Here is a 211329-nt window from a genome sequence, read left to right as displayed (position 1 = left end):
CATTTTCAAAGAGGTCCCTTGACCTCTGACCTCCAGATATGTGAACGAAAATGGAGTCTATGGGTACCCACGAGTCTCCCCTTTACAGACATGCCCACTTAGTCATTGTCATAGTCAAGTCAGCACACTGACACACTGACAGCTGTTGTTGCCTGTTGGGCTGCAGTTTGCCATGTTATGATTTGAGCATATTTTTTTGCAGTACCTGTGAGGGTTTCTGGACAATATTTGTCATTGTTTTGTGTTGTTAATTGATTTCCAATAATACATGTATACATACATTTGCATAAAGCAGCATGTTTGCCCACTCCCATGTTGATAAGGGTATTAAATACTTGACAAATCTCCCATTAAGGTGCATTTTGAATTATTATGATTAATTTGCAATTAATCACGATTTACTATTTTAATCAATTGACATCCCTAATATATAGATATATAATTATATGGCATATGTTTCGTTGACTGCATATGCAAGTGCTTTTTTTTAACTATTTTGCTCACTATCTATCCATTCTAAAGATGCTTTCTTTACTAGAGGTGATCATTACCAAATCCATGTCTATGACCCTGCTGTGGAAAATTCTCTCTGATTACAAAATGTCTTTTTTTCCCCTCTACTTTAAGCCCGTGTAAGTAGCCCATACAACCTCCTCCAATAGCCCGGCTGAAGTCAGAGAAACAAAAAGCAGCTCATGGGACCAGGATGTACGTTCACCATCTCCCTCTATAATGTTCAGAAGAGGCAATGCAGCTCATAGGGGAATATCCAAGTCAACACGCACGCTGTCCGATTATGTTAATAGTAAATCCAATTATGCACTTATGGCATAATGCTTGAGAAGGAAACTAGGCTTGTTGCCCATGGGGTCCTCAAGAAGTGGGACCGGTGTGTGTTTCACTTGCAAAATGGTGGAATCAATAGTTTGTCATGCTCAGGAGACGTCGGGCACACACAGTAATTACCTCGATGTCTGCGTTTGTTGCATCAATGTCAATTAAAATATTAGGAATGGTCAGAGAGGTTGGGAATCCTAATTTATTTCGCAAAATCTCTCTTCACTATAATAGCGAAGAGTTTAGAGCTGAAACAATTAGTTTGAATAATCAATTAGACAATCAACAGAAAATTAATCCGCATTAATTAGTTGTTTAAGTCATTTTTTGTCAAACAAAAATGGCTAAAAAAAATCACTGATTTCATTTTCTAAATGTGAATATGGTTAGTCGCAGCCCTACAACAGTGTTTCTGTGGCGCTACAAATGAGCACAAATGAGACTGTGATTAAACCAAAACATATCTGGAGTTCTAATTTATCATTATGGTCTAGAGTATGTCCTGCTTTTGTTTCCCTGCATTAGAAATATGCACACGCAGCTCCAGCAGTCCCCGATCCATGTGATTCAGACATTTTTGTACTGTTTATGCTGCTGTACATGAAACGCCCTCTAAAACACCCAACTGTCTGTGTCCACGCTAATTAATGTTTACCAAACTTGAAAGCCTGTATAGGCTACACTGGGAACCACAATTACAAATGTGCCTTCAACAGCAATTTGTTTCTTGGGTGACAGAGAACATTAAAAGTCGGACTTAAATGAGCGTACAAAGCTAACAAACACATGTATTAAAAACTATTTCAAGCCCATTTTTTGATCCCCCAAGACATCCTATCAGTGACAAGCCCCTGATCGGAGAAGAAACCGCGCAACACAGTCAAACCAGCAATTAGTGCAAATTAACAGACATTTTCAAAAAATGTCTTTGCTTAGAAAATGGCTGCTTTGTAGTTCAAAAAAATTCCCACTTTGGCCTTAGAGTTGGAGTGTTTCCAGCAAATGCTTAAATCCTAAAATAAGTACTGCAATCTTCTGGCACAGACACACTGTAATGCTTTAAAAACAATTTAGCAACTGTCATCGCTGTAATTACAGTAACTAATTACCATCCTCAGCAAACAAATAGCTTAACATAATACGCAGGCCCAATCAATTTTGAAGAAATGCAAATTCCGAAAGCAAAAAAAAAAAAAAAAAGGGGGACATTTTTGGCAAACCTGAAAGAATTACAGGGAAATAACACTTTGTTTTATCCACACATAATTCCCAGAGAATATCATATCATAAATATTTGCATTCAGTTCTTATCAGGACATTTGCATTTGCTTCTTATCAGTCGGCAAGCCAGGCACTGGCAGATAGGGAGAGCTGCCTCCACGCCATACACACATTTCTAATGAGTCACGTCGCAGGCTGATATCATATTTTGGCTAGAACTTTATCACCAAAACGAGGAGGTCATTTTCTCCTGGAGTTGGCTCATCTTGGAACTGTCTTTGAGTTTTTTTTTTTCTTCTCTCTCTGATGTGATTCAACTGAGATTCATTTTTTAAAGCCCACAAAAAGGATTATTTCCTCTCCTCCCCCAACCGCAACAGCCCCGTATCAGTGGCACGTATGCTTGCAATGATTATCATTCTGTCATAAAATATTTCAGTTTTATCAGAGTATTATTTTATTTGCCACAGCATCCGTCGGAACAGAGACTCTGGGGAAGGGAAGGGAGGAAGAAAAAAAAAAAAAACACACAAAAAAAGGAGCTCATCTGCATGAACAGCAGTGGATGACAGGCAGGAGACTCCGCTCACACCATCTCATTTTGGTAGACATGTGCAACAGTTTCCAGGGGGAAAAAATTAAAGTAATTGTTTGATAACATTTTCAAAAAGGTATTCCACAATAACAATTTCATGGTGCATTGCAGAGTATAATTATAAATCAGCCTTTTTTTTTTCCTTGGACAGCCGAGGAACACTGGGGGTCAAGTAAAGTATCCTAGTCAAATTCTCCTCTCATTAGTGCAATCGCTTCTCTCTGCTAATTATTTCCTCCCTCTCTCTCTCTCTCTCTCTCTCTCTCTCTCTCTCTTTCTCTCTCCCTCCCTCTCTCTCTCTCTCTGGATTATCCTGAGCAACATGCAGCATTAGGCCGAATGATGATTTCATAAATTTTTTCTTATTGAAATGTGTTGTCCTTGCAAATATGTTTTGCATTAATTACAGCTTGATGTGACAAAATGTTAAACATTCTTTTGATGTAACGTAATCAGGCATATGTCAAAATGCATTTATATGCATGCTCTGCTGTTTTTTTTTATACAATTGGGCAGTTGACTTTCTTTTTTTTCCTCAGTTTGTATGCAATTAAAAGGCAAAATGCATTTTCCTGCCCACAGTGAGGGGGAAGAGAAGGGGGAAATAATTGAGAAAATTCAAACACAGAGCAATCATTAAAAAATGTGCTGTAAGGAATGGATGTGACACATAAATGATTTGCTCTCCAAGTAGTAATTCACATGTAAATCCAAAACAAGAAAACGCCGGTGAAATGACAGGGACTCGGTGATTAACGGCGGACAACAGCGGCGGCTACTCCGAAACAAACCAGGAAAAACGATAGTAAGGAGTGTGACAAAACTAAAACAGAGTCATCCCTCTTCCTCTCATCTCTCTTTGACTGTCTCTCTCTCTATTTTTTTTTTTTACTGGAGAGGATAAGCTGTAAGGAAATGCGAGAGGGAACGTATTCATCGGCAGCCCTGCCTTTCTGGAGGTGGGTCTCTGAGCCCTTTTCCCTCAGTCTTCATTATGGCTGTGTGCCTGCTGCAGCTTGGAGAGGAGGGCAGCTGGATCACCTTAAGGATTCTCCTTAAATCTTATCTGAGGCTTTGTTTAAACAGAGGAGGGGAGACATTCCACTGGGCCCATGCTCTGGAGATCTATCAAGAAGCATTCATATAATCAGCAGCCTCTCTGTTTTTTCCCAAGCAGCAGAAAAATGAGGAAATTTTGGATCCCTAACAGCACATAGCATGCTACCTACTGTGTTTATATGGAATATAACTGTATAGAAATGTGCACCAGACATATTTTGTGTTAATTTTTCCTCTGTTAAAGCTTCAGTATGCAACACTTTTTTGGCATAATTGGGCAAAAAAGTGTTTAATGACCTTTCAGCATATTGTAATTCCAGAGTTCTTAGAGATAACTAGACTTCTGCACCTCCTCATGAACCTGTTTTCAGGCTTTAGAAAATCTAGCCCGTGACTGGAGACTTTGACCACTCACAGGTCATTTCAGAGAGAGAGAGCCTTCCTATTGGCTGTGCTCAGGCTGGTGGGCGGTGCTTAGTATTTCCTTACAGATCTCAACATGGCTGCCGGGTCGCAAACTTGATGAACAAGATGTTTCCGAAAACATTTGAGGCGAGAAATAGTCATTACAGTCACAGAATATTGACTCATATTTGAAATCTGTGATATCCTGTAGATGCTATTAGGAGCACCGGAAGACTTTTTTCAGATTACCTGTCTCATGCACTACTGTCAGGATATAGTGACCGTTTTATAAAGATAACTTTTTTAAATCATATTTGCTCCATTTCTACCCACTGCTGCTTTAACGGCAGCACATGTTGTGGCAAACTGTGCCGCTATTAACACGTCATTAACATCTTTGATGACACATGACATATGTGGTGTTAAAACTCTGAGCTCGTAGGTGTGCAAAGTGTAAAGTATGCTGACGGCGTCTCTACTGGAGCTCATTCTGTTCTGGAGAGGCCCAGCCTGCAGGCACACAGCCTGCAGTCTGCGTGGATGGTGGTGGTGGCCTCCAATCCTTCCACAAAGCCTGACAGACTGAGTCCAGGGCTGTTAACTAGCTATAAACACCATGATCTACTGTCGTATGCTCTGCTCTGGCCCACACTGCTCACAGACATTAACTGTTTGTCCAGCCAGTGAACTCTGAAATCTCTTTCTCTTTGTGTCCGTTACAGCAACCATCAACCTTCTGCAAGTTTACCTTACACTCTTTCTGTCAAACACTTTCATTATCTCAGGGCCCCTTTCTTCAGTTGGAAGTATACGTATTATAGAAATGTGCAATGACGCATTTGCTTTGAATGGTTAAAGGGCGGGTCTGTCTGCGTTATTTACCATATTTTTCAAATGGAAACTTCCACTCAGCCATTGCAAAAAGCAGTGACGTTACCAAGGTAATCTAATCAATAAGGTAATGAATAAAGTGAATGCACTAGCTGAGTCAATGTTAACTGTGCTAAGTAGCTGCAAAGGTTAGTTTGAAGTGGAGTTGTATGTATACTCCCACGCTCAGCGAGGAAAAATGACTGTTTTTGTGAACGTAGTCTGGTGGCTTTGAAGACAGCAGAAAAATGTATTCGAATATTTTCACCGCTTTACCTGACCATCAGACAGCCCTTTCCGACGGGGAACTGAAGTCGTTATATCACTGTCTTCAAAGCCACCAGACTCCATTCACCAAAACAGTAATTTTATGTCGCAGAACACGGGAGTTTCTGGTCTACTGCCGCTTCGATCTGTTAGTTTGTTTGTGTTATTGTGTGACTTTCTGATCTGAACTAACATGGCGTCTACACAGCAGTACATTGCTTAGCTTCTGTGGTGGTACTCCTGTCTACTTCTCCAAACTGGGAGCGTGCCGACCGCCATCTACGTGACTGTATGTAATACACTGACCATGAGGATGTATATACTGTAAAACTTTAATTAGAAGCTGAGCCCCAATTAGACGCAGAGTCCCTTACACTCGCCAGGTGTGGCTACACGTTTGAAAAACAAAGGCAGGTCTCAATTAAACACCAGATAACTTTTGTCAAGATGGACATGTTACACACTGTTAGATCGGATAGATTCTCCACCATCCAATCGTCCAGTTGATTTTACGGAAACCATGATCACCAAAGTATAATTCATTCAGATTTATGGTGCTGTTGACTGCTGCTACACCGCCCCGTTAAGTGCGGTCTGACAGGCAGCTGGGTTTTAACAGGACAAAGAGAGGTGTGTCAGTATGCCCGTGCCATAAAAAGAGCGTTATTAATTGTCTCTGAGTTAGATCAAATGAATGATTCATAACTGATGTGTTATTTGATAGCCTAATTTCTATACAAGTAATATTCATAGTGGTTTAAATATCAGTTTGATAGTATTTCCCATCTTTGCTGTGCATCAGTTTTGTGTGAAAGGAATTAAAGGTCCGGAACGTATAGACGCTTGTTCCAAATATACGCCGGTTGAGTTCAGTGATCGAAGCAAATAAAAACCTGGGTTATTAATTGCAGTTTTAAGGTATACCTGTATATGTAGCAGCGTCATCATGCAGCGCAGATGCGGAACACCGACCGATCAGAGCAGACTGGGCTTTTTCAGGAGGGGGTCTTAAAGAGAAGGCGCTAAAATGGAGCGTTTCAGACAGAGGGTGAATACAGGTATATTCAGACGGACAGTATGAGGAAAATTATGTGTTTTTTGAACATTAAATCATGTAAACATGTTCTAGTAGAAACACAAAATACAAATATGAACCTGAAAATGCGCTTGATATGTCCCCTTTAAATAGAATATGAGTCAAAACTAAAACAATCCTAGCAGACTAAGTGAAAGTTGCTGCAACACCTTCCATGATTCTCTGCTGTTACAAATCCGCAAACACTGATCGATGATACCCCGCAAGATCAAGTTCAAGGTCAACTCAAAACCATTTTCACAAAAGGAAAGAGCAAAGGGAACAGCTTGAGAACAGCTCTGTTTTGAACTGACATGAGAAAGTGATTTAGACCATGATTGCACAGAACATTATAGGTAGCAGCGATGGGTGCCTGCAGTCTTATCTTCCATTCTGGCACTATATTTACATGGGGTTTCAACATTTGTGCAGCCTGTGGTGTCATTATCTTTCAAAATGCTTGTTGAGTAGCATTACTGGAGCCCGGTCCTGCAGCCATGGCCGGGCCTCGCCTGGTACATGTGGGGTCGGCGCATTAGAGGCCAAGTTACCAGCCGCTCTCAGAGGGGGGCCAGTGTCCACGCCGACTTTTACAACTGGTGAGCTGCCATCAAACCAAAGCGCTGCTAATCGCAAACTCATGAACAGCTAAAGGCCTCGCAAATGAGCGCAGAGATGGTGTTATGGTGTTTGCAGAGCACGGCAGCCGGGTGCCCGTCCAAATCAAGAGGAGTTTTCGGGCCAGTCTTTGTCTGAGGATCTCAGTTTGGCCAGCAGTCCAGCCCCAGCAGGGACCGGGATCTAGAGGATTTGAGTAGAGCTTCGGCAGCTTTTAGAAATAAGCTTGTTGGGGAGACGGTGCTGTACAGTACAGCGGTGGATCACAGTGAATAGAGACGAAGTTTAGCAGGAGTCTCAGCCACAGAGCAGAGAATATATGTAGCTGTTTTATCTGCATTAGTTTACTGCATGTATGACACGTTGATAAGATCAGCACCATATATTATAACATTCCTTGTTTATCCTGAAAACTTAAATATGCAGTCTGGGTTGGAAACTTCACACTGAACTCTTACTTACTTGAGTAAAAGTAGAAATATCACTAAAAATAATCAGTTACAAGTAAAAGTCTGTTTTACTAAGGTAAAAGTACAGAAGCATTATCAGCTAAATTTACTTTATGGATCATAAAAGTTCTGGTCCATGTGAGTGTTATATTATATTACATAAGTGTAACCAATGTTTCACTTTCTCATAGTTATATTAACTTTAACAACTCAGGGATATTTACTCGGGGTCTGGTAGTTGTTTTAACTACCTGTATGAAATTAAAGGAAACATGACTTAAAATTAAATAAATTCTTTAAAAAAAAAGGTGGCAAAGAGTGCAAAAAAAAGCCTTTTTGAATCATAAATTATCACTCGCTTGTATAAATACAATTAATTAAAAAGAGAAAACATAATGCTCCACAAAAAAAATTCAGGTTGGACTGAAATTGTAATAACACAAAACCATGAGCAGAATTTTTTGGGTCAGGTGGAGTTTATTTCATTTGTTTTACTTTATAGACTCTTGATTTGTCCAATCTGTAAATGCATCATATGTTATAAGCTGCTCTTATGTGTTGTATGAAAACACAGTAAAGTAACTCCAGCTGTCAAATAAGTGTATTGTAAAGAAACAATATTGGCCTCTGAAATGTAGTGGTGTAGTAGTACCAAGTAGCATTACATTGAAATACTTAAGTTAAGTACAAATACCTCAAGATTGTAGTAAAGTACACTTGAGTCAATGTACTTGACTACACATCAGTATTGTAAGAATAACAGGATGGTTTCCCATCTTGCTTTGTCTTCACGATTCAAGATCCAAAACACGATGCTGTTATCAGGTTGTTAAATGTGTGTTATCAGTGGTTATAAGCCTCGTAGATGTGGTTCAGAAGGGCCCTGCTACACCCAATATTAGGTTTTATTCATGGATTCACATGGTCGATCACGAGAGAATAAAAGAAGACGACACCGACCTCTAGCGACTGTAACTATGACAGGAGCAGAAGCGGAAGTCAGGCACTGTAGTATAGACAGCGTGAGACTCCTTATGGGGTGGAGGTCCAGGGGTGATGGATGGGACACAAAACAGGGCTTTCACCAAGGTAGACCGGAGCTTGCATCCAGTTGTCTTTGTGTTCACAAGCATTAAGTTTCACTTTTCACTTTTCAAATGTAGTTATTTTAAGCCAAAACACAATCGTTTTCCCTAAACTTAACCAGGTGGTTTTGTTGCCTAAACCTAAAGAAGTTGTTTTGTTTGTGTTCAAAATGTAACATTTCTTGCAGAACGTGTTTCGCTTTCACTTTTACAGCTTAGTAGGTATAGCAGGCCCCTACTGACCCATATCTATAATGCTTATAGCAACCGATAACACACATTTAATGAGTTGAATCGTGTGCTCTATCACATAATTATAGAACATGTCTTTGGTCGGGGACTCACAAACAACATAAACACATACCTCCATGAAAGATTTCATAAAATTACATTAAAACACAAACAATTCCATGAATAAATGAGAGCAGGTGTGCAAAGCTAGAGTAGAAAGCAGCGACGGTCTATTTGGCCTTGTTTAAAATAGATATTGCTGCGGGAATGAAAGAGTTTTTGTAAGTTTGGTTTGGCCGAGTTGTTAGCGTGAACGGGACTAAACCAGTCGTGACCACGGACAAACATTTATAGATCCTTCTCTCTCAACCTACATTGTTTCAGATTGGTCATCTATTCAGCCAGACTCTCTAGGCTGTACCAACTGAAGTGCTGCGCTTTGATAATGCAAGGCCACCCTCCACTATGACAGAGCCATCAACGCTCTCCGTAACCCTTTTACTCAGACGTCGCCCACACACACGCACACACACAGCGAAAATTGACTGTTCGGAGCCGGGGAAATAGCATATGATGGAAGACAGGGACGGTGCTGCTGGGTGGAGTCAGGCTGATTAAGTGATTGTGACCATTCTGTTACTGAAACGCTTTCTTCAATCCTGCAGATAACATCATCCTTGGGCTTTATCTTTGTTCTTGAACTTATTTTAAACATTCCCCTCTGCTCTCTCTTCATTACATACTGTCCTCTCCTTTTGGCATCCAGTTTCATTACTGCCGACTTATCTCATACATCCTTCCTTTCTGTCACTCTGTTTATTGTGTGGCAGGGATTTTAAGATTAGCCGTTCCCACATACCCCTTAGCACTACTGTATAATGAAGGCTCCATGCGCCAAATCAGTACAGGCCTGTGTGCTGCGCTAGGAAGGAACTAAATATTTATTTATAGTTGGAGTAAATTAATTAGACTATCTACAGACAGATAGCAGCAAAAGGCTGTGCGTTTAATTTGAAATGGCATATCTGCAATGCATTTTTTCATGTCTATAATCCCACAGTGAATACGCTGTCTGCTCATATGATATTACCATTCGGAGGCAGATTATTTGCATATAGGTTGCAAAGTATGAAAGGGTGTCTGATGTTATTTTGATTGATGAAGAAAAGTGTGCATTGAATCAAGCGATACGGAGTCGTCCTATTAGAACAAGGCCGGGCTGGGATTTAAAGCACGCGGCTCAATGCGGCTTCCTACAGTACTTACTGCATAGAAATCAAGGCCTCGTCACGCTCATATCGGCTGTACACATAAGTCACAGAGTTGTGTTGATAAATGAGGATTGCTCCTGAATGGCCCCTTTTATAACACCATGAATGCTCCATTAGAGGGACATTTAAACATATCATTGAATGCATCCACGAGGATCAAGGCGACGAGAAAAACAAGTGGAATGTGTTGCTCTCAGATTCCACTTCCACTTTGATGTGATGTATCTGAAGAGATCTCTGCTTGTTGGCTGCGCGCTCTCTGTTTACCGGCCCTCTGTGTCTCTTCTTTTAAGGTAACTACACTTTCATTGAGTGAAAGGGGAATTGAACAACGCTGGTGTGCACAGAACATGGGTATGGTATTTTACCTCATTATCACTAATTAAATGTTAAAGGTCCCATGTCGTGCTCATTTTCACGTTCATACTTGTATTTTGTGTTTCTACTAGAACATGTTTACATGCTGTAATGTTAAAAAAAACATTTGTTTTCATCATACTGTCAGCCTGAATATACCTATATTTACCCTCTGTCTGAAACGCTCTGTTTTAGTGCATTTCAACGGAATTGCATTGCTAGGCAACAGTTTGGGTCCATGTTTACTTCCTGTCAGCTGATGTTATTTACATACACTGCAACAGGAAATGAACTGGGACACATTTAGAATGTTTATGTTTAAAACCGTGTAATGATCTATATATATATTGTATATTTGTGACATCACAAATGGACAGAAATCCTAACGGTGTGTTTCAAACGCACAATTTCTGAATACGGGCTGTGTTTATTTCTCCATATATTGAGCGTTTTGATAATTCAACAGTATTTATATAGCACTTAAACCTGCTTTATAATATAAAAGACATGAAAATCTCACTTTTTACAATATGGGACCTTTAAAGGGGACATATCATAAAAATGTTTTCACATCCATCTGGGTATCTGGAGTGCCTACTAAACTCCAACTCAATGCAACCTCTGTTAACGTTAGCTGTTAGCTCCGTGCAAGACTGTGCTTCTTACCGACCGCTAGCAGCTAACACTAACTAGCTCTCGTCTTGCTGATTTCAACACGGAACAAGGAAAAAATAGGGCGCGTCCCCTGGACACGTCGAGTTCACTGCTACCTTTCGGATTTTCGGCGCCATTAGTCTGTCATGTTTAAAAAATGTTGGCATCGACTTGGTACAGACATTCCTACAAATAACTATTAAAAAAAGAAAAGAAAGTGGGTTTAAATAAAGTCACTTTCAATGATATTTGGAGAAATTCAAAACAATCTTTAAATGATGATTAGCCTTTTTTTTTTCGAGTCCTGCCATGACAGATGAGGCCGGCTTTATGAATGCTTTAAATTCTTCAAAAACAGAACAAACAGAATAATACAATTTGTTCCCTCCATAACACTGCTGTTATCTTCAGGTCACCTCTTTATCTCCACTGAAGATTTTGTGGATTACACCGGTTTTATTCTCTGTCGTTGATATAGATAGAAAACACGAGGTCATCATAACCTCGTGATCACATGATATTATCATCACCATTTAGATATCTAGAAGTGTTGGATGAAGAAAAAAAAAAAACCTTCCAGCTTTACACCCAAAGTGATCGGGTGTCTTTTTCATCTACATCATATCAACCCTCGTCTGCACCACAAAGATGTAATTGCATCACTCAACAAGCAGGTTAAGAGACGGGGTTGGAGAAATTAACATTTTCTTTTTTTTTTTTTACATTGCAGATTTCCCCAGTTGTTTTAATAACCCATCTCAAACCTGTGATCTAATCTACAGGAACAGTGGAAGTAATTAAAGTTGAAATTAATTACCGTCTGTGCCTGATATTCTAATAACGGCTTTGAGTTTTGTAGCAGGAAGTTGATATTTTGTCATCCGTGTTTTATCTCTCACGGCCGTGCGTGATTGTCTGCTCTTACAGATTATTAATGTAGCCAGGAAGGGAGCAGGAAATGGCAGATAAAGGCGGAGAGACTTTCCTTTCTAGCGCTCCTCCTGACCACAGTGGCCCCTCTTGACAGCTCCAAGCCCCTCCTCCTCCCCACCTCCTCCACCAGCCCTCTTCTTTTAACAGTCCCCTTTATCGTGACAGTATTTAGAGGAGATACCGTAAGACTGAGCAGGCCTTATGACTGCTTTTGATAGAAATTATACAATTGTTCATTAGCGGCTAAGATAATACCCCCCTTCCTCCCACGCACACCAAACCCCCCTCCCACCCTCAGCTCTGCTTTCCCTTTGGGATCTCATTTAAGACCCGCAGCGTTCAGCAGTGCATACTGCAGGGGCTGTAGATGTGACACCACACAGGACCCGCCGCAGACAGTGCAGCTGGAAATGTCAAGTTAAGTGAAGGGAACTGTTCGGCCTGCACACTCTAGTAAGCAGGGTACGTACCTCCCTGTGGGGTGGGCGGCGGGGGCATGTGCGAGCGCGGCGCTCCCACCGCCTGGGTCTGTCACTCTCGCGGTGGCCTATCGTGTTTTTAATGGAAAATGGTCAACTAAAATCAAATATTAAGCTTTGATAACCATGGTGGAGGAGCAGTGCCTTTTGAAGTGGAAAGAAAAGCTTTCAGCTTTCTTTCTAGGCTAGTACTGTATCGCTTTACACCAACTCAGGAGCTTCAAGTTGCTTCAAGGCTCCTGTTTTGCTCCACTTGCCTTAAAAAGATAAGGTCAACCCTTGGATGCTCTTGCACTGTTAGATCTCATCAATCAGTGCTGTTCAATGCACTTCAGTGGGGAACGACTGAATAAGCTGTAATTTGTGTTAATTGATATATATTTGTTTTTTGTCAAATTGCTTCTGTAGGAGTGAGCGATTCCTCTCTTTTCTCACAATGCTTTGAAACCCTTAGTTAACATGCCTTAAAGAGAGGATGTGTAAACTTTTGAAAAAAGAAATAACACATTTATCCTCTTACAAACAGTCATAAGCAGTAAAACACACCCTTGCTTAACATAATACACTCAGAGGCTTTGCTGCTACTGTCTTACTTGGTCTGATATGACCAGTAGTTTATGGTGGTACATAGTAGCAAACTTTGAAAGGATATTGCTTTGTCACTAGCAACTGGGTCATTTCACTGACTGCTGCAGTCGGTAAGTTATTTTTATAAAACTATCATTATATCCTGACGGTAGTGCATGAGACAGACCATCTGTGAAAACGTGTTCTTCTGTGTCCTCTTAGTGGTCTAAATGGCAAGACTTCACCGTGCTCTAAGGAAGCCGAGCTGTCTCTACAGCAGCCGTCAAGCATTACTCACTGTCAAACTAGGCAGCGCTGATCAAATATGAATCAATATTCTGTTACTGTAATGCCTATTTCTCTCCTCAAATGTTTTCAGAAACATATCGTTTAGCTGTAAAATGAGAACGTTTGTAACCCGGCAGCCATGTTGAAAACAGTCGAGCCAAAACCAAGCACCGCCTACCGGCCGGAGCTTTTTAGGATATGTCCCCTTTAAATAATCCTGATTTGTTTTGTCTGTCTGTCTGAAGGTAATAACCTATTTAATTTATATTTTAGTGTGATTTATAGAAAAAATATGACAGCTAAAACAGAGAACATCGTATCTTTCATAACATTAACATGTTAACATGTACATTTTTTTTTTTAATTGTTCTTTTTTTAAATTTGTGGATCCGTACATTATGATTAGTCATGTGATCATCTTGGTATAGATCAATCAATAGTCATCATTTAGTCAATGTGATTATCTAACCCAAACAGGCAGTATTTGTCCTAATGGCTTAGTGTTAGCGAGGGCAAAAGAACGAGCTGTGAGTGTAACGCTCTTGGCAAAACACAATGTGTCTTGCTACTGAGTTGCATTCTGGGCTATTGAGGCTACGTGGAGTGATTGCAACCTTTGCTTCTTTTACGATGACTTTCTCCTTGTAGGATATGCAGAACAGAAAATAGCTCTTGCTGTCGCCAATCATCTGCGGGAACTAAAATAGTCACAGAAATATCTGATATTATGATAAAATAAGAAATATTTCAGGATGGACTTTTTCATGAGGAATCATTTTGCAATGTCGCCTCTGTGTTCTATCATGTACTGTTCAGTAGAATAAAAACCAACTGGTCAGTCAGTCACATTGTATATAAAAAAAAACCCCAGCAGAACTCGTCTTCCTCGCCAAGACTGAAGTTGGGTGACAAACAGCCACTTTCCCCCTGTCTCCTGGATCAGCTATAAGACGATTTCAATGACATGCAGAAGATCAACTGTTGGGAGAGTGAGGACTGCGAGACAGGGGCTTAGAATCGCGGCCGGATCAGAATGAGATGAACATACAATCAGAGGCAAAGCCACACGGGCTTATCTGCCCTTTCACGATGGCTGTCATCATTTTGAGAGTTCCCTCGGCTGCTCCTCCGCCAAGATGAGAAGGCTTTCTGGCAGAACCGGGAAAGTTTCTCTTCTCTTGCTTCAGGAAAAGAAACTTTTGGAGGAAACTTGCAGGGCCCCCACAAAGGAACACATGAAAGTCGTCGAGAAGTGGGTAAAGCAAAAAAAAAAAGAGAAGTCAGGAGGTGTCAACCTGGGTGAGAATAACGGAATCAAATACAAGGGAGGGCGAGATATCACGCCGCAGGGCATACAGAATAAGATTCAATAATGCATGGATCTGTGGAGGCATGGCTTTAGAACACATGCAGGGTTTTAAAATAAAGTGTTTTTTTTCAATTACAAGCTGCTCTTCTCTCTCCCTCTCTCTCAATTAGATCTATTTTTCTGATATTCTTGAACATTAAAAAAAGACTTTTCCTTCCAAGCCTTCCCGCTGTGATATTTCATGCCCGCATACAGTATGTAGCTTAATGTAAACCTGCCGTATCCTTCCAAAAGAAACAGAGCTTCATCCCCTCGAGTGTCATTTTGATGTGAGCTACTGATGGACCGCCGGCACACTCGGCATATGTCACATATACTTCATACAAAACCTCATTTGGCATTAGTGTTGTCGGGCTGTGTGGGAGATCTGTAACATGAGATGGATCCATTTCAGCGCACATCACTGAACATATCCCATACAAGGCTGCGGCCAGTGTTTATAGCTTACCCCCTGTGAGGTGTTGGCATCCAGTAGCGGCTCTATATCTGAGACAGTATGGTGGTTGTGTAGTCTTTTCCCATGCGGGCCCTGCTATGCGAGGTGATTAGAGCATCTCTGTCAGTGGCTGAGGGGACAGATGGAGCAACAGAGGACTTTCTGGAGAGGCGATGGTAATTAGGAGTGAAAGGAGAGAAAATGGCGGCTTCAGAGCGACCGGGTTCAGGGAGAAGCTTTAAACAACACTATTCAAGTGGTGCGGGGATTTGTACGCCCTTTGGCCAGTCAACATGGCATTGTTGTGTTCGTGTTAACATGTTTACACACGCTGTGAGGTTCTCCCCACAGTATCAGGGTTGTAATGCTAAACTATTTATGGTATGTAGAAATCGTTTTCCTATTTGTGAGCTAATGATGGTACAGTCGAACATACATTAAAGGGTCAGTCCACCCAAAGTACCAAATAAGAACAAACTGTTCACAGCGAGATAGGTGGATTATTATATTAGTGCCGAGGTGGAGGCAGGCATGGATATTGAAAACTTGGGCAAATGAAACCAATAGCTCAATGCCATTTGAGGTAAGTACGACTTTTTTTGTAATTTGGATGAAATGACCCCAAAAAAAAAACATTATTATTGCTACTTTATGACTAAGAACATCAATGCCACAGTCATTTGTATGTCGACATAGCATTGTTATGTTCATGTTAACACGTTTTTAAGACCAATTAAGACTATAAAACCCTTGGATGATACTGCGTGCGTTCAGCTTACAAAATTTTCTTTGGTGCTTTTTGGATTTCCTGGAACTCCAGTACTGACGCTCTAGAAAATCAAATGTTTACTTTGTTTAAGTTTATTTAACAGTCCCTCAAGTTCACTACTGCTGAAGTTCTTCTTCCAGCCTTTTTTAGCGAATACATTCCCTTATATTGTGTTTAGGGATGTTACCTTTGCTAACACCTGCCCTTATATAGTGTTAAGGAAGCGTTACCTATGTTAATACCTGCCCTTATATAAAGTTTAGGGTGCGTTACCTATGCTAATACCTGCCATTATATAGTGTTTAGAGGGTGTTGCCGATGCTAATACCTGCCCTTATATAGAGTTTAGGGGGCGATACTTAATAAGGGGGCTAATAATAAACAATCAGCCACATGCCTCTAATTTATGATCAAGTGGGATTCATCATTCAGCACATCTGGATAAGAGCAAGTTTGGATGGTTAAGAAGGTTTGGTGCATCTGGAGTTGACTTTTCTTATTTTTTCTCTTAACAAAAACATAAGAGACATGTAAGAGAATGTTGCTGCCTGTGGTTACTCTGGCTAATGCGCTGACCGCTCTGTGAACAGCCTTAATGGGGACTATGTTTTTGGCAGTTCTAACCTGGACATTGTTTCTGCAAAGAGATGGAGCTGTTGAATTTTCTAAATGTGATTTTGCAATGCTTCTAGAGGTGTCGCGATATATACTGTACTGTACGGTACTGACGATAACTGTGATATCTTAAAAATGAAATATTGATATCATGTCCATAATAGACATTAGATAACATTGTGTAAATAATCCAGTGTCTCTTAAATCACGCTTTTGATTACAGACTCTCTCTCTCTTTCCACCTCCCTACACACTGAGTGTAATTCATTTGCCAAAAAAAGAGACAAAACACACAATAAACAAAGTTAAAGATGAATTTGACTGATTCTTTTTTTCAAATTTTCTATAGATATCGCGATAATATCGTTATCGTGATTTCTTTTGGCCGCAATAATCATGTAGGAAAAATCTGATATGGTGACAGCCCTATATGCTTCAAATGAAATTTCATTCAACCTCAAAACCAAATCAAACCAGAAGGATCTGCATGACTGGATAATACTAAGTGAGAAAATAGTTCTTTTTAATATGGGTGAACTGATCTTTTAATTCCTCGTAGAATATACAGCATTAGCTCATCACTGTTGAAAATTTTAAACAACCATTCCTCCACCTGCTACACGCACTGAGGAGATGGTCGTTCCTCCATGTGATTAATTGCTTTGTCAACTATCAATCTCCAGCACCGTAAAATAGCCACAGGACCTGCAGCCAGCAGGTTGCCGGTGAAACGACGGCACAGGAATCCCTACGGGGCACATATTAATGAGGCTACAGCCAGAGTTAACAATTCACCATTAAAATGTAATGCATTCTTTAATTAATTAAGCTCTCATTTATAAACATCCGCCACTTCTCTCTCTCACTCCAAATTTGACCCAACAATAGAGTGCTTAATGTTTTATGGTGGAGGCATAACATATTTAAATGTCATTAATACATGAACAGCAAGATAAACATACTCCAAAATTCTATTAGCAGTAATAGGCGGCGTCTCCGCAGAGAGCGTCCGCCTGTTTTTAACCAAATAATTCTAAATTAATTTACATTACAGCTGACATGCCGGTGCTCGGATTTGACTGAAATAAGAAATATTCCAAAGTGAGTATTTTTAGACCGAGAGTCGGCATCACTCTTTTAGTAGGTACACATGCGACATCAAATGATTATCTTCCAACTCTTCCAGATATCAACTAACTGAGGATCTAATTTCATGTCACACATGCTCAATAAAAAAAATCAAATTGGCTCCTAAATTGGTTGGTCACTCCAACATTGAAAAATAGGTCAAAGTTTTCTGCAATCCGAAGTGTCCGCTAGGCTCTATGATTGCAGATTGATATGTGGGGGAGGGATTTTTTTTTTTTTTTTTTTCCTGGCAAGGCAGGAGCTAGAGATCCCAAGCACAGTAGGAGTTTTCAGGAAAAAATGTTCATCTCTAAGGTATGATTTTACCCAACTAAAGAGGAACATTGAATCAAAAAGTCAAGAAATTGGCCGAAGTGATCTAAACATTTTGATGATGACAGATGATATTTGTTTCTTGTCAAACCTTTTATCTATCTTTTTTTTGGAGGGATTAACATTCCTAATTGTGGTCATTTGGTTGTTGGATACTTGTAGAAGTAAAAGATCTCATATTAAAGTGTCTTTTTTGGAGAATGGATCATAGCGTTGCAGTAGAAGTGCTAGAGCCGTGTACTCACAATAATCTGAGGATATGATACGTATCATGATACAGGGGGTTACAATTCAATATATTTCGATACATTGCGATACTGTAAGGTACTGTTTTAAGTGCTGTCAATCGATTAAAATATTTAATCGCGATTAATCGCTAAATAATCGCTCACTTTCATCTGTTCAAAATGTACCTTAAAGGGAGATTTGTCAAGTATTTAATACTCTTATCAACATGGGAGTGGGCAAATATGCTGCTTTATGCAAATGTATGTATATATTTATTATTGGGAATCAATTAACAACAGAAAACAATTACAAATATTGTCCAGAAACCCTCACAGGTACTGCATTTAGCATAAAATATATGCTCAAATCATAACATGGCAAACTGCAGCCCATCTGTCAGTGTGTCAGTGTGCTGATTTGACTATTACTTGTCCCAAACTGCATGTGATTATCATAAAGTGGGCATGTCTGTTAAGGGGAGACTCGTGGGTACCCATAGAACCCATTTTCATTCACATATCTGGAGGTCAGAGGTCAAGGGACCCCTTTGAAAATGGTCATGCCAGTTTTTCCCAAGCCAAAAATGAGTGTAAGTTTTGAGCGTTATTTGACCAGTCCCTATAACATCCTACATCATAGCACTACATTTTGTGCAATCTGAGCCACTGTCTGCCACGAATCTTTACATGTAAGCTATTAATTAAATATCGATATATATACAGTGTTTGTGAGAATCGAAACAGTATCACAAAACACAATATCGCGATACTCAAGTGTATCGATATTTTCTAACACCCCTAATAGGTGCAAATCCTAAATTTCTAAGAAAGTTGAAGCAGAGCAGCAGTGGATCCTTGATTAATAATGAATGTGTTATGTTTCAGATGTACGTGGATGTGCTTACAGCTTAATTCAGTCGATATGCAAATGGGAGTTTTCCAGCACCAGACCGTTGGTGTGAATGAACTGGTCGGGTTCAGCTGAGCCACACTGCTCCGCCGTAATCATTTTGATGTTAATGATGTCTGAGGAACTGCAGCGTCACCCCTGTGATTTAATCAAACCTAATTTGGGTCAGTCCATTTTGGCTGCAGCTGAGCACCCCGACATCATCATTACGCTCCTTGGACCCAACCTCTGCGCTCACCTCGTCCTCCTCGGAGCCCGGACGAGCGCTGCCGGGGCCCGCAAACAGCTGCTCGTCATCCGTCTTGTCACAAAACCTGTCCCGCTTTCGGACATCGGGCTCGCACATTCCGGAGTTTTTTTGGTTCTGAATTTCACCATGATCCGAATCAGAAATGAGACTTTGTGTTTAAGATTTCACTTCCAAGCTCTCTCTGCCTGTGGGACCTGCTCCTTGGGCTTTTCATCAGCTGCCATTTTCGACGGCATGCAGTAATTTCATGGCTCATTGCAAGCGCTGAAAACCTTTGAAACTGCAAATGTTAACTTTGCCTGGCCTGGAGCCATTTAGGAAGCGATTAATTTAGCAAACAGAAGTGAGCCACTTTCTCCTCCTAGCCTGCGCATAATTTTTTGGGGGGCTTCTATCTGTATTTGAGTAAGAGTGAGCAATGTAATGACGCTTCCTGTAATTGTGGCAGTGTGAAAACGGTTCCTACCTCAGCCTCCGCTATCTCCCTCATCTCTCCTGGCTGAGCCTCCGACAGCCTCGTGTACAGTGAGAGCACACGCAGATTTGAGGAGAGGTGGAATCACTTACAACGTGCTTGACCTTATTTCTCGGTGCGAGTTGTTTAAGCGTGCGAAAGGAACATGTTTGTCTGCAATTTCAGCACCTCGCCAAGTGAGGCCGCGCTCATGTTTTTTTGCAAGCCAGCGACTGAACATGATCATGACTATTCCGTATCTTTGATAGCAGTGCGATAACAGGACGCGACAATTCAATTTAGAGAAAGAAAGTGAAGGCAGTATTGGAAGCTTTTTGGCTGCGGTGCTCTCAGGAAATAGTGCGGATCCCAGTGAGAGGCTCTCAGTGTTTGCCCAGTATTCCTGGAGGCTTGTTTTGTCACAGACTCTGTGCAGCTAGGCATGGGAGAGGCAGAAGGCAGCGGGTCGGCCAGCCTTCCCCCACAGCTGTCCTCCTCCATCCTGGCACTCGGCTCCACCAAGCCAATATGAAAACAAATTCTTGTCCCTCTCTTTGCAATTAATTTTCCTTTGCCGCGAAAAAAAAAAAAAAAAAAAATCAGTCTTGACAACATAACATATAGCAGGTTGTGTACAGAAAATCTGGCTGTACACAGGAGCAGGAGTAATTTTTCACTCTGCTGGGAGCAGTTGTCTCGCACATATTCCTCCCCATGTGCATATAGATCACTGTAGTCCAATCAAGTGGTACAGTAGAAGTAAAGAAGTGCACCCATTTTTATTTCCACAGTGTCCTCGTTGTAAGTATGACAGAATGCTTTTATATTGAAATAATCATTATTTTCTATATTCTTGGTTAACAGTTGTTAGAGCTGCAACAATTAATCGATTAATTGTCAATTATTTTGATAATCGTTTGAGCATTTTTTTTAAGAAACTTAAAATTCTCTGATTCCAGCTTCTTAAATGTGAATATTTTCTGGTTTCTTTACTCCTCTATGACAGTAAACTGAATATCTTTTGAGTTGTGGACAAAAACAAGACATTTGAGGACGTCATCTTGGGCTTTTGGGAAACACTGATTGACATCTGTCACCATTTTCAGATATTTTTTTACTTCATATTTAAGCTAAAAGAGTCAGATCGGGTGTCAAGTGAACCAAGCCAATGGGAGTCTTAAAAACTTTTTAAAAAGTCGACATGTTGAGGGAATAGTGAGGCGGGTCAAGGGGCAAAAAAAATGACAAAAGAGAGAACGGTGGGAGTAATAGGAACACACGATGACAATAATCTAAATTCCTCTTACATTTACACCCCGCATGCATGTGTGTGAGTGTACACGTGCATCCGCGCCTCGTTTAGGAAATGACTGCTTCCTTACCTGGATGCCCTGTAACCACATCTGCATCCTGTTCTACCACGGCCACACTCACACAATCTCTCCCCCCCCCCAACGCCATTAATTTCACTGAAAGCCATTCACAATAACCATGAGATACTGGGCAGCGGCGTTCAAACGTTTCCATCCCCCCCCCCCCTTCTTATCATAAAGGTCCCACATGTTTTGGCAATATCCCCAAAAATAATAAAAAAAATAAGATAAATTTGTCCTAATTACGTCCCTCGAACAATGTTGTTTGACGGCCAAAGACATCAAATTAAATACTATTTTGATTCGGCAAAAGTGGTGTCAAGGTCTTATATTTTCACCGCAGGTACATTGACTGATAAATGGGAGGGAGGGAATAGTAATTATAGGGTGGAAATGACATCAGAAATTAAGCAAATTGTGAAAGGGTTCGCCTTTAAATGGGTTTGAGCCACGAATTAAAAAGACCATTAACTGGGAAGAGGCAGGTGTTATCCTCACTGTCCAAAACAAAACAAACAGAGAGGGGGGGAGGCGAGTGTGTGTGTGTGTGTGTGTGTGTGTGTGCAGAGAGGAAGAGATGCAGGTGTGTGTTGTTATCTATGAACAATCCCATGTCATTACCAAGAGAAGGTGTATTTAGCTGATTTCCCCCAGTTTCAGAGCTGTGGTAATTTGTGATGTATTGTTCCATAAATAAACCACGCTGGACTGAACTAATATGTCCTTTACATTCACTCATTATAACACAAACTAATGTCATTCTTCCTACTTATTGTCGCCAGCTTTTGCATGTTTAACTTACATGGAAAAAACGCATTTAAATCTGCATGCGATGTCGTTGATACAGCATATATACTAGCTTTTGCATTTTTCAATATTTCAATAAAAAGTTCAGTTCGATTGAAATTCAAAAGGACTTTAAATTGTACTACAGGTAAATTGTTGCATATGACTCCACCAGATATCAAAAGGCAGAGGATCAGAGTCTCATTCCACCCCATTTTTGTGTTGCCATAGTTTTTTTTTCTTTCATTTTTTTTTTTTTTATCAAACCTGTGTCTGGTCTTTTCATGAGCCCAGAGAAATTTAAAGGTGATGAGAGGTCCTCTGCCTGATAGGACACAGGGCCAGTGTGGTGATCAGACAAAATTACATCAAGTTTTTCCCCCCTCCTTTTCGACTATGCTTGTCTTTTTTTCCCCATTTAATCAAAGCTCTTGCAGCCTGATGCTGCCCTCTCTCTGGGCCAGGTGTCAAACGGTTCCCATTGATGTCAATGCGCTGGTAATCACAAAGTCTATCCACAGATGCCTGCTTGCACCGGCGTTTCGCTGGGGCATCGCATTCTCCGCTCAACACCTTTGAGGCATGTAAGATTATTTCTGCAATCTGAAAGAGAGAATAACCTCTAGGAAAGAAACTAAATCACAATATAAAGTAATTAAGCACATTATCAACGCGGAGGTTAATTAGTGAGACCCTATACGCCGGCATCACTGGTAGCATTGCAAACAGACAAAATGCTTTCGTTTTTGTCTCTTTCTTTTTTTTTGACCACACATATATATACACACGTGCACACACACACCGACTGCAGGCGGTTGATTGTCACTGTTTGGGGCTCTGAAATTGATTAAACAACTTGCAATCCAGTTTAATTAATGGAAACTATCTGTAGTTCAAAGCTATTTAGCGGAATGTTGTGCCTTAGCGCTGCCCTCCTGTCTCATTTTCGCTTAGACAATCGTAGAAATTAATTGAATTCCGCCGTTACTGTATGGAATAACCTTAAAACAATCTTTGATGTTATAGCCCATATTAAAAGCTATTCTGCGTATAAACACACACACAACCTGAGGGCTTGATATACTGTTAGCCAGCGTTTATCCTTTAACATGAAAGAACTGTGCCAAGCTGTAATATCACAATACAGGGGAAGACAACATGCCCAGCCTCTATATCTCTGAAGTGCAGCCGAGTCCAAAATGGCACATTGACAACAACATACATAGTTGCTGAATAGAAACAAAAGGCGAGGCATTCCTAATTATTGACAAGCAACATATATTTACTTTTTCCTCATTTCAAAATGATAAGTCCTTCAAGCTCCACTCAGTGTCTGCGGTGTGAAGATGTCCCTATCAAGAAGTACAGGCGTACCTGTTTGTTCAGGAAGGCTTGGCAAGAAAATACCCTCCCTTCTGTTCCAGCACTGGGTGAAGCCATTAACCACTTTAACTCCACTTCTTTTTTCTTTTTTTTTAACACATCTTATTTTTGATTGCTCCTTTTGTGCTTCATATCTCATTTGATTGCACTAGAAGTAACTTTAAATGTAGATATTTATATCCTTGTTTCTTGTGTTTAACCCTCTAAAGCAGTGATTTCAAACCAACTCCTGCACCAGCCAGGGGCTTTAACTAACTCAGGTAAACTCAACCAACTCAACTACAAAAATAGAAATTGTGATTTCATTAAATAATATAAATCCACATATGTGTGTATGTGAGGAGGAAAATAAACACACAAATAGGATTACAAATTGGTGTCTCTTGTAGGCCTTGAAGCACTAGTGCAGACCGATCTCAAGACTACTTTTTGTCTTGTCTTGTCTCTAAATCAACCGCATATTGTCTCGGCCTCAGACAAAGTGGACTCAGGATTTTATTTTAAGACCAGTCAAAGACCACAACTGTGGGCAGATCACTTCATTTGCCTGTGCATTGTCTGATTTATTTGTTAACATCATTACTTTGATTGCACATATAGAAGACAAAAGAAAATTCCCACTAATAAAATTCACCTCTGCAAAATAGTTAGTGAAAGATAATGGATAAAGAGTTGAAATAGTCCTCTCAAGGTACAGTGCTATGATGTTGGACATTACAGGGACTGTGATAAATGCAAATGCAGATCCCAATGTTCTGATTGATTAAAAAAGTAAACTTTTTTACTCAGATTTCATGCACATGGCGTATGTGTGTTCTTTATACTATGACAGTTTTCCGAAAATTAGAGTAAAAAGATCGCAATGTATCGCAAGTAGTCAATCACAAGTATAGTATCTCCAGATTCTTGCCAATACACAGCCCTAGTTATAGGACAGACACATTCAAGGCAAAGCCTCATATAAATAAGAACAGATTAACATACAACTTTAATATACGCAGGATACCACAAATAACTAGATATAAATACAAGGTATGAGGCAAAGTGATAAGTGATAGTTAAATTAAATTTAGCTAAATGCCCAACAAAAACATGTCAAACAGCTGCTTGCTTGCCCTCAAACTTGAAAGCAGGATCAGACAGCCTTCTCCACCCTCCTCCCTTTTCCTCCCTCTCTTTTCTCTCCATCGTGCCGCCCCTCCCTCCCCACCCCCCCTTAGTTTTTTCTTTTTCTTAAATGGCATGAAGGTTGAGATGGCTGGAGTCCAAGATCATCGCGCCTGAGACCACACAGATGGGGAGAGATAAAAGTTCTCTGTGAGCTGCTCACAGTGCTGCCATTTTCCACACAAGTAGAGGGGACGTGGGGAGGAGGAGGATGAGGAGGAGAAGGAGGAGGAGGAGGAGTGGGGGGATGCCACCTGCGGCCGTGACATCACCGCCTTATCACATATCATGTATCACCTGCAGCTCCGCGTCAAGCCCAAAGAGACAGATTTCATCTGTCATCTCTGAGAGGATCTCAATATAATTTACTCTGCTGATCCGACATCCAGAGGAGAGGAGTAGAGTTGCCAAACCTAATCTTACAGACGAGGACTCTCCTTTTTCTGCCCAGTCATGTCCTTGTGTGCCGTCGCAAAAGGGGGGAGAGGGGTTGGCATATCAGATTTAGCTGTTATTTGAAAGCAGCATCTCGGGTTAAGTGGCTCTTGTGGTTTCATCTCTCTGTAAACTCAACACGCGTACAAGTCGACCTACTGTTCCTTTTGTTCCAGAGGAACATCACACACGACTTCTTCACGTGCTGAAATATTCCAAAAATGCCCAGTATTTTCGCAAGAAAAAAAACAGCCAAATACAAGGTATTTACTACACACACGGACACGGGAATACAGACTCCTGTCTCCACTTTTGTGATGCCAGTGTGTGCGACTACAATGGAATAACTTTGTAGGCAAGTATGCAAAAAAGAGATTATCATACATAAAAGCCAGAAGCAAAAAAACACAAGTGGTATCAAAAAGCATAACCTAATTAGAAAGACTAATCAACTTTAATGTCTTCATATTTAAGGGAGAGGGAAAAGATAATTAGTCTTGGGGTTCAGTCTCCTTTCCTCTGCAGTCATGCTACTAACAAGAGTTGATGCTGTCTAGAACGGCCACCCACATATAACAGCTAATTGCAGGTCTTCGCCCTCAAGCACCCTCCTAGTCATAGAGACAACAGGGAAATTGGCCATTTCAGCTGTGCCGGGTATCATTAATAATTAATGGCACTTTCAAGAGTCACACTGTCCCTAAAAACCTAAGCGAGAGCTGCTTTGGGAACTACGCAATGTGTCGTTTTGCTCTGATGGCAAATCTTTTTTACTTTGCAGCGGTGAACTTTTTTTCTTCTCTCATCAACGCTGTTGTTATTATTTATTTTATGAGATGTTTTGGAGAAGGAGATAAGTACCGCTCTGAGATTTGTCACATTATCAAAATCCTAATTAGCTATCCGACACTTACTTAAAAACAAACAAGCTCAAATGAAATGAATACCCTGGAGTACATTTCCTCTGATTCTAGATATCAGCTCCAGCAGAGATTACACACACTCAAATAGAAGTCAGTACTGATTGCCATCTCTGTTATGATACACCAATACATTATCAGGGAAAAAAAACAATAATGAATTGGCCTCTAAAATGATATGTAAGCTATTGTAAACGAACTATAGCTGTTAATTGATTAAAATATTTAATCACAATTAATCGCAAATTAATCACACGTTTTTTATCTGTTCAAAATGTCCCTCAAAGGGAGATTTGTCAAGTATTTAACGCTCTTATCAATATGGTAGTGTGTAAATATGCTGCTTTATGCAAACGTATGTATATATTTATTATTGGAAATCAATTAACAACACAAAACAATGACAATTAAAGCTGTGAGCAGCGTTGAACGGGCCCTCCCTCCTTTGCATTTCAATGAAAATCGGACACTGCACGCAACAGTTAGAGGGTATTTTCTGCGTGGAGTGCGTGGCGTTTAAAACTTCCTGTAGGTGCCACTATGACTATCACCCATAATGGCACGTATATGTCTTCAGGCCAGGACTCTTATAAAACATGTCAAGTTTGGGGCAGATTGGACAATGCACAGTCAATTTACAACAACTTCCTGTTTCCTGTAGGTGGCGCTATGACTGTCACTCATAATGGCACATATACAGCATGTCTTCCGGCCTGGACTTTTATCCAGCTTGTGAAATTTGGGGCAGATCGGACCACGTAAAGTCAAGTTACAACAGCCTCCTGTGTCATGTCGAAACATCGAAATTCGCCGCGCCGCCACAACAACGCCGTTTCGCAAAAACACAAAAGCTTTGCGATTTTGTATCGTGAAGGGAATAAAAAGGGAATAAAATACTCGGTTTTGCAATATAATTTTCACTCAGTAGTGAGAAATAATGAGGTCAACGTCAACAAAATACAAGGGCTAAAATGTCATTCATATGTCATTTGACATCATCACCTTGCTGTTACTTTCCAATACTGCTGCACTTTACCTGCACGTTTATGAATCCCCCTGACCATATGGCAGCTAATCATTATACATTTCATATTAATAATTGTTTCATGAGGTTGCTCAAGTGCGTGATGAAATAATAAACTAATAGCCTCTATGTTCAAAACAGTGAGGAAGGAGGATTTCCTAATAAAAACCGGCAGCGAAATGAAGCGGCAGTAGGGATGATCACATTTCCCCTCCGAGGAAGTCATCCACAGCGCTGTTCAAGGGTAACCAACCACTGTCTTATAACTTTATTATTCTTTCTTAATCGGTTTATAAATATTTATGAATCGCCAAAGCCACCCTGACTCGCAGCTGAGATTGAAGCCGGAGCGAGGAGTATGTACATTCCAAAGCAGCCGTGGGTTGGGAGGAGAGAGAGATAGCGTGGACAGGAGATTTGTGACAGAGCAGAGCATGAAACCCATCAGTTGATGAGTGGAAATCCCTACTTTCTAATTAATAGAGGTACACAGGCCAGGGGGGATAAGAAGGATCAGGGAAATGAAATCAGCAAAAAGATACCATCACTCATTTCTGAGGTCCATTGTCACACTTCAGAATCTGCTGTAATGAATCACTCAAGCATTCTGCAGATACATTTGAATGGCGGGGGGGAATTCATTGTCCGGTGGAGAGCATTCGATAAGGATCTTTTCTCTCGCCTCTCCCTTTTCTTCAGCCTCTTCTTTCCCTCTTTTGTCAGAAGGGTCCTCTGATCAAAAAGCGAAATCAAGGCTCCAGCAACAGGTGCAGCCGTCTGAAAGGCTGCCGCAATCTGCAAGTGAACTGGAAAAGCTATCTGAGGATAAAAAAAGACAGATTCGAGAAGTTCCAAAGGATTTGGCTTGTTGGGGTCAGTTGAAAAAAAAGTCAAGATGGGGTATATAGATGCTAGAGTGGATCCATAATTTACTAAAGGCATGTAACTAGAAGCTGGAACGAGTCTGAATCACATATAGACGCTGTAATATACTCACTCCCCTTTGACTTGAGATGGAACTTTTGTAGGGGTGGGACTCACCAGAGGCCCCACGATACGATATTATCACGATACTTAAGTCGCCCTACGAGCCTAACAATTTGAAACATTTTGCGATATGCTGAGTATTGCGATAAGATACAGTATATTGTGTTTTATGACTTTTTTTCAACTGCAAATTATGCAGTTCATCAACATCTGTTTTATCTAATAAGATACAGTTTTCACTCTGTTCATCTCAGAATTCTCATTCACATATCTTGAGGTCAGAGGTCAAGGGACCCCTTTGAAAATGGCCATGCCAGTTTTTTCTCATAAAAATGAAGCGTTACTTAGTTCTCTTCCCGACAAGCTAACATGACATGGTACCAATGGATTTCTTAGGTTTTCTAGTTTCATATGATGCCAGTATTTTCACTCTAGCTTTAAAACTGAGCCCGCTACAACCTATGAAAGACAAAATAGCAGCCGTTGGACTGTTAAGACGTTAATATTTTATATCATAACTAGGTCTGTCAAAGTTAAAGCAAATTTGTTTTTCTGCCACTAATTTCTTGAACGCATTCAATCTTTCGGAGGTTGTAGTGGGCTCAGTTTTAAAGCTTAAGTAAAGATACTGGTATCATATGAAACTATGAAACCTAAGGGATCCATTGGTACCAACCATGTCATACTAGCTTGTTGCAAAGGAGGCTAAATAACGCTCTAAAATTACGCTAAATTTTGGCGAGGAAAAACTGGCATGGCCATTTTCAAAGGGGCCCCTTGACCTCTGACCTCAAGATATGTGAATGTAAATGGGTTCTATGGGTACCCACGAGTCTCCCCTTTACAGACACGCCCACTTTATGATAATCACATGCAGTTTGGGGTAAGTCATAGTCAAGTCAGCACACTGACACACTGACAGCTGTTGTTGCCTGTTGGGCTGCAGTTTGCCATGTTATGATCTGAGCATATGTTTTTATGCTAAATGCAGTACCTGTGAGGGTTTATGGATAATATTTGTCATTGTTTTGTGTTGTTAATTGATTCCCAATAATAAATATATACATACATTTGCATACATTTGTCCACTCCCATGTTGATAAGAGTATTAAATACTTGACAAATCTCCCTTTAAGGTACATTTTGAACAGATGAAAAATGTACCACACTGTTCATCTTTGAGTTTTCATTCACTTACTGTATTTTGAGTCCAGAGGTCAAAAGACCCCTTTGAAGATTGCTATGCCAGATTTTCCTCGCCAAAATTTTGCACAAACTTGGGAGTGTTATTTAGCCTTCTTCCCAACAAGCTAAAATGAGATGGTTGGTACCGATGGATTCCTTATGTCTTGTAGTTTCATATGATGTATGAGTATCTACACTCTATCTTTAAAACTGAGTCCATTACAAGACAGAATAGCGGCCAGCAGATTGTAATAGTTTATATAATAAAGGGTCGATACTTGACATCCGTGTATCGATACAATATTGACATGCAAAATATACCGATACTTTGCTGAATCGATGTTTTTCCCCACCCCTAAACTTTTGACTTGAAAATAAAACAAAACACGACACACGTCTTATGTGTTTTCCATCCCGCGTTGCTAATTGGAGTCTTCACTGCTGGATGTGATGTATGGTTTTCAGTGCTCTTATTAAGCACTGTGAAGATGCAACATTATACACCAACACAAAGGGCTTGTAACCCTCATTAGCCAGATCTTTGACAGATTTCTGCAGAAGCATGTGAGGGACAAAGGCAGCCGTCAGTCTCCTCACCCAACATTTTGACATTTTACAGTGTAAGCTTGTAAATCCAACTTACATGATGGCTGCTATGGCATTAACCTTTTGACCTTAATGTTTGTTTTTTACCAGAGGTGTCTCAGAAAAAGAGGTCTTAAACCTCTCGCCTGTTTGTAACCTACTAACTGTACAACATTAATAGTTTAATCTGCTAAGGAATAAGAGAAAATGCAAGCATAAGCCCAGCACATATTAGCAGAGAACTGGCAGGCTGAACGCAGCTCCTCGAACACCCTGGAATGCATAAACTGTGATGGCGAAATCTGAAGACGACATGAAATGAGAAACAAAATGCAGCATATATATCTTTCCATATCATACATCCTCAGAGGGGATTTACCAGAACTGCCTTTAGACGTTATTATTCTTGTTTGCAAAAACGCACCAAGTGCACGTTTAAAAAAAATAAATAAACACAAGTAAGTAAATATACAGCAGTCTTCTCTCTTTAGCCTTTGTCTTTTGTTTTCCAAAGATAATTTAAGTTTCCAGTTTCTAAGTAGTTCAATCCAACCCAGGGGAGCTATCCCCCTGTGAGACAAGATTTTTTTAAACTTCTTCTTTCTTACATCAACCCTTATATCCCAATGCAATTATTTAATATACACCCACTCATAGTCTGCATATGAGATATGAATATAATTGTATGTTACTTTTTAATTACAGGGAAAAATCTAACTTGTAAGATGATGGGCTGGAAGGTGCCATTGCATTGTTATTTTTTTTCATCCTCGTTTTCTGATTATGTGAGCTGGGCTCCTTTGCTAAGCGATGATAAGCAGAATTTCCATGTTCTCTGCATAATTAATCCATCTTTGCCTCTCTTCATGCCAACTCTGCCGTTATCGCCCGCACATGCCTGAATTGCAAAAGAATCCTCTCTTCAATTGGAACTTATTGATATTCGGGAAAAAAAAAAAACTGGAAATCCTCAAATTTAAGCCACAGATTGTTAAATGGATTAATTTCGCGGCAATCGCAGGCATCTAACGCGGGGAGACAGGCAAAGCAAATTGAAAGTATCTCCTGTTTGTGGAGTTTTTTAGTCCCAAATGATAGGGTTTATTGGCATGTTTTTTTCCCCCTCCATAGTCAAAAATTACCATTTATTTGCATGGCATAAAATACTTTTATATGGTTGGAAATTCAGAGGAATTTCTTTCAATGCCTGTCGTTGGAGTCGTGATAACAACTTCAGCTCCTCACATCTGGACGCTTTTGATACTGGCTGAAAGGAATGTCTGAATATTTAATATTTTTATCTGTTTTTCATCGATGGTTTCGCCATTAAGGATGGCTCTGCTGTTTGCATGGAGCCTGGCAGATGTAGATTTATTTTCTGAGCTGTCTACGGCCTGCCTTTTCTCTGAATATATTGATGCATTTTTCCATTTTGCTGTGCACTGATGCCTCTGCATATGTAATAAACCAGCAGACACACTTATAAAATACATCAACAGACTGTATTAGAATGCTGCGTTTAGATGTGGGTCCTCAGTTACTCATGCACATATAGGAAAAAGGGAGGGGAGGGGGAAAAAAATCAGCTACACATATCAAATATAATTTACTTGACCTCATAAAAATGAATAATATTAAATCAGAGGATGTCAGAACACACGAGGTGCTCATGTATACAGCAGCAAATATGTTATTTGGACACAAACGTCCGACTTACATACAAACTGTGATATATTGAATGGACACAAACAGCTGTAGTGTCACTTATAATGTAGCGCACATTTTAACTGATGATTTATAGCCAGAGTTAGATGAGAACAGCTGCTTTACCTTGCATTGTGCTAGTATTAAAGAAAGATTTCATATATGTATAAATAATATTCACTAGATAAATTATAGATATCATAAACTCTGTAAAAATGAATATTGGATTCAGCTAGAGGTGCAACAATTAATCGATTAGTTGTCAACTATTAAATTAATCTCAACTATTTTAATAATCGATTAATCTGTTTTAGTAATTTTTTAAGAAAACAAAGTCTCCATTTTCTGATTCCAGCTTCTTAAATGTGATTATTTTCTAGTTTCTTTACTCCTCTATGACAGTAAACTGAATATCTTTGAGTTGTGGACAAAGCAAGATATTTGAGGACAAGGAAACACTCGACATCGATTGACATTTTTCACCATTACCTGACGTTTTATAGACCAAACAACTAATCGATTAATCGAGAGAATAATCGACCATGAAGATAATCGTTAGTTGCAGCCCTAATAGTTGTATTGAAGACTTTGCAGAGATAATTTTAAGGACATTTTTATGTTGCTAATTTACTTTATATATAAGGTAAAAGAGTCAGATCAGGTGTCAAGTGAACCAAGCTCATGGGAGACTTAAAAACTTAAAAAAACAAATCGACATGTTGAGAGAATTGTGAGATGGGTCAAGGTGCAAAAAATGAGAAAAGAAGAAGAACGCGGGGAGTAATAGGAACACAAGATGACAATGATCCTGAGTATCTTTGAGTCGTGGACAAAACAAGACATTTGATGACGTCATCTTGGGCTTTGGGAAACACTAATCAACATTTTTCGACACTGTTTTATGACATTTTATAGACCAAACAACTAATCGATTAATCGAGAAACTAACAGACGTTAATAATCGTTAGTTGTAGCCCTAGTTTCAGCGTTCACAATCAAAATACCATCTTATCTTAGAAGCTAAATATCTTTAGTTGCACAGTTGGAATTCTTCCTCCGGGCCAGGGAAGAAATATTCAAGAACAACAGTTTATGTGAGCTGTGTGATTTTTTTTTTTTTAGTCTGATTTAAGAAAGTTAATTTTCCATGAAATGCCTTGACAAACTCTAAAATTTTCAGGTAGAGATTATCAAAATTTTGATTACTTTTTTGTTGTAGACAGTGAAGGTCTGACAATCTGATTGTGAAATTTGATTTTTTTTTTTTTTACTTTTGTTTTCAGCACTCTGGATCTCTGACTTATGTGAATGTGGTGTTTTGCAAGAAAATTCAGGCTGGGCATAAAGTAGTTTTAAAAAAAAAATGCATTCACTCAGTGTATGCAGGAATTACATATTTACACAGAGGTTTCACGTGATAGGAAATAATTAGACGTGATGGTGAAGTAGTCTATATTATGCAGCAGCGATCATCTGAGAACTGACAAATCATTTTTCAAACATCACTTCCAGTCCACTCTTTCACCTTTGTCCCTACAGGGTAAAACGTACGTTAAAAACAGGAAACAAGAGTCATCAGTTCCCTTTGTCTGACTTTATAATTGAGTTGTTAATTATATATTCATAAAAGTATTATTCAAAATTGCAAATGTATAGTAGAAATGGAGCTTATTTCTTCAGAATTGACTATTAAAAGGTAATTTTGGTTTAATGTTAGAGGTTCCCACTGAAACTCATTGATGGATGAATTCATTCTACAGGCTGCATTCCCTCACCTTCCACTGTCAGATCAATTTCTCCACTCCTTTAATAATGCAACATTATTATTTTAAGAAGTGAAACTCATTGAAACGAGTACGGATATTTATGATTTTAATCCATAAAAGGACTCGCTGGTTATCCCCCGGAGGTGTCGCAATCTCAGCTTTTGACCACATAAAAAGACAGTGAGATTAGCAGTAAGAATATACTGCCCCGTGGTTCTCTCCTCCTCCTCCCCCCCCCTCCTCTACCAAAAGCCTTTATTTACAGATTTACACACTCCCAATGGGAGGAGCATAGTGTGTTCATTCCCGCCCTCTTTTAGTGTTTCCATCACTTGCCTGGACTTTAAACGTTCTGGTGTAATCTTAAGATGCTCTGGGGATGTGTGGCATTTTGATTTCATATTTTTGAACGTTCCGACTTTTTTGTCGTTTTTGTCGTCTGTCGTTTTTTTTTGTTTTTCATTTTTTGCTCGCTGTGCTTTGTTTCAAAGCGCGCTGCATGTTATGCTATATCTCCCTGGTAAACGGAAGAAGGGATGGGAAGGAGGTTGGGGAGGGAAGGGGTACTGGATGGCGGTGCGGAGAGTGAAGCCTCCCTGGAAAGAGCTGGCGCTGAGGCCTCCAGGGCCGCGGGTGGTTTTGGCAGCCCGGCCAGCGAGAGTGGGCACTCTCTCAGACATCTGTTTGCTCACTGCTGCTGGAGCTGCTGGCTGGATGGATGGATAGATGGGGGTGGAGGGTGGGGGGGCTGGAGAGCTGGAGCATTCAGCCACAACCAGCACCAGCATCTTACCCAGGACAGACAACAGCAACTCCACATTATAGCTTTTAAAAGTCACATTAACGTAGTGTTATGTCATTTGTAGGGGTGCTTTCCTTGCTAAGAGTAAAGCAAGATCTTTTTTAAATGGTGGATTTCAGCATTGGGATGCAGGGCTACATGCAGGGCATTCAAGGACACACACTTGAATAGAAAAGGACAAAGAATTATGGGATATTATGCAAAAACAATATAAAAACTGCTCAGCTATACTTTGGCGCTGAACAACTTTCTGTTTCAGCTCCTAGGTGTGTTTCTCTTTTTTCCCCTGTCTCTCTCTCTGTCTCTCTCTTATACTATACTATATATATATATATATATATATATATATATAGTATAGTATAAGATAATAATAATTAGGGCTGTCAAAGTTAACGCGATAACGTGTTAACACAAATTTGTTTGACGCCACTAATTTCTGTAACGCATTAACGCAATCGATCATTTCAGAGGTTGTAGCGGGCTCAGTTTTAAAGCTAGAGTGAAGATACTGGTATCATGAAACTAAAAAACCTAAAGAATCCACTGGTACCAACCATGTCATACTAACTTGTCAAGAAAGAGGTTAAATTTCCAAACTTCCAAACTTGCGCTAAATTTTGGCAAGGAAAAACTGGCATGGCCATTTTCAAAGGGGTCCCTTGACCTCTGACCTCAAGATATGTGAATGAAAATGGGTTCTATGGGTACCCATGAGTCTCCCCTTTACAGACATGCCCACTTTATGATAATCACATGCAGTTTTGGGCAAGTTATATAATAATTTAAAATGTGTGATTCATTTGCGATTAATCGCGATTAAATATTTTAATCGATTGACAGCCCTAATATATATATATATAATATATATAATATAATAATAATATATATATATATATATATATTATATATATATTTATACATTGAGGACCTGAACAGTTATATACAGTATGTGTCACAGCCACCCTGCACCCCACATCACTCTATACTCCACACACACACACATAGATCTCACATCCTCTGGAGACAAACCAATCCCCAACAGCCAGAGGGTGACACCACAGCAGGCAAACTCATAACACCGATGTCCAAGCTGAGCTGCTGAGGCTGCTCTTTAAAGATGGAGTCCCCGTCCAACCGACGGCTGTCACTCCCAGTGCCACTGGACATGTGTGATCGCCTTAAATAAAAAAATAAAAAAATATAAAAATAAACCCAGTAATTTGTCATGCCAGACTCCCTGTGACATTACCCGGTCAGCACAGCAGCTCACTTAAACAGTGCAAGAGGGAAGAACGCAGCTGTTATTACGGCAATAATTCAGTTTAGGATCGTCGTAAAAAAAATCAACACAATACTGGGATGTTATGTTTAACCACTGGGAACACCTGGTGAAGTTACTGCACAGGAAGATCATTTAAAACTTTACTATAGTGTTGTAACGCTGTCAGGATGCGATCACATCATTTAGGGACTGTATGAAAATGAATAGGAGTCCAAACGCGGAGGTTTATATATTTATCTTCTTTTTTTCTGAAGGGAGAGTACTAACATTTTTTTGGGGGGGAGGGCCTTTTGACTTTTTCTCATCCCAGAGTTAGATTATATTTTGTTCTTCTTTAGAACAGAAAAAAAGATAAGTAGTTATATCAAAAACTTGGATTATTTGGTGTGTGCCACAGGTCATAAAGGTGAGTTTTGCTACCCGAGGACAACAATGTCATCTCTGTAATAGGGGTTTATTTTGCTCATCAAATAGAATCAATATGCCAGTTTTGTGAAACAGTATACATGTGGATCTTTGTTATAACGTTATATCTCCAAAGAGTGCGTCTCAACAGGAAAAAGAACTACAGTAAAGTTAAATGTGTCATACAAAATGACAGTGACAGCTGTTGTTTGAAAAATAAAGAACAGCTGGAATATTCAGTATACAAACACCTCATTTTATTATGTTTTCTATAATTTTTGTCATTGCTAATTCCACTCCTTTTACGCGATTTGGTAGCTATGTGAAAATCATTATTCATTTCGGTTTAAACTAAATTACAACATCTGAAATACTTTGTACACTTGTACTTATTAAAGGCATATTGAGTACAAATTCAATAGTGTCATATTTTAACATATTGGAGGGAGGGTGCAAAGAAAATTAATAATACTATGGAGGGTCTTGCATTTTCATTTGCATCCAACTAATTTTTGTACAGTCCCTTACTACTGTATACTGTTAACAAGGGTATACATTATGAGTTTATGCCAGGATGGCACCATGCCACCTAGATTAAGCTACAACAACATGTTTATTGACACAAATTATGAAATTCCCTTTTATAAATTAACTGTAAAATGCAGGAAAAAGTGAAGAAAACACATCCACTCCACCCTCTTCTTAAACATGAAAAAAAGCCATTGCTTGTGACAGAGCTGTCAATAAATAATCGCATCAGTCTACAAAACTTTATCTATTATTTAATATCAACATGTCACTCTCACAAAAAATATATTTTCAGGCTCTGAGTGAGACATACGGTCCTCAGACATGCTGACGTGTCTTCAGTCAAAAAGACTTTTGGGCATACGAGCACCTTTTGTTCTAAAGCATATTTTCTTAAAGAATGAACATGATGAAGCCACCAGACAGCCCACCTCCACTGCCCCCAAACACTGAATGGCGTTCCCCAAATGTGACTTGGCAGTTCTAATCAAATGATTTAGCGCATTAAATCAACCTTTACCCCTGTAATCAGATTATGGGAGTGCTCTGCGCAGCGTCCCGGCAGCATACAGTATACCTTAACCTATTAATATGACCAACCTTGTGTCAGTGATTTCCCCTGCGATGGAAACAGTATCATGTTAATTATCACAACCATCTGGTCTGAGCAGTGAGAGAAAAAAAAAAAAAGCTTTCTCTTCCTCTCGCAGATTTGTACCTGTCAATCAGAGATGGCTTCAAACAAGCCACTGGGGCTCAGGAACAGCAGAGAAGAAGCACGCTCCAGTCTCAGAGGATTTAGGAGTGGCGTTAAATTAATCTTCAGCTGGCAATTTGACTCCCCTCTCTCACCATGTTGTTGCTCTTACCACAAATCATTATTGATTTTGGTGCTGGGTTCCTAATATGGCCAGTAAACTCTATTTATGGATGTTTAGCATGGTAATTTTAGAGAGTGAGTGGGGTGGCTTTATTTTAACCTCCTAATAGGCGGTTGCAGTGTAATTTTACATGTGGGTTTTGGGGAGTTTTTATTGTGTGTGTTGATTTTGTATGACAGGAAAACACCAAAAAAAACTTTTTAATTTAATTTTTGTAATTATTTTTTTTTAGGGATGCACCGATACCGGATTGGATATCGAGCCGATACTGACTCAAATAGCTGGATTGGGTATCAGTGACAACGGGTTCGATCTAGTCAATTCAATTCTGTTTATATACATTATATACTGGAATTTTAATTACTGTTGAAGTTTTGACCAATTTGTTGCAACAATAAAAGGTTTACAATTGAATTGTAATTCCTGTTAATTTTGAAGATTTGTTGTTATTATTATTATTATTATTATTATTATTTATAACAAGAATATTATGTATTATTTTAATAATAAATAACAATTCAGTAAATTTATATTTATGTATTTATTTGTTAAATTTTGTTGTACAAAGTTAGGAAAGTAAGGTTGAAGTCCTGCCTGACGTTATACGTAAAAGAATGATCCAAGTCTCTTCCACACAGTGAGGCATACAGCTTGTTAATTAAACATCGGATTGGTACTCGGTATCGGCCGATACCCAAAGCCCAGGTATCGCTATCGGGACTGAAAAAGTTGGATCAGTGCTTCCCTCATTTTTTTATTTAACAGTTTTTCTTTGTTTTGAGTACATAGTCATTCTTTAATTTTTTTAACAGAAACTCTCGGAGTGTGTACAGTCAGTGTGACAAAGCTGAGATATTGAAATGATTCACGGTTTATGAATACCACTGTCCCATGACATAACTGTGTTTGGACTAAAGCTGTATGTGAAGAAGACAGAAAATAAGAGAAAACTTTAGCCACAGGAGGACGGCGGTGGTGGTGGTGGGTGGGGGGGAACGCAGGAGGAGACAAACCAAGGAGTCTCGCAACAAGACAGATGCTCTCCTCAAGGTGAACCGCCGCTGACCCGTCTGCCACATAAATTATTCTGTAGTTTCAGGACTCCATTCCAAAGTTGTGGAATTGGGTTACAAGATAATTTCACAGGCCACTTGCTTGTCTTCCTTGGCAGTCCAACTGGCTAATTGAAGAGAGTGATTTCCAGTTTGGGCAACTATTCAGAACATGGCAGTCGAAATCGGAATGATTTGAAGGCTCTCGTTTCCTCTCTCTCTCTCTCTCTTTAAATATTCTGAATATTTTCCCCGTCCATATATGCAGACTAATTTGTAGGAAAAGAAAAAAAAAACACTCTGATTGACAGTTTATCAAATATTGATAAATAAACAAAGCGTAAAAAGCAGAGTCCCTCACTTGAAATCCACTGTTTGCTCATTTGAATATATTTTACAGTAAAAGATTGGGCGCATTTTTATTTTAGAGAATGTACCAGGCTTTTATATATACTGTATAATCATTTTCAATACTGTAGTAGAAAATGTGTGTGTGTGTGTGTGTGTGTGTGTGTGTGTGTGTGTGTGTGTGTGTGTGTGTGTGTGTGTGTGTGTGTGTGTGTGTTTAAAAAAATCTAACACCAGGTTACTTCTTTCAGTGTTTTGGCCAAGAGGTCAAGTCATTTGAGGTCATGGCACCTCAATCCAGATCAACTCTCAGAGTGCATTATGGGGGAATGAGTGGCCGAGCTGCTCCTGAGCTGATCCTGGTGTATTTAACCAATATAGGTTCAGATTTGTTGGTGATAGGAGGAGGACCACATGCTGTATTAAATTACTCCGCATGGTGCAACAGTGGAGGGCTTCTCCTCTACAAATCTCTCTCTTTCTTTTTTTGGATGAAAATCTTGAACATCATTTAAAGCAGCACAATGATGATGGGTAATAATAATTTTTAAAAATAGGTGCTTTAAAAAATAAAAGGTGTGAGAAAAAATGTTTACCTGAGATAAAAGCGAGTGGGATGATTTTTTTTATTATTATATTGTGACTGTGTCCTGATGATACTGATGCTCAGTTTGTCTCCATCTCAGTTCATATTTACCCCCCCACAAAAAAAAAACTGGCGCTAATTAAGGGCGACGCTAATTAATAAGTGGAAGTTAAAGTAATTGTGGATCAAGTGAAGTTCACCGGAGCTGCGGCTACGGTACCCGTGGAGGAACAAACCTTATCTTCAAACAAAAGCGCGAAACGCTTTCACCTCCCCAGTCAGTCCGTGCGGATCGCGGCGAAGCGCAGCCTCCTCATCATCATCACGGAGAGCACGGTGCTGAGGAAGAGTGAGAGAGAGAGAGGAGAGAGAGAGAGAGGGTGTGTATTATTGTGTGTGTGTGAGAGAGAGAGAGAGAAAGAGAGAGAGAGGGGGGGGGAGAGAAAGCCAGAGCCAGAGCCAGAGAAACGAGAAAGATAAAGGAAAGACAGACGGAACGATAGACTTGTGCGTAAAAAGTGCCGGTGCCCCCCTTCTTCTTCTTCTTTTTCTTTCCCAATTTCCATCAGACACACACAAAAAAAAACCAAACCCGGCTGCTTGGATGAACCAGAACCTATCGATCTGTCAGTACTACACCTGGATTCACTGACCAGCCGCACAGCAGGCATGTCCCGAAGGAAGCAGAGCAACCCCAGGCAGATCAAACGTAAGTTTGCCTTTTATTTTCTTCTTCTTCTCTCCTGTAAATGTCGTCTAGCCGCTTTACGCACCGCGTCTCCGAGCTTCTTCTTCTTAGAGTTTGCTGTATATTGTAATGATATAGTGACCACCACGCTGAGGCTGATTCAGCAGCAGCAGCTCATGTGTTGCCTGTCACGGTTTCATACACACGCTCCCTCCGTACATATACATGTTGTGTTTTTGGTAAGAGCTGCTTTACAAAACCCAAACCCCACGGTGCTGTCGGAGTATAAAAGTTTCCCTGCTTGCTGCTGCTGCTGCCAAGTTGTAGCAAAAAATAACTTATTTTCTTGTTTGTTTCATGTGACTATTGTAGTTTTCATCCCAAAAAATTGTGCATCAGACTGGTAGCTCTTTTTTATGCCAATTAATCCCCATTAATTCTACATTATAATACACACTGAATCTGTGTGTTGCTTTAAAAGGCCCCATCTGTTTTTGAATTATAATGCTATTATTTTTATTTGTAGCACACACACGTGTGTCTCTCACACACACCATTTTTTTCCCCCTTTTCCACTTACACACTTGCAGGTGTGTGTGTGTGTGTGTGTGTGTGTGTGTGTGTGCATAAATACACACACACATACACTTTTTTCAAACTTCACAGTAAAGCCCAGACATATTGTATAAATATTGAGGGTACCTCGTGGTATGACAGTAAAAGTGTGTCAAGTTATGTCATCTTTTAATTTTTATTTAATTGAGTTATATTCCATAATTTCTCTGGGGAAAGTGTTGATCTTGATTTTCAAATTTAGATGGGAATTTAAACTGAAATTTAGAGGAATATTATTTGTTTTTTAAGGCAGAGAAATATAACATTTTTAAGTATAGCCTTGTGGTTCACATAATTCTAAAGTGTGTCACATTGTGGAATTTTTAGTAATGATAAATGTATTTTTTATGATTTATTTTTAAACAACTTTTCATAATTTAAATGATTTTAAAGAGCCTGTAGATGATTCTTAAATACGTGGGGATTTTTTTTACACCAACGCCCACATACACATACACAAGCACATGGACATAAACACACTTTCACAGATCCAGCTGACGTCTGAGTGTGTGTACAGTCAGTGTGTGTGTGTGTGTGTGTGTTGATCCACTGTATGCTGGTACTCCTAGCTGCTGCTGCTGCTGTTGTTAACAGGCTAAAAGCAAAACTGTGGTTACTCTGGGGTCAAAATATCAAATATCAAACCACAAACACTGATTTGTCTTGTGCTCATGATACTGTTTATCTGTGCTTTGACATATTGTGGAGAATTCACAACTACAAGGCAACATTTGGATGTGTGTGTCCATGTGTGGGTGTGTGTGTTTGCATGTGTGTGTGTGTCTGTGAGCTCACATGCATGAGGACATGTGCAATGTTGGTATACAAGAGCTCTTATTACATTTGTGTGACACAGATTCGGCGACACAAGACATTTGTGTGTGTCGCCATGTTTTGTTTTACACCCAATTATTATTGTTTCACCTCTTAAATATTTATGAATCGTACGTTTAAAAAAAGTTTTTAATACAATCTGGTTCAGAATTTATTCCTTGCTTTTTTAGGTAAAGAGAATTGGATTTATTAGTATTTTTAATATTTTTATTTAATATATTTTATTTCATATTTTTTGAAAAACAACATTTTAAGATCAACCAGTTTATTATTTTATTTTTTTAGATTATTGGGGAAAAGGTGTTGTTAAAAAAAAAATGTGTTAATGCATAAATATTGTTTAGACCAGTTTGCTACAGTATAATTGCCATAAACTCTGAATGAAAATAATTATTTTGCAGAAACTACCTTTGAGTTTGTATATTTTTGCTGGCATTCACAACGAACCCGCAACCGCTTTTAATCAACAAAGAAGCACGACGACGTGTGACGTGATAGGCCCACACTCGTCTTTGGACCAATCCCGTCGTCGCATCCGAATTTTGTTGTCGAGCAAAAAGGGAAGTGTAACGTTTGTGTCGTGCTTTGTGACCCGGCCTCGTGTGAATTAGTATGTCATGTGTAAAGATCTTGTTAATATGGAGGCTGTGTGCAGTCGTATAATCAAGCTCTAGTTAGAAACAGAAAAGGTCACGAGGAGCCTAGATCCTCTCTTGCTACCCCGGGAACTCTGGGGGAAAAAAAAAGGCAAGAGGAGGCAGTGCACAGAAAGTCAGCACAGACAGTCATTCTAAAGGACAAAAAGGTTGTTGGGCGCAGTCCCCCCACCCCTCCACACCCTCTCCTCCTGCATACATTGGGCCGTTATCTAAAATTGTGATTTATGCAGTATTTTAATATTTTGCTTATTCTTTCCCCTTGGGTGCTCTCTGAGCGGCGATAAAAAGGCGATGCTGAAAGAGCACCATTAATTTGCTCCGATGACTGGGGAGATAAGGCCAGATAATGGGAAAGATAAGCAGAGAAGATATACCATCAGAAACCCGATTATTACCATTAAAATTCCAGCCCAGCAATCTGCAGCTGGCTGATAATTCCTTCTCCGTTTCCACCACTTTGGATGATAAGGCAAAAAATAGTCACTCAGTGCTCCTTGATTAGGCTGCCTGGATATCCCGATAATACAGTGATAAATTATGTATTTTCCACCCTTGTTTTTTTTCTGCGAAACGTTACATCTGATCCTTTTTTCTTATATATATATATATATATATATATATATATATATATATATATATATATATATATATATTCCTGGCCCCCTTTCTGTATCCCCCTCCCCTTGTTGCTTTTCCAAGGAAAAAAAAATAAACCATACACTTTTATTGTAATAAGAGTTTGATAGAAAGAGGAGATAGTGGTGGAGGTGTTTTGTGTGGGAGCACATATCAATGTTATCAGCTCATCTCCCAGGGCCAGCTGCTAGCTGCTGTTGTTTTTAGCCTTATCACCCCGTGCCAATATGCCAATAAATTGCCCAGATTGTTAGCCGTTCCGAGGCGGGTCAGTGGAATTTGACAGGAGTGATGAAAATATCGCTGATGCTCTGCGGATTGCGATTAGCTGCTGTAATATGATGTGTGAATTCCACCAAGCTCCCTCTATATCCTCTCTTCTCCCTTCCTCCCTCCCCCTTTTCCTCCCCCACCCAATCGTCCCCCCCCTCTCGCCTTTCCCCGGCTGCCGCTGGTGTCCATACCTCTATTCGTACTGAGAGGAGAACATTTTGATGCTTAATAGGAAGGAAAGATATGAACAGGCTGAATTGAAACCAGGCCCCCTCAGAGTAATTTTTCTGCAAAATTGCCCCCCAAAGTTTCGCGGCGTAAAGGGGAATCTGGATGATGTAGGGAGCGTGCCTCCGCCAGTGTTTATGGGAACACATCGAAGCGGCCCCTCTGAGGCCACGGGCGGACGTCTAATGTCAAATGTGCTTATTAAACTGACTTAGTGTTCTCTCCCCTCTCCTGTTGTCTTCTCCGTATGGACCGTCTGAGAATTCATGTTGCCTCCTTTATGCTCGACGGTCGTCCACCCAGCATCCGGCGCCATGCTGTAGTGATTACACTGCTCTTCTACTGTAAGTTTGTACAGCACCCGAGCGGCAAGTGCACGAGTCCCCAGAGCTTACTGTACCACTATGTCATACTGTCCAAATGCCTAATCTACTCATGCGATAGTGATCTTACATCTGTAAAGCTGCTCCACTGCAGTGTACAGTAATGCCTTTTTGTTTTATTTTTACTCATAATACCTTGTGGATAAAGTTGGAATAGGGTAAATATAGCTTCTCCTATCCCATTTTCTTAGATGCATTGTTTTACTAATATATTTCATATAGGGCTGTCAATCGATTAAAATATTTAATCACAATTAATCGCATATTAATCGCACATTTTGTACCTTAAAAGGAGATTTAATAGTATTTAATACTCTTATCAACATGGGAACATGCAAGTACTGTATGCTGCGTTATGCAAATGTATGTATATATATATATATATATATATATTTATTATTGGAAATCAATTACACAAAACAATGACAAATATTGTCCAGAAACCCTCACAGGTACTGCATTTAGCATAAAAAATATATTCTCAAATCATAACATGGCAAACTGCAGCCCAACAGGCAACAACAGCTGTCAGTGTGTCAGTGTGCTGACTTGACTATGACTTGCTCCCAAACTGCATGTGATTATCATAAAGTGGGCATGTCTGTACTCACATATCTTGAGGTCAGAGGTCAAAGGACCCCTTTGAAAACCTAAAACCAAAATTTAGCATAAGTTTGGAACGTTATTTAGACTCTTTCGCGACAAGCTAGTGTGACATGATTGGTACCGATGGATTCCTTAGATGTTGTAGTTTAATCTGATGCCAGTATCTTCATTCTAGCTATAAGACTGAGCCTGTTACAACCTAAAAAGCGCTTAAGTTGCATTAAAGAAATGAGTGCGTTTAAATGAATTTGCGTTAACGCGTTATTTTTAATTGTGTACTGCCTCTGTTTCTACTGACCACCATCTTAAATCTAACACAATGTACGTATAACCCTTGGATTATTATAATTAGCTCCCTGCTTTTCTCAACTAGTCAGTTTGGAACTGAAGGTTCCCTGTGAGACCTAAAAGTCTGTTTTTATTCTTTTTTATCGTAGAGACTATTTTTTCCCATCTCCGCTCTCCAGTTAATCTCTCCAACTCCTTAGCATAAGGCCACTTTATGTAACGTCAGCATGCTGTTTACCATATCAGGTGACATTTCTATCTTTGAGGGGCATTTATCAGAGGCAGATTACAGTAGTAAGGGATAAGGGGAGTGTTTACTGAATTGACTGCCAACATCCTGTATCTGAATTTGTGTGTGTGTGTGTGTGTGTGTGTGTTTGCTTGTGTATACATCGCTGAATGTACAGTATGTGCGACGAGCATGTGTTTTTAGCAGAGCTGTTAGCTTGATGTATTTTTTTTCTCTCTTAGTGAACAGACTCCTCGTCCATTTTTTTTTTTTTCTTACTACAACTTAGCTCAGCTTTCTTATATAAGGAAAGGCGCGCTGATGCCGTGGAAGTCGTATGCGCACGCGTTTCACCCCGTTGGCCCGCGAAACGCTGGCAGCTACCAGCAGTCAGATGTTTTGGGGGTGTCGAATCAAAAAAGAATGTTTGCATGCCAGCCTCCCTGTATATTTAAGGGTTTCTCTTTCATCGGGTGACAATCGCGACTTGTCTCTCGTGTTTCTCTTGTTGATTTCTGTCAGAAGAAGAATGGTTGTTGAATGCCAACTTTCCCTCAAACATCTGTTCCCTGCCAATAACAGCTTGTGCCGTTGCCTCGTCTTAGCTGAAGGATCCCCCGATTGCCTCCTCACTTTTTGACACAAAACAACAACGCAGATGAATGTCATCTTCTTGTAATGTTTTGTTTCTATTGTGCCTAAAGTACAATGTTTCTTGTATAGAAAAAGTATTTACTAGGGCTGTCAATCTATTCAAATATTGAATCGCGATTAATCGCACATTTCTTAATTTGTTCAAAATACACCTTAAAGGGAGATTTTGTCAAGTTTAATACTAAAATATGCTGCTTTATGCAAATGTATGTATATATTTATTATTTTAAATCAATGAACAACACAAAACAATGACAAATATTGTCCAGAAACCCTCACAGGTACTGCATTTAGCATAAAAATATGCTAAAATCATAACATTGCAAACTGCAGCCCAACAGGCAACAACAGCTGTCAGTGTGTCAGTGTGCTGACTTGACTATGACTTGCCCCAAACTACATGTGATTATCATAAAGTGGGCATGTCTGTAAAGGGGAGACTCGTGGGTACCCATAGAACCCATTTTCATTCACATATCTTGAGGTCAGAGGTCAAGGGACCCCTTTGAATATGGCCATGCCAGTTTTTCCTCGCCAAAATTTTGCGTAAGTTTCGAGCGTTATTTGGCCTCCTACCAGACAAGCTAGAATAACATGGTTGGTACCGATGGATTCCTTAGGTTTTTTAGTTTTATTTGATATCATATATATGTATATTCACTTTAAAACTGAGCCTGCTACAACCTCCGAAAGATCAATTGCATTAATGCGTTGACAGCCCTAGTATTTACTATTGCTGCTTATGTCACAGGCTCCAACAGCTATAGGGAGAGGAATGTATAGCAGCTGCTGCTTCCTTTGTTGAAAACAGTGCTGTGTGTGTGTGTGTGTGTGTGTGTGTGTGTGTGTGTGTGTGTGTGTGTGATGTGTGCGATGAGCTGCGGTTGGCAGGCGATGGACTGACGGTGCCTAATCCTGCCCTCTCTCCGTCGCCGTATAGCCGTAGCCTGCGGTGCCTGGACAGCACTGTGAAATGTGGGCAGGGTTGCTGCGAAAGGTGGAGGTCACTTCCTCGCGCAGTTTCCTCTTTATCTTCCTCTTTCCTGAATTCCACCGCTATTATTCCAATAACCGCCGGTCCAGGCTGTCACCATTGTGTTTTTGCAGACACTGTAACTGCCACCAATGTGAACTAAATGTTAATTTTAGAAATGTGTGCAAAGACAAACTGCTGTTGCTGTGTTGTGTATTGTCTCTCCCTGACCGTATTCCTCTCCTGTTTATTTAGATTTGATATCAATGATGCCCATTGAGCCCCCAGGTAACAATTGACTTTCAGCCTGCTTTAAGTTAATAGCCTTGTCTCTTGCTTGTAGAGATCAATATTGGTATTAATTAATCACCATTATCAAGAGCGGGATCTGGTTCCATTTGTTGTTACATCAGCAAAATATCAATAGAGAAAGTGGACTCCCTGATCGTCATGGCAACTTCATCTCTCAGGTCAAAGAGAGTTTATCTTATCTTGCTGCTGAGAGTGGCAAACTGCTTAGGAATCTAGTTTAGACTCAAAGATCATCGATTTAAGCCTTTTTTTCACCCCCACCTTGTTGTTTCAGGAGAGAGAGGGGGTGAAAGAAAAAAACAAGAGAAAGGCAAGCATTCTAATCACAACAGAGATGTAAGATTTAAATATTGATGTCCAAAGGCCATTACAGGCAAAGAGGGCCTCTGGTCTCGCTGTTGTTCAAGTACGTCCTTTTAAGACCCAGACAAAGCTTTGATTATCAGAGGTGTCACCGTGGAGTATGTCTGTATAGCTGACAGTGTGGGACTGCAGGGGAGATCAGTTTCCTGCTGCCACCGCCACTGAATGCTAACAGATCTACATCCTGGTATTTCTACAGGCCTCGGCCGACAGTACATCCTGGTACTCGTCGTCTGCAGGGCTCGTGATGTTGTCATTAAGCAATGTTGTGTTGATCTGAAACGATTAGTTTAGATCTACAGAAAATGATTTTGATAATCGATCATCTTTAAGCATTTTACTGTTGTTGTTGTAGTAGGTCATGATGGTGCTAATTCTCGTTTCTATTGTGTCGTTTTTAACACATTTTCTTTAAGATGATCACGTTTTGTGTGTAACTAGTAACTGCAGCTGTCAAATAAATGTAGAGTAAAAAATAAAATATTCCTCACTGAAATTTTGTAAATTAAAATATAAAAGAGCATTCATTTTAGATACTCAAGCAAAGTGCACGTACAGTACCTCAAAATTATACTTTAAGTCAAGATGAAATGAAAAATGCCTTTTTAATCCGGTTAGATCACATCCCTGGTCATATTCTGCACCTATTTGACAATATGCAAAAAAAAAAGACAAAAAAATAATCTTCGTATTTTCATAACAAAATTCAATCATTTTTTTCTTCCTGTAAAACAAAATATGACGTGTGCTCACGTAAGCTATTACCAACCAATTTCAACCAATAACATCATGACATCCATCCATCAATCTGCAGCTTTTAGTGACATCATTAAAAGCCCGCTCGCTTTTTAGCAGTCCAATCAAATGCAAAGGATTTGATTTGAATCCCTCTCATAACTGTACACTGCTCAAATATTACGTTTCACTTGGGAATACACACAGTACATCTTAAAAGAGGGATGCAACGATACCGATATCGGATCATTTTCAGGTCGATACTGACTCAAATAGCTGGATCGGGTATCGGTGACAATGGGGCCGATCTATTCAATTCAATTCCATGTTTATATACTATATACATTATATACTGGAAATTTAGTTTCTGTTTAAAATTTGACCAATTTGTTGCTGCATTAAAAAGGTTTACACTTGAATTGTAATTCCTGTTAATTTTGAAGATTTCTTACCAAGTTGCTGGTGTACGATTTATTATTTTAATAATAAATAACAATTCAGTAAATTTATATCTACGTATCTATTTGTTACATTTTGTTTTACAAAGTTAGGAAAGCAATGTTTAAATTAAGCCTGATGTTGCCTTACACATAAAATAATGATCCCAGTCACTTCCACACAGTGAGGCATACAGCTTATTTATTTTTGTATTATTTCTTTAGGGCTGTTATTGCCTTTTTTAGAGCAGGAAAAGGGGGAAGAGAGAGGGGACGACAGGCAGCAAAGGGCCGCAGGTTGGAATCGAACCCGGGCCGTTGCCAAGGACTCAGCCTACATGGGGGGCATGCTCTACTGGGTGAGCTACAGGTCGCCCAATACAGAATATTTTCAAACACATTAAACATTGGTATTCGATCGGTACTCGATATACCCAAATCCCAGGTATCTCTATCGGGACTGAAAAAGTCGGATCGGTGCATTTCTAAACTAAAGACGCTCTAACTTCCGTTCACTGGGACTTACTTACAGATACAGTAGTCAAGTAAATGTACTTAGTTACAACTGCCAAAAATAATAAGAATTGTGCTATTTGTCTGAGCATATTGAGATTTAGCCTAAATTCCGTACATTCTATCCAAAGGTTGATATTTTTTCTTTTTAACCTGCACATTTTTTGTGCATTGTACAACCAAACACCAGCTTGATTAGTATTATTTGACTAATGAGCAGTGTGTGTAGTTGTATAATAGTGAAGTTGGGTCTGGTCTGAGCTGTTTGGGTGCTGGGATGCACCTCATCATGCTGCAGAATGCTCCTCAGGGTTGGAGCAGAGAGCAGGGGCACTGCCTGCTTTTTTTTTTTTTCTTCCTCTTTTTGCCTCCGGGACACAATTGCCTCATTTAACATTCTCTATTTGGCCCCTGCCAAGAGGGGAAATAGCCAGGGTGAGTGAGAGAGGCCGCCACACATCATGAATTCTTCTTTCATTTAACTTGCACGGTCCCTTTTCACCTCGCTGATGCACACGGATCAGGAATGAAGATATTGCTCAATTAAGGGGATTTCTGAGGTTGCTCCTGAGGTATTGCAGTTATTTTTGTGCCACGCCGAGGTTTTGATGTATCATGGATATGGATATTGGGTTCATCGCATTTGTGTGAGGCTTTGACATCTCCATGGCCCCCAGAAGAGAAACAGGCAGCTGCGCCTGCAACAGGAAACTCGCCTCCGCCATGTTTCGAGAAATAAAGTCTGTCAGTCTTCCACTGCGGGGACGTAAACAACTTTTATGTCTGTATTAAGATTCTTATTGTTTGTTTCGATTTAATTAGCCACAGTTAATCAAAACATTTTCATGGAGTGTGTCAAAATTGATATAAGGGTTTTGACTGAATCTTGGACGAGAGAAAGGAAAAGGGACTCCTTAGGAATATGACTCACGTTCTGTCACAATAATGTTGTAAGCAATATACAGTACAATTATTGGCCAAGCCTCGAGTTTGACTTCATAAATTGTTTCAGCAATTAAAAAAAAATACATGAAATGTTAATTTCTTGTTCTTAATAGGTGATAATGAAAGGGGATCATATGGTGAGCACCATTTCCAGAGCAGGAAAGTAGCTGGCACGCCCTAATAGCTGTTCAGTGTAAATCTCTGGCTTGGCAGGAATTACTGAGGATGTATTTGTGGGGAGAGGGGGGTTGGGGGGGGGGGCAGTGCCATGCAGAACTTTGCATTGGGCTGAAATGCAGCAGGCTCTATAGTTAAAGGATAGGTGGCAACGGAGGATTAAGCAACAAGCTTTTCAGTTCAATTTGTACATCAGCATTTTCCGCCAGACGGACGCCACAAAACCACACGGCATCTTAAGGCCTCGGCGGAAAATCGCTAATGACAAAGCTTTGTAAACAGATAAACAATTTATGTCAAATAGGCTGAAAATATAAAACAAACTTCAAAATGTGTTAATACTTTAAAGAGGCTGTGTTTTTGATTTGCACCACTGCAAAGCTGGCAAAGCTGTTGACAGCGCGGCTTACACATCATGTGATCAGAGGCCGTGTATCTGCCTGCCTGTGATTAGCAGCCAGAGCAGAAATAGCCGTGATGGAGCCATATACTCCACTTTTGAGGGTGATCGATTACATTTACTGTAAATTATACAACTCAGATTAGACTAGACTAGGGCCGTAGATCGATTAAGATTATTTAATCACTATTAATCGCATGATTGTCCATAGTTAATCACAATTAATCGCAAATTAATCACATATTTTGTATCTGTTTGAAATGTACCTTAAAGGCAGATTTGTAAAGAATATAATAGTCTTATCAAAATGAGAGTGGGCAAATATATTATGCAAATGTATGTATATATCTATTATTGGAAATCAATTAACAACACAAAACAATGACAAATATTGTCCAGAAACCGTCACAAGTACTGCATTTTAATACATAAATTATTATATAACTTGCCCCAAATTGCATGCGATTATCATAAAGTGGGCAGGTCTGTAAAGGGGAGACTCGTGGGTACCCATAGAACCCATTTTCATTCACATATCTTGAGGTCAGAGGTCAAGGGGACCCCTTTGAAAATGGACATGCCAGTTTTTCCTCGCCAAAATTTAGCATAAGTTTGGAGCGTCGTTTAACCTCCTTTCCCAACAAGTATTGTTGGAAAGGGAGTATGACAGTACACTAGTAGCACTAGTATGACATGGTACCAATGGATTCATTGGGTTTTATAGTTTCATATGATGCCAGTATCTTCACTCTAACTTTAAAACTGAGGCCGCTACAATCTAAAAATTTCAAGTTGCGTTAATGCTTTAAAGAAATTAGTGCCGTTAAAACGACTTTGCATTAACGCACTACTATCGTGTAGACTAGACTAGACTAGAGTGTGTGTGATACTGGACAGTGACAAGAACAGTGACGTGTCGCGGCGTCTCCTGCCTGCTTCTTATTATTTCAAAGCGGGCTTTGTGAAGTGACAGAGTAAACATCCAGAGACACGCAGCCGCTATTATTTCAGAATCAGCCAATTTTCTCTCTCTGTGTATTTCAGAGAATGCTTATCTGGTAATTACTAAAAAACTGTTGACATTGAGCAAGCGCTGTAGCCAACTAAAATGCCCTTTTTGTCTTATGATATCAGATTGGATTGTTATCTGAGGTTCACGCATTCCTGAAAAGCAAAGATAACTGCCTCAAACTCCTTATTTCCACCATAGAATTAAGAGCCTGAAAAAAAAAAAATAAATACAATCATTACATCCTGCATTCATTTCTGTGTCAAAACGCTGATATTTTCTTGCCTTCTCGTTCGGTCTATAGGATGTGAATCTCCGAGACACATTTGACCATAATCAAGTTTTTTTTAAGCTTCAGAAACGGGATAACAACTGGGTCAGATGATAAGCTCGGGCAAAACAGGGAGGAGAAAAAAAAGCCTCCTCTGATAGACGAGGAGGAGAAAATCTGATTGATTGATGTCTGCTGGCTTTGCCACCATCACAAGCCCAGTTGACAGTTAGTTTGGGGATCAGATGATTTCACTCTTTAAGATTGGGGTTGAGGGGGAAGCTAGGCAAATATGAAGGACACAAAGGTCAACGGCTTCTCTCCTTCCTCCCCTCTGTATCTATCTCTCCCTCGCAATAGCTTGCTTTGACAAACTGTAATACGTTGCTAAGCTTTGTGGCAGCAGGACACATGGTCATAGTTTGTACAGTAATATCCTATTGCGGGTAATCTCACGAGGAGTGATTGAAAGTGCTGGAGGAATCTGGTGCGAGCGGGGGGGAAGGACCCGTTGACATCATCAGCTGCCGTGGACTGGCAGATGTCTCCCGACTTGTTTGAACCCCACTTTTCCCGTGGGATTGAATAAGTTAAACAACAGCTCCGACTTCGAAGTGAATCTGTTATTGTAAGCGGGATCTGATAAGACGGCACCATATTATGAGTTTGTGTAGCGAAAGGGGCCAAAAATGGAATCTCCACCGGCGAGTGTCTCTCTGTGGTTTCGGAAAAAAGAGCGAACATGGAACTGTGACAAAGGATGATTGGATGCATATTGTAAATAAACACCCAAGTCTTTCGCGACTGCTCTCTCAGTCTCTCCATAAAGACGTTCCATACGACATCTCGTGTGTTCTCGCTGCTCAGATCGTGTATCAGATGAAGTGACGAGGGGTTGCTCTGGGTTTGACCTCGTGTGGCAAAATAACAGAACCAAAACAAACTCTTGGAGGATACATTTGTTGGTCAGAATATTGCCAGCGTTTGTCATTTTGTTCCTTTAGCTCAGTTATTCCCCCCTTTTGGAGGAAGAAACATTTTCACGCCCCGATATGCATTTTAACTGTAACACAATAAGTTAACATTTTCCTATGATGGTTGTTTCTTATAGTTCATTCAGTTGGTAGTCCCAGTGTGTTAAATAGGTTGGTAGGATGAGAGTTAAACTCTATCAAACGAGAGTTAAACTCTATCAAACTCTATCAAACAGTCACAATTTTTATTAATGTGACTGGGATGTAATGTTTCTAAATGTCCTCTTAATTTGTTGGGTCTCACACTGTGAGTTTTCAGACAGAAACTACACACTGTTCTCTCCTGATCTGCCACCGCCTTCAATATTATTTATATTTATATAAATGTAATTTTTGGTGCCGTTAGATTGCTGCTAGACCGCCCCGTTAATACAGGTGCGTGCGGGAAAGAAAACAGTTTTTAAATCGCAGTGAATCTGTTGTACTTGAAAGGCCAAACATGGAAAATTATGGACTGAAGCAGAACATTTTATTACATGAAAACATGTAGTGACTTTTGAAAATAATACAGTCTCTCATTTTTCAATAAATTTAGAATTTTGGGACGGAGCGCCGCCTCGCTTGTTCTGTGTGTGTTTGAGAGAGAGAAGAGGGACGAAAAGGGTGGAAGGTAGGCTAATGTTTCTGTACGTTAAATATTGGTGCCTTCAAATGAAACTCGTGAGCTCGTGTTTACAACATGGGCAGTCGCGTACACAATATGCTTGGCGTTCAAGTGGTTAAGTCTTTAGAACGCCGCTGCTGAGCAACGGCAATATTAACGTTACTGTCGGCGTCTAGAAGCCACAGAGGCTAACGATTTAGCAAATGGATAACATAATGCAGGTAATGCAAAGGCAGGAAGAAGATGAGGCCGCTGGGAATATAAACGTTTTCCTCAGACATATTGTACAATGACAAAGAAAAACAATATACGACTAAAACTACAATATATTTACTTATTATGCACAGAAATATTTACTTCCATGAACTCCGCCATTTCTGACAACGTCAACAAACACGTCACAACTCGTGAACTCGGAGCTTTCATAAACTTTCCACTTGGTTGTGAATATGGACTCTTCTCGTGAACACGGTAAACACGACCCCATTTGAAGGCACCAATAATAATTAAAATGTCAACGTTAAGAATGAAGTTTCCAAGCACTCGGTGCAGCCCTACTTCGTCATATTTTCTTTTCATTACCGTCAGATGAGCACGTTGTGTTGTTCGTCTCTGGAGCATCGTCTGTTTTTTCTTTTTGTCAAATATCTGTCCGTTCTGTGAACCTACAGACTATCTGAATGAACACTGTCGCTACCGTGGATGTATAAAGAAGAGACGATTTGTTTACTGTTCCGCCATCAAAACATTAATTGGGCATTGCATTTACCCCCACCTGTCATGCCTCTGCGCCCCACTAAGGGGGGCGCACCCCACAGTTTGAGAACCACTTCTTCAGCTATTGTTATGGAGCTGAAATTTAATAAGAAAGCCGGGCCTTGGGTGCCCACAGTGATGTCTGTGATATTAAATAGAAGGTCCATCTCTAATAGACATGTCCATTAGCTTTGTATGGGGCTGCTTTCAAGATCAAGGTCTCACTTGTAATGAAGTGCCTATGCAAATGCAAGTCAAATTCCACTATTGTGAATCACTTGTTTTAATCAAGTTTTTCCCCTGAAAGAAATGTAGCCTCCATTCAGAGCCACTAACCAAACAATAAAAAAAGGATAATCCGAAGACAATCCCCATCCAAATGGAAACCGGACATCATTTCGGGGAAGAGACAACAACTCTTTGTTTGTTTGAAGTGGCTGATATGACAACCTTCTTGTCAAAGACTCAGGGCGAATAAAAGGGATTTGTAATTACCATAATTATCTCTTATATGTTTTCACCTAATGATGTCCATTAAAAACGCCTGAGGCTTCATTTGGAGGCTGCCTCCGCTGTAGGTTGGCGTGGACTCATAATGCAGCGTGTTACATTACGCGCCGGAGCGCAAGTAATGAACTTCTTTCATCAGAGATGTTTATCGCGACCGTGCTTCTGGGGGGAAAAAAGCCAATATACTTCAGCTTTTTGTTACAGCTGGATTATAACAATTCTCATAGTTCCTGCTTATCTTTCAAATTTTCCCTCTACATGTGATATCAACCCAATTGGCTTCATGTCTAAACAGGATGGCTCTCTAATCTAGACCGCTGTTCGTTTCATGTAAAACATCTCATTTTGTGGCTTAGGCTGGTGGCGGTCTTATCGTTACATAATTCGCTGCCCTCTCTCCGCGATTTTCTTTGTGGCAATTTATTTAAATTCCCCCATGTTTATATATTTCCTGTCTCCTTTCATTCAAAATGATTGCCTTTCATGAGTTCAAAGACTCATCTTCAAGACTTTTTGGTAACTTTACAGATAGGGATTCACAGAGGGGAGAAAGAGAGAGAGAGAGAGATAGAGAGAGAGAGAGAGAGAGAGAGAGAGAGGGAAAGAGAGAGAGAGAAAAATAAGCTATTTTGTTGGAGAGCAGAAGAAGTGTTAGTGCATGTCCATCTCTGTCTCGAGGCCGAATCCAGAGGTTGAGCTAACCCCCGATGAGAAGCGCAGATATAGCACTCTAACAGTCCACACCTCAGCAAGTACGGCGTTGCAGAGATCATGCCTGAATACTGTTGTGTGTGCTGTTCTGCTCCTGCAAGGCCCCACAGTCCTGCATGTGGCTCTGCTCCTGTGGTTGCTTTGGTCTTTGTCCGCCACCTATCAGCATATCAGCAGTGTCTCTGAAGCCCAGTTGTATAATGCACCATTTATGGCTTTGTGGAGGGAGATGGCGGTCGGGCAGGCGGAATCGCTCCAGGCCTTCCCCTCAGTGAGTGGATTAACGGCGGCCTGCTTTAGCGCACACTGCCGCGGTGTGAAATCGGCCCCGCTTCGGCGGCGGCGGCGGCGGCGGCGATGAGGCTCCCTCTCTCTCTCTCTGTCTCTCTCTTTCTCCTCTCTCTCTGTTTCCTCACCTCCATGCAAAGCCTCTCCCAGCCATCTGTGAAATGTGGAAACTCTGTGTCTAAGTTGAGTTCAGATCCCATCCCCTCCGTCAAGCTGAGGCCAGGAAGCAAATGGGCAGGCAGTCGGCGGAGGGGGAGGAGGGAAGGAGAGAGAGAGAGGAGGGAGGGTGGTGAGGGTGGTGGTGGTGGTGGTGAGGGTGGTGGTGGTGATGGGGGGGGATCAGCTCACTGATGTCGTGCCGCGTGTGCAGGAACCCTGCCTGTTCTCCGCGGGCGAGTTGGAGGAGGGTCCAGGCCTGGGTGCCGGCCGAGAGATCTCTGGTTCCTGCTTGCAGGTCCAAATCCCCCCCCCCCACCCCCCTCCCTGTGTGTGTGTCTGTGTGGAGGCGAGACGATGGCACAGCTCCCCTGAGCCCCTGCCCAGTCCTTTGAAGATAAGATGGTGATACAGAGTCCCTTTCGGTACGTCGCTAACCGATGGGTCTTTGTGCGACACACATGCCTCTCTCCTTTGGAGCCCGCAGCTAAAACACCTATGGTCTTTACTGAGACGAATCGGCTGCATGGCCTCGGGTCAAATTAGATTATGAATGGGTGACAAAATCCTAGATCGTATGTTTGGGATATTTTTTTTTCCCACTATTTCACGCTGATAACGTATAGACTTCTGCTGGGGCTGATATTGTATTTCTATTTGATTTCCCTCCACTGAGAAGAATCACTTTCAGAAATGTCTCCTCATACAGTCACTGACTTAATTTTTTTTCTCAGTTTTCCATGGCAACGAGTTGTCATCTTAACTCCGCTGATTTCTCCGCTATCTGAGCCGTATTGCTCTTGATCATGACAGTTTTTTAAACACGTCTCTCCTCTGCATTTATAACCATATTTTTGTGGCACTCGCAGGCCAATTCTCCCACTTCTGGCTCTCCACAGCAGCTTTTCACAAGAGCGGCCATCATAATCAGGCTTTTGAATTATGAACTCAATATTCCCTTTACTTTTTTTCTTTTCTTTTTTTTTTCTCTATCCTGTGGCTTTGGGGGTTCTGATCTGTGCATAATGTCTTGTGATTGCATGGCATTATGGTGGTTTGGAAAGCCGAATGGAGGCCCAAGCCACGCATCATCTTTCCATAGACAATGTGGATCTCTGTGTCTCTCTGAGCTCATCAGGGATGGGGCGTTGATTGCTTTTTGATACCCCTCCAAACGTGGATGAGGTCCTGCATACATCAGCTAATTAGAATGTACTTATAGTGTGTGTGTGTGTGTGTGTGTGTGTGTTTGTGTGTGTGTGTGACAGACCCCACACTTCTCATCAGATCCTCAGCCCAAGTGCTCTAACCACACACTCGCTAAAGGCTTTATCAAATTCCCGACAAGAAAAGAAAAGCTATACAGTGCAGGGCCGGGGCGGGTGGGTGGCTGTGGCATTTGTTGTCAGGGAAAAATAAAACACAAAAAGTGAAAAGAGAATGTATAACGACGGGAGATATTTCAGAATTTAGCTGAAAATTCCACTTTATATTAGGGCTGACAAAGTTAACGTGATAAATAACACGTTAACAAATTTGTTTCAACGCCACTAATTTCTTTTAGGCTGCATGCAATTTTTAGGTTGTAGTGGGCTCAGTCTTTAAGCTAGAGTGAAGATCATCAGGTATCATATGAAACTAGAAAATCTAAAGAATCCATTGGTACCAACAATGTTATTCTAGCTTGTTGCAAAGGAGGTTAAATAACTCTCCAAACGTATGCTAAATTTTGGCAAGGAAAAACTGGCATGGCCATTTTCAAAGGGGTCCCTTGACCTCTGACCTCAAAATATGTGAATTCTATGGGTACCCACGAGTCTCCCCTTTACAGACATGCCCACTTTATGATAATCACATGCAGTTTGGGGCAAGTCATAGTCAAGTCAGCACACTGACACACTGACAGCTGTTGTTGCCTGTTGGGCTGCAGTTTGCCATGTTATAATCTGAGCATATACTTTATGCTAAATGCAGTACCTGTGAGGTTTCTGGACAATATCCGTCATTGTTTTGTGTTGTTAATTGATTTCCAATAATAAATATATACATGCATTTGCATAAAGCAAGCATAATTGCCCACTCCTTTGTTGATAAGAGTATTAAATACTTGACAAATCTCCCTTTAAGGTACATTTTGAACAGATAAAATTAAAGATTCAATATTTTAATAGATTGCCAGCTCTACTTTATACGCAACACACATATAGGGGAAATGTGATGACAGCTTTTTAGGTTAAACCCTAAAAAAGATGACTGTGTGTTTAAGAAGAAAACCACCTTGCTACTGTTCCAGACCACATTCAGTAGAGTGTATAACACGCTGGCTGGCAGCGCTGGAGTTAACTTCATCCCGCTGTAGCTAATGACGGACGCTTTGCTAGCAGCTCTGAATGGATGGCGAAGCGGTGAGGAGGGAAGTTGCAGCAGCTAATTAGGCAGCACAAATGAGTGAGTGGTATCATCCCATGCACCTTGATGATATTACGGCCGTGGAGCATCAGAGAGAGGGACCTGCATGGAGGAAAGTTTTGCTTTTTCCTCCCTGACTTTTATTTTTTTGGGATTGTGGGGCCATATTAGTCAAACACACTCTAGTTTCCCTCACACACACACACACACAGACAAAACTCTGGCTCACCAAACTGCCCTAGTCCGCGCTATGATGTGTGGAAGGTGCCAGGGAGTCTCTATATATTTCATAAAGGCATCCTATTACACCCCCATGGCTTGTGGGGAACAGTACACTGTGGTCTACAGTCCCCAAGCAGCAGGAGAATAAAGTGTAGGACGTGGCACCGGAACAGAAATCTAACTGCTGTTTCCTCAGGTAATCTTGACTTGGATCTTAATTCCAATAAAGTGTTTTTTTTTTCTTTCTTCACAGCGTAAGCCAGATCCAAGCAAGAAACACTCCACTCCTCTGTATTTCTGCGGTCATACTTTATTGAATATCATTTCAGATAAGAGGTGTAATCCTTTGGGGTGGAAGTGATGTATATTGACCAGCTCAACGATAGCGATACGGCGCGCGACTCTGATCTGAAAGTGGTAAATAACGATTTGTGTCATCGGCTCAATCAAATAGCGTTGGAATATTGAAAACCGACTCTTATTTTTGTCCGTCTCAAACTTTGTCAGACTCTGTCTGAATGTTTAAAATGTCACTGCCGGAGACGGGAAAGATGCAGGGAGTTGTTTCTTCTGTGCCGAGTACAGTATGCTACTGGATGCTAAATACACAAAGGGATGAAAACGGCAATCAATTAGCTCATGAATCATTCAATCAAATCAGCGATAAACGCTTTTGAGCAGCTGTCAGATTGATATATATAGTTGTGCTCAGTCATGTGGTCTGCTGCTGCTATGAGGTTCAGTGGTGGTAAAAGTATTCAGATCCTTTATTTAAAGCCCCTTTCAAATATTGAGCAGTTCTCTGTGACATTAAATATTCATGTCAAAATGAGCAACGATCAAAGTTAAAGTTCAGTAAAAAGAAGATTCTTATATTTAGTTTAACACTCAAAAGGACAGCCTTTTTGATTGACAGTGGCTCGGCGACATAAGCAAACAACCCCACAACCTTCATTAGATTTGAATCCAAATATTGGTATACAGAGCTGCGTGATGTCACCTTTTTCCAACCGAGCCTACTTCAAATCAGAGTAAAAAAGCACAAAGAAAAGCACAAATCTCTCATGTAACAGAAACTGATTTAACATTGGCAGTGACATCACTCACAGTGAGAAGTGTCTTGAGAAATCTGGTTTAAAAGCAGCAATGCAACGACATAGAAATTAACAAGTAAATTCATAATTAAATGAATTAAAAGTAAAAAGTATAAACAGCAAAAGGTACGTATACTAAGTATAGTATATAGTCAAGGAGAGACCTATAATAGCCCAAATAAGACAATACTGTATGACCGTTGTACTTTAATAATCTGGATAAACACATTGGCGTATTGTAGTACTGTGATACCAACGACCATTTTCTAATTCACTATGACAATAAATGGATTCACAATGGGAATTTTTTGTGTACTTTTAATGTGAATAAGGTGCCAGAGTGCTCGTTTATAAAAAATAAAATAAAAGTACCACTGACTGAGGTGTGGGTTAAGCCCTGAATGTCCTCAAATCCTACAAACGCCCGCTTTTCCAAATAAATTGCAGTTGCAGCTTTTCAATGCAGTAAAACATCTGATTTATCGTCATACAGGCCGAGTGTCAATCATGGTGCCGAATTAATTTAGTTAATAAGTCTGTTAATTTGAAAATAATGAATTTCAGGCATTTTAGTGTTTATTCATTTTATCAATAAATATTATTTATGTTTGTTTATTAACTGGCCTCTGCGCCCCCCCGGGCAAAGCAAGTTGAGTATCCCTGCTGTGTCGACATGCAGTGTTTGCTAAATAAATCTATAACAATGCATCACATTTTATAACCTTATCGCGTGTTTTGTGTGTTTGCAAAGTAACTCTAGCTGTCACATTAATGTAATATAGTGGAAATTAAGTGTAAAGTAGCAAAGAATGTGAAAAAAATAAGTAATCAAAGTTGTTTCCCGCCGCTAATGAGGTTTGTTTGGTGTCTGTAACACCTGCAATGACATTTTATCATATTCTATTTATTGATTCAACTGCTAAAATATAATATTTAAAATGTGCATGGGAATTAGATTTATACATATCTATACAATATGATATTAAACTGCACAAGATCTCTGTTAATTATTTGTTTTGGCTGCCAGACCCCTCTAGTACATCAGTAAATCCTCTCTCCTCTCTTAAGAGAGAGTGCTGGAGTTCAAGCGGTGAGCCGGGTCACTCGGGTCAATACGACACTGTTCCAGTCTCACCTCTCAGAGTGACTGGGTTCCTTCCATCAGTGGAGAGCAGCCCTCTCTCTCTCTGCTCCCACATGGTTCATTTCATCAGGGTTTGTTTTATCTCCACTGGCCAGGCCCATGACCCCTGAGCACTGATAGGCCAATAAGACTGCAGGAGAGCATCAGCGGGGCATTGAGGAGACTGAAACACAACTTTTCTTTCCCATTAAGTTTGTGTGTTTGTGTTTGCATGTGTGTGTGTGTGTGTGTGTGTGTGTGTGTGTGCGCTGAATCACTGACCTGTACATGTGTGAACTGTTTGAGCAAAAGTTCAGTTTGCAAACTTCAGAGTTTCCTGGACTGGCACATGAATGGTGACAGATTTAGCATGAAATACGTATCATGAATTAAATGCAAATTCATCTTTGAGGCATTTAAAAAAAATATATATATATATATATAGAATATGCCAAAGCTGCGGTAGAGCTAACACATCTAATTCTAAAACACAAGAAAGAAAGGACCGGCCGTTATGCTCAGAACTGTTCAATTTCATGAGCCTGCAGAGAGTGCCATGTTTACTTCCCTTTGCATAGAAGAAGAGAAATGAATGCTCTGGGTTCCCTGTAAAGACAAACATGAAAGGAATCGCCGAGAGTTCTTTAGGCCCCTTTCTCTTGTGTTGTGTGTAATGCAGCTTCTTTACTGCTTAGGTAGTCTCTGCCATCTGACTGCCGTTTGAAGTCAGCAGAAGTCGACAATATTTGCTTTTCAGCAATTCTCGCCCACTGTGTCTCTCTGTTGCGTTTGAAAGTGTGACCAGCGTGGAGTCTATCAGTTCACTCCTTGGAAGAAAATGGCTCAAATTGGGCGTTTGGTTCGTCTGGGGATTGGCGATGAGGTCCTCGCAAAGTGAGGGGTTTGGCGGTCATTGCTGTCGCGGGGTTGAACGTGATTGACAGCTAAACGGGTGGAGGAGGAGGTGGGCAGTGATGGGGACGGAGAGGGTGGAGGGTGCAGGAATGGCCTCGGCTCAGACCTGCTGGGGTGCGATCTCACCAAAAGCACCAAAGTGTGGGCCAATCTCAGTCTACCCCCCAAACCCCCCCGCCCCAAAAAAAGTGACAGAGGGTAGAAGAGAGAGAGAGACGATCAGATAGAGGGTTAAAGAAAAGGTGCCAGACGAATACACTAAACTAACAAAATGATTCTCCCTTCATTTCATTTCTATTTTAATAGGGTTGGGCACCAGCGCCAGCACACTTTTTATTCCTTTTTTGAGGAATATAAACATGTTTTCCTAAAAAACTCTTTACCAAATTAAGTCTAAAGTTAGCAAAAAATCATTATTTAAACAAGTATACAATCTGACCAAGCACTTGGAGGCAACTTTGGATCCTGAAACATATCAGTCGGTACTCAAAAAGCACAAGATTGACTGCATATTTTAATAGGGATGTCACGATATCAGAAATTTTATAGACGATACCAATACCAGAGAAATTCCACAATTCTCAATACCTAATTCGTTACTACGGTAAAAAACTAAAACAAACCAATAAACACTTTGAGCTAGTGTTAGGAGGCTAAACAGCTCATAATTCCCTCTCTAATATCTACTGTATATTGCTGATGTACAACTGTATTCTTTCTCCCCAAAACTAAATTTTACAAGATACAATTGAACACATCATGTTGACGTTATAATTTACCTTTGTCCAATATAATCATTTTTACTAGAATAGATCCTGAATGCATCATAATGTAACTCAATGCAACCTCTGTTAACGTTAGCTGTTAGCTCCATGCAGAACTGTACTGCCTACTGCCTACTGGCTGCTAACAGCTAACCCTAACTAGCTCTCGTCCTGCCGATTTCAACACACAGATTTGTTGTTCACAATGTAGCATCATCGGGGGAAACAACAGGGCACACCCCTTGGACGCGTCCTTTCGGATTTTAACACGCCTGCCCTGGTACCTGCAGCACAGAAGAAAAACGAGTACTGTAACGTTTTCAGAGTTTTGGGATTGACTTGTACCGAAGTATCGCTTCTCGTGACATCCATAATTTCATTGCACACTTCTTATTCTTCTGCTCCTGTGTTCCTGTAACATACATCAGTCCTGCCATAGAGCCCATGAACATTAAGAGATGAAGCATAACCCATTCCCAATATACTGCACTGTATGTTTTCCTAGTTGAGCGAGCGGATCTTTGTGGATTTGAAGCACACAGTGTTATTTCTATTGGCATTATCCAGTGGGTGTGTATGAAAGCTGCTCCTTTTCTCTAGTGGGGTTGTGTGTGGGTGGGTTAGAGGGGAGGCTGGGAGGCTGCTGAGACCCCGGCGTTATCAGCACCAGATGCAGGTTGACTTCAGACTTTGAATGGAAGGTAAAGAGAGAGAGGGGGGAAATTAATGAGAGCCATAAAGCCAGCAGGATAAATAATTAGCCAACTGGTCCTAAGATCCGTCCCTTCATTAGCAGCTACAAATACATTCTCCTTGCAAAGTTTGTTTGTCAAAACTGCAGCCTGACGCTGTTGGCTCTTCTTCTTTCTTTCTTTTTTTTTTGCATGCATGTGTGCATTTCTAAGATTTCATTTGTTGGCGTTTTTTTGCTGCGCTGTCCCTCTTCATTTGTCATGTATATCCGACTGACAGGTTTCTCTGTCCTGCCACCGATAATTGGCCGGACCAGTGCTTCCCTCCAAACGTGTGCAGCGCCGACAGACAGAAGAAAAAGACAATTCAGCTGTCATGGCGTTCTTCATAAATCATCTGGACGAGGGTGTCATATTTGTGTCCGCATTTTTTGTTTGGAATAATCAGAAGGACATAATGTTGCTTGTTTACTCGCGGCTGATGTTCCCCCAGTTGAGCTTCCAGAAACAGTGTAAAACACAACTGCCGCGCACAGATATACAGAAGCAGACGCGCCTCAAACCGTATTCACGTCCCACAATTGATGTCATTTCGCCGAACTGATTGCTACTTTGCCGTGCCCCTCGTCGGGATCAAAGCTAATTTTTTGCCGCATTAGAGGACACTTTGTGCCAGCGTACTGTGTGTTGATCTGGAGTGTTTACATGCGGTTCACTCCCTGAGGATTTCGCATTATTGTTGTCACACTGTATGGAGCACAGCCACTTGTATTGTTCTAATACTCCAACCGGTAGATTTGAAAAGAGCTGAGCAATCACCGAAAGACTTACATTATCCTCCAGTCTTTGATCGCTATTCATGTGTCTGGGCGAAGTAATCTTCCCCTCTAATCTCATTCACAGATATAAATAAACAAGAAATGCTCTGAACGAGAGGGAGCACACGAGTGAACATCCAGAGGATTATGGTAATTTGTGGATAAATAGAGGTGTTTAAAAAAAAAAGGTGACTTTTTATTGAGAAAGTTACTTCTTCAAAAAAGATCTGTTTGTGTTTTTGCTGCATGAACCCAAATTAATCAGTAAATTGTATTTCACTCCAATACTTTGCATGAATAAATGATGAAGTGATGATCTTTTTAGCGGATTTAGACAACAAATACTGTATTAAGCTGTTACATTGTTCAATAAGGACACTCTCCATGGAAGTCAAATTCCCCTGGGAATAATTTAGATGACAGATACTTGCTCACCATTTGATTAACAACTTATAAATAAAAGCCACAAACACTAAATACCATCCAACCATCCAAATCGACGTGCCCATATTGCCGATTGATTTTTTAGGACATTGCTCTTTTTTCTCATCTCTTCCAACTTGACATTTGGAAAGTCAGAAATCAATTATGTCTCCTTCCCCAAATGAAAGGCGGAAAAAACTAGTTTATGACTTTAAAGTCAGCCTAGCTCGCCTTTGACACGGCGCATTACAAAGGGAAAGGAAAATCACACTGCATACCTGATCCATATAAAAAAAAAAAAAAAAGCCTTTGAAATGGATTGCTGGGTGGGATCCAGTCTGGCACAAGTCGTGGCATTGATGGCACAGCCCGTGGGCGCGGGGATACTTGGCCTGGACAAGACGGTTGCTGCTGGGCCCGTATCAGTGGGCACTGGCCCATCCTCCGGGAGCTCCTAAGCCATGCCGTCTGAAGAAGAACTGATGGGCTTGGCAGCACATATGGGCTTGCTACGGGTTTTTATTTCAGTCAAAAAACAGTCCCGATGTTATCGCCTTCAGTCACCGCCACAGCAGCATCGGCGAGGCTGACCGAGATGATTGGGCTTCACAGGAGGGAGAAAAAAGAAAACCTCCCGCAAATTAACTTCAAAACAAAAACTTTTCTTTCGTCCCATCTGCACCATTTCTTTAGTTTTAAACCGCCCAGGTGCTCAAATCTAATTGCGAACCACCGTTTCTTTCCTCCATATTGTGTTGAGGTGACAATTTGTTCCAGCTAATTGGAAATTTTTGCGTTGGCCTCCCCTGCACACAACATCACGCCTATCACGAAAATGACAATGATATGATAAGCTTCACTGTTTTTTTTTCAAGACAGGAAGTTGACAGCTGCAACAGTTTTTCAGTAATAGTTAGTTTGATAACCATCCACGGGGTAATGAAACTTCCACCTTTGATGAGAAGTTGAAAAGCGAGTGTTTCACTGTTGGCTTGGCAGAACATTAGACATGGCTGCGGGCAGGCTGGGCGGGGGCAGGCGAGGGATCGAGCCGCTTTAATAGGGCTCATCCAGAGGTGACGAGAGCACCGCGTGCACTGAACTGGAGGTGTGAGCCGGGGCTGCCGGTACATATCTTTTGTCTTTCATTATCTTTATTTCCTTATTATTTTAAATGGCCGGTGTGTGTGTGTGTTTTTTTTTCTTCACTAGAAGCTTTTTTGATATCCATTTAGATTGGAGCTTCATTAAAAAACCTCAGACAATGGAGTGACTTCTAATTAAGAAGCGCCGCATCTGGCCCCTGGCACCCTATCCCGTTGTTCCATCTATTTTGCTGGGGAGAATTCATTTGTTTCTTAATTAAGAAAAACACCAATAGCGTGAAAAATCTGCTTATGGTACCTGAATCCTAATTAGTTAAATAGTGAGGGGAAGGCGAAAACACATTCCAGTAGCCCTAGAAATGAACTCGGGAGCTGATAAAAAAATGAACTAACTAGCCTCGCATAAATCGGGAGCTGGGGAGAAAAGTGTGCCGTCATTATGGCTAAGACAATATGCAAACTATCTTCAAAGAAATCAAATTGCCGGAATGTTTTCATTTGCATGTATTAACCATTAACATAATGAGGAGAAGTGACATTGGACCCGGATTGTGTGTCTGTTCGGATTGATAACTCTGCTGCATCTGCAAATAGTCGCCTCTGCAAAATTATGCTAGCAGTCAAATCAGTGTTGAACTGTGGAGAGGGAGAGGGAGAGTGATGGAGAGAGTGAGAGAGGAGAGAGAGAGAGAGAGTGGAGGCTTTTTTTCCGTTTTATCAGGGAGCTCTGTGCAAACCTGCTGCAGTGTTGAATCGGAGCCATCATCCTCTGACAGCTATCCTTAAACAGGAAGGGGCCGCGAGTCATTGTCTCTGAGGCTCTGTGGAAAGCTGCTGTGTGATTTCATGTGTGTGTGTGTGTGTGTGTGTGTTTGGGGCAGGCGGACGCAGAGGGATGTGCCCATGCGGCTGCTAGCTGGAGATGGACCTCGAGTGGGCACACTTCACCCTCCCGTACATATCGGACACATGCACACACACGCCTGCACACAGACTCGTGCATACATGTGTTGTTCGCCCCCCACCCCCATCACCACCACCTCCAGAAAACACACACACATCTGAGCGCTTCCAGGATACCAAAGGCTCACTTATCTGTTCCGTAAAGACTCGCCATGGCCCACATTGGCGAGTTGGCGGGCAACCAGCCAAATCCACTGTGTGTTCTCTCCCATACTGCAGGGCATCACGCAAAAAACACGCCGAACTGTCTTTCAATATTCAAAATATTTTTTTTTTTCCAACATGCTACTTCCCAGGATCAGCCTCTTAGGTCAAATTATTCAATTAAGTGTCTGTTTATTACTGATACCAAAGCTGGGTGGCGGTTCTACTTATCACCTTTTTTGCAGATTGGTGTTCTCGCAGAATACCACCATAAAGATTGCCTTGGCTGTAATTAAAATGGCACGGAGACAAATTTGGCGCAGGGCTAAGACACGGGGAAATGAAGGAGGTAGGGGGCGAAATTGCAGGGGCTACGTTCTGTCATCCAATGAAAAAGTTGAGGGCTGTAAAGCAGCAACTGTACACCACATAGGAGCAGGTACAAAAGAAATGCAACCTTGTGGCGGCGGTGGTTGGTGACATCGCGGTGCGTTTGTGTGCAGAGAATGGTCAGGAAACGGGGGGCTGTTCTGACTGAAGCAAGTAAACAGGAGTCAGCGACGGTTTCGTGTGGCAGAGCGGATGCCGTTTAGGCGTCCTAAACGCCAGCCGGGCTCGCGTCCATCCGCAGGCCTGTGTGTTTGATGAGCTATTGGCAGGCTATGGGGACACGTGTTCCCGTTGCCTCGTGGCAAACACACCTTTCACCGTCTTTGACTCCACAAGCCTGTGTGACTTCTCGGGGAAAAAATATGAAAGAAATCAAAGCGCCAATAAGCTGAGGGTGTTAAGCCACAGTGAGAGAGAGAGAGAGAGAGAGAGACAGAGAGAGAGAAAGAGAGAGAGGGAGAGAGAGAGAAAGAGAGAGGGAAAAAAAAGAAAAGAAAGACCTGAGCGACTTTGGATTTTGACAGAATCTTCATGCGCTCTCTGACAAAAAATTTGCATTGTTATCACAGATAACTGCCGATGTTTTTACTTGGTCGTACATTTTTTGTGAAATATGTAAAATGTAAACCGAGCCTCTAACGATTCCCTTAATGACGCCGGATCTTGCTTTTTCTCCCCCCCTCCGAATCGCGTCTTAGCGGGCTTCTCGGTGCAGGATGTCTGATATCTGAATATTAAAAGGGAGTTTCAAGCTCATCTGCAAATGTGATTTGCACATATCACACTTCTGCAGTCGTCAAGCTGCTTCATCGCCAAGCTTCTGAGCAAAGAAGGGCTGGGGAGGGGAGGGAGGGAGGAAAGGAGAGGAGAAAAAAAAGAAAAAGAAAGATGCACATATGGGTTGCTATTGATGTATTCCATTTCTGACCTAATTTAAATCCCTGCCAACAAGCTCATATGCATACTGTACATTTGCTAAATTACAGAGTGTAAACCTTGCCTTCTCACGGAGACAGGTGTAAACATCAATGTTGTCATAATGCACCGCCGGTAAATATGATAATCGCGCCCATGCTGCAATAGAGCACAAAATAATTTGGACATCATTTTGATGCCTGAGGGGCCCGGGGGAATGCCCTCCAGAACGAAGGTGGCCCATTGACATGCTATACACGCCAAGATATAATTATGGCTGCCTGTCTTTGTTCCTCCCGAGCTTCCTCTCAGAGCACTAGTAATTTGCTTGTGATTTTTTTCGGTATTCTTTACGATTGAGTTATTCTCTGTGGACTTGAGTATTACATGGGTGTAAATGAAGATGGGGAAGCTCTGCTTGCCAAATCCCCCAAGTTCACAAACTGCAAGTGTAAAAATCATAACAGCAAAAGTTGACGCTGGTAGCAATAATGTGGAATTCTTTCGATTTTTTTTGGGAGCTCTAAGAGTCATCTCTGGCTATCTGTGTGGGACATTGCTGATAATAAGGGGGGGGGGGGGGGCGACGCCAGAATATCTTTAGGGTATATGCGGCGTGTCGGGCTGCGGTTTGTTGTCATGATAATCCCCCCTCATTTGTAATGTCGGGATCAGCAGGTTACGGCTCGCCACTTGCCTGCCATGTCAAGACTTGGGGACTGGCGACGGCGGATTGTCATTTCTGAGGCAATATTTTGACAGCGCCTTCGCTTTGCTCGTACGCCGCGGCTCAAAGGTCAGAGCTGTGCCACTTCCATTTACTGTGTGTGAACACTCAATCCCTGAGGAGTGGGAGCTCTCTACATCCCCCCCCACCACCACCACCCTCTGCATGATTCTCTCTCTGTGACACTAGTAGTCTTTCCCTTCCTGCCTCTCACCATTTAACTCACTTGTTTTAGGAGATAGGTGTCAAGGCTGGTCCCACACAGAGCTTTATAGTGGGCTCCCAAATTGGAGGGCAATTACAACTTATAAACCTTTATAATTGTGTAAATGGAGTAAAAAAAAAAAGAAGCTCACTGTGATGCCTGATTTCCAATTAGTGTATCGCAAAGACAGCCACCTCTCCCTCAGTCACCGCTGTTATTCCATCACACACACAGCTTTTTTTTTTTTAAAAACATAGTCTGGTATGATTGTTACAAGTGCACAATGTCTCAATGGTGTAGCTGTCATCCGTTTCCCCGTGTGCTTAGTGCCACTCCTCAGACACCGAGGCAGGTTATGTCAACCAAATAAGGCACTTGTCAGTAATACAAAAAGACATTGTTGCCGGGCCATTGTTACCTGCTCTGCCAGCTATCATATAGGAAGTGATGGAGTGACGGTGTTTTGGAGCGCGGTGCGGCTTCCAGAGGCCCCCCAGGGGTATTATGGGTGTAAATCTCCCCTCGCACAGTTCTGCTCCAGGCCAGGGAGAGCATCATCATTAGCCAGAGCAGATGGAGGGGCTTCAGCAGCCGTTCTCTCTCTCTCTCCCTCTCTCGCTTCTGTCCGACTAGAAGTGCTGGAATCTGCTGGTTTGATACAATGCGAGCGGATGGGAGCAACAGCGGAGCTAGACGACGCATGATGAAATCCACACGAAATCGGATGAAAGCTACAAGAAGGCAGTCTGATTCATCATTTATTTGTGAAGTGATGATAGTGGAGGTTTGCTTATGTACCGTCTGTGTCTTTTGTTTTGGTGGAAGGAAAGTATCATGCAAGCTAATAGGCTTTGACTAATGGGGGGGGCTGATAATGATGTTAGAGATGAAATGATCAGTCGATTAATCGATCAGTCGATCGACAGAAAATACATTTTGGTAATTGGTTAAACGTATTCATCAAGGAAAAACTTCAAACATTCTTTGGTTCCAGCAAAACAAGAAATTTTATGACGTCATGTTGGGCTCCGGGAACTATTTTCTCACATTTTTACGGAAGATGAATCGAGAAAATATTCCGTCAGATTGCTCGATAATGAAAATAATCATTAGCGGCAGACCTGAAATATATATATATTTTAATTGGCATATCTGGTAACATATAGAGCTGCAAAAATTAATGGATTAGTTTACAACTATTAAATTAATCGCCAACTATTTTGATAATCTATTAAACGGTTTGAGTAATTCTTTAAGAGAAAAAAAGTCCAAATTCTCTGATTCCAGCTTCTTAAATGTGAATATTTTCTGGATTCTTTACTCCACTGTGACCGTAAACTGAATATCTTTGAGTTGTGGACAAAACAAGACATTTTAAGGACGTCATCTTGGGCTTTGGGAAACACTGATCAACATTTTTCAACATTTCGATCAAACAACTAATCGCTTATTCAAGAAAATAATCGACAGATTAATCAACAGTGAAAATAATCATTAGTTGCAACCCTAAAAAAAAACAAGATATTTGAAGACATCATCTTGGGCTCCCCGTGAACTATTTTCTCACTTTTTTACAGAAGATGAATCAAGAAAATATTCCCCTCAGATTGCTAAATAATGAAAATAATCAGTAGCTGCAGCCCTGAAATATATATTTTTGAATTGGTATAACTTATAAAAGAGCTAAAATATTGTTTTTATGTTTAACATCTTTCAGTACAACTATTGTTTTTAATATTTCCCCACAAGCTGCTTTTTATGTCATGAGACATCCTCTATATTCAATAGTAGGTGAAACTTTAATGTGTTTTTTATGACAAAATAAATCAAATTAATAAATCAAATTGCAGGTGTTCTAGGGAGTTTTTACACTGGACTGGAGCACATGACCAATATCAGATATTTCATGAAAAAAAATCCAATATCGGCCTGATGTAACAGCCTGATTCCAAGCAGCTAATCAGTGCAATCATTTATCAATGAGGAGTATTTATCTCCTGCAGCCACTAGCTCCCCATTGATGCAGCAGTATTTCAGTGTGCTAGAGGCCTGCTATCCAGGGAGCAGTGTGTGTGTGTGTGTGTGTGTGTGTGTGTGTGTGTGTGTGTGTGTGCTGTCTGAAGCACTGGCAGAATCCTAATCTTCCAGCAAGAAGCTTCACATGGCCAGATCAAGAATTAGGAGCGAGGCTGAGCGGGGTGGGGGGTGGGGGGGGAAGCCCATCTCGGTCTGTGTTTTAAAGGACAGTGCTTTGAATGTCATTTGACAATTTCCTTTTAATTAGAACTAATTTACAGAAAGATGCCCACCAGCTAATCTTTACAGGATAATTAACTTCTATTTTCTTTACTTTTAATTAAAAAGTGGGAAAGATTTAGCTGATCCATAAAGAATTGTTCTTTTGAAATGTTCATCAGACTTCACACTTCTTTTGGCATTGGTAATATTTAGATCCTATCTGCCCGCTCGCAGTCTCCACTGAGCTATTGCAATGATTTTCTCCCCCCTTATCCGAGGTATTAAGAAGTGGAACTATCAATAGTAGAAATAGGAACCAGAGGAAAATTAGAATTGAATTAATGAAGAATTTATTGCAAAAGGAACCCCCCCTCTCCCCCCCATCCTTCATAATACTGGAATGAAATTGACATCTTAGATATATCCATTTCATAGAATTTCCTTGATGGGGAAATATTGTTTTATCTACATTATTTGACACAGTAATCATTTTTTTTTCTTTTTCTGAAGGCTCCCCATTAAGTTCTTTGAAATGTCGCTCGGCTAAAAGCTAATTGTTGCGGCGGCTGCCTTCACAATATTGCTGTTTCAGCCCCCACAGACCGGCGGGCCACTGATTGTTATGAATATGATGCTTTTCAGGTTAAACAGCAGAAGCACTTAAAGACACAGTGAAGTGGCTGGTGGCTGCTGCTGCAGCAGGATGAAAACGCTCTCATCCTCATCAGAGCTTCCGGAGAAAAGTATTTTCTCGCCACTTTTAGCACCTTCCAACAGACTTTACTTAGTGGAGATAAAGTGAGCCAATATGAGGTGAGCGCCGCCGTAGACAGAGCCTCCGCTCGTCTGCAGACGAGCCAATGGCTGAAGATGGATGCCCCCACTTAACCATGATAGCTCCCTGGAGGAGCCTCACTCAATGGCTTCATTAAAAGTGAACGTTCTCGTGAAAAGCTCGCTTATAAACCAGTAATTAAGACCACACATATTTTACCTGCTTTGTTTCAGCTGTCACATCCGGTGTACAGGCACATGGTTAACTTTTATTTCCTTATAAGTAACAGAATGACACTAATAAATCATTCAGCCAGAGGAGAAGCAGGCGTGGAACAGGAAGGATGCTTAGACACAGCAGGCCGGCCATTTTAAAAGCATTTTAATCTGTCCGTCACCCCCCTGCAAAGCAAACGTTGCAGAGGCTGGGACGATACACCGATCTCCCGATTTGACACTATCCCGATACTCGGGTGATGATTCACGATTTTTAAGTATTGCGATTCGATATTACGATTTATTGGGATTTTTGTTAACTTTTTTAACACTCGACCAGAGTAAGTTGAATCATACACTTCTAGGGACTTTTACTTTGGAAAATATGTAAATTAATACAGTAAAAAATTTTGATTTTCAGCATTTATGTAGTCAGAGATGTCCTGAAATCAAATATATCAGTCCTGTTCAGGAATTATTTATCAATTTTTTTTCCAGCAACCCAAAAATGTCAGAATTAAGACATTTCCCTCACAAATTAGTGGTATTTTTCTTTATAATTTATAAGGAACATGTAATGTTTACTACTTCTGGTGAATATAATCCAATCAATCTTATTTCCATATATGAATTTTGTATATACAGTTCACACCGTATTTTGAAAACTAGACACGTAGTCACAAGTGTATACTTCCTTTAACTTCTACAAGGTGGTCTCTAGCTCTCCCGTCAGCTCTGTTCTCTTTATACATCCATGTTCAGCTCCATCGGGGCCGTTTGAATGCATTTAACATAAATGTCAGTATATGGGTGCTCTACAGTTGTAGCGTCAGCCGATTTGACCACAAAGATGAGAGTGACGGTCGTATCCATGTGTACCCGCCGCCGTTTTTTACTTTCTGCGGTTTGTTTTGGTTGACGGATATGACGTCACGTGACTCAGACTACAACAATAAAAGCGGTAGCTTCCTTCTACCTCCGCACAGACTCAGATGAAACAAATATATCGATTCTGGCATTAAAAAAATCAATTTCAAAATCGTAAAAAAAAAAAATCATGATACATAGGGGTATAGGTTTTTTTTTCCCAACCCAATAAATACATTAAACACAGCAGGCCGGCCATTTTAACGTTGTTTTAATCTGTCCGTCGCCCCCCTGCAAAGCAAGTGTTACCCTGCGAGAGAAGCATTTAGCTAAGCCCATATTACTTGGAGGACAAGCTTTGTGACTTTTATGGACCAAACGTTGTACCAGTGTCCACTTGGACATGTGTGTGTGTGTCTCTGTAAACCCTAGAGAGGCGAGTAGAGGCAGCAGAGTGAAGCAGGACCCGGCTAACTCCACAGAGGAACTGGCTGGCATCTGCTGAAGCCCTCGGGCACGCTCAGAGGTGCCTCCAGCATTTTAATGGCATAGTCAAATGCCAGCATGTTTTCATGCCATTCCAATTCCAATTCATTGGATAAAGAAGTAAGAGCGTGTTATTCCCCTTCAACGGTCCAGACAGAAACACTGGGCGCAACAACACAGAACTTTAGCAACTCCGGCGGAACATGCTGGGATCCAACGTCGTGTCTGATTGGAGTAAGATACTCGACTGGAATTATGAGAAATGTGAACACAAATAATCTCCCGTCTTAGAGGAATGACATTATTCTGCATCTGGGCAACACTTTCACACGGAGACAGTGATACAGACAGCGATGGGCGTGTCCCAGTCGTACTGCACGGAGCACAAACGTACCGTAATGTAAACTTAGTGGGCCATCTAAACGCATGATGTCATCAGATTGCATTTAGACGCCTTGTCATCTCTACAGCACTGCAGCCTAACAGAAGAGTGTGTGTGTTGTACAAGGATGTGAATACATTCATCCCCTCCCACCCCTCCCTCCCTTCTCACCGCAATTTCCAGACGAGCGTTCGGTGCTGCGTTTTCGAGCAGTTTGTTGACTGTTGATTGTAAGTGCCCGAATTTAGGAAGGCAGCCATTTCTAATCACGAGAATTACATTGCTTAGCAACCGGAAAATCAAGTTAAACAATACCATCGCTTATTCTTGGTCACAGACTGCAGCTCGGAGAAACACATCAGTCTCCACTGAAGCTGCTCCGCGCTCCTCCCAGCGCGTACACACACACAAAACACAAATGGTAATTTACTTTTGACTTGTGTTACAGCATTCGCTCCACATTTAGTTTGATCACAGTGTACAACTCGGAAAAATAGGCGTCTTTTTCTTCTCTTTGGTAACGTTTACGCAGTATGAAAAAAAAAAAAAGATGTTAGAAATGAGAAATTCCTTTGAGGTTTTCCTGTAGCATATTAAGCTATTAAGAGTTGCGCAAATGGTATCTATTTCATTACAGTGATCAAGGATTAAATTAGAGGCTTGAGCCCTGTAACATATACACTAAGTCTCCTCCAAGGCTGAGGGAGCCCTCTGCTTCCCAAAGGTCATTAGAGCGGAGGAGAGAGGATGGCCCCCAGTCTCTCCTTGCCTCTCTCCACTTTCTCTTCCCTCTCAGCCTTCCCAACCCTTAGTGCAACTATCTTTTTTCCATTTTCACACTTTGCCGTCAGAGAGCGAGTGTTTTTTTTCTCCAGCTGTGGACGTAAACACACAGTATGAATGTGTATCTAAGCCTACCTGGCGCACAGCTAACGCGCAACTTGAGACACTTCCTCCCGCCTCCGCCGAAGTTTGAAGAGTCCCGCGGAGTATGTGTGTGTTCGCCCCTGGAAGTGAGGAAGGCCCAGTATCAGTGTTGGCACAAAGGAGCAGTCACAGGGAGCGCAGTTGGCAGAGGTTGAGCCGTGTGGCCCCTGTTGGATTTTTAGGGGGCCGCATTATGCATTCATGTTCAGTCTCAGGTGCTGCGTTTTATCCCCAGGCCAGCTTGGACACGTTTTCAATGGACCTTTTTGGATGAAATAACTGTATAGGTGGGAGCAAAAAAAAAAGATTTCCATGCTTATAGAGATCTGCCGCTTTGTTCTGTCAGATTCAATTACCTCACCTCTAATTAGGGAGCTATAGAGGAGGCTGGGTTTGTGATCCACACATCGCACTGTGGAGCCTGCTGATAATGTGAGGTATCGCTATCACAGCCCGGCCACAAGCTCCCCCTCAATGCGGACGGCTGGAAAAAAAAAGCACGCCATGAAATTAGCACTACACTTCTGCACACATATTTGTTTAGAGCGTCTTTTTTTTTAAGTGTGAGTTTCAGAGGCAAGGTTGGCATATTGGTGTGCTTTTTTTTTTTAGTCCACAGACTCGTGTTTTTTCCTGAAAGATATGCTCATTCCACCACCTCTGTCCGTACTCCTCTTCTTCCCTGCTCCCCTTCCTCTGTGACTCATTAATCCTCTGTCCATCATATGGTCTCAGAGTATCACCCCATTTTATAGACTCAGCGGGGGCATTACCATATCCCTCTCCGGAGCTCCACTCCGCATGGCCGATCCCTATCAGACAGAGGCCACGCCATGAACAAAAGAGCCACTGTGATCAGGCCTGCATTCAGCTACCAATGTCTCTATTAGCATTGGCTGCTCCTGCCTGCATGACTGTTTGAACAGGGCTGAGATTTCTCTCTCTGGTCGGCAGAGGAAGAGTCTGATGAATGCGGATGATACAGTTGAGGGCGGAGGGTGTGGATGACAGGGCCGTGGGGGAGGGGATGGGGGGGGCAGGGATACCTGGACACTGACCCTGATTGAGAGGAAGTTCAGACAGGGTGCAGCTTCCTGAAACATCCTCCTTAGAATTGAGCAGATATGACAGTCTTTGTGCCGGGATGAATTTTAGCAAAGCAAGGCTTTCTCTAGAGAGTAAAGCTCGTGAATTAGCACTTGATAGTCTGGCCTGAACAGCTTTCAGTCAGCCTTCAGGGTAAAGACGAGTATTGTAGGGACTCTTTTATTTATCTAATGATTATTTCACATGATTAATTGATTCATTGTTTAATCGAGTGGTTCTCAAACCTTTTGGCTTGCGACACCTTAGAACAGAGCCGGCAGAGAAGGGTTTTTAGAAATGTAACTGACAGATGTTTTAAAAGCTTAGATGCAAACTTGAAAAGAGCTACCATTTAATATTGACTTGGGCTTTTTTTAAAGTGTATTGTGTAGGATTTGACGGCTTCGAGCGGTGAGGTTACAGATTGCAAACTTCTCCCGTGTGCCAAGCGTGTATAGGAGAACTATGGCGGCCGACGCAGAAACGTGAAAACGCGAACGGCCCTCTTTAGAGCCAGTGTTTGGTTTGTCCTTTCTGGGCTCCTGTAGAAACATGGCGGCCGACTCCGTGAAGAGGACCCGCTCCCTATATGTAGATATAAACTGCTCACTCTAAGCTAATGAAAACATTCTTATTTTCCAGTGATTAAACCATGAAAGAAAACATACTAATTCATATTATATTCCATTTCTGCCAACAGATCCCTCTAAATATTACACACTGTTCCTTTAAGACACCCACATGGTTCAAAGCAGGGTTTGTAGATTATATTATAAGGACTAGTAGACAGATGCAATATTTTACCAAAGATTACCAAAAGATTCCAGAGTAAATTTCCAAAACAGTGTGTGTTTAATTCACCTCTCATGTAAAACTCTGCTTTGTACACATTTGTGTGTCCGTTTTAATGAGCGCAACCGTTCTAAAGCAGACCGTGGTTGTTTTCCGCTGCCGACGTGAAATGCGGACGCTCTCTCTCTCCGCGGTGTCATTGGCCATCTGAACTCCAGAGGAGGCTCGATAAGAGGGGTGAGGCGGCAGACATTCCTCGGGCCCCGATTCGTCAGCAGACCCTATAGAAATGCACCAACAAGCGCGGGTCACACAGCGAATGTGACAGGATTTTAAACAGTACACAACTAAATATAGCAGGGACGCCACTATCAGAAAATGAGTTAGGAGTGTGGTGCTGGTCGTTTAGAAAGTCATTATTCTTATCATTGCTGTCTCTGAAATAATTTCAGGTCTCTCCATGCAATGAATACTGTATAATAAACTAAACATGTGAGAATGTGTGCACAAACTTTGGCAATCTACGCAGTGCCCAAGAAGTAGCCATCAGACCTCCTTTAATGCCTGCGTGGAGTATTTCATTTTTCCATATTCAGCGAGGCCTCCGGTATCTCTATCAGTTTGCAAAAGCTCCATTTAGTTGCTATCTGTTAGAGTGGGGAAGTGAGATGCCCTTATTCGGAGTCTATTAAACCTCAATTCTATCTCATCTTATCTACCTAATCTTTGTGTCTTATTGACCATGAAGTTTATCTTTAATCTCCCTTTACCCTTATTATCGCGCAACACTGTAGGTCTATTTTCTACGGTGCAATGGCGCTGCTGTATTTGCCGGCAACAGAGGAAGAATCGTTTAGTTGTACACACAGTTCTTATTCAGCTGTGTAATGGAATGTGTACCGAGTGTGTGTATAGAAATGTATTTCCCCTCCGCTTTTCTTTTCACGCTGTCCTCAATTGCCTTGGCAGGAGCTTTTAACGCCAGTCATACAATCTCCCCTTGATACTGCGATATTTATCTCTCGGTATCATCTTAAGCGATGGCAGACTCATCGAGTCACTTCACGCCTCACTTCGCTCCTCGGCGAATCAGCAGAAGGCATCAGATAAGATCATAAAACTGTATCCCTAATTTAAAAGCAGCACTCTCCCTCCGCAGTGTCTATTAGAGATCCGTGCGCTAATTCTTTTCATGTCCGGGGCTCCTGCAGATGTAGGCCTCTCTACAAAGGAGTAATTTATAAGACTAATGAAAAGAGCAAGCAGTTTGTGGACATCAGGGGGGTCTTTTATGAGGCTTCGGTGCGGGGAAGAAAGAGAAACAGGAGAGGCAACACCAGCCCCACTTTGTGAACTGAAATTATTGCTTTATTAAAAGCTGAGGGGCTCGCTCCCGCTACAATAGAACAAACACGCTGAAAGGTGTCGAGAGGATATCAGCGCACTCTGTTTGAGCTCCAGAATGATGCACAAGAGGCTGTAGAGACGTAGCTCCTTGTGTGACAGGCGGAAACAGAGACAGCATCAACATCTATAGCAGCCAGCGATGGCAGCACTTTTGATATGATTATTCCTTTAAACACTGATTTTTTTTCCCCCCGAAAATGACGCAGGTTCCTTGTATTATTTCAAATATATCTAACCTTAAACTCGGGAGTGTTCCGTCACTTCTTTTGCTATTCGTGCGCCGACATCGGAGACGTGTTTCAGTGGGGAAGGAGAAGAGGTGCGCAAGATGCACATTATCTTAATAACATTTAACGCCGGATGAGATGTTTTTCAGAGCTAATACAATTCAGGTAGCAGTACAGTAATTCCATCAACGCCCTTGATTGAAGCAAAAATGGTAATATGCAAATACCAAAAAGAGATGTACAGCTACGAGCGAAAACTCTGAAATCATTTAGATTTAAAGAAATAATATTGCACAGAGGGGGGAAAACATTAATCACACGGAAAAGTGTCTCCTTTAAGATTGCACTGGTGTATTACCCGGAGGCATGGAATGTAAATGGAAAATCAACATTGTACCCTGTGATAAGGCTAACAAATTAATAAAAGTATTTTCTTTTCCTCCTCCCGTGCTGATGCCTGTATGAAAACTATGGAATGGAACTTTTTTTTCTTTTTTTTATTCCTCCGTCTGTGTGAGGTTTTGTTTTGCAGGTATAGCGGATTAACATCAACGCTCACCTTGGCTGCGAGTCAGCTTGTTTGTTTTTTCAGAAAGTGCACTGTCTCGAAGGGCTTTTTCAATAACTATAATGGAAGAACCTCTTGTTGTAAAATAATATTGCTTATTGACATGGCCTTGTCTTTGTCTATATACTGAATGTCTGAACATGGGAAGTACAGACGGTTCGGTGCTGCTCTTTGAGTTGCATCTGCATTTGTGGTATCTCAACAAAAGAACCAAGGAGACGTTCTTTTTTTTGAGAGCCTGAAGGATGTGATGAAACTGCTGAACATCTCCCTTGTGTGCGTGCATCTGTGTGTGTGTGTGTGTTCCCTCAGGTCCTCTGGAGGATGGCCTGGAGGAAGAGGAGGAGGAGTGCGTCTCCGAGGAGAACGAGCTCCTGGCCAAAGACGAGTTCTCGGTGGAGGAGAACTTCCCCGCCGAGTTCGAGACGGAGAACATGAGCTGTGAAGACATGGAGTACTTCTGCAACAAAGGTGAGGATCGGTAACTCCTTCTAAGCCGTTTACTGTTTTTTAATAGTGTGACAATATGTCACGCCGCCCTCGTGTGCCAAGCATCAATAATAAGTTAAACTCCTACTAATGGCTTCTAATGAAATCCCTCAACAAAATCAAACCTGGCACAACTTGTGTCCGCGTGACAATTTCCTCCCGCATCAACTGCCGAGAGTTGAAACTATCCATTCTGATATTTGATCCCAGCAATCCACCCAAGAGCAGTGGTTTGATCTGAGAGAGGGAGATGGCATCGGAGCGACGCTGGCTCTCCCTCTGTGATAGCGCTGTGTGAAGGTGTGCGACGGTACACCAATGCACTGGAGAGCGTGGCACTCTTCCCTTTGAGCCGGCACTGAAGCTCTGTGAACGCTCAGCAGCACCTGCTACTGCTCGGAGGTCCAAGCAACTATAAAAGCGCCTTTTGCGTCGCCAAATGCGCCCGAGCCCCCCCAACCCCCTCCCACCCCCCCTTTGAACTCCAATTCAATTAGATTGCTTCTTTGTATGTTTGTTTCATTTCGGTCACACCTTGCCATCACAGGAGCTAATTTGTGGTCTGCTCCAGGTTACAGTGTGAAGATGACAGACTTGTCCCGCCTCCCCCACCCTCACCCCCAAACTCCCCCACCTCTTCCTACCCCCCGGTCGCGTGGCTTCCACTACCCCAGGTGTCCCCACTCTTACTGGCAGCACGGATGCCATAAATTTGACTTTTTAATGAAGAACCAACGCTTTGAATGTCTGCCTCCTCTTTCTCCTTTTCAAAGGGGAAAATTGTTTAGAATTATTCCTTCACACTTCTAAACTGATGTGCCTCGTGGGATTACATTATTGAAGAAAAAGCAAATCTTTCATGTTTCAGGTAGGCTATGCCCCAGTAATCGTATCAATAATGTTTTTCCTTTTGTTCTCCGGGTAAAAGTTGAACGGCGCAATTGTTCGGAAATTGCAATTACCGGCGACGCTTCGTTTGCTTCGCCCTTTGTCTCCATCGTAATGTGTCCTTACACAAACTTCAAAGTAGAATGTATGGTCTTGTAATAACCCAGTAGCTATGAAATAGATGGTGCGGTAGTGTACAAACTGGTGGCTACAGCTAGGAGGGGAAAAAAAAAAAAGTACAACTTGGTGAAAATCTTCAAAGAACCTCGTCAGAGCCGTTTGATATTTCTATTGTTTTGGATAAAACCATGTGAGGAACCGGGCCTCAAATCTCCTTTCCATGTTTATGAATAGAGTCAACACGAAATAGCAATCCCAAATGTCAAATATTACTTTTTGGTAATCTTTTCCTTGTCAAACACAAGCCTTACTAGTCAGATTTTTTTTTTTATTCCTTTGCTATCTGAGCTTACAGAAGCTAAGTCTCCCATTGCCTCCTAAGACCTAAATGATGTACTATCCAAATGTCTTTTTTTTTCCCTTCATGGCAAGTTGTGTGCAATCATCAGGTGTAGCCATTTTCCCCCATGATCCCTTCCTCAATTAGATCTATTTAAAACTAACGTCGGAGTGGCTTAAATTTACCCCACTTATGTGAAACTGCCGTGAATTAAACAGGACGCAATCCTGGCGGCATTAAATGGTTTTAAGTGTGTTATTCCTCGACTATAGCAGGAAAAAGAGAGCCCCCTTGATTAACTAAACCCTCTCAAATGTGATGGCGTGCTGTAATTAGCCCTGTGCGGACTTGAACGTGGGTTTTAAAGCAGCCACTCATCCCATGGCCTTTATCTGCCGCTGCTTCCCGGAGAATAAGGTCTCCCGTGTAAGGTTCCTCCACTGAGCAGTGACTCTCTGGTCTTAGCTTAGCCTTGTATCTGTGTAGTCACTCTCTGAAATGGGCTTGTCAGGGGGACCTAAAACCTCCATTAAAAGTTTCAGTCTATAATAGGTATTAAAAAGCTGTAGGAACACAAAGAGGAGTACCAATTTTCATTAACATATGAAGCACTTATTAACTTTGATCAGAGTGCGGTGAAGTAGCAAAGCCGCTTAAAGGCGCAAAGGTCAAGAAGTTGAATGCCACCAAAGACTCAGTCATTTGCCTTACCCTTGCAGAAAAGGGACTCCCCAGATAAGTGCATGGAGCACCTTGGCGTCCCATCTTGGTCTGAGGCTCTGGGAACCTCTAAATTGGTTGATGGTTGACTCCGTAACCTGTTTAGTTAATGGTGTCATGGCTCTCGTGGTTTTTGGTGCTGTCGTGGACGTGGTTTTTAAGATGCTGCTGGTATTACATATTGTACCACTGTTGGCCTTAAATCTGCAACATAAATGTGAAATCTCACAGAAGCTAAGCGGTGAGTGTAACACATTTTAAAAGGAGAAGTGAACACATTTTCCTCCAAAGCCCCTGCTGTATTATCTTTATCAGGGGTTCCTCACCTTTTAGACCTGTGACCCTCAACACAAACTATTATCTGCTTGCTACCTTCATCACTCGTTGCATATGTCCAGAGTGATTCTCTTCCTTGTTCTATATGAACCATTTTAGAGGCCTAAAAGGTCAAATTCCCCAGAAATTCACAATAAAACAAATGTATGTAATTACTAGGGCTATTCAATCGATTAAAATATTAAATCACGATTAATGGCAAATTAATCACACATTTTTTATCTGTTCAAAATGTACCTTAAATTGAGATTTATCAAGTATTTAATACTCTTACCAACATGGGAGTGGACAAATATGCTGCTTTATGCAAATGTATGTATATATTTATTATTGGAAATCAATTAACAACACAAAACAATGACAAATATTGTCCAGAAACCCTCACAGGTACTACATTTAGCATAAGACATATACTCAAATCATAACCATAACCATAACCAAAACTGCATGTGTTTATCATAAAGTGGGCATGTCTGTAAAGGGGAGACTTTTTTTGATTAATCGATTTGACGTCCTCAAATGTCGTGTTTTGTCCACAACTTAAAGATATTCAGTTTACTGTCATAAAGGAGTAAAGGAACCAGAAAATATTCACATTTAAGAAGCTGGAACCAGATACTTTTTTTCTTAAACAATCACTCAAAACAATTAATCGATTATCAAAATAGTGGGTGATTAATTAAATAGTAGACAACTACTCGATTAATTGATTAATCGTGGCAGCTCTAGATACTTTGATGATAATACTGTGCTTTTACTAGAGTAAATTTCAGAATGAAGGACTTTCAGTTGTAGTATTTCTGCACCATGGTTTTACTACTTTTACTTAAATAAAAGATCTCCTTCTACTACTGCCCTTCATAATTATGTTGCGACTATTCAAGGGGTCAACTTATCAATAATAAAAGAAACCGTGTAGGCCTGAACTATTATGGTTGTAGCACTCATCTACAATTAAATGAATGTCAGTGTCACTCAACTTAAAGGTGTACTCTATAGGAGAAAGAATGTACATGGAATTAAAGGGTGTCTGCCTATTGAGAGCTCTGTGAGGCCACATATCTAAAGAAATAACCTTGGCTTTTTCCTGCGATTAAAACAGAATCGCACCTCAAACAACTTCTCCTGCTCGATCAATTTCACATTTATGGAGCTCACACTTGTGAAGAGTCCACAGCAAAGATTTATACTCTATTGACACACCCGGCTCCATAATTGTAAGAAAGATACCTTTTTTTTTATATACATCTTTTTTTTTTTTACTGAAATTGTGAAATTTCACCTTGCTGCTTCACCCCCTCTTTTATTGTTGGCTATCTGTGAAGTTCAGCACAGGGTGTTGCCACAAGCTGTTCCCTTTGTGCGTTCCAAGTGTTGTCTGATGACAAATGACTTCCTTAGTTAGCTCTGACAGTAAATTTACATGTCATTTCATGTATCTCATTTCCTCCATGTAAAACACCATTTTGTGAAGTAATGCGACATGATTTATTTTTTTTTCCAGCTCAAACTACTCGATTCTGACGCTGATGTGAGCATTTATGTGTCAGGATACATCAAGCACAACTAGTGTGAACATATTGCACTCTCCTCAAATTACCAAAAAAAAAAGATAATATAGGCAGAGACATTTTATCGCAGTGGAAGTGAAGAGTGAAAGCTCAGGACTGCGTACGCAGTACTTAAACACAGCGAATAACAAACCCACCTTGACCCCTTCAAATAACCTCTCGGTGAGTAATTTGACTTGCAGCGGTCAGAGGCGTACAGTAACCAACGGGAAAGTGGCAGAATTAATTACGCCACTCTTTGTGTGAACACACGAGTAATCAGAATCTCCAGCAACACAGGAGGAAGATCTCCTTGGCGCTTTCGCCACAGCTGCCAGTGCCCAGAATGGCAAATGTGGAATTTTAATGCACAGTTGATGCTGGAGAATATGGGGGGAAATGCTAATTTGTGGACGCGATAAGATGAATCGAGTCATCCCTTTAGCCCCATTTGACTCAGTGGAGGAAATTAATCATTAATGTTTGTTAAGTATGACAATCTAACTGGGCCAGATCTACATGCTCAGAGACTGAGGCAGAGCGAGATAAAGACCCGGGCTGCAGACAGGGAGGAAAACTGCCAGATTCTGTAATGATGGGAATTTATTGGCATTTAAAGAGACAGTGGCAAGGCATTTCGCTAATAGCCTCCCTCCATTGGAGTGCTCTGCCTGCCACAAATTGCATGCAATTCAACCCTATTTTTCAGATAGCGGGGGAGTCTCACAGCTATGCTTGACTTTGGTGAAAAAGGTTGCTTCCTGGAATTGACTTTATCTGTTGCAGCCTAATCTGCATCAACAAGCAAATATGCAATATCAACTGACTAACACTACCACTGTTGAGGAGGGAGTGGGGGGGTAGCGGGCATCCCCCCCACCCCCTAATATTACATTCTCATTGCCAAGCTCCAATACTAGATTGCGATGGCTTTAGAAAAGTGGCGGTGGGTTAAAGTCATCGAGCCCAGTAACATATAGAACTGTGCAATCTCATATGAAGACTTAAAAATACTTATACTCCATTTTTGCAGAAATGTGCGACCTGTCTCCAGACTCAGTGGTCAGGATTAGAGTGCTCTGAGCTCCTTAAAGTCGCACGCCAGAGATTGACATTTTCAAGGGCTTCCTTCGTCAGAGACAATGCTAAAAGGGAGAGGGAAAAAGCCAATATGACTTTGTTGCTACCTTGCTCCAGGAATTGTTTGTGTAAATCGCCTATAAGCTTATTGACCTGAATGCGTGGCACGCTGCGTGCGACTGCGATTTGGCTAGAGAGCTGTCCTTTGATAGAGCAGCGATAGGGCTGATTTTAACAGCTCACTGGCTCCTCTTGCATGCCCGCCAACCCTGCGCCCAGCAGGCCGCCTCGCCCTCCCCCAACCCCCCCACCCTCCTCCTCGTCCCTTCTGTTCGGTTCTCTCACTCAACCTTAAGTATCTCCATTTGATTGCGCGGGGAAAGGAACCTAAGCCAGATGTAAATTATGATCTAGGTGATAATGTAGAGGATGATCATTGACAATCTGTCTCTCTCGATAAGACGGCAGAGGGTTTCAATTCAAATGATGAAACAAGGCAGAGTCTCTATTACTTATAGTGGACCGCTGTGAATGAAATTGGAGCACCTCAATCAATCTGTTCCTATATCACAAAGGTCAGATCTCTCTACGTCGTTTAAAACCATAAAAAAAAAATGGCTCTCCATATTCGTCTGTATTGCAGGTTTTTATCAACTGTAAGCAAAGGAGTGCTGCTCCAGCACTTCTTCCTCTGCTGCTGCTCTTTCTTCCTAGTGACATTTGTGCAGGAAAACTTCATCAAAGCCCTGTGACATTGTTCCCTGCGAGGTTGCCTGGGCGATTGTGTTTAAAATGCATTGCAAACGGCGTTAGATAGAAGGCAGAAAATCCTTAATCACTGCTTAATTAAGGAATCATCTTGTAGCTTCATTTCCCGGGCTATAATTAAACACTTCCAATACGTTTCGTTACAGGGCTTAACATGTTCGCCTGAGATCAAGGTAGTGCCTTTTAATGTTATCTCGCCGGCTTTTTTTTTTTTTTAAACTCCGCTCCATTGGAAGGAACTGTTGATATTACGCCTTTGTTATCCTCGTCATAATACGAGCCTAGTGTGCTAAAGAGGTTTTCCGGGCCCAACAATAAATAGTGGGGGGAATTTAGTTGAGTGGGCTCCCTGATAATATACTGGGAGAAGGGAAAGGAGTGTGGGGGGGGGAGAAATCGCCAGCCCAAGCAGACACTTGCATAAGCAAAACTGGGTCATAATGACCTCATGTACTGTAAGTAGGACATTTTCTGCAGACTTCCCTTCAGTATCACTTTTTTCTCTTCGTATACATCTCCTCTTTCAGCGCCAGGCGGAAAGCTGACATCCTTTTGGCGATGTTTGCTACCTTCTTTGAAGTGAGCCCATGTCAAAAAAAAAAAAAAAAAAAGCTAAACAAGCACGGTGTGTGTGCTTGATCTGGAGATTAACCTAACTGAGGACGGACGGCGCTGGAGTGAAGTAGTAGCAGTGTGTCCCGTGGCAGTTGTCACTGGGAGTGTGATAACTAACACTCTGAAATGCTTTTTGGGAGCTGTAGGGGGGTGGGGGGATCAGATACAGATGGAGTAAACAACCATATGACAACAACATATATGTATCGTATCTGGTTTGATTTCTATTACACATGCTGTACGAGCTACATCTTTACGATATATTATCTTTTTGACATCCTAATATATTCACGTTTAAATCCGCACATCGATCCCTTTTTTTTCCTTGTTGAGTGCATGAAGTGGAGTAATCCATTGTAGTAATCCAGGCCTGTCCTTGACCGTTCACTATTGGGTTTGAAACATCAAAGGGATGAAAATGATATGGTGACAAAAGTGAGAGAAATGTTCCTCCGCAAACTATCAACTACCGCTACGCAGCCCCGAGCAGATTTGCTCTTAACTTGTCCGAGTTTCGAGAGACAACCACTGTGTCAGCCACATTGGATTTTATTCAGAGCACCACACATACGGGGCACCTACTAAGCACTGATTTATGCACCTATAAACTTTGAGTACAAACTGTGCGTACTGTACATATGCAAAAATAGATTTTTCTTTTTTTTACAGTAAGTGCATCTTAAGAGCGCTCAACAAGCGCTGCAGTCAGTGTTACTGCTGCACGCTCGCAGGCGGAGTCTGTTTAACAAGGTCTTTAAGCACTTACATCCTGGAGAGAGATACCCAAATATCCCTTAGCATGGTCTGTGTGAGCCCCGCGACTGTAAATCAGCCCTACATCCTATAACACACATTCTGGCTCGCTCCACAATAGATCAAACGGTAATAAATAGCCACCTCTCTCCCACACATTGCTTTCCTTCCTGTTCCACGGGGCTTCCTCCTGTTCCTGCGAGCACTCATGGGAACTCTTTTTACATAAAAGTACGCAGATGGACCCGCTGGTGAGCTCACTGCAAATATACATGTACAGGACTATATATACACAGTCGCACGCAATGACAATGGCTCACATGACTTCAGATCGTGACACTTAAATATAACAGGAAAGGGTTATAAAGCTTAATGATTTTTTTTGCCGGGATAATATCCAAAGTCCTAAGAATCTACCCTTTGGAAGGGCAGCACAGTCCTTAATGCACTGCTTCATTAAATTAGGTGTGTGAGCAATAAATTGAGTGCTTCTCTCACTTTGTCTTGTGTGCTTTATAGGACTTCATTTTATTTCTTTTTTTCTGCGTTGCAGGAGAGGAAGATGGCAACCGAGAAGCAGGAGAGTCGGAGATGGACGGGCAGGGCGAGAAGACCAGGCATACCGGCGTGGGGCCAGATGAATGGGATGGTCCAAGTAAGAAAAGTCTTCATATCACTTTCCTAGATAGACACTTAGGGCCATCTGACGGTTCAGCCTGGTTTCACTCCCAGGGCGACAAATACAGACGCTTGGACAGTGTCCCTTGGCGTCTTGATACCCATGCACAAGGCACCCTTTAGCATCTGTTTGAGACGCAACGGGCTTTCAACTAACTCCAATGTAAACCCATTGTCGTCATTATTATATGCAGATCAACGGAAATATTAAGAGCGAGAAAGTCCGCATAAGGCGGGAGGGACGGGTGGTGGATGGGACAAACGAACACAGGACTTTGACCCAGGGGAACGACCTTCATATCATACCAAGTGAAACCAAAACTTGAGTCATTTCTACTGATGATGTTGTCAACGTTACTGATGACATTGTTACGTGAGTCACATGACGTGACTTCTGTAGTTATTTTAACCCAAGCCATGATCTTTTCCCTAAACCTAGTAAAGTAGTTCTGTTGTCTAAACCTAACCGTGACCGTCTCACAATGTTAACCATGTTTAACAACAAAATGTAACAACCAAGTGTTACATTAACCATGTATAACAACCACGTGTTACAACCACGCATTACGTTAACCTCATATAACAACCACGCGCTACAACCACGTGTTACAACCACATGTTACAACGTTAACCACGTTTTACAACCATGTTTTACAACCATGTTTTACGACCACGTGTTGAAAGGTTAACCTTGCGCAAACCTTCTGCGTCAAGATACTACGTAAAAGGCTGCTTCTGCCCATGCGTCAAAATGCGACGAGTATGAATGACATCACGTTGGACAGTAGCCGATAACTTAATTGCAATGCCTGCTTCCTAGTTTGAGGTAAGGTATTAATTTTGGCATTGAATAGAAATAGAAAAAGGAGTATTTATGGACACCTATGGTTCAAAAGTAAGAAAGCATTGTGTCTTGCATTTAGCAGCTAGATGGACAAATGAGTCAGAAGTCTGCATGCTATGTAACAAGCCACTTTAACTGAATGCACGCCCACCATTCAGTTAACAGTACATTAAATTACCAACAATTGCTTGCTCAAAAAAAGCAGGTTTATCTATTTATTTCTTTTTTTAGAGAACCCTATAATGCAATGCAGATGTAGCTTTTTTTGAAGAGTTTACAACACATTTTTTTTTTATCTTGTGTTGCCCTTTTACTAAAAGTAACTTCATCAAAGTGATGGATAATACATTGAACAAGATAGTTGCACAGCAATTACTGCTCAGCAATAGCCTGCACCCACACTGCTGAACACACAAAATATGATTCCCTTTAATGCATAAAATGACCTCAAGAATTTATTGCAGGTACATGCGAGAGAAAGAGAGAGAAAAGAAGAGAGAGGGAGACAGAGAGAGAGAGGGAGAAAAAAGTGGATTTGGGCAAGTTGTGCTTGCTAGCTCGAAGCCCCCCGGGGTGTGTATTTTATACTGACAGTGAATCAGTGTTATCGCACCTATCAGATAATGCATTTATCATTAAATTTCACATTTGCATTTAAATCTGGGGAAGGAAATGAGCATTGCTGGCTAAAGATAAGAACGCTGGGACGACAGTAATAAACCATCACTGTGATCAGTCAGGAGACAGGGCTGAGGGGGTCAGCTCAGAACTATGGGGGCCATGACAAAAAGAAGGCATCACATGCGGAAAAAGGCCCTTTTTGGGGCGAGAAAATGCTGAGCTTAAAAATACTGCTTTGAAAAGGAAGGGGATGGATGTAGCATGACTAGATGTATGACTGACTGTAATTATCCTCCCCCCCCCTTCTACTTAGCCATCAGAATGAGAATTAGAGGCTCAGAAACACACTGCTGGACAGGCAGCAGCGGAGAGAGAGAGGAGGGAGACTCGAGTTTTATGGGAGTAAAGTGTGTCGTGCATACAGTGAGGATGGCTGAACTGCAGAGGAGGTGATGTGAGACATGATGCCCATTTCATGTTTTACTAAACCACAGCCTGAGTGGTTCCAAGCTATCAAGTGACATCCAGTTTGAAGACTTCGGCACTGTGTCCTAATCTCTGCTGTATTACAAACTGAAAAATGGCACTTAGCACATGGCTGCATCCAACTTAAAGGGGAACTATGCCCATTTTCAAAACTCATCCATGTTATTCTTATGGTCTAACATGAACAACTCTCCCAAATCCGAAAACTAGAGCGCTAAAACTCAAATTTGTGATGTCATCGAGTATGAAGTCTGGAGCCGCTCCATAGACAATGAATTGGGAGAGATGACACTGAGAGCACCCAGGGGAATGTTCTGAGTATATGGGAACATTTTCTGTTTCACAACTGGGAGCAATACAATAGAATAAAGCTCATTTGGGTATAAACAAGAATTCAACATACAGTTAATCTCCCATTCACTGTCTATGGAGCAGATCTAGACTTTATACTTGATGTAGGGATGTCAAAGTTAGTGCCATAATAACACGTTAAAGCAAATTTGTTTCAATGGCACTAATTTCTTTAACGCATTAACGCAACTTGTGATTTTTAGATTGTAGCGGACTCAGTTTTAAAGCTAAAGTGAGGATACTGGCATCATATGAAACTACAAAACTGAAGGAATCCATTGGTACCAAACATGTCATACTAGCTTGTTGGGAAGGGGGCTAAATAACGTTCCAAACTTACGCGAAATTTTGGCGAGGAAAGACTGGCATGGCTATTTTCAAAAGGGGTCCCTTGACCTCTGACCTCAAGATATGTGAATGAAAATGGGTTCTATGGGTACCCACGAGTCTCCCCTTTACAGACATGCCCACTTTATCACACTGACAGCTGTTGTTGCCTGTTGGGCTGCAGTTTGCCATGTTGTGATTTGAGCATATTTTTTATGCTAAATGCAGTACCTGTGAGGGTTTCTGGACAATATCTGTCATTGTTCTGTGTTGTTAATTGATTTCCAATAATAAATATATAAATACATTTGCATAAAGGAAGCATATTTGCGCACTCCCATGTTGATATGAGTATTAAATACTTGAAAAAAATCTCCCTTTAAGGTACATTTTAAACAGATAAAAAATGTGCGATCAATTTTGCGATTAATCCCGATTAAATATTTGAATAGATTCAGCCCTAACTTGATGACATCACAAGTTTGAGACTTACTTCTCTGGTTTCTGGCTTTGAGAGAGAGGGTAGCTCATGTTCACAAATATTGATTGCACTTTCCTAGACCATGGAAATAACATATTAGAATTATTAATTTAGGTGGTGTTCCCCTTTAAAGAAACATGCTAACAACCAAGCCAGGTTTTATAAAAAAGAAAAACGTAAAAATGTTGTTCTTAATCAATAGAGATGTTTCTCGACATCTCTGTGATCATGATGACTTGCACCGAGGCGTTCGTGCCCCTCCTCTGTTTTCTCAATGGGCAGCGTAGAGTGGGCAGAAATTAATCTCGGTGCATAATAATGCCATTCACTCTCCCATCATGGCTGCCATGAAAGGTCATTTCCCTTTTTAATTTTTCCCATTGTGCCGGAAAAGTCAGATGGGCATGTTATAATTCGAATAAAGAGGGGGGAATCAGACAATCAGATAGGGACATTTGAAATGACATGACTTCCTGTTCAAAGCGATTAAAAGCAAATTTATTTAGTTTGAGACTGTCTACCCTTTAATCTCTTTGTAAATGCTCAGATAGTTCAGCATTCAAAAAGTTCTTTGTTATTCTTTGGCTTAAGTTTAAGCAGGTGTGATTATGATCTCCAACAGATAATTTTTAATCACCGGCGTGTGTGCATCTGAATGGGATGTGTAATGGCCGTTGCATAAAGAGAGAGTGAAGCCTTTTAATGAGGTGGGCTAACTCGGAACATGCCCACCTGCTTTGGTGATTCTATTGAAGCACCTCAGTGCCGTTTTCCCTTTTGCTGAGTAACAACAAAAGCCTTTACAATCTACATCCTTTAATTGAACTTTTTTTCCCCCCCTTGTCCCTGCATTTCATCTCCACTTTCGTAACTCATGTCAAGTGCTGTCCGCGATTGCCCCCCCTGTTCTCTGATTGTCTTTCTGTCTGTAACGGCAGAGGAGCGTACAGAATGACTCACTATTAATCTGATAGCTGCCTCGTCTCTGCTGTGCAGAGAGTGCCGGGTCTCTGATGTGGAACACCCAGCGAGCTCCCTTTTCTCTCTCCTCATCTCTCTCTACAAGTATGTCCTTAAGCAAATCTGCACACTGATCTTCTGTCTCGTGTTCATTTCTCGTCACGGATGTTTCGCAATCAGCCGCTGATTCGGGAGATAGCGTGTCATGCTATTCTATTCATTTTCATGGACTGACGCTGATAGGAATCTCGACTGTGTCTCTCTCATTCTCTCCCACTCGCTCTCCTCTAGGCTAATTGGGAGTGGTGTCTGTTAGCTAGCTAACTCTGCTAATGAACTTGTTCTCTGCCTTATCTAAATGCGTGCTCGTGTAAACTACACCCCCTTATGAAAGTCATGAAAATCCAGGGTTCGTTAAGAGCGCTGTAATTATGATCGCTGCCGTTTCTGCTAAAAGTCTTCAGCCTGTGAGATACCATTTGTTTCAGTGTGGTATTCAGTCATACAGTACATATGTTAATCTACTTTATATACTAATGAATATCTCAAGCAGGATTAGAGGTCTACTGGCCTTAAACTATAGGAACTGCATATATTCCAGTGTGTGTTGTCCACCAGTGATGCTGATTACATATATAACTGGTGAACACTATATTGTTTGTAAAGCCCCAAACTTGAATTTATTGTATTGTAGCATGTACATATATACTCTTTCAGGCTAATCAAGTCGTCATAAATATTTTTCACAATAGGGGGAGAAGACGATACAACTTTATTCTGCACCGATGTGGAAATTTGTCTTTAAATAAATAATTTAACATTATTAACAACATTTTAAAAGGGACACTCCAGCAAGTTCAGTTTACTCATCGCAACCACTCACCTTGGCTTTGGGGGGGGGCTTTCCAAAGTCTAAAGAAAACAACCCTGATGATGTCATCGACTTGAGCTTGAACTACATGTTTTAATCAGAAAGCCTGTAATACAAACTGGGGGCATGGACTTTGAAAGACGTGGGCATTTAAAAGGCAGGGATTTAAAGGTCCAGTGTGTAGGATTTAGTTCAGTTTAGTTAGCTCATTCTAAGCTAACGAAAACACAACGATTCTTATTTTGAGGTGATAATATTACTAATGAAAACATACTTATTAATATTATATTATATTTCTGCCAATAGATCCCCCTAAATGCTACATAATGGCGCTTTAAGTCACGAAAAAAAAACACTTACATAAACCATGAGGTGCTTTCCAGCAATAAAGTCAACAGTAATAAAAGTACAGATACATTTTTAAAAACCTTAGTGTGTAGAGTGAATTATGCTACTGCAACTGTCATTCTGGTTAAACTGTACTCTTTAACTGTTTGTGCCAAGTGTACATTACTGCATAATACATAGTGGTGACATCAGGATATAGGATATTGCAGCAAATACACGTAAAATAAGGCACACAGCAAAGGAGGAGATACAGAAGGAGGAGACGAGTGTGACAGAGAGGTAACAGAAGCCATGTGATCACCTTGTCCACAAATCTCTTCTCTTGGCCGTCCCTGACGGGCCGGCATAGCCCAGCTTGCTCAGCCCCCGGTGCCAGCTGGGCATCGGCCAGGGCGAGAGGCAGGGGTCAGCTAAAGGAGTGGCCATCTGAGAGTCTACCTTACGGTCAGACACAGACGGAGCACAAGCAAAGAGAGCCCCCCCACCACCACCCTACAAACCCCCTTCCTTACCTTTTCAAGACATCAAACATGCACATGCAGCTTCACTCAGATGTAAAAACTCTCGAGTCTCATTTTTGACTCCAGCCAACCCAGAAGGGTCCGTGGCCATCTTCTTCAAGTCTCCAAAAAAAAACAAAAAAACAATAACCATTTCAGGTTTAATGCACATATGTCATGCTAGGAGAATTGGAGGACCAGATGGCCACGATACTGTGGCAGGTGCCTCGACAAATGTTTGCGGTTGCCCATGCTGCTATTTATATCACGGTGAAACACAGACACGCAAATATTTGCAAAAGGACAGTGGGCCCTTTTTGTTGGGAGTCAAAGTGATCAGCAAAATAAACAGATGGGATTAAACCTTTTGGGCATCAGGCACCTGAACTTTGAAATTCCCTCAGTTCATCTAATGGCACGTTTCCATTAAGCAGTCGAGTACAGTTTGTTACACATTAAGGCATTTGCAAACCAGGTCTCTATTTTTCGTTTAAAAATATATATACGACCTCACGTTGTGTCAATCACGTTTACACACCGACTCCGAAACTTTCGTCTCTCAATAAAGTGTCAATGTGTCAATAAATCTGTGAGAAGCCAAAAGAGGATTGTTTGCCCATTCAGAGTCACCGTCCATGCAAACGTCATCATCCGAAATGGCAAAAAAAACATTCACATCGTCTCCCAGCACAAAACACTTCACTATAAAGAAATAAAAGAAGGCAGAGATGTAGAATTTAAAAATAGATTGTGGCAGGTGGTTGCAGAACAGCTTGGAATCGGGGATGGTCGCAAAACAAAGGATGTAGGAAAGATTAGTCAGTAGTGATTGTGCTCTAGGCAGCTAATCGATAACTTCTTGCTAATGTCATTCATTCATTAATCCCATTGGGACTAGCGCTATCCATCGCAACCACATGCTTAATACAGTTTTGTCTTGTACTGCCAATTTTCGCAACAAATAGAATAATAAAACTGCCGTAAATAGCGACAGTCATTTTAATTCACTTGAACGATATTTTAAAAAATGGCAACTCGTAAACCGACCCAGTACACTGCGCCGTACAACTGACGATGTGCAGACGTTCCTCTGTTTGGTTGCCGTTGAAGATGATGTCACGCTAAAATGAACGAAATGGGTTTTATTACTATAAAAAAACAAAACGACGGTGGTCAAGTAATGTAATCGGTTTGTGCCTGAACACCGTGTAACCCAACTACTGCGGCAAGCCTAGTGAAAACACGGCTTAAAGAAACTTCTCGGGAAATTGCTAAGACAGCAGGTGCAAGGTTATGGAGTCTTTATTGAGAGGATTGTAATCAACCTGTTCATAATGTTCGTATTTTAGTTGCAGAAGCTTTTCAACATTTGGCCCTAACTGAACTGAAAGCAAACTGACCCAAACTCCAGCACAAACACAGCAGAAAAAACTTTTAAATTCTTGCACACAGCGACAGTCCATTTGAGCACAGTTCAGTCAGGTTGCTCTCAGTAAACAAGGCATTTTCTAACTCAGCACCCAAGTCCATTATAAAGTCAGGGTGTCGTCGAGGAGGGAGGGGCGAGCCGAAATGAGAGAGGGAGACAAACGGAGCACCCAGATGCAGATTAGGCTGCAGAAGATGAGGGTGTAAAAGGGATTTAATGGTAGGATGGATTAGAGAAATCCTTGTAACAATGTTAAATAATTATGGTTCCAGCCGAGATCAAAGCGCCATTGATTGAACCCCTCAAGCCTTCAGCACACGGAGTCTTGGAAAGCAAAGATTGGTAAACTAGTGCTCAGACCACTCCGGCTGCTCCAGTTAAATTGGATTGGAAATATTAGGATATAGATGAATCCTTCAGGAGGCTTTCGCAAAGCTTTTGTCACCGGAAATGTAGCTTGGGAACGGTATGAAAGGTTTGATAGTGTACTGTCTCGACAGAATCATAAGACGAGGGTGTCGCAGCTGTCTCCACTGATACCTAAGCGTTTTAAGTAGACTTATAGACACACTTGACTGTTATATCAGCAAACTGAAAACTTTCAGCGCAGGCTTTCATTCAAGGTTTTATTTTTTCTCCCCCCCTCCACCCCCCACACCTCCTTCGTCTTGTAATCAAGAAATTTGGACGTGCATCATGGCAATTCTCTCTCAGAAAAGGAAGGTTTTTATCTCGCTCCTCCAGGGGTTTATTCAAAGTCTTCAGACAAGTCTCACAAAACATGAATGACACTGAGATTGCTGATACCGATGATGAAAGTCCATCATCAGCTTCTCTGTGAGTTCTGGGCCCTGAGTGATGTAAAATTAAATTGCAATCAAAGTGCTGTGTGTAAACATTGTCCGCCTTTTTTCCCCCAAATACATTCGTTTCTTAAGAGATTGCTGATGAAGGCTTTATACCATATGCATCACCTGTGTGTAGAGAAAACACCCTCCCCCCTACACCCCGCCAACCGCCACATTTTATTTTTTTTCTGCACAAATTCACAATGTGCGATTAGAATGATGAAATATGCAACAAGAGATTAGACAAATCACTGTACTCCTATGCCGCATCGTCTTGATGCAAATTTAGTCACTGATCCGCTATACTAAGAGGCTTTATGGAGGAACTTCATGGTTGTTAGTTATATAATCTAAAATAGGGCAAAATGCAATCACTGTTCTTATCATCTGAGGAAGATGTCACTGTATTCAGTTCTAGTTTTGTGTGGATACGTGGGATGTGGCACACTGAGAATGCCCTTAATTCACTTCCAACCATTTTGTCCACATTTCAACTGAATTTGTGTCCACTCACAAAGCCATCTTTTTTTTTTTTTTAACCGTGATTACTATTTCACACTAACAAGTCCCAAAGAGCTGTTGCTAAATATGAAGCCGACTTAAAGCGTGGCTGGTGGTGGTGGTGCTGCTGGTGGTGTTCTTGCCCCCCAGGGGACTTGACACCCATCGCGTCTTTCTTTAGCTCTCTGAATATGTTTGTTCTGCAATGCTTACCCTCCCGGGCGCTGTAGCCGCACACGTCTTTCTAAGAGGTATCATTGTAATTGGTTGAATATTTGATGTGTGTGTTTAGCATTAACATGGGAGACGCTCGTGCGAAGCGGCGCTAGGGGGATATAGCGCTGGGTAAACTCTGGATTGCTCGACTGAAACTTCCTCGCATGTGGAAATGTTCATTTCTTTTTGCCTTTTTTTAAAAAAAATAAATAAAACTACAGAGTATATTTGAGTGGTTTGTAGTTCCTTTTCATGCATGAATTTGCTAATTTTCTTTTTTTTTTGCAAAAGTGCGTTCATTTATATGCATGACTGTTTTACTTCCATTGACTTTCCTCGCATTATTATTTGGCTATATAGGAATGCACTCAGTCCCATCCAAAACCCCCACTCACTCTCTCACACACACACACACACACACACTCATGTAGAGCCTTCACACTGATAGGTATTGATATCAGAACAGTGCCCCCGCCTGTGAAGGCCTCTCATTGGATGATGAACAGCTGGGTCCAGCTTGGCCCGCTGGTCACGCCAATTCCTTTTTCTTTTTTTCTGTTTAGGGTTGGTGGGTGGGTGGGGGGGAGGTGGGGACTCGCTTGTCAAGTGAATTAAAATACCCAAATAATAGTAATAATAACGATAATAAAAAGTTAATAAAAAATGGCATGTTCCTCCCTGATTGTGCGGCTGTTGTGGTATTCAATTATGCAATTTTCATTGGCATATTAATCATCTTTTCAACAAACAAGCCGCCGTTAATTAAAGCAAAGCATGGATAAAGACGTGTTGCCGGATCATCACTCCGTTTATCACCACGCGCAGACCCGCAGTTAAGTAAATTCAGGCTGTGAGATGAATTTCAATGGTCTCCCTGTTTCTTCCTGTGTGTGTGTGTGTGTGTGTGTGTGTGTGTGTGTGTGTGTGTGGTTAACCATGTATTTATGCACATTGTGTTTGGAGGTGTGGTTAGTGAGGATGTGACGTTGAGAATTACTTTAATTGTTTTAATACAGACCTCTGATTCATGTGGGAGGTCTCTTTTTGATCAGCCCTTTTCTTCCTCACAGATTTGAATGTTAAACGCTCTTCGGTTAGGACTACCACTGTTCAGATTAGTCACTCCAGTTGAATGAATTTAGATTTCTCCAGTGTGTCTAGAGGAGGCCAGTGGAACTATATGACATCTCTGTACACACAGGACAGCCTTTGCCTCCTTTTCTCCTCTCCTCTTTTTGTGCCACCTCTGTGCCTTGCTCATCGGTGGGAGGGGGATGGGAGATTATTCAGGATCTGGTAAGATATGGGCTTCTCTAATCATAGCTCACTGCCTCTACTGTCATTCAGTCACTAAATAGAAGTGGGGTGGGGATGTCTTCTTGGCTGCGACGGGAGCAGCCAGACAGCCGTGCGAGTGCTTGAGTTCCGCCGGCAGAAAAAAGGAACTCGAGGCATCTGTAGACATGTCGCTTGTCCCCGTCCTTCATTGTGGAGCAACTTTATCAGCACCAGCCGCTCACCCACTTGCTAAACTGGAGGGGACCGGTCGCCTCTTAACTTAAACATAAGATCTTTGTGGTTTGAAGCACTCGGCTGCTCCGCGCCCCAATGTGGATCTGAAAGGCAAACACGACTCCGGTCGTCGCCGTCGCCCATCACAAAATCACACCTCATGGAAAACTTGTTTCTGCTGTGTTAGCTCGAATCTAAATGCACTCAAACAGACTGTTGCACTGGAGCAAGATCACCCCCCCACCACCACCACATCCTTCTAAAGAAAAAAAAAAGGAGAGAGATGATGGAGAAAGAAAGAGAGAGACAGGGAGGGAGCGAGTGAGGAAGAAGGAGAGTGGGAAAGAGATGGAGATGGAGGAAAGAGGAGGAGGAGGAGGAGTGAGAGAGAGAGAGAGAGAGGGGGAGAGAAAAGTCAAAAACCTCCACATAACAATGCCGGAGAAAAATCAGAACATTTTCCACCGAAAGATGGGCCATTTCCAAATCCTTGTGCCCTATCAGACAAATTAAAGTAAATCAAGCATGAAATGAAGCAGAAGAGCCCGGAGATAAGGCTCCTTTAAGTCGTTTACAGATTAGGACAGAGAGAGAGAGAGAGAGGGAGAGAGGGAGAGAGGTGCATCTGGTCTCTGGCAGTGAAGGAGGCTAGTTTCTCATTTCACAATAGCAGCCTGTGTATAGGATTACTCTCCCCTGTCACCGACATGAGGAGCAGTGGGGGAATAGACGTCCACAAAAATGTGTCTAAATATGTCCCCTCAGAAACCAAAAACCTCTCAGCGTCGGCCAGATGTGACATGCGATAAAACAAACATGTCACACGCAGCGTCTGACCCGGTGTATCTGCTCTGATTTGTTTGTTATTTCCGTCGCTCTCTTCACCTTTTCTTATGCTCAAGTGGCTTCATCACGGCGCGGCTTAAACATTCAAATGAATTCAAGATTGGCTGGGCTGCGTCACGTGATTGTACGGCTGTCAGCTCCTATGCACATGTTAAGCACGCCTCAGATCAGGTTTGAGGAGGGTGGGGAGGCGGGAACGGGAGGTGGTGGGGGGGGTGTTGCACAAATTATATTCTCAAAATGTGATTTTGTTTTAATGTTGCATCGCTGTGTAAACTGGGTTGTTTAATATGTACGTCGCACTTCTATTTTCTGTCTTACATCAACAGATTAATTGCTGTTTTATTTTAGTACTCGCAAATAATCAAAACATAATTATGGAGCTAGTTGCTCATGGAGGAGCGATATTTTACAGTGCACACAAACACACACACACTCCCATCTCATTCATGCATGCACGCAAATGAAAGCAGGAACTAAACAACCCCCCTCCCCTCCACACACACACACATGCTTACTTACACACACACAGGCACCCACACAAGGCGAGGGTGCGCTGCTCTTTGATGCCGCCCCGTCGAGCTCTCGCTGGATTTTGTTTCACTCCTTTCGTGTATCTTTTCTGGGAGTGATGAGAGGTGGGCTCGGCTGCGGCTCCGAGAGAGACGAGAGCCGGGCCCCGCAGTCGCCGGGTAGCTGCTCTCCAAAAGCCGCGACCTTGACCTTCCCGGCCCGAGTCTTTAGGTTTAGCTCCTTTATCGCGCTATCTCCAGGCATTTAAAAATACTCCTGAAACTCAATGATTTAACCCGCTTTTACGCTGTTCACATCAAAACTGGATGAAAAAAAAAAAAAAAAGCTTAATCCATCTTATCTGTTGACTGTCAAACTGCTCCGGCTAAAACCTACTCACAAAAGACAACTAGGTCACCCAGGAAAAAAAAAAAACAGAATTCCCCGTTACCCAGGGGAAGTTGCAGCCTGGTAATTGACTTGGGAGGAGATTCAGGAGCACTTTAAAAATAGTCTCTTCCTGAATTAACTTGGAGGTAGCAATGTTTACTTGTGTTCCTCGCTAAAAAGTTGTTTGTTTGGGTATTACACAGCACATCAAACCAATCTCTACCTATATTTCCATAGACGTAGATACGGCATTGGATGCTTAAGCCCATTGCTGCAATACCTCAGCGTCGCCGCCATATTGGGGAGGTCAGGACTGGCCTGTAAACACATACAAGTGAGCAGGGGAGCTGCTGTTTTTCTGGATAAAAAGCACTATAAAGTTTACATTTCTCAACCGATTTATGATTTATGATCTACGTGAAGTAGAAAAAGACAGTTTTGTCTCCCCGTTAGCCTACTTAAAATCTCAATACTGGGCTATAATCGCTGCTAGACGCTCAAAAGAGTGTGTATCGACGTTAGCTAAGCTTAACGTTACATGAACTGAATTACTTATGTGGCAGAAAATGATTAACTTTGCTGACAGTTAACGTTACCGTTCCAAAACCCAAGACATGACATCAGCTTTATTGTTTGCAATATTAGACGCATACCGTAAATTTCAAGTTTTAATATGTTAAACATGAAGATATTTAAGCCAGCATTAGCTTTGGACGAGGATTAGCTAACAATAACAAACACTAGCTTGCTCTTAACTGATTACCTACGGAAGAAAATGTTTTGTAAAGATGTAACTTAAACTGTAATGTTGATGATGTGAAAAATTCCTAGAGAAAATGTGTTGTGAGAGATTATAAACGCTTAAATATAAAAATGACTCATTGAAATTGGTTGATAAATACAAACGTTATAGTGCTTTTTATCTAGAAAACAGCAGCTCCCCTGTTCACATGTACAGTATGTGTTTACAGGCCAGTCCTGACCTCCCCGATATGGAGGCGACGTTGACGTACGATCCAAAGGCCAATGCGGCATCTACCTATATATATCTATGTATATTTCCTTCAAAATATAACTATTGCATGTCAAGCTATGTTTTACCCACTTTATTTATGACAACTGAACAGACAAAACAGCAACTTCCTTTTGCAGCTCAAGTCTTAGTCCTGGTATCCATCCGTCTCAAATACATGCATTCCCAGTGCACATGCCATCAATTACTCATTCATCCTGACACACTCAGGTGGAGTAATGTCCTTTTGATGGTTTTGAAATTTTAAGAAAAGCATTTAAAATAATCAGATTCCAGCGGGAGTGGTGTGTGTCCTCTAGATGTTGTCTGCAGATACGCCGATATCTCGGCGTGAGGACAGTCATTCTTTAGGTTTCGCTGTCTCCCTTTACATGCTATCAATAGAAATTGCAGTGCTTCTCCAAAGATGGATGTCTCAGAGATTGTTGTCAGCGAGCCTGCTGCTAACTTCGCCGGGCGTTTTGATGAAACGGAGTGCTTCGCAGCTGGTATATTTCAATCGTTCAATGACACCGAACAACAGTCTCAGTGTTAGTAATGTACTGCAGGACCAAGTTCTTGTGTGTGTGAGTTAGTGTGTGTCTACAACTAAACTTTCTCAGTTCACATTCAAAGAGGGTCAGGGGGGGCATAGCAAGATCCTGGGTTATCTTTGGTTCCCCATAAAGTCCAGTATCTCTAGGAATTATGTCCATATTGGACAATTCCCCACCTCACGATTTACGTCCATTGTCAAAGTTCAATACCAACGCAGGAAGTAGTGTGTCGATTATGTAGCAAGGTGGAGAGTTAAGTGTGTGGAGGTCGGGGAGGATGGGCATGTAGCGCGTCTGTCTTGTCACAGTCCTGTCACAGACCTGCACATAAGGTTTGCTTTTTCATTAAAGGAATAGTGTTTGCTCTCTGGCAGAGTGTTAGATGAGATGATCGATACCACTCTCTTATCTGCCCGTTAAATAAAAGGCCACAGCCAGCGAGGTTAGCTTAGCACAAAGACTGGAAACAGCTAGCTCTGTCCAAAGGTAACAAAATCCACCCACCAGCTCCTTTAAAGCTCACTAATTAACATCTTATATCAACGATTACCCATTTTTGGAGGGTTATGTTCCAAAATATTTCTTGATTGGAGACGTTGCCAAGCAACCAAGTTACTACTCAGAGCCAAGAAACAGTCTGCTACATAACCCCCCAGATTGTCATTTTTATACGTTGGTTTTTGTAGGAACTAAACAAAAAAGAGAGATATAACAAGCTAACCATAAGCTTTAGAGGCAGAGCCAGGTTAGTTGTTTCCCCATGTTTCTAGTCATTATGCTAAGCTAAGCTAGCCAGCTGTAGCTAGGAATTCAAGGGACAGACATAAGAGTGGTATCGTTCTTGCTATCTAACGCTCTACCAAGAGAATAAGCACAATGCCCAAAACATTTTTTTTTTGTTGCCATGCAGAGATATTGTAGAAATCAGGAAATCAGAAATCAGGGATGACATATTTTTGTAGGCCAACCAGGAAGTTAGCATCGCCCTGGGTTCCCTCGACAAAAACATAGTGGGATTTTTCCATTGGGTTTTGGATTATTGCAGAAAATAAGCTCTGCTGCAAACAAACATTTATGATACTTACACATTTTGTTCAGTAAAATAATCTTCACAAATGAACACCACTTTTATGATTTTTGAAGCATGAATGCATCGCCAGAAGTAAAAAAGCTAACGTTAGGCTATAAACGAAATACAATGCGAGTATACACAACGAGGCTGTAAAGGCGGACGAGTCGGCGTGATGACATTTTGTAGTCTCATTCAGCCACTTGTTAGCAACCGCCTTTTTTAAGACACATGAAAGCTTCTAAATTCACGAGAGGGATATTTGCTGACGTATTTCATATCTTAGAACAAAACGAACAAAACAAATCTCTTGAGCTTGTGTTAATCACAGATCTTATTTCAAGCATCTAACTAAAAACCCATTGACTTCCAGAGGAAGGAACCAGAAGCGCCAAAATGCTAACTCATTTCCTGGTTTTAGGACTCATTCCTGTAGCACTCTATATTAATGTTCCTGTCTGCCGATGGGGCTGAAACACCTGTATTCCTAGCAGTGTCTTTGAAAACAATACTTTGTACGCACTGTTGGGTCCTTCTACAACAAAGTGGTGGGAGTCCTCCATCCCCCCGCTTACCCCCAATCCCCCCCACAACCATCTCCCCTGCTCAGCCCGTGTGGAGTACCACAGCTAAAACGCCCTAATCCCTTTGGCTTGTTTAACTCTTTCCCCCCCAAACCCTCCTCAGCCTGAAAACAAGCCTGACCTGAAGGGGTGAATCCCTCCCTCCTCCTCCCTAACACTAACCCTCCTCATGTGACCAAACTCGTGGTTGTCAACTTTCTCCCCGCTGCTCAGGGCCAGAAGCAGGCGGGTTAGGGCGGGTTTGTGGGAGATGGAGGTGGCTGAGGAGGGTGAGGAGGAAGATGCTGGTGGTGGGGGTCCACCGCTGCTTTAAAACAAGCGCCTCTCTCAAAGATAATAGTGTGGGCTGTGGGTTATAAATGATGCATTTTGCTCACTAGGACCTGATAATAGCGGTTTGGGTATGGGGGGGAGAAAGTTCATCGCTCTCTTATCAAAGCTCTGTGACATTTCTCCTTCAGCTGTAAAATTTCATATCACATATCTGCTTTAAAGATGTGGCACCTTTTGTTGAACCGATACCGTACATTCCATTTCACCCCTTATGCCTCTCTCATGGTATATTAATTTATAGCCCATTTGCTGGCACTATAACGCGGCCTGTCAGTGGAGATGACTGGGGATTCGGGAGGACATCTGTGAATTGCCACGCACAGGTTATTGAACTCTGAACAGCAGACATTTATTTGCTTTGATTCAAAAGGTACTGCTTGATATCAAGAGGGATCATCTGGCTTGTGAAGCTCAAGCATATTTCCCAGCTTGTCTCTACAGTTGTCGTTCTTTGTTTTCTCCATAACATCCGCCCTTACTGTTAATATGCTCAAGATAACTGGGAAAAAAAAGGTGAAGTAAACCGTTTTTTTTTTCTTAGTGCCGCGGGCAATTTCTTTTCCTTGAAGTTGGCTCTTTGAACTAGTTAGAGAAGTCAAATTCATGTTGAAAAGAGCTTGAACAGATCCATTGCTTTAACAAATGTTAATCTGCAGTAGCGAGTTGATGATGTCATTTGTCATCTCTGACCATTAGCGGAAACCTTACTCCGGGCAAGAAAATTATATTAAGAAAATCCAGGCTTACGCTTCATGTGCAGTAATGGAACCATTCGTAGTGAAATGTGAATCTATCATAGCATTTCAAAGAATTAAGGTAAAGAATATTTTAGTTGCAGTCTTAAATCAAACCTGTTTGGACTTTATAGCATTTCGATTAAAAGAGTAATCTTTTTTAACCTTAAAATGTGTCACTTAGAAAACTTGATATGAACTTTATCCAATATCCTTTAGATTTTTTCAAATCTACAGAACTTCAGATAAATTCCAGAGGAGATCCAAACATGTATAAAATTATGCACAAGAATCATCTATATAGCACATTTCCATTGGATTGTATGGCACCGCCATACAGAGGACTCAGACTAATGATTATTTTCATTGTCGATTAATCAGTCGATAATTTTCTTGGTTAATCAATTAGTTGTTTGGTCCCAAAGCCACAGATGACGTCCTCAAATCTCTTGTTTTGTCCACAACTCAAAGGCAGCTGGAGATAAATACTCCTCATTGATAAATGATTGCACTGATACGCTCCTTGGAATCAGACTGATATTGGTCATGTGCTCCAGTCCAGTGTAAAAAAATCTCTTGGACATCTGCTATTTTACTTATTAATTTAACTGATTTTGTCATAAAAAACACATCAAAGTTTCACCTACTATTGAATATAGAGGACGGCTCATGACATAAAATGCAGCTTAGAATAAAAATCATGGGAAAATTTCAAAAATAATAGTTGTACTTAAAGATATTAAACATACTAACACTATTTCAGCTCTGTTATACCAATTCAAATATATATTTCAGGGCTGCAGCTAATGATTATTTTCATTACTGAGCAATCTGACGGAATATTTTCTTGATTCATCTTCCGTAAAAAAGTGAGTTTTTTTGGAACCAAAGAGAGTTCAAGGTTTTTAGGGATGCAACCAACCATTATTTTCGCTGTTGATTGATGTTGATTATTTTCTTGATAAATCGATTAGTTGTTTGGTCTATAAAATGTCAGAAAAATGGTGAAAAATGTCGATCAGTGATTCCTAAAGCCCAACAAGATGTCCCCAAATGTCTTGTTTTGTCCACAACTTAAAGATATTCAGTTTACTGTCTTGGAGGAGTAAAGAAACTAGAAAATATTCACACTTAAGAAGCTATAATCAGAGAATTTTGACCTTTTTTTCTTACTTCTTACTCAAACCGATAAATCGAGTATCAAAATAGTTGGTGATTAATTTAATAGTTGACTAATTGATTAATCGTTGCAGCTCGCATGTCTTCAACTTAAACATCATATAGCTTTAAAACCTGGTACAGAGCATACATGTGATGAATACGATGATTTTTTTTCCAACCTTACTGGGAAATAAAAGTGGGAAATTGCATGTTATGGGTATGTTGAGAATAAATTATGTCTAATAATATAATTTATAAGTAGAAAGTGGTAGTTGACCTCTTTTAGGGTCTCTGTCTGTCAACAGTCCATACCCCCTTTATTCTTTAAATCATACCAGGCTGGCACCCTGCCACTGAGACAACTCATTAGTATTCAGTCGTATGCCATTGAAGGGAGAGATGATGGAGTTCCCTATTCCTCTAGTCTACACCATAACTGAAAAGAAAGACAGGACACACATAAAAAAAACAAAAAAAAAACAGATGCCAGCGTGGAGCATCTTGGGTGCTATCTGAGGAGGATCTCTCCACACAAAGGGACATTCATTGGTCTGCCAAGTATCTGTGGAGTGCAGGAACAGACCCTAGAGTCTAGCGACAGATGATGATCTTATCGAGGGAGGGGTGGGGCGTAGGGGGTAGGTGGTGGTTGAGGAGGGGGTGGGGGTAGAGGGTGAAGGTGGCGGAGAGGGGCTGGTTGGGATTCGGAGGAGGGGGTACAGCTCTTGAGCCACATCGTGAGCTCTGTTTTTGCCAAGTGTGTGGCATTTGAGAATTGGACGACGATGAGGAGCGTTGACGAGACAACACAGGAGCCGGGTTTGTTAAATCTCCTAACAGCCCATCATGAGCTCTCCTCTTGGTTCAGTCTGTCGTTTGCAGTTTGACGGGTTAAACACTTCTGTGTTTGTGCTATTTGTAATAGAGTTGGGATTTTGGGGCTTGTAAGGAATTGAATTATCACGACATCAGAAATCAAGAGTTTTTGCAGCCGTAATTACAGAAATTGTCAGTAGCAGTTGATGACAGAACACATCTGTCAGTTTGCAATATTACTAAACCTGTAAATGCTCATATAGAGAGCATACAAGACAGTGCATGAAGGGAACTCATTATTCATCCACGGGTGTTTTTGTGGAGATCTTCCACCAGTATCTGCAACAGATGTGACAAGCCATCTGCGAGCCAAGGTCCTCAGGCAACATTTGGTGCGAGATGCACACAACTGGCACCTAAACATGGTGGACCACAAACCGCACAAATTGAATCGTACCCCCGTTTTCCCCCTCCCTTCTTCTTGCACCTACACTACCCATTACCCCCTTTTTAACTCCGAGCAAAAAAAAAAGAAAGAAAGGGTAAAGGAAAGGAATCGGAATGGTTGGCTTAGGGATGGCTTGTGCTGTTTGTCAAGCGGGGCTAAACAGGAACTTGCATCCAAGCGGTTAAAGGCCGTGGGTCTTATCTGAGGACAAACAGAATGCATCAAGCGGTGGCTGTTGCTCTCAGTGATGACGACCAGCTGTGCACCAATGTTTAATTATTTCTCTGTAATGAGCTTACCCACCTTCCACTGCAGCACCGGGGAAGACAGCGTGCAACAGCAGGAACACGGGAGGGGAGACGGAGTGAAAGAAAGAAGGAGATAACGCCGTCCAGATTATCTTATACTTTGGGCCTATTCCAAATCTGTGCCTGCATTTACTCTCAAATATAACTAAGGCCATGTGTTGGTGTTGCAGAATTTTTTTTTTATCTACCTTTATGGTCAAACAAGTGAATTTGTATTATGCGTGACATTTAGCTTTTTATTGTTCGCGGAGTGACCACCACCGATGAGTATACGATCAGCAAGCGGGTATAATAACACTTACCGGATGTTTCGATCGTGTTTATGCATGCAAAGGAGCACATAAGCGCACATTTCCATATTAGCACAACAGACGGACACAATAGCGCGCCGCAGATACACGGCTGATATTTACACAGTAGAACGGGGCTGAATAGGTCATTATGCCGCGTACGCATCAGAAAGTTCAGTGATCACTTCAGCCCATTCAGCATGAACCCAACGCCCTGAATACCTATTAGCCACACGTGTGAACAAATAGGTTAAAAAGACACAATGTTAACAACTCGTGTATAGTTTGTTTGAATAATAATACGTTAGGATTATTTGCCTGGCTAGATAATATATAGTTGGGCATGTTGGCTTCCCGCTAAAGTGTCAGTCCTTCTGTTGGACAATGTTCTGTGGCTGACCTCCCAAAGATCAGTCCAATGATGAAACGGTCACACATAATGAAAGCGGATATACACAACACAAGAATCAAGCCGATTTTGGGCTCGATTTTGGGCCCCTCCCGACAATCGTCAGCAAAGCCCAAATTTTTTGATGGTTCTAAAGATGATCTTTCCAAATATTGCTGTTGTGTGATGTATGTTAAGAGTGTTTTGTACATCCCCCGATCGGCTCGGAAGTCCATTCTGGCCGCACCGATTTCAAATCGTAAAAAATAAACATTTTCAAAATGTACTATGGTATATCCTGTTGTGTGTGGACAGCCGATGACGAAGTCATGTGGGAAAGAACGATAGCCAATTGGGAACCAAGCTGCCTGAAGCCGAAGGATAACCACCGCCGTCATGGCGGCCGCGGCTAATGCATGAGCTAATGCAAAAAATGAAGCATAAAGTAATAGTAAGATGGAGCTCGGAAATGGAGGACCAACTTGTTGATTTGTGGCAACAACGCAAGTGTTTATTTAACGTGTCTCCATGACTTAATCCATCCATCCATCCTTCGTGAATTTTCAGTACAAAGCAAAAACTAACATTGCCAATTCGTTCTGCCCGTCGTCCACCATGTTTGTTTACAGATTTTGAGAGATTTCTGTTTTTTTTGGTTAGGACTCATGTTGTTCATGAATGAATCTGTTAGCTTGTGGTGTTCTGTTTCGGCCAAATCGTTGCTCACCACACAATATAGGAACAAAACTGTTAAATTTAACATAACATGTCATTATGTGTGGCTTCTCTCACATTTTCAACATCTGTTAAAAATCTTTTACTGTGGGCCAGCCTTAAGACATGAATCAATCCTGATAAAAAATGTCCTTTGTTTGAGTTTGTGGAACTTCCTGTGTCCAGAAAGTTTATAAAAGCAGATAGATCTTGTAGCTACAGATGTCTGAATCATCACACTTCCTCTAACAAGACTTCTCAGGGTTGTCAAGGCAACCGGTCGGAAATGTACAGTTGAGAACTTTCCCTTTGCGACACACATTCATAGATATATGCACACACACACACACACACACACACACACATACACACACATAGGGAAACAGCCTCTCTGGTAAACTATGTCACGGCCTGCCATGGGGTTTATCATAACTATTTGATTAATCACCATCCCGAAAAAGTACACTGAATCTAAGAGATAAGGTAGCAGCGGGGGGGGTGACAGGGAGGTGAGCACCGGTAGTTCTACCAGCGCTATCCGGTTTCACTGTTAATTAACTGGAGCTCTGCACAGCACTAACAAGGGCCCAGTCTTCCTGGAGCAACAGAAATAGGCCTGCCACTGGCTGCTCTCGCCAGCCAGCGAGCCTGCACTGTCTCACAGAGATTATCTCAACACAAGACACCTTTCAAGGAAGGTTAGCGCGCCATGTGTCTGAGGAACACCATCAGATGGATGCTCGCTCGATTTGCTTATCCATTTTGAAAAAGCTTTGGCTTTAACCTTCCCTGTTTATACTGCGGGGCTTCGAGGCAATAACGGGATCGCACGTGTAGGTTTGACAAATGAATGAACGTCACTGAGATTTGATGTGGAACTATATATATATACACACAGCACTATGGCTGACTGCTTTGGGTTCTGTTTTTTTAGGAGAGCTGGATGGGTTCCTTAAAGATGGCGAGCGTCGGATCCACAGCCGGCAGCAGCTCCCTGTGGGGACAACGTGGGGACCCTTCGAGGGGAAGATCGAGATGAGCACTGACACCATTGCACTGGTATGTCCTTGTTTTAGTCAACTACTGTGTCATTTTCAATGTTTGGGTACCACTGTGTAATATTAGCCAACCACAACAAGACAGGCTTAACACACAATAATAGTTACAAATGACTGGATGAAATGAGTAAAATAGAAGGGAGCTGAAGTATCTAAAGTCAGGGTGATTTGAGAAGTTATTCGCCGTAAAAGGGCCCAGACACAGCTAAACAAATCTTACCCGGCACATCGTTCCTCAATAGAAAGTAGCCGATCACCACTTGTCTTTAGCTTCGACCCTGGCTTGAACTAAACAGTTCAGCCTGGTCATGCAATGCTTTGAAGGTTCTCCATATGATATCCAGAGCATTAATATAACATCAAACAACGATTTGCTATGTGAAGATATAGAGGAATAATGTCTACCTGAGCAGAAAATGAAACGTTCTCCATCTGTGTGTGTTGTAATCTGAGCTTCTCTGTGCTTTGTTGTCAGCCACGCATGCTTTTTAGTGCATGTGAGCGTGTCCCACTGGCTAGCTCAGGACCACCACTCTGCACTGCTCTTACAAGGGGGTTACAGCTAATAACCAGTAAGGTGCGGTGAAATGTTTGCCTGGGTAAGCAGTGTCCTATCAGTGTGGCATATGGATATGTCTACATTAGGCATGGATGGATACAATATAGTCTGAAATATAGTCTACATTTCATTAGTTAGGCAGACATACAACACAATAAACGTCCAAGAGAGAGAGAGAGACAGAGACGGCGAAAGCTTGGCGTCAGCGCACCAGCAGAAACAAAGTTATTCACTCCAACAAAATGCGTAAAAGCGCACCGATAACCACACACAACGAGCGTCTGGTGATGGCGCACCATGATAAAGAAAAGAGAGGCACTTACTTTATTTGTAGATGAAGTCCATGCGCCTATCCCTCTGGACAAAGATGGCAAAGATGTCAATGACTTAATTGTAAAAGTCCTCCTTGTTAGGTGTATTACCCAGTTTCAAGTGTGTCCTTATAATGGAAATAAGTTGTCTGTAGGTCTTTATACACTATACGCTGAACAGGTCCTCTCCACGGGGGCTTCAATTAAATCATCCTGAATATGAGTCCATGTTCCTGTAAACACGGGTGAATGTGTGGCTAACTAGTCATCTTTTTTCTGCCAACACGAACAACACACAGTTCAACATAGTTTCCATGATTGGCAGGCTAGCTAGCTAGCTCTTGCTTGGTTTCATGCTTCAGCAGAGCTCTTAATAAATTGTTCAGGACACAGAATCCGTCTTTTGTCCGCACGCTGTCGCTGCTGGAGGAGAATGCATGGAAAACAGCTAGTCCTTCTTTTCTTACCTCTCTGTTTGAAAAGTCTATGTAATGTTTTGCCCCTTTCCGCTGGGTAATATCCTGCAGGTCAGGTTTTTATTGCTTTACAATTAGCAACCACAGCTGTTTTTTTTCTTCATAAAACAGTGTTAAGCTAACCGTGCTAGCCGCCAGGTGCTAGATCGTGCTACGGGAGCCGAGACCGAGAGAGGGAGTGGATGTCACGTGACAAGAGGCAGAGTCGATCTTTTTTTTTCTTCTTAACTTTATTTTCAATCAGTTAACAATAATACAAATAAACAGTAATATTTCAAATCAAACAGGTGCATAGGTACAATTTATAAAAGCAAATGAAAGAATGAAAAGTAAAAAACATAAAATTAAATAAAATAAAGTAGGATAAAACATGGGGGTCAACATAAATAGAACCATAGCAATTTGCGAATTTTATTAGAATTTTCTTATACACATCATAACAATGGACAGTGACATATGATACAATATCAAATACAAATACAGATACAAATGCATCCTCACAAAATATAGGAATAGCAGCAAGTCATAGCGAGTCATGAAGCCCAAAGACATAAAAATGGGACAATAATAATAATAATGATGATAATAATAATAATAATAATAATAATAATAATAATAATAATATTAATATTAATAATAATTATATTTTTTTAAAGTACCTACTTGCAAAAATCAAAACAATACTAAGAAAATAAGGATAAAAAAGAAAATAAAAAGAGACAAGCAAAAAATATTGAATAATTACTAAAAATACGTGTAGGTCATCTTGGCAAATAATTGATATATTAACCATTATTAAGCCTCTAAAGTATGCCTTATTAAAACGTGTTTGTTGTTTGTACTAAAGGGAGTATTGAAACCTGCAGTGAAATCACTTCATTTGGTGGAACTTTGCCTTTCAGCAGCCATGGAAACATGATTACCAGGAACATCTAAAGAGCATATTAATGGCGATTCCCCTGACATTCAAACCTATTGAGGTGACCCAACTGGCCCCCAACAAAAGCCTTTGAAGTGCATCCATTTTAACCATTTAATCTGCATATTTTATGACAAAACACTTTAATTGGTGGGTTTTGAGCTCAGTCCAGGCTACGATTGAATGAAGTCACAATCCATTATTTTTGATGTTACCCTGCACACAGCGGCTTTATATCTCTTGTTTCAAAGATCCCAGCAGAGGCTGGTGTTGACCTGCTGCTCTGGTGGAGTGACGAGCCCCTCCGCGGGGTTTGATATTCCATTCTGCATTTGGATTAATTAAGAAATTCCTATTAAAATTGTAACCAAGCTCACATTCATCCTGTTAAGGAAACATAAGGAAAAGTCCATGAGGATTTTAGACTCAGAGGCCCTCCCCCCCGCCGTTTTCGCAGATTCCTTAAACTTTATTAAATCATTTTTCGGAGCAGTTTTGACTGTTTTCTAAGCTCCCCTCATGGTTTTGAAGTCATCAGTGGCTTTTCAATAACTCAGGCCGTATTATAGCCATGAAATATGGCTTCTCTCAGGGTAAAGCCAGTTATCCTTGGGCGGAAAAGTGATTTGACAGAGCAACACCTCAAGTTGCCTTCCAAAGTAACACACTCCATATATTTCTCCGGCAATCTCTGCATGAATTTCCCCTGAAAGGCGTCCAATGCCAACCTTCAACTGTCCCTCAAATGACCCGCACTCTCACCAAGTGATGTCATATTATAAATTATCTCTGTGAATCGTTTGTTGCTTGGTTGCATTTTCATAGATGCAAACTTTACAAATTCATCACCTACAGAGCCAGATGCATAAACTGATTGTTGCTCTTGGCAAGAGTGATACGTTCTTAACTAAGTGCCCTCCGAGGAATTCATCCAGATCCTCCTCAGGTTTTCTCTCTCTCTCTTTTTTTTTTTAAAGCGAGCAGGTGCTGGTCATCACCTGTAATAGGCTGTGGAGGGGTTACAGAATGTGCCGCACCTCCCTCGCAATTAAAAGCCGAGGAAGAAGCTTTGGCATATTGCCTTTAAGGATCTCATGTGTGTCTATTCTCCTGGGGGCCCTCTCAATGCTTTGCCGCTTGCCCTCCTCCTCTCCTAAGTTTCATCTCTCAAATGGGGTACTGGCTGTTAGCAGCTTCTCACTATCTCTCATTAAAGGCTAGGTCAACCCAACTGGCGTGTTTTGTTTTACCGAGCCCCCTTTCAGGGTTCAGCGTAACTTTTTACTTTGTTTCTTAAGCCAAAAAATACCAGTCAATTCCAGTACTTTTTTGCACATCATCTCATTTACAGTAGCATAGTTTTGTTTTTTTAAGTCAAACCTCTAGTTATTGAGCTGTTGCCTTGTTAAACACGCAGCCGTTGGCAACATCCGTAATGTGGTGCTGCATTTATCTCAGTTATTTCAGTGGGAGGCGAGGGAGTTGTGCAAATCTTCAAACACTGACACATGGAGACGGGAACAAACCCCGATGCCTCACCTGGAGAGGGAGAGAAATATCAAATGTGAGTGTGAGCAGAGAGAGAAGAAGAAGAAGAAGAGGAAGGAGAAGAAGAAGAAGAAGAAGGCTAGTTTTGATGCATGTCAGGGTGGCCGGTGCTGCAGAGCGGGGTCAGGAGACGGTAGAAAGCGTTTGAGGTAGAAATAAAGGCTCATTGCTTCATGGGTCTCTACCTCAGCTAGGAGGCACTCTCAGACATTCTTATGAAGTGTGACCTCCACAGACTATTAAATCTCCTTTTACTCTCTCAGATTTTTTTGAAACCATAGAGGTGAATGAATTACCCGAAGGCAGCCAGGTATATGGCAGGAGTGACACCTCTCTCCTGCCTGAAACACATGACCCGCGTGGTGAGATATTGATATGCCCTCTCTGAAATCAAACATATTTTATCCCTTCATCCAGACACGTCATTTAAGGTATGCCTTTTTAGAGGTCAAGCTATTTTTGTCGAGCCGCCGCGTGCGGTGCATAGGTCCGTTTCTCAATCCTTGGCATCGCGCCCGGAGAGGGACTAAAGTGTAATGTCTCCTTACAGTAAATAATGAGAGTACAGTGAATTTAAGCGGCTTTTGCATTAAACTGGACATGAGCAGCACTTTGGCACGAGCAGAGCCGTTTAGGAGCAGAGTATATGTATAGGTCCGGCTGGTGTCTGGGGAGTCTGATGGGAGAGAGGTGGGTAAGGATGGGAGGAGGAGGGGAGGGTTACTGGTCCCTGGAGGCAGCAAATGGGAGCAGGAGCTGGAGCCGGCCTAGCTATATGTGCCGTGCATGGCGTGGGAGCTGATGTGGGCTGGCTGCCGGCGGACGACAGGCCTCGGTAGCTGACCGGGAGTGATGGATGATGCTGAGAAAAGAAACGGCGAGTGGAGCGTTACATGCGGTTGTCCAGACAGGCCTGGAAAGAGAGGTGTAAAGCTTGAAAAAAAAGAAAGAATGAAAAGAGAGGGAGAGAGAGAGAGGAGGCAGGAAAAAACAGAGGGGAAAAAGCATGACAGGAAATCTGGGCATCTGCAGGACAGAGATAGGGTCACATCTCGACCGTTTATCAAAGAGGAAAGCAGATTTCACAGCTGATGGGTCGGCCGTGGCAGGTCTGTAGACCCCAGGGGCTCAGCTTGGCATGAGGCACTGGAGTTATAGTTATTGCTGTTGCAGACCTGTTAACACAATCACACTGCTCTGAATTGGACAGCTCACATAACTGGCCTTACTGTGGTGTTTTCACACGTTCTTTATTAGGGGTGGGTGATATGGCAGAAATCTTCCATCACGATGTGTGTACTTTTATATCCCTATAACAGTATATATCACCATAATTGTTCTGTGAATCCCATTAAGAAATGGTTTTATAACAACCATACAGTATTTTATCATATTTGATTATTTCCTTCTTTTATTTGGAACTTCCATACAAACCAAAACACACGAGACAACACTTGAGTTAAAAATAGGGCTGTCAAAGTTAACGTGATAATTAGGCATTAATGCAAATTCATTTTAACGCCACTGATTTCTTTAACACAACTTGCGATTTTGAATTATGCGGGCTCAGTTTTAAAGCTAGAGTGAAGATACTACATCATATGGAACTAGAAAAAACGAAAGAATCCATTGGTACCACCTCACAAAGGAGGTTAAATAACGCTCCAAACTTACGCTAAATTTGGGCGAGAAAAAACTGGCATGGCCATTTTCAAGGGGGTCCCTTGACCTCTGACCTCCAGATATGTGAATGAAAATGGGTTCTATGGGTACCACGAGTCTCCCCTTTACAGACATGCCCACTTTATAATAATCACATGCAGTTTGGGGCAAGTCATAGTCAAGTCAGCACACTCAAGTCAGCTTGGGTTTGCCATGTTATGATCTGAGCATATATTATGCTAAATGCAGTACATTTTTAGTCATTGTTTTGTGTTGTTAATTGATTTACAATAATAAATATATACATATGTTTGCATAAAGCAGCATATTTGCCCACTCCCATGTTGGTAAGAGTATTAAATACTTGGCAAATCTCCTTTAAGGTACATTTTGAACAGATAACAAATGTGCGATTAATTTGTGATTAATTGTGATTAACTATGGACAACCATACGATTAATCTTGATTGAATATTTTGATCGATTGACAACTCTAGTTAAAAACAAAAGACTCAGACTTTCAAAATGGAAGCTTTTAGTTTCCTGAGAACAATAATTTCAAGTGTTACAGGTTTTTGGTTAACAGGTGAATAAATACCAACCTGACCTCAGTCAGTGATATAAGAAAATCACACAAATTTGCATTTTAGAGTGTAACAAAAGAAAAAGACTCGACTTTTCCTGCAGGATTTGCTCATCTTTCATTTCAAAAAGCTGACAAAACAAAATAAACTACAGTGTGCAAATGTCTGGTAATCAAGTAACCAGAGTTCTTCCTCGTTTTGGCTTGGTTGGGATGTCTCCTCCTGCTCTACTTCTCTCTCCTCCTCCATGTCTGCACAAATCACGTCACCTTGTGAGGCAGCTGGATTCGCGAGAATCACGAGATCACGCGAGAATAGCTATCGCGGTGGAAACCATATTGCCAAATCGCTACCGGTGCACATTTCTACTGTCGCGCGGTATATACCGTCATATCGCCCAACCCTATTCTTTATCAGTCTTAGATCACATTTTAGTCCAAATACAGAACAAGTTTCCACGTTTCTAAGACAACAGAAGGCTCTCAACTAGATTGAAAGACCAGCAGAGTCTGAGCTGAAAACTAAGTGGACCCGGTTTGAGCACTTTATTGCAGGTGAGGCGAAGGTGAGCGAGGAAGAGGAGGGTATAAGTAACAGACAGCTATGACAAAAAAATAAGAGAGCGGGAAAAAAAATCTAGAAAGAATAAAACACCCGAGAGTTGTGCTGCTGTTGTCAGCCGCTTTCTCTGCTGTGCTCCTCTCCTCTCCGTCTGACTGATGGAGCTGCCAGAGTACCGTCTCATCCCTCACTTCTCTCACTGATCAATCAGACCATTAGACTCCAATTACAGCCGCAGCCCCGGCGCAGGTGAGCGACGAGCACATTCAGCCCGGCTGCCGACAACGCCTCCGCCCCGGCTTCCTCCTCGCACTCTCCCAAATTAACGCAAATTAATAGTGACACTCAGACATAAATGTCTGCAATCGAGGGGCTAAATTAACAGTCTGGGTCGAAGCTATTGAGTAGCAGGTGTCTTTAAAAGAGGTAATTACCTATCGCTGGACAGAACCGGGAGGAGAGGTTTGCCTGGAGTGAGAGGCCCGGCCCCGGTGAGCCCGGCTGCCATTGTAGGTGTTAATAATTGATTGGGAGGCGAGCTATTAATGAGCAGCAGATTTAGAGCTCTGTTGTAAATGTGTGTTGATGAGGGTGTTGCCGCCTCTTGTACAATGCCTTACCAATGCTAATTACCGGGGCTTAGTCAAGGTGCACCGTAATGAGTCTGGATTCAATAGGATCCTGGTCCTGGATGTGTTTTCAGGGCCTTTTAGTGCAAATTACAAGGTAATTGTAATGCATAAGACTCTGCTTAATTCCAGATTAAGATCTATCAGGCAACGCTTTATCTCGTCCTCTATCTTAATAAACGTGTTGTATAGGAGCTAGATTTGCTGTGAGGTTTATAATAAAACAATTCTACTACTGTAAGCCCTTTTTCATACGAGGGTCCTGAAACAAAGGCAGTGATTTGGAAGGTTGCAAGGGCATAAGAAAAGTCAATAAGCGCTATAGGCTAATAAGGTAAAATAACCAATGTAGTCTTGATTCATTACCCTTGATTTAAAAGTCATCATAGATCAAATAATACTGTGTTATGTGTTTGTATATAAAGGCTAGGTGGAATATTTAGTGTGTTTCAGGAAACACTTTTCTGTCTAATTCTGTCATTTATAAATTCTTTTAAATCTACTGCGGTTTAAGTCACACACATATTTTTGCTAAAACGTGCATGAGAGCTATTAAACGCACATGTGCACCACGTGTCTGCGTTTTTGAGTGTGCATGCACCGAAGTGTGTGTTTTGGGTCATACTGTATGTGTGGGAGGTGCATGTGCGCGCGCCTCGGCAGACCGCGTGCTGTTTTTTTTTGGCTGTGAACAGAGAGCTTTAGCTTGTAGACGACAGAGGAGCGAAAATGTCAAGATACTGTCCTAATTTTCACCTGGGACAGAGAGAGAGGCAGAGGCTGTCAACCGATGGAGTGTGATTATTGTGTAATTTAGTACAAGGGTAGGAATATGGGCCTGTGCAACCCCAAAAAAAAATGCTCCAGAAATTATTCAGCCCCATCACTCAAGCCATTTATCTCACCCCTCTTTTTGCCCACCCTCTCCCTTCCAATATGTTTATTGTTAGCTACCCCTAAACTTTAACAAGTGGCGGCGGATTTTTCTGTTTCAGAAATTATATTTTTCTTCTTGTCACTGCTTCATTAATCAAGAGGAGGCATTCTGAAAAATGTTTTGTTTTGGAGGCTGCAATCTATTTTGTGTGTGTGTGTGTGTTGTAGTTAATCTGCGCCCGTGGCAGGTTTCCCCTCCGAAACGCAGCGCTAAGCAGCGGTATCGCAGGCCTATTGTTGTAGCCTCTGTCATAGCAAGGAGAGCCTGATGCAGGCCTGGGCTCGCCTGATAAGGAAAAGAGGATTCAACATGGCTGGAAAGGAGAATCAGTGGGACTTGAGAGTGGAGTACGGATGGGGCAGATGCGCTCGCACACACACACACACACACACACACACACACACATGCATACGTACAGAACGATGCACACATGTTCTACACACATACAGTCACACATGAGCCGGCACACACACAAATCATCGCCATCATCACACTGGCACATGCCCAGGCAATTATTTACAGTAACATCCAATTACATATGCAAGAAGGCACCCCAGGATAGGACCTCTCTGTACCATAGCTGCTAAATGACATACACATCCTGAAATATGCACATGCACATGCACATAAACAAACAAATCATTAAACTTAAAAAAAAACACATTTTGATTTATGTTTGCATTTAAAGGTGTCCTGCGCTTTTTCTATCTGTAAGTCACACTGTCTCGGATACGGTTTTGCAAACGCCAGACATTATCGGGACTAACAGGATTTGAATTTCTGTGTTGGACACACAAATAATTTTGGCACAAAGAATGTGGCTTCATCTAATGAAATAATGGGCCCAAATTTTAGGCGGAGAACCAATTTGTGATTGCATGCATCAATTATTTCTTGGGTTTAAACCAATATCAGGGCTGGGGTCTCTTCAGATGGGTAAAATGGTAATTATCTGGCCCCGCTTTCCCCTCGCTCGGTGTCATCCATATATTTATCGATGGCATTATCGATGGTTCTCGCGTTAAAAGGGGGAAGCATCAAAGCGAATCCTATTGAAGTGGCCCTTTAAATCCGAGCTGTTTTAACGCAGATCAACATGACACTGATGTCTGTTTGTGAGTCAGATAGATAATGGATTGCAGGCTGTGTTTTTTTCTATCGCTACATACATTTATTTATTTCAAAGTTTCTGTGTGCATGCAGCTGGAAGTCATCGCTGCCCACAGCTCCTTGTATTAGCTATGAAGCACTCAGTCAGTCAGCTACTCGGAGCTATTACGGCCACAGCCCGAGCTCCACTGTTTGAGAGATAATGCATGGTTGACTTGATCTACGAGTGAACCTGACATTTTGCTGTCCTTACATCACAACACAACTATACCCAAACTGATATGGCAGCTCCCCCCCTGATAAGCAGAGCAGGACTCACTGATTTGCTTTGTGCTCACTGTAATGGCTGCATGCTCTCCTCAAACACGCCAAGGATACAGTGACTAGATCGACACACATATATAAAGATGGGCAGCATAATTTAGTGCTCACTGCTTTAATGACTTTGGAGTAGTGAGTGCAGCATTCCTATCTATGTTATTTTCTTATTATAATTACAGCAAAAATGGTGCTGAAGTTTAGACCATGGGTGGGAGTGATAGTAGAAGTATTTTCCTCCAAATTAGGACCATGTTTGTTATAAATCCTGTTGCTCATATCACAGGGATCACAGCTTTTCTCTTTATCTCTTCAAAATACAAGATAAACAAACATACACACATTTTTTGATATCCTTTCACTCCTCTTCTTCTTTTGCTTTCACCAAAGTAAAAGCAGTATAAGCATGCTACTTTATACTTCGACTCCACAACATTTCATCGATGTATCATTACATTTATCAGACAGCTATAAAAATGAATTAAAAAAAAATTAGGGCTGTCAAAGTTAACGCAAATTTGTTTTAACATCACTAATCTCTTTAACATATTAACGCAACTTGTGATTTTTAGGTTGTAGAGGGTTCCGTTTTAAAGCTAGAGTGAAGATTATATCATATGAAACTAGGTTTCATAGAAAGGAATCCATTGGTATCAATCATGTCATACTAGCTTGTCGCGAAGGAGGTTAAATAACGCTCCAAATTTAGGCAAATTTTGGTGAGGAAAAACTGGGATGGCTATTTTCAAAGGGGTCCCTTGACATCTGACCTCAAGATGTGAGAATGAGGGTTCTATGGGTACCCACGAGTCTCCCCTTTACAGACATGCCCACTTTAAGATTATCACATGCAGTTTTGGGGCAAGTCATAGTCAAGTCAGCACACTGACACACTGACAGCTGTTGTTGCCTGTTGGGCTACAGTTTGCCATGTTATGATTTGAGCATATTGTTTTATGCTAAATGCAGTACCTGTGAGAGTTTTTGGACAATATCTGTCATTGTTTTGTGTTGTTAATTGATTTCCGATAATGAATATATACATACATTTACATGAAGCAAGCATATTTGCCCCACTCCCATGTTGATAAGAGTATTAAATACTTAACAAATCTCCCTTAAAGATACATTTTGAACAGAGCGATTAATTTGCGATGAATCTCAATTAAATATTTTAATCAATTGACGGCTCTAAAAAAAAATTAACCTTTAAAATACAATGTAATTATATAAGTTATGCAAATCCAAATCGTAAAAACAAAGAACCATTCAGTGACGTGGAACCCGAAACCGTTGCACCACTATTAAATACATGCCTGCTAATTATGTGATGAGGTGCCACAGACATAGAAGAGACTTATTAGAGAATTATGTGAACGTAGGCCTACTTGACCATTAGGTAGCCTGCCTTATTTCATGTATTAAATCAGTTTTATGGCTTAATATAATATAGAAATATCATTCATTCATTGGTTATGTTTTTCTTCTCCCTAATGTGCAAAACAAACCGAAACCGAGGCCCGAAAACCGCAACAGAAACCGAACTGTGGGCTTGTGGGCTAATAATAAAACACTGCAGTACTTTTACTTTGACACTCAAGTACATTTAGCTGATATTACTTCTATACTTAAGTAGGATTTTGAATGCAGGACTGTAACTTAATAATGGAGTAGTTTATTTACGTTGTTTTATTGCTACTTTGACTTAAGTAAAGGATGTGAAAACTTCTCCCAACGCTGCCTTTTCGTTAATGTCTTGTGCTGCAGATTTCTATCTAAATCTGATTTAGTTGCCCACAGATTTATTGTTGTGAACATGCAGCTACTGTTGGAAACCTTCTAAAACATTCATTGTTAGTATTTCAATTCCTGAGATCATTTACAAATGCTAAAAATATTTTTTTATTCAGTAATTTATTTATTCTCTGCCACTTCTCTATAGCAGGGACTCCCAAAGTGTGGTCCAGACCCCAGGGGGAAATAATTTACTATAAATTATAAAATTGTGTTGTATAATTTTAAAAGTGCATATCTATAGATTGGGACCATTTGCGCCAATAAAACAAGCATATTGTGTCCATTACTCCCACCCACGTTAGCTTTGGGCCAATAGAAACTCTGATATGATTGTGACACACAGCAATAAGTTCATTCATTTTAAGTTGAAGCACTTACTGGCAGTCAGCTTTAGACTGGTAAATATCTAGATTTATTAGGACTATGCCAGTCTAGCTATACTATTCATTACCTGAAAGCTTTTAAAATCAATTACTTGAAAGTATAAATGTTGTCTAGTTGTGTCCAAATGCCATTTGATTAAAATGACCCTTCGTTCAAAAGTAAATACTAATTGGTATTAACATGATTCAAATTGAAATGTGTTTCCGTTTATCACTATCAAACAGGTCTGAAGTACTTAGGTTGAAAAGTTTTCAGAATACAAATAGTTCCAATGGCATCTAAGAGTACAAATGGTAGTAAGCATTACGAGGGGGGTCCTTGGAAAATTTTCTGGCCCCAAAAAGTTTGAGAACACCTGTTCTATAGCAGGTAAAGGTCTACAGTAGATAAGATGAACGTGCGTTATTCTGCAGATTTCACACTGAGGAAACATTGCTCATGTCGCTGTAATGACATGTATGACTCCATCCACACAGACACTGAATATGTGGCTACTCTACTGTAATAGATAGACAGGCAGCTGTCTTCCTGCAGCAGTGTGTTCAGCCATAGCTCAGCAGCAGCAGAGCAGGACCGGTGACGGCTGAAAGCCCCACAGTGAGGCTCCAGGTCCTGGGGGGGAGGCAGGGGGGGGGCACACTTCACACCCGCAGGGTTTGAGGAGGGTGAGCTGGGTGTCCCTGTCCCCCCTCACAACTCTCTGGGTGTTTGCTGTCTGCCAGTGGCCCATCAGGGAGCGGCACAGTCTGGATAGCAAACTGTCACACTGAAGAGATGCAGTATCTGCATGCTTATGTTTTCTGTACGTCGCAAACACGCACAAACAGCTTGATATGAACATTAACATTCATGTACAACTGTTCCATTTGGGACGGCAGAACACTTAAGTCACACGCCACTCACTTATATCCAGAGTTTTATGTATTGGGGAGATGCTTCTATAGCTGTGATATATACCTTACAATCTAACAAACAAGCAAAGCCAGGTTTCACTCTGCACACAATGGTAGTCTGACAACAATAGTGAAGCTCACAACTCCCTGGCTTCACACATATACCGCCTTGTTTTTACAGTACGCAATATGTCTTCCCAAATGAATGATTATCCAACACTTCAATACACAACAGACCTCTATTGCAGCGAAGGCGCAAGAAGAGGAAGAAGAAGAAGAAGAGGCAGAAAGAAAGAAAAGTGAAACAAAGTTGAGTGGTGCCAGCTGCTTTGCCATCTGTCACTGTCATGGCTGTACTTGTGATATGTTGAAACAACTTTCTTGAAAAGTGGTGCAGATAATCTCCGATTGTTTCCATTTGCAAGCCCCTGATAGTCCTTTTGGTATTTCCAGCACAAAGTGAGTTCAGAGCGGGGGTGGGGGGGGTTTGGTGGTAGATGTCTGACCGATCCCCCTATTAGCGGTGATTGTAGAGATATAAAGCTGTTATTCTTATCATCTCTTTTAAAGGACGTTTTAAAGGTGACATATCATGCTCATTTCCAGGCTGTGTTGTGGGTTTATACTTGAACATGTTTACATGCTTTAATGTTCAAAAAACACATTATTTTTCTCATACTGTCTGTCTGAATTTAGAGTCAAATAGACCATAAAGCAGGGGATGCTTTAGGGCGTGGCTACCTTGTGATTGACAGGTCGCTACCACGGCGTTGTCCGGTCTGGGAGTTGTCCGTGTTTTCGTCTTACAACTTTAACCTTTTCACGGTGTGTTTTCAGTTCATCAAAGTTAAATATAACCTTTTTGATCGCCTAAAAATGTCTTATTCAGCGTTCGGTTGTGCTTAGCTCCACCCTCTCATGTCAAATTCTTGTTGCAAATAACCAAGATGGTGTCGGCGAAAATGCAGAACTCAAGGCTTCAATACGGCAGTATACAAACATGTTTTCTAATCTATAGGCAGCCCACAAAAACTGACTGGGTTGTCTTATTTCACAGTTTGTTTGTTGGTACGCACTCCACCCAAGTGTATGTGCACAAGCACTGAAAAAGTGAGTTTTTCATGATATGTCCCCTTTAAGATTTAAAGTTCGAGTTCTCCATGTTCTGGTTAGAATGTGCGAAGAGCTTTCTACATAAGCATTGTCATTCTTATAAATTCAGCAGTTTCCCTCCTCTCTTTCCCTCTTGGTCCCATTGGCGAGGGAAGTGGAGAAGCACAGAGGCTTTGCTTGCTTCACCTCCTTCAGAGAAAGAAGGACGGCCACCCTACAGGGAGGCAGGCAAACCCCTGCTGGTGGACCTTGATAAGTCCTCGCGGTCCCCTGTCCTGGCCTTAGCCCTCTGATCCTCAGCCTAGTTGGCTCGGGGCCTACCAAAGACAAAGCGCTGTCAAAATGACTCCGGACGGATGAACGACCAAGCAGAAAAAAATTCAAGTCTTCTGACAAAACAAGAAAAAAAAGGTTAGCATTGAAGATAAGAAAGCTGATAGGTGCTGGAGGAGATGAAGGTCTGGACAGTGTTCATTCGCTCCCTGGTGGTCCGGCAGCACCTCATTAGATGGATGTGTATGAGGCTGTCAAAGCAGGAATATTATACTGCGGGGTCGTCTGCAAACTAATTGGGTAACAAAGACCATTTCCAGCTCGAGAAACCCATCTTTTAACAGTCAGTGTGCTGAGACTCTGATAAGAGAGTTCACGTCTAATGCATTTAGCGAGGGGAAAGTTCACCATCTTTATCTTATTTACTTAACTTGGTGTAAATATTGTTGGTCTTTTTACGGTGGATTTAGTCAGACCCCATTTCACTGAAGTGCACTCGGGGATCAAACTATTGCACGCTGCAGCAATATGTCGACGATCAGGTGGTATGCAAATATACACAGATATCGGTTTGTTAGTCGTTAGAACAAAGTTACACGTTTTATTCTCTTTGTTCTTTGTTTCAAATTTTTTTTTTTAAATTGTGTTTATTGTAATTATGATTCTGCACACTTTGATATGGAGCTCCGTTTCCGAATGCACAGACTTGAGAGAGTCTCCTGAAATATAAAATCACATACAGTAGATGCTATTTTAATGCATCAGGAAACTTAGAACTCCACCAGAGGAGAGAGAGGGGAGTTCAAAAGAATATTAAAATCCAATACCTAAAGGGGGGGCACAGAGGTTTATCTAAAGTCAGGGGCTTTATTCAAGCATCATGCCTGCTATTTTATTGTTTGTCTTTATTTACCGCCTCTGACTGATCCCGGTCTTCCGTGTGTGGTTATGAGAGCGGGGATTTGTTGTGACCCCATTTACTGATTGACTCCTGAGTTCCCCTTTCTTCCTCTTTGAAGAAATCCCCCATCCGCATGTTTATTCCCGACAGAGAAAGAGGTGGTTCTGTCCAGAGAATACGCCACCTGCCACCTTGACCCCCAGGGGCCATGGTAATATCCATACAGGTGAACATTACTGGCTCCGGGTTCCCCTATTATGTTCCCTCACACAGCTCCTCGCTGCTCGGGGAGTCAGCCCCAACTTACATGCAAAAGATCAAACAAGCCCTTCCCAATTGAATTCAAATGGGAAATTTCGAGTAATTCAAACAGTGAGTAGTGAAGCGACAGGGCTCCTCCGTCCCCTGACCAAAGCCAAACACAAGAAGTACACGTGTGCACTCATACCTCCAAGATATGATTAAGTCCTGGAGCACATGCATTACAAATTCAGCTTTCTCTTGTTTACAACTTCAAATAGTTCTCGGGACATACGCATTATACATAGTTACGGAAGTACACGCACATTTACTTGTGAAGTTGAATTAAACATTACAAAGAAAGTCGGGGACATTGTTGTACGACGCTGAGGGGCTGGGGAGGGAAAGGAAGTTCGGACTGAATCAGTAGAGAGCGGTGGGGGTGATGTAGGCTACAAGTATTAAAGAAGAGGAGAGATGGGAGAGGATAGGAGATGAGAGGAGGAAATGAAAGATGAGGAGAGGAGAGGAGAGGAAAAGATAGAAAAGGAAAGGAAAAGAGAGATGAGACAGGAAAGGAGATGAGAGGAGGAAATGAAAGATGAGGAGAGGGAGGAAAGGATAGAAAAGGAAAGGAGAGATGAGAGAGAATAGGAGATGAGAGAAAGACAGAAAAGACAAGGAGAGGAGAGAAAAGATAAAGGAAGGAAAGGAAAAGAGAGATGAGAGAGGATAGGAGATGAGAGGAAGAAAGGTAAGATAAGGAGGGGAAAGGAATAGCAATAGAATAAATAGGAAATAAAAGGAAAAGAGGAAGGAAAGGGAAGCATACCAAAGCAAAGGGAATGATCGGAAAGGAAAAGATAGGAAAGGAAAGGAGAGATGAAAGAGGATAGGAGATGAGAGGAGGAAAGGAAAGATGAGGAAAGGAAAGGAATTGCAAAAGAATAAATAGGAAATGAAAGGAAAAGAGATGAAGGAAAAGGAAGCATAACAAAGCAAAGGAAAAGATAGGAAAGGAAAGGAGAGGTGAGATAGGATAGGAGATGAGAGGGGGAATGGAAAGACAAGGAGAGGAAAGGAAAGAAATTGCAAAAGAATAAATAGGAAATCAAAGACGAGGAGAGGAAAAGAAAGGAGAGATGAGAGAGGATAGGAGATGAGAGGAGGAAAGGAAAGACAAGGAGACGAGAAGAAATGATAGGAAAGGAAAGGAAAAGAGAGATGAGAGAGGATAGGAGATGAGAGAAAGGACAGGAAAGGAATAGCTAAAGAATAAATAGGAAATGAAAGGAAAAGAGAGGAAGGAAAAAGGAAGCATAACAAAGCAAAGGAAAAGATAGGAAAGGAAAGGAGAGATGAGATAGGATAGGAGATGAGAGGGGGAATGGAAAGACAAGGAGAGGAAAGGAAAGAAATTGCAAAAGAATAAATAGGAAATCAAAGACGAGGAGAGGAAAAGAAAGGAGAGATGAGAGAGGATAGGAGATGAGAGGAGGAAAGGAAAGACAAGGAGACGAGAAGAAATGATAGGAAAGGAAAGGAAAAGAGAGATGAGAGAGGATAGGAGATGAGAGAAAGGACAGGAAAGGAATAGCTAAAGAATAAATAGGAAATGAAAGGAAAAGAGAGGAAGGAAAAAGAAGCATAACAAAGCAAAGGGAATGATCGGAAAGGAATGGCAAAAGAAATGGAAAGGAAAGGAGGCCGGGGTGGAGAAAGGGGCTGCCTGTCTTCAGGGCAGGTACAGCTTACACTAAACTGTTTGGCTTTAGAGTTGGAGCACCTCAATGCGCCCGAAGGTCTTGAAGAAAGGAGTATAGAGGATAGAGTACCCCCTCCTCCTGCATCTCTATTCTCCTCCTCTCTTCTCCTCCCTCATTTAGTAAGATGCCGCTTAAGAATAAACTAAAATAAAAATCACTCCTAGATGTGCTGCTAATAATTCAGCATCACTCCTCAATCAACACTGTGCAGCCAGTCTGCCTTATTACCTCTCTGTTGTGTCTTATACAAGCAGCTAAACATACAGTCATCATGCCGTGCCACCCATAGCCAATATAAACCACTGTGAGCATTTCAATGGAGCGAAATAAGCAATAGCTAATGCAGCACATGAACTTTGATGCTTACAGTCCAGTCAGCAGGATAAAAGGTGATTTAAATGAGAAAATATTTATTCCCCATAGCGCCGCCATGATAGCGGGCAGCCAAATAAAGGCACATGCGCACAGTGATGGGTGTCCCTTTAAAGATTCCGGGGAACAGCAGTGACTCTCTCAAATTTAATCGATTTCAAAATGAAAAGTCAATTTAACAAAGTTGAAAAGAGAAAGATGGGGGCTAAGGGAAGAAGAAGAAGAAAAAAAGAGCATTCTCTTGCACTCAAGCAGTAAACTAACTGCTGCACAGAGCAGGCAGAGATTTCAGCTGAATTATCTCCCACCTCACATTTGCTCTTAGGCAAGCAGTTTAAAAGCCAAACGATTGAGCCAGTGATCCAATTTGAAATGCAGAAATGATTAGAGCAGCTTGCCTCATTTCATATCGAAATTCTCTGATTTATGACAGGGCACCAGCCAAGATCTATCTCTAAAGGGAATTAGTGTGCAATTCCTGCATATTTCTGTTATTTAGTCTCCCAATAGCAGATGCTATAGCCTTAGAGAGAGAGAGAGGGAGAGGAGGGGGAGAGAATGGAATGAAAGCAGTGTGTAGGTATCTTTTCATTTCAGCAGATGTAACCGCGGCCATTTAGAAGAGGAGAAAATGACACAAAAGCAGACTTGAGGAACGAGGGGTATTTCTCACTTTATGTAGGATGTTGACTGAGAATCTTATTTCAGGGTGCAATGGAAAAAAACGTAGCAACCTAACTAAGCATATGCACAGCTTTTTTTTTTCCCGGCATGGATAGTAGAAACACAGACTGTGAGGTTGGCTGTTTTATTCAAAAAAAAAAAAAAAAAAGACCCTTGCAACCCATCCATCCTTGAGGCTAAGAAAATATTAATACGCAGAGCGATAACGAGGGCTAGAGGAAAATCTCCCTTAATGAAATTTCCAGTTGACCACATGCAATTTGTTTCATCGCGGCGAACAACTAATTGCAATGGACGTTATCAAGGTGTGAGTGTGCTGTCTGCTGTAAACTGACTGGTAAAACAGGTACAAATCCTTTATCCTCGCTCCCATGTTAGAAACAGAGGACATATAAACTTGACATAACCCATACATAAGCTTGTTTTTTGTTATACGGCTAGTATCGTGTGAAAAGGACATTGCATTGTGGAAAAACTGCAATATTTGGGACAACGCAGGGTCAATAATGTAGGGAGAGAAAGTCAATATCTGTGATTTATTGGAGGGGAAACATGCAGTGTTCAAAAGACGTTAATGGCGTTATTTGACTGGTGTTTTTGTTTCACTCCTTCTTGCCGAGTGGGTGTTGAAAGCGGGACGTATAAATGTGTGGAGATATTCAGACGGAGTGGTTTTGATCTCTCAGTTGTCTAAATCCTGCAGCTGTGGGATCAAGACGGATACAGTGCCAGTCAGTGACCTTGGTGGTGGTGGAGGGGGGGGAGAAAAAGCCATGAGGAAAATAATCATTCCCACCAAGGTTTGTATCGATTTCACCTGCCCTGACCATGAAGCGGGTTAAGAGTAGCCAGTGGTGGTGAAATGGTCAGCGGTGATATCATTAGCTCGTTGTTTACACGGGGAAGCAGGGAGTTAGAGGAAGGCTGAGTGTCACAAGCCACTTTCTTCTTCACCTCCTTCAGCTGATCAGAGGATCATGGTATCAAGGAGGGATTAGTAGCGACTTGGGATTTGTGTGATTGGTTAATTTATTGCGGTGATGGCAGGTCTTTCATCTATGGCAACATTTAATCAGCGCAGCCACAGAGGCTATTACAGGTTAGCTCCTTTCTGGAGTCAGTCCGGCTGTGCCATCAGCTCTATCACAATTCCCCTGAAATTTCCAAATTATCTGGAACAGGCTTTAGCTTCTCAGTAATAAAAATTAGAACAGATTCCTGATAGAAGCTTTTGCTCACACAGGGCCAATTATAAATAGTACAGCCCTGCCTTGGAAGAGGGGAAAAGGGAAGGGGAGGTGGGGAAGGGGAGGGAAAAAAATCCAACTCTGAGAGATGTGCGCGGAACTTATCGTTCAGCCTCTGCTCCGCTCTGATCCAAATCCGTGTGGCTGAAAATTTATATTAGATTTTATCACAGAGGCCTAAGTCTAGAAAAAATCAATGAAGGTTATCTTTTATGTTGCAGCAACTTGTGGAAATATTGATTTTCATTTTATAGCGAATTTGGAGCATCAGTTTTGTAATCACTTCCTCGCTGACTACACTGTTTTGGTCACTGTATCTCTTACACGGGGAACGGTAACAGAGCTCAGGGAAGAAAAAAAAATATAATAATAAAAATACCGGCAGAGTATTGAAACCACTGGAGTGAAGGCAGAGGGTGGATAAACCATAACACAGTAGACAGGAAGCTTTTTACAGGCTCTGACAGGGATGATAGTGTGTAAACTGATATTAAACACTGTATCTCTATAGACCAAACTGCTTTTTTAACATCTCTTTATGTGAATATCTATTAAAAAATACCTACAATAAACATGTGATATTAAAAAATAGGCATATATTCTGTTTATTTTTACTTCTATATATGCATATGCAAATTTTTTTTCTAACCGACATATGCATATATTCAGTTTTTTTTACTTCTATATATGCAAATGCACAGATTTATTTGTAACTGACATATTTAACTATCCAATAGGGGTCAGCATATTTTGCAGTGTTGTGTTTTGGACAGGAAAGAGCTTCCATACATCACATCCCCCTGCTTGTGTTAGTTTGTCTCTGTAACGCCAGTTTACCAAGCGCCTCCTTCTCTGCGGGGAAATCTAAATTTTCTGCCTGTCAGTCTGCATTTTCTTCTGGCCTCGGCCACTTTAGGCCAGCTGATCCGGTTGTACAAATGTTTTTCATTTGCATTCGCAGACGCCGGCTCCTCCCTTTTGCATTGATGCCGCTGTGTCTTAATCCCAAATATGTTGTGCGCAGTTGCTTTTTCTGCATTTCTTTGTCTGCGTGACGTCTGGTACATGCGGCATGCTTACAAAGCACACGGGCCACCATTGTCACGATCGATGCATTATGTAAATCTGTCATGGGTTGCTGCTGCTGCTGCTCTGTTTCCAACAAAGAGGAAGCAAAGAAGATAGTATGATTAACAAATAAATCAGAATCATTTTTTAAAGTTTCTATCTCAGCAATAACTAAAGGAACAATTGTGGTAATCTTTTTTTTTTTAACAAATTTCTATTCTAACAATGGGGAAGACATCTAGTTAACGTGGTGTTGTGTCCCTGTTGGCTACATTAAGAGCAGCTGGAATATCATGAATTCCCAGAAGGCTCAGGGGGACGGCAGAGAGGCCTCTCGCTGCTGAATAAGAGATGGCTCCAGTCTGCAGATCTAAGGAGGGGTTAATCTGATTCCCATTTCAGATAGTCGTCCCTAGCAACAATCGGCCGGTCTGCTCCGCTCCTTTGACAGGGGTGTGAGATTTTCAGGTTAGCCAGATAGAAGACTTTATTGTGAGGCTAATTTGAAATGTGAAATCGAGGATGACTTAAATTACAGAGGTCCTCTCTCCCTCTCTCTCTCTCTCATCTGCTGCCAGGATGGGATAAGGAGATGCCAGGAGAAGGAATAAGAATATCAACAGACACAATTTACTGTCTGTGTTTGATCAGTTTGGCAGCGGAGTTTGCCAATGTGTAGATTTATATATATATATATATATATACATACATATATATGTAGAAATCTGTCTATATTTAGTGTTTTCTTAATTTGCAGACAGAATCCAAACAGATTGCTATCATCTCTCGGAGATGTATTTGTAAATAACGCTCTATAAAAAAACAGTCCGTTTGTCCTCCAGCCTCAGACTAGATAGAGTTCATGGAGAGAGAGAGAGAGATGGGCGGCTGGAGGAGGAGGAGGAGGTGGAGGAGGTGGAGGGGGCATGCAGGAGCACAGTGCTCATCTCTTGTGCATATCTGTGCCAATTCAGACCTTTAACATGCTCAAGTGACATTTGCATTTATCCTTGAAGGTTGTTGCCTCTTGCGGGGGAAGAAAATAAGTGAAAAGCGCGAGAGAGGACGAGCATTTTTCCTGTTGCATTAGGCAGATGGACGGTGTCCTGTCGCCCGGCTGCCTCGGATGGAAAAAGAAATGGAGTGTCGAGATTGCACCCCCAACCCATTTTCTCTTAGCTAAACTATTTCTGTAACATCCTAATGAAGGAGGGCCCCGGGGTTCAAAAGTAATGGCCTTGAAATACTGACATTTTGCCTTTGAGTAATAGGCTACTGTACCCAGCAGCTGCCTGAGATGTTGCTACCAGCCCCCCCACCCCCAACACAACACACACTCAACAACCACCATTTTGCAAAAGAAAAAGAACACCAAAATAAAATAAAACAGAAAATCCTATGAGGATAAATAGAGCATCTGGTGACACTGCACCATGTGAATCTATCGCGTTGCACTCTATCTCCCTCTGTTATTTTTTTTTTTCCCTTCCGAGAAATAAAACTCCACGGGTTGACCTCTTGCCCAAGAAGAAAAATGACCTTACGCATTCAGAATAATTTTTTTTTCCGGCATATTATAAAAACTCTAACCTCAATCGGCCTTTGAAATGGATACTGATTCTTTAAATTCTCCCCCTGCTTGTTTCAGGAAATAGTGAGATCCTGGCGATAGCGAGGCACAATGTGCCCAAAGTTCACCGCTGAACACTCGCTTCCTTCTCTCTGAAAGTCACCGGCCTTTTCTTTTTTCCTCTCTCTTTCTTTCTTTTTCCATAATTCCCAGACACCTTAGATGTTCTTCTTAATCTTAAGAGATCTGATGCTGAATCATTGGGTTCAATCCTGGACGGTTATTCCTCCTTTTTATATATACGATGCAGGCCATTTGTCGCCACTCCAAACACTGTACAGCCTTTTGTCTGTAGGCCACACACACACACACACACACACACACACACACACACACACACACACACACACACACACACACACACACACACACACACACACACACACACACACACACACACACACACACACACACACACACACACACACACACACACACACACACACACAAAACCTGCCCTGATTCTCAAATCTCCTCAGCGTTGTAAAAAAAAAAATAAGAAAAAAGGGATTGGGGTGGACTTGGGTTGCATGGTGTATAGTTTGTGAAATTGTCTGTTTATGTCCATTCGGAGCAGCAGAAGAGCGTAACTCAATGCTTATTAATGTTTCTTTTAATCACCAAAATAAGCAAATGATTAGTGTCTGTTATCTGTCCCCGTCCAGAAGACGAAGAGCACGGTCCCGGTGGTGCTGAGCGCCGGCCCCAGGTGGCTGCTGGATGTGACTTGGCAGGGAGCGGAAGACAACAAAAACAACTGCGTGGTGTACAGCAAAGGTAAGCAAGCAGGCAGCAGCAGCGCCGGCGTCCCGTTATCTCTCGGCAGCGCGACACACCACGCCACGCCACACAGCACCGCCGCAAAAGACACCGACAATCCTCCATCCACTCCACTCCTGTCTGTCTCTCTTTCTGTCTGTCTTTCTTTTCTTTTACTTTTTTCTCTTGCTCTTCTCAAAGTCACAAACACACAGAAATAATTGCATGTGCTCAGCTGCACAAAGAGAGACACACACACACACACACACACACACACACACACACACACACACACACACTCCCACACCATATCTGTTTTACTCCAAAGAGTAATTTATATCACTAAAACTCTGATTAGGAACTGAGAAACATCACTTGACACACAAAGTTAATGGTCTTTAGATTTCACAAGGTAATTAATGCCCCCTTTTTTTATCCTCTTTTATACTAAGTGAATCCCTATCTCGGTGCAGATAGCGAGCAAGTGGAGATGGGCTTTGCCATTTTGCTTCATTTGTTCTCGCGCTAATTCTGCAGAGCTTTATCTGTACATCTTTAATAAATCAGACATATTCATACAAGGCCCCCCCCTCCCCATGTGCCAGAAATGGATTTATGTAAATAAGAAGAAATATCTGTCCAGTAAATCCATGTTGTTTATTCAGCCTTCACCCTTAAAGCACAAAATGACCCACTGTCATGAAGATAAACTCCTCAATCTGCCGCATTGTGTCCAGTGGAAACCCCTCATTAAAACAGCCCCAACATGGATCTGGTTTGTTGCAGATTGTATGAGAAGATGCTTAAAGTGTACACAGCCCTGACACCACCGTCTGTAGCTCCTCTTCCCATGAAAGCGCCGAGGCTTCTGCAGCTATAATTGGGTCTTGACGGGTGTTAACCAGAGAGACACAGCAAAAAAAATAAATACGTAAATAAAGATGTGTTTTGGATTCCAAAGGGTGAAGTGAAAGGGGCTCCGTTTATCACTTTTCAAAAAGTGATTACCCCGTGACAATACCCCCAAAGCTGAAATGGAGCTTCTTCTCCCTCAAAGTGAATAAGTGGCAGGAGTGGGATTTGCAACCCGGATTTCCAGTCTCCCAATTCTCATCTACTAATCACTAGACTGCACTGGGGAGTTATCCTCTTAACCGGCTACTTAACTTTGTGCTCTTTATCACCAAATCATTAAAGTTTTGATAAGCTGTGAAAGAAGATTATGCACTTCTTTAAAATCTCCTAATCTTTTTGCTCAGAGACTGACTGTACGAAACAAAAAAAAAAGAAGGGGCAATAACAGGATTTCTCACTTCGTTTTTTTTTGTGTTAAGAATGTCCTCCTTCCTACAGTACATGTATCCTGGAGATAGCATCGCACGCAGCATCACCACCTCAGCCTGTGTATCGCTGACACTTCCTTTGTTTGTTGCTTCCAGTTTGACCTTATTAAATTAAACACAATAACGTCTCCAGACGTCGCCCTTGTGAGAGTTGTTCTGTGTTGTGCTGCATAAGTTCATTACAGTAAATCCCCCCCCACAAGAATCTTCACACGCTTGCCAGCCGATGATAAACGATAATAGAGGATGATGTTGAATACAAAGAATTCATTTAAATCTCGGAGTAGAAGTTAAATATCTCTTGTCACCTCGTAGTTGCCGCGTCTTAGACGTCGCTAAGCTAAAAGAAACAGCATCAGACGGCATTTAATTCTGTTCTACTTAGTGATGGAAATCTGTTTTTTTTTCTCAGAAGAATTGTTCATCTAGTTGAGTTTTCTCATCATGAAAACTTTTGACTTTGAAACGAATGCCACAATAAATACCAAAAATACTGCTGTGATACCACACGGTACAAAAAAAAAAGTCCCGGCTGTGTAATTCCATACTTGACTCCAACAGCTTTGTAGTAACTTTGCCACAGAGCTTCGGATAAATTGGTTGGGTGTCCGTTTTTCTCGCCTCTCTGTCCACATTTTGCTCTTGGCGACTTCTTTTTTTATTTTCTCCAGGTGGACTGGGAGTAAGTTCAGAAAGTGGTGAAGCGTTTGATGCCGCTCGGCCGTCTGACTCTCGCGTCCCCGGACCGATTTGCACCGCTCATTCTTCTTCATCGCACCTCTTTTAAACATTCCAATCTGCATGTGTGGTGGGCACCCTCTGGAGGTGACATTGAAATTGAATGTAATATCAAATCTTTGTCAAATTCAATTTTCGAATTTGGCGTGTTTTTTTCCGCTTCGGTTTTTGAAGCGGGAGCTGGATTTACCGTTTATCGTGTCGACACTGCGGCGTGGATCGACTCAAACGCAGGAACTTTCTTCCCCCACCTGGAAAAAAGCTGAGGCCCAGATTGTTTCTATCTTCGCCCCTCTGTGCTGTTTCTCCTCTGCGGGCTGCTTCATTGCTCCCTGAGATGCGTTACTTATGGAAAACAGGGAATATCTCAATACACAGTGTGCTTGCAGAATATGTTTTGGCTTACCTTTCTTTATGGCTGCCTGCAAAGATAGTAGCGCTTCACTTTGGACGCTTGCCAGTGTGAATCTATGGGGGAGTATCTCGAAGTAAAGGACCGGTGATTGGTTTGAGTGGCTGTAGCTTACCGTTGGGTGTTCTGTCTGTGATTTCTGCATTACATTTTTTGTAAAACTTGTCATTCAGGAAAGTCGGAGAAAAATGTGTGGAGCGGGAGAGAGGACAGGATTCAGCAGAATGATTCCTCTGGGACTTGTATTCCTAGCAGTGTGTTATGTATAATACATGCAGTGGAGTGTGTAACAAGCAGCAGGGTGGTGCATTCAGGTCCCCCCACGGGGCGCCCCTGGTCATCAGCGCCAAGACAAGCTAACCCTATAGTGTCAAATATAGATTTATTTCCCCTATTTTTGGGATCCCACGATTCCTGTTGCCATGTCTTTCCCTGACAATTTCTGTTGCCCGTCTGCGTCGTTTTATCCAGATAGAACAGAAAGACAGCAGCATTCAAGAAATTAGAAGTCAAAGAGTAATGTTTGAGGCATTTAAATGTCTTAAATTAGGATTCACAGAGCCATTTCATGAATATAAAATTCCTCTTTGGATTTCTCAAAATGAGAGGCAGCGAGAGCCCCGAAGAGGAAGTGGGGAAAGTGCAATATCTGTTTTTCCCAGGCTGTCAGCATGGCCCTGTTTGTTTTACATTAAACTCCCAGGAAGAGCCTTAGCAGCCAGCCATTACTAAAACTCTCAACTCGACTACAGCGCTAACTCATTATCGAGAAATCCACCTGGAACTCCCACAATGCTCTCCTCCACACTCCGACAGTTTCTTTGAACCCCTGAAGTTATAGAAACAGGCGGCAAGTCTGCAGAGTAATTATATGTTACAGTAACGCTGCAGACTGAGGAGAGAGAGAGGGAGAGGTAGAGAGAGAGAGGATGACAGACAGGGAGAGATAGAAACCTGTGGAGAATTTTCTGTACTGATAAACAACAGATTGATAAACAATGCAGCAGGAAAACGAGGAGAGATTTAACAGAGGAAAGAAATTCAGCCCCATTTTGATTTTTTTTTTTTTTCTTCCATCATCTCCCAGTTGAATATGTTACAAATGGAGGCTCTGTTCAAACGATGCAAACCTGCCTGATCGGAAGAATATGAGCAACTGTTCGGTTTCTCTTATTGTGAAAAAAGACCCACAATGCATTTGTCTTTCTTTCAAAACTTTCTGACTTCCCTGCCCCTGTGTGTGTGGCGCTCAGCCCCAAACCCATTTGTTCCTCCTGAAGACGTACATCTACAAAAACCGGATATTCCTAAAACAGCTGGGCGATGTAGTTTTTAGTAAATGTTCCTCAAACAGGAATAAATTGTGCATTTGTTGGGAATTTTTGGGGGATTAATAAACATTTTTTACAGCAGCAGGTGGGTGCATGTGGGACTGAAAGAAACAATATGGAGCTGTCACAGTCTGGCTCTGTGTCCAGATGCCCTCAGACTTTTTGCTGACTGGACTGAGTTGCTTTCTGGTTTGGGGGAGGGGGGGGGGTGTTCTGTTTGATGTGTTTTTTCCCTCCCTTGTTCCTGCACTACCTTTCCCTCCTTTGCACACCTCTACACACCTCCTCTGAATCAGCTTTCCCTGTTCCCAGGCTACGTTCCACATCACATACTTTTTATTTGTATTTCTAGTATATACTACAAACTAGTATATGCAGCTGTCCTTACAAAGTACGTACTGTTGCATGCAGTATTGGGACATACTACTACAACCCTCTTGCTCATATAACCACTGCGCAGACGATTGTGTGTCAGAATAGCCAAAACAGCCTGCTGGCTTGCATACTGCAAAATGCGACCGCTTACAGTAATACATCCTGGTGTTTTTGGCATACTGCATTTGACATACTTTGTATTGGGACATACTAAATCTTTTTCTGGCATACTAAATAGCTACTCCACCCGTCTCTCTCCACCTGCACTTCATCCCCTCGTCAGATAAGTTTGCATTTAAAGGGGACATATCATGCTCATTTCCAGGTTCATACTTGAATTTTGGGTTTCTACTAGAACATGTTGACATGCTTTAACATTCAAAAAACACATTATTTTTCTCTTCCTGTCTGTCTAAATATACCTGTATTCACCCTCTTTCTGAAACACTCAGTTTTAGCGCCTGTGTCTTTAAGAGAAATATGGTGCACCTTTGCAAAGGTAGTCCTCAAGCTGTGGGCGGTATATTTTAATGAGCCTGCATGTGACATAGGAAGGGGAGCCGAATCTGAATGGGTTGTTGAATCACATGTTTTTTTAACTAAGCAGCCCACAAAAAACTGACTGGGTTGTCTTATTTCACAGTTTATTGGTTGGTAGGAACTCCAGATACCCAAACGGAGGTGCACAAGCACTGAAAAAGTGAATTTTTAAAGGTATGTCCCCTTTAAAGGTGAAGTGTGTAGGATTTTGTGGCATCTAGTGGTGTGGTTGCAGATTGCAACCAACTGCCCTCTGCTCACCCCTCCCTTTCCAAGACTGCGGTACCGTGAGCCACAGAGTGTAAAACCGTGGTAACACCATTCACCTTGCTCAAAGGCCATCCTTAATATCACTACTTCAGGAGCAACGGAAGGTACCACAGTTTTGCTCTCTGCGGCTCACGTTACCTCAGTTTCATAAGCGTGTCGGAGAACTACGGTGGACTTCAGGTAATGTAAAAACGTGAATGGCTCTCTCTAGAGCCAGTGTTTGGTTTGTCCGTTCTGGGCTACTGTAGAAACATGGCGGACTCCGTGAAGAGGACCCGCACCCTATGTAGATATGAAGGGCTCATTCTAAGCCAACAAATACACAACGAATCTTAGTTTCAGGTGATTATACACTAATGAAAACATAATTATGAATATTATATTCCATTTTTCTGCCAATAAATCCCCCTAAATGTTACACACTGTTCCTTTAACTTCTGGTTTTCAGTTAAGTCTTTGTTGGATCTGATTTTGGCTGCACAGAGGCAATATGTTGTTAGTAGAATTAGTAGTAGAGATAGTAGAATTCATTGTTGGTTTTGGCATTTTTTTGATGGGATTTGTTGACAATAACAAAAATGTACAATACCACCAGCATTATACTTTAAAATGTCTCTTACTGTAAAGCAAAATTGTATTTAAATTAGTTATATTTGATCATATTTTAACTTCCTGTTGTATATATTACAGCCCCCTAAAATAAAACATTCAACCCAGTCAGATCTGACTGCACACTTAAAGAAGAAGTGTCATTTTTTAGGCCTAAAGCACAATATATGACTTCATTCATTGTCAGCGTGAGCCCTCATTGTGCCCGCCCCATTGTTACCTGATATCTGAGCCCATTGAAACTACACACACTCAATGTGACCACATTATGTGGCATTATTCAGAGGTCACCTAAACTTTTCAACTGTAAGCCTCTTAAGCCAGACCACATTCAGATACAGCATGTCCAATAAGTCTCCGGAGCAACTTAGCCCCATTGTTCGTGCAGAAATTGACCAATGTAACTAGGCCGTTTTACATAAGCCCGGACGGCGCCGAATTAGCCAACTCGCCGTGTCTTTGTATTATTTCATATTCTCTAAGTCTTCACAATCAGATCCTTTTTTTTATGCCTTCATTGGCTCTTTCCGCTGCTGCAGAGCTGTAGACCCTCTGAGGCAGAGGATGAACTAGCATGACCTGCCTGGACAGATGGAGGATCTATTTGACTCTTTTAAAAATAATAAAAAATAAAACCGTGCTGCCAAAGACATTTTGAGCTTTTTTCCCGGCAGCAATGAAAGCGTAAAACTGCACTGTTTCCTGCACGCAGCATTAAACAGTGAGAGAAGAGGACTCTTACAGTTCAAAATGTAATTGTTCATTTCAACCCTCCTCTTTTTAAAATGACTGCGGCGAATAGGAGGTGCGAGGGTGTTATTATCTGTTATCTGGGAACATGGCGAAATAGTGTGACTGAATAATAACTAAACAACTGACACAATGTAAAAAATTCCATTATCAGTGTATTAAAACAAAATTGTACCCTAAAGGAGTCCCCACCACGGCTCCGAGCAGCCGACTAATTATGTTTAATTAAAAGACAACAGATCAACAGAATCGTTTTCATTAGGAAATTATTAATGATTCCACTGCAACAATAATTGATTGCACTGAGCCACGCGATAACTGGGTACGGTCAGGCTGGAGTGAGCCGGGTGCAGAGGAGCGGCTGGTTGCAGGCATTTGGCAGCTGAGTACGGTAGCTTGTAGCCGAAGCTAACACGTTAGCAAATTGAGGAGAAGTTGCAAAGCTGGCTTTAGAGGAGAGGAAGAGGAAGAGGAATGGAGTGTGTGGTGGGTTAAGGACGGCGAAATCCAAAATGGTACGGCGATCTGAGAGAGCTTAACCATCCCACACATGTATTTAGGAGCATTCATGCACACACAGTACGCATGACTAAGGCGGGAACTCTTATTATTTCCTCCTGTCTCTGTCTACAAACATATCCAAGAGGGCGTTTTCTCTCCAGTTTTTCCCTTCTGTCTCAAGCATATAAACCACACACACACACACACACACACTTTGCCGCTGCTCCATTCAGAGCCGTGTGAAAGACGTCAGCTCCAGACGCTTCCTCCGACAGCCTTTTATGTGCATTGTTCTCCCGCCGCGCAGGCAGGCAGGCAGCCTCCCTGTGCTAGACAGTATAGCACCAGACACCACATTCTGCCACGGAGCACCCACATTCACTGCAAAACACACACAAACGCCATTACGGAACATTTGAATAATGGCCGCTGACACATATGTGTCCATCTGCATTCAGTGTGGACTAAGCCTTAAGACAAAAAACAACAATACAGGGAGGACATGTAAAAGAAGTGATGGGCACTGATGAGGCGTTCTTTTCATGCATCACCACGTAACGTTTTGTAGCATGTGGTCTGCACGCATTTTTTTTTTTTTTTTTTTTAAGTGTTCGCTTGTGATTTGTGTTGCGCCGGTCGTCCTTGTATCAATGCCACGGAAGGTGTCAGGCTAATGAGCGTGGGCTGTCCTTAGAGCAGGAGGGTTTGGGTTGTGCCATTCACTCTGCATATTTAAATGCCTTGTAGAGCTTAAGTAGGCCCACTTTTCCATGTCAGGGCAGCGTTCAATCCTGCTGCGACCATTAATTATGATACCATTGTGCTCCAGTGTGGCTAATAAGAGTGATGTATTGCACCCTCGTGGCATTATAATCATCTGAGTGAAGTACCTGGACTACGCTGAGCTCGCTTTAAGCACCGCGGTTTAAAAAAAAAGAAGAAGAAGAAGAAGAAGGAGAAGAAGAAAAAACAGTGAGTGAAGAGGAAGCTACTTCCCTCCTCTCAGTCTCTGTGGCTGCATCGGTTAATGCTTCTACATGAGAGGGTGTCACAGATTTAACTTCTCTATAATTGTATAATCAATGAGGAGAAATGCTTCTGTATTGATCATGCAGGGAGGCCGATTGTGTCTGGAAGGGAAGCCACACATAAAGCTCAAAATACTGCAAGTGCACAGGCAAAAAAAAGCAGATATGAGTCATTGTTTTTTATTTTTTAATTTTTTTTGCATGTGCACCCTCCCTATCTGCACTGTATATGAATATTCAACACAGTCTCACGGCATTTCCTGAAACAGTCATGAGATTAATCTATTTGACTCGTGTACATAGACACGAATTTCCCTTTTTATTCGTGACGCTTAGCACGACTTTCAACAATGTATTTTTCGGGCTTTTTCCTACGAATGTCCAGCAACATGTGACGCATGTGTCAATTTCTTCCCCCAGTCTTTTCAAAATAAGACTTCTTATTCAGGTTTAGAAAAAGATCTACTTAGTTAGGCTTAGGCAACAAACTACTTGACAAACTTGTGACAAAAACTACTTAGTTAGGTTTAGGAAAAGATTGCAGTTTGGGTTAAAACAACTGCGGAAGTGCCATAACTTAAGTACGGAAGTTACATGACAATTAAATCAATTTTGACATTGGTCTCCTGAGTGAAAGTCCAGTGATTTTTTGACCCACCCATCCACCCCGACCTCCTCCCTACGCGGCGTTCGCCGCTCTCTATACTTCCCGGTTCACAATTATGTGGATTACATATGAATTGATTTCGTGCTGACCATCACGAAAAACTGAAATTTGTGTCTATGTACACGAATCAATACATAAAATTTCGTGACTATTCCACAAACTGCTGCGCGACTGGGCTGGAATATTACATGTTTCTGCTTTAAGTGGATTTTTGTGGAGCTGCTTCTTAATATTTGGAGCATGTCTCCTCCAGTATTGAATGTGTTCAGATACAGATTGGGTGAAAAAAAAAAAAAAGATCACATTTTATTACATTAATCACCGCAAGTTAATGTGATTATATGTACTTTATATTTCCCTTCTTAACTTCCCTTCCCTTAACGGCATAATCAATGACCGTTTTTATATTCATTGAAAAATTCTTGCGGATATGAAAATAAGCTTCTGCAAGTTTTTTTTTAATCTACTGCGGGATCTGGAGTCAGTAATTAAAGAGTGTGTGTGTGTGTGTGTGTGTCTTCTAAAAGCCCTTAGCCTGCTTTTAGGCCCGGGTATATATATGATGCAGCCCACCGCCCCCATCTCTCTCTGCTGTGGTAAGTAGGTGTGAAAAGCATTGTCAGTGTGCTTCAGGATAAAGCCCTGCTGTTGGATGCCATTGGTCAGAGTCAAACACCCCCATACACACACACACACATACACATCCACACAAGATCCTGGAGCAGGTTGAGAAGGAGAGAGTGTGTGTGTGTGTGCGGGAGAGGATGTAGGGGGTCGCGGAGGGGTGTGTGTGCAGGGATAATCAGAGACAAAAGCTGAGAGCCGGAGAGAGGGGCCTTTCTGCACATCCACACAGCTTTTTTTGGAAGGGGGGGTGCCTTTTTTATCAGGCTTGAGGGGGGTCACAGTGTGTGTGTGTGTCAGAGAGAGTGAGCAAGGGAGATGGAGGGAGAGCGATAGAGGAATCACTGGGGTGGAGGGGTGTTTAGATCGTCAGTCAGCGTGATGGAAAACCACACGGTTAAAGTCTCTCTGAGGGTTGACACAGGACTGCAGCGAGTGGAACTAAACAAGTGAAACTGAGTCTAGGTGAAACTCTGATGCACTGAGGGAGAGAGAGGAGATGATCAGACTATGAGAAAAAAAAAGCCCACAGTGGAGGGAGAAAAAAAAAGGACATGACAGTGGAAGAAAAACATCCAACACTGACTGCTACGATGACACCGCTACCTTAGAGAATAGCCTCATGGGGGTCTGGTGGACCCATTTTTCCTTTGATAATGTATACCCCTACAAATCAATTTTTAGGCTGGGCAAAACATAATCAGATTCTCTGTGAAGAAATAGCTGGACACATTACAAAATTGTTTCGTGGGGTCGCCGCTGTGCTCGTGCAGGAGAACTCGGCGATAACCTTTATACATACCTGTGCAGCTAATCCATTTTATTGATTGTACATCCACCTGCGTGGGAAAAAAAAACAACCACAACACACATAGCCCCATAGTCTTTAGAGCGCCGTATCAGTGTGATATCACCGCTTCTCTTTTCTCATTGCAGCGCGCTGAGGAACACAACTGCGAGCCACCTCTAGCATTAGTACCTTATCTGAGGGGTTGTTTTATCGCGCTATCTGGTCAGGGGATCTACGCTGTTCTATCCCCCCCCCACTTAAAGCCCAATGCCACGGGTAAGGACACGGGGATGCATGAGGCGGGATCAACAATGAGCTTTAAGGGCGTAGTTGTAGCAATTTGAAAATGCGATACGTGTAAAGTTGTGAATGATTGTGCTTGAAGGAAGCATGGATAAAACATGTTTCATCTTGTGTTCAAATCATGCGGAGATACTCAAGAAACGGTGCAATCAAGGTTGTTTTTTTGACAACTGGTTGGTTCAGGATGATCAAAGGACACTAAGAACCTAAAGAACAGGGTTTGGATAGAGACTGTCTGAGGTTTGAGGCCGCCATATAGGTTCTAAATTTGGGTAGTGTTGAGAAGGTAACCCCCAAGTTACGAAAACGTTGAAAACTCTTGCGAGACTCGCTGTCCGACATCCTATCCTAACCCTAACCTTAAATTGTCAAGGTCAATGCCTAACCATAACCACTCCAGGTCAATGCCTAAGCTTAACCATTCAAGGTCAATGCCTAACCAGCTTCAGTTATGCTTTCCGTAAAGGACGGCTGCACGGACATTAGCTGGAATCGCGGCAAGGAAACGTTTGGATCTTTTCTACTTTGTGCGGGTTTCTCTTCCTGGCAAACAGACATTCTCAAAGCTCTTGACCGCGTCACTTTCACTGCGCGGACACTTGCGGATGCGGCAAGCAAAATCACGCTTACTGTAACCTTAACCATTCGAGGTCAATGCCTAACCTTAACCATCTCGCGAGAGTTCCGGATCGGTAATCGGTATCGTCAGATACTCTGAGTTGAGGTATTGGAATCGGTGGAATAAACTATGGTTAAGGTAAGCCAGCTAGAATGCTTGGATTGGTCAAGGTTAGGGATGGTTGGGGTTGGCAAACTCTGGTCTCGTGCATGAAAGTCTGGTACATGCCCATCACTATGACATCCTTACCAGTGCCGCCTGACTACATACTGTATAGGGCACACTACTTCCTGCGGTGGCACTGATCGTTGGAAATGGACTCAAACTATGAGAGCAATGGCCTATTTTGTCATAAAGTATGAGAAATTCTTGGTCTGATTTTAATTATGGTAGATTAACAACGCGTTTTTTACATTTTTGAGTTTGTTAAGACTTGTGTCTGTCTCCACCATGACAGTGATACCGGCTGCATACAGTAGGAGCTAAACCTTTCCTGCTCTAGGTTGCTTTAGTGCCTGAGCTCTGCTGACCTCTGCCTGTCTGCGCCGGGTGACAGAGATGGGTGCCCCTGTTTCTTGTGTGCTTACTGCGTGTGAGTGTGTGTTTGAGAGAGAGAAAGAGAGAGAGGGAGAGTGGACAGAGCTGCGAGCGAGCAGACAGGCGTGCTGTAGGTACAGTAGTGTAGAGGACTAGACATCAGTGTCGTCCAGGTCAGACAGGGCCATCCATTCTCCAAGCCCGAGGGAAGAGAGAGAGAGAGGAAGAGGAGGAGAAGGAGAGGGAGTGGAGGAGAGGTGTGTGTGTGTACAGAAAAAGAGAGATGGAGGGGGTGGGGTGGGGGGGGCACTGATGCACTGTTTCTCTTAACTCTGTCAAAGCCACTCCATTGTGCTCCCCCGTGCAGTGAGTGGAAACCAATCTGTCATCGCTCCACTAGCCAGCATACTAGAAGAGGGTTAGACTGCTGGAAACACAAGTCTATTCAATGTGAAATGTAACTGGAATCCGAGCCCCTTGGATTGAAAAAAAAAAAAAAATTGATGTAAGATTTTTGAACTCCGCTCTCCCACAGACTGTGAAATGGAAGCCGTGAGTACAGTATTTGGGTCTGCGCGAGATAGGTTTCAGTCTCGTATCTCTCCCCCTTTTTTCATGGAGAGGTGATTGACATGTTTTGTTGATGGAACTCTATCCAAACCATGTGAGGTTTGCATAGGCATGAAGGGCTCAGTTTAAAAACCTCAGACAGACATCCTCGCTCGATATTACCCTGCAGAGTTGGCCTCATTTGTTTAAGATTTTTTTCCTTTTCTTTTCTGGCATTGACATTATTTAGACAGCCACAGTCACAGAGGGGCGACTGACAAAGTCCTCAAGTGGAGCTGCGACGATTTCAGCTTTCTTTTTTCCCACCCTATTCCATATCCATGTTTTCCATTTCCACCTGTCACCTATAGAAACCGAGCATCACCTGACCAACACAGAAAACATGACCACCTCTCTCCGATGCCCTGAGCCCGCTAAGCCTGCATATTGTTGAATAGTAGCCACTAATGCTATGTTCCGATGCCATTTGGAGTCACTCCTTCCCCTTCTCCTCGCAGGAATCCCCCTTGCGCCATTTTCCCCTGTAATCTCCCCACTCCTCTGTGTTATGGGGTGGCTCGCCCGCTGCTCCCGTCACTATTCCACAGCCCCTCTCCCTTCTTACAACCAGCACCTCCACCATTTTAATCCCTTTGACCCAAACCCTGTGTGTTTCCCTGTATCAACAGCTCCTGGAGATTACATCCTGCCTGCCTCCTCGCCGCTGCGTGCTTCAGTCATATGTGGCTGTGGCCGGCTAGTGCATGCTAGGGTCTTAGTCAGACACTGCTGGGTGTGATAGCCACTGTGGCTAGTTAGCTCGGTCGGGGTCGTAGCCGGTAGAGAGATGAAGGGGGGGAGGAAGATGCAGTGGGTACAAAATGAGCGCAGCATCAGAGGTGTGGGCCCTCAGGAGACCCAGTGGAGACTTCAGGAGGGCTAAAGTTAAAGTTGGGACACTATGGGGAAACGAATGAGCATTAGGATTAGATTATGTCCCTCAACTACTCTCAGTGTTCCCTTGAGCAAGGCAGCGAACCGCCGTTATTGAAGGTGTTCGGTGGGCAACAGTAGAGGCCAACTGTTATTCAGCTTTATTGGAGTAAATGTATGAAGGTGTGTGAATGTAAAGTGTAGAAAAGAGAAAGCATTCTGATTGAAGAAGGACAAGTCTTTAAAGTTTTTGGTGATATGCTTAACTAACTATTGTTTTGGGGCGCCCTGATGGCCTAGAGTGTGAGGCGTCAGTCCGTTCGCATGAAAAGGCGTATGAATGACACAATAATACGTAAGGCATTTAACGCGCAATAAGGACGCCGTTCTTGCTATGCGCTCAGAGCTAGTGACGTAAAATATAAAGCTAGACAGACTGGTTATGGTTGGTGGGAGGGGAGGTGGATGGGTCCGACAAACACACAACTTTCAACCAGGAGACGAGTGTTTTGTTTTGTTTTGTAAAAAAACACAAAAAGGCCTAAAATGTGTCCTCATGACACGCGAAATGTCCATGTAATGTCGTGCAACACACCTTCACGTGAGAGCGGGTTAGAGATGTAGACCATGAAGCTCAACATCCCCGGTTCGAGGCCAGTCGGGAACCTTTGGTGCATGTCATTCCCTATATATATCTCTCCCCCTGTTCCCTGTTAACTATAGCTATAATAAAGGCCTAAACTGCCCAAAGAAAACTACCATTTGTTTTCTCTATAAGGATTCTTACTTTACTCATTTTACAAAAAGGAATGACTTCACAAGATATTGATACTTGATTTGAAAATTGAGCAAGTATGAGGATTTTTTAAAAGAAAGGAAATACTTTGCCTTGAAATAGAAATAACTACCACCTAAATACTTTCTCTCTTTGGTGTCTTTTAGTTTTACTTAGGGCTGCAACTAACGATTATTTTCATCATCAATTGATCTATCGCTTATTTTCTCGATTATTCCATTACTTGTTTGGTCTATAAAATGTCAGAAAATGGTGAAAAATGTCAATTAGTGGTTCCTAAAGCCCGAGATGACGTCCTCAAACGTCTTGTTTGGTCCACAACTCAAAGATATTCAGTTTACTGTCATAGAGGAGTGAAGAAACCAGAAAATATTTACATTTAAGAAGCTGGAATTTCTTAAAAAAAATTACTCAAACTGATTAATCGTTTATCAAAATAGTTGGTGATTAATTTCATATTTGACAATTAATCGATTAATCTTGCAGCTCCAATTTAATTTATAAAATTTGAGGCTTTGGATGAATAACTCCATATTGAAACACTCTGTATCAGACACTGAACACAGCAGTTTTTTGGTAACTCATCTGGCCTCATCATATCACTGTGAAAGTGTAAAATACAAAAGTGCCTCATTTCTTTGCACCATTCCTATCTTTACATTATGTACTAAGATGAAGAAATGTGTGACACTGACATCATAATGCAAGATTTCTGGGTAATGGAGTGCCTCGAAAATGATAATATGACGTTCCTTGCTGGTTGCCAGAGCTGTGCAGTGCAGATGAAGGCCATTATTCTGGAGCTAAAACAGAAACTTAATTAAATATACTCCATTTTAAACATTTCAAGCAGAACTATGGTGAAATGTAGCGTAGTTCTATTGAATGTAATGGTACAGTACAGCCATCAAACCACCGGGTTAACTTTGAACATTTCGCTCAGTATGAGCATCATATAACTTCAAAGAGGTGTTGAAACAAGCAGATACAGAATACATGTGTGATATATAATTCCATACACCTCAGAAATTAGTTTCCCCCCCACATTTTAAGCTACTTTAGGGGGGAATTAAGAGGAAATCAGGGTTCAAGAGGTTAAGGGAGTTATCTTGAAGCAGCCTGTCAGGACCCGTCACTGCTTGTCAGCCGTCGGGTGGGAGTTAGAGCCGGTTCTGTTGAGGAAACGTCTGTGCTCACAGAGGGCCCCTCCTCTTTCATGTAGTGTTTCTGGTAATGGGTTAGGGCCTTATTGATGTGAACTTATGTGATCATTGCATAAAGAACTACCACTTCTCTCTCTCTCTCTCACTCTCTCTCCTTCCTGCTCAGTTTTCCTGTGGGCCACATTAAATCAAGCCTCCGACCTAGACTCTAGTTAAATTAAACCCTATCAGCATGTTGCCCTCTCATATCGGAGAACAGGCCTTTATATAGGCGGCCTGTAAATGGTGATTAGTCAGTGTTTTGATTAAAATTCAACCACATGTGTGATACTCTGGTGGAGCCAATCACCTCCTCCTCTCCCTCCCTCCTTCTGTCTCTCTGTGCATAAATATATATTGAGACATATACATGCACACACACACACACACACACACACACATACACCAAACTCTCCTCCCTCCCTCTTTCCTCCCTCCCTGTCTCTGTCTGGCTTCTTCTCATGGCTCAGCAAAGTGCAAGGCTGATTTAAGGGCCCTTACAAATGGGAAGGTTGCAAGTGAAGACAAAAACCAGAGACAAATCACACCAGAGCAGTCTCAAGGTTTCTACTAAACCTATTCAACTGAAGGGGAGCGGCAGAACAGTGAAAAATATACACACACTCCATCCTGTCAGAACGCTTTTGGCTTATCTTGAGTGACTGTCAAGGCTGGGAATATCAGGGAATGGACAGAAATATATAAAATTAATAAGCCGCTGGATGTTGTCGGGAGTTATGATGCTTCATAAATCCTGGTTTGATCATGGCGGACAAGGCTTAAACCCACAGCTTCCTAATACGCACAGCAGTGTTTTGGACTGGATTTTATTCTGTTTGGGAGATAGAAGCCCTTAGCTGGCAAAAGTAAGATTTATCATCTCCCTACCCCCTCCTCTTTCTTTCATGAGTGACAAATATTAAAAAGAAGGCCTGAGGGAAGTTGGCAGCCATTACCACCTTTAATAGAAGGGCACAAGCGTAGCAAGGTGAAACTGGGGCCAAAGGCAGAGAAATGCTATTCAAAGAGAAGAGAGAGAAGCGGCAGAAGAGGGAGAAATTGGTACTAACTTATCAGTTGTACTTCCTCTGTCGGGTCAGGGGTCTCGGAGCTTTTGTTTGTTTGTTTGTTTCTCATACTGAAGGGATGGATGCTATCTCTACCGCCATCCACGCAGGTCTGCTCTGTCGAGTGCTGCAGGTAATATTTCATGTCAGGAATTAAGCAAGCCTACCCAGCGACTGCTTTCTACAGTTACACGGCCACCACATCCATCATCGTCCCCTCTTCCTCTTTAGAGGGTCGGCTCCACTGGTGGAATGCAACTAGGTATATTTACTCAAGTATTGTTTTTAATTTGAGATACAGCTGACAGCTAGTTACTTTACAAATTAAGAAGCAAATAAGAAGCATTGTAAAAAAAAAAAAAATTAAGATACCTAACATATAATTTTTATAAATATAAATTTTGAACTTAAACGGTCAGTAGATTAATCAATTAGTTGATTAGTCAATTATCAAACAATTAATCAGCCACTGTTTCACGATACAATACGATACGATACGATACGATACGATACGATACGATACGATACGATACGATACGATACGATACAACTTTACTAAATAACTGATCAATCGTTTTGACGATTTGCAGCTTTGCCTCGTCTTTGTTAATTTTGAGGTTTGGGTAGTTAGTCGGACAAAACAAGACATCTGGACGTGTCACTTTGAGTTCTTGGTAATTGTGATGGCCATTTCTCATATTTTACTAATCAAACAATAAAGGTATTGACCAAGAAAATAATCAGCAGATTAATCTATAATGAAAAAAATCATAAACTAGAAGGACACTCGAAAAGCACAGACCTCTTCCAAGGCCATGACCTATTTCACAATGTTCACGAGAGAGACAAAGAATGCGTGTATCCGCCCTGTGATTCTGATCCACTCCAAAATTTGATGGGTTATTTTTTGGCCCATGCTTCATCCTTCCACCAAGCTTCATGGAAATCGGGTCAGTAGTTTTTCTGTAATCCTGCTGACAAACAGACAAACAAAGAGGGGCACTTGCCGAGGCCAAATTCCCTATCTCGCAATGTTAACGAAAGTGAAAAATAATTTGTTTATCCACCCTGTGAATCAGATCTGCTCTCATGCTACACCCTTCCACCAAGTTTCATGAAAATCGGGCCGGTAGTTTTTCCGTAATTCTGCTGACAAACAGACAAACAAAGAGGGACACTCGGAGAGCGCAAACCTCCGCTAAGACCAAATGCCCTATCTCACAATGTTAACGAAAGTGAGAAATAATTTATGCATCCATCCTGTGATTCGGATCCACTCTCATGCTACACCCAGTTTCATGAAGATCGGGCCAGTAGTTTTTCCATAATTCTGCTGACAAACAGACAAACAAACCGATCCAAAAACATAACCTCCTTGGCGGAGGTAATAAATAAAATGACAAGCTCCACTTCAACCAAGTACAAGTGTAAAATGCTGCTTAAACATGAATGCATGAGTAATGATAATCTAATGATATACAGTATATATGGTATACTATATACTCATTAGATACACTATATACACCCACACATGCCATTTTTCTGCATTGACTATATTTTCCTGATAATACCTACGTATTAAAGTAACATTTCCAATGCAGAATTTAGAAGTATTGCAGTATTGGTACTTTTAGTTAAGCAAAGGATCTGAATACTTCTTCCATGTCTGGTTGCTTTTCTCTGGATCACTTCCCTTTCAGAAGCTTCGGTGTGTAAATACGACGGTGGAGAAAAGAGACTAATTAGACCGCCATGTCTAATCTCCGGGGCTTTACCTGTCAATAAAAATGTCGTCAGTGAAGATGAAGTCTCTTTAAATGAAAGGCTTGGCAGTTTTGATATGTAAAACACATGTCACATTGTTTCATTCAGTAACATCCCAATGAGACAAGTTGTCAACAGAAGTAAAATGACAACAAAAACATCTTTGCTGGACCAAATCAGAATAATGACATTCTTATTTAAGACTTTTTCTCCCCTCCCCCCTTGTTCTATTTGGGAGAGGTCATGCTTTTTGAACACAAGTTGTAGTAAGTAAATTTATTCCACTTATTTCTTGTAACTGCACGAAGTAAGTAATGAGGTGTTGGAGATAAATATATGAAGACAATAAGCCATGCAATGCTTTTTTTTCTGTAGCTGCTTTTGAGTCAATTAGCACATCGCAGAGACTCTGAAGAATATCTGCCGCCTTATGTCGCTCCTCAATATGCAGCATCTGACTTTTATCCAATTACATTATGTGAGGTCTGTGGGCACGCCGGGTACAGCGCACATAATGGAGGATGCCATCTTTGGTGTGATATTCTTCGACACTTTTTTCCCGTTGCATATGCCTATGGCTCTCACTATGAATTATTCAAAGGCTCCATCCACACAGAAGAGTAGAGAGTGAGGAACTGGGCTCCGTAGTAAACAGATTTTCTGCTCGCCATCCTCACAAATCTGAAGTGTAGGACATTGTAAGTAGCAAATAATTACACGGTGGCCTCTTTTCCCCTCATGTCTGAGTTAACCTGGCCTCGGAAATGCAGTTTGGACTGAATGATATTTTATTGGTGAGTTAAGTGAAGTTTGGTTGCTCAGGACCTCAGACTACAGACAAATGAAGCACATGATGATTCATCTTTTCATGTAATTCCACATAAACTAATCCTCTGTTTAAATAGTTCTTATCCCATTTTTTTTTTTATCTCATCAAACATATTTGACTCAGGAAATGACTCCAGAATATTTGTGCTCCCCGCTCTCCCTCTGTTGATTTATTAAACTAGAATAGATAACGGCCCTAGAGTTTGACTCTGGCTATGTATAATCACTTTAGTTCCTCACTGGCTATTGTGCTGTGAAATAGAAAATATGAATATTACATGGGTTTTAAATCCCGACAAAAAAATCTTTTTTTTTTTTTTTTCCAGAACAAGAAAATTGACATATCCATTGCATTACTGCAGCGCCCCATCTTCGGCTAATGGAGATTTCACATTATAGCGTTCACATTATAGCACCGTGAAATATGCTAAGCATTTAAGAAAAATGAACTTTTTAAATAGTCCATCAGTGTAAAAAATAAAAAAATAAAGGGGGTGAAGGGATGGGGGGGGAGTCTATGAGATTATTTCCTCTCTCTTCTCTGCTTTGGGGATTTGCCCTGACCTTCAACTGGTCGTATCTTCCAGAGCAGATCTGTGGCAGTGACACATGTCATGTGTTGGAGAGGATTGAGGAGGAAGCAGAGGAGACAAGAGGGAGTGATCTTGGTCCGTAGCCCAGTCAGAGTCGGAGTCCGCCCTCGTGTCAGGAGGATGGGCATGTTTGGCCCAAAACACAGACTGAACCTCATCCACTAATCTCGGCACACACACACACAAAAAACACCTTTGGGTGGTTGACGGGGAGGCGAGCGCGAGCACATTTTACAATGTCGAAGAACACAGGGAGGTTCAAAGCTGCCCTTAAATTCTTGGGCTGCGGGGAGGGGATGGCTATACGGGGGAGAACAAGAGAGAGAGAGAGTGACGGGGAGGAGGGAGAGGAGGAGTGCATCTCCAGATATTCTCCTCTTGTAAAGCCGACCTGGCTGAAGCAAAGCCAAGCCTCTCTTTCTCCTTCCTGCTCTGCTTTGTAGGAAGCCCTTCATGATTTCTCTCCCACTCAGTAGCAAAACACAAACTACAAAAAGAACCTCCTCATAAAGAGACAACATCTCAAGGATCCCCCCTCCATCTCCCCCCCTCTTGAATCTCAGGTTCGCTATCTTGTAGTTGAAAGCACATTATCACATGTGAATGAAGTTAACACGCACATCGACCTGCGATGTTTCGATGCGTCAGTGCAACGCTTGACTGAGCGCTCCCTTTTCACCCAGACAGATTGTATGAAGGCGGTGGAATAATTTGTTATCGACTCACCGAGGCTCTGAAATCGAGATCAAAAACTCAGCAAACCCCCCAAAGATTAACATCTGCATTTTACAAAGATGGCTAATGTCACACGGTTGACAACTATCATCATGTCCTGGTTACCTGTTTTGAGCGTATTTACCTTTAATCATCAAAAGGGCTCTCGCTTTACCTTTTGTTGGGAGCTAATTGATAGACTGGGACCTTGTTGTTTGTATGCAGCGTATCAAGCAGACGCTGTGACTTTCAGCACGTCTGTAAATAAATAAATCATAAAGTTTGTTTTTCTCCAGAGTCAAAAGAAACCTTTTCTTTGTCTTTGTGTTTAGCGCCTTTTCGCGTCGACACGAGGCTAAAACCCCCCGAAGACTACAACGTTTAGGAAAGCTCCTAAATAGCGGCTCTGAAGCTAGGTTTGAGCTTTGTCATCACGCTTGAAGAATTTTCCTTTTAATGTACTGTAATGTGAAATTCAGTGGGGACAAGTTTAATTGAGTTTTACACAAACCAGTTGGGAGTAGCGCTGGAAGGTAGGTGATGTTGAGGTTTTTAATCTCTGGCTCCGGAGAGGCTTGTTGACGGAGTGGTTCTTTCTCTTTGTGGGGAAAAAAAGAGGAAGCCTAAGAAATGATACATCCATGGATAAAACCAATTGGCAACCCTCAAAGGGACGGGGGGTGATAAGGCAAATCCAGCACTTGTAGAGAAATAAAAGAATCCAACTGTTCATTAAAACGGGAAACAAAACAGGCGATTGAGAAGGAAGGCAGACTGCTCAGTGGAGGAGTGAGAGAAACAGACAAACAGAGCCAGAGATATCAGAGGAAAGGATTGGAAAATAATCAAGGATTTGTGAGGAGAATTAATAAGGAAGATAGGCACAAATAAGCAGTTTTCTTTCCTCTGACTCTGTGCAAAATTAGGAGGGATGGACTACAATTATCAAACAGGGGAAATGGCATAAGCTACATAGACACCTAATTATAAAGGATAACCTAGATATGAAGGTTGCTGTCTTTTTTACTTTACACACTTTGGCTGTGAGGCAGTGGGGTCTTTTGTGCTCAGTAAAGCAGATATTCATTGGATAGAGAATATGCAGAGGCTGTTTAATATAGTCGTACTCTCTTATTCTCTGCCAGCAGTCTATAACTAGTATATACTCCATTGAGAAAAGGAATGATTTTAACTTCACATCATTTTTTTTTTAAACACTGGAATGTCATTTTAACCCATGATGATTTAAGATAAAGCCAACAAACAATCAAATAAAAATGATGGATGTAATTACAAGTATTATCCCCTTTTATTATTCAGAAAGTGTAACAACACTGGTTTGTGCAGAACGTGGTTCTATAAGTCACTGAAGGGCTTTTTTGTGAGAATATTTCATTGCACTGTTTAAATTAGCTGAAAACTGACTGAGGTTTGGTCTGAACTCAAAATCAACATCAGATTTTAAAGGGGAACAACGGCCTTTTTCAAAATTCATACATGTTATCCCTATGGTCTAAGACAGTCCAAAAAAATTAGTAAACATGAACAACTCTCTCCCAAATCCAAAAACTAGAGCGCTAAAACTCAAATTTGTGGTGTCATAGGGTATAACGTCTGGAACCGCTCCATAGACAATGAATGTGAAAGATGTTCTAGATGACACAGAGAGCACCCAGAGGAATGTTCTGAGTATATTGGGACCATTTCCTGTTTCACATTTAAGAACACTACAATAGAATAAAGCTCATTTGGGTACAAAAAAGAAAACAAACACTCTGTGTCCACAAAATCAGAAACTTAACCAGACTTTATGCCCTATGACATCACAAGTTTGAGACTTACTTCTCTGGTTTCTGGCTTTGAGAGAGAGGAGCTCATGTTCACTAATACTGAATGAACTTTACTAGGCCATGGAAATAACATATTGGATTTTTTTTTTATTTCTTTTAATATGTTTTCAAATGTCTGGCTGCTTCCCTTTAAACTTAAAGGTCTCTTCGCAGACAATGTGCCGGGTACCTCTTTGCAGGACAGGCGGACGCTCGTGTGATGTTGCCGTTGGACTGTTTATTTCTGACAGTAATTCACCTCCTGGAGGTTAGTTGACTATCACCTGATCCAGCTCTCGGTAATGAGGTTTGGAGTCAGGGACTTAAGGTGATACAAACAAAGGGGTAATGAAAGAGGTGGGCGGGATGGCGGGATGGCGGGATGGCGAAGCGGGGGGGTGAAGGTAACTGGCAGTGAAATAATCAGCACTTGTATGATCGGCCACTGAGACATTCCATTGGTGTTTTGTGTGAAAGAGAGCCATTCATCAACGTATCAATAAAAATATGGGGCAGATTATTATTGTGTTTGCTTACCACGGCCCCCCATCGTAAATAATGGGTCTGCTGCCGCCGCCTGTATTAATTATAATTAGAATGCTGATAATGTGTATGCTCTTTTATTACAGGAGCTGAATCAATTTTACAGTCTTATTCAGCCCCACAAGGTCACACAAAGTTGCCAGGGTAAGAGATGGCTCTTTGTGCAGCCTTTCTGCAATCAGGGCTGGGGGGGATAGAGAAAGACCCAAACTGGTCAGATAGATGTCTCAGCATCTTCAACTACCATGAACTTTTTACCTCAGTGTCGCAGATTCATGAGAGAGGGAGCCTCTTTCACCAACATTCACTGATATCTAATGAGTTTGAGTTTTCTTTTTAAAGCTGCTTTAATTGATTTTTTTTTTTTTTTTGGCCAAGCTGAATAATACAACATGTTAAGTAAATTGTTAGGGGCTGACCTTGTTAGCAAACAATTGCCTGTTTCTGGCCAGCAAATGAATACAGGTTTGCTCTCTTTTTAGCTCTGTTTTGGTATATTTTTTTCATTGCGTTCACAAGCCAGCCATTCATTTTGCTTACTATTTTTGGCTGGGCTTGTAACCTACAATGGTAACAAACGTACTTATCTTAACACAAACCACAACCTTTTCCTAAACGTAACTAAGGAGTTTTGTTGCCTAAACTTAACCAAATAGTTCAGACATACTTATTTTATGTAAACATACTTATTTTAACCCAAATAACAATCTTTTCCTAAACCTAACTAAGTACTTGTGTTGCCTAAACAACTATTCACAAGTACTTATTTTACATAAACATAATAATTTTAACCAAAACCAAGATTTTTCCTAAACTTAAGCAAGTTGTTTTGCTGCCTAAACTTAAGTAGTTCAAACTTACTTATTTTACTTAACAAATGTACTTATCTTACCCCAAACCACAATCTTTTCCTAAACCTAACCAAGTAACTTTGTTGTCTAAGCTTAAACAAGTAGTTCAGACGTACTTATTTTACGTAACAAACGTACTTATCCTAACCAAAACCACAATCTTTTCCTAAACCTAACCGAGTAGTTTTGTTGCCTAAACAGGTTCTACACTGTAGGGGCTTGCAACGAGTAATATCTTACAAAAAGTAAGATATTATACGAACTGCTGTATGAGAATATGTTGCCATGAGCGACCCCTTTCACATTACACACCATTGTGGATATAAAGAATAGTGAGTATTGCAGCCTTGAAGCCGTTTTGTGACATTTCAGCATTTCACAATTCTGCTAAACAGTGTTTCACGCATATTATAGCAATGTCAGTATTACTTATTTCTCTGGACATTGTTACTTTCATTAACCGCAGATAAGCGATTCTGGCATGTGTTGTCAAAGTGTCCTCCATGTAAAAGCACATGACAGATTTACAAAGAGACACTGGCAAAATGCTTTTCCACCAGTACGCCTCTTGGTGGGTTTGGTTTGCATTTGTTGACAGTTCACAGGAGAGAGCGTGTTTCGGCCAAATGTTGAATCTCAACTTAGTCTAAATTCATAAGGCACCCCACTGGCTTGTTCCTCTGTTTCCCCCGTTCCTCACGAGTTAGACTGTCAGATGGCCCAACAACAATGGATCTCACCAGCCTATCAGCCGGCTCCTACCTTCATAGCTCGCTGCGTGGCTTTAAAGACTGGATTTAGCATGGCTTGGCAAGGTTCAAACCAACAAACCATGCCACAGATTCTTTTTAAAAAAGAAAAAAATCTACATATCTGTTCGCCCCATTTTCACATTTGAAATGCATTGCGTTCAAGTTGCCACACATTAAACTGGTCTCCTCCCACTAGGAGTCCAAGAAGTGTGTTTGTTTCTAATGTGTCTTCTCAGTGAGTCACCTGTTAGAACAAATAAGCTCATAATCTTTACAATAAACATGATCATCCTAATTAATGTTATGCATACACTGGGATTTGTTCAATTAGAGACGCATATTTATATCCATAGGATGCAGGTTTTTTAAATAGCTACATAGATGTGTTGCTATTAAGAGCAGCCCCCATATTTGTATATAATGCTAAATTAGCATTTTATGAATAGTCTGCTATCAGTGAACAAACATTTTACATATTTCATTTGCGATTGCCTGCCTTCGCCCGTTAATAATTGGGTGTGCGTTTCCTTTCTGGGGTAAGTTGTTGTATTTTTTTGCCTGCGAATGTTAAAATGACCTTGTGTTCGCTTGTGAATGCGTGCATCTGTCATGAAATTATACATTCCATCAGCCCTCATTGAACTGGGCATTGACTCTGCGCCGCAGACTCGGGCTCTGGCAGTGAATCTTGATTATGGATTCTGTGATATTGTAAATGACTTGAGATTCCCTCTGAATGTTTCGGATTAATCGGTTTGTGCAGATGTGGTTCCCTTTTCCTTTTCTTTTTTTTTTTTTGGAAGGCGCCATCTTGAACAGTTGCTCATTTCCATTCCGCCATCACATTCTGCATACAAAGCAGATTTCCAGATAGGTAATCCTTGTAAGGTTTTTAGAAGACAGGTTATTAGAGGATTGAGGGCTGTGTGTGTCTGCGCGGAGGGGAAATTATGTACATTTTTTAAGTTGGTGACAATGAGCTGTGTCTCAAGGCGGGAGACATAGTAACTGTCTCCTTTCACTTCTCACCTAACAACATCCCACCCCCTTAAAAATGAGCACATAACAGGTACCCAGACACACACACACACACAATCTCCACCTGCTCCCCCTTCTCCCTCTCCACCACCGCCACCCAGAATTCTTTGAACTGCCTGAGGCTAAAAAGCTGGTTACTCTCCCCTGGCTTGCAGCTCACAGCTCTAGATTATTCCTGAATGCCAGAGCTGGTCTGCCCCCATCATCCTGCAAAAACCCAACACCCCCCACCACCACCCAACCCCGTCTTAAACCTGGCTCTACCTGTCACCTGTCAGACGCACCCCACCTTTAAGTGGCCAGTTATTTTCCATTGGTTTTAGATGTCTTTCATATCATGGCTCATTAAAGCGCAGCACAGTAGGCAGCATATTTACATAGGCTACCGGGGAGGTTTTAATTTGCGTCGGTACAGAGCATGACCGGAACTGAAGAGTGCAGCGCCAAAATGACTTTTTCACATGACTCCCCCCCGCCCCACCACCTTCTACCGCCACCCTCCCCTTCCCTCATCCATTCCCATATGAAAACATGTAGCCGGGCGTAATTGCTTGAACGGGGCACAAAGACGGAGACAGAGCCGTCACCGTGGGGACGGAGGTTTCTCCCAAGCGACAGACCGGGAGGCCAATCAAAGCCAGCAATGAGCAGCCCGTGGTTGTGATCATTCTACTGAATATATACCATTAGTCTCTTCGGAAACTCTTTCAGCCGCTGTGTAACTTCCTCGTTTTTTTTTTTTCTCACTTTGTCTGGCTGCTACACTCGTGACTCAGTCCAGAATCAGACTATCCTGCCATCTGCAGCTTCCACTTTCATCCCAGTAATGGCTGTGTTTATGTTTGTTTAGTTAATTAGAGGATATTTCTCTTCTTTCAAATTGATACTTTAATCATTGCAGCTGAGCTGGAGGTGAGTTTTAAATGTATTTAAAGCAGTAAAGAGTTGCATTATTATGTTTCAAATATCTGGCTATTTTTTCAGCAGTCAAAAGAAGTCTATATTTTGAGCTATACTTCCAAATTAGGCAAGTGTCTGTACAGTAAAGGGTTTTTCTTTTTTGAGGGCAGGGGGAAGGCCCCTCCGCTAAATTATTTACATGACAAGATATCAAGCTGCCAAATTCGGTATTTCTATCTCAGACTGCATATAGCAGAGGAATAACGTAATTTCCCTCAGACAAGATTTCCAACAGAGATTCCTCCCCCGAAACAGCAGACCTTTCCCACTTCGCAGCAGCAGCAGAGACTCCCGTATCAGTTGGAGATACCGCTATCAGTCTCCGGTTCAAGATTCTATTCAAAAAGACAAGGAGGCGTAGAGGCTAATATTGTCATAAGATGCTCTGTGTCACTCCCAAAATGCACGGAGCGCTGGGAGACTCAGCAGTTGCAGAGTCCGCTCCTCAAACATTTGCTCTCCCTCCCACATCTCTCCGAGGACCCGGCGCTACAAACTGGCTCCTGCAGATGCACTCCAAATAGCAGGCTGTTCATCATGCAGTGTAATAGAACAGGCTCGTCCCCTAGCTACACCCCCCACCACCACCACCACCCAACAATCCCCCTGCCCATACACCCCCCCGCCCGTCTCATCCCCACGTCCACTGATGCTCCTGCTGGCCCTACATCCCATCGCAGTGCTCCGATATCAATCAACAGCAATGAGGCTGGCTCCGGCTTCCCCATCAGCCCAAACAACGGGCGCCACACCCCGGCAAAGATGGCCGGGACGCCGCGCAGGACGCACGGACAGACAGGCAGACAGACACGTGGCCATGTGATTTCAGTGTAATTTTGGAAAGCATATTGTCTAATTTTGCCATCTGTCCGGGAGGGAGCGATGGCAGCGTGGAGCTCATTTGCCGTCTGCTTGCTTTATTGCGGCTATACAGAACAAGTTTTTGGAGCGGGATGCAGGCCCGGGTGTGCAGCCCACTGGAGCTGAGAGGCGTGTCGATACAGGCATCAGGTTCCCACCACTCCATCATGTCGCTACTGTGTGTCTGACATCCAGAGAGACGCGTGCAAAATACCTTCCGAATGAAACCTCAGATCCGAGTGCTGAATTATAAACGTAACAGTATAGAGAAGTTAAAAAAAATGCAATCTGAGAGCAAACTCTTTGCCATCCTCAAGTTTCCAAGTTCAAGTTGGAGAAAATGTTTCGCACTCTGTGACAGTTTTGAGTCGTCTCTCATACCACCAGGCCATTATGAATTTGGTCCAGTTTGCGGCGAATGGTCATATAGACACGCGCGCGCACACACGCATCGCTGTCACACATTGTGGATCACGTCTGGTTCAGCTGCTCCTTGGCTCTGACATTAATACAGAGCAGATTGGTGGAGATCTGCAGCCCTTGTTGTTTGATCTTTCCTCCTCTTGCCACATTTCCTGGCACTGCCCCCCTGCCACACCGCGTGGCGCAGGCAGGACTGGCATGGCCTCAACGTGCCTGCCAGGTTTGTTCTCTGTCTTCTTCCCCTTCCAACTTATTCCCTTATGCCCGCTCCATGGATTCAGTTCTGCAAATTACAAGAGCTCCCCTACCCCCAGCGACAGCCCGGATTCAAGAGACCTTCAATCCACCAGTTTGTCTTCTTCAGAAAGGAGCGATGCTACCTCGGCCTGCGATGTGTCACTCGGTTGCTTCTTTTTTTTTTTTTACATGATAATTGTCTGCACTGAATTAGGTTATTGTCCTCGTTCTCTTTTCCAAGTTTAGCTGAAACATTCTCCTCTGAAAAATCCCCTTTTTGGTACAAGTTATTCAACTAAACATTACAAGTATTAAGCTGTAAGGCCATGACTACACATTAGATAGCTTCACCTGAGAACAAAAGACATTCCTTCGCCAACAGCAGACTCAACTTGAACAAACACTGTATTCTCTTATCAAGACCCCCCCCCCCCACCCCCCCCCCTCCGATTTTCTATTTACTCAGGACTGTCATTTGGCCTGTAATGCCTTGAGTCTCAATAGAGAAATAGCTTCAAATGTCACAATCGAATGTATGAATTAAAAGCAAATACATCTTAGAGGTAAAGGCAGCATCAGCGCCTCCTGTATAATCTGGAGTGTTTGTTCAAAGAATAATGTCTGGAAGCACCACACAATGGCGTCCTATCTGTGTCGATCCTCCCAGGGTTGTGATCGGGATGGGCGGGAAAAAAAGCACAAGCTAATTTGGTAATAACATCGCCTCGTGATGTCGGCACCCAATTTGCACGGTCTATCTGCCATTTTACAACAATCTGCCTTCCCTTTTATGAATCGGCATCAGATCTCAGCCTTATCTTCCCCCCTCTTTTTTTTTTGCGTTAACCACTTCATTTGTGACTAATGGCAGACGCGCGATCGTTATCGCTCTAATTTATTCCAAGTTTAAGATGAAGGGCCGGATAAGGTGCGAGAGACAATAAGTTGGAAAAAGCCAGTGTGATGCCTCAGTTAATGAGGCACGTCGTCTTTTTTTTTTTTTTTAGCGCCTGCCGGGGTCAAAAGCAAGAGGCGTGCTGATTGAGAGAGAAGGGAGGGAAAACTGAGATGGCAATTCAGAAACAGAGAGAGCAGAGAGGGAGGGTGAACCGGGGGGTGGGGAGGTTCCTTCAGTGGAAATCAGCTTTTGAAGGAGATATAAGATCATCATAGCTTTGAAATAGAAGATGGAGATGAGGGTTAGCTGAGGCCTTCGCGGGAGACGCTGACTCTGCACGGATAGTGCTGATGTATCAGCTCAGGTAGCTGCACCTGCAAATGGACACGAGTGAATCAGAATATGTTGCTACTCAGGGTGAGCTGTCAGAGTTCCTCAAAGCATCTCAAATCAGATATTGGTAACACTTTCTATCACACCCATGTCTATAATATATTATAAACATACATATAATGCATTATAATCTGCTTCTAACACCTTATAATTTATACATAACAATAATCATAACACATTAGAAAACATTTCATAATGATTTATAAGTCAAGTATCATAATACTTCATAATTGCTGGTCACTCACTGACTGTTTTTTGCAAGGATCACAGTTTATTATAATTATTATAGTTGTAATACATTATAATCTGTTTATAATGCATTATAATGTCATTATAAGTTATTCTAAGTGGTCGTTGTTTGCTTCATGTAAAGTACAAAATTATTTTACCTTTCGTGTGTTGTTCTTAAAGCTAACAATGACTACTTAGAGTAATTATAATCACATTATAATGCATTATAACAATGATTATAGATTAGTAGTCACTGTTTGCTTTAAGTAAAGTAAAAAAAAATAATGTTACAACGTTTTGTGTGTTGTTCTTAAAGCAAACAATGCCCACTTCTAATAACTTCTAATCATATTATAACGCATTATAATGCATTATAAAAAGATTATAATGCATTACAACCAAGGGTATTATAATACACTATAATCCTTGCAAAAAAAAGTCAGTGAGTGACCAGCAATTATGACGTATTATGATACTTGACCTTATAAGACATTATTAAAATGCTTTATAATGTTATGATTATTTTTAAACAGCATTATGGATATTTATGAGTGCTTATAACTGATTATACAGTGCTATAAGCAGATTATAACGCATATATATATGTTTATATACATGCATTGTAGACATGGGCGTCACAGAAAGTGTTACCTGGACATTTTATATGTTGGAGAAGAGGTCCTGTCTGGGCACATTTTATGCAATAATGTTTGTGGGACTCAAACCGCATTTTGTTTTGTTAAGTGACCTTTAAGGCTGCCCCCTCTTAGTCGATTAGTCGATTAGTCAACTAATTGGTTGTTTTCATGTAAGTCAACTAAGATTTCTTAAGTGTTTTTTTTATGTTTTTTTCATGCTGGATGACTTATTTCCAAGAAACTTATGAGCACATTTCTGGTAAACACAAAAGTGGTGCTTTTGTGTGATTCTTTGTGGATAAACTAGGTTTTACAGATCTGTCGATTAAATCAACTAGTCCAACAAAATCGCACGAGTGTTAGTCAACTAAGAATTAAGTTGAGGACAGCTCTATTGTAGATACATGTTCAAGTTGTTGTTCTAGGCTAACAGGGCTAAAGTTGATTGTGTATTTATAGTTTGCTTTCAATCGATTTCTTTCGCGTCGAGGCCTCCATATTTAAAAGGGTGTTTTCTAAATGAAGGCAGCCCAAAGATACATATAACTAATGATGAACACCATTCATTGGTTTGGCTAGTTTTCCCTCTCAATCCACAGAAGGAAGAGTGAAAAAAAAAAAAAAGGCGTCTCTCCGGAGTGAACATAGTGTCTCGTAATGTGAAACACGCAGGATCAGTCTGTCTCTCAGGCCTCCTGGGCAACATATGGAGCCCTCCAAGTTAGTGTTCAACTTCCCAACGGCTGTTGTGAGAAGTGCTGCGCTAACTGCAGCCCTCAGAGAGCTAATTAGAAACCCTTGTGCATAAACCTTGCTTTGGAAGTTTGCTGTGGGCTGCACCAGCCCCAACCACGGCAGGATCCGTGCTGCCTGCGAGATAATAAACAAAATTTGCATATAATGTCAACGTTTGGCAACCTTCAGCGATGGCCTAGACGCTCTCGTGGCAGCTTTCTGAAACGCATCGATCAAAAAAAAAAAAAGTTTGGGCAAAAACGTCTGATCATTTGCAGCTTATTTTTCGTATGTGAGGGAGATGTTTGGATCCATTCAAGCGTTGTTTTTTTTTTCTATTAGAATTCTGGATGCCTAAATCCTCACTAATTATCACTACCACCCTCCAGTGGTTTAAACTTGTGATTTGTAACAGATAAAAAGCCCCACATAAGAGATCCCTACAATACACATTTAGCTGCGGAGTAATTAAGCTGTATTAGACTTCATTCATACCTGCCAGAGTGTAATACTGCGCTGTTACACAGTGACGCTTTCAATTAATGAAAACGTCTAAACCGGCGTACATCTGGGATCACTATGCAGGGTCTAGCTCCACTGTATTTATCACGCGCTGTAAGCCAACACAATTACACAGAACCTAACATAGTAATTGCTACGTAGCAGCTCTTACAATGGTAGAAATGGAATTACCTTGACAGGAAGCGTTGGAGGGAAATGGAGGCAGAGGAGAAAAAAAAAAGGCACAACCTTTTACCCAACTGTAAATCACGCTTCACTTTTTAAGAGGTGGGAAAATAAATAATGTCTGAAAGTGCAATGATTTCAGTGATTTAGGGGGAGCTTTTGAGAAGCGTATTACTAGAGGTGACAGCTGGCGGGAGATAGGCAGGTTGTGTTAAGAGGGAAGGATAAGAGGCTATGACATTATGTCTGCAGGGTTAAGGTGTCAGAGTCAAAGCGTGAACCACTATTACTGGATCAATACTTCTCAGTTTTGCACTTATCTCTGGCCCGATGGTTAGCAGCAGCAGCTTCTCTGGATATACACGGGGACTAAATGCCACTACTGAGAGGGGCGACGGCATACCTGCTCTGTCTTCTGCAGCTGGAGACGAGTGGTGGAACAGGAAAATGTTACATTGGAGCTCTTTCGCAGGAAATGTTCTCCACTGGTTGGAAAAGGGCTCCTGGGCTCAGGGCCGGTTTAATGCACAGGCCATATAGGCGGTCGCCTAGGGCAAAAGTCTGGGGGGCGCTGGTTGCCCTCTAAAATAAATAATAATAATAATAATAATAATAATATATGCCTTCCACATTTTCTGCATTGAAGTAACAAACAAATAAATAAATATAGAAAGAAATACACTTTTCAACCATCTCACACTTTTTCATCTGTCCGGCCACACTTATTTGTTAATAAAAGTGTAAATTGTAGTGAAACTGACTCAACACTTTTAAGCCAACATTATCAGGGACCAATTGTTCATTTATAGTATAGTTAGGGCTGTCAAAGTTAACGCGATATTAACGTGTTAACGCAAATTCGTTTTAATGCCACTAATTCGTCTTGAACGCATTAATGCAACTTTTTAGCTTGTAGTGGGCTCAGTTTTAAAGCTAAAGTGAAGATACTGGCACCATATGAAACTACAAAACCTAAGGAATCCATTGGTACCAACCATGTCATAGTAGCTTGTCGCAAAGGAGGCTAAATAACGCTCCAAACTTGTGCTAAATTTTGGCAAGGAAAAAGTGGCATGGCCAATTTCAAAGGGGTCACTTGACCTCTGACCTCAAGATATGTGAATGAAAATGGGTTCTATGGGTACCCACAAGTCTACTCTTTACAGACATGCCCACTTTATAATAATCACATGCAGTTTGGGGCAAGTCATAGTCAAGTCAGCACACTGAACTCACTGACAGCTGTTGTTACCTGTTGGGCTGCAGTTTGCCATGTTATGATTTTAGCATATTTTCTATGCTAAATGCAGTACCTGTGAGGGTTTCTGGACAATATTTGTCATTGTTTTGTGTTGTTAATTGATTTCCAATAATAAAAATATACATACATTTGCATAAAGCAAGCATATTTGCCCACTCCCATGTTGATAAGAGTATTAAATACTTGATAAATCTCCCTTTTAAGGTACATTTTGAACGGATAAAACCTTTGCGATCAATTGCGATTAAATATTTTAATCGATTGACATCCCTAATTCTAATAAATACAGTTATTTATGAAAATAAAAATCTTAATTTATGTCTTAAAACCATTGTGATGTCGGATGTGTGTTGTGGTTTACGGGGCTACAGTTAGGGTACTGGGGGGCTGAACCCTAACCCTAGAGCCGGCCCTGCCTGGGCTCAGTGAAGGCTGAATATAGAACAGCACAATATTTTATTGAAACAGTTCTTTTGATTTTGGATAGGTGTAAAAGAAAAAGTGCAGTTTTTGTTTTATTACTGTACGTTCTGTTTGTCGAGTACTGCTGCTAAAATGCGTCCTTAAGGAAAGTGAAGTCCGTCCTTTATGCTTCTTCAGGTATAAAGACAAAAGTTGTACACATGTCATCGGAAAAAGAAACACTGTCACAGTCGGAAAACAAGAAAAAGTGAGCACTTTCAAGTCTTTCATTAAACTTCTGAAGCCTCCCAGTTAATCCTTGCTGTACATAGAACAAAAACTCAGCATTCAACAATTTAAAAAAGCCAAGAGAAAGAGAGAGAGAGAGAGAGAGAGAAGAGAAGAGAGAGAGAGATGAGGAGGAGGAGGGTGGGGGGGGGGGACTGGCCTGATCGCTACATATTCATATTCCTATGCAGGCGTTATCACTTAAAAGGCTTTCTAATTACAACAACAAGACAAAAACTCCTTGGATTCCTTCCAGACCCGCTAAATGATAAAATAAGCTCGCACTCTCTCTCTCTCTCTCTCTCCCTTCTTAATCTCTGCAAAGCACCTTGGAGCCTCATCTCCCAAATACAGGCGAATGAATGTGAAAATGCCATTTGGAGATGCAGGTGTGACATTTGATAAGAAACTTCTGGATTAAATATGTTCTGCTAATGAGGAACCCAGCTACCCCATCAGGGCAAAAACTATTGGTGGGATTGTGTGCGCGCTGATAACATTCTCACGCGCGCAAAAAACACCCAAATTCATTATTAATAAACAGCCGCAGTCTCTCTATCACGCGGAGAGTCTGGATCCTTCAGTGGAGAGACGGGGATGTTGCGTCTCATTAGGAGAGAGGCTGAGGTAGGGCGGGGTAAGGGGTGGATGTGGTGGGGTAGGGGTATCAACTGTTTTCATATTTAGCTGTTTGGGGCTTTTTTGGGGAGGCAGAAGGGGAGGGGAGGGAGACAATTTCAAAGCGTATGTTAATGGTGCATTGACTGTTGGAACAAAAGGGTTGAAAGTTTCAGGGGATCTGGCAGTGAATGTAATTCTCTGGCTATAGCTAATACGGGAAAAAGAGGGGATAGCAGGCTAAGCCATTGGTGCAGTAGACTGGGAAGTCCCTGGCCCCAGCTTGACATTTATAACGATTTGGAGAAGATTAAAGCCGTATTACTGCTGTAGTCCATAATGTGGCTCTGTAATGAGGTGTGAGTGCATTACCGTCCCGTGGAAGTTAGCGGCTGTTTTAAAAGGGAAAGACACAGAGAGTGAGGGAGAGCTTTCAAAAGAACATGGACACTCGACTGTGCTGCGGTCATGTCCAGTGAAAGTCTGGGAGCCGGAGTGAGAGAGGACTCCAGAGGCCTGCCAGTGGAGGCTGACTGAGGCTGCCACCGTTGAAGACTTGTCAGTCTAAACCAGCTTAGCTCAGCCAGCCAGCAAAGTGTCTCAGACTGACAGGCAGCACTTTGTTATTCGGACCAGTAACTGGAGGTCCATGTCTGCCGCCTGGAAATATTTTATATTCAAATAGAAATTAGAAATGGAATGTGTTATTTCAGGCACAGCATATAGTGTGTGCACTTTTTTTTTTTTTTTTTTTTTAAAGGTGCATACAAACTCAGGAAAAAAAAAACAGCTTTAGGAATTCTGCCAGCTCTCTGTTTTGACAATTATTATTTTGGCCTGGTGGCTTTTTTTTTTTTTGACAGTGAAAAAAAAAAAAAGGACAGTGGTGCCAATTCTAAAAGCCAGCCACAGGAAAATGAATATTCTAAAACGGTGTTAAAAAATGCATGCGTTATCTGCAAAAATAAAATAAAAAAAACACAGGTAATTTTTTCACGTTAGCGTGTGCAAATGAAGGTTGCAGGTGTCGCCCGTCCATTTAAACCGCTCTTTATGATGTTAATTAGTTGTTAGCGTAATTTCCCAGCCTCCGCCATCAAGCGTGAGAAGTTCAGAGACCCCGCTGTTAAACTGAGAGTCAATGCCGTGGCACCGTTTCAAGAGCTCCCAAACAGGACGGCCGGTGATAACGAACAGGTGATGGGGCCTGATGCCTATGGCAGCGGGATATTGCTGAGACAATTGAATTCGTAAGGGAGGAATGAATCTTCTGGACAGCGTATCAAATGTTAAAACAACACACATTGCATGCAATTTGCTTATGCGCGAGGGTGATAAAGTGTGCTTATTTAAAAGATAAACAAAGGGGGGATCTAGTGCAGTAAATTGTGCATGTGTGTTTATTCCCTATGCCAGAGGTTTATAGTCCCAGACACAGGCAGCCCTACTTTATGGCTGCTCTGTTTGTGTGATAGCAGTATTTATGATATTGGAATTTATGTTGTACTGTGTTCACACTGTCTGTGGGCTAGTGGTGGTCTGTATTTAAATGTACGTTTGGTGCTTTGTCTTGTGTTTGAGTGAATCCAAGAGGTCAGATTCATTATCCCCCGTCCGTGCTTCTCGCAGGAATCCGGCCTCCCAAGGTTAAAACTCCGCACTCCCAAGTTCCCACTCTGGAGGAGTGGGAGCCATCGGAATAGAAAGGAGTTTCATCTCTTCAGCCCCCTGCCCCTGCTAATCTTAACCCCCCCTCTCGCAATGACATTTCCACTCCGGTTCCTCCGACTCCAGACATATTTGCTCTCCCTTGCTGCTTCGTGTCCCGTTTAAGATTTAAACAGCAAACATAAAATGCAGAAGATAACCTGCGAAGAAGAAAAAAAAAAAAAAGAAGCTTTGGAGAGACTTGACTCCGAACATTATTTTAAAGACCAGATCTGAGAGCTGCGGCACAGCAGTCGGGAGCGATTATCTGCTGTGATCCCTCTCCGATGCACCAAAGTCATTCATCTGCCGATCCTCCTCCACCCCCACCCCCCCTCACATACACACACACACAACGCAGCCCTATGCAAAGGCGGACCCCCTAATCATGTCGACACCGTGTGTCAGCGCCGTGGATGAGCAAGGCCTAGAGATGAGAACGGCTCTGTAAACATGGGCAGGCAGCGGGGAGCTTCCCTCTTCCCCCCACGCTGCTCGGAATAAGCAAACGGGAAGATTTAGGGATTTTGCCGGGGCCCAACTTTGTAGTATCGGCTCAGGGTCCTTTTTCGACGTTTTCCGGGGTGCTGCCTATGGGATATTGTTCTTAGCTTACGAAGTGCCGCCCGTCCGTTATAAGCTGTGTGTCTTTTGTCAATAGTATTACAATTTTGGAGCTCTTCTCTCCCCCCCCCCCACCACCCATACTCCTTTAGATTTAACTCTTCAGTATCCGCCACATATTCTGTCGTTGACCTTTGCTGTTGACCTCTAACATTCAGATAAACCGGCAGAATCTTTATGAGGAACTCTTATTATACAGCTGCGTTTGACCTCTATAGTCAAGTTTTTTTTTCTCCCCAGCACTGTCGATTATGAACTATCATGACAGACTAGTAAATCTAGTGTGCATCAACTATGTGCATTCCCTAATACAATTGGCTGTATCAAATGGGATGTATATTAACAACAGCCCACTGTGCGCTCTCCGCTGTCAGGATTCTATTATGGAGCATGCTCCCTCCCCTTGTTTTGATACAGCGGTAATTTAAAGACCCATCTTAATTGACTTATTTTTTTCCCCCCCGCATGTCTGTCGGAGCTTGTGCATGCACTGCAATAAGAGTCTTGTTTCTTTATTGGGCCACACACAATGTACTGAGTTCAATTTTACCATTCATAATGAATGCAGCCTCGCCATTCAAATGCAGCCATAAGCACACAGCAGATAAGAATTTAATTAAATGTAGATTAAAACCAAACAGGAAAACACACTGGCTGATAATTTTTTATCACGTCCCCTGGTCATATTTTTTTTTTCCTCCCTTCCCCTCATACTTTCGACTTGTTCTTCCTTGGGCTACATCTTTTCAGCTTTGCCAAAAGTGGCGAAACACCTCACACATCTCACCGTGGCGCCGCGAGATTGTGTAAAATGCAAAGCGAGGGGCGGTCACACGATTAATCAGAATCCTCGCGTCTGGGGAGGATGGAGGCTGGCGGAGGATTGAGGGAAGGGGGGGTGGTGGTGGTTGGGGGCGGGGGGTGTACAGGGGTGCAAGGAAGGAATTAGTTGCTTCATCCCAAATTTGCATCATATTCCAAAAGGACAATCCCAGCACTGTAGGCAAGGGGAAACATATCTCGCTCTCTGCAGGAACAATTAAATATTTGCCACAATGCTGAAGAAATGTCACCTTCAGTATCAAATTGTCCATACTTGCTAAACATGGTGTTACAGCGAGTGCCTCGAAAGCATGCCTGAGCAGGGAGACGCCACTATTTTAGATGTGGACCACAGCCTCAGCTAACGTGCTGTAACACACATTCAGGAGCTGCTCACCTCGGGCACTAATAGTGTGTTGAACTCCAGTGGGGGAAACCAGCGAGCAAGAGACAACTGTCAGGGATTTCCCACTATCGAACCGGGCTGCTCAGTTACATATTAAAAACACGTTATTTTTTAAAGGTTTCTACACAGCTAGAATGCATTTTAATTATTATGAAAACTGACAGAAAGGCCTTCTCAAATATCAGAATGCAGCCCTGGTGTTAATGCTTTCCAGAAGAAATACATTAATTTCCCACCATCTGGTGTATTTATCATGTAGCATATTTCACTAGCATCCAGCTTTTCTAACAGTTTCAGACAGCTGTTGGCTCAGACGTTTACCTGAATGACTTGAAAGATAAATTCTGCTCTTCAAATGGTTTTTTTAATCAGAGGTGATGGTCTCATCTTCTGCATGCATACACAGATTCTCAACCATGTGCTCAGAGTGGAAAATTTGCATGATTGTGAATTTAGAATTTGTAACTGTGGTAATACAGAAACGTGGTCGTGGTAACATGGCAGTGGACTTCGTCCCCGCCACCTCCACAGCGGCCGACACCGCCGCGCCGCTGCCTGCCTGCCTGCCTGGCTGTGCCCCGTGCCCGCCTGCCCACCGCGCTGGTGCTGCAACTCAGTTCCACTCTATTACCCTCACGCAGGCGATTGGCCTTTTCTGTGGGGAAAAGAGCAATTTCCTGTCGCAGTCTGTTTGATCAAGTGCTAAACCCTTGTGATCAATAGAGAGACAGATGTCGGCTCCAGATGGCCGCGTGGTGATACCTGGGGCAGCGCGGGGGCTTGCCAGGACGACAGAATGGCAATGAGCAAGGGCAGCGGCTGTGCTCCCGATGCACCAGCCACCGAGACACAATGTGACAAACGCAATTAGGCCTTTTAGCCGTAGATTATTTATTTCTCTCGCAAAGCGACAGAGAAATTTAATTAGCACATACTTTAAGCAATATGTAGAATTACAGGGGTGCAGAGGCAGAGGGCATGCTGGGATGTTGCACCAGTGACTGGTGTGTGTGTGTGTGTGTGTGTGTGTGTGTGTGTGTGTGCCAGAGAGTGTGTGTATTCTTTCTGTGTATGGCTGAACACCAAATTAGCACGCCTGCAATAAGGCACGGAAAGAGAAAACGTGTACGTTTTAAGGCGCAAATTGACGAGCGCTCGTGAAGGAAAAACTTGATGAATTCCATTCGTCGTGACCAGATCAATAATGTTGAATTTCAAAATGGATGACAGGTGCATCTCCCTGGCTCTCTGTCCTTCTGGAGAGGAGAAAAATAACTGCCAGCACCAGAAGGCCAAAATAGACCTTTCCAAAGAGGAGAGACAGAGGAGGAGAGAGGCTCCCATTTTTTAAACGGCAAGCATTTGCATTAGGGCTGGCATCCACCATACCCCCCCTCCACACACACACACACACACACACACCCACACACTTAAAAACACACAGACTGGCAAGCCGGCCCGTGTGGCGTCGGGCCGGAGCCATGTTGGAGGAACCACTGAGGCGCGTGGCGATGGCGCGCCGCTCTCCCAGGAAAACCAGGCTCACCGGCGTTGGCCCTCCGCCGTTCACCTGCTCCCGCCGAGGCATGATGGGAAGAGAAGGGGGGGGCATGGGCCACGGGGCCGCAGCTGGAGGGGAGGGAGGGGTAGGGTCTGCTGCGGTGCTCAGCACAGCGGCGCCCTGTCACGAGGGGTCTTCTGGTCCCATTAGCAGGGCTCGGTCAGGACGGGCCCCCGACCAGCCTGCCGCCGCAGCGGGGGCCGCAGTAAACACATGTCGACCGGCCACAACCAGGACACAGGCAGCGCTACCCGCAGAGAGGGATAGCTAATAGAGTGCTCAATGGGACAAACCTGTCCAAATAAAGAATAAAGCGAAGCGGAGAGGAGCCAGTCAGAGCTTTCCCTTAATAGTCTACTCCACTTTACTGTGGACAGGGAGGAGCTGACTGTGTGTGGCAGCTAATGAGGGAGAACAGCTTTGTACTGCAGGAATGTGTGGCTGTTATTGTCTCAGACTGACAGCACAGAACTCATCTGCAATATAGAAGGTGTAAAATGTTCTCATTTACTGTTTTACGGGAGAACATTTTATTTGTTTGGGGGAAAATATGAAAATGTCAAAAATATTTTTTTTTGGTGCATCTTAAATATATATATATATTTTAATTCATAATAAAACATGTGATTTTTGGAGTGTTAAACATTCCTGCATTTAATGAATTTCAGTAGAATTTTTTTTTATATTTGTGTAGAAATTGAAATATTCAAGTTCTGTCATTTGAACTCTAATAGAGCAAAAATAGCTGCTAATTCACATCTCTATTTTTTCTCTCTCTCTCTCTCTCTCAAAATGATTACAACACTATTAGCAGGCAAACATCCTCCTGCCAGTGTCGTTCTCACTGTATTGAAAAGGCTCCACGAGTCTCCAGAGACCAGCCGGAGAAACGTCTTTTAATTTCAAAGTGAAACATTTAATTTTTTACTCACTAAAACATTTTGCTGAATCACATAATTTTTTCTTCTTTTTTTTTTTACTCCTACTGTTTCTGTGTCTTCAAACAGTTCGTAAACGGGGAAATGACATTGTTCGGTGCTGTGCTGCTTTTTATGCCTTTGTTGCCTGTGAATGTATACTGTAGAGAGAGCGGCTGTGTACGAGGCTCCCCTGGGAAGGACTTTTTAATTTGTGGATTCTGACCCGCGTGCCATTCGCTCGAGGCCATCCATGAGCTCTCGGTGCCGGCTGTATCTGCAAAAACACTTGATGCTAAAATTAGTGTGGACGGTGTGGTGCAAAAAGGAGGGAAATCTGGGTGCTTTTTGGGAGGGGGGTGTTAGGACAAGACAAGGCGAGTAAGGGCTCTGCAAACACATATTTACTCAACTGTATTTATTCTTCTGGAAAATAGATTTGTCCTGCTAAAATTTTAGAAATTTTAGGAATAAAAATATGTTAAAAAAATAAATAAATAATGTTAAAAAGTGATAAAAAATAAATGGCCTGCTTGATTACTGCCATTACAAAAATGCAGCAACAAAAAATTATTAAACATTTTTTTTTTTAAATCATATAAGATTGTAGTCCCACGTTTAAGATTCGCGACACAATTTTCCAAGTCAAAATGAGGTCAGAATAATGCCTTTTGATTCCAAATACATTTCTCAGGAGAGTAAGATCTTTAGCACCTACCTGCAAGGATGTAAAGGCAGACTGGCTGTCTATGCTGCTCTGCCATGTCTGAGGCGTCTCTGCATCATCACAGCATAAACGTCCACCGGCTGCAGCTTGAGCATGAGAAGAGTGCCTCCTAGTGGCCGAGACTAAACATGGAGGAGGAGGAGGAAGAGGAGGAGGAGGAGGAGGAGAGAGAGAGAGAGAGTCAATCTGTGTCAGTGCCTTAGTGAAATAATAGTAGAGTCAGCTAATTCTAGTTTAGTGTACCGTCAATAATAGTAAGCTTGTTTGACCCTGTGAATGATGTTCTCTAACTCAGCGTTCCCCCCCCCCCCCTCCTCTGCTGCTTGCCAGGGATTGTGATGGCGACGGTTTGACAGCCGTGAGTCACCCTAATGTGTTCAACTCTGATGATCCAGAAACAGTCCAAATATTTACCAGTATTCATGAGGAAGCTTTTGTTTCGTCGCAGCACAAAACGTCTGCTGTCAGGTGCAGATACAGATATTGTTCATCCGCAATTTGGGATAAATATTTTCACAAGATCCAGGGGATGGGAAGTTGTGAATTACTAATATGATAAAAGCTGAATAAAGTGGTGGTTTAACAACACCAATACGCAGGCTACTTGATATTCGCAGGTGCGAGGAAGCTTGTTCCCGTTTGACCAGGAGGAGTTGGAGCTGATTTGGAGACAAGAAGAGTAGAGGTCTTTAATTACAACCCCTTCTCTGTGGCTTCAGGCGCCGCTAGCCTCACTTCACAATTAAGAGCAGCAGTTAGCGCATGCAGAGCCAATAGACGGAGACGAGAACTTAAAGGAGCAGACTGACCAGAAAGAACAAATCAGCGCCGGGGCTTGACAAAGGAAAATTAGATGGAGATTTGAAACTTTTTGCTCTTTAAAAATCCTCTCCCGTTTCTCAAAGTGCACCGTGATGCTTCGTTATACGCGACCCCCTAGACGCGTTCAGGTAACGCCAACGGGCCGCCGTTAGTTCCCCCCAGAAGCCCCATTCAACCCCTCCCATAATATGTGGCTGTGGTGCAGTGGGACTGTACTCCAGCGCTGTAATGGCCTCTGCAACGGTAATGTGTTTGGACAGATGGGAGAGGCAAGTGCTGATGTGCTTAACTACGCATTTTACAGCTAAACTATTAAAGAGTTGTGCTGTTTACACACCAACATTTGAATACCTGTCTTCAGGCCAGTTTAATTATCCGGGCCCTTCTGTTATTTCTGCCGCTTTGTTGTCTCTCAGCTTTTTCGCACGAGGCATGAGAGATTTGTTTGCGGCTTCATTAAGATATGGCGGCGGTGGGAGCGGGTTTGCAGGGAGCCAAAAAAAAATAAATTATTCCTGCTCAAGTATCTCGTGCTCTATTCTCCCTGCCTCCCCCCCTCCATACATATACAGATACTGTACACATCCGTTTGCTTATAAAGTCATTTAAAGTGAGGAAATTAAAAACTGCCCTGTGATGCCTGCACTTTGAAATCTCTCGGGGCTTTAGGCAAAAGGGGAGGCGACACGCGCGCCCCGAGTCCCTGTGATTCATCCTGAGACATTTGATTAGTTTAGAAGTACTTATGGAAGGAAAAAGGGTTTGCATTATAATTTTGTTTCATGAATTCCTTCATATGTTCATCTTGAGCTGCGTGTTCAAATAAAGCATTAATCAAAGGGAAGAGAGGGAAGAGGGCATTTAGCCAGCGGAGCCATAGTCTCAGGGCCTCAGTGAGCCGGTGGATATGGTATTGAGAGACCGTAGGAAGCAGTGGTTTTTAATTATCTGGACTACGTACAGGATGCCGTTTTTGATTGTTTTAATGAGGCAGCTGGCCTATTGTCTCCCCTTAATTCCTCCATTGTTTTTAGAATATGTCATAGTTCTTTATTCTTTTATCAGGTGCTCTGCAGGAGGATTTAGACAATAGCCTTCATTCCAACTGCATTGGCCAGTGCACAAAGGCGGCTCACTGCAGACAGTTAGCAGGCAAACAAGTGCAAATCACAAGCTGCACTTTTCCCCAGCCTTTACCCCAGTTTCACGACTTAACGCTTTTGGTCTTTCGCTCTAACTCTTGACCCCCGCCCCCCCTGCGCTACCTGTGTTTCTGTGATTTAAATCACCCGTCATGAAACAGACGATCTTTCGAGAGAGAGCTCCTTCGTGGAATATTGTCTGTTGCCCACCTGACGCCTCTGTGCTGTCAGTTTTCTATCTCGCATCTCCATATGTGCAAGAAAATGACATGTCATTTGCATGCATTAGTCAGTACATGCATGCACTGTAGGTGCTTACATTTGTTTGTATGCAAACTTGCAGATATCATGGCTGCACAGTTAATTTGTATATTTATGTTTTAGATATGTGATCATGATGCATTTCAGAAAACAATCAAAATATAGATGTATAATGCACAATTGCAGTAAGAACTGTCACAAATACAAGAGAAACAGCTATGATTTCTAATTCTCATGACAACCTAAGTGTAATTTAAAGCACAATCTTTACTCTTAACCCGGCCACCCCCGCCAGTTGTGCTTCTGTGATTGAAATCACCGGTCATGAAACAGTCGATCTTTCGAGAGAGCTCCTTCGTGGAATATTGTCTGCTGCCCACCTGACACCTATGTGCTGTCCGTTTTCTATGCCTCGCATCTCCATATGTGCACGAAAACGACATGTTTCTGCACAATAGTTTGCATGCATTGGTCAGCGCATGCATGCGCCATACTGTAGGTGCTTGCATTTGTTTGTGTGCAAACTTGCAGATGTTATGGCTGCACAGTTAATCACACATTTTAAGTTTTATATTCCTAAATGGTTTATGTGAAGCTACACGGGATCATGATGCATCTCAGAAAACAGTCAAACTAGAGATGCATAATGTGCACAATTGCAGTAAGAGAGTATTGCAGAGTATTGCAGTATATCTTTAGAGAGAGCTCATTCCTGGAATATTGTCTGTTGCCCACCTGACGCCTCTGTGCTGTCTCGCATCTCCATATGTGCATGTAAATGATGTCGTTTGCATGCATTAGTCAGTGCAGGTACTTGCATTTGTTTGTGTGCAAACTTGCAGATATCATGGCTGCACAGTTGTGTATATTCAAGTTTCAGATTCCTAAATGACTTATGAAGCTACACGGGGATCATGATGCATTTCAGAAAACAGTCAAAATATAGATGCATAATGCCCACGATTGCAGTAAGAACTGTCACAAATCTGAGAGAAACAGCTCTGATTTCTAATTGTGATGACAGCCTAAGTGTAGTTTAAAGCATAATCCTGCAGCACATCCTGAGCACATGTATCTTACCACCTTGTCTTGGTTGAGTGACTGTAACAAGTGCTGCCTCGGTGTTTTGTGCAGCTCAGTAAAACTGGGACATGAAGTCCTAAAAACTCACTTCCAGCATTCTCACACACAACAGATGGATCTGTAGCATTCTTGGCTGGAGGGATGCAATCGGAGCGCATACTCCACTGTCACAAATGCAGTAAAAAACATTTAATCTGCTTCATTTCAGCTGAGGAGAGCACACAGTATCTTTGATTTGGATTGATCCAAAAAAACACTGATTTGTATCTGAGCGTCGGGGGGCCTATAGTTCACAATTCTCTTTGTGAGCCGAGCGCGTCTGAACTAAAAGATCCATTCAGGGGAGAGAAACTTTTTTGTGGCTTTGACTGCGATATATTCCCCGCCATTGTCGGTGGCAGTTTGTATCTACCTTGATGGTAACTTGGGCAGACAGTGGAGAGGAGTTTTGTTATTTTAATTAGGAGATAAAAATTCAAAGGGGCCTCTCCAGGCAGTGTGTGGTATGACAGAATCAAAACGATGAAGTGGAGCGGCCTGAAGTGTGTGTCTCGTCACAGCAGATTGGCCGACAGATAGGCACTGCTCTTTAAAGTGGCGCTGACATGCACACGTTCGCGCCGACACACACACATACACACACACACGCTCACGGTGAGGAAGCCTGCACACAAATGGGACTTTGAAAGATAGCATATTTTAATACCATTTCACTCCCTTTGACACGTTTGTGCTGGTCTAATTTTCAGCGCTTCACCAGCAGATAGGAAGGGCCAGGAAGGTTTTAATCAAAACAGCGATGTGAAATCTGAAATATTCAATTTTGAATTCAAATAATGGGGCAATTCATTGGAGAAACTTAACAATGATTTATACATAAAGCACGGCGTAATAGTGTAAAGTCACGGTGGCTGTGTTTTCATCCCATTTCTGGTAAACCCACAGAAAAAAGTGGATTGTTCTCATACAGAGCTGTACTTCACCGTGTCTACAGGGTGCTTTTAAACCTGGTGCTTCGTAGGTTTCGTGTAAACACGAGTAATCAGCAGTTCCACATGTGCGGGGGCTTTTCTAGCCTTCACACCTCTCCTCAGGACTCTCTTTATTCCACATCAGCCAGGGCTCAAATCACATGTCCCCCTCTCAGCCTGACACTCCGTCGGCATGTTTGCACATCTTTGAAAGCTAACAGCGTGCTTTAATTAATTGTCCGGCTTTCCTCAGAAACAATGTCCTAATTCTGCCATTTAGCAGGAGCGTATCATAGTTTGTTGTTATCTCCCCGGCCAGATTTCTGTAAATAGTCATATTAAAAACTTTAATCTCTTCAATGGAAAATGAAGTGCAGCTGAAAAGCCTGTCATGTGCTGAGATAAATATTATCTAAGCTAAAACCTTCACTCTCTCCCCCTTCCTTCCTTCCTCCTGCCGCCCCCCCCCCCCCCCTTCTCTGACTTAATGAATATGTTCAGAAGATTTCAGAGGAATGCTTAATCCCAAAACACAACAATCTAATAATATGAAGGACCTGTCTCAGTGTTGCAGCTGACAACAGCACTGTAGGCTACAGTTTACCCCAGCCGAGGTTTGCATTGCTTCTGGGTATGAGCGCTAGTTGCCTAAAAAAGACATTTGAGTGGCAGTAAAAAGAAAGAAATTACCTTTTAAAAGGTTTGTTCACCCAATTTACAAAAATATATTTCCTCATGTATCTTTGCTGGTATAGTTTTGGTTTTATTTGGTTTCTGCCTCCACGCCAAAACAATGGAGGTAAATGGAATTTCATTTGTAGTGCTCATACAGGCTGTTCTCGCGCTATACCTACAAAAAAGTAATTATACTGTAATTCGTATTTATCCCACGAAATCAATTCATATGTAATCCACTTAATCAGGAAGTATAAAGAGCAACAAACGGCGCATAGGGAGGAGGTCGGGGTGGATGAGTGGGTAAAAAAAACAACCCAGGAGACCGATGTTTGTACCCTTTTGTGTGAAACCAGAAGTCAATGTTGTTGTGTCACGTAACATCCATACTTACATTACCACTTCCGTAGTTATTTTAACCCAAACCACGATCTTTTCCTAAACCAAACCAAGTAGTTTTGTTGCCTAAAATCCCTTTCTCACCAGTGCGATGCGAAAATGCGGTGCAGGAATGCGGAAGATAAGCATGCAAATTTTTCGCTATGCAGACCGGGTCCAGTGCGAATTATCCGCGTTGCTGTGTTACATTTTTTGCAATGAGGCCCGATGAGTTTCCTCCTATAGTGCTGTGTTCACTCCACACAACAAAAACGCATCCAGACGGAGAATGTCTGAGCTGCTAACGTTAACTAAACAATACCTAAACTAATTGTACCCCAAATTTGATGCTAACGCTAGCTGTTGTTGCTAGCCCCGTTCTGTGCCCAACGTATAACATTAGCAAGTCCATATCAGCTACATTACCATCTTCATTGTATCCCAGCTGCTGGGCGATCTCAAGCCATATATTGACCTTTATTTGTTTGTTGAGGTGATTATTGGATGTTGAGAAGGGGACGGCCCAACTAGTTTTGTTGCCTAAACCTAACCAAGCTGTTTCCTAGGAAGACGAAAGTTTATTTTACAAAGACTGTATGCATGTAACGAGCGGAAATGGACACATGTTGCTGGACATTCGCAGGAAAGCGCACGAAGAATGAGGAATAACTTTTCGTAAGATATCATAGGAACTGTTGACTCATAGCATTGAAAGATTTGACATTTAAAAAGTTAGAAAGCAGTGAGTCCTTCCAGAAGCAGTGTCTCCGTCTACAGACCTCACTGTGAACACTTTTCATTGGAACTACAGAAAAAAATATGAAAACCGTTGACAGCATCCTCTGTCCATTGTTCAGAGTAATGTGGGCACTGATTTTTGGAAAGACATGTTGCCGCTGAAATGTCATTTTTCATTGCTGTGAGGTCCACAAACGCAATTCCACTCTCCGGTTTCAACTGCATACTGTTATGCAACACGCTGTTGAAATACTGAGCCTTTGAGATGTAGTGCACGCCACCGAAGGCGCACACAAATATAATTTCTTATGTTGCGTAATGCCCTGACATTTAAGTCCAGAATTACTCATGTGTCACATGCAGCAGAGCTTTTTCCCTCTCTGGCAGCAAGCACTTACATGTCTCCTCCATCTCTGTTTTGTCCAGGTGGTCAACTATGGTGCACCACCACCAAGAACATGATGGAGGGCGAGGAGCTGGTGGCGTTCGCGGTGGACTTTGACTCGCGTCTGCAGGCGGTGAACCACATGTCTCTGAGCGAGGGCATGTACCCGGCCAGGCTGCTGGACAGCATCCAGCTCCTGCCACAGCAGGCCGCCATGGCGTCCATCCTGCCCACTGCCATCGTCAACAGTGAGTGTCTGTGCACGCACACGGGAGCTGGAACGAGACGTGCTTTTGTTTAGACACGCACTATCGCATGCTCTTGTTCTTTCTGTCTCTCTCTCACACACACACACACACACACACACACACACACCAGTCCGCAGCCTGCACTCAGTCACCTGCTTAACAAGGAGCGTCGTCTCCGCCGGGCGTAGATTAACCCAGATGAGTCTCTGCACTGGAGATAAGAGCCATCGACCTTCAAGTTTTGGGTTCACATAAACACACTGTGGCTCGAACTAACGTGTTAATTGCAAAATACACGCCTCATGCAAATAGTGTGTTTGTTTACTTAGCGAGGGCTATCTGGGTTCAGCTCGACAGGGAGGCTTCTGTAAGCAGATGGTCCAGTGTTCTTGTTTGCCCTTGAGAAAGGGCACCAACCGAGTGGTAGCAACACAGCGATATGCAGCAGCTGAGGATTTGGTGGAAAAGCCTTTTAACACAGGCTTTGAGAGTCAGAACTGTAGGAGTAGAGAGGAGGAGTATGCATGTGTGCGAGCGCTTTATCTTTATGCATAAATATGAAAGTACTGTATATATCCTGATATCGTGTCCCCTTTGTCCCCCACCTCCTTGTCCCTCCAGAGGACATCTTCCCTTGCAAGGCATGTGGAATCTGGTTTCGGAGTGAGAGGAACCTGCAGGCCCATCTGATGTACTATTGCAGCGGGCGACAGAGGGAGCCAGAGACGGTCGTGGAGGAGAACGACAGCGGTCCCCATCAGACGCCCAGTATGTGCCCCTTCCCACAGTGCACCAAGAGCTTCTCCAGCGCCAGGGCCCTGGAAATGCACTTGAGCACCTCACACAGTGGTGAGTGACTTTGTGATGGATCAAAGAGTTTATACAGAACCGAGATCTTTAACACACAACTGTTTTTTTTATATTACGGTTCTTGAAGATGGCTACTTTTAATTAATTAATTTTTGAAAGAAAGTGGGTCTGAAAAAGGACAGAGTTTTGCACAGGTTTGGAAAAATGACTGTCATTCCTTTTCAAAAATATACATATCCTGCTGTCAGCTAGCACAGTTGACAGTTTATCCTTGAGCGAAAAAAATATCTAGTGGATGGGAATAAGCTTGGCATAATGCATGAGCGTTTGATGGTTTCTACAGTTAACTCTAAAGGAGAAGTGGGAGGCGAGATTCTGAGCATTTCTCCCTTTTATCTCCTTCACAGGTGTCAAAATGGAAGAGAGCCTCCCTCCTGGCACCAGCTTGAAATGCACAATCTGTAACTACACGGCAGATTCTCTTATTACATTCCAGCATCACATCATGTCTCACCTGTCACAGGCGGCCTTCAGATGCAATCACTGCCATATCAGCTTCCAGAGCCACAGGGAACTCTTACAGCATCAGGACTTACATGGGCACGGCAGCAAACTTCACAGGGAAGGCGACGGCACCGAGCATTCCCCCAGGGGGCCTGAGGAAAGCCTCCAGCAGCAGCAGCAGCAGCAGCAGCAGCAGCAGCAGCAGGCCCGAGCTGAGCTGGCCAACAGGAAGGATGCTCTGCTGGGAAGTCCCAAAGGGGCCCTCAACAAGGAGACCAGCACAGACGGAGAGGCTGACAAGGCTGAGAAGAAGCCCATGCTGTCTGTTCAGAAGGGAGAGGCCCACCCAGGCAGCAAAGCCAGTTTTTCTTACACTAGGATCAAGTCTGAGCCCTCCAGCCCCCGGCTGGCCTCCTCCCCTGTGCAGCATAACATGCCTACATTTCCCATGGGCCCCTTCTTGTCTCAGTTTGCTTTCTCCCAAGACATTTCAGTAGTCCCGCAGGCTTCTGAGATTCTGGCTAAAATGTCAGAGCTAGTTCACCGGAGGCTGCGCCATGGAGGGAACAGCTACCCCCCTGTCATCTACAGTCCTCTTATGCCCAAAGGGGCCACCTGTTTCGAATGCAATATCACCTTCAGCAACCTGGACAACTATTTGGTCCACAAAAAGCACTACTGTAACAGCCGCTGGCAGCACATGGCAAAGTCCCCCGACTTCTCCGCCCTCTCAGATAAGGTTCCCGAGGCGGTGAGCCCCAACAGTGGTCACAGTTCTGTTAGCATGTTGACCAGCTGCCACCCTACGGAAGCCGAAAACCACCTCTTGGCGTCTGGCTGTCTGAACTCCAATGTGTTGGACATGATCAATGCTGGGGCTAAAGGGCCCGATAAGGATCTAGCAGGACAGGTGAAGAAGGTCTCTACCCCAACTGGGGCTGAGGAGAGGCTGAATGGAAAGCCGATTGAGGGAAAAAGCCCCACTACGGGTTTGGTGGAAAGTGACAATGACCCAAACAAGACGACCTGCGAAGCCTGCAATATCACCTTCAGCCGCCACGAGACCTTCATGGTCCACAAGCAGTACTACTGCGCAACCCGTCATGACCCACCCATGAAACGCATGTCCAGCAACAAGGTACCCTCCATGCAGAGAACCATAAGGGCCCGCAAGCGCAGGAAGATGTACGAGATGTGTCTCCCTGACCAGGACCACCAGAGGTCCCCTATGGGTCAGCAAGGTTTCCTCGGAGTCCCTCCTATGAACCCTTGCACATCCCAGGAAGCTGTAGAGAGCCTAGCGGACCGCTTCCACCCGCGCTGTGACATCTTCCCCGGTATGGTACCCAAACACCTGGAGGCCTCTCTGACTGTCACTAAACCTATTCTGGCTCCCAAATGCAATACGGTGGAGCAGCAGGAGCTGGACGCTCCCATTGATCTCAGCAAAAAGTGTTCGCCAGTCTCCGACAAGACATGTAGCTCCCCTAAAAGACTGTTGGACTATCACGAATGTGCAGTGTGCAAGATAAGTTTTAACAAAGTGGAGAACTACCTGGCGCACAAACAGAACTTTTGCCCTGCAACAGCCGCCGCCGCTGCTGCTGCCGCCGCCGCTCAGCAACAACAGCCGCAACAACACAATGAGACTGGCAGCCTGGAGCCGACCATGTTCCCAGATGTGAAGAGTGAAGGCAATAACAGCCCCGATGACGTCTACGATAAGAGCCCAGGCAAATGTGAGAAGAATGGCAACGGGAAGGTGATGGTGCAGAATGGAGGCATGTTCCCCCCTCACCTGGGGTCTGTGTCGGGACTCAAGACTTTTGCTGAGCCCCAGCTCATCCCATCAAAAGACGAGAACAAGAATATGTTTCTGCCCCACTGCCTTTATCCCGGAGCAATAAAGAAGATGAAAGGTCCCGAGCAAATATCGCCGTATTTTGGGATAAAGCCAACCGATTATGTGACTGGGGGACCGGTGGTGCAGGGAGAGGGGAGCGAGCAGGAGCAGAGCGTTAACGGGGGAGGAGGCGCAGGAGGAGGAGGAGGAGGAGGAGGAGAGACAGGAACAAGCAGAGAGCAGGCCCAACAGCCTGCTGCTAATGGCTGCCCCCACCCTGGCAAGGAGCCTCTTCCCCTACTGCCCAAAAACCGGGGCATGGTCATCGTCAACGGGGGGCACAAGCCCGAGGAGCGTTCAGGCACAGCTCCGCCGCAGCAGGAGAATCAGCCCCAGCCAGACGGCCAACCCCCCAATCCCTCACCAACGTGGGCCACTGAGAACCAGGCCGACTCCAACGAGAACATGTCGCCTTCGTCCAAGTCTCCAAACGAGGAGGCACCGCCCACAGCCAACAAAGGCGTGAACGGCTCTGGAAGTGGCAAGTACTGCCGCCTCTGTGATATCCAGTTCAACAACCTGTCAAACTTTATTACCCATAAGAAGTTTTACTGTTCATCACATGCTGCAGAGCATGTAAAATAAGTTGAGAGGACATGGTCTTCTTCTCCCTCCCACACCTTTCCCCTTCCTCCGCCTCCGCCCCCTCGACTTTTACCCCTTTTTTCTCCTTTGTTTTGGTACACTGTTGTGTCTGGAATAGTGCATCACGCAGTGCTAAACGCTGCTTGTGGACAATCAAGAGAAGCTTCTTCTTTCATCGTTTTAAAGACTTAAAAATGCAAAACCATTGGTTAAAAAAGAAAAAGAAAAAAGAAAAATGAATCAAGAATAATATTGGTGCCACTTTCACATTAATTTATTTTACAATCAGTATTAATAGGAGTAGTGATCTTAATTTAAATTCAAAATGAAATTTATATCAGAGTTGTTTGTAATGTTATTGTATAGTCATTCTTGTGTAGCACACATATTGTTTACACTGTAGTGTAGGCTCAATGAAACAAATAGACAATACAAAAATGAGATGCATTTTAGACACAAAAATAGCTACTGAGGCACTTGTGTATTCTTATTTGCTGTACCAGTTTCTGTATATGCCCTAAATGTCACGTGCAGATTGCTACTAATGACTTGTTTGCCTTAAAGAAATCACCATTTGGGGGTGATAACCAGGCACAACCCTGCATCTCACATTTTGGCATATACACATGGCTTTGCATACATATGTGGCTGTTTGTCCCTGTCTCTTTTCTTCAACTCAGATGTGGATGTTTTCATGAGGATGGCAGCATTCTTGTATAGTACTCGTATTTCTGTTTGATGATACACTTTGGTCTCCCTTTTTGAAATTTGCTCTCAATGCAATACTTTGTAAATGAGAGAACATTACTGAAAGCAGTATTATGAAACGGGGGACTGTGCATATAATTATTTGTAACCCCATAGGGAAAAAAAATGAAGTTGTACAAGAATTAAATTTATTGCCGATGAACAAGATGGGTGGGAGGTCAGTGGGGATACTGATGTAAAATGATCATTCCAATGTCCTGATTATGGGAGAAAATGTTTCTTAAAACGTTGTTGCTATGCATGTATATGGATGGAATTAAATTCCAGATCTGTTGGAAATTTTTATTTTGATGTGGTGTCATAATTAAACTTAAATCCTCAGGATAAACCAATGCTGTCTGGTCTTTCTTTCACACTACTGTACACCCATCAATCATGTTTGCCACAAGTACAGTACAGTTAGACGCGAAAGTATAGGCAAAAAAAAGTATAATGCAGGCCGGACTCATCTGTTGGCAAATTATAAAATGAATCAAATCAATGCAAGATAGAGGTCTACATGTGGTGGTGATGTAACGCAATTATATGCAAGTAACAAATGACTGGACTGACGGAACAGAGAGGAGAGAGGAACTCAATGTACCTTTCCCCGCGGCTATAACAAGGCAGAATATTAAGACAGAACTGAACGAGATAAAACTGTATCGGGTTGAGCAGTGACGTGTGTGGCCTTTACATTGATAAGGCGTAATGTATTATTTTTTGTCTCCGGCCAATCAGGTAAAGAGACTGAAAAAACAACTTGAAAGATAAGATTTTCTGACTGTAAGACAGCAAATATTTCACCACACTGAATAACCCCCCCAGTTATTATCAATTTAAGAGCTTCCAATGAAGCAGAGCTGTGCAAAAAAAAAAAAAAAAAAATGTTCTTCTTGATGAACCTTACCAGACATGTACACACAATCTCTACAGATTGCTGCAGGGAAAAGGTAAAAAGATAACTTTTTACTGAATATTTAAAACATATTCAATGATTACCCCTGTCCATGTCTGGTGTATTGTTACATGTTGGCCATGGGTCACTCGCTCTGCTGTTTGGCTTGTCGCTGGTTGACTAGCTTCCTCAGGTGCTGGCTGATGACAGATGGCTTCTTGTAGATCATTCGCCGGTCTGCTCCTTTTATGTGAATGTGATTGGCTGATGGGTAGCACTCCTCCAGAAACTTCTTTTGAAGCTTAGCTACCATCTGGTGCAAGGAAAAAGATGATTTATTATAGGTTGTACACAACCGTCCGGTACTACAGTATTATTGAGTTCATAATGCGTCGTGGAGTTGTGCAGCTTCAGTAAACATTCTCACCTGGTTTAGATGTTCTGGTATTTGCTGGTCAAAGGAATCCCCAGTGATCATGCTCACTGACGTCCTGCTGGAGAGCGGCTTAAACTTTGTGATATCCCTTTAAAAGCAACAAAACGTTGTTTCATATTTCAATGTTCATTTTGACTTCCACATTAAACATGCACATGGAAAATCCATCCAGAATATAATGACACAAAGTGTTACCATACCTTACTTGAGCTGCACTCTCATTCAAAAAGTAATGCTCATCCACAGCGCTGCTCTGGTGGGCAGGGTTACTGAGTAGGTATTTCTATAAGAGACAGAGATAGAGAAAATAAATCAGTCACAAAATATGAAATGAATGAATGATTTTGTTTATTCAAGTGTCATACACCTAAAGGTTTACAAGACACTACTTACATTAGCTTCAGAGGCAAGAGAACAAAAACATGTGTTCATACACATTGTACCAGATGTAAACTTAAAGGTGCAGTGTGTAGGATTTGGTGGCATCTAGTGGTGAGGTTGCAGATTGCAACCAACTGAAACTTCTACCGTGTGCTGAGTGTTTTAGAGAACAACAGTGGCTGACGCGTGAAAACGCAGATGTATCTAGAGCCAGTGTTTGGTTTGTTCATTCTGGGCTGCTGTAGAAACACGGCGACCGGCTCTGCGAAGAGGACCCGCTCCCTATGTACATATAAACGGCTCATTCTAAGGTAAGAAAAACGCAACAATGCTTAATTTCAGGTGATTAAACATGTCCTGTGCCATTAGGAGCACAGCAGGACACAAAGGAACATGACTTTTTCAGATTATCTGTCTCATGCACTACTGTCAGGATATAGTGACAGTTTTATAAAAATGACTTTTTATCATATTTGCTGAAAGACAGCAGCTTTAACTCAAACATCATAATAAAAAGGACAGCATCTAAACAGAATCTAAAATGTATTTCATTCTCATCCAAATCACACAGGGGACACTCTCTGTCCTCCTCTGGGACTGAATGGAAGCGTCCAGTTTCCACAGAAGGGAGGACTGCAAATCTTAACTGAGCACAAATAGACCTCTGAGGTCTGGTCATGTTGAGTGTGCTTAATAACAAATCATTTTCAAATAGCAGAGCATTACCATAACTTACACTACAAAGCAACTTGTTATTTTTATATACTGTATAAACAATGAAAAACAAATTCAGAGAATAACTCCATGGATAGTTATTTGAGCAATCCCAATAAAAGCTTTGTTTAGTGAGTCTACTGGCAGACGTGTTAATCGAGCTATTCCACAGTTGCAGTATGTCACCCTTTAGCCTAACTTCACACATATCATCACCACATACTGACAGTATACACATCCAAAAAACAAAAGCATAGCTCGGTTTTGCACATTATCGCTTTTTGCTCGTCTACAACCACCCCAGATCACTGCAGCGTCATTCCAAAATTGGACAGACATGAGATTTGAACAGTTGTGTGTATGTGTTGTAAGCAAGATCTTTAGAACAGCCCCCCCCGCCCCCCCATATCATTTATTATAACTGCACTTACAGTATGATCCTACTCTGATTGAATCCCTGAGCCAGAACTGCTGAACGTCTTCCAATGCCAGGAGAGACGTTAACACTCGAACTTCAACATTTGCATTTCCAAGATGATTTGGAAAAGAACTACAAGCCAATTTGAATGCACTGAAGTCTGTGTGCCCGGCTCATTCAATGAAGCAGCTCCAGACAGAATACTGATATGACATTGTAAATCTCAGTGTTAGTTGTGCGATTCTCCGGCTCAGGGCAGGGAAAGTTCACCACGCTACCGGGAAATATGTGACTCATAGACTGCATATAAGAACTGGACGTTGTCACCGTGACGTCACCCATTGGTTTGTAGACCGCAGTCTTGAAGCCTTGAGTTCGGCATTTTGGCCATCACCATCTTGGCTTTTTGCAACCAGAAATGACACTAGAGGGTGGAGCTAAGTACAACCAAACGCTGAATAAGACTTTTTCAGGAGACCAAAAAACGTTACAATTAAATTTATGAACTGAAAACACACTGTGAAAGGGTTAAAGTTCTAAGACGAAAACAAAGACAACTCCCAGACTGGACAACGTCGTGGTAGCGACCTGTCAATCACAAGGTAACCCCGCCCTAAAGCATCCCCTGCTTTATGGTCTATCTGACTCTAAATGGGACCATAATTTACTAAATGAACATCATGCTGTATTGAAGAAGACTTGAAACTAGAGATTGAGACCATAAACTCATGTTTATAATGTTTACTGAGGTAATAAATCAAGTGAGAAGTAGGCTCATTTTCTCATAGACTTCTATACAATCAGACTTCTTTTTGCAACCAGAGGAGTCGCCCCCTGCTGGCTGTTAGATTAAATGCAAATTTAAGGCACTTCAGCATTGGCTTCACTTTTCAGACCCGGAGGTAGCCGGCTGCCTGATGTGAATTCTCAAACTGAGCAGAATCTCCCTTTAACTGTATCTATCGCCGACATGTGATGAGACCAGATAGCTTTGGTGCCGTTAACATACAGTAGCAGCAAACAATTCTGCTCCAGTTCAATTAAGCGGTGGTTACAGAACATGCCCTTGAGAAATGGACTGCATGCTCTATTGAGTCCGGCGAGCTTGTGAATGTGTGTGTGTGCATGTGTGTGTGTGTGTGTGTGTGTGTGTGTGTGCGTGCTATAACCTTCACTAGCCTGTCTGCAAAACCTTTCTCTGTCCTTGGAGAATCCCAGCACAATGATGTCCTTATCTCCTTGGCAACAACTGTAATACTTGAAAAGCTGAAATAGGTCCCCCATCACTACTGCCATCAAATCGTGGGTGGCTGGCAGCAGAGAACAAGGCATCTTAACGAACCGCTCGCATTCATCCCGAGGCAGGCGTCATCGCATCACACGAGACAGCTGCAGCTAAAATGTAATGCTCGACGGATGTTAGAGTGTTCACAGAGGGTCACTAAAGTCGTTTCTCCAAAAAAAAAAAAAAAAAGAGAATTTGAAGTAGGACAGTATGGTTTAAATGCAATAAACAGCTACTAAATTAGCTTTCCTGCTATAATCTCTCCTTCTCCACGTCCCTAATGCACCCTACATGAGTGTTTGTTTCCCTGCTATAATAAGGTGTCACTCTATACAGAGCATTATCCCATGTTACCAAAGACATTGGTTGTTGTTCATCACCAGAATCCATTACTACCCCTCTGCCTAAGATGTTTTCCATTGCAAGTAAAAAAAATGACTACAGGACTTCATGACAGGCAGACGTGTCAGCACTGTATGTGTTTTTTAAAAACAGATTCACAGCAGATCAGAGTGTGGACAGAGTGCAAAATAAATTAAAAAAAAAACACTTTCCTGTAGAGAAACTTCATCTGCAACACACAGCAAAAAAAGTGTGTAGCTTATATTAACAGCCTTTTTCCTCACAGCCTGTATGACCTGTCAAAAGGCTGAGTTTACAATATAGCAGGCGTCAGGAGATACAGTGCAATTGCAGCGTCACGTCAGCTCCAGGAACGGGTTAAATTTTCATTTATTTTAAAAGTGACATCTCGGCGTCATGTGCCAAATGCACACAGTCTCTGACAATACGGAGACAAAACGCCTCTGCAATCATCACCCACTCGTATCTCTGCTGAGGAGGAGACATGATTATTCTCGCACTAGCACCATCCTGTGGCTGTAGTAGAGGAAAGATTTAAAAATGCCTGAAACATATATCACTTTTTTCCATCATGTTCTCAATTAGGTTAATGACAAGCCCAGAAATTGTCTGAGCAGAGGAACACTAAAAGTATAGTCTTCAGACTATAGAAATGTCACCTGTGGTGTGACAGCACCTCTCTACCCTGATGACTTGTTATATTTATCACCTCTAAATCGCCCAAGAACTGCTGTGGTCTGCGGTTCTAGGGCTGTCAATCGCTTAAAATATTTAACCGCGATTAATCTAATGATTGTCCATAGTTAATCACGATCAATCACATATTAATCACACATTTTTTTAAATGTTCAAAAAATACTTTAAAGGGAGATTTGTCAAGTATTTACTATGATCAACATGGGAGTGGGAAAATGTGCTTCCTTTATGCAAATGTATGTATATGTTTATTATTGGAAATCAATTAACAACACAAAACAATGACACATATTGTCCAGAAACCCTCACAGGTACTGCATTTAGCATAAAACAATATGCTCAAATCATAACATGGCAAACTGCAGCCCAACAGGCAACAACAGCTGTCAGTGTGTCAGTGTGCTGACTTGACTATGACTTGCCCCAAACTGCATGTGATTATCATAAAGTGGGCATGTCTGTAAAGGGGAGACTCGTGGGTACCCATAGAACCCATTTACATTCACATATCTGGAGGTCAAAGGACCCCTTCGAAAATGGACATGACAGTTTTTCTTCGCCAAAATTTAGTGTAAGTTTGAAGGGTAATTTAGCCTCCTTCACGACAAGCAGATATGACATGGTTGGTACCGATGGATTCCTTAGTTTTTTTTCTAGTTTCATATGATGCCAGTATCTTCACTCTCACTTTAAAACTGAGCCCGCTACAACCTAAAAATCACAAGTTGCGCTAAAGAATTAGTGGTGTTGAAATGAATTTGCGTTAACGTGTTATTATAACTTTAACTTTGACAGCCCTAATTTTTTCTTTTTAATTACTTGAACAATCTGTGTCACAGGCTTTGGGGCATACTTCATTGTAATGTGTGTGTATCTGTGTGTATGTGTGTGCGTGAGTGTGCATTAGCCTGACCTGGCGCTGGACGACCTCCTCTGAGACGTTTTCGCCTTTAAGAGTCGGTTCGATCACCCCGAGGATGATCAGCATTCGGCTCAGCCCTGTAGCTGCTGAAAACTGCCTGGTCTGGAGCGATGGCAACAGCTTACCGTACCTGAACAAACACACACACAAACATTCACACCCATTAAACTTTAGCAGGAGGCCAAACTAAAGTCTTAAGGTATAACAGTTTAACCATGCTGTTTTTTAAAGCTGCATCAATTGATTTTTGGCCGCTTGTAGGAAGCAAAAGAAGCTAAAAACACAAAAGCGTTATATCGGTGTTCTATCTAACGTGTTAGCAAATAATTGCCTATTTACACATCCAGCAGACATGGAGTAAGCATTAATAAGTAAGCAATAATTTGGACGTCAGATCTGCCCTTTCTCTGTTTACCATTTAGATCTTTAGCTTGCTAAATGCTAAATTCTATGTTTGTTTGTGGCACAATAACGTTAAGTCAGTTTATCAGAGCTTTTTTCCGATGGAAACAGCCTACTGCTACTGTTGGAAGAAAAGGTGAAGAGAGTTTGTGGGCCGTAAATCCAAAACAAAATTGTGTTAAAAGATGCTAAAAGGCTCCAAAAAGCTAAGAAAGACTGCAGAGGTGCATCACTACCAGCGACCTCTCCTTCAAATTAAACCAGTCATTTGATCAGTAAGTCTCGACCACAGGTTTTCCAATAGTCTTTAAAGCAGAGCTTATCAATCTTTTTTCAGCCAAGGACCCCTTACTAGATACAGAATATGCTGAAGAGCCCCTCATGTATGTCCCTTGGAATAATTTAACGCAGCCTATTTTTTACACTTCTATAGTCTTAGTTATGTGAAAGAACAACACAAGAGAAATGTACTAGAAAGATATTAGACATGTATTAAACATATTTGCAGATTCTAAGAGCTATAGATTTGTTAGATTAGAACGTAATTTATTAACTATTATACTGTAGATTTAAAAATGAAAATATTATTTGTTGAACTATGAAGCCTTTTGTATAAAAATATATATATCATGATGATTTAAATGAATGAATCTGAAAACTTTGAGAATCACTGCCTTAAAGTCCTTGGATCTTCAAGTATAAGATCAAGTTAGTCTTAATTTGTGCTGCTCAACAATATGCTGAAAGTTCTGAATGGCTCTCTTACCAGCTGGTAAGACTGTTATCAGGTCATTAAATGGGCGTTATCAGTGGTTATCAGCCTCATAGATGCGGGTCAGAAAGGGCCTGCTATACCCATTAGTAGGTTTTATCATCGATTCACATGGGCGTGACCTCTAGCTGTTGCTTTTAAGTTTCGCTTTCACTTTTACAACATAGTAGGTGTGAGAGGCCCCTACTGACCCACATCTATGAGGCTTATAACAACTGATAAAGCACATTTAATGAGCTGATAACAGTATCAAATCGAATCGAATCAGGTGCTATTACAACAACAAGGGTGCTTTTATCATCACAATAGCAGCGACTCAAGCAAAGTCACACAATTCCTCTAGTCTTTTTAAACCCTAAAATCTAAAACTTTCTCTTCGAAAAACATTTGCCTGGGGAATGAGAAATACTCTCTTTTTTTTTGGCAGATGAGAGAAGAAGAGCTGTGGGATTTTGTAACTCAGGAGGCCCAATCGGTCTCAGCTCACTGGTGCTCTGAATTGGCTGGTCTCAGCCTGTGGAGCCCAATCAATAGTGCCGTGCGCCGGCTGCCGCCACCGCCGCGTTGCGCAGCCTGCCCCTACACGCAGCCAACACGCTGTAGATCAGCCCCCCCCTGCACCGGGAAACACTCGCTCCTGTCTTTAGTCTTACTCCTGATCTGGGCTAGACATAAAGCACTGTGCCCCTGTGTCCCATCAGCTTCTCTCTGCTATATTCAATCATACAGCCAATTTCAATACCTGATAAATAACTAAGAATCACCTTTTGAAAATATGAACTTATATGCTACTGCAATGCAACCAATGCTTATTTCATCATTTGATTATTTGTTGATTATTTTACCAACTAATTGGTTAAATTATCCAGTCTATAAAATCACCTCTGATCTTTCCCTTAATGCCACTGTGAGGTTGACATTTGTGGTTTTTAGTAAAATGTCTCAACAGCTATTGGATGGATTGCTGGAAAATTCAGTAAATACATTTATGTAGTTTTATTAAATTTGGAGACTGATTTCCTTTTTGCCTTTATCCCAATATATCTATTATTGCCCGTTATTTTGTATCTTCATTTTTAATGATAATAAGACATATGCCAATTAAAAGTGTCTGTGATTCTAATCCAGGCCTACACTTTGTCAAATTCAGCAATCGCTTCACAGTCCGCTATATGTTTCTTCTGTGTTTGCGCTGGAAAAAAATCCAGTGTTAATGATACACAGCCCTCGCTCTGTAAACGGGAAACAAACTAAGTGGACCGGACCAAGCCACGAGGGCTGTAGGCGCTACCTACATTCAAAGCTTCTATTGAGTTTTTTGAATGAAGCGTAGAGTGTCTGTTAATAAGCTACAGCAGAATATTTCATTAGACAAATACATGTTGGGAATTTTGGAAATTATTTAGTTACATTGATCTCTTTTTCAATAGCTAAATTTTGACTTTTGGACTGAGACAGCGGCACACACGGTGGCAGTGCCCGGCCAGTTGTGTGTGTGTTTGTATTTTTTAAATAATATAGCCTACAGAACAGTCCCGTAGTCTTTGCCTCAGACGGACGACTTCTCACGGCCGTTTTCATTTTGTTGAAGGCTGAACCCGCCGCGCTCTGCTGCCACACTGGAGACTGGAATTACCAGACTTTCTGAACGTGGGATTTCCGAATCCTGCAAGCATTCGCTTCACCGGGAGGAAATCCTGCAGCATGCGCTCCTTCTGCACCAGTGGTGGAGCTGCACTGGCACCGTTATGTGACCCGTAGTCACAGACGCACTCCCGGACAGCCTTCAGATATTTCCATCATTGTTAAAAAAAATTCAGACGGAAAATATTCGGTTAACGTGACCTCTGTCTGACTGGAAACGTGGGGAGAGAGAGGGATATGACGACCAGCGAGTCATAACCGTGACGTTGCGGTTATGGTTAGCCATTAGGCTACCTGAGCGCCCCAAACTTTTCTGCTAGCATGGCTGCAGACTTTTTTTAAACAACTGATCGTTTATCAAATATGTCATTGATGAATTTTTCATTCAATTGACTATCAGTCATTCTCGAACTGAAACTTGAGCTACAACAGCACAAGTCAGTAGTGCAGTATACTTTTTACAACAGGCAGGCTCTAGCGCTGCTTCACTGCCATTATACCGATCATATCAAACTTACATCATAAATGTGCACTTTGCAGTTGTAAAATAACCCATTTCACCTGTTGTTGATATGACATGTTGCCAGCTAAAGAACGGTAACTTGAAATATCAAGCTCTGCTCCGGCAAAGCATGTCAGCAGCACTGATTGGCCAGATAAAGCTGATACAAACAGAGGAGAATGGTTGTTCAACTGCTACAAATGGCTGTGTAAAGATACCGTATCTGCCATATTCAGTCCCTGCAGGTCAATAATAGAAACATGCAGAAGCGGGGGGGAGAGAAACAAGCCGACCGTTCTAATTTTCAGTCTTTGGTTGACAGAGAAAACTTTTCAAATCAGACCTCCGGAGAGTGACATTTTGACATTTTCATCTTCCTTGCCACAGTTTTCCCCCCGAAGTCATTCTGGCACCACAATTTAGAAGCGACTCTTCGACCTGGCTCTTAAGGGACTTCTCAGTCTCTGCACATTTTCCACCTGTCACCCTTTTCCTACCCCTTGATTCCAAAAATAAAAGGGGAAAAAAAAAACCTCTTTCCCTATCAGCCCCCTAGTTCCAATCTGGCCAAATCATTCCTGGGTCTGGCATTGAACATTATTTCAAGGATTCTCCAGCCACCTGTCCTATTCCCTCCTCTTTTTTCCATTTTTAATTCTGCCCCGGAGTGAGGATTATGCGAAGCAAGGCATGCGTGTCAAAGGGAAATTTAGTGGGTAAAGACAGCCAAGATTGGCGGGATGAATTAAACAGATAACGGGAGGAGACGAAGTGGGGGAACCATGTAGAGCAAAACGCCTCACCGATGTTGGTCATTTCAGAGGGGCTCTTTTTTTTTTCCTCCCCACAGGAGCGAGGAGGCAATATCTAAATTAATAAAGTGATGAAATGAGTTTGTGCCGTGGACTTTCTGCTGTTTGACTTTCCCATCTGGATTAGTGCAGGCTGAATGGACGCTCTGTTACTTTTGTTACAACTGCGCAATTCACTGTCGGAATTTGGCCCTGTAGTGATAAGGCTCCCCTCCTCCTCCTCATTACCATCTCATTCCATATGCAGGGCCTCTGTTACCTGAGAGCCTGCTCACACACAAAACACGAACTATTACACGAGCTTCTGCCAACTATTACAATGAACGGAGAACATTTAAACACCGACTATTACATGAGGCTCAACTAACTATTACGCCGAAGGAACATTTATCATAAAAAAAAACGGTTACTGCAAAGACTTCCAGAGACAAAAAGGAGAGCATATGGACATGGGCCTCATCATGTTCATGATGAGGCCTCCAACTCTCACACAGGCAGGACAATTTTGGCCTTATTGTGAAGAATTGACTTGTTAGAATCGAGATTCATCACAGTAAAAAGTCTAACTGTAGTTCCCCACAGATGGAACATTAAACCCCAAATTTGACATGGTGCATAACACAAGGCTGTAATCCCGTAATACAATCTAAATTTGTAGTTCATGAGTCTTACACAGTTTCACAGAGCTAAATATGGTCTTAAAGTAGTTAAACATAGTGTTGAAATCAAGACAAAACAGTAAGGTTTAAAAAGGTGTGAAATACGGGCCCCTCATGGCAGGAAGCCATACACGAACAAATTTCTTCTTGTTTTTGTTCGTATCCACAATTTATCTAAGATGTGTTGTTCTTATTTATTGTTTCTAATTTTTTGGCTTTTATTGCTATATTTATATGTATTTATATGGTTCTTATTGTAACTTGTCCCTCCAACTACCCCATGCCTTTAATAGGTTTCCTTTGACTTAACTAATTATTGGTTGTCTGTTGTATGTATGGATGTATGGACTGGGAATGCTACAAATGAAATGCCCCCTTGGGGATAAATAAAGTTGTCGGAACTGAACTGAACTGATTTGTTCTTATTTTGTTAGTTTTGTTAGATTTGTGGGATGCACCAATTTTGCTCTTCTCTTCAGTGAGAAGAAATTTTACAAGTGGTTGAGAGCACTCGTACCAAGATAAGAAAAAACAAAAACATCTCGTTTTCACCACCCACAAATTGTTTGTCCAAGGAAACATACGTTTTAAATCTGAGCAACATAAGAAAATGCATGAATATCACGTAATCAAATTTAAATTATTATATGTTTTAGAGTAATTATAATGATTGGATTATTATTATTATTTGTGGGCTAAAGAAATACTATCCATCAATCCATTAAATACTATAAAAAGCCTGTTCAGCTTCTGAATGGATAAAGTACTGCTCTGAGATGCTTTTTGATTTTCCTGTATTTTCCTTAACAGTACCTCCATTTCACTGCTGCCATTCTAGAATTTCCCAATTTATGATCAACGTTACCTATGATAATACCTGCTAATGTTTTATACTTCAGGTGAATAAAATCCAATCAATCTTATTTCTATATAAGTATTATACAGTTCCTTTTGTTAACACCTTACTTTGAAAACCGGATGTAGTCAAATGTGTATACTTCCTCTAACTTCTCCAAGGTCGTCGCTAGCTCTCCCGTCAGCTCCGTTCTCTTTATACATCCATAGTCAGCTCCATCCGGGCCGTTTGAATGCATTTAATATAAATATCAGTATATGGGTGCTCTACAGTTGTAGCGTCGGCCCATTTGACCACAGAGATGAGAGTGACGGATGGCTTGACCGCATGTTACCACAATACTATAACGTTTCCTGACTTTAGCCATGATGTCTAGCTCTGCTTTACCTGGCAATGTGTGAAACCCGAAGTGTTTCCATACTTTACTATATGTGTAGTGTTTAACACTTTGGATTTAACATGTGAGGGTGTGGGTCGTATCCACGCAGACCCTCCGCCGTTTTCTACTTTTTCGTTTTGGCTCGCTGCGGTTTGATTTTGTTGGACAGATACAGAACGGATATGACGTCCCGTTACTCAGACTACAACAACAAAAGCGGTAACTTCCTTATACCTACGCACAGACTGCACATAGAATGAAGCAAATATATTGATTCTGGCATTAAAAAATCTATTTTAAAATAGTAAAAAAAAAAAATTGCAATACATAGGTGAATCAATTTTTCCCCCCACCTGTAGTAGAAATATGGTGGAGCAACATGGTGGACTCCATGAAGAGGACCCGCTCCCTATGTAGATATGAAAGGGCTCAATCTAAGCTAATGAAAACACATTGATTATTAGTTTCAGGTGATTATATTCTATTCAATTTCTGCCAATACATCCCCCTAAACAATACACACTGGATCTTTAATAGTCTGTTTTTAGGTTTGATTTTTATAATCTATTTTGTAGTTTTGTGGTTGATTACTAAATGTACACATCATATGTTATGACAAGCAGAAAAATAACTTTTTGAATGAATGAATGAAGCACTACTGTTTGTTAATATAGTAAATGCATTCTGGTTACATTAATTACATAAACTATGCTGGTTCTGCTTTTGTGAACGCTCAAAGACATTTGATGAATGTATTCTAACTACCATAATTATTGTACAGTCCATTTTTAGAAGCATACCTGCTTCATAACAAGTCTGATAATCAGACTTAATTGCCATTTCGTTTCACTTCATTCATTCACTGTTTGAATCGCTGAGCAAATCTGAGGGATGTGGCAATTCAGAGGTCTGGAACCAGGCTACTTTATTTTACTACTACTACATACAAAATGGAGACCAATGTGTGTGTAACTTTGGGTCATGGGAAACTCAACATTTTTTAAAGTGTTTGCTAAGCTATGCAGAGGTTACACCTGCTCAGGAAGCTTAATGACGTCGGGGTGAACCAGAATATTTCTTGAAATGGTGTACAGGAATCTGGTGGAAAGTCTTTTAACATGGTCATTTGGTACGGACACTTGAATGTCAAATGTAAAGGGAAACTGTCAAGAATGGTTAACACGGCCAGTAAGATTATAAGGAAACCACAGATGCAACTAAGCAGCATGCAGGCATGTAGTGAATACCAAAAAGAAAGGTGTGACCCGACCCATCCATTTTACCCGCAATTTGAATTGCTTCCCTCAGGAAGGCGCTTTAGACTGCCACGAGACACCAAAAATGTCTCTAAGAAATCATTTGTCCCAAGCGCAATTAAATTATCAAATACATAGTTAATCCCCCTCACCCCCGCCCTGCGCTGAATTTGCACATTTGTCTCATGTTTGCAGAATTTGCACATTGTACATTTATAATAGGCTATATGGAACTGTATTTGATTGTATATGATTGAACTCCAAGCTCCTCCAATGTTTTTACTGTTGCTTAATATTGTCTTATTTGTAACTCATGTTGATTGTGGTGAAGCAAAGGACAATTTTTACACATTGTAGACAATAAAGTTTCTAACTTAAAATCATTTTAAATACGGAATAAGCAGAAAACTGCCCAAATGCCAACTGAAGTATAAAGGTGAGAACCCCATGGTCCAAGATGTAATACCAAGTATGAACACAAGGTGTCATTCTTGCACCGTAGCCGACGACAGGCTGATCCCAGCATCCTCCTGTCAGCTCTGAGCCTTCCTCCCTGCATCAATACCATAGATTACACAGGGGGTAAATACACAGGGACCGCAGCAGCCCTGATTCATTAGTGGAGCGCAACAGCAATAGTTACGCTTACAGTGGTTCTAATTACTATTAATTGGCATTCCTGCCTCGTCTGGGAGTCTCTGGATGAGGGGGGAGGATCTGGGGAAGGGGCAGGGGGGGGGGGGGGCAGCTGAGTCAGGAGAGGACGGGAGGCCGACACACTGGGAGCCATTACAGAACTGTGAAGCATAATGAATCGCACACTGTTGGAGCCTTCTGTATGGAACCTATATACTGTATAGCGTACTGTATATTCCTACTATAGTAATACAGTTCAAATTTGTTTGTTTTTTCACTGAAGCTGTACAAAACATAACATATATATTAAGATTTTCTACGTGTCAAATATCTTCTCTATTAAAAATTTCTTGACATTTTAATAAAAAAATCTTTATACGTTTATTTTTTAACTAATTGTGTGTGCAGAAGAAAACACTTGAAATATTCTTCCCATTTTTGTCATTTAAAGTCAACCAATAGTCCCTGTGTCATGCTTCTGCCAGGCTGCATCTTCTCCTATTGCTTCATTTTACTTCCTGCTGTCCAAACTTTTTCAATGTCCATCTCTCTCTTCCTTCACTCCTCTATCTCCCTCTTTCCCTCCCTCCATCCATCCATCCATCCATCCATCGGTCCATGGCCGGGTGATTGCTGCCAATCTCAGCTGAGGATCCCTGGAGGGGTTTAGAGCCGGGCTGTGCTCCAGTGGGTTATTGAACGCTGCTCGCGGCGAAAGCGAATGGGCCCTGAGGGGGGAGATTGGATATGTCATCGCTGGTTGACACTGTTTACCAATGAAGGAAGAGTAGACCAGAGTGTGAGAGAGCAAGCTAATGCTAAGAGATTATATAAGGCCACTTATGGTGTTAAATTAACAACTGTAGCATCAGAGTACTGAAATGTTTAAATATCACAGCAATGTAAGGTACAGTGGAGTGGAGAGGAGAGGAGAGGAGAGGAGAGGAGAGGAGAGGAGAGGAGAGGAGAGGAGAGGAGAGGAGAGGAGAGGAGAGGAGAGGAGAGGAGAGGAAACTAGATTAGATGAGAGGAGAGGCGACTAGAGGAAAAGAGACTAGAGGAAACTAGATGAGAGGAGAGTAGAGGAAACTAGATGAGAGGAGAGGAGAAGAGAGAATACTAGAGGAGGAGAGGAGACGCAAGGAGAGGAGACAAAACTAGAGGAGAGGAGAAGAGAGGAGACTAGAGGAAACTAGAGGAGAGGAGAGGAGAGGAGAGGAAAGGAGAGGAGACTAGAGGAAACTAGATGAGGAAACTAGAGGAAACTAGAGGAGAGGAGAGGAGAGGAGAGGAAAGGAGAGGAAACTAGAGGAAACTAGAGGAGAGGAGAGGAGAGGAGAGGAGAGGAGAGGAGAGGAGAGGAGAGGAGAGGAGAGGAGAGGAGAGGAGAGGAGAGGAGAGGAGAGGAGAGGAGAGGAGAGGAGAGGAGAGGAGACTAGAGGAAACTAGAGGAGAGGAGAGGAGAGGAGACTAGAGGAGACTAGAGGAAACTAGAGGAGAGGAGAGGAGAGGAGACTAGAGGAGACTAGAGGAAACTAGATGAGGAAACTAGAGGAGAGGAGAGGAGAGGAGAGGAGAGGAGAGGAGAGGAGAGGAGATTCTGTTAGGCCTGTAAATCTAATGCTGTGAGGGGGGACAGAAACCCTCTTCTTGTCCCTCATATTAAACCCTGTCTGGATTATAAATCAAACCAAATGCAGCAGTTGTGACACTCCGATCGGTCGTCAGTCAAAGTGACAGTCATACGCTGCCTGTCATACAGAGCAGGCTCCAGGTGAGCTGCACAACACATCTCTATCTGCTACACACTACAGCAAGCTGTGTGGGTGACTGGGTGATGATATGCATATACAGTAGGTACAGTGCATAAATGTTTTTGTGATCGTGACTGTGTGTTTGTGTGCAGGCCTTGCTGAGCATATTAATGACAGGTATTATGATGAATGGGGCAGAGAGTCTCGTTTTTGTTTTGGGACTCAGAACTCAATCAGGCTACCATCCCGGCCTGCAGCCACAGCTGTTAGGACAACACTGTGACACTCACCTAACACGCTCCCCCAGCAGCCACTTACATGCACTCAATACACTGTAGATTCATACATAATATAAGCTCAAATATAAAGCAAAACAAACCGCAGAAAGCAGAAAACGGCAGAGGGTCTGCGTGGATACGACCTGCACCCTCACATGTTAAATCAAACGTGGTAAAAACTACACATACAGTAAAGTATGGAAACACTCTGGGTTTCACACATTGACAGGAAAAGCAGAGCTAGACATCACGGCTAAAGCTGCATGCTAACTCTGTCATGGACAGGAAGCGTTATCGTATTGCGGTAACGTGCGGTCGAGTCGGCCGTCACTCTCATCTCCGTTGTCAAATGGGCCGACGCTACAACTGTAGAGCACCCACATACTGACATTTATGTTAAATGCATTCAAATGGAGCTGATCATGGATGTATAAAGAGAACGGAGCTGACAGGAGAGCTAACGACGACCTTGGCAAAGTTAGAGGAAGTATACAAATGTGACTATGTCCGGTTTTCCAAATAAGATGTTAACAAAGGGAACTGTATATACAAAATACATATATGGAAGTAAGATTGATTGGCTTATATTCACTAGAAGTATAAAACATTACATGTCCCTTATAAATGTAAAAGAAAATACCACTAATTTGAGAGGAAACTGTCTTTATTCTTTGATTTTTGGGTTACTGGAAACATTTTATTATAGATAATTCCTGACAATGACTGATATATTTGACTTCAGGACATCTGTAACTACATACTTAAAGTTTTACTGCATTAATTTAGATATTTTCCAAAGTAAAAGTCCCTTGTGTATGAGCGTATAAGTGTATGATTCAACTTTTTCCCATGGTCTAGTGTTAAAAAAGTGAACAGAAATCGCAAAAAATCTTAATATCAAATCACAATACTTGTAGAATCGCAGTACTTCAAAAATCGCAATTCATATTGAATCGGCACCAAAGTATCGTGATAGTATCGAATCGGGAGATGGGTGTATCGTCCCAGCCCTAATAACTACAGACTTTGTGTGTCTGCATCAAACTCAAATCATCATCAAAATAAAAAAAACGAACACTTTAAAGAACTAAGATGCGGAGGGAAAGGATGAGGAGACTTTCAAGTGGTTCTCCTGTGAGGACTCAGTAATGGTACATTAAAACGGAGAGTTTGCCAATCAATCAGCATTCATTAAATTGGAAGGACCATCCCATTAGACAAAAGCATTCCCCACTGTTTCTGCTCTCTGAGCAAATATATTCCCCATGGGGTAAATTAGTTTTATACTACACACGCACACACACACACACACACACACACACACACACTCACACACACTCGCCTGCAGGAAGACAGGAAACACACACACTTGAGTGTGTAAACGAACAGCTGAATTCCTTCTTTTAAACAAAAGATGAAAGAATTGTCTGTGTAATTCCCGTGGTTATATTTATTAGAACCTTTGATGGCATTTCTCTAATTCCAGTGTGAGTCTCTCACCAGTGATGGCCATCTAGAGAAACCACAGAGCCTGATTATTATTATAAAACCAACAGTATGTGTCAACGTGTTACTCATTGTTTGGGCTTAGTACACAACATGGTTTTCATGATCGATCAATCTGTTGATGATGACTTAGTTTATAAAATGACAGAAAATAGTGAAACATTCACCTCACATTTTCCTGATGTCTTCATATGTCTTGTTTTGTCCAACAAACAGCCAAAGATGTACAGTTTACAATTATAGAACACTAAAAAAACGGAAAATATTCACCCGTGTGAAGCTGGAATCAGAGAATTTGGGGTATTTTTTCTTACAAAAACATGATTAATCGATTATCAAAATAGTTTTTTTTTTTTTCTGTCGACAACCTTGATGACATATTCCAGGTTTGCTGGTTTGGAAATAACTGGAAGGGTTAGTTCGGCTTTTTGAAGTGGGGTTGTATGTATACTCGCACGTTCTGCGAGGTCAAATTACTCTTTTTGTGAACGTAGTCTGGTGTCTTTGAAGAGAGCGCTATAACGGCTTACGTTCTCTGTCTGAAAGGGCCGTCTGCCGGCGAGGTAAAGCGGCTGTGGACAGGAGCAACATAAAAAACTTATTTCAGCCACCTGAAAAAAGCTATATCAGTGCACGCTATATTTAAAATATTTTTATTTGTATTATTTTATAATGATTTATTATAATTACTTTTAATTTTATTATTATTTTTATTTATAATATTTTCACCGCTTCTCTTCCGTTCTAGTCACCAAACATGACGCAAGTTCCCATTAAGGGAAATGATAATGCCCAAGCATATAATCATTTTACACCAAAGTGTGCTTTCAACTTTGTGGCAACTCTCTCCTGTTTCAACATGACAACATCCCCGTGAACATCACAGCCAGAGCCCTGACCTCAACCCCATTCAACACCTTGGGAATGAACTGGAACTTTGAATGTCGTCCATCAACAACGGTCGACCTCGCTAGAGCTCTTGTGGCTGAAGGGGTGCTGGTATGGCCGTATATTACTGGCCATAGCTTTGGAATGAAATGTCCTCCAATCACATACAGTATGTGTATATTGGCCATCTCTTTGAATCCTTTTAGCCATGTGTAGTATGTTTTATCCCAGTAAGGAGACAAAGTAAGCAAACAAACGGGGATGCTGTACGTGCACAGTAAGGAGCTATATTCACGTGGGGAGATGCGATGCTTCCACTGCTTGTGAGCTTGCTGAAACACAGACTGACAGCACTGAGTGACTCAAACCAGTGGCTCTCATCCAGAATGTAATTTGTCCAGACGTACACTGGGGCTTCTCCTAATCTCTGACGCTAGACCCATTGCTTGATTTTCCATCAGGCAGCATTATCTTTGCCCGCAAGGAAATGAGACACATGCTGCGACGCCTGCAGGAAATCTACAGGAAAATCCCAAATAAGAAAGCTGACCCCTTACAACAAATGCACACAAGCAAATGCCTATACACACACACGGACACACACATACACAAGCACGCATTCTCAAGAGATGGTGGCGATTCATTTTGTAAGATGTAACAGAAGTAATTTGGGGAGTGAGCCTCTGTTAATGAGCGGCTCTTTGATGTGTAAATCCTCCGGTCCCAGTGCAAAGCTGATACGGTCTCCCCACAATCCTGCTCAGGTGCAGCCCTGCTCCCCTTCTGCCATACTTATCTTGTGTACCAAATACTGTAAGACCTCCGACAGCTCATAACCCCGTATCTAAGAGAGGGAAATACGCACCTGCATGCAACCTCGCTGAACGAAAAAAAAGAGGAAAATGAGGACGAAAGTTGACGAATGCCATCGGCACTAGGATGCTGCGCTGCATCTCCTCTATCTTCATACTGTATATGCCATTCCTGTTTCTATTTTCACTCCGCCATGGAAATCAGACAACGATGATAAAATTATGTTTGACGAAGTAAATGTAAGTCTTTTCATTTCGCCGTTGCTTCTCCACGGAATAATTGGATTGTGGCTGCACTGTCATGTACTCAGTGAAATTAATTGGAGGGTAATTGGACACATACCCCTGATAAATGGTGCTGCTCCACTTTGAGGCACGTACAAATTAGGCCATTTTAAAAGGGATCCATTTCTTATCAGGCTCGACTCATGCTTATATAAGATGTGAGCTAATATTGGTGGACGGAACTACGGATGCTCCGAATCATGGAGACATGCCCGAAATGAAATTACTTGATTTTAGTTGATATCTCCCTTCATTTTGTGATATTGAAGCACATATGAACTCCCATTTGGTGTTTCAAGACGACATCACAAAACAATGACGTGAACAGAAATATGTTTTTTAAACTTTACACAATGGGGGTGTTTTTTTTGCACGTCAATATATTTTTTTAAAACTGTTGTTTTTTTCATGAATACTTTCACACAGAACGTGAATATTACGCAGCAAAAAAGCTTCATTTTTTGCAGAACACGGTTGATTTTTCTGAGCTTTTTGCATTGCAAATAAAGACTTATTATCATTGAATTTCTGTTAAAAAGGTGCATTTATTTCTTAACAGTTGTAGCAAGGAAATTGAAAATGTGTAGCATACTTTCCAAGATTAAAAAATAATTTAATAGACAAATGGAAAAATGTACGATCAGAAGAGCAATACGTTGCATTTCATTGGGAGGAATTGCCTGACTGGTTTTGCACTCCTTTTTGTTTTGTTGTTGTTTCTTTACTGAAGAAAATAAATTTCAAATGAGGGATACTGTTATTCTGCGATAAAAGTATTGAATGGGTTTTGAGTGAAAAAAAAAGCCTTTTGATCTGCTTTGTAAGAGAAAGAAACACACTACAGATGCACTCCAGAGATTTGCTTATGATGTAGCCGTCGCTGCTAGGCTGTCAGCTACATCTAAAAGCTTAGCGTGGTTTGCTAAATTATATAACTGATTAATTATCGTCTCTTCAGCAGTGAAATACCTTTTAAGGATTACACATGACATGCTTTACTTGTAAACAATCTGAGATGCTGTTAGTGTTGCGTAATTGACACAACATCCCTCCTCCACCACTCGTGCTCCCGGTTATCATTAATAACAACCCGACCCCCCTGTATGATAATTAATGCATAATGAGATATATGCTGTGACAATGACTACCACTTGACATATATCTCGCCTGGAGGATTAAAGCAGTGTTATTACACTTTCTGTCACTCAATCCCGACCACCGCCACCGCCGTCGCTCTGCCCTCATCTGTTTCATGCTAAAAGAGTGCAATCGACTAATGAGTTTCTTTGGCCTCCAATTAATCATGCTAATGAGCCCCACCCAGCAGAGATAATCAACTGTTCTCACCATAAAAGACAATATGAGGGAAGAGTTTGGAGCTTTACTTGTGAAACACGCTAGTGCCTCTGCCTCCACTCTCCTCATCCTAATCCTCTTGCTTGCTACATTTCCCTTTTTTCTCCTTCCCCTCTTCCCTGCCTCTCGCTTTTTATCTGCTCCTCTCTGCCCTTCAGAGCTCCTTATCGTCCTCTCTGCTCCTTTCCACGCTCCTCTTTTCCATTCCGCTTTTTCACATCCCTCCCTAGTTTCTGCTTCTTCAACATCTCTCCATCTCTCTCCTCCTGTTTTTCCCCCCCATCACTTCTGTCCTCCCTCCGACCCTGAAATCCACTATAAACTCACCAGTACTCTTTCCACTGGTCGTCCTCAAAGACGTCCTCCGGGATGGGATCAATCAGCACCAGGTCTGACACTTGCCTGAGGACAAAGAGAGGACACTCAGATGAAGTAAGACTCATTGACTACCCTTGTCCACTTTACCCTCCCGGGCCAAGGCCGTAATGAGTGTGAGATGGATGGCGTCATCCCGTCTGTCTTCCTGTAGACTCGTCTGTCCTCTGTCCCCCGCAGACAGATGACCACACATCCAGGGGGAATATTTCCATTTGGTGAGGTGTCATCCACTCAACGCTACTTAATTTTCTCCCTTAACGGCAGCAACATCGGGCCTGATTAAATACTAAATCTTTCATTCCTGGTACGGGCTACTTGTCACGTTAATCACAGGTTGACTCAGAGATGGCTGACTTATGGGCGATGATGGGAATGGACACCGGAATATATTTTATTAAGTGTGAGTTTGGAAGGCACTACCATACTTGTACACTCTTATCGTACATGATATACTATAAAGCAATTTTAAGATTACCTATTTTTAAAATGTATCAATGATTTGTTAGACACGTAAAAGGATAAGTCTGGTAATATTCTATTTAGTTATTATATCAGCAAATACCATTGTTGTTCAAAAAAATCACTGAGTCACACTGTTGCACTGTGTGACATCCTTCATTACCATGAACACACATGCTGTTCCCACTCACACTGAATTAAAGACATTATGTTCTGATGAATCTAGAGAAAATCCGTTATACTACCCGGGGAATAGTTTTACAAGATGTGGCGCCCCTTCTTGACATTTTTTGAGAAAGTAGTTTATATATAATACATATATATATATAATATAAATATATATATATAAATAAATATATATATATGTAATATATATATATATATATATATATATATAATATAAATATATATATATATATATATAATATAAATATGTATATAATATATATATATATATTATATATAATATATATTATATATAATTACTATAATAATAAATAGTATTTTATTTATTTACATTTCTTTTTATTTAATTATTTTTCTTCTATCCTATTTATCAATTTTCTATTTCCTTTATTTCTCAACTTACTTTTTCTGTTACTATTAAGGTGTAATATAAATATTTTCTCTGTATTGTCTATAATTTCAGACAATTTTTTGTCTGTTTTTTTGTCAATTCTTTTGCTTGTTGGTTGGTTTGTTTGTTTTTCGTGTGAGTAGATGGTGTTTTGAGTGTTGTTGGGGAAAACAAAATCTTTTCACTGAACTGTTTAATTCATTATTGATAATCAATAAAAAAGACCTTTGAAAGAACACACACGCTGTAATGTACTCAATCTCACATACACCATCCTGCTGCAGGAAATGCATACTAATACATATTAATCCGCGGCTGAAAATAATCCCCAACAAGCGCACTATTTCTTCATGTTTGAGTAACGTTTGCTAAAAACTACAGTGCCCAACTGTTTTAGGGAAATTACTGAGACTTGTTTTAAAAAAAAAAAACTACAGTATGTATTTGCAATCCATTTCTAAAGATTAACATCTTTAATAGGAGCCAAAATGCCAGGCAGAGTGCTACAGATAGAGTAGGAACTTCAGAAAGTATCGATAGACAGACTAACATGTTGTTGGCTTGGGTTTCTTTTCATGGGATTTGTTGACAATAAGAAAAATATAGCTTTAGCTTTAATGTGAAACTGAGGCACGTGCTTAACTACCTGGGGACAGAGCCAGGTTTAGTTTTTCAGTGCTGCTGAAATGTCTTTGGTTTCGGACAGGTAAGAGTAGGGCAGGTCAGATAGTTGAGGTTTTACTTTATTTTTTCGTTACTTTTATTTTGGAGACCTTGTTAGGATTTCTCTTTTGGTTGTATTTATTTACTTATTTATGTGATTTAAGCAGCACACTCAGGCTTTGTCCTTTGTACTTGTTATTTGTAAATCTAGGTTACCTATCCATTCAATATATAACCTTTGGATTTTATCAAATCCATGTGGTTTTATGTTGCTCCCTGTTCCCCTGGAGAGCTGGGTTGTAACATAACTGGCGGCTCGTCCGGGATATCTCTTAATTGATTCCCGTAGCCAAAGTTATTAATCGCTAAGTGATGGGATCGTTTTTGAAATGTGTAGCCAGCTGACTTAATTAAACACAATTGGACATGGAGCAGTTTAATCTTGAGCAGTTTGTGGCCAAGCCCTCCCCTGACCTAAGTGATAGCTGCCGCAAAGATGAATTAGCACAGATTGCAAACTACTTCAGTTTAAGGCTTTAATTATTAAACAGCATATTCCGGATATTCTGAATTAGGCCTTATTGCGAATGGAACATTTTCCGATCAAGACATGGGGGATATGCTGATATTATTCAGGTTTTAGGAGCATTCTTTGGACATGTATATAGCGCATTCACAATATGAGTCTTAGTTGGGATTTTTACGGCAGTTTGCGACACACCGCCTCTTTCCTCTCTGGAACCAGCTCTGTGTGTTGTAAAGAAACCAACTAGCCAACAGTTTGCAGAGATGCATGCCCAAAAGAAAAGGAGAAACACACCTACCACCTACAACTACTACACGCCTCAACATTATGAAAGACTTGGGTATCAACAGGTCAACGCCGACCTTTTCAAGAAGGTGGTTGAAGGAATGAGAGAGGGAGGCTGTTTTCACACGGTCGGACAAGTCTGCCGCCGGCCCCGGTGATGAGGATGCCCTGAGATCCTCGAATGGACCAGATAATGATGATGGTAAGAAGAGGGAAAAAGACAACTAGGTAGCCAGCTGACTTGTTTAGCTAAATGGGTTGTTTGTAGATCAGCAGGATGTACATAATGGGGACGTTTTACGAGTATGCACAGCTCCATATAAATGGGAATATCAGAGGAATATTCATTTTTATTAGTCATGTAGACAGCGTAGTAGGAATATTGTCTTTTTCAGAATGAGGGGCAAAAATGTTTATATTTGGTGCATGTTAACGTAGTCAATGTGTACACAACCACCTGAGAAGAGCACATGGAGATCCTTGAACAAGTGTTGAAAGTGGTGAAGTGGCCCTTTAACTGAATTCGGCTTCTATCTTTTGTGTTGTTTTGGATTGTGTCAGGAATTTTATTTTGCTGTGATTGAGGACATTACTGATTTTAGAGCGACCAACGCTGCATTACTGCTACCTGAAGAGCAAATTACTTTAAATAAGAAGCTTTACAGTTGGAATTTGGCATAAAACAGCTATCAAATTAGATTATATACTAGATTACCTAGACTTTTTTTTATTATCAAAGTGGTATTTCAGCAATTTAGTATTGCACTTTTATAAAGTTGGGAAAGTCATAAGATACGGATGATAACAAAGCCACAGATTACATTCTACAACTCAAGAGCAGTAGCCCTCGTGACAAGCAAACTGACCTTTAAGTGTAATATTTTCACTATACAATACTTACACATCATGAATGTGGCTGTAAAACCTGCCATTGAGCGTGCCCAGCTCAGAGCCCACCAGGATGAAGGGCTTGGCTATTCCAGCAGCCTGCAGGAGCCGGTGCAGATCATCCACCATCCTGGAAGACAACAACACTCATCTGTCTCGGCACAAAACCAGGACACGCTGCAAACTGGGCCAGCAGGATTATTTATTCAGCTAGGTGGGACGAGGACTCATCATTAATCGCATTCATTTCTAATCTGCTCGTTAACAGGTTTATTAAGAGTCATTATTAAAAAGCAAAAATAACCTAAGAGGGGGAAAGAAAGTGTTACAAATTACAACACTGCTGAAACCAAAACGACAGCATAAAAGAGGAGACTGCCGTCTCCTTTTCACTGCAACCCGCAGGACAAACAATCACCAGGCAGCAAACTGGTATCATCAGAGGGAGCATCATCATTGCATGAGATGCAGCAGCCTCCTCTCTGAGAGCCATCTGCTGTCCTGGGTTTGTTGTGCTAATAAATCAAACCCGAGCTGTCACACTGAAATGAGGAGTTTTCACAAGACTCCCAGGGGTTACGGTTAGGTAGCCATCAAACTCCTTGAGATATTGAATTCTGGGAAATTGATTGCTTTGCATCTCAAATGGGCGGCCGCCTGCTTTCTGGGCCAGATGCCAAGGTAAACTAGACTGCTGACCGTCGGCGAACCACGCCCGCTCATCGCTTTAGGCAGATTTAAGGCTCAACAAACGCGTTACGATGTCAAAGGCGAGGAGATTAGAGCCCGAACCCACGACAGTGTGCAGCATGGACAGGGCGCAGCATGGACAGGGCAGGGCTGTGGTGTTGTGATCAGCAGTGGAAGACACGAGGTGTCCATGCACCCATCAGGAACAGGAACGGCTCCGCGACTACTTCACTCTGAGCAGCTGTCAATCATGACGTCTCACACCCTTTTTATAAGACCAAATAACTAATTAAAACCAAACTTATCAGAAAAATTAACACTTGAACAAACATCAGCATGATAAGAACTACCTAAAATAACAGAAACCATCTTCGGGAAAAATGTATTTGACGTGTACTTTGACTTTTTATTTTGGCCCATGTCCCATCCACTAACATGGTGAAGGCGGGATTTATGACCTATACTGGAGCCAGCCATCACGGGGCGATCAAGATGTTTTGGCTTCACTTTTGGGGAGCGGTCAAGACCCCAGGAAGAGCGCCGCGCTGTGAAGCAAATTGTCGTAGTGGCCAAATAGCGGTACTACAACTTCCTTGTCCGTCACGTGATGACATTGGGCCCAAAAATACTTTTTCCCATAGACTTACATTGGGAAATAGACGTCTGTAACTCAGCGCATAATTTCCTTTCCTCCGTTCATGTGAATGAGACCCAGACCGATGCTGGAGCGAGGGCTGAGAGGCGGAGTTAAAGGAAACGCTACTGCGCCTGCAGCTCTTATGGTTGCTCATACATCTATGGGATGGTGATGTCGTCCATCTTTATATACAGTCTATGGTCACACTCAAAATGACTCCCATCTGAAGTAGTATACCAACCTTCCAGTCGTTGACATCCCCCAAACTTTCTCAGTTCCCGTGGTTTCATTCTGCATGAGCCGCTTGCTGAAGCCCAGTCCCATTCTGTCATAGGTGCAGACCTAAGCAGTGTGACAAACAGGAACACCACAGGTTTAGAAGGATTATAAATAAATACCATGCTCTACATACACATGAGATGCTCTCAACAAGCCCCACCATTCCCTGTGCAGATACTTTAAAAATGCATGATGGCCGAGTAACACTGAAAAATAAGAGGTGGTGTAAACAGTGCACTGTAAGTTTGTTTTTGTAACTGCCTATGTGATTTAGTTGTTCAGTATCTAGGCCCTTCCCCGACAAGCCTGTGACCTAATTTGGGTCACATTTCAGACAAACAACATGGGGCAGGCTGTCAGCCCCGACTTTCTGCTGTACTGAGTCCTTGTTGAACAGAGAGGACGTGGCAGAGCCACTGCCAGGACTGTCCCGACATGACCCTGACAACAAACAACATGGCCGCATTAAGAGTAACTGATTCTAGACAAAGTTCACCACAGTGGATTTCCTTGGTGTGTGAGAGATATATTCATCTCAGATATATTGTTCAGTTCTGATGAGCCCACTTGTTTTAACATAGTTATACAAAATCTACGATATTTTGGACAATCATTTAAAAAATACAGGCATTCAATACAATCCACAGTGATTGTGTCATTTCCTCACCATTGTTAGTGTGGACACACTTTCTTGGACATGTAACCAAACGTCTGAGGACATTCCAGCTGGTGCATCCAGTATGACTTCAGAAAGAAAAACAAACTGGTTAGGGGGGGCTCAGCAAAAAGACACAAACAAGCCACACAGACATGGAACCATGTGCCAGGAAATATTGAGAAAGAAAGCCAGACATGGCAGATTATAGAACATCATCATAGGATTTATTACCAACTGGTTGTCCTTGTCCTTTACACAAAAGATGCATCTTTTGACCCAAACCAACATCAATAATCTGGCCATCTGGATGCAAGAGGGAGACGAATAGAAAGGAAGATTAGGCTCCTCAGAGGACTACAGAAATGATCCCACAAGAGGCTGTCTAATCAACACATTTAATAAAGATACTTATTAAAAAGCTGTTTGCAGGTTGACATAAAATCTAAATGAAAAGAGGAATTACAAGAGAACCTTTAGGCAAGAGCATCTGTCCTTCTCTCTGCAGAGATGCATAGTTGAGGAATGGAGGGACTAAGATGATCAGAAGTAAACACTTTCCAATGGTCATGAGGACAGAGCGGTAGGACACTCTGCCTCCAGCTGCAGCTTGGCTGGGCAATCTTTGATCCGCATCCTAGTTTATGTAGAGAAGAAGAAAATGCAATGTGAAGTCACACATTAACCTGACTTTAACATCCTAAAGTTGGAAAAAAACAAAACAATACATTATCTACAATACATTCTTATATCCGTTTAAAATGTACATTCACATCATCTTAGCTACAGTATTTCAGCCCTACAATACTATTTGGTTGTTATCAGAAACCTAAAGGTTAAGTGAGGGCATCAGGGTGAACCACAGTGTGTTTTAGTGGGAGATCTGACCCTTCCCCGGGTATTAGGCACATATTGTTGTTATTTTATTGTTCTGGATGCACGCCGAATTGTAGAACTGTTGCTAATGACTTGTTAAAAAGTTAAAATCTAACAGGTTTAGGAGTGAGTGAGCTGTAAACACACAAAGAGGTGTTAAAATCGCTGTTTTTTAAAGGGGGATCTGGCTCCTCTTCTCTGTACAACACTGGGACACACACAGTCGGGTACTGTGTCATACCCCAGATAACGTTAGTAGTGAAAGTCAGTATAAGAGCAGGAGAACGGCCGTAGCAGCCAGACTCGGATGACAGCATTAGAAATGAATGAATGAGGATCAGGCTAACTCTTAGCTGAGCTAATGTTAGCTAGCAGAGGGCTGCTGTCACATGTGCAGCAGCTTGCTGTCGTTCACGTTGCATTACCTTTCTATCAGCACTGACAGGCTCATTGTTTGATGCTTGAGCTTCGGTTCTTCTCCGCATGTTGAAATGAAGAGCTGTAAAACTATAGAAACGAGAAACTGAATAAATTAAACTGTAACAACTTCCTGGTGGAGATACGGAAGCCGAGAGGAGACAAACTTTCCCTTTGCGCGTTGCAGTATATTGCCGCTACCTACAGTACCACACTACACACTGGATGTACTTCCCCATTTATCCGATTAATGATTAATCAATTGCTTATAATGTATTTATAATATATATATATGTATTTATAATATATATAAATATTTTTACTGTCACATTTAAATTTACCTCTCACATCATTTTAAAGTGGCAGTAGGTAGAATATGTTTGGCATCATTGGGAAAAAATTCCATAATAACCTTTCAGCATATTGTAATTCAAGTGTTCTGAGAGAAAACTAGACTTCTGCACCTCTTCATGGCTCTGTTTTCAGGCTTTAAAAAATCTTGGCTGTGCTCCAGCTGGTGGGCGGTGCTTGGTATTTCCTCAACAGATCTCAACATGGCTGCCGGGTCACAAACCTTCTCATTTTACAGCTAAACAGAACACTAGTGATGGCGAGATGAAGCCTCATGAAGCTTTGAAGCTTTCCAGCAAATTGGTTCGGAAAAGGGTTCATTGCTCGAGGCTTCATGTGCTCACGAAACCACCTGGTGGTCAAAGAGTGTAAAACAGACAAATATGATCTTAACCATGTGATAAGATAAGATATTCCTTTATTAGTCCAGCAGTGGGGACATGTGCAGTGTACAGCAGCAAAGGGGATAGTGCAAGAAACAAG

The 211329-nt window shown here is 41.9% G+C and overlaps 2 protein-coding genes across 3 annotated transcripts; one reads left to right on the top strand and one right to left on the bottom strand.

Annotated features, from left to right (window-relative positions):
- Positions 1-39221: 39221 nt before the first annotated feature.
- On the top strand, positions 39222-183232 carry zfpm2a (zinc finger protein, FOG family member 2a). Of its 2 annotated transcripts, none has more exons than XM_074654595.1 (8): positions 39222-39660; positions 78431-78589; positions 86331-86432; positions 107848-107972; positions 130621-130729; positions 177500-177706; positions 178328-178555; positions 178924-183232. In XM_074654595.1, the coding sequence occupies exons 1-8, from the start codon at positions 39621-39623 to the stop codon at positions 181506-181508; spliced, it is 3555 nt and encodes a 1184-aa protein (XP_074510696.1). In that variant the 5' UTR covers positions 39222-39620; the 3' UTR covers positions 181509-183232. The 2 variants fall into 2 exon arrangements, with proteins under 2 accessions (XP_074510696.1, XP_074510695.1); XM_074654594.1 differs by having other exon boundaries at positions 39223-39660; positions 130618-130729.
- On the bottom strand, positions 181765-210666 carry LOC141779670 (uncharacterized). Its single transcript, XM_074654614.1, has 11 exons — positions 210504-210666; positions 209677-209839; positions 209437-209508; positions 209215-209291; positions 208510-208610; positions 206955-207071; positions 203493-203567; positions 188360-188498; positions 183790-183872; positions 183581-183677; positions 181765-183466 (listed from the first exon to the last, which is right to left on the bottom strand). The coding sequence occupies exons 1-11, from the start codon at positions 210561-210563 to the stop codon at positions 183299-183301; spliced, it is 1152 nt and encodes a 383-aa protein (XP_074510715.1). The 5' UTR covers positions 210564-210666; the 3' UTR covers positions 181765-183298.
- Between the last annotated feature and the right edge of the window lie 663 nt (positions 210667-211329).

This window comes from Sebastes fasciatus, chromosome 12, assembly GCF_043250625.1.
Source record: "Sebastes fasciatus isolate fSebFas1 chromosome 12, fSebFas1.pri, whole genome shotgun sequence".
NCBI classification, from domain to species: Eukaryota; Metazoa; Chordata; class Actinopteri; order Perciformes; family Sebastidae; genus Sebastes; species Sebastes fasciatus.
The sequence above is the reverse complement of the archived record's forward strand: the minus strand, read 5'-3'. Positions and strand labels throughout refer to the sequence as shown.

Coding starts and splice junctions, on each gene's coding strand:
- LOC141779670 (XM_074654614.1), bottom strand. CDS start 210,563: ATGCGGAGAAGAACCGAAGCTCAAGCATCAAACAATGAGCCTGTCAGT. Junction 209,292..209,436: donor AGGACAAGGACAACCAGTTG/GTAATAAATCCT, acceptor TTCTTTCTGAAG/TCATACTGGATGCACCAGCT. Junction 203,568..206,954: donor TACAGCCACATTCATGATGT/GTAAGTATTGTA, acceptor CTTTGTCCTCAG/GCAAGTGTCAGACCTGGTGC.
- zfpm2a (XM_074654594.1), top strand. CDS start 39,621: ATGTCCCGAAGGAAGCAGAGCAACCCCAGGCAGATCAAAC. Junction 78,590..86,330: donor GGAGTACTTCTGCAACAAAG/GTGAGGATCGGT, acceptor TCTGCGTTGCAG/GAGAGGAAGATGGCAACCGA. Junction 130,730..177,499: donor CTGCGTGGTGTACAGCAAAG/GTAAGCAAGCAG, acceptor TGTTTTGTCCAG/GTGGTCAACTATGGTGCACC.